The 234,285-nt window shown below is 23.7% G+C and overlaps 7 protein-coding genes across 11 annotated transcripts; 2 read left to right on the top strand and 5 right to left on the bottom strand.

Moving 5' to 3' along the window:
- Positions 1-7,024: 7,024 nt before the first annotated feature.
- Positions 7,025-7,300, bottom strand: LOC122510907 (the record flags this gene model as incomplete). The annotated part of the gene is given in 1 exon segment (XM_043625861.1): positions 7,025-7,300. A coding segment is annotated over 1 exon segment (172 nt), but the record flags the coding sequence as incomplete, so codon positions are not given.
- A 3,432-nt stretch (positions 7,301-10,732) lies between these two features.
- On the top strand, positions 10,733-14,610 carry LOC122510900. 2 transcript variants are annotated; one of them, XM_043625852.1, is made up of 5 exons: positions 10,733-11,026; positions 11,305-11,432; positions 12,045-12,218; positions 14,214-14,306; positions 14,379-14,610. In XM_043625852.1, exons 2-5 carry the CDS (start codon positions 11,322-11,324, stop codon positions 14,466-14,468), a joined length of 468 nt encoding a protein of 155 aa, XP_043481787.1. In that variant the 5' UTR covers positions 10,733-11,026; positions 11,305-11,321; the 3' UTR covers positions 14,469-14,610. The 2 variants fall into 2 exon arrangements, with proteins under 2 accessions (XP_043481787.1, XP_043481786.1); XM_043625851.1 differs by having other exon boundaries at positions 10,733-11,099.
- Positions 14,611-14,720: 110 nt separating this feature from the next.
- LOC122510899 lies at positions 14,721-18,198 on the bottom strand. Its single transcript, XM_043625849.1, has 3 exons — positions 17,956-18,198; positions 15,978-16,093; positions 14,721-15,512 (listed from the first exon to the last, which is right to left on the bottom strand). Exons 1-3 carry the CDS (start codon positions 18,124-18,126, stop codon positions 15,161-15,163), a joined length of 639 nt encoding a protein of 212 aa, XP_043481784.1. The 5' UTR covers positions 18,127-18,198; the 3' UTR covers positions 14,721-15,160.
- Positions 18,199-20,913: 2,715 nt separating this feature from the next.
- Positions 20,914-33,059, bottom strand: LOC122510898. The gene is made up of 6 exons (XM_043625848.1): positions 32,626-33,059; positions 32,133-32,207; positions 31,188-31,303; positions 28,378-28,573; positions 21,493-21,608; positions 20,914-21,318 (listed from the first exon to the last, which is right to left on the bottom strand). The coding sequence occupies exons 1-6, from the start codon at positions 32,713-32,715 to the stop codon at positions 20,967-20,969; spliced, it is 945 nt and encodes a 314-aa protein (XP_043481783.1). The 5' UTR covers positions 32,716-33,059; the 3' UTR covers positions 20,914-20,966.
- Positions 33,060-37,314: 4,255 nt separating this feature from the next.
- LOC122510903 lies at positions 37,315-40,173 on the top strand. Its single transcript, XM_043625858.1, has 2 exons — positions 37,315-38,393; positions 38,648-40,173. Exons 1-2 carry the CDS (start codon positions 38,103-38,105, stop codon positions 40,166-40,168), a joined length of 1,812 nt encoding a protein of 603 aa, XP_043481793.1. The 5' UTR covers positions 37,315-38,102; the 3' UTR covers positions 40,169-40,173.
- Positions 40,174-40,458: 285 nt separating this feature from the next.
- On the bottom strand, positions 40,459-42,446 carry LOC122510904. The gene is made up of 3 exons (XM_043625859.1): positions 42,144-42,446; positions 41,601-41,797; positions 40,459-41,463 (listed from the first exon to the last, which is right to left on the bottom strand). Exons 1-3 carry the CDS (start codon positions 42,266-42,268, stop codon positions 40,481-40,483), a joined length of 1,305 nt encoding a protein of 434 aa, XP_043481794.1. The 5' UTR covers positions 42,269-42,446; the 3' UTR covers positions 40,459-40,480.
- Positions 42,447-44,724: 2,278 nt separating this feature from the next.
- Positions 44,725-232,765, bottom strand: LOC122510901. Of its 4 annotated transcripts, none has more exons than XM_043625856.1 (14): positions 185,995-186,278; positions 178,620-178,721; positions 72,411-72,451; positions 72,259-72,345; positions 69,166-69,414; positions 65,976-66,068; positions 61,780-61,873; positions 58,825-59,355; positions 57,574-58,064; positions 56,915-57,459; positions 56,474-56,740; positions 53,321-53,488; positions 52,544-52,733; positions 44,725-45,346 (listed from the first exon to the last, which is right to left on the bottom strand). In XM_043625856.1, exons 1-14 carry the CDS (start codon positions 186,071-186,073, stop codon positions 45,206-45,208), a joined length of 3,078 nt encoding a protein of 1,025 aa, XP_043481791.1. In that variant the 5' UTR covers positions 186,074-186,278; the 3' UTR covers positions 44,725-45,205. The 4 variants fall into 4 exon arrangements, with proteins under 4 accessions (XP_043481791.1, XP_043481789.1, XP_043481788.1 ...); XM_043625853.1 differs by lacking the exon at positions 185,995-186,278 and adding an exon at positions 232,254-232,765 and having other exon boundaries at positions 44,727-45,346; XM_043625855.1 differs by having other exon boundaries at positions 45,234-45,346; positions 52,549-52,733; positions 185,995-186,494.
- Between the last annotated feature and the right edge of the window lie 1,520 nt (positions 232,766-234,285).

Below are 234,285 nucleotides of genomic sequence, written 5' to 3'. Positions count from 1 at the left end.
GAACATATTTTATTTTCAACTTTTAAATATTTTTAGCCCCATCCGCCATTCAGCAGACAAACGGAATTTTTTTTTTAAAAATCATTACACAACTTATTTTTTCAAATTTTTATTATTTCTGTCATCGGAAAATCACCTGATTCTTAGTAGGGACTGAGCCTTACACAATCCTGAAGGATAGAATATTTTATTTCAACTTTTAAATATTTTTAGCCCCATCCGCCATTCAGCAGACAAACGGATTTTTTTTTAAAAATCATTAAAAATTTATTTTTTCAAATTTTTATTATGTCTGTCATCGGAAAATCACCTGATTCTTAGTAGGGACTGAGCCTTACACAATTCTAAAGGATAGAATATTTTATTTCAACTTTTAAATATTTTTAGCCCCATCCGCCATTCAGCAGACAAACGGATTTTTTTTTTAAAATCATTAAAAATTTATTTTTTCAAATTTTTATTATTTCTGTCATCGGAAAATCACCTGATTCTTAGTAGGGACTGAGCCTTACACAATCCTGAAGGATAGAATATTTTATTTCAACTTTTAAATATTTTTAGCCCCATCCGCCATTCAGCAGACAAACGGATTTTTTTTTTAAAATCATTAAAAATTTATTTTTTTCAAATTTTTATTATTTCTGTCATCGGAAAATCACCTGATTCTTAGTAGGGACTGAGCCTACACAATCCTGAAGGATAGAATATTTTATTTCAACTTTTAAATATTTTTAGCCCCATCCGCCATTCAGCAGACAAACGGATTTTTTTTTAAAATCATTAAAAACTTATTTTTTCAAATTTTTATTATTTCTGTCATCGGAAAATCACCTGATTCTTAGTAGGGACTGAGCCTTACACAATCCTGAAGGATAGAATATTTTATTTCAACTTTTAAATATTTTTAGCCCCATCCGCCATTCAGCAGACAAACGGATTTTTTTTAAAAATCATTAAAAACTTATTTTTTCAAATTTTTATTATTTCTGTCATTGGAAAATCACCTGATTCTTAGTAGGGACTGAGCCTTACACAATCCTGAAGGATAGAATATTTTATTTCAACTTTTAAATATTTTTAGCCCCATCCGCCATTCAGCAGACAAACGGATTTTTTTTTAAAATTATTAAAAATTTATTTTTTCCAATTTTTATTATTTCTGTCATCGGAAAATCACCTGATTCTTAGTAGGGACTGAGCCTTACACAATCCTGAAGGATAGAATATTTTATTTCAACTTTTAAATATTTTTAGCCCCATCCGCCATTCAGCAGACAAACGGATTTTTTTTTAAAATCATTAAAAATTTATTTTTTCAAATTTTTATTATTTCTGTCATCGGAAAATCACCTGATTCTTAGTAGGGACTGAGCCTTACACAATCCTGAAGGATAGAATATTTTATTTCAACTTTTAAATATTTTTAGCCCCATCCGCCATTCAGCAGACAAACGGATTTTTTTTAAAAATCATTAAAAATTTATTTTTTCAAATTTTTATTATTTCTGTCATCGGAAAATCACCTGATTCTTAGTAGGGACTGAGCCTTACACAATCCTGAAGGATAGAATATTTTATTTCAACTTTTAAATATTTTTAGCCCCATCCGCCATTCAGCAGACAAACGGATTTTTTTTTAAAAATCATTAAAAATTTATTTTTTCAAATTTTTATTATTTCTGTCATCGGAAAATCACCTGATTCTTAGTAGGGACTGAGCCTTACACAATCCTGAAGGATAGAATATTTTATTTCAACTTTTAAATATTTTTAGCCCCATCCGCCATTCAGCAGACAAACGGATTTTTTTTTAAAATCATTAAAAATTTATTTTTTCAAATTTTTATTATTTCTGTCATCGGAAAATCACCTGATTCTTAGTAGGGACTGAGCCTTACACAATCCTGAAGGATAGAATATTTTATTTCAACTTTTAAATATTTTTAGCCCCATCCGCCATTCAGCAGACAAACGGATTTTTTTTAAAAATCATTAAAAACTTATTTTTTCAAATTTTTATTATTTCTGTCATCGGAAAATCACCTGATTCTTAGTAGGGACTGAGCCTTACACAATCCTGAAGGATAGAATATTTTATTTCAACTTTTAAATATTTTTAGCCCCATCCGCCATTCAGCAGACAAACGGATTTTTTTTTAAAAATCATTAAAAATTTATTTTTTCAAATTTTTATTATTTCTGTCATCGGAAAATCACCTGATTCTTAGTAGGGACTGAGCCTTACACAATCCTGAAGGATAGAATATTTTATTTCAACTTTTAAATATTTTTAGCCCCATCCGCCATTCAGCAGACAAACGGATTTTTTTTTAAAAATCATTAAAAATTATTTTTTCAAATTTTTATTATTTCTGTCATCGGAAAATCACCTGATTCTTAGTAGGGACTGAGCCTTACACAATCCTGAAGGATAGAATATTTTATTTCAACTTTTAAATATTTTTAGCCCCATCCGCCATTCAGCAGACAAACGGATTTTTTTTTAAAAATCATTAAAAATTTATTTTTTCAAATTTTTATTATTTCTGTCATCGGAAAATCACCTGATTCTTAGTAGGGACTGAGCCTTACACAATCCTGAAGGATAGAATATTTTATTTCAACTTTTAAATATTTTTAGCCCCATCCGCCATTCAGCAGACAAACGGATTTTTTTTTAAAAATCATTAAAAATTTATTTTTTCAAATTTTTATTATTTCTGTCATCGGAAAATCACCTGATTCTTAGTAGGGACTGAGCCTTACACAATCCTGAAGGATAGAATATTTTATTTCAACCTTTTAAATATTTTTAGCCCCATCCGCCATTCAGCAGACAAACGGATTTTTTTTTTAAAAATCATTAAAATTTATTTTTTCAAATTTTTATTATTTCTGTCATCGGAAAATCACCTGATTCTTAGTAGGGACTGAGCCTTACACAATCCTGAAGGATAGAATATTTTATTTCAACTTTTAAATATTTTTAGCCCCATCCGCCATTCAGCAGACAAACGGATTTTTTTTTAAAAATCATTAAAAATTATTTTTTCAAATTTTTATTATTTCTGTCATCGGAAAATACCTGATGCTTAGTAGGGACTGAGCCTTACACAATCCTGAAGGATAGAATATTTTATTTCAACTTTTAAATATTTTTAGCCCCATCCGCCATTCAGCAGACAAACGGATTTTTTTTTAAAAATCATTAAAAATTTATTTTTTCAAATTTTTATTATTTCTGTCATCGGAAAATCACCTGATTCTTAGTAGGGACTGAGCCTTACACAATCCTGAAGGATAGAATATTTTATTTCAACTTTTAAATATTTTTAGCCCCATCCGCCATTCAGCAGACAAACGGATTTTTTTAAAAATCATTAAAAATTTATTTTTTCAAATTTTTATTATTTCTGTCATCGGAAAATCACCTGATTCTTAGTAGGGACTGAGCCTTACACAATCCTGAAGGATAGAATATTTTATTTCAACTTTTAAATATTTTTAGCCCCATCCGCCATTCAGCAGACAAACGGATTTTTTTTTAAAAATCATTAAAAACTTATTTTTTCAAATTTTTATTATTTCTGTCATCGGAAAATCACCTGATTCTTAGTAGGGCTGAGCCTTACACAATCCTGAAGGATAGAATATTTTATTTCAACTTTTAAATATTTTTAGCCCCATCCGCCATTCAGCAGACAAACGGATTTTTTTTAAAAATCATTAAAAATTTATTTTTTCAAATTTTTATTATTTCTGTCATCGGAAAATCACCTGATTCTTAGTAGGGACTGAGCCTTACACAATCCTGAAGGATAGAATATTTTATTTCAACTTTTAAATATTTTTAGCCCCATCCGCCATTCAGCAGACAAACGGATTTTTTTTTAAAAATCATTAAAAACTTATTTTTTCAAATTTTTATTATTTCCGTCATCGGAAAATCACCTGATTCTTAGTAGGGACTGAGCCTTACACAATCCTAAAGGATAGAATATTTTATTTCAACTTTTAAATATTTTTAGCCCCATCCGCCATTCAGCAGACAAACGGATTTTTTTTTTAAAATCATTAAAAATTTATTTTTTCAAATTTTTATTATTTCTGTCATCGGAAAATCACCTGATTCTTAGTAGGGACTGAGCCTTGCACAATCCTGAAGGATAGAATATTTTATTTCAACTTTTAAATATTTTTAGCCCCATCCGCCATTCAGCAGACAAACGGATTTTTTTTTTAAAAATCATTAAAAATTTATTTTTTCAAATTTTTATTACTTCTGTCATCGGAAAATCACCTGATTCTTAGTAGGGACTGAGCCTTACACAATCCTGAAGGATAGAATATTTTATTTCAACTTTTAAATATTTTTAGCCCCATCCGCCATTCAGCAGACAAACGGATTTTTTTTTAAAAATCATTAAAAATTTATTTTTTCAAATTTTTATTATTTCTGTCATCGGAAAATCACCTGATTCTTAGTAGGGTCTGAGCCTTACACAATCCTGAAGGATAGAATATTTTATTTCAACTTTTAAATATTTTTAGCCCCATCCGCCATTCAGCAGACAAACGGATTTTTTTTTAAAAATCATTAAAAACTTATTTTTTCAAATTTTTATTATTTCTGTCATCGGAAAATCACCTGATGCTTAGTAGGGACTGAGCCTTACACAATCCTGAAGGATAGAATATTTTATTTCAACTTTTAAATATTTTTAGCCCCATCCGCCATTCAGCAGACAAACGGATTTTTTTTTAAAAATCATTAAAAATTTATTTTTTCAAATTTTTATTATTTCTGTCATCGGAAAATCACCTGATTCTTAGTAGGGACTGAGCCTAACACAATCCTGAAGGATAGAATATTTTATTTCAACTTTTAAATATTTTTAGCCCCATCCGCCATTCAGCAGACAAACGGATTTTTTTTTAAAAATCATTAAAAACTTATTTTTTCAAATTTTTATTATTTCTGTCATCGGAAAATCACCTGATTCTTAGTAGGGACTGAGCCTAACACAATCCTGAAGGATAGAATATTTTATTTCAACTTTTAAATATTTTTAGCCCCATCCGCCATTCAGCAGACAAACGGATTTTTTTTTAAAAATCATTAAAAATTTATTTTTTCAAATTTTTATTATTTCTGTCATCGGAAAATCACCTGATTCTTAGTAGGGACTGAGCCTAACACAATCCTGAAGGATAGAATATTTTATTTCAACTTTTAAATATTTTTAGCCCCATCCGCCATTCAGCAGACAAACGGATTTTTTTTTAAAAATCATTAAAAACTTATTTTTTCAAATTTTTATTATTTCTGTCATCGGAAAATTACCTGATGCTTAGTAGGGACTGAGCCTTACACAATCCTGAAGGATAGAATATTTTATTTCAACTTTTAAATATTTTTAGCCCCATCCGCCATTCAGCAGACAAACGGATTTTTTTTTTAAAAATCATTAAAAATTTATTTTTTCAAATTTTTATTATTTCTGTCATCGGAAAATCACCTGATTCTTAGTAGGGACTGAGCCTAACACAATCCTGAAGGATAGAATATTTTATTTCAACTTTTAAATATTTTTAGCCCCATCCGCCATTCAGCAGACAAACGGATTTTTTTTTAAAAATCATTAAAAACTTATTTTTTCAAATTTTTATTATTTCTGTCATCGGAAAATTACCTGATGCTTAGTAGGGACTGAGCCTTACACAATCCTGAAGGATAGAATATTTTATTTCAACTTTTAAATATTTTTAGCCCCATCCGCCATTCAGCAGACAAACGGATTTTTTTTTAAAAATCATTAAAAATTTATTTTTTCAAATTTTTATTATTTCTGTCATCGGAAAATCACCTGATTCTTAGTAGGGACTGAGCCTTACACAATCCTGAAGGATAGAATATTTTATTTCAAATTTTAAATATTTTTAGCCCCATCCGCCATTCAGCAGACAAACGGATTTTTTTTTTAAAATCATTAAAAATTTATTTTTTCAAATTTTTATTATTTCTGTCATCGGAAAATCACCTGATTCTTAGTAGGGACTGAGCCTTACACAATCCTGAAGGATAGAATATTTTATTTCAACTTTTAAATATTTTTTGCTCCATTTCCTAGATTTTTGAAATATTGTACCTGATCCAAAAAAATTTTTTTTTTCTTATTTTTTCATAAACGAGAATTTTTTTAAGATCAGAAAATTTGATTTTGTAAAATAGAGGTTATTAAACTTTTTAAACTAAAATTCGTGTCAACTTATAGACAAAAGTTTGCTGTATAGATTAAATCTCTTTGAAATTTCAACAAGCAATAATCGATAATAGGAGTGCAAGATATTGAAAGATTGAAGATTAGATTAGAAACTTTTTTTCCACTTCTGCCTTTTTTCTGCACTTTACTTCCTAACTATATTTTACAATAATTGCTATTATTAGGCGGTATTTTTTTTCTTTCTTGAACAAGTACCAAGAACAAGTATTTCTAAGAATTGCTAACAAAAAAAATGTCTAGCAAAAAAAAATTGCTAAAAAAAAATTGCTAATAGACAAAATTTCTAAGAAAAAAAATTGCTAACAAATAAATTGATAGCAAAAAAAATGTATAGCAAAAGAATTTCTATCAAGAAAAAAATTGCTAACAAAAAAAAATGTCTAGCAAAAAGAAATTGCTAACAAAAATATTGATAGCAAAAAGAAATTGTTGACAGACAACATTTAAAAAAAAAAATTGCTAATAAAAAAATTGATAGCAAAAAAAATATATAGCAAAAGAATTTCTAGCCAAAATAATTGTTAATAGAAAAAATTTCTAACCACCAAAAATTGTTGACAAAAAATATTTCTAGAATTTTTCCTTAGCAATTTTTCTTGTTTGGAATTTTATTCGATAGCAATTTTTTTCGGTAGAAATATTTTCTACTGAGGAAAAAAATTTCTAACAAAAATATTTCTAGCAAAAAAAAAGTTTAGCAAAAAACATGTCTAGCAAAAAAAATTTTTAATATTAACTCACAAAGAATCCACCGCAAAAATTTTCATTGTCGTTGTAATTAATTGGTGTTTTGTATCCCCTCCTCCACATACTGGACCTATTGATAGGGTCCATTAATCTTCCGTGAGCAGAAATTTTTTGCAGATGAAAAACTAAAACTACTGAGAGAATGAGAAACTTTGAATGTTTCATGTTGATTAGCGATGATTTGCTTTCTGGAAGACGGTCAAATATTATAATAGTGGTAACGCCTGTTTGATGTTGACTCAACTTGCTTCCTCGTAAAAACTTATTCCTTAGCGAGTAATTAACAAATGACAATAAATCACTGGAATTACTCGCATATATATTTATGTAGAATCTATATCATTTTGTTTTTAATTTTTTTTGTTATTATTTTTCCCTCGATCGATATTCAAGTTCCCGGATAATCGCAATTAAATCAGATTATTATCTTTATAATTTCATTGATTTCCTTTACTGAGGTTGTGTTTTTGTATTTTTTGAAAATTTTTTTTTTGATGGATTTTAATCAAAGTTGTGATATTGGAATATGTTTGTCTATCTGGAAAATGTATTTTATATTTTATAAAATATTTTTTTTTTATAAAATCTATTTTTTTATTGGGAAAAGGGTTTAAAAATAATTGGAAAATTTTCCGAAATTCAATTATTTATATAGAAAAAACTTTTGTTAAAAGTTGTGACAAAAATTCAATTATTTTCACAAATAATAAAATTTTAACTGGAATTCAATTATTTAAAAAAATGTTTATTCTACGAAGAAATTCAATTATTTTAATAATATTTTTGACAATAAATTAATTTTCTTATCAAGTAATAACATTTTTTGCAAAAATTCAAGTGTTTTAAATAATTTTAATAAATTTTTTTTGGATAAAATTCAATTTTCTTCGTAAATTACAAAATTTTTCTCAGAAATTCAATTGGAATTCAATTTTGTATTTCAATAAATTTTTTGGCAAAAATTCAATTTTCTTCGTAAATAACAAAACTTTTTGTAGAAATTCAATTATTTAAAAAAAAATTTATCAAATTCTTAATAAAGTATTTAATTATCTTTATAAATAAAATTCTTTGTCAAAATTCAATTATTTTTATAAATAATAAATTTTTTTTTTAGAATTTCAATTATTTTTAAAAATTCTAATAAATTTCTTCCCAAGAATTTAATTTTCATAAATAAAATAAAAAAATTCTTCTTATTAATTCAACTATTTTTGGAAATAACAATTATTTGCAAAAATTTTAACTAAAATTCTGTTTAAAAATTCAATTATCTTCTTAGAAATATTGGAATTCGTAGAAAGAATTGAATTATTTTGAAAAATGATAATAAAATTCATAATTAAATCAATAAAATAAGATTAAGTTATTTTCAATGAAATTTTAATAAATTCTTTGCATAAATTCAATTATTTTCTACTTTTTAATATATTTTTTGAAAGAATTGAATTATTTAAAAAAATTCTGTTTGTTTTATTTAATTTTAAATTAAATTGAATTATTTTTAAAGTTTTAATAAAATTTTTGGAGAGAATTAAATTATTTAAGAGAAATTTAATAAAACTGGCATTAATTCAATTATCTTTATAAATAATAAAAAGAGAAAATTCAATTATTTTGAAAAATGTTAATAGAATTGTTTATAAGAATTTAATTTGAAGAAATATTCAATTATTAAATAAATTATTTATTTTTATTTTTAAATAAATGAATTCTCGTCGAACTTTCTAATAAAAATTTATTTACAAAGAAAAATTATATAAAGATATGAATAATAGAGAAAATATTATAATCAAGTTTACCTATCAAACAATTTAATTATAAAATTTTTATCTGTTAATTTTGGGAAAGTGGAATAAGAAATTAATAAAACAAACATTTACCAAATATATTAAGTAATTGCCATAAACTGTTAGGTTTTATTTACACTTTTACCTCTTTTCTCTTGAAAAATAAAAAAAAATTATAGGAAAATGAAATTTTCACTTTATTGCGATTTTTGAGATTTTTAAAAGTTTATAATTTTTTTTTTTGTGGAGAAAATTGAAAAATTGTACCTAAGACTTTAGAAGAAAAATTCAATTATTTTCATGAATAATAAACTTTTTGAATAGTATTCAATTATTAAAAAAATTTTAATAAAATTCTTCTTAAGAATTCAATTATTTTCATAAATAACAAAATTCTTCACAAAAATTCAATTATTTTCAGAAATTTAAAAAAAATTCTTGGCAAAATTCAATTATTTTTATAAATACGAATATTCATCACAAGAATTCAATTATATTTTCATAAAAGTAATAAAATTCTGCGCAGAAAATTAATTATTTTCAAAAATTTTTTAGATTTTTTAGTGAAGAATTCAATTATTATATTAAAAATTGCAAAATACTTCGCTAAATTCAATTATTTTTTCAAATAAAAAAATCTTTCACGGGATTTGAATTATTTATAAAAATTTTAATAAAATTCTTCTTTGAAATTCAATTACTTTCATAAATAATTAATTTTTAACAGGAATTCAATTTTTTTTTGAAATTTTAATAATATTCTTTACAAGAATTCAATTATTTTTAGGAATTTAAAAAAATTCTTTGCAAAATTCAATTTTCTTCGTAAATAACAAAATTTTTTGCAGAAATTCAATTATTTTAAAATTTTTTATCAAATTCTTAATAAAGTATTTAATTATTTTTATATAAATAAAATTCTTTACAAAAATTCAATTATTTTCATGAATAATAATCTTTTTGAATAGTATTCAATGATTTAAAAAATTTTAATAAAATTCTTTGCAAGAAGTCAATTATTTTAAGAAAAATTAAAATTCTTCTCAGGAAATCAATTATGTTCATAAATAATAAAATTCTTTTTAAGAATTCAATTATTTTCATAAATAACAAAATTCTTCACAAAAATTCAATTATTTTCAGAAATTTTAATAAAATTCTTGGCAAAATTCAATTATTTTCATAAATACGAATATTCAACACAGGAATTTCAATTATTTTCAAATATATTAAAATTCGGCGCAGAAAATTAATTATTTTAAAATTTTTTTTTAGAAATTCTAATTAAGAATTCAGTTATCATTATAAGTAGCAAAATACTTCGTTAAAATTAAATTATTTTTGCAATTAAAAAAATCTTTCACGGGAATTGAATTTTTTATAAAAATTTTAATAAAATTCTTCTTAGAAATTCAATTACTTTCATAAATAATTAATTTTTAACAGGAATTCAATTATTTTTCGAAATTTTAATAATATTCTTCACAAGATAGAATTCAATATTATTTTCAGGAATTTAAAAAAATTCTTTGCAAAATTCAATTATTTTCGTAAATAACTGTATAAAATTTTTAATATTTTGTAATAAAATAAATTTAATTTTTGTAATAAAATTTTTCGGAGAAATTTAATTATTTTCAAAAAGATTTTTAATTTAGCTCTAAATTTGAATTAGTAAAATTTTCCTAATTTGAATTAGTTTATTCATTGTTGATAACATTCATTAACTTTTTTCTAACATTGAAAACAATTTGAAGTTTTTCAATTTTATTTTCGCGACGAATATATTAAAATTAATTTTTTTTTATTCTTCTACGCAAATAATATTTTATTCTTGTAAATTTTTTCTCCATATAATTTATTTTATTTAATATTATCTGTGGATAAAGTTCTTATCTCCATAACCTTTACTCGTCAAAACTTATTCTGACAATGTGGTTACATTCCCATTTGTCAAAAGTAAAATGATTAAAAGTGCTGCGATACTAGAACAATTGAAAATAGTAGAGATTGAAAATTTTCGGTAGCAGTGTTATTTTCTTAACATTTTTTAACTAAACACAAAAAAAGAGTGATTTACAACAGTTATGCGTTCATCAATTGTTTACATTATTTTCTGAACAATGTTTACATTATTTCTACGAAACTTGTGATATTGTGTGTCTGCATTATCAATTTATAGAAAATCAAATTTTTGACACGCAGGTAATTAAATTAATTAGGAAGGAAAAATTATTGTTTCTAAGCTATTTATTTGTTATTTAAAAAAGAAGACACAGTAAGTATTGATTGTTTAAACTATTTTTGAATATTATTAATTTTTCTAATCAAGGTCATTAACATTAAATATTTACATTTATTAATTTATCGACTGTAGATGAAAGTTTTCACGCCTCAGTCGATAAAACGAATTTTTTCTCATTATTTTCACTTTTATTCACAGAATTCTTTTGAAAAATTAAATATAAAGTTTAAAATTTCAGTTTTAGTTATATTGACAATGGAAACAAATGAAAGACTTTTGAATGGAGACGAAAGGGAAACAATTCAATTAAAGTGCAATTTTCATTATGTTTGTTCGGCACCAGGGTTAATACAAATAGTAGAATTGGTGAGTTTTCTTTGTTTCTAAACACACTTGCAGATTCGTAGCGTGGTAATTAACAATTTAACAATTTAACAATAACACTTGTAATTCAATTATTCTCGCAACCATTTGGATTTTAAATGAAATTTTATTTGTTTATTTATTTAATTATTAACAGGATTTAATTATTAATTAAATTAAATTAATATTAATTATTTAAATAATGTTTTTATGACTTTATTGTTTATTTATTATTTCTTCACTGTCTTAATTTTTTTTTATTGTTTATTTGTTATTTCTTTACTATTTTTTTATTATTATTTATTTGTTAGTTCTTTATTATTTTTTAAATCTTTATTTATTATTTTTTATTTCTTAACTATTTCTTTATTTTTTTTTTTTGTTATTTCTCTATTATTTATTTATAAAAATCCCTAAAGTTGGCGTCGACGTTGAGCGTCGACAAATATTTATTTTGCGAAACCGAAAAAATAAAACGAATTTTCTTGAAAGTAATGTAATTTAAAAATAATTGAAAGGAATTGTATTATTTTAATTAATTTAATTAATTAAATTGATGAAATTAATTAAATTAATTTATTTAATTTAATAATCGGCAAAATGAATAATTTTCAGATGTTACCGCCCTTGGGATTTTTATTTATTACGATACAAATATTGGACTCTTCTTTAATTGAACTTTCAAATAGATGGATAATTATTCAACTATTTTTGATTTTGTTAAGACTGATACCATTCTTGTTATTTGAGGCTCAAGCAACGTATTATTTGCGCGCACTCTTGTTGTATGTAAGTTTCCACCTTTTATCATGTTTTTCAATTCAATTCGAAATTTAATAATTTTTATAAATAATTAAACAGAATTACACAAAAAAAAAAATTGAAATTCAATATGGAGACGCTATTCTCCACTTGAGAACGCCAAGGTCACCGTTAGATGGCCAGACGCCATCTAGCGATGACCTTGGCGTTCTCAAGTGGAGGAATTCAACCATTTTATCAATTTTTTTCAGTTAAATGAAATTCCTTCAAATTTTTAATTATTTAAAAAGATCTTCGTAAAATCGAATCTAATTTAAAATAAATACAAAAAAAAAAAAATTCATTAGAAAGTTTAAAATTAAAATTAATGTAAACAATTGTAATTAAATTCTGAGAAAGAATTGAATTATTTCCATAAATTTTAATAAAATTCTTCTTAATTTCAATTAAATTCCCCAAAGAAATTTAGTGATTTTCAATTTAATTTTAATTAAATTCGTCAAAATAATAATTTAATTATTTTTCGAAAAATTTAATAAAGTTCTTGAAAACAATTCAATTATTTTAATAAAATTCATAATTGAATAAACAAATTCCTCAAAAGAGCTCAATTATTTTAAATTTCACAGAAAATTTAATTATTTTTCAGAAAAATTTTAATAAAGTTCTTGAAATTCAATTATTTTAATAAAAATTTATAATTGAATAAATTTCCTCAAAAATGAATTCAATTATTTTTGGTAGAATTTCAGTTAAACTCGAAAGAATTTAATTTTTCTTTAAATAAAAATAATAATAGAAAATCAATAAATTTCTAGAAAGAATTCAATTGAATTCGCCTCAAAATAATTTAATTATTTTTCGATAATTTTTGATAAAATTCTTGAAAACAATTCAATTCTTCAAATAAAATTTATAATAGAATTAATAAATTTCTAGAAAGAATTCAATTAAATTTCTCAAAAGAAATTAATTATTTTTCGAAAATTTTAAGAAAATTCTTTATAAAAAAAAAATTCATTTATTTTAACAAAATTCATAATTGAATCAATAAATTCTTCAAAGAATTCAATTCTTTCAATGCAATTTCTTTCTAGGCAACGAGATTACGAGATTTTCAATATTTGCGAGGAATTAGATTGAATAATTGAAAATAATTGAATTTGTGTCAAGAATTTTATTGAATATAATTCAATTCTTTCGAAAAATTTGATTCAATAATTGAAAATAATTGAATTTTATTAAAAATTTGAAAATAATTCAATTCTTTCGAAAAATTTTTATTCAATAATTGAAAATAATTGAATTTTATTAAAAATTTGAAAATAATTCAATTCTTTCCAAAAATTTGATTCAATAATTGAAAATAATTGAATTCGTGCATAGAATTTTATTAAAATTTTAAAAAGAATTGAATTCATACGAAGAATTTTATTAAAATTGCATTTAAAATTTTTAAATAATTCAATTCTTTCTAGAAATTTGATTGAGAAATTGAAAATAATTGAATTCGTGCGAAGAGTTTTATTAAAATAACATTGAGAATAATTTAATTCTTTATCGAAATTTTATTGATAAATTAAAAATAATGGAATTCGTGCGAAAAAAGTTTATTGAAAATTTCAAAATAATTTAATAAATAAAAAAAAATAATAATTAAAAAAAAATTGTATTTAAAATAATTCAATTCTTTCGCGAAATTTTATTGAAAAAATTGAATTATCAAGAAAAAATTGATATCAAGAATTCAATTATTTATTTATTTTCAAAAAATTTTTATAAAATTCATAATTAAATCAATAAAATAATTCAATTATTTTCAGTGGCAAAATCCACTGGTAAAAATTCGGTTTGACATTTTATGAAAATTTTATATACGAGAAAACTATTATAGTAAATTATTGTATTTAGAAAAAATTGGCAAGAATTTATTCAAAGTTTTATTTTTTAATTAAAATTCTTTTTTTGGTTTGATTCTTGTTATTAAGCATTACTTAATAATAATAATAATTATTATTCTAGGAATTATGTATGACTGTCGGAATTTTAGCGTGCTACGTAGTGGCGATTCCCTTTATATTCTCTAAAGATGAACCTCGCGCGATTAATATGATGGTGAGTATTATAAATGAGTGTAATAAAATCTTATCAAAAATTTTTTTCATCTACATTTTAAACCCATTTCAGGTCTTTATTACCTGCGGTATCATAATTAATGCAGCGCATATAGCTTGGATTCTCTTTCGAATAGTTAATAAAAATTCTCATAATTGGTAATATTCCAATTTCCAAATGTCACGTCGCACTTTACCGTTGTATTATATTTATATTTTATAACATTGTAACTGCAATATTGTTACTCTAGATTATCAATTTTTTGGTTTATGTATATGCGTATTAAAAATTGTATGTTTTTTAATTGTATCTTATTTATTTGGTTATAATTATAATTAACTATTTTTATTATTACCTATTTGATTACTTACAAAAAATACAGTTATAATAATTTAAAAATTGGAGTTAATTTAATTTTTCTTCTAAATGCAGTGCAGTAAAAAGAAAGTCTTATTTTAAGGCGACAAGGTCTTAAATTGCAAAATTTTTAAGGCGCACAGCCAATGCTAAATCCGAATTAGTGAAAATGAAAACGTCACTAATTTGACATTTATTATTTCCCTAGGGAGTAAAAAATTTTCCAGAGTTGATTTTAAAACTTAAAACCTTCGAAAAAAAATTTTCTGTCACAGGAAATAATATTTTTTGACGCTTAGCGTTGACACTAACTTCAGGGACCACTAACAACTGAAAATAAACTAAAAATGAAAACTAAATAAAAACTAAAAATAAACTAACACAAATTTTTAAGGATTTAAAATATTGAAGCAGTTACTGAAATTAAGCTTGTTATTCTTAAATTAAGATTTTCTTTTTACTGTGTGTATGAATGTGAAGAGGATGATTTTTTTTTTTTATAGAACAGCGATGTCTGAACATCCTCGAAATGTTTCTTGAGGGGCGCAGTCATTTTTCTCACTCAGCCCATTGCAATCGCCCCAAGTATTTCCCGTTATGTATTCCCAGCGAAAAACACAATTTTCGCAAGTCAGTCCATCGGGAAGTTTAACTTGAACGTCGAAAATCCCTGCCGGACTCTCGCCAATTTCATATTGATCGGAGCCATCGGCTAATTTCAGTGGCAAAAAGCAATCTTCTTCTTCGAGTTGTTTTGGCGTCTCCAAAGGGCAGAGGGAGAATTTAAAGGCTCCTTTGTGAGAGGCTGTGAGATTAGTCACTGTATTTATTACCTCACCCGAATTGTAACTGTAAACAATTTTTAAATTACAATTAAAATTACATAAAAATAAAAATTAAATTTAAATGAAATTTTAATTAAAATTAAATTAAAATTCAATTAAAATTAAAATTAAAATTAAATTAAAATTAAATTAAATTAAAATTAAAATTAAATTAAAATTAAATTAAATTAAAATTAAATTAAATTAAAATTAAATTAAAATTAAATTAAAATTAAATTAAAATTAAATTAAAATTAAATTAAAATTAAATTAAAATTAAATTAAAATTAAATTAAAATTAAAATTAAATTAAAATTGAAATTACTAATTTCATAGTCAAAACAAAAAACAACATCTATTACAATTTAATTTCAAAAATTTCAAAGAAATTCAATTATTTTTTGGAGATTTTTGATAAAATTATTCGTAATTAGAAAAAAACGGTTAAAGAAAAATTTTTTTGAAAATAAAAAAGAAGAATAATGTTTACATTTGGACAATAACACCAAGTCCGTATTCTCCAGTATTTTCACTGGGTCTCGGAATTGGTAATCGGTAATCATCACCACAAATTCCACATTTTCCACCATTAATTATGTGCTGAACCTGAAAAACAGAGAAATTTATATATTTGTTTACTTATTTATTTATTTATTTATAATTAAATAGAAAGAATTAATTATAATTAATAATATATAAATATAATTATTAAATAAATTATTTATTTTTCTATTTAAATCATTAAATTCTCGTAGAGCATTAATTATAATTTGTACGTTATTTTAAAATTTAAAGCTTCAACGTAGAAGAATAATTATTGAATTTTCTTAAATTTTGTTGAATATATACCTAAAATGAATTTTTTCCAGAAATTTGATTGAAAAATTGAAAATAATTGAATTCTTAGGAAGAATTTCATTAAATTTTTTTTTTTTTTGAAGAATTGAACTCTCGTGGAAAATTTTCTTATTTATGAAAATAATTGAATTCTTATAACGAATTTTATTAAAATTTGTCAGAATAATTGAATTCTTGTGAAGAATTTTCAATGAAATTATTAAAATATAATATATAAATTTTAATAACTTCCTAAATAAATAAATAAATAAAATTGAACTATTACTATAACAATTCTCCTAAAATTCAAAAAGTTTTTTGTTGTAATTTTTTAATGAAATTATTCTAAACTTTAATCATTTGGTAAAAAAAAATAAATGAATAACTTTTCAACAAAAAATTCTAATATTATTACATTTCACAATTAAAATATTCAATTATTAGTTAAAATTGTAAATGAAATTCATTTTTAAATCAATTCCTATTAGAAAGTTTTACGAGATTTCAATTCTTTCGAGGAATTATATTAAATAATTGAAAATAATTGAATTTGTGCGAAGAATTTTATTGAAAATTTAAAAATAATTGAATTCATACGAAGAATTTAATTAACATTGTATTTAAAATAATTCAATTCTTTCGAGAAATTTGATTGAAAAATTGAAAATAATGGAATTTTTTTTTGAGGAAATAAAATGAAGAATTGAAAATAATTGAATTCGAGGAAAGAATTTTATTAAAATTGCATTAAGAATAATTCAATTCTTTCCCGAAATTTTATTGAAAAATTAAAAATAATTGAATTCGTGCGAAGAATTTTATGGAAAATTTCAAAATAATTGAATTCATACGAAGAATTTTATTAAAATTGTATTTAAATTAAAATAATTTAATTCTTTCGAGAAATTTGATTAAAAAATTTAAAATAATTAAATTCGTGGCAAGAATTTTAATTACATTAAAAATAATTCAATTCTTTAAATTTGTACAATTTTATTCAAAATAATTTAATTTTTTTTCTAAAATTTTATTTAAAAATAAAAAATAATTGAACTAGTGTGAAATTTTTTTTTTTAAAAATTAAAAATAATTGAAATAAAACGAAGGATTTTTATTATAATTGCATTTAAAATACTTGAAATTCTTTAAAGAAATTAAATTGAAAAATTGAAAAGAATTGAATTTTCGTGGCAAGAATTTTAATAAAACTACATTGAAAATAATTCAATTCTTTCGAGAAATTTGATTGAAAAATTGAAAATAATTGCATTTTTTCGAGGAATTTGATTGAAAAATTGAAAATAATTGAATTCGTGCTAAGAATTTTATTAAAATTGCATTGAGAATGATTCAATTATTTTTTCCCAAAATTTTATTGATAAATTAAAAAAAAATTGAATTCGTGCGAAGAAATTTATTGAAAATTTGAAAATAATTGAATTCATACGAAGATTTTTAATAAAACTAGAAATATTGAAAGTAATTCAATTCTTTCGCGAAATTTGATTGAAAAAATTGAAATTATTTGAATTTCTGGACGAATTTTCGTTACAATTTTTTATTTAAAATTAAAATAATCTTTTGATTCTTTTAAGAAATTTTATTATTGTAAATTCTAAAAATATACATACATCTCTACCACCGCAAAAGCTTTCATTGTCCGTGTATTCTTCCGGTGTGGGAAATCCTTTCCTCCAAGCGCTTTTTCTATTCACAGGATCCATGAGAGAGCCATGTCCATCTATTCGTTTTAATTTAATAATCAAGAAAAAAATCATAATTACAAATTTTATAAATTCCATTATTTAAAAAATCTCGAATAAAGAAATTCCAATTCTTTTGCAATCAATCTGAAATGTTATACTGTCAACTAATTTTTACCTCAAGGAAAAATCATATTTTTATACTTATAATTGTGAATTCAGTGTTGTTTCCTTTGTCATGTTAATTAAAATTTTGATTTTGATTGAAACATTGCAAATATTGAATTTAACAAATACGTAGTACATTTTCAAGCTTTATATTAAAAAATAAGTGAAAAGAAAATGCAAAGATTTCTTGAGTCATAATTTTACGAGAAATCAGTTTATTATATTATTTTTATTATACATATACAATAGTTTCTATTTTATTATAAAACTAAGTTCAAGAGACTAATATAATTTAAAAAATATATTTGCTCAGCATTTAAAACTTTTTATTCCAAATAGATGTGAGTAATTATTTGAAAGTCTTTTAAATAAAGCAAATGTTATCTTATTTCATATAGAAAAGATTTATTCAAATGTCAGGAAATTGTATGTGTCATTAGAGGAAATATATTTAAAAAGGCCAAAAAGTTTCTCAGAATTCTACACTCATAAAATAGTTTTGGTATAATGAATTTTTTTCGTTGATGTTAAACTAGAATATATTTAATTAATTATCAAAAATAATGGATTTATAGAAAAATTTTAGTTAAAAAATTAATAACAAAATTGAATTTTGGAGAAGTTTTACAAATATAATTGAAGAAATTCAATTATTTTCAAAAGTAATAAAATTCTTCGCAAAAATTCAATTGTGTTCTATTTCTTTATAAATAATAAAATTTTTCTCCGAAATTCAATTGTTTTCAAAAATTTTAATAAACTTCCAAAAGAATTCAATTATTTAACAAATTTTTTGATAAAATTATACGCAAAAATTTAATTATTTTCCTTAATATAATAAAAATTTCACAGGAATTCAATTATTCACAAATTTTGTTATAAATTTTTTCGCAATAATTCAATTACTTTCATAAATAATAGAATTTTTTACAGGGATTCAATTATTTTCACAAATAATAAAATTCATTGCAAAATTTCAATTATTTTCAAAAATTTTAAACTCTTTCATGGAATTCAATTAAAATTGTGTTGAAAATGATTTAATTCTTAAGAATAATTGAATTCTTTGGACGAATTTCATTAAAATTTTTAAAATAATTGAATCTTATCGAGAAATTTTTTTTTATTGTATTAAAAAGAATTGAATTCCTACGAAACAGTTTTGTCAAAACTTTTGAAAATATTTAAATTTCTGAGAAAATTTTGATATTTATGAAAGTTAAATTAAATTCTTGCTAAAAATTTTATTAAGATTCTTGAAAATAATTGAATAAATTTGACTTGTTTATTCTTTAACGAAAATATTTTAATTCTTGCGAAAAAGTTTATTAAAATTACAGAAAGGAATTGAAGATCTGCAAAGTATTTTGTTATTTTTTATTTATGCCAAGAATTTTTAAAACATTTTTTAAATAATTACATTTTTACGAATTTTTTATACGAATTTAATAATATTTGAATAATTTAATAAAATTCTTTGTAGGAATTCAATTATTTTCGTAAACAACAAAATTTCTTTGAAGGAATTAAATTATTTGTGAAATTTTAATAAAATTCTTCCCAAGAATTCAATCAGTTTAATAAAATTCTTCGCGAGATTTCAATTATTTTCAATTTTTAATTAAATTTCTCAATGGAATTTAATTATTATCAACAAGTTTTAAAAAATTCTAAGAAATTCAATTATTTAAAAAATTTGAATAAAATTCTTCACAGGAAATCAATTATTTTCGTAAATAATAATATTTTTCTACAGAATTCAATTATTTTCACAAATAAAATTCTTCACAGGAATTCAATTTTAAGAAATATTTAATTATTTAATAAATTATTTATTTTTGTATTTAAATAATTGAATTCTCGATGAATTTTCTAATAAAAATTGATTAAAAAATGAATTCCAGTTATAGTTTTAGATTATAATTGAATATTATGAGCATTATAGCGTGAATTTTTTGAAATAATTGAATTTACTTTCAACTATCAATTCTGTAAAAAAGTTTTTGATAAATTTCTTTATAAGAATTAATTTTTAATAAATATTCGATTATTCTATCAATTATTTATTTTTATGTATTTAAGTAATTGAAATCTCGTAGAATTTTTCAATAAGAATTTGTTTTAAAATGAATTTCAGTTAAAAATTTAAATAATAATTGAATATTAGAAGCATTATATGATGTGGTTTTTAGAAATAATTGAATATTGAAAATAGTTCAAATAAAAATTCTTTAACATTTTTTTTTTGAAAAATTTCATTTCCATTTTTGTTATAATTAATTGAATTTTTTAATATATGTTTAATTAATTATTAAAAATAATTGATTTAGAAAATAATTTTAGTTAAAAACTCAAAGAAAATAATTGAATTTCAGAGAAGTTACAAATAAATGTAATTTTGAGAAATAATTGAATTTTGAAAAGGTTTGAAATTAAAATCTTTGAAAATTTGTATTTTTCATACTTTTAACTAACAATTTTGTAATAATTAATTATTTTTGAAAAAGTTTAATTGAATTTTTTTTGTAAATATTTGAATTTTTTATTTTCTAATTTATTTAATTGAAGAATTTCTGAATAATTGAAAATTCGTAAAATTGAAATGTAAACAAATGGATTTAAAAATCTTATCATTTTTAGAGTTAATCAAAATATTTTTCAGGGAAAAAATAAGAATAAAACTTGAGTGATTTTTGAATAAAAAATTTTATTAAGAATAACGATAAATATTGTTCTTAAAAATAGAAAAACAGTCATGTTTGGTTGCTCTCTCATTGTATAGAAATATCCGAGCAGGATTTGAAATTTTCCTGCGGACCACAGCCAGTCTGTCCCGTTCCGTCATTGCAAATTCCCCACGAGTTGCCGGCAATGTATTCCCATCGAAATACGCAGTGCTTGCAGGTCAGTCCCTGTGGGAGAATAACTTTTGTCTTAATAATTCCCGGTCCTTTATTTCCCATATTGTAGGATTCAGTGCCATCAGCTAATTTAAGGGGAATAAAACAGTTCTCCTCCTCGAGCTCCTTATCGTGCTTCAAAGGACAAAGATTGAATATAAAGTGTCCTTTGTGAGCGGCAGAAATATTCACTTCCACGTCAATAATTTCGCCTGATTTGTAACTGTAGAGGAAAAGTCAGTCTTTGATTTAGATTCACAAGAAATAAAAAATACTTGCAAGAAAAAATTTTCTTTATGTTTGAATAATTTTTTTCTTTTAGTTATTAAAAAAAAAAAAAATAAAAAAAAATTTAGAATTGTTTTGAAAATAAAATTTTTTTTTTTGCTTTTTTTACGTTTTTACGATGGTTCCGGTTCCGTAAGTTCCTCTATTTTCGGTTGGTCGAGGACGGGGAAGTTGAAAATCATCGCCACAAATTCCACACTTGCCATTGTTTACTGAGTGTTGAATCTAAAAATTTGCAAAATTTTCGCTGTTGATAATTAATTTTAAAAAATTACTAAAGAGAAGATTTCAGACTCGAAAAAATAGTAAAAAAGTATCAAACGAAAAATTAAATCTGAAGACTAAAAATACTCGTTTTAGACGATTCACAAATTTTTCCTAATTTTCATTTTAAAAAAAATTGTTTTTTTATCCTGCTAATAACTTTAATTCTAAATTTTTGCAAAATTTAATTAAATTACATTCAAAACTTAAATTCAAAAATTCCAAAATTTCTGAAGAAAATTATTCTAAACTTTAATCATTTTTTAGAAAAATAATAAATAAATAACTATTTCGAAATAAAAATTCAAATATTAATACAATTTAACAATTAAATATTCAAAATAAAATATTAAAATAAAAATATTATTAAAATATTTAATTATTATTTAAAATTTTAACTAAAATTCATATTTAAATCAATTTTTTATTATAAAGATCTACGAGAATTCAATTATTTAAACACAAAAAAAATTAATTTATTGATTGAATGTTTCTAAAAATTGAATTGTAATAAAGAATTTTATCAAAAAATTTTTAAATAATTGAATTCTTTCGACGAATTTTAACAAAATTTTTAAGAATCATTACATTTTTCCAGGAATTTATTTAGAATTGAATTGAAAATAATTGAAATGCAGCAATGAGTTTTATTACTTATGAAAATAATTGAATTCCTAAAAAGAATTTTATTTTTCATGAAAACAATTAAATCCCTAGGAAGAATTTTAATATTTATGAAAATAATTGAATTCTTGCAAAGAATTTTATTAAAAATTTTTAAAATAATTGAATTTTGGCGCAAAATTTTGTTATTTGTAAAGATAATTCAAATCTTGATGAGAAATTGTCCTTAAAGTTTTTAAAATAATTGAATCGTGTCAAAGAATTTTATGACTATTTAAAATAATTGAATTTTTGAGATGAATTTTATTATTTGTAGAAAACAATTAAATTTATTTGTGAAAGTGTTTTGAAAAATAATAGAAATTCTGCATTGAATTTTATTTGTTACGAAAATAATTGAATTCTTACGAGAAATTTTATTTAAACTTTTGAAAATAATTGAATTTCTGCGCGGAAATTTGTTATTTATAAAAATAATTGAAATCTTGACTAGAATTATTAAAAAAAAGTTTTAAATAATTAAATTTCTGCGATGAGTTTTATTATTTATGAAAATAATTGAAATTTTGTGATGCATTTCATTATTTATAAAAAAAATTGAATTCCTAAAAAGAATTTTATTATTTGTAATTGTAATAATAATTAAATTCCTCTGAGACTAATTTTAATATTTATGAAAATAATTGAATTCTTACGCAGAATTTTATTAAAATTGCATGTAAAATAATTGTATTATTTCAAGAAATTTAATTGAAAAATTGAAATTAATTGAATTTGTTAACGAATTTTATTACAATTTTATTCAAAATAATTTAATAGTTTTGAGAAGAAAAAAAATGAATTTTTTTTTTTTATTTTATTAAAGTAATTGAAAATAATTGAATTCGTAGAAGAACTTCATTGAAATGGAATTGAAAATAATTCAATTCTTTTCAGAAATTTCATTAAGAAATTAAAATATAATTGAATTTATTTGACAAATATTATTAATTACAAAGTAATTGAATTTTTCCGAAGAATTTTGTCAAAATTTTGTAAAAATTGAAAATAATTGAATTCCTCACATGAATTTTATTATTTATGAAATTAATTGAATTCTTGACAAGAATTGACAATAAAAATAATTGAATTCGTGGAAGAATTTCTTAAAAATTGCATTGGAATTTGAAAATAATTCAATTCTTTCCAAAAATGCGATTAAAATAGTAAAAATAATTGAATTTAGATGACGTATATTATTAATTATTAAAATAATTGAATTTTTACGAAGAATTTTATTAATATTTTTGAAAATTGAAATTAATTGAATGTTTTCATATAGAATCTTATCAAATTTATATTTAAATAATTGAATTCTTTTGGAAAATTTTGTTAAAATAGTAAATATTGAAAATAATTTAATTTGGAAAAATTTTCGAAAGTAATAAATTGCATCGTTTGAATTGAAACTCAGTCAATTCAAAAGTATTTCAATTTTTTTTTTACTATAACTTTCTAGCTTAGAAAAATTTTTTTATGGTTAATAATAAACTATATATTATTAATATACAAAATTACATTTTTCTTGAATTGTTGAATTTTTTTTGTTTTGAATTTAAAATTTTTGTGAAATCTGTAAATTTTTCAAATTTTTTTTTGTCCCAAACGTTTTTCTAAAAATTTGTTTCCCTTTTTTTCTCTTTTCTCTCACCTCTTTGCCTCCACAAAAACCTTGGTTATCAGTATAATTCGGAGGCGTTTTAAATCCCTTTCTCCATGCACTTAATCTATTCACAGGGTCCATAACTTTTCCATGGCCAAAAACTCCCCGTAGATCAAAGACTAGAATGAAACTTAAAATGAAAATTTTCCCCACTTTCATTTTTGTCCGTTTAATTAAGAAGAGGTTTCTTTTTTAAAAAAGAAGTTTTTTTTTAAAAATGTTTTTTGAAAGAAAGTTTTTTAAAAAAGGTTTTTAAAAAAGGTTTTTAAAAAACGAAAATTATTTTTCAAATTGAAAATAAAAGAGGAAATTTTCTCTGATGATCTTTTCTTGAATTCGTCTTCTTTTTATATATGATTCTTATAATAATATTGGAAGGGGATGTAAAGTTCTCTCCTACTCAATTATTATTCATTATATTCAAAGAACAACTGTTTTTGTTTTTTACGCGTTTTAATTCAACATTCTAAAGGAAAAGTTACAAAAATATTAGCATTCATGACGATTGTCATAATAAGCAACTTTATTTTTTTTTTCTCTTCGATAATATTGCAACTCAGGTGTTACATATTATATATTGATGTCATTCGTGTGCGCAATGAAACAAATGAATTATGCTGATAAATAAAAATATCAACATTAATTAGCATATAAAAATAAAGCAAATTAGAAAATATGTAATAACAGAATTTTTCACTTGGGAAAATAATAATAAAAGGTGAAATAATAGAAGAGCAATTCTTCGAGTCAAGGTGGTAAAAATTAAGAAAACAGATAAATTTTAAACACTCCAAGAGATCACATATCATCAGAAGTTTAAAGGAAAATTTTTAAATAAATATTTGTAAAATTAACGCACAGCTGAATTTATAGAGAATTTTCTTCGTTTTCTGAAGTTGAGGACTTTTAAAATTTATGTGTTTGTATTTTTAACTTCTTGACTTTGTTAATTAATAGTCATTATCTAAAATTAAAAACGTTTTCGAAAAATATTTTTCTTTGACTATTTATGGATCTTTTTATTTATTATTTATTAATTTATATTCTATTCAAATTATTTTACTATTTTTTATTTTACAGTTTATCAATTTTTATCGAATTCAATTATTTTCAATTATTCAATAAAATATTTCTAAAGAATTGATTTATTTTCAAGGCAGTTTTAAAAAAATTCGTTGCACCAATTCAATTATTTTCAATTTTTCAATAAAATTTCTCTAAAGAATTGAATTATTTTTAATGAAATTTTAATGAAATTTTTCACAAATTCAATTATTTTCAATTTTTTAAAAAATTTTACAAAAAAATTAAATTATTTCAAATAAAATTGTATAAATTGAAAGAATTGAATTATTTTCAATGCAATGTATTCAATTATTTTCGTTTTTTCAATTAATTTATCGAAAGAATGGAATTATTTTCAATGCAATTTTAAAATGAAATTTTTTCACGAATTTAATTATTTTCCATTTAAAAAAAAATGTACAAAAGAATTGAATTATTTTAAATAAAATTGTATAAAATTAAAGAATTGAATTCTTTTCAATGTAGTTTCATTAAAATTCTTGTCACGAATTCAATTATTTTCAATTTTTCAGTAAAATTTCTCTAAAGAATTGAATTAATTTCAATTCAATTTTAATAAAATTCTTCGCACTTATTTTTAATCAATTATTTTTAATTTTTCAATCAAATTTCTCGTATGATATTCTTCGTGTGATTTCAATTATTTTCAATTTTTCCATAAAATTCTTCACACGAGTTCAATATTATTTTTAATTTTTAAATTAATTTCTCGAAAGAATTGAATTATTTTGATGGAATTTTAATAAAATTTGTCGCACTAATTCAATTATTTTTAATTTTTCAATACAGTTTCTGTGCACGAATTGAATTATTTTAATTTTGAAAATTATTAAAAATAATTGATTTAGAAACAAATTTTAATTAAAATTTTCTGAAAAATAATTGAAAAATTTGTAGGAAAAACTTGAAATTATCAAAAATAATTGAATCAGAGAAGAATTTGAGTTCGAATTTTCAGAAAATAATTGAATATTATAGAAAAATTATATAGTAAGTTAGAAATATTTCAATATCAATAAGGTTAATATTTTTCAATTTTAGTTCTTGTGGAAAAATAAATAACAATAAACATTTTAAAAGAATTTAACAAAATTACTAAAGTATTGAGTATATAATATATAAATATAAAATATAAATATATAAATGGCGCAGTTAACTTTTCAAAAATCTGTTCGCCACAATTTTTTGTTGAACTTTTTAGAGCGACTGATATAAAATTCCTCGCTCTTCAATATTGTAACTTTCTTTATAAATTGAGTGAAATTGAAAATAAAATTAACATTCTTATTTCTGTTGAAGAGAAATTTATAAAATTATATTCATATTTAAATTGGTGGATGACTTTTTAATCGTTATACATGTTTTAAGTAATTTACTTTATTTTATTATTAATACACACCGCAGACATCTGGAGAAAATCAGACTATATAGAAAACCAATTTACGTTAATAATTCAGTGCTTGGCTTTCCCCCAAAATTAAATTATTAATTCATTATAATATCGATATTGCCATACAATGAAATCTTTTCTCCATTATTATTTCAGGACAATTTTTTAATTTTATGTCTTTCGAATTCAAGTATTTTTGTTCCATTAAAAAATTAATTTATATTATCACCGCTTTTTTTTAACTTTGAGTATAATAACTTCTCTCAAAATTTAAATTAGAAAAATTGTTTATTAATTTGAATATAAGTTACTGACTTTTCGCTTTTGAATTAGTAAAATTTATTAATAAATAGCAATTTTCACTAATTTATTAGTAAAGTTTACTAATAAATAGCCATTTTCACTAAGTTATTAGTAAAATTTAGTAATAAATAGCTACAATTAGTTATTTTATATTTACTAGTTATTTATTTATTTACAAACAAAATAATTTTACTGATAAATATTAGTGACTGACTTTTTTCTTTCGAATTAGTAAAATTTACTAATAAATAGCAATTTTCAATAATTTATTAGTCGAATTCAATAAGAAAAAGAACTTTCCAATAATTTATCAAATTTCTAATAAACAGAACTTTTATTACTAACATTTACTACTAAATAGCAATTTTAACTGAGTTATTAGTAAAATTTACTAAAAAATAGAAATTTTCACTAATTATTAAAATTATTATTTCTTAAAATTTACTAAATGAACAGAAATTAATACTAAGTTATTAGTAAAATTTACTAATAAATAGCAATTTTCAATAATTTATTTATCAACTTCCTAATAAATAGAACTTTTTACTAATTTAATATTAAAATTTACTAATAAATAGCTGCTATTTTTTATTTATTATTTATTTACTAACAAAATAATTTACTGATAAATATTAGTGACTGACGTTTTCCTTTCGAATTAGTAAAATTTACTAATAAATAGCAATTTTTACTAATTTATTACTAAAATTTACTACTAAATAGCAATTGAAACTAAGTTATTAGTGAAATTTACTAATAAATAGCTGCTATTTTTTATTTATTATTTGTAAGCAAAATAATTAACTAATAAATATTAGTGACTGAATATTAGTGAAATTTACTAATAAAAAGCTACAAATAGTTATTTATTATTTATTAGCGGTTTATTTGTTTACTAACATTAATTTTCACTAAATTTTTAGTGATATTTACTAATAATTAGCTGCTATTTGCTGTTTATTAATTGATTAGCAATTTATTATTTACTGATAATTTATTTACTAACAAAATAATTTACTAATAAATATTAGTGACTGACTTTTTGCTTTTGAATTTGTAAATTTTACTAATAAATGTCAACATTCACTAATTAATAACTAAAATTTACTATAATTCAAAAAGAAAAAGTCATTCACTAATTCAAATATTATAATTTTATGAGAAGAATTTTATTACTTTTGAAAATAATTGAATTTCTGCAATTATTTGTAATTTCTGCGAAATTAATTTTTTTTTTAGTGTTTTCAATAAAAATTTGAAATAAAAATGTTTAAAATCTATTATTTTGAAAATTGCTACTTTTTTAAAAATTCTAAATTATTATTATAAATTAAATTATAAAAATAGCAAAAATAATACTATAATGGGGAAAAATTAAATGATGGAAAATTATTATTAAATTGTTTAAAATAAATTAAATTATATTATTATTTGGATGTTGCTAGGAAAATATAGGGTTTCGGGTTTATTTACTCGATACTAATATCAGAGCAAGTTTTGAATGTTTCTTGAGGTCCACAGCCAACTGCTTCATTTCCGTTTTCGCAAGTGCCCCAATTGTTCCCGGCTACATATTCCCATCTCAGAACACAATTTCTGCAAGTTATTCCTCTCGGGAGAATTACCTGAGATTTGTAAATTCCAGGAGGATTATCTCCCATTTCATATCGATCGGCGCCGTTTGCAAATTTCAGAGGAATAAAGCATTCTTCCGTTTCGAGTTCACGTGGATGTCGCAAAGGACACAAAGAAAATCTGAAGAAGCCCTTGTGAGTGTGTGTAAAATCACTCACAACGTCTATTATCTGCCCGTGTCTGTATCTGAAAACGAATCATTTTTATCATTATGAATTTTGCAATTTATTCTTTTGATTCTTAGTTTAATTGTAAATTTTTTTTTATTTATTCAAATTAGCTAAAAGTGTTAATTTTTATTTTAGCACTTTTTTTGGTATTAAATAGAATTTATTTTGATTCTTGAAGTGCGAAAAATAAATAGAGTCTAATCCTTTTCTTCAAAACTCTTCTTGAATATTTTTTATCTTACAAAAAACTAGTTGAAAAATAGAAAAGTTACAAGTTTGAATTTTTATAAAACAATAATTCAATTATTTTGAATTTTTCAATAAATTTGGCAAAAGAATTGAATTATTTTAATAAATTTCAACGCACGAATTCAATTCTTCAAAATTTTTAATAAAATTTCTCGCACGAATTCAACTATTTTCAATTTTCAAAAAAATTTCTCAAAAAAATTGAATTATTTTCAATGCAATTTTAATGAAATTCCTCGAATGAATTCAATTATTTTCAAATTTCAAATAAAATTTCTCAAAATAATTGAATTACTTTCAATGCAATTTTAATGAAATTTTTCAAAAGAATTAAATTATTCTTAAGAATTTTAATAAAATTCTTCGCATGAATTCAATTATTTTAACTTTTTTTTATATAAAATCCCTGGAATGAATTCAATTATTTTCAAATTTCCAATAAAATTTCTCGAATTAATTAAATTACTTTCAATGCCATAAAAAAATTTTTTTAGCACGAATTCAATTATTTTCAATTTTTCAATAAAATTTCTCAAAAGAATTGAATTATTTTCAATGCAATTTTAATGAAATTTTTGAAAAGAATTAAATTATTCTTAAGAATTTTAATAAAATTCTTCGCATGAATTCAATTATTTACAATTTTTTAATAAAAAAACGAATTTAATTATTTTCAATGCAATTTTAATAAAATTCTTCACACGAATTTCATTATTATCAATTTTTCAATTAAAATTTTTCAAAAGAATTAAATTAATTTCAATGCAATTTTAATGAAATTTTTCGTTTGAATTCAATTATTTTCAATTATTCAATAAAATATTTCTAAAGAATTGATTTATTTTCAAGGCAATTTTAAAAAAATTCGTTGCACCAATTTAATTATTTTCAATTTTTCAATAAAATTTCTCGAAAGAATTGAATTACTTTCAATGCAGTTTTAACAAAATCTATCGCACAAATCCAATTACTTTCAATTTTTCAATAAAATTTCTGGAAAGAATTGAATTATTTTAGTTGCAATTATAATAAAATTCTTCGTTTGAATTCAATTATTTTCAATTTTTCAATTAAATTTCTCGAAATAATTAAATTAATATCAATTTTCCAATAAAATTTTTTGAAAGAATTGAATTATTTTCAATTTTTCAATAATATTTTTTTAAAGAATTGAATTGTTTTCAATATTTTAATAAAAATTCCTCGAACGTATTCAATTATTTTCAATTTTTTAATAAAATTTCTCTTAAGAATTGAATTATTTTTAATGCAATTTTAATGAAATTTTTGCACGATTTTAATTATTTTCAATTTAAAAAAAAATGTACAAAAGAATTAAATTATTTCAAATAAAATTTTATAAATTTAAAGAATTGAATTCTTTTCAATGTAGATTTATTAAAATTCTTGTCACGAATTCAATTATTTTCAATTTTTTAGTAAAATTTCTCTAAAGAATTGAATTAATTTCAATTCAATTTTAATAAAATTCTTCGTTTGAATTCAATTATTTTCAATTTTTCAATAAAATATTTCTAAAAAATTAAAATTATTTTCAAGGCAATTTTAAAAAAATTCTTTGCACGAATTCAATTACTTTCAATTTTTCAATAAAATTCTCGAAAGAATTGAATTATTTTCAATTTTTCAATAAAATTTTTCAAAAGAATTGGATTATTTTCAATTTTTCAATAAATTTTTTTGAAAGAATTGAATTGTTTTCCATTTTTTAATAAAAATTCCTTAAACGAATTCAATTATTTTCAATTTTTTAATAAAATTTCTCTTAAGAATTGAATTATTTTCAAGACAATTTTAAAAAAGTTCTTTGCACGAATTCAATTATTCTAAATTTTTCAATCAAATTTCTGTAATGAAAATTGTTATCATTAATTGCAATTATAATAATTTAATGAATAATAACTAGTCATTTTCTACTAATTATTTGTTTTACGTTTTTTTTTTACTAACTGCTGAAGAAAAAAAATCAGCGAATAAATATTTTACTAACAGTTATTTTTAATCAATTCAACTTTAGAGAGTAGCTTTTTATATTTTAAAGAAAAGGAAGTATATTTAAATAAGAATATTATATTATTATGAATTTTATATTAAAATAGAATATTAACTACATTTAAAAATGTATGTCAACTGAGAGTATGAATTGTAACATCAATATTCATCAATAACAGGTTTTTAATATCATTTTTAAGAGTAATTATATTATTAAATTATAAAGAAATTGATTTTGAAAGAAAGTTTCTGCAATGATATTAAAATAACATGAATCATGTACTGAATAAATAACGAAATACTAAATAATTTGAAAGAAAAGGATTTATTTAAAACTTTCTGAAATAAAAAAAAAATTATTCTCTCACCTCTCGACTATGACTCCTAGTCCAAAAGTGCCAGTATTTTCGTTTGCTCGCGGTCTACTTTCTCCGAAACTGTCACCACAGACTCCACATCTTCCTCCGTACCAACCATGATGAACCTGAAGAATAAAAAAAAATTAATTGGTATTAATTAAATTATTGAAAATTAATTAATTAATTAATTAATTAATTAATTATATCTTCTGACAAACTAATCATGATGAAACCGAGGAATAAAAAAATTATTTATTAACTAATTTATTAATTAATTAATTCAATTATTAATAAAAATATTAAAATAATTTATTTAAATAATAATAATAAAAATAATTTATTTAGTACTTAATAAAATTCAATTATTAATTAATTAATTAATAAATTAATTAATTATATCTTCGGCCAAACCAACCATGATGAAAAGAAGGAATAAAAAAATGATTTATTAACTGAATTATTAATTAATTACTATCAATTATTACTTTACTTATTAATAAATACTGTTTATTAATTAAAATTAATTAATTAATATTATTAAAAAATTTTACTTATTTAAAACCCTTGAAAGTTAGCGTCGACGCTCAGATTAGAAACTTATTATTCGTGACTTTTCGAGATGTCACGAATGTCACCTTCTTTATTTCCCTAGGGAGTTAAAAAATTTCGCCAGAGTAAATTTTTAATTTAAAATCTTCAAAAAAAATTATTCTATTCTTTTCGGTTTCGTGAAAAAAATTTTTTTGACGCTCAGCGTCGACGCTAACTTTAGGGACGTAAAAAATTTATTAATTAATTAAATTTTACATAATTTTTTCTTTTTTCTTTTTTGAAATACTGATTTATTATTGAAATTTCTAATTTGATAATTAAAAAATGAATTAAAATTAAAATTATTTAAAATTAATTAATTAAAATTTAATAATTGTAATAAATTGCAGCAAATAAACTTACCCCAATACTTCCACAGTAATTTTGATCATCATCGTAAGAAACGGGCGTTTCGAAGCCTTTTCTCCAAGCGCTTGCCTATTTTTATAAAAAGAATATAAAAATACAATTTTTTTATTAATGTTAAAATTAAAATTGTAAGTAATTAATTTTAATTACGTTCGATTAATTAATAATTAAATAAATTAATAGTAAATATTGAATTTTTAAATATTTTTTAATAATAATTAATTTTCAAATTATACATAATTAATTTTAGTTACGTCAAATTAATTATCTAATAATTATGTAAATATTAATATTTTATTTTTTTTACAATAATTAATTTCTAATTTATGCGTTATTAATTTTAATTACGTTAAATTGATTAATAGTTAAAAGAACAATAAATACTAATATTAATTATTTTGTAAATAATTTCGGATAATTCAAATAAACATTAATTTTTTCTTATTGTATTTTTTAATAATAATATAGAATTTTTTTCATTACTTGCCCTATTTACTGGTTGCATCAATTTTCCATGACCGTAAATTTCAGAAATAAGAAAAACGGAAAATATTATCAAAATTTTTCTTAAATGCATTGTTTTGTTATTTTTTTATTATTACAAAAAAATTTTTAATAATAAAATTGTAAGAAAATCAATGAGAAATTGGGGTTTGATAATTTATTTTTTCATTTATATATACCAATAATGGTGGCAGGAAATAAGTTATATATTTGTTTATTTGACAAATAGAAACATGTGCGACTTACTTTTTCCCGAGATTTCTGTAAGAATATCAAAATAATCTCATTGTGTTTGATTCATGAATATTTCATTGCCAGATTTTTATGAGTTCAAAATTTAAAATACAAAAGTAATTATTGTTATTAGAGGACACTTTCGTTTCATTTATTTAATCACTTTTTTTCTCTCTTAAGATAACAAAAAAACAGTTGTGTATATTTATTATCTAAAAATATCAATTGTATGAGTAATTTATATTAATTATTATCAAAAACTTTCTTTATTTTTATACATCTTTCTATAAATTTAAAAATAATGAATAGAAGTATTAATATATTAAATGAATGTAAAATATATTAAAATAAATAAATTTTATACATTTTCTTTATAACTTTTTTTTAATTTTGTATCGTATTTAATTTTTTCAAAAAGAACATAAAGAGTATTTGTATATGCGTATATTATATTTAGTTTTTGAAAAATTACCCAATTTACAATTTTTTTTTAATTTAACAGCCAATTTTTGTATATGAAATAAGATGGTATAATTTTTGTTGCAGGTAATTTTCACCAGATCTGATTCACATGGATGACAGTGGCGCCCCTATCTAGGAGAAAATTCGTTGTAAGGAATTTTTATACAAACATCAGGTTTCTTTTCTTGTGAAGTTTTATTTTTTAAAATAATTTTTTCAAATAAAATTTTCAAAAAATCAAAGATTTTTAGATTTAGAGAAGAATTTATTAGTTAAAAATTCTAAAAAAATTAATTGAATTTAAGAAAAGTTGCAAACAATAGCCATTTTTAAAAATAATTGAATATTAAAAAGGTTTCAAATTAAAATCTTTCAAAATAAGAATTTTTATAGTTTTAATGAACAATTCAATTATTTTTATAAATAATCAAAATTTGGCAGAAATTTAATTACTTAAAAATGTTAAAATACAATTTGCATAATATTCTTCACTAAAAATTAATTATTTAGAATTTTTTTATAAAACTAATCGCAAGAATTCAATTATTTAAAAAAATTTAATAAAATTCTGGTTAAGAACTCAATTAATTTCATAAATATTAAAATTCTACTGAAAAATTCAATTATTCTTATAAATAATAAAATTATTTTTAGGAATTCAATTATTTAAAAATTTTAATAAAATTCTGCGCAAAAATTCAATTATTTTCAAGTAAATATTAAAATTATTATCAGGGATTCAATTATTCTTATAAATAATAAAATTCTTTTTATAGAAATTCAATTTGTTTATAAATAAGAAAATGCATCGAAGAAATTCAATTATTTTCGTTAATAATAAAACTCATCGCAGAAATTCAATTATTTTCAAAAATAACCAAATATTTCACTGAATTCAATTATTTAAAAATTTTTTTATTAAAATTCTTCGCCAAAAATTCAATTGTTTTTATAAATTCGGTTATTTTCAATTATTTTTTTAAATTCTTGTCAAGAATTGAATTATTTTTATAAATAGAAAAATTCGGCGCTGAAATTGAATGATTATCAAAAATTATAATAAATTTTTTCGTAAGAATTCAATTATTTTCGTAAGTAATAAAATTTTTCCCGAGAAATTCAATTATTTTCAAAATTTTCAATATTTTGAAATATTCAATTATTTCCACAAATAATATAATTTTTCTCAAAATTCAATTATTTTTCAAAATTTCATTAAAATTTTTCGAATAAATTCTAAAATTGTTTCGTAAAAATTCAATTATTTTAAAAAATATCTAATCAAATTCTTAACAAGAATTCAATTATCTCTCTAAATAACATATTTTTTCCCTGGAATTCAATTATTTTCAAAATTTTTAATACAATTTTACCCAAGAATTCAATTATTTTCAGAAATAATAAAATTTTTCACTGGAGTTAAATTATTTTCAAAATTAATAAATTTCTTCTTATAAATTCAATTATTTTTAGAAATTTTAATAAAATACTTTGCTGAATTCAATGGTTTTGAAAAATAATAATTTTCTTCCAAGAAATTTAATTATTTTCAGGAATTCAATTATTTTCAAAATTAATTAAATTCTTTCCCAGAAATTCAATTATTTAAAAATTTTTTTTCAATAATTACTATCAAGATTTCAATTATCTTTATAAATAGAAAAAATTCTACTCAGAAGTTCAATTATTTTTAAAAATTTAAATAATATTTTTCGTAAGAATTGAATTATCTTCGTGGTGAGTAATAAAATTCATTGCAGAATTGCAATTATTTTTAATGGAATTTTAATTAAATTTCTGTAAAAATGAAAGTATTCTTAAAATTTTTTTTAAATTTGTCATTCAATTAATCAATAAATTTTTATTTTTTTATTAAAATAATTGAATTCTCGTAAAAGTTTCCAGTAAAAATTGATTGAAAAATGAATTTTAATTAAAATATTAGATAATAATTGAATGTTAAAAGCATTTTAAAATAGAATTTTTGAATTATTTTTTAAAATTTGAATAAAATTTTTCAAAAGTTAATTTTTAATTTTTAAATTATGTAAATTAAATTTTTAATTTTTTAATTTTTGAAAATAATAATTTTTAGAGTGAATCAAAATATTCTTTAAGGAAAAAGTAAAAAATTTTCTATAGGGAAAGAAAATATAAATTTTCCTCTCAATTCTTAAAAAAAAATCTTTGATTTAAAAAATTTTTTTTTTAAGCTAATAATTAATTTTGATGTAAAATAAATTTTGAAAATGGTTATAATAGTATAATGTAAATAAGGGAATGTGAGGACGTAACTGGCTCGGGGAAAATACTCCCTTTGATAGAGATGTGTGTTAGTTTTGGGATCAAGATAAGTAAGTTGGAACATATCAATTACTATTCGCGGAAGCTGGTGGGCTTGTCGCTCTGCAAGACGAATGCACTTTAATTAAAAGCGTGACAGTGTAAGGAAACGGAAACGGAAAGCGTTCAAGAAAATAAGGAGCTCCACGAATCTCGAATTTCACTGTATGGGGTAAAAGGACACATTTTCCTCTCTGCTTTCTCAAATTCCTGGATTGTATAAATCATTCGCTTCTTGCATGTAAAATAATTAAATTTTATTCCGTTTTGTTTACATTCACGACTTTTTTAAATTCAGTAAATTAAAGTCTTCTTTTTAATGCTGTTCTCAAATTCCCCTTTAAAAAAAAAAAAAAAAAAAAAAAATCCATCTTTTTAAAACAATTTTATTGTTTTAAATTTGAATTGAATTTAACATTTGTTATAGAAAAACTTGTTAGGAACAGAAAATTAATTAACCTAATAACAGAAATTTGGAGTAATTATAATTCTCATTTGTATAAAAAAAAAAAAAAAACAATCCATCTTTTTAAAAACAATTTTATTGTTTTAAATTTAAATTGAATTTAACTTTTCTTATAGAAAAAATTGTTAGTAAAAGAAAATTAATTAATTTAAAAACAGAAATATGAAGTAATTATAATTCTCATTTGAATTAAAAAAAATCCGCCTTTTCAAAATAATTTTATTGTTTTAAATTTATATTAAATTTGAATTTTTTTTATAGAAAAACTTGTTAGTAACAGAAAATTAATTAACCTGAAAACAGAAATTTGGAGTAATTATAATTCTCAATTGAATGAAATAAAAAAAAAATCCCCGAATAGAAATAAGGAAAAAAGAGTGACGCATTTATTTTTATGTAACGTATGACATTTATTTCTTTCTTAAATCGAGATATAGGCGCAGATATACAGAAAACATATGTTTTTTTTTTATTTTATTTTTTGACGGTACATTCTTTTTTGCACGAAATGTCAATTTTTCTTTGTCGAATACATCAAAAATTCAAAACATTATTATATTATTTGCTATAGTAATAAATCAATAGAATATGACTATAAAAATAATCACAGCTCAAATATTTTATATAAACCACCTTTTTTTTTTTTGCTCCGCAATTATTATTTTAATTCGAATGAAATAAAAACTTTACAAAGAAATAAAGAATAAGAGTATTGCTAAGATTTAATACTATTAACATTAACAATAATAATTGCAGAACTTTATATAACAATATAATTATTTGGGACATAAAAATCATTTCTAATCAAACTATTAAAAAAAAAAAAAAAAAAAAAAAAAAAAAAAAAAAAAAAAAAAAAATAGACTTGACAAAATTGAAAGTAGAAAAAATTAAAATTTTAAAAATATATTAAAACTAAAAAAGCTAGAAATTAAAAAAATTGAAACTAGAAAAAATTAAAACTTAAAAAATATTGAAACTGAAAAAAGTTAGAAATTAGAAAAATTGAAACTAAAAAAGTTAGAAATTAGAAAAACTGAAACTAAAAAAGTTAGAGATTACAAAAATTGAAACTAAAAAAAAGTAGAAATTAAAAAACGAAAAGTAAAAAAAAAATTAAAAAAAAGAATTAAAAAATCTAAAACTGAACAAACACAAATTATTAAAAATTAAAAATTAAATTATGCCGGATACAGATAATTAATAAATTAAGGATAACTTTTAATAAAAAAAAAGAACAAAATATTTTTAAACTTCGATCAAATGGTATGACGCAAGTTGATGAAATTTAATATCACACAACACGATTTTTAGCATTTAAACATTTGTTTTACGTAATTGATGAGTAAACAAATTTTTTTTTGACAATTTTTCTCTGTAATTATTTATATTTTTAGTAATCATCATCATCATCATTTTTTTTTTTTTTTTTTTTTCCATTGAAATGTACCTTTTGAGTTTTGATCAATATCGGATATATAATTAAAATAAATAACAGTCTCATCATTATATACACACTGACTTTTTAAACACTCAAGTGTTTTCGATTTAAAATTCATTATTACATTAATCGACCTGATATGCCACATATGTTTAATTGCATTTTTTAACATTTAATCCCAATGCACACATATAACGTGTCCGAGAAATGACAAACATCTTTTTATATCTTTTTAATTGTTGTAAAAAAAACACATTGAAAAAAAACCGATTTATTTATTTTTAAATAAATACGGCGTTGCTTTTATTGTTATTCTTTCTTTAAACCCAAACAGTGATTGTCAATTAAAATTTTAAATTAATAATATCTTGATTGTAATAGACACATTTTCAAAATTTTAAAATTAGTTTTATTCTAAAGTAGAGTTATAAATAAGATAATTAATTACTGTTTTTAATAAAAATAGTCTATTTTAATTGATTTTAATTGGTTTTAAAAAATCACATGATTTGAAATGGAAATATTTTCGCGCTACATCTACGTCACGCGTATGACGTCACAAGTTGGCTGCAAAACTAATGTAACATGCAAAATGTCAGATTCAGAGGTAAAAATTAGACAAAGCATTTCGAAACGTTGGTGTTTTGTGCCTGGATGCACAAATACAAATTTAAAAACACCAAATAAATTATTTATTTGTGTTCCGAAAGGAAACGAAAGAAAAAAATGGATGAAAGTAGTGAGGCGAGATCCAAACGAATGTTCTTTAACATCAGTAATGTTTTGTTGTGAAGACCATTTCACAGTAAGTATATATTTTTGCGTTAATTACTTTTAGGTTTAAAAACATTTCTAAAAAATGTGATAGTTAATATATTTATATAAAGTTTATAATAAGAAAGTTAAAGAGATTCCTAACCTAAAATTATGTTATATTATATTGTGTATTGATGATGTCAACAATCAATTATATTTAATTACATTCTATTTTTACCATTCATAAATATAATTAATTTGAAAATATATACCGAAAGAAAGTAATGCAAATATTTTATACAGTTGCAGGATGATTTAGAAAATTACATGAGAGTAAAATTGGATCCAACCTCGAGAATTTTACTTAAAAAAGGAGTAGTGCCGCATATTTTTGATTGTCAAGAGGATCGTCAACGAGCATTTTCTAAACCTAAAAGACGAGCAATTTGCAAGCTTACTAATGTAAGAAATTTAAATGAAATGGAACAGGAGATGGCTAGAGAAAATTTTGAAGTCGAATCTGTGGTCAATGATAAGAACTTGCTTTCTCTGGAAAATGAGGAAACTGAACAAAATGTAGTTAATGAAAAAAATGAGTTTCTTGCACAATTTAATGTAAATAATATCACTGAAAAAAAAGATTGCGGTGTTCAGACATTGCAAATTCAAAAACCATATTATCGCAGTAAAGGCACTTCCTGTTGTCCAAAAACAAAAAATGTGGCATGTTCACCTATTAAACAGTTAAATAAGCAGACTTTAAATAATAATAATATAAGTTTAGATTCACGGAATTGTGAACAAACCTCTGAGCCTGATTTACAAATAAATTCAACTATAAGTAGCACTAGTTCTATTTTATGTTCGTCTTGTGCATCAACAAGAAATTCGGATATAACGTACATTCCTGATAACGAAGAACTAAGTAGAGAAGAATCTGCGTTCTTAGACTGTGAAAAAAAGGAATTATATCAAAAAGTAAAAATGATGCAAATTATGGATCATCCGAAACTTTTCATGTGCATACCAACAGAAGCTATTTATATATTGAAATTGTTAAGCGATGAGACTAAAATTAATATTAAAAATATTTGCATCGTATTAACAAAAATGAAGACCAATGATTCTTTTGAGAGGATAGGAATTGAATTCGGACTAAGTACTTCTGAAGCAAATAAAATTTTCCGACAAAGTGTACCTCTATTAGCAAATTGTTGTAAACAATTAATTATATGGCCAGACAAAGAAAAAATAAAAGCTCTTTTGCCAATAGCTTTTCGATCTAGATATAGCAATGTTCAAAGCCTCCTTGATTGTTTTGAAATTTCGACTCAGAAACCCAGTAATCCAGTTCATCAAGCTCTTACGTATTCCGAATACAAAAAAGGCAATACAGCAAAATATCTTATTTCATCAACTCCGGATGGCCTTATAAATTTTATATCAGAAGGTTTTGGAGGAAGAACATCGGACGTATTGATAGTAGAAAAATCGAATTTTTTAAATGCCTTGCCACCAAACTCGGCAGTTATGGCTGACAGAGGTTTTAAATTTATTGATAAATTTCTACAAACAAAAAACTGTACTTTGGTACGTCCACCTAGTGTTAGTGCTAACAAAAAATCATCTAAAGAACAAGTAATTGAAACTAGAAGAATTGCAAGTTTGAGAATTCACATAGAGCGTGTTATTTGCAGAATAAGATATTTCGAAATATTCAAGCCTCATGCTTGCATTCCTATTGAAACTTTGGATATCATTGACCAAATGCTTGTAATTGCAGTTAGCATAATAAATCTTCATGCAGTCGTTATAAGGCAATAAATCGCAAAGTAAATTTTGTTGTCCTTTTTTAATATAAGTAATATTTGTTAAAAGATCGTAATACATTACGAATTTAAAAATACTAAAATTATAGAAACACAAATATTCTTTTAAAAAGTAAAAAATACGGCATTTAATTTATTCACTTAAAAAGTAATTTACATTTATGTAATGTATTGAAATAAAATATACATTAGTAACATGTTATAAATATTTTTTGCTTCTCCTAACAACAAATACCTAGTTGTATAAAACAATCGAATTTTTTCAAATAATTTATGTAAATCTTCATTTTATTTCTCAATAAATTCGTTATTTCTCGATAGACTCAAAAAGCACTGGAAAAATATTTTTTTTCCAAAATGTCATGGCCTCCATTATGATTTTTTTAATATATTTTTCATTATAATTTATCACATTAATGGAAACGTTTTTGGAAGTTTCGAAGTCATGATTTGCCATGCAAAAATACCCTTTCACTTTTTTCGCCATTAACATTTGCAATTGTATCTGAGCTAAGTACTTGTCATTGATTTTATGTTTTTTTGAAATATAACGATATTCGGCTTTTTCTGACATCGGACATTTAACCTCTACAACGAAGTTTTCTCCTATTCCATCAGGAGAAGCTCCAATTGCTGGATATTTATCATTTAATAGCAATCCACATTTTTCTACTTTTATGTTTTCAGTTTCTTCTAAAACTCTAAGAACTTGATTCTCTAATCTTCGACCTCTCTCCATAGCTTCATTATCTCTCAGTTTCGACACTCCCATTATCCTATTTGTTAATGATCCATCGACAGTTTTACATTTAGAAGCTTCGTGAATATTTGAAGCAGTTATCCTACCATATCTAAGTTCAAACCATAAAGTCGAATTGCTTTGATCCCTCGTTAGTTTTTCTACTAAATCAATTAAATTTGCATCCAGAATATTTTGTGCAAAATCTACAAATTTCAAAACATTTTTATCATTTTTTTGGGAAAAAAAATTTATCATTAAATGATGCATTGATGCAGTTTTCTCGAGATTTGTAGGCAAAAAATATCTGGATAGCTGACAGTCATGATTATGTCCTTTCATTTGCTCTACTACTTTATTTAGAAAACTATTGTCACTTTGAAAATCAATATTTTTTGGTTTCTTTATGTCTGTTAGTCTTAAATATTTTAAACTCATGACTGCATTTGATAAAGTAGGTTTTTTCCAATAACAAATAGTGGATGTAGGAGAAGGTTCTTCACTTCGACGATGCAGCCACATGAGAAAAGCAATGCCATGCTTGCAGCCACCTAAAATATAATTGCAGAATAAAATGAGTCTAAAAAATTACTTTTCTCAATATTAATAACTAAAGAATTTATGTCAGCACTGCAAATGTGCAAAAAGGAATTATAAAAATATATTTTTCTAATGGTATAGTTATTACCTGCCGATGCTGCGCAATCATGACATTCGACTTTTTTAATTTTTTCGTTTTTTTCATCCACTGTCACGGATACCACATACGGTTTGTTTCGTACCCTATGTTCAGGACAAATTTTCCCTCGAACAATGCAAGAGGACCTATTTCTGCTAAGTTCTACATAACCAATTGCCTGGTCTCCATATTCTTCACGTTCGGATCTGTATATATTATAAATATTATATTATAAAAGTAATTAAATTAACAGAGGTTTATATAAATTAAATATCTAAATAATAATGAATGGCTTTTATTTTAATTAAACATAAATAGCACTTTAATAAATTAAACAATAGCAGGTAAAAAAATATATTTTTATTAACTTAGAGGTTATGTTACTTTATTTTGATTTTGTTTTTTCAAATGAATGTTTTTAGTGTATAGTAAAATGAATAAATACTTTTTAAAAACAATAGAAATTAAAGATATCCTATTAAAATAAATTATTATTAAATAAATAAATTATTGAAAATAATAATTAAGATTTATAAAAGATATATTACTTACTTTTTTGCTTTAACTCCACGAGTTTCTGCTGCATTAAAAAAATCACTCTCAATAAAAAAGTCACTGACCATTAAAACAGTCACTTTGGGCAAATTATCTGATCCAGCTTTTATATATTCAGTCATATTTTAATCAATAATTATTTTTTTTTAAACAAACATCAAAATGTACAACAAACTCAATGTTGTGACAGTTTGCAGCCAACTTGTGACGTCATACCCGCATCAGCCAATATGAAGCCGTACAAAATCACGTGACTTTTACATTGTTATTTATGCTTCTTTTTTTATTAATTATAATTAATTCAATGAACAAAATATGTTTTAAACCATTTAATATAAATCTACATTAATTAAAGTTTATTATAAAAAATTAATTTCAAAAAAAAAATTTTTGAGAAATGAGTCTATTGTGAAAATTATTTCGCAATTTTACTATTTTTTGGGTTTTTGATTGTGAACTGATTTTTTTGTTTCTTTGAATAGAAGGGGAAATTATTTACAAATATTGAGTCTCTGAAGTTAGCGTCATCGATGCTCAGCGTAAAAATAAATTTCTTTCTGTAAAAATAGAGGAAAAAGAAATTTTTTTCACCATATACAATTGTTTTTTATACTATTTTTACTATTTTTACTACTAATTTTACTATATTTTTACTAATTCGATACTATTTTTAAAAATAAATTACGAACGAATTGAGATTCAAAATGGAGACGCTATTCTCCACCTGAGAACGCCAAGGTCACCGCTAGATGGCGTCTAGCCATCTAGCGTTGACCTTGGCGTTCTCAAGTGGAGAAATTCAACCATTTTATCAACTTTTTTCAATTAAAAAATGTTAATCTGAGAATATTTAATTTTTCTTTCTGTTAAAACTTTGATTAAATTTTTTATTTCCCATTAAAATTAAAAAGAAATATTTTAGAAAAATTTTTTTTTTTTTAGAATTTGAGAAAAAGAGTTTAGAAAACAGCTTTTTAGTTTCTAACGGAAAGAAGTTTTTATAAATAAAATATTTTTTTAAAATTCACTTTAAAACGATTTGGTACGATTTAATACGTAATTTGAATTCCTCAACAGAATTGAATTATTTCCAGTACAATTTTAATATAATTCCTCAAAAGAATATTGAATTATTTCTAGTACAATTCCCTTAAATTCTTCACAAAATTCAATTATTTTTCGAAGATTTTAATAACATTTCTGGAAAGAATTCAATTATTTTCAATTCAAATTTCAAATTTTATTCTTCAAAAGAACTTAATAATTTTTCGTAAACTAATAAATTTTTTTTTAAGAATTCAATTCTATACAGTACATCTTTTCAATTAAATTAGGTACTAAAAAAAAATTCAATTATTTTTCGAAAATATTAATAAAATTTCTGCAAAGAATTCAATTCTTTAAAATACAATTTTAATTCTCAAAAGAATTCAATTATTTTTTTTCGAAAATATTGATAAAATTTCTGGAAAGAATTCAATGATTTTCAATACAATTTCAATGAAATTTCTCAGAATTCAATTATTTTTCAAAAATATTAATAAAATTTTAGGCAAAGAATTCAATTATTTTCATTAAAATTTTAATTCGCAAAATAATTCAATTATTTTTCGAAAATATTAAATAAAATTTCATTACTCAAAACAATTGAATTATTTTCGACACAATTTCAATTTAATTCTTTTAAAGAATTTAATTATTTTCTATAAATATTAATAAAATTTAGGCAAAGAATTCAATTATTTTCATTAAATATTAATAAAATTTAGGCAAAGAATTCAATTATTTTCATTAAAATTTTAATTCGCAAAATAATTTAATTATTTTTCAAAAATATTAATAAAATTTTAAATTTCAAAAGAAATCAATTATTTTTTGAAAATATTAATAAAATTTTTGGAAAGAATTGAATTATTTTCAGTTCAATTTTAATTCTCAGAAGAATTTAATAATTATTTGAAAATATAAATACAATTTCTTGAAAGAATTCAATTATTTTCAACATAATTTTAATTGAATTCCTTAAAAGAATTCCATTATTTTCAATGCAATTTCAATGAAATTTCTCTAAAGAATTCAATTATTTTTCGAAAATATTAATAAAATTTTAATTCTCAAGAGAATTCAATTACTTTTTGAAAATATTAATAAAATTTCTGGAAAGAATTGATTTATTTTCAGTTTAATTTCAATTCTCAGAAGAATTCAATTATTTTTCGAAAATATTAATAAAATTTCTGGAAATAATTGAATTATTTTCACTACAATTTATATTATATTCCTCAAAGAATTCAATTATTTCCCAAAAAAATGTCAATTAAATTCCTGAAAAAAAAATTCAATTATTTTCGACACAATTTCAATTAAATTATTTCAAAGAATTTCATTAATTTTTAAAATTTGAATAAAATTCATAACTTAATCAATAAAATAAAAAAAAAGTACAAGGAAATATTTATTTTTTACCCTGAGCGTCGACGCCAACTTCAGAAATAAAAAAATATTTGCAAATGATTGAAAAAATAATTGAATGAAATTGAATGAAAAATAAAAAAAAAAGAGTAATTAGTTTTTATATTTGTGTTTCGAAAAAATGAATTTTCCTGTCGATTCATTTTGATGTAGGTAAAAAAACATTTGGTCAAGCTATACAAAATACATTGTACATATACAACACGACGCTCTATATTTTAAATAGAACTTCAATTTCAGAATATTAATAAATTAAATACTATTTAGAGTTTTTTTTTCTTTCAATAAAAATTATGTATTTACATATATAGTTGTGGATAGTTATTGATGAAATGAAATAATTAAGGAGATGAATATTAAGGTTTTGGAAAATCTATAAAAATTAATTTTTAAAATATCTTCTGTAAAGATAAAATTAATTTCCATTTATAGAAATTAATTTTTAACTTTTAAAATATTTTCTTTTCTATAAACGAAACTAAAATATAATTGTTAGAATTTGAATGAGAGTTAGAGTAGAAAATTGTCTTTTTTTATAGATCTTTGTTTTTTTTTTGTTATAAATAATTGCTCTGTAAATCCGAATTCTATTTTTCTAATTCTAATAATCTTTTATTCTTCAGATTGGAATGTCGTTTACTTATTTCCTTTGTCAAATTTCCGACAAACGACCCGTTTGATGGTGTCACTGAAAGTGAGGTGGAAAATTCACTTCCATTCTCTCTAGTCTGAAACAGAAATTAAATGGGATTTTTTTTTTTTATTTAAATTAACAACTGTCAATTTACACAAATTTAGAGAAGTAATTGTTAATTAGCCCAGTTATTTTTTTTTTAACTCCGGTTTCTGAGTTATCGCATTTATTCGGTGGTGGTGGTTGAAATTAAATTGTCGAAGATTGAATGGAACAAAATTTCCATTCTTATGATTTTTTTACGAAACGGTGAGATGAATTTTTTTTCACAATTTATTTATAAATTTGGTTTATTCAATTTTTATTAAATATAGAGACAGGAAGAGGATTTTTCTCCTTTTGTTCGATTTTATTTTTGCTGACCTCGGATACTAGATTTTTTTCATCTTTTTTCATCAATTTTCAAACAATGCGACTTTATTTAAAAATAGCATAACTAATGATTCATTAAAAAATATATAATTATAATTTATAAGAATTTTCAAGCCCGTTGTTAGTTATAAAAACAATTTTTTAGAAATTTAGTGAAAAATATTTTTTTAAATATAATAATTTTTTGAAATATAATTTTTCAAAAATACAATTAATTAATCATTACAATTAATTAATTCAATTAATCAATTAATCAATTATTTTTCGAAATTTTAACTAAAATTCTTTTTAAATCAATTCTTATTAAAATTCAAGGATAAATTAATTATTGAAATAAGCAAATTTTTGTAAAATTCAATTATTTTCCAAATCTTTAGTTTCAATTCGCTTAAAAAATACAATAATATTAAAAAATAATTTTTTAAAGTGATAAAATTCTTTGAAATATAAAACTACTATCACAATAAAAAATAACATTCTTTACATAAATTATTAAAAAATTCAATTATATTGAAAATTTTAGGAATGAATTATTTTTAATCACTAAAGAATTCAATTATTTTAAAAAATTTTAATACAATTCCGGGCAAGAATTCAATTATCTTCATAAATAACAAAAATTTTGGAGAAATTCAATTATTTTCAAAAATTTAAAAAGAATTCTGGTCCAGAATTAAATTATCTTCATAACTAAAGAACTATTTCACAGAAATTCAATTATTTTCGTAACTAACAAAATTCTTCGGAAGAATTCAATTATTTTCAAAAATTTGGATTAAAATTTTTAAAAAAATTTTTATTATTTTTATGAATTTTTTTTATAATTCTTCGAAATAAATTCAATTATTGCCAAAAAATTTAATAAATAAATAGGTAAAATTCTTAATAAAGAGTTCAATTATCTCAATTAATAACAAATATTAATAAAATTATTGTCAATAATTCAATTATATAATAAAATTTGTAAAAATTAAAATTCAATTGTTTCGAAAAAAAAAATTAATTCTTTCTAGGAATTTAATTAAAATTGTACTGAAAGTAATTCAATTCTTCTAATTTTATCTAAAATTTTGGAAAAGGATCGATTTATGATTGATTTATGCAATAAATTGAATTAAAATTTTACTGTAAATAATTAAAATACTGTGAAAACTTGTGAAAGAATATTAAATTCTTGGAAATTTTTTTTTTAATTAGCATTGAAAGTAATTGAATTTTTATGAACAATTCAATTATTTACGAAAAAAATTTAATTCTTGTCAAAAATTTGTTTAAATTTTTTTTAAATAATTGAATTCCAGAGGAGAATTTTTTAATTTATCAAGATAATTGAATTAGTGATAAAAATTGTATTATTTATGAAAGTAATTGAATTCTTACAACAATTTTGATTGTTTATAAAAATAATTGAATTCTTACAATGAATTTTACTGAATTTTTTTTTTAATAATTGAATTTCTCAGAAGAATTTTATTATTTATGAAAATAATTGAATTTATCCGAAGATTTTTATGACAATTCTTCAAAATAATTGAATTTTTGAGAAGAGTTTTATTATTTTAAAAAGTAATTGAATTCTTGTTTAAAATCATATTGGAAATTTTTGAAAATAATTGAATTCTTGTCAAGGATATGATTAGATTTTTTAAAATTAATTGAATTCTTACGAAATTTTATTACAATTTCTCAAAATCATTGAATTTCTGCTAAAACTTTTATTTTTTATGAAAATAATTGAATTCTTGTAACGATTTTTATTGGTTATAAAAATAATTGAATTCTTACGAAGAATTTTATTAAAATTTATTAAATTAATAGAAGTTTTACTAAGAATTTTATTTTCTATAAAGATAATTAAAATCTTGACAAGAATTTGATTAAAATTGTTGAAAATAATAGAATTCTTTGATACAATTAAATTATAATTGTTCTGAATGTAATAATTCCTTAAAAGAATTCAATTATTTTCAATACAATTTCAATGAAAATTCTCAGAAGAATTCAATTATTTTTTGAAAATATTAGTCAAATATAGTCAACAAATTCAATTATTTTCAATACAATTTCAATTCTTAAAAGAATTCAATTATTTTCATTTCAATTTCAATTCTCAGAAAAATCAATTATTTTTCAAAAATATTAATAAAATTGCTGGAAAGAATTCAATTATTTTCAATACAATTTCAATTTTCAAAAGAATTTAATTTTTTGCAATTCAATTGCAATTCTTAGAAGAATTCAATTATTTTTCCAAAATATTAATAAAATTTCTTGAACGAATTTATACAATTTATATTATATTCCTCAAAGAATTCAATTATTTCCAATAAAATGTCAATTAAATTCCTCAAAAAAATTCAATTATTTTCGACACAATTTTATTTCTCAAAATTTCTCAAAATAATTGAATTTCTGCTAGAACTTTTATTATTTCTGAAAATAATTGAATTCTTGTAACGATTTTTATTGGTTATAAAAATAATTGAATTCTTACGTTGAATTTTATTAAAATTTATTAAATTAATAGAAGTTGTACTAAAAATTTTATTTTTTATAATGGTAATTGAAATCTTGCCATGAATTTTATTAAAATTGTTGAAAATAATTTAATTCTTTGAAAGAATTGATAATTATAATTGTATTGAAAGTAATTTAATTCTTATATAGAGAATTTTATGGAAATTGTTGAAAATAATTGAATTCTTTGAAAGAATTTCACTAAAATTTTTAATAATAATTTAATAATTTAATAATAATACATTTTTTCAGAGTTCTTTCATTTTTGGTTAATAAATAGATATTTGAATATTTATTGTTATTTATTATATTTATTTTATAAAATCTATTGGTTTTTAGTTTTTTACTAATTAAATTTAAAAATCAGTGAAACATGAAAAATTAAGTTAAAAAAAATTTTTTTTTAATTAAATTAAAAATTAAATTATTAAATACAAAATTGAATTTTTGTGACAACAGTGAATAAATAAAATCAGCAAATTTTTCTTATATCTTCAAATTGACAAAAGCAATTTTTTTTTTGCTCCAGATTCGAAGTTCGTTTTTTCCGAAACTGTTTCATTTGAATTTAGTGTCGTTTGTCTGTTTAAGAGATTTAAATGAAATTAAACAAAAGCTTGGGTTTGAATTTAAAGTGTTGCTCTTTAGTGAACAGGATCTACTTCTGGAGAAGAAGTTTCGCAATCAAACCAAAGATCACGTAAGGGAACAAGTAGGAAAAACCATCCATCTCCCACTTCCGGCAATAGAGGTAACTCTTTACCACAGTCAGGACACGTTTTCGTCAACGACAGTGGATATCTAAAATTGCTGCACGTTCCCTCAACCCAAAAGTCTGAAAGCTTTTTTAAGAGTCTTTCCAAGTAGAGTAATTAGGTACTTTTTTATTGTTTCAACAAAAAAAAAAAAAAGGAAAACATTCCTCTCCAGAGTTTAGTCATTTTTCATAATATGTCGCGCCTGGATTTTCTTCTTTCTCTTTTGTTTTCAAAATCAAAATCAACACAAATTTTTCTAGTGATATTAAATTGAGACAAAAAACGTATTAAAATTGTTGCAACAATTTTGATACATTTTTTGTCTCAATTGAATATTCTTAGAAAAGCTGTGACAAAGAAAACAAAATTAATTCTTTTTTGCGATGCAACAATTTTGATACGTTTTCTTGTCTCAATTTTGATATTCTTAGAAAAGCTGTGACAAAAAAAAAATGAAAATTCATTAATGAAACAATTTCTTTCTTTTAAACATATTATCCAATTGGCTCTGAAGTAATTAAATTGAAATTTCAAGTTTCTTGATATATTTTCTACACTGTGTGAATTTTGTTTTGTGTACCTGCATGAGGGGGTTTTAAGAAAACTTTTATTTACAATACAGAAAAGTATCTCTCGAAAAGTTTTCTGGGTAACTAAAGAAGAGTTTGTTTGTAGAGAAATGGAAAAGATTCTTTTTCAACGTTACTTTTCTGAATATAGTTCTTCTTTTCTATCTTCGACAAAATGCGATACTTTAAATCCTCGGAAGTTTAAATTTCTTTTCTGCTTTTCGATTTTTCGAGACAAAACAAATCGTTTATACCCCCAAAGAAAGAAATACGGTGTTTTCTGCTCCCTTAGAAAAGACTCTTTTAAGAATTATTATTTGTCATTTATTTTCACTGTTTAATTCAGTTTTTACGATGTGAATTTAATTTAATTTAATACAGAATTTAATTTTGTATAATTTTTAAAATATTCTAGAATTAAGTCAAAATAATTCTTATTGGATATTTTTAAATACAACACTATTTTAAAAATAGAGTTGCAATCTGACAGTTTCGACTGTATTTAAAAAATTTTTTTAGATTTGTGACACTAAAGGCTACTTTTACCTTATTTTGATTATTTATATGGTAAAATTCTTCCACAGAATTTAATTATTTTCAAAATATTTCCATAAAATTCTCTGTAAGAATTCAATTAATTTCAAAAATTTCCATAAAATTCTCTATAACAATTTAATTATTTTCAAAAATTTCCATAAAATTCTCAAATAAAAATACAATTATAATTTTTACAATTATAAAAATAAAATAAAATTTATTTTCAAATAAAAATTAAATTATTTTCAATACAATTATAATTTAATTCCTTGAAAGAATTCCTTTATTTTCAATATTTTTAATTAAATTCTTGACAAGATTTCAATTATCTTTATAAAAAATAAAATTCTTAGTACAACTTTTATTAATTTGATAAATTTTAATAAAATTCTTCGTAAAAATTCAATTATTTTTATAACCAATAAAAATCATTACAAAAATTCATTTATTTTCATAAATAATAAAATTTTTAGAATGAAATTAAATTATTTTGAAAAATTCTAATACAATTTCGTAAGAATTCAATTATTTTAAAAAAAAATCTAATCAAATTCTTGACAAGAATTTAATTATCTTTCTAAATAACAATTTTTTCCTCAGAAATTCAATTGTTTTCAAAATTTTCAATAAAATCTTAAGCTTGAATTCAATTACAGTTTTAATAAAACTGTTCTTAAAAATTCCATTATTTTTAAGAACTGTAATAAAACTTTTCGGAAGGATTCAATTATTTTCACAAATAATAAAATTTATTACGCGAATTCAATTATTTTTTAAAAATTTTATTAAAATTCTTCTTATAAATTCAATTATTTTCATAAATATGAAAATTCATCTCAGGAATTCAATTATTAAAAAAAATTTCAGTAAAATTCTTCATAAGAATTCTTTTTTTGTTTATAAACAATAAAAATCGTTATAAGAATACAATTATTTTCATAAATAATAAAATTTTTATCAGGAATTTAATTATTTTCACAAATAATAAATATTTTTACGGGAATTCAATTATTTTTTTAAATTTCATTAAAATTCTTCTTGTAAATTAAATTATTTTTATAAACAATAAAAATCGTTGCAAGAATTCAATTATACTTTTATAAATAATAAATTATTTTATTAGAAATTCAATTATTTTGAGAAATTCTAATAAAAATTTTCGTAAGAATTCAATTATTTAAGAAAAAAAATGTTATTAACTTCTTGTAAAGAATTTATTATTATTCTCAAAATTTCAATTATTATTTTGATAAATTGGAATAAAACTCTTTGGATGTAATCAATTATTTCCACACGTAATAAAACTTTTTCTGGGAATTCAATTAATTTTTCAAAATTTTTATTAAAATTCTTCGGATAAATTCTTTTAATTCTTATTTATTTATTCTTTCAAATTTTATTAAAATTCCGAAAAATAATTGATTTCTATAAACAATTTTTTTCTACAATTATATCAAAAAGTGATTGAATTCAATTATTTTCAAAAAAATTTTACTCGCAGTTACAAGTATTAAGAAATTTTTCAATTTTTTAATAAGAATTTTAAGATTTTTTAATTAATTTTAAATGTTTTGGAAAAAATTGAATTTTTTTCATTTAAATAATTGAATTTTAGAAAAATTTTCCAAAAAGTTATTAAAAATAACTGACAATTGATTTAGGGAAAAACTTTAGTAAGAATTGTGAAAAATAATTGAATTTTGGATGAATTGCAATTGTATTTTTTTTTTAAATAATAGATTTTTAAAAGGAATCAAATTGATAATAATTAAAAATTGATTTGGAGATAAAATTTGAATATTTATTTTAAAAACTTGTTAATTTATCATTCGTCTTAACAATTATTTGACGTTTTGAGTAATTTTATTTAAAAATTCTGTAAAATAATTGAATTCTGAAAGAATTGCAGTTGTAATTTTTCTCGAAAAATCGTTATAATTTTCAAAAAGGTTTGAAATTTAATTTCAATAGTTTTGTGTTTTAAAAAGAAATCATTTTAAATATTTTAATTCCTGTGGAAAAACAAAAAGTATTTGAATATTTATTTTAATTAAAATTATTCAAGTTTTGAATGCAATTTAATTTTAGAAATTATGAAAAAAATTAGTCAAATTTCAAGAAGGTTTGAAATTTAATTTCAAAAAGGTTTCAGTTTTCAAAAAGGTTTACATTGAAATCATTTATAAAATATTTTAATTTCTGTGGAAAAATAAAAAGTACTATTTAAATATATTTATTTTTAAAAAATCATTCAAGTTTGTAATGGAATTTAAATTTAGAAATTAGGAAAAAAATTCGTCTTTTGAAAAATTGTAATTAAAAATTGTTTCAAGATAGTAGAAGAATTTCCTACTTTTTGCCACTTTTTTCAAAATAAATCCACGAGTGTACGAATAAAAGCTTAAATTTAAATTGAATTTAAAAAAATTGAAAACTTGTATGAAGCATATAATTTTTGAAATCAAAATTTTGACCCACTTTACTTTTACTGTAGTCTTGTGAAGACGAGTTCAGTCTCAGATCCTCCAATTGATGCTCCAGAGGATCAGAGGGTAAGATTTCAACGCTTCGCGTCTTATTGGACGGACTCCCGTCTTTTTTCCATGCATAAATTGGCGATTCGATAGAAGAACGCAGTTGACTAGCCGGATGATCTGGATCCACTGATCTGCACGAAGAGAAGAAATAAAAAAATAAAATTTGTAAATTTTGAAACGCCAGCGTCGTCATCAAAAAGTTTAACACTGGAATAAAATTAGATATTAAACAAATATATATTCTCTGAAGATTCCAGTGAAAATTGAATCAAATTCCACTTAAAGTTTTCGTATGTAACATTAAAGGGTCGTAATCTATAATCCTCTTTGAATACAGTTGGCAAACTTAATTTTCCAATAAAGAAGAAGGTTCAAAGGACCAGAACACTTGAAGGGGATGAAACTAAATTCAAAAGACCGAGACATAAAGGATTAAATACGCTGTAAATAATTCTACGTGCAAGGCTAAATTTAACAGCATCAACTTCTTTGTCTAATCCTCTTTTGCAACAAAATGCCCCCACCAAACTCAAGAGGATTACGTTTACTTTACTGAGATAAGAAATGACCCTTTTTAATCATTGTTTTCATAAAGAGGACACACATTCATATTAATTTTAATTAAGCCAGATATATGCTTGATATTATATTATTATAATTTCTCTTCCTCTTGGTTACTTGGCTTTCGCAGTGATAATAACTTGAATTATTCTCTAACCTGAAACTATTTTGACTGATGGGAGGAGTCTCTTCTATGTCATTTTTCCTCCACTCGTTATTATTATACTTTGAAGAAGACACTGCCGAGACGGCGATAAAGGCATTTTTTGGCTTAGCTGAACCTTCCATGGAAGAGCCCGCTTTTGTCATTGGCATTGCCGTCACTCTGATAAAAGAATTTTATTCAGATTATAGTTTCATTTTCTCTCAGCGTTAATCATTCATTTTTTATTAAAGGTGGAAAATGTTAGCAATTAATTTTTTTATTTTTGTTTTCTATACAGTCAATCATCCTAAGACTTCCGGAAATAATTGGTCGTCATCAATTTTTTTTTGAAAATTCAAACCAAAATGAAGCTAAAAATGTCCTTTCAACTTCATTTTGGTTTCAGAAACAAGATAGAATTTTGAAAAATTAAATGGGTGCTAATAACTAGGTGCCAACTTCATAAAGCTGAAATTCAAATATAATTCATAATTTTAATGAAATTCTTCGAAAGAATTCAATTATTTTCAAAAATGTTCATAAAATTCTTCATAAGAATTCAATTATTTTTGTAAATAATAAAAAAACATTTGCAAGAATTTAATTAATTTGATAAATAATAAAATTTTTGTCATACATTTAATTATTTTGAGAAATTCTAATAAAATAATAATAATAATAATTTTTCGTAAGAATTCAATTATTTTCAAAAAATAAAATTCTTGACAAGAATCCAATTATCTTTCTAAATAACAAATAAAATCGAAAGAATTTAATTATTTTCAAAAATTGAAATACAATTCAACGTAAAAATTCAATTATTTTTAAAATAATAAAATTATTCTCAAAAATTAAATTATTTTGATGAGAATTGTATTAAAAGTTTAAGGAAGAATTCAATTGTTTTTACAAAATTTCAATAAAATTCTTTGGATAAATTCAATTATTTTCATGAATAATAAATTTTTTAGAAAAAATTCAATTACTTTTTGAGAAATTTTAATAAAATTCTTCGAAAGAATTCAATTAGTATCAAAACTGTTAATAAAAAAATTAAATTCGTCACAAGATTTCAATTATTTTTAAATAAAAAAATCTTTCTCAGGAATTCAATTATTTTAAAAAGAAATTAATTATATTCGCTGCAAGTTTTCAATTATTTTCATAAATAATAAAATTTTTCTCAGGAATTCAATTATTTTAAAAAATTTTAATCATATTCATTGCAAAATTTCAATTATTTTCAAAAATTGTAATACAGTTCTTAGGAATTCAATTATTTAAAAAAATTTTAAATCAAATTCGTTCAAAGATTTCAATTATTTGTATAAATAATGAATAACGTTTGCAAGAATTTAATTAATTTCATAAATAATACAATTTTTATCAGAAATTTAATTATTTTGAGATTTCCTAATAAATATTATTAATAATTCTTCATAAGAATTCAATTATTAAAAAAAAAAAAATGTAATAACATTCTAGACAAAAATACAATTATCTTTCTAAATAACAAAATTTATCGCAGGAATTTTATTATTTTCAAAAATTGAAATACAATTCAACGCAAGAATTCAATTATTTTTAAAATAATGAAATTATTCTCAAAAATTCAATTATTTTGAAAAGAATAATTGTAATCAATGTTTTAGGAAAAATTCCATTTTTTTTCAAAATTTCATTAAAATTCTTCGGATAAATTCAATTATTTTCATAACTAATAAATTTTTTAGAAAAAATTTAATTATTTTGAGAAATTTTAATAAAATCCTCTCAGGATTTCAATTATCAAGAAAATTTCCAGCAAAATTCTTTGTAAGAATTCAATAATTTTTATGAACAATAAAAATCGTTGCAAGAATTCAATTACATTCATAAATGGCAAAATTTTTTTCTGAAATTCAATTATTTCGAGAAATTCTAATAAAACTCTTCGTAAAAATTCAATTATTTAAAAAAAAAATCTAATCAAATTCTTGACCTGAATTCAATTATCTTTAAAAATAACAAGATTCATCGCAGGAATTTAATTATTTTTAAAAATTAAAATACAATTCTAAGCTAGAATTAAATTACTTTTAAAAAATAAAATTGTTCTCAAAAATCAATTATTTTGAAGAATTTTAATAAAAGTCTTAGGAAAAATTCAATTATTTTCACAAATAATAAAATTTTTTACGGGAATTCAATTATTTTTTAAAAATGTTATTAAAATTCTTCGGATAAACTCAATTATTTTCATAAATAATAAATTTTTTTGTAGAAATTCAATTATTTTAAGAAATTTCAATAAAACTCCTCGTAAGAATTCAATTATTTTTAAAAAATATAATCAAATTCTATACAAGAATTCAATTATTGTTCAAAATAAAAAAATTCTTAGAATAAATTCAATTATTTTCATAAATAATAAATTTTTCATGAAAAATTCAATTATTTTGAGAAATTTTAATGAAACTCTTCATAAGAATTCAATTATTTTAAAAAAATAATCAAATTCTTGATAAGAATTCAATTATTTTTAATGCAAATTCAATTAAATTCCTTGCAAGAATTTCAATTATTTTTATTAATAATAAAATCATTCTCAGCTATTCAATTATTTTTAAAAAATTGAATTAAATTCGTTGCAAGATTTCAATTATCAAAAACGTAATCAAATTCTTGCCAAAAATTCAGTTATTTTCAATACAAATTCAATTAAATTCCTTGCGAGAATTTCAATTATTTTTATAGATAATATAATCTTTCTCAGCTATTCAATTATTTTTGAAAAATTTAATTAAATTCGTTGCAAGATTTAAATTATCAAAAACGTAATAAAATTCTTGCCAAAAATTCAATTATTTTTGATAATTTTAATTAAATTCGTTCAAAGATTTCAATTATTTATTTATTTTCATTAATAATGAAATTCTTCTCTGGAATTCAATTATTTTTAAAAACTTCGGAGAAAATGATTCGAAGAGATTGTTAACTTCTTCCACCTTTAGTTTAATAAAATTCGTTGCAAGAATGAAATCTGAATTTTTTTTTTTAGACGTCAAATTTAATTTTTTGATATCTTTATTTTTACTTTTTTTAGATTCTAAATTTTTCAGATTCTACTTATTGCTAAATTTGTAAAATTAATTATCTAGTTTGAAGCCTGAATAAGAGTCGTACCTGTGGTATGCGAATTGTTTCCACTTTGAAGGCCAATTGTTGGAAGTTCCTGCCTGCTTTCCATAACCTTCGTTCCAGTCTTCGCCAATTTTTTGCGGCCAAGGGCCAGTCTCCGCCTTCGAGTGCCACATTCTGTCGTTGGTCCTTCCCGACCAAGGGCTACTTGGAGAATCCTCATAGGACTTCAAGTCATAAGGCCTCCAAGTGGACTGATCGACGGGCACTTCCCATCCTCTCACGCTTTGTGCCTTTGGAGAAATGCTCTTTCTGCAAAAATTAGTTCCAAATTCAAAAAATTTTCAAAATTGTTGCATCGCAACAATTTCGTTTTTTATCTCAATTTTGATATCCTCAGAAAAACTTTGTTAACAATCTAACCAACAGTCTAATCTAGTTAACAGTCTAATTAACAATTTAGTAAAAGAAGTTTAAAATTCTTACCCATGCCAGGATTTGCCTCCCGATTCCGCATTATTACTGGTCCAAGATGGTCTCGCATCATCATCAGCTGAAAGATTCTCTGAACTTCTCACTTTACTCATCCAGTCGTCGTCTCCCGTGAGTTTCACAGGCCAAACGGAATCCTTTCCCTTGTTGTTGTTGTCATTGCTCTTGAGTTCCGAGGACGTTCTTTCCTTATACTTTAATCCCTTAAAATCCTTTGGAGAATTCTTGAATTCCTCCGAGAGAAGTTTGTTCTGCTTATCGAGACCCAGTTTCCTCACCAGATCCGCATTCGGATTGTAGGATTTGCCATTTTGATCCTTTGGCCAGGGTTTTGCGTCCGGCAATTTAAATGGCCACGTGGCAGGATCCGACGTCAGGCTATTCCACGACTTCATTGTAATTTTGGGAATTATATTCTTTTCGTTGGGATTCTGCTTTGGTGGGCTCATTTTCTCCGAACGATTTTTCGCCCTGTCCCAAGCGAAACTCTGCTCTTGATTCGGACGATTTTGGGTTGATTTCTCCGACCAGGGTGGAACCTAAAGGATAAAAGATAAAGACGTTCTTTAGTATTTTGTTTGCTAAATATTTTCCGCTACTTTTTAAAAATTAATTTTCGAGTGCGAAGTTTGGTTTAGCAGAATTTTACCAACCTGAAGAGATTTGTCCTCAGGCCACGAGTCAGACGCGACTTTCCAAAGTTGCGGATGATGCCGTTGGTGCCAGGACTTCTCCAAGGAATTCATATCATCCTCGTCGTTGTCGTCCATTCGCGACCAGTAATCTTGTATCAATGGTTTTCTCCAGGGAAGAGTTTCTCGCAACCAAGGTTTTGGGTCACGAGGATTTTTGTAGTACCAAGGAACGTTTTTCATTTGTACAAGCCGAAAGTCTAGCTTTGGTGGTTTTCTGTAGCCAAACGGGGAGTTTTGCCAACTCTTAGAAGCGGCGAATTCCCTGTCAGATGGTCTAAATTCTTGATTTCTTGCGAAACCACCAGCGTTCAGTTCAAAATCGTTCTGCAAATCGTTTTGGAATTTGTCCAAAGAAAAGTCCCTTGCCAGTGGATTATTGTATTGTGGATATTTCCAGTGCTTGAAGTGAATGTACTCCGAGGGATCGTAGTCTCGCATTCGCATTGTTTCTGCAAAGATAGTTCGAAGGGTGTCTTAAGCTCTTAGAGAAATCCTTAGTATTTAGGAAAAATATTCTTAGTTTTCGGTTCGTAAGGAATCTGCTAATGCAAAAACCAAAGTCGCCAATGCCCTAAGGAAAGTCGTATTAAGGGACTTTTGACTTTGGGCGAATGCGAAAGAATTTTGGTCTACTTAGGCAGAGGGTTTTTATTAACCATCTGTTGATGCTAACGATTTTTGATGATTGCAAAAATCGTTAGTATCATCAGAGGCTTTAGGCATTAGTAGATTAGGTCTAGAGTTTAACTTATGAACCCTCTGCTGATGCTAACGATTTTTGACCAGAATAACCATTTTTTAGCATCAGCAGATGCTTTAATCATTGGCAGATTAGGTCTGAAGTTTAAACCTCTGCTGATGCTATGGATTTTTGACGATTACAAAAATCATTAGCATCAGCAGAGGGTTTAAGCTTTAGCAGAGATCAGGTCTGAAGTTTAACTTATCAATCCTTTGCTGATGCTAAAGATTTTTAACGATTGCAAAAATTATTAGCATAAGCAGAGGCTTCAAGCATTAGCAGATTAGGCCTAGACTTTAACTTATCAATCCTCTGCTAATGCTAAAGATTTTCGACAATAGCGAAAATCGTCAAAGGACTATAGTTACCTTATGAGGTCATAGACTTCTAAATTAGCATCAGCAGTGGGTTGAAGTAAAAGAAAAGTTAAAGTAAAGAAAATTTTAAGTAAAAGTAAAGAAAGTTACCGTCATCGAAAGAGGAGTCCCGATGTCCAGGCGGCACCTGATGGGTATTAACTTTCCCAAAGTGCAAAAGTCTCGGTTGGGAGTACTCCCTAGCACTTTTCAACATCAGAGCCTGTCGCTGATCGTTGAGTGTCTTTAAATTCTCCCGTTGCTTCTCGTCAATAAGCTGATGTCCAGGAAGACGAGGACGATTTTTCGAATATCGAAGCTTCGACGACGGATTGTCGTCGATTTGCTCCTGCCAAAGAGGCGAATTGTAATTTTCAGCAACGAGACGCCAAGGAATGGAAGTTGTAAACCATGGCGACTCGGTTGTTGGTACGGAGGACGTCATTATCGGCAGAGCTTGTGTCGTTGCCTTGTGATGCGGTTTCTTCTTTTTCTTTTTCTTCTTCGGCTTCTTGAAGGTCCTCAGTGGATCGTCCATTTTTGGTGTTGTGGATATCGAATCGAAGTACGACGTCGGCAGTAGGTTTCTCTTCCGCGCCAGGAGGGCCCGACGGGAACCTTCCCGACCATCGTCCAGGTGCACTGAAACATTTAATTTTCTTTCAGTTCATTAAGATTTGTTGGTAATTAATTAGTTCGTTGGGAACCATTAATTTATTGGTTCGTTAGGGTCCTTTAATTTATTAGTTCATCAGTTCGTTAGGAATCACTAATTTATTAGTTCGTTAGGGTCCTTTAATTTATTAGTGAATTAGGATTCATCAGTTCGTTAGGATCCACTAATTTATTAGTTTGTTAGGATCCTTTAATTTGTTAGTGAATTAGGATTCATTAGTTCGTTAGGATTTATCAGTTTGTTAGGATTCATCAGTCTGTTAGGATTCATAAGTTCGTTAGGATTCATCAGTTTGTTAGGATACATTAATTTATTAGTTCGTTAGTGTCCATTAATTTATTAGTGCCTTAGGATTCCAGTGCATTATAATTCTAGTTCGTTAGGATTCGTTAGTTCGTTAGGATTCGTCAGTTCAGTTCGTTAGGACCCACTACATCATTATCATTAATTATCAAATTCACTAATTGAAAACTGATATTCCTTTCAGTTTCCACTTTCATCTTCTTCTTCTTCTTATTTTAAATGAAGATCTTCTTCTTCTTCTTCTTCTTTTTTTTTGGTACAATGTGAGAAAAGTTTGGGCATAAAGAAAGTTTAGCGAGAAGCTCGTTATTTACTGTTAACGATGCGAATCGTACACCTCTGGTTTTCTGTGCCAACGTGAATTTTATGTTACTGTAAGTCGATACCTAATATAAAAGCAAGCCTCGATGAACTTAACGAGATTCATTAATCAAGAATTTCGACTGGCGCGTTATTAAGGCGCCATTGTAGGAGCAATAGAGCTGAAATCAGTTTCCGCAAACAGGGCATTCCGGGCCACTGGATCTCATGAAAATGGCATCGCTTCTACGCAAAACGAATGCCAACGGCCAACCAACAAAACTCGAACGTATTATTGACTTATTCTAATAATTTTTCGCGCACGGTTCGACGAAAGTTGTAGCATTCGAATAATGGATTTAAAAAATGGGTTTAAAAATGGATTTTAAAAATGCTCTCAATATGCTAGTTGAAATTAAAATATTAGTGACTCGAAAGCAATTGTTTTCGATCTACAATTGGAATCAAAAATCGAATCAAAAATGGAAAACAAAATCGAAAACATCATTTGTTTTCTATCGAAAACAAATGATGTTTTCGATTTTGTTTTCCATTTTTGATATAATGATGATAAATACAAAATGATGCTGCAGATGAAATGAGGAATGCAGCAAAGAAAGAGTTCAAAATGTTGGATAAAAGTAATAAAAGAAGGAGGACGAGAAAGTCAGTAATTGAATCATTTATAAGCACCAATTTGGAGAAATCTTCTATGTACAGAAGTCACTCTTCTTTGTAGCTTTCACGTTCCTTTTAAATGAAGGTTTAATTGAGCGATTGTCAAGTTTCTGTTGAAATTGATACTACATAACGTTTCATGCGAGCCCTTTTAGTGGAGGAACTCTGAGACTAAATTACAATCTTGAGAAATGTTTTCTCGGATTCTTTGAGAGCTTTTCAAAGCTTTCTCTCGATCTTTCTAATTTAAAGAGCTTCCCACTTAGAAATGCTTTAATTACACATCGAATTTTAATTATGAGAATGATACTCTCATCTTTAGTTTTCGCGTTTTGTCAAAACTATTTAACATTCGGATTTTAGTGGAACAATTCAAAAATACTGTTCGCTATCAAAATAATTCAAAAATACTGTTTGATATCGAAACAATTCAACAACTATTCACTAGGTCTAGATCAAAACAATTCAAAGTAATGTTTGCTACCAAAACAATTCGAAAAACTGTTTGCTATCAAAACAATTCAAAAATATTGTTTGCTACCAAAACAATTCGAAAAACTTTTCGCTATCAAAATAAAAAAATACTATTTGACATCAAAACAATTCAAAAATACTGTTTGCTATCAAAACAATTCGAAAATAATGTTTGCTAACGAAACAATTCAAAAATTAATATTGTTTGCTATCAAAACAATTCAAAAATACTATTAGCTTTCGGAACAATTCAAAAATACGGTTTGCTATCAAAACAAAAATTTCCCTAACCGAAAAGAATTTATTTTAATACAAATTTTTTTGGGAACAAAAGCACAGACTTTAATGGCAGAATTGTAAGGAATTTGTAAATTGTAATTTTCCTTGTTTTGATGGATCCGAGGATGGCTCGTAATGGAAAGAGTAAAAAGGGAGGGAGCACAATGAAAAAGGTTGAATCTGGGTAGGAGCTAATTTACATTCTCTTAGAGAGGAGATGAAATGACTTTTTATCAGGAACTTCATTTTTATGATAAACAACTCTGCATTATAAGTCGATATTATGAATGTTTATGAGGCGACTGTGTAGTTTATACATCAGGACGTAAATAAAATTCCACATGATTGGCACTTACTCAGAAGTTGATGAACTCTCTCCCATCGTTCAGGATTTTCTGCCAACTTTGCCAGCATCCTTAACACATTCACTGTCAGCGCCTCATCTTCCAACTGGAAAAGAATTTTTTTTTCAATCTTCATTAATAATAATCTCATCTTGAGTCTCGTGTATAATAATCTATAAAACATAATTTCAATTCTTCCTAGGAAATATATAGTAAAATACCTAGTGATTAATACTACTACTAGTAGTAGTAATTCTACTAATGATAATACTACTACAAGCAGTAATTATATCAATGTTTATTAATACTAATGATAGTGATACTAACATTAGTAATATAACAATAGCAATACTACTACTAGCAGTGATAGTACCAATAATAATAATAATACTAGCAGTGATACTACCAATAGTAATACTACTACTAGTAGTGATACTGACAATAGTAATACTACCACTGCTAGTATAACTATTAGCAATACTACTACTAGCAGTGATAGTACCAATAATAATACTAGCAGTGATACTACCAATAGTAATACTACTACTAGTAGTGATACTGACAATAGTAATACTACCACTGCTAGTATAACTATTAGCATTACTACTACTACTGTTCAGTAGTAATTAGTAGTTTTTCTACTAGTATTATTGCTATTAGTATTACTACTACTAATATTCAGTAGTAATTAGTAGTAGTAATTAGTAGTTTAGTGGTATTTAGTAATACTACTACCATTAGTAGTAATAGCGCTAATAATAATACTACTAGTAGTAGTAAACCTAATGATAGTAGTAATTCTACTACTACTAGTAAACCTAGTGATAGTAGTAATTCCATTACTAGTAGTAAACCTAATGATAGTACATAGTAGTAATATCACTACTAGTAGTGAAACTACTGATAGTAATAAAATTGTATTCCAATCGCGAATCATTCGCTTGTTTATTAGCTCAAACAAATTTGAATGAACACGCAATTTTATTATCTAAATAATCGCAATTCATTTCGCCTGACAATTTTTATCCAAACGCTTTTTAAGGGATTTTTGGTGGAAAAAAATGCTGACAGCGCTGCCAGTAAATGGAGCGATAACTCGAACGATTAGGAACGTTGAACGCTTCAATGCCCTGCCTTTCCCGATTCTAATCTATGTAACCCCAAGATTAATTGCATTCCTTTCAGTAGCAGTTTATCAAACCATTTAGTGATTTGCGAATTGTACGAATTCTACACTTTCGAAGATGTATATATATATATATATATATTTCTAAGGAATTAGATTTTTAATAACTGTTTAATTTTTTATTAAATAAAATAATCAATAAATAACTTAATAAATAATTTAATAACTAATGAAAAAAATTAAATAGTAAAAAAAAGGGAGAAAATGATTTTTAAAACGACTTTCTTTATTCTAAGAGAGAATTTTGACATTTTACTTGAATCATTTTGGAAAAAAAAATTTAATGTACTTCAATTATTTAAAAAAAGGAATTTTTGGAAATTTCAATTATTTGTTTATGAAAAATTCAGTTCTATGAAGTTGAAATATTATATAAGAAGAGAATTTTAGAAAATTTCAATTATTTGTTTATAAAAATTCAATTTCCTTTAAAAGAATGTTAATTACGTGTTGAAAAAATTCAATTATCTTTAGAACATTCAATTATCTTTGTAGAAAATTGAATTTTTTTTTAAATTTAATTATCTTTGTAGAAAATAAAAATTGAAATTATTCCTTTTGAAAATTCAATTACCTTTAAAAAAAATTCAAATAATTTTCAGAAAATTTCAATTATTCCATGGAAAATTCAATTATCTTTAGAAAATGGAATTTATTTTTAGAAAATGTCAATTTTCTCTTAGGAAATTCAATTATCTTTAGAGAAATCAATTATCTTCGCAGAAAATTGAAATTAATTCTTTAAAAAATTCAATTCCTTGTTTAAAAATTTAAATAACTTGTTTCAAAAATTCAATTCATTTCAGAAAATTTCAATTATTCTATAGAAAATTCAATTATCCTTAGAAAATGGAATTATTTTTTAGCAAATGTCAATTATTTCTTGAAAATTTAATTATCTTCGTAAAAATCAATTATCTTTGTAGAAAATTAAAATTATTTCTTTAGAAAATTCAATTCCTTGTTTAAAAATTCAATTATCTTTAAAAAATAAAAGTGAAATATTCTTAAACACCTAATTTTTTCGAATTTTAAATAAAAATTAGTTATCATTGCAAAGTTTCTTGGATTATTTTCAAAAAAATTTTAGTAAAACTCTTTAAAAATTCAGTTAATTTATTGGCAAATTTTTTTAAATTTCAATTACTTTTTTTAGTTTTTTTAAAATTTGTAGAAAAAATTAATTATTATTTAAAAAATTCAATTATTTTTAGAAAAATTAACAGTTACTTGTTTAAAAAATGAAATTAATTTTAGAAAATTTCAATTATTCTTTGGAAAATTCAATTATCTTTAAAAAAATCAATTATCTTCAGATAATTTCAATTATTTCTTTAGAAAATTCAATTATTTTTAGAAAAATCAATTATCCTCAGAAGATTTCAATTATTTCTTTAGAAAATTCAATTATCCTTAGAAAAATCAATTATCTTCAGAAAATTTCAATTATTCTTTAGAAAATTCAATTATTTTTATAAAAATTAATTATTTTCATGAAATTGAAATTATTTCTTTAAAAAATTCAATTATCCTTAGAAAAATCAATTATCTTCAGAAAATTTCAATTATTTCCTTAGAAAATTCAATTATTTTTATAAAAATTAATTATTTTCAGGAAATTGAAATTATTTCTTTAAAAAATTTAATTATCCATAGAAAAATCAATTATTTTAAGAAAAGTTCAATTATTTCTTTAAAAAATTCAATTACTGGTATAAAAGAATTCCATTTTCTTAAAAAAATATATAAAATTAGAGTCAATTATTAAAAATCGCAATTATCAAATTTTCATACTATGTTATAAATTTTTTATTTCTAAATTCAGCCCGAGGCTTGACGAAAATTATTTGCACCAAAAAAAAAATAGATGCTTTGAAAATGCGAGATGAATTGTAATTATAAATGAGAGTAAGAAGTTTCAAAACTTTGTGCCTCCAAAGGTAAAAAGCAAAAAATTACATTATTTTCTTGTCGGAGGGAATTATATTAAAAAACAAAAAAAAAAATAAAAATAAAAAAAAATAAAAAATTGTAACGAGATACGCGTAAAGAGTAAGTTTAATCACTATCCAGTATATAGGGGAGTGTAATGCATCACCTGTGTCTTGTGTGTAAAATCTTCAATTAGTCGAGAAATTGCGTTCTTTGTGTTCTTCATTTTCCAACAGCGGTGTAACGAGGTGCGGAAATGAGAACCCGTTTCTCTTCTCTTTTCAATTTTTTCGGCTCCGCGAGAACCGTCGCGTCGACGCAAACATACGACCGGCTTGACATCGAAATGAAAAATTATTTGGACAGCTTCCAAATAACTTTTCAGGGTCGATGTTATCGCAAAAGGCACACACACACACCCACACTCACGAACAAATGACATTCAAAAAGAATATAAATTCAATTTGCAAATAATTACATTTACCAAATAATTACAATACACTGAGACAAAAAAAAATTATTTTATTCAATTAATTCAAAATTATTTGAAAAATATTTTTATTTGATTCGAATAATTTTTATTTTGATCTAATAAATATTTATTTGCTTCAAATGACTTGAATTAATTGAATCAGATTTATTTGAATCAAATATATTATTCAATAGAAACAAATAAAAAATATTTGGATAAAAAGTTATTTTATTGATGCAAATAAATATTTATTTAATTTAAAAACCAATTGTCAAGTAATTTTCATAATTAAAGCAATATTTATTGGTTCCAATTGTTTATTTGACTGAAATAATTCGTATTTGATACAAATAACTATTTATTTTTTAGAAGTGAAAAGTGAATGAATAAAAAATTCTATAATTGAAAATATTTATGTCCAGTAAATATTTACTTAGCTCAAATAAATATTTAATGGATAATAAACAATTGTATCATTTAATTGAGTCAAATAATTTTTAATTGCGTCAAATAATTTTTATTCGATTCAAATAATTTTTTTTGTTCAGTGTAATGAGACACATAATAAAAATTAAGTACACATAAGGAAAAATGGAAATTTGTAAATATAAAAATTACCGTATCATTATCTGCCTGAATTTCCTTTTGTGTCCTCAATTCCTTTTTTACAGTTGGTAACCTTTTTCTCTTCTTTTCCAAAAGTTCCTCAACCTGTCGTTTTATTTAGTTTTAAAATTAATTTCTTTAACGTACAAAATACATTTTTTTCTATCACACAAATTTTTTAAAAATCGTTTATTTGAACGTTTAAAACTTTAGGAACATGTCGAGAGTTAATAAAAGGTAAAACGATACAAATTCTATCACAGTTTTTTCAATATTTTTCAGAAGTGAAAAGAGAATAAATAAAAAATCCACAGTTTTTTTAAAAGTAACAAATTGATGCTAAAAATTTTGGATCAATTTTTTTTATCCACATTTTTGGTATCAGTTCGTTGCAATTTGATACATTTAAGTTAACAGTGTTTTGAAAATTATTTCAGACTTCGCACTCGATAATTAATTTTAAGAAAGTAGCAAAAAGTAGCTTTCAAACAAAACAAAAATTTTTTCCAATAATTGAATTCTTGCAAACGATTTTATTAGAATTTTTTAGAATAATTGAATTCTTGTGATAAATATTTGTCATTTATGAGAATAATTGAATTTTGCAAAGAATTTTTTTTATTAAAATGCCTCAAAATAATTGAATTTTCGGGAATAATTTTGTTATTTATCTTTATTAGTTGAATTCTTTCGAAGAATTATTTATGTAAATAATTAAATTCTTAGGAAAAATTTTATTGAAATCTAAAAAAAATTTGTAATTATTGAAATAATTGAATTTTTGCGAAGAATTTTATCAAAATTTTTTAAATAATTGAATTCTTTTAAAGAATTTTAATAAAAATTTTCAGAATATTTGCGTTTTTTGAAGTATTTATTTATTAAATTTGAATTAAAAATAATAGAAATTCTACGTTCAGTGTCATTATTTATAAAAATAATTGATTGTGAAGAATTTTTAAAAATTTCTCAATTAATTGAATTTCAATGAAAAACTTAATTATTTTTAAAAATAATTGAATTCTTGAAAGGAATTTTTATTAAATTCCTGAAAATAATTTAATTTCTGGGAAGAATTTTGTTATTTAGCAAGATAATTGAATTTTTTTGACAAATTTTATTAAAATTTTTAGGAATAATAAATTTTGTCGAATTCATGTAAAAATGTAAATAAAAAAAATTGAATTCTTGTGATTAATATTGTTATTTATTAAAATAATTGAATTTTGAAAAAAATTTTATTAAGGGCATTTGAACCTTGATGACGTCACCCATGCTTTGCACAACGTGTAACGTCATCAAGGTTCAAATGCCCTTAAAATGCCTCAAAATTATTGAATTTTCAGGAATAATTTTGTTATTTGTCTTTAATAATTGAATTCTTTCGAAAGAATTATTTATGTAAATAATTGAATTCTTCCAAAGAATTTTAATAAAATTTTTCTAAATATTTGCGTTTATGAAAGAATTCATTTAAATTGGAATTAAAAATAATAATCTACTGTCAGTGTCATTATTTATGAAAATAATTAAATTCTTGTAAAGTATTTTTTAAAAATTTCTTAATTAATTGAATTTCAATGGAAAATTTTATTATTTATGAAAATAATTGAATTCTTACAAAGAATTTTTATTGAATGTCTGAAAATAATTGAATTTAATTTTTTTAACGAATTTTATTAAAATTTATAAGAATAATTGAATTTTGTCGAGTTCATTTTAAAGTGTTATTAAAATAATTGAATTCTTGCGATGTATTTTATTGAAATTTTCTAAATAATTGAATTCCAAAGAAAAATTTTATTATTTTTGAGAATAATTAAAATCCTGCCAACAATTTTCGGATTTATGAAAATAATTGAATAGTTGCTAAGACTTTTATTAAAATTTTCGAAAATAATTGAATTTCTGAGAAGAATTTTATTATTTATAAAAATAATTGAATTATCGCGAAAAATTTTATTAAAATGTTTAAAAAAAAATTGATTTTCTGGCAAAAATTTTGTTATTTTTGAAAATAATTGAATTCTTCATAAGAATTTTATAAACATTGTTTTAAATAATTAATTTTTTTGAAATATAATGAATATTATGAACATTTTATTTTAAATAATTGAATTTTTTTGTGGAAAACTTTATTTATGAAAATAATTGAATTTTTTGATTAATTTTTTTAAAATAGTATTAAAAATAATTGAAATTCTTCGATGAGTTTTATTATTTATGAAAATAATTGAATTCTTGTGAAGAATTTTATCAAAAAAATTTTTTTTTTAATTGAATTTCCATGAAAAATGTTATTATTAGTGAAAGTAATTAAATTATTGTGAAGAATTGTATAAAAATTTTGTTAAATAATTGATTTTTTCGACTTTTTTTTAAAAAATGCTTTTCTAAATGAATTGAATTCCAGTGGAAATTTGATTATTTATCAAAATAATTGAATTTTGGATGAATTTTATCAATTTTTGTTTCAAATAATTAAATTCTTTTGCGAAATTTTATGAAAATAGTAGATATTGGAAATAATTGAATTTTGAATATTTTTTAAAAGTAGGTAATTGAATTTCGAATATTTTTTTAAAATAATTGAATTTCGAATATTTTTTTAAAATAATTGAATTTCGAATATTTTTTGAAAGTAATTGAATTTCGAATATTTTTTGAAAATAATTGAATTTCGAATATTTTTTGAATGTAATTGAATTTCGAATATTTTTTGAAAATAATTGAATCATTTTAAACAATTTGATTATAATTTTTGAGAATAGTTTTTTGATTTCTAGTATTTGCGAATTTAAAGTAAATTCTAAAAGAAACTAGAATAATAGCTTTTAGTGGCTGAAATCTAAAAAAAGTTCCTAAATAGTAGCATAACGTAAAAAAAGTGCGAAGCCTGTTATTTTTCTTTAAATAACAATTACTATAAATTTTTTTTTACTTTTCTGAAATGATTAAGTAGTTATTTTTTTCTATTGAAAATAATTAATAAATTTTGTTACGAAAACAATTAATGTTCATGATAAACGGAATAAAATATCAAGAATAAACTTTTTGATCTTTGATCTATATTTATAATTTAATTTCAAAGGAAAATGAATTGAAGTATTTGAATTGGAGAGAAATTCAATGGTACGTTTTTCTTTTTGTTTTTTTTCTTTCTTTCTTTTTTTTATGGAGTCAGCATATTGTTTTTCATCACCTCCTTGTCCTTTTTCTTTTTCTCGATATCGTCGTCGTCAATATCAGCTTCGTTCGAGGTCTCGTTTTCATCTGAGCCATCCTCGACGCTCTTTTCTTTAGAATCGAAATTCTTCGCTGTGATCAACTTCTCGTCGAAGCTCTTACTATCATAAAAGGACGTATTGGATTTTTTTGTGTCGTCGTGAGACATTGCCTCATGGGACTCAGCCGCAGCTTTCAGTTCATCTTCGTACTCGTCGTCCTCCTCCTGGATGGGCAAAGAGAAAAATTTCATTTTATTTTTTTTCCAACCAGTTTTTCTTATCACATTATCGGGGATTTATTAATTTTTTCATTTATCCATATCTCTTCTCTTTTTCCTCCATCTCCATTAATGTTTTTAAAAGTTTTACAAATATTCTTTTCATCAAAAAAAAAGTCTTAAAAAAAGTCTTGTAAAAGTTTTACAAATTTTCCTTTCATCAAAAAAAAAAAAGTCTTGCTATAAATTTTACTCGAGTTTTCGATTGAAAACATAAATAAATAAAAAAAATATATATGGAAAGAATTATAAATTGCATTTTGCCAGAAAAATTTAATTTTTTCTTTCCCTGACTTTTCTCTGATTTACAGACAGAATTTTCACTTTTTCCCTAAAAAGAATATTTTGATTTACTATAAAAAATTAATCGATACTCAAAAATATCAAATTTTTTTCAATTCTAACTTTTTTGAAATTCAACAACTTTTAAGAATATTATTTATTATTATTATTATATAAAACATGAAGAAATTGATCACTCTGAGTCTTCGACTCGAAGTAATCGATTTCTTCAAGTTTTGTAATAATTAAAAATGCCCGAGTGATAAAAACAATATTTTATATTATAAGAATTTTTTTACTTTGACTTTTTAAAAATTATTCTCATCATTTCAATTAAATTATTATTTTCTAGAATTTTTAACTAAACTTCTTTTTTAAATAAATATTTAATAAATAATTTTCATAATTTTTGTCAAAGCTCTTATCGAATTTTCAAATCCATTTGTTAGCAATATTCAATTTTACGAAAAATAATAAAAACTTCAAATAATAATTCCAAAAAAAAATTCAATTAAACCTTTAGAAAAAAATTAATTTTTCAGAATTGTTAGTTAAAATTATCAAAAATTCAGATTTTCAAAGATTTTGAATTTCAAATCTTTTTAAAATTCAATTATTTCTAGTTATTCACGCGATAATTCTTTTGATATTTAATTTTCATTTAAAATTTGAACTAAAATCTATTTTTAAATCAATTTTTATTAGAAATTTCTACGACAATTGAATTATTTAAATAAAAGAAATAAATAATTTTATAAATAATTGAATTTTTTTTTAAATGAAATTATTTCGTCGAGTTTTAATCAAATTTTTAATAAACATTACATTTTTCTAGTTATTTATTTAAAATTTATTGTATTAAAAATAATTGAAATTCTGAAGTGAATTTCATTACATTCTTTTAAAAATAATTGAATTCCTGAGAAGAATTTTAATATTTATAAATATAATTGAATTTTTGCGTAAAGTTTTATAAAAATTGTATTAAATAATTGAAATTTTGAAAATAATAATTGAAATTTTAACAAAAATTTTATTAATATTTTTGAAAATAATTGAATTTTGCAGAAGAATTTTATTATTTATGAAAATAATTCAATCTCTGAGGAAAATTTTAATATTCATGAAAATAATTGGACTTTTGCGTAAAATTTTATAATAATTCTATTAAATAATTGAAATTTAGAAAATAATAATTGGAATTTTGACAAAAATTTTATTCATATTTTTGAAAATAATTGAATTTTTGTAAAAAATTTTTCCTATTTACAATAGGAAATAAAAGAATTTTGTAAAATAATTGAATTCTTGCAAAGAAACTTATAAAAAATTTAAAAATAATTGAAATTTTCCGAAGAAATTAAAAAAATTTTTGAAAATAATTGAATTTCGAAGTAGAATTTTATTATTTATGAAAATAATTGAATCCCTGAAAATAATTTTAATATTTATGAAGATAATTGAATTTTTGCGTAGAATTATATAAAGTTTTATTAAATAATTGAAATTTTGACAAGATTTATTAATATTTTTGAAAATAATTGAATTTTTGTGAAAATTTTTTCTATTTACAATAAGAAATTAAAAATTTTTTTTTAATAATTGAATTCTTGCGAAGATATTTTTTATAAAAGTTGAAAATAATTGAATTTCGTGAAAGTATTTTTTGATTTTTATAGATAATTGAAATTTTAACAAACATTTTTCTTAATTTTTTGAAATAATTGAAATTTTGCCAAGAATTTTAATACTTTTGAAAATAATTGAATGTTTGCGAAGGAATTTTATTAAAATAGTAAAAAAATTGATAATAATTAAATTTTATCAAATTTTTTTTAAATAATTTAATTCTTTCAATTCTCTTAATTCTTTCGAGGATTTTATTTAAATTGTAATTAAAAATAATAGAAATTTTACAACTATTGTAATTATTTATGAAAATAATTGAATTCTTGTAAAGAATTTTTATTAAATTCCTGAAAATAATTGAATTTCTGGAAAGAATTTCGTTTTTTATCAAGATTGTTGAATTTTTTCGATGAATTTGAATAAAATTTTTTAGAATAATTGAATTTTGTCGAGTTCATTTAAAAAAAAATAATTGAATTTTTGTGAAGGATTTTATTAAAGTTTTGTAAATAATTCAATTCCTGAGCAATTTTTGTATTGTTAACAAAAATAATTGAATGTTTACATAGAATTTAATCAAAATGTTTTTCAAATACTTGAATTTCTTTGGAAAATTTTATTAAAATAGATATTGAAAATCATTAAATTGCGAAATTTTTTGAAATAATTGAAATTTTTTTCCAAGAATTTAATAAAAATTTTTGAATATAATTGAATTTCTGCATAAATTTTGCTATTTGTAAAGATAATTGAAATTTTGACGAGAATTTTTTGAAAAATTTAATTTTTGCAAAGAATTTTATTAAATTTGAAAATAATTGAATTATTGTGATGATTATTGTATTATTATTATTTTTTTTTATTATTAATTGAATTAACCTCAGTTGTCGTGTCTTCTGCATTATCACTAGCTTCATTTTCCTCCAGGTCTTCCTCGCTCGTATCTTCGTTCGATGAAACTTGAATCTAGAAACAATCATTGAAACAAAACTGAAATTTTCTTTTTAACGAAAGGAATTTTTTACACTCACCGAATCCCTTTGAAGAGAGGTCGACTTTGTTTTAACGCCTTCTGTAACAGACAAAAAAATAGTATTTTTATTTCCCTTTGCTCGTATATCTATATATTATTTGTGAAAGAAAATGTGTACATCAAAGAAAACAAATTTGCATCTTATCATGCGAAATGTAAATTTATCGAAAATCTATTGAATCGAAATATTTGAAAAATTTGAAATTTAAAAAATTAAAATTAAATTAAAATTCAAAATTGACAATTTTTAACAATAAATGAATTTTGTCGAGGTTTCGAATTAAAATGTTTAGAAATCTGAATTTTTCATATTTTTAATTAAAAATTCTATGGAACTAATTTTCTTCAAAAAAAAATAAGTAAGATACCGTCTGACTAAAACTTGTTTTTACTGCTTAATATTTTGGAAAAATACAAAAAATGGGAAATGAAGTCTGACTAAAATTTAATTTTACTGCTTCATTTAGAAATATATTAAAAATAGTATGTAACGACTGACCAAAACATGTCTTTACTACTTATTTTTGAAAAATACGAAAAATAGGATAAAGTCTGACTAAAATTTATTTTTACTACTTAAATAAGAAAAATAGGATATAACGTCTGACTAAAATTTATTTTTACTACTTAATTTAGAAAAATTCGAAAAATAGAATCTAAAGTCTGACTAAAATTTATTTTTACTACTTAATTTAGAAAAATAGAAAAAATCTTAAATGAAGTCTGACTAAAATTTATTTTTACTACTTAATTTAGAAAAATTCGAAAAATAGAATCTAAAGTCTGACTACAATTTATTTTTACTACTTAATCTAGAAAAATAGGAAAAATCTTAAATGAAGTCTGACTAAAATTTATTTTTACTACTTAATTTAGAAAAATAGAAAAAATCTTAAATGAAGTCTGACTAAAATTTATTTTTACTACTTAATTTAGAAAAATATTAAAAATAGTATATAACGTCTGATCAAAACATGTCTTTACTACTTAATTTAGAAAAATACGAAAAATAGAATATAAAGTCTGACTACAATTTATTTTTACTAATTAATCTATAAAAATAGAAAAAATCTTAAATGAAGTCTGACTAAACTTTATTTTTACTACTTAATTTAGAAAAATACGAAAAATAGAATATAAAGTCTGACTAAAATTTATTTTTACTACTTAATTTAGAAAAATACGAAAAATAGGATATGACTTTTTTAAATACAAAAATAAATAATTAATTGAATAATTAAGTTTCTTAAAATTAAATTACTTCGTTGAATTTCAATCAAATTTTTAAGAAAAATTGCAATTTGCAAGATATTTATTAAAAATAGCATTAAAAATAATTGAAATTCTTCGATGAATTTTATTATTTACGAAAATATAATTGAATTCATGAGAAGAATTTTAATATTTATGTATGTATTCTTGCGAAGAATTTTATCAAAATTAAAAAAAAAAAATGGAATTCTAGTAAATAATTTGATTATTTGTAAAAATTATTGAATTCATGTGAAGAAGATTTAAAATAATTTTGGTAAATAATTGATTTTTTTCGAAAAATTGTCTAATTTTTTTTTCTCTACAAATTGAAAATTGAAATTATTCAATATTCACAATGAAGGAAAAATTTTTCAATTCGTTTATCAATTTCTTTTGCAATTAATTAATTAATCAATCTCGTAACTAATTTCTTAGGACTTTTGAGAATTAAATACCATTTGTAAATTGTAAATTTTTTAATTTTATTTTTTTCCTCTCATAATCTTTTTACAACTCTTGAGAATTAAATATTACATTTTGTAAATTGTAAATTTTTCTCAATTTTTTTTTCTTCTGTAATTTTCTTACGACTTTTGAGAATTAAATTATACCATTTTTCAGATTTGCAAAATTGTGTATATACATAAATAAATATTTTCCTTTTTCCGGTATATGAATATCATATTCCCGACGCATATGAGAGATCGTTCATTATTATATGGATTTTGTGTATGTGTACATATATATATATATATATATATATATATGTCGGATGCTGCATTTATATGGGATCTTTTGCTATGAGTGACGGCAACTGGACTGGGCACGTGTTCGAGTACGTTTACAAGACACGTGATCGGTATATCAAACATATTGCACTTGCAGTCATAACCCCTTCCCTTCCCCTCCCTTTTCCAATATCAAATATGAAAAGGGAAGTTTTCCCGCACTGTCGCGGAAGGAGGAAAAAAGAGAAGACTTATTGAACCGAATATTGGCCGTAATGCATCGACGCAGTTTTCTGATATTTCAACTGCAGGCTGTATTATATCGTCCCACACTGCTCCTACTGCAGCTCCAATCTCCCATAGAGCACGACTAATATACCGGAAACTTATGACTCGAGAATCGTCGGCGAAAACTTTTCCGCGCAAGGATATCTCTCTTTTTTTATTCTCTTTTCTCTCTCTCTCTCTCTCACTCTCTTACTCTCGTATCTCTGACCTACAAAATAAAATTTGCCTTCTTCATTTTTTTTGTTCCTTCTTTTTTTTTTACTCTTTTTTTAAATCTTTTTTTCTTACTCTTTTTGGAGAGAGAAAACTTTTTCTTTCTCTCTCTCTCTCTCTCTCTCTCTCTCTCTCTCTCAATGAGGTATGGAAGGAAAAGTTATCGCAGGAGTGATTCTAGAGAGAAGAAAAGAGAGAATACGGAAATGGTTAAAACTTTTATTTTAACCTCAAAAGAATTATTTTTACCTCAATTGTAACGCGCTTGAGTGAATCGACATATCTTATTGGCCCCCGAGAATTTATAATTTGCCCTCAATTATTATCAAAACTCATTAAATTATAGTTAACTCGATAATTTATAAACTTTAAATCAATTTTCAATTTTTAAAAAAAATTTTTATATTTAAATGTTCCCCAAATGTTTCGAACGTTTAAATGACCGAAATTAAAATATCTCTTTTTTTTCTTATACCTTTAACAGGGTTGGCACAAAAATTTAATTTTGTTTTTCCCTGACTTTTCTCTAACTGATTTTAACTTTTTCCCTGACCCTAAAAAAAAAATATTCTGATTCACTCTAAAAATTATTAGATATATACTCAAAAAATGTTCATTTTTAAATAAATCCGGTGAAAAATACAATTATTCCTAAAAAGTTGATTAAAATTCGTCGAAAAAAGTTTAATAAATAAGAAAATTCTTTCTAGAAATTCAATTATTTTCAATATTTACTATTTTCATAAAATTTTCCAAAAGAATAATTGAATTATAATTTTTTTTTTTATTTTGTACAAATAACTTTTCAATTATTCTTTGCGAAAATTTGTACCTTTCACTTTTTTCAATTATTTTTCAATTATTAAATTCTTTTCCCTTATAGAATTGTTACAAGTAGGTAATGAAACTAATTGCAGAATTTCAATTATTTTTCATAAAATTTTGAATGAATTACATAAAACAGAATATGATTTTTTTTCAAAAAATAATAAAATTGCAAGAATTTAACTATTTTTAAGAGCATTAATAAAATTCTTTAAAACGATTCAATTATTTTTGAAAAAATTTAATAAAATTCTTCACAGGAATTCAATTATTTTTTCAAAAAAATTCAATAAAATTCAATTATTGTTTTAATTTTGTTCATAAATATAAAATCCATCGGAAAAATTCAATATTTTAAAACATTTTCTAAAAAATCCAGTGAAAAATGCAAAAAATTTTTGTATTAAAATTCTCCGAAAAATTAAATTATTTTGATGTATAACAAAAATTTGTCCTAGAAATTCAATTATTTTCAATTTCAACTATTTTAAATTTTAATAAAATTTTCCGAAAGAATTGAAATTTTTTTTTTATAAAATTCTTCTCGAGAATTCAATTATTTTCAATAATATAATAAAATTTTTCACGAGAATTCAATTATTTAAAGAAAATTATAAATAAAAATCTTTGCAAGAATTTAATTATTTTGATAAATAATGATACTCGTTGAAGAATTTAAATTATTTTTTTTACAATTTTATACTATATATGAATTTCTATTAGAAAAATGCAATTATTTTCAAAAAATTTTATTTTAATTTATTTAAATTTTTTTATTTTTTTATTTTTTTTTTTAATTATTTAAAAAAATTTTTGATAAAATTCTAAGCAAACATTCGATTATTTAAAATAGTATTTGCATAAATTTTATAAAAAAAAATCAATTATTTAAAAATTTTTAATAAAATTCTCCTCAAGAATTCAATTATTTTCACAATCAATAAAATTTTACAATGGCATTCAATGATTTTCATAAATAATAAAATTCATCGGAGGATTTAAATAATTTTTAATATACAATTTTAAAAAATTTCCATCGAAAAATATAATGATTCTCAAAAATTTTATACAAAATTCTTCGGAAGAATTTTGATATATAATTTTCAAAAATTGTCCTCATCGAATGATTTTCAATATCTTTTGAAAATTTTAACTTTAGTAAAATTTTAATTTTAATTTTAAATTCAATTTCAATTTCAATTTCAATTTTATTTTTATTTTCAATTTCAATTTTTATTTTCAATTTCAATTTCAATTTCAATTTCATTTTCAATTTTAATTTTAATTTTAATGTCAATTTCAATGTCAATTTCAATGTCAATTTCAATGTCAATTTCAATGTCAATTTCAATTTTAATTTTAGTTTTAATTTCGATTTCAATTTCAATTTCAATTTCAATTTTATTTTTATTTTCAATTTCAATTTCAATTTCAATTTCAATTTCAATTTCAATTTCAATTTTAATATCAATTTCAATGTCAATTTCAATTTCAATTTCAATTTTAATTTTAGTTTCAATTTCAATTTTAATTTTAATGTCAATTTCAATGTCAATTTCAATGTCAATTTCAATTTTAATTTTAGTTTTAATTTCGATTTCAATTTCAATTTCAATTTCAATTTTATTTTTATTTTCAATTTCAATTTCAATTTCAATTTCAATTTCAATTTTAATTTCAATTTTAATATCAATTTCAATGTCAATTTCAATTTCAATTTCAATTTCAATTTCAATTTCAATTTTAATTTTAGTTTCCATTTCAATGTCAATTTCAATTTCAATTTCAATTTCAATTTTAGTTTCAATTTTAATTCTAATTTTAATTTCAATTTTAATTTTAATTTTAATAAAAATTTCCAAAAAAATTGAATAATTTCAAAAGGAAATTCTTTTGCATTCATTTCCCCTCGATCTGCATCAATTAAAAATAAAAAAATGCCACAAAAAAAAAAGAAGAAAATCGTTGACTTTGTTGACATTATTTTTAACAGTGTTTTACCAACAGTATAAGGTAGGGTAATAAATTGAAACGACATTTTAATGGGAGAAATGTACTGTAATAAGAAACTATATTACTTTTATTTATCGTCTTCTTTGGTCATATCTGAACTTTATTTTCGAGTGATAAATAAGCACGTCATCTCGGAGCCAGAATGATATTTAATAGAGAAAAAGCAGGTCCACATTCCAGACACAGTCTAGCTTTTCAAGAAATTCTAAATGCAAGAACACAATTATATGTTACTTTTATAGTAACTGCCTCTAGAGTGTACGTAATTATCTCAACAATTAAGCAACTGCAGTTAGGCTGTTTTTCTATTCAACAAAAGAAATATGTGTGTAAAAAAGAAATGTGGCACTTTTTTTCAGTTTATTTTTAATTAAGATGGGAATTTATTTTCTCTATCTTTAATAATATTGTTTATTTTATATTTCGTCTGTTTGTTGTATTGATCGCGGGAATATTTCACTTTTAATTACTCGACATTTAGTTATATTAAAAAATTAAATATTGAATAATTAAATATTGAAAATATTGAAAATATTGAAAATAATGAATAATTAAATATTGAAAACATTGAATAATTAAATATTGAAGAATTAAATATTGAAAATAATGAATAATTAAATATTGAAGAATTAAATATTGAATAACAAAATATTGAATAATTATAAAAATACCGAATATTTAAATATTGATTCAATTATATTTCAACTGTGATCGCAGTAAATTTAATTAACCATTTATATTGAAGAAAATTATTTCAACTATTGAAAATTTATAACGGGATTACTTCTTTCACACAATTTTCCCTGCTTTGGTTAATTTTCTATTTTTAATCTTCAATTACAAAAATAAAAAAAAAACGACAAAAAACTCTATAAATAAAAATTGTTATTAAATTAATTCTAAATAATTTCTTTCGGAAAAAATTTTTTAATTTCGATTCAACAAAAACTTTATGAAATAATGATCATATATATTTGTTACGAATGAAAGAAATATTTTTGTTCTACTTTCTTTCTCGTTTTAATGTTTATTTAACTTGTTTCCTTCGTATACAAATATATTTTTTTTTCGTGTTACTTTCCGTCCTCATTAAGGAACGTGAAAAAAAAAAAAAATGTCAAAATGTTCAGAGAGATGAAAAATAACTTTTCTACAAACATATTTTTATGTCCTGATAATTTCATACATTTTTTATTTCATATTACATTAAAAACATCATTATTTTTTTCAACAACTCTGCAAAAGTGTTTTTGTTTTTCGAAATTAATGAATAAATAGTTACAAATTAAGTCAAGGGGAGAATTTCAAAAAAAATAATTAAGTTCTTCTTTGAAAATTAATTGTTCAAAAAATAATTCTTTGGAAAATAATTGTTCAAAAAATAATTCATATTGAAAAATAATTATTCGAAAAATAATTCATTGAAAAATAATTGTTCAAGAAATGTTTCTTTGAAAAGTAATTATTCAAAAAATAATTCATTGAAAAATAATTGTTCAAGAAATGTTTCTTTGAAAAATAATTATTCAAAAAATAATTCATTGAAAAATAATTATTCAGAAAATAATTTGTTGGAAATAATTCATTGAGAAATAATTATTCAGAAAAGAATTTATTGAAAAAATAATTCATTGAAAAATAATTGTTCAAAAAATAATTAGGCTTCTGTTTAACGTTTTCGTAACGATATCACGAAGAGAGAATGAGGAATGGAAATGTTGATGAGTTAATTAACAATTTTTGTATTTTATTGTATTATTAAATATTTATCAAGCAATGTCGCAGTTTATAAATGAAATTAGAGACAATGAAAGCGGACTAAGTGGCACATATATAATTTTCAAAAATAATAAAAAAAATAATAATTGCTGTAAAAGCGTATTTTTGTTTCGTGTTGATAAACTGCCGTCGAAATATATATATAGCGAATCGAATGGAATCGAATCGGAAAGTTACGGGTAATAATTCACTCGTAAAAGTCCAAAATTGAAACATCGATTTCGATAAGTGTCATTCCCACATACATATAGGTGAAAGCTAGTCACCAAAAATTGAGGCATTAATATCTCCTAAATAGTCGAAATAATGCGGTTTTATTTTATAAATTCCAATTGGGTCATTGTAAAAAAAAATTTTTTTATAAAAAGTAATTGCATTTTTCGAGGAACCATAATTCAATAATTATTTAAAATTGTTTATTAAATTTATTATTAAATTCGTTGCGAAAATTCAAATATTTTCACAAAATAATAAAATATTGCAAAATTTGAATTATTTTCCAAAAATTTTTCAATATTTCATGGAATTCAATTTAAATTATATTGGAAATAATTTAATTTTTACAAAGAATTGTAACAAATATTACTTTTTCAATATTTCCTATTTTATCATAAAATTTCCCAAAATAATTGAATTATTGAAAAAATTTTTTTTTATAAATATAGCAAGAATTCAATTATTTTTATAAATCTAAACTCCATTGCAAAAATTGAATTACTTTCAATACATTTTAAAATAAATCCGGTGAGAAAAATGCAATTATTCTTAAAAATTTTTATTAAAATTCGTCGAAAAAATTCAATTTGATAAAATTCATCTTGATAAATAAAATTCTTCCCAGAAATTTAATTATTTTCAAAAATTTTTAATTCTTACATGGAATTTAAATTATATTGCGTATTGAAAATAATTTAATTCTCGTCATAAATAAAATTGTTTCAAAAATCTTGAGAAGAATTGAATTTTTTAGAAGAATTGCATTAAAATTTTTTTTTTTAAATAATTGAATCTTAACGAGAAATTTTTTAAAAATTGTATTAAAATATTTAAAAATAATTGAATTCCTAGTTTTATGAAAGCTTTTGAAAATATTTGAATTTCGGCCAAAAATTTTGATATATTTATAAAAATAATTTAATTCTTGCGAAAAATTTTAAGTTTTTTGAAAATAATTGAATTTCTGCAAAGACTTTTATATTATTCAAACGAAAATATTTAAATTCTTGAAAAAAATTTTGATTAAAATTCATGAAAGTAACAAAAAATATCTACAAAGAATTTTATTTTTAATTTATGCCAAGAATTTTCTTACAATTTTCAAAAATAATTTTCTTTTTTACCCAGTATTTTTTAATATGAAAAAATCAGTTTCTCTCTCTCAATCTCTTAATGATTTATAGGAAAAATGATAAAATTTTTTTTTGTTAATATTTCTACCTGGCCAGACGGAATATCATATAAAAAACAGATATATTTGTTTAATTTAATTTTTCATTTCTTTTTCTAAAATTAACCCGGGGATATTGATTTCTTTTATTTGCGCCATGTGAAGTTTATTGACTCATTTTTCAATTTACTTAATAATGGAACAATTTTTCACCTATACGATATTTAGTGCGCGAGTATAAAAAAACGAGAGAGAGAGAAATAATTGTGAAAAAAATTATATACTGAAGAGAAAAAATGCCTTTCAGCATTTTGCAATAAACAATTTAAGTAATTAACAATTTATATCAATAATAATCAACTCTTTAATGTTTTTTGATATTAAACAAAAAATTTTAATTCTGAGAGAAAAAATTATTTAAAATAGTTAAAAATTAACAATAATTTTTCTAGCATAACTAGAATGTTGCGTGAATTTTTTGCAACAGGAAAAAAGTATTTGTACTCGGAGATAATGGATAATAGAATTTTTTTGTGTCGGAGGCAAAAATAGAAGGAAAAAAAAAAAAAAACTTGTCTGGCGTTATTGAAAAAAGTCGGGAGGGGAATTCTGTCGATCTGGCGAGACGGGTCTTTTCTGATCGGTGTGTCCATTTAGGCAATACAATAGGATAGTCGGAAACGCGCTCCTGAGACTCATACCAATTGTTAAACTCGATTTTCCCCTTCCACCCTCCACCAATTCAAAAGGGTTGTTAATAAAAAAAAGGGAACAAGAGAAAAAAAACAATACTTAAATTAAATCATTCTTTTCTTTTTGCTAATTTATTCCTGTATTTCTTAATCGATTTTAATTTTAATATTTATTTGTTATTTTAATATTACAGGGTTGAGACAAAAATTTAATTTTGTTTTTTCCTGATTTTCCCCTGATTTCTAGACAAAATTTTTAATTTTTCCCTGAATCTACTGTCTGACTAAAATGACTTTTTCTACTTAAAAATAGAATTTTTTTAATCTAAACTATATTTATTATTTTCTGTCTGACTAAAATGACTTTTTCTACTTAAAAATAGAATTTTTTTAGTCTTAATTATATTTATTATTTCCTGTCTGACTAAAATAACATTTTCTACTTAAAGATACGATTTTTTTTATTCTAAACCAGTAAACCTTATTTGCCTAATATTTACCGTCTGACTACAATGTCTTTTTCTACTTAAAAATTTCTTTTATTCAAAACTTTGTTTAGTATTTAGACAGTGTCTTAAAATGACAAAAATAACTTTTTTTACTTTTAAAAATACAATTTTTTAATCTAAATTATATTTATTTTTCTATTCTAAATTATATTTGTTATTTTCGGTCTGACTAAAATGACTTTTTCTACTTAAATATATACAATTTTTTCATTCTAAACTTTATTTACCTAGTATTTCCTGTCTGACTAAAATGACTTTTTCTACTTAGACATTAATTTTTCCATCTAATTTTTATTTACAATTCACTGTCTGACTAAAATGGCTTTTTCTACTTAAAAATACCATTTTTTTATTCAAAACTTTTTTTACCTAGCATTAATTGTCTGGCTAAAACGACTTTTTCTACTTAAAACTAGAAAATTTTATTCCAAACTATATTTATTATTCTCTGCCTGACTATAAAGGCTTTTTCTACTTAAAAATACAATTTTTTTATTCAAAACTTTATTTACCTAGTATTAATTGTCTGACTAAAATGACTTTTTCTACTTACACATTAATTTTTCCATCTAATTTTTATTTACAATCCACTGTCTGACTAAAATACCTTTTTCTACTTAAAAATACGATTTTTTTATTCAAACCTTTTTTTACCTATTGATTTAATAATATTCTTTGTCAATAATTCAATTATCTTTATAAATTCATTTTTTTTGCATAAATTCAATTATTTTCTAAAATCTTAATAAAAAATTCTTGACAAGAATTCAATTATTTCCATAAATATCAAAATTTACACAGGAATTCAAAAATTTTTAATACAATTTTAATTGAATTCTTTAAAAAAATTTAAATTTTTTAAAAATAATTGAATTAATGGAATTTTTTGAGAACTTTTAATAACATTTTTAAGAATAATTGCATTTTTCACTGGATTTATTTAAAAATGTATTTGAAATAATTGGAGTCTTGCGATGGATTTTATAGTTATGAAATTATCTGTGGAAATAATTAAAAATCATTTAAGGAATTTTATATTAAAACTGCATTATTAGAAATAAATAATTATTTGCAAAGAAAATGTTATTAAATATAAAAATAATCGAATTTAGGCGAAAATTTTTTTTTAACTTCTTTGAAAATTAAAAATAATTGAATTCTGGCTAAGAATAATAATACTTTCTGAGAAGAATTTTATTGTTTTAAAAAATAGGTGAATTCTTCTGCTGAATTTTTGGTTAGTTATGAGAATAATTGAATTTCAGATAAAGTGATGAAATTTCGTAAAATTGTACTATATTGAATTGAATATCATGGAAATATGTTATGGAATTAATATGTGAGTGGCTCGTGAGAATATCCATGAAAATCCCCGGATCGGAAACAGCAGGATCTGGTTGCTAATCTATCGATTATTTGACTGAGAGAATGGAAACAAAAGGTACATGTGAATTCTTCTCTGAATGTATATATATGTGAATTGAGACTTAGAGGTGCATCTAAACGAGCCACCGGATTTCAGACTTGAAACACGCCACGCCACGCCACCACTCTCGATTCACACAGCCTCACTTGCAAATTAGATTTCACCTCATTCGTCCACATTCTCTCGAAAGGTCCATTTTGCAATTGCTGTTCGATTTGTCAAACCAATAAAGTGAAATTGCAAGAGTAATTCTCCTTACACGATCCAACTTTTATCATACAACTTTTATCATACTTTTATCATACACTGAGAAAAAAAAACTATTGACCCAATAGCGCCAATGCTATAGAATCCAATTTTTTTTAAGTAATTATTTCTGTATTGAATTAGGAAAATATATATTAAAATCGTAATAATTCATAATTTAGAACTAGAAGCATAATCAAAATTATTTATAATTATAATTATTTATAATTTATTTATTATTTATTTATTTATAATTATTTATATTATTAATTTATTTATCATCTTTTAAGACTAAAAAGACTTTTTCTACTTGAATACAAAATTTTTTATCATAAACTATATTTATTATTTTTTGTCTGACTAAAAAGACTTTTTCTACTTAAATACAAAATTTTTTATCCTAAACTACATTTATTATTTTCTGTCCGACTAAAAAGACTTTTTCTACTTAAATACAAAATTTTTTATTCTAAACTATATTTATTATTTCCTGTCTGACTAAAATGACTTTTTCTACTTAAATACAAAATTTTTTATTCTAAACTATATTTATTATTTCCTGTCTGACTAAAATGACTTTTTTTACTTAAAAATACAATTTTTTTATTCAATACTTTTTTTAGTGTTTAGGCACTGTCTGAATAAAATGTCTTTTTCTACTTAAAAATAAATTTCTCTTTTTCAAAAATTTATTTAGTATTCAGGTGCTGTCTGATTAAAATGACTTTTTCTACTTAGAAATACAATTTTTTTTATTCTAAACCAGTAAACCTTATTTACCTAATTTTTTAGTGTCTGACTAAAAAGACTTTTTCTACTTAAAACACAATTTTTTATTCTACATTACATTTATTATTTCCTGCCTGACTAAAATGTCTTTTTCTACTTAAAAAATTTCTATTCATAACTTTATTTATTATTTAGGCACTGTCTGACTAAAATGGCTTTTTCTACTTAAAAATGAAATTTTTTATTTTAATATTTGTAGTCTGACTAAAATGACTTTTTCTACTTAAACTTAAATTTTTTTAAATTAAAACTTAATTTATCATTTAATGTTTGACTAAAATGAGTTTTTTACTTAAACCTACAATTTTTGATTCAAAATTTTATTTATCATTTGCTGTCTGACTTAAATGACTTTTTCTACTTAAGGGCATTTGAACCTTGATGACGTTACAGATTGTGCAAAGCATGTGTGACGTCATCAAGGTTCAAATGCCCTTAAATATATATTTTTTTTATTCTAAACTATATTTATTATTTTCTGTCTGACTAAAATGACTTTTTCTACTTAAACCTACAATTTTTTTATTCAAAACTTCATTTAGTATTTAGCTACTGCCTGACTAAATTGATTTTTTCTACTTAGACATAAAATCTTTTATTTGAGAAGAACTATTTATTACAATTTTGTAAATAATTGAAATTTTTCAATGAATTTAATTAAATTTAAAAGAAAAAAATTAAATTGCACAGAACATTTTCATTATTTATGAAAATAATTGAATTCTCGCAAAGGATTAAATTAAAATTTTTGAAAAACTAAAAATAATTGAATTATTCGGCAGATTTTTATTAATAATTTTGGAAAAAATGTTAAAATGTTAAAAATATTTTAATTACTAAGAAGAATTTTCATATTTATGATAATAATTGAATTCTTGTGACAAACTTTATTCAAACTTTTTTAAATAATATGAATTCCAGAGAGGAATTTTTTTTATTTATGAAAATAATTTAATTTCTGTGGAAGATTTGTTTTATTATGAAAATAATTGAATTCTTGCGAAAGATTTTATAAAAATGTTTTGACTGAGATAATTGATTTTTTTCAAAGTATTTAAAAAATTGTATTTTAAAGTATTGAATTCTAGCAAAAGAATTTAGTTGATTAAAAAAATTATTTAATTCTTGTAAACAATTTAATTATAATTTTTTTAAATAATTGAATTTATGCGAAGATTTGATTGTATTTTTGAAAACAATTGAATTCATGCGAAAATTTGATTATATTTTTGAAAATAATTGAAATTATGCAAAAATCTGATTATATTTTTGAAAATAATTGAATTCTGGCGAAGAATTTCATAAACATCTTTGGAAATAATTAAAGTTCTGTAAAAGAATTTTTATTATTTACATTTAATTAGATTCAATTTATAATTGACTTTGTATTGAAGATAATTTAATTCTTACAAAGATTTTTTTTAGAAATTTTTGAAAATAATTGAATTTTTCATAGAATTTCATTAAAATTATAGAAAATAATTGAAATCTTTCCGAAAAATTTTATTTACAATGATACTTGTTAAGAATTTGATTAAAATTTTTTGTTTAAAAAATTTTATAAATTATACCTATGAAATGGAGAGCATTTCTTGATATTATAGCATTATCATTTTGAAATTTTCAATCCCAGCATATTTCAATAAATATATACGCTGTTTCCATTTTTAACTTATATCCTAATTTGTTCTCTCATTTGTTTAATGATGAAATTCTCCAAATATTCATTTTCAGCAGAGCTGACATTTTGTGACTAATTAAATTAAAATGTACAGTTCGGTATAAATTGTGAATGAAATTCTCATCGCAATTTAAGTTAATTTGTTGGCAATAATTTGATCAAAAGTGTAGAATATAGATATTATGAAATCATAACGTTCCAAATTAAGATCGGAGTTTATAAATATTTTTCATTGTACTATTAGAATTAGAAAATAGGTAAATTTGATTTAAAGTTTAAATTGAAATAAGCGTGAATCATTAGTTGATGCCATCAACAACTGTTGAGTGGAGCGCGACTGAAAACTCAGAGGAATTAATTAAAGACCATTGTTTAAGTTTAATCGAACGCATCCTCCGAAGTGTAAACTTTACTACTACTATTATATACGATTTGAGTTTAATAAAATTGTTCGATCAATATTTACAACAGTCTTTTCAGGCATATTATCTCTCTTTTGTGCAGAAAAGTTGCGACAAATAATTCTATTTTTCTTTAAATAAATTATTTTCAATAATTTTCGTCACAGTCCTTTAAGAATCTTTAAATATGTCTGACTAAAATGACTTTTTCTACTTAAAAATACAATTTTTTTTATTCTAATCCAGTAAACCTTATTGACCTAATTTTTTAGTGTCTGACTAAGAAGACATTTTCTACTTAAACATAAAATTTTTTATTTTAAACTATATTTATTATTTTTGTCTGACTAAAACGACTTTTACTACTTAAAATAGAAAATTTGGTACTCTAAACTTTTTTTTAGTATTTAGGTACGGTCTGACTAAAAAGACTTTTTCTACTTAAACATAATTTTTTTTTATTTTAAACTATATTTATTATTTTTCGTCTGACTAAAATGACTTTTTCTACTTAAACATACTTTTTTTTTATTTTAAACTATATTTGGTATTTACTGTCTAACTAAAATGACTTTTTCTACTTAAACATTAATTTTTTTAATCTAAACTTTATTTACAATTTACTGTCTGACTAAAATGACTTTCTCTACTTGAAAATAAAATTTTTTTAATTCTAAACCAGTAAACCTTATTTACCTAATTTTTTAGTTTCTGACTGAAAAGACTTTTTCTACTTAAATACAAAATTTTTTATTCTAAACTATATTTATTATTTCCTGTCTGACTAAAATGACATTTTCTACTTAAAAATACAATTTTTTATTCTTTCTAAACTACATTTATTATTTTCTGTATCTGACAAATAACTTTTTCTACTTAAAAGTACAATTTTTTTTCTTCGAAATTTTGTTTACCTAGTATTAACTGTCTGACTAAAAAGACTTTTTCTACTTAAATACAATAAAATTCTGTCTGACTAAAACGACATCCACTACTTAAAATAAAAATTTTGTACTCTAAACTTTTTTTAGTATTTCGGTACGGTCTGACTAAAATGGCTTTTTCTACTTAAACATACTTTTTTTATTTTAAACTATATTTAGTATTTACTGTCTGACTAAAAAGACTTTTTCTACTTAAATATATTTTTTTTTATTCTAAACTTTATTTAGTATTTTCTGTCTGACTAAAATGAATTTCTCTACTTAAAAATGAAGTGTTTTTAATCAAAACTATATTTAGTATTTAGGTACTGTCTGACTAAAATTACTCTTTCTACTTAAACATAAATTTTTTTATTTTAAACTATATTTAGTATTTTCTGTCTGACTAAAATGACTTTTTCTACTTAAAAATAAAATTTTTTTATTCAAAACTTTATTTAGTATTTAGGCAATGTCTGACTAAAATGACTTTTTCTACTTAAAATAAGAATTTTTGTACTCTAAACTTTTTTAGTATTTGGGTACTGTCTGACTAAAATGACTTTTTCTACTTAAACATAATTTTTTTTTTTAAACTATATTTAGTATTTACATTTTGATTGAAATGAGTTTTTCTACTTAAATATTAATTTTTTTAATCTAAACTTTATTTAAAATTTACTGTCTGGATAAAATAACTTTTGCTACTTACACATTAATTTCTAAAAAGAATTTAATTAGGTATTCAACAAAATTTTGATAAAATTCTTCGCAAACATTAAATTACATTCATATTTCATAAATAATAAAATTTTCATAGAAATTCAATATTATTTATATTTTAATTTTTATTCTTCGCAAGAATTTATTTACTTGAATTTTTTGTATTTAAATAATTGAATTCTCGTAGAATTTGTTTAAGAAAAATTGATTTAAAAATGAATTTTAATTGAAATTTTATTATTAAATAATAAAATTAGTATAGTTTGGATTTTGAAAAATTTTGAATTTTGAAAAATTGTTATCGAATTTTTTTGAAAGTATTTCAAGTTTTTATTTTTTAACATATATATAAAATTAAAGAATTTTCGAAGAATTGAAATTTGAATTTTGTAAAATTGAATTTTGTAAACAAATAGAGTTGAAAATTCCCAAAGAACTTTTTCAAAAATTGATAAAAATAATTGATTTAAAGAAGAATTTTGTTGAAGTTAGAAAAATAGAGAATAAAATTTTTTTTTGACAATTTGGAATAAAATGAACGTCTGTTTTTCCAAATAAATATAGTACTCTCGATTATATGCAGCAAATGAATAAATTAAATATATTTCACTGCGAGAATTTAAACTCTCGAATGTAAAAATAAGTCGGACGTTGAATTGCATAAAATAGAAGAGCAAATAACTTGCCTTCAACATGAATAAGGTGGAATATTCGCATTGGGTAGACAACAATAAAGTAAAAAATCTCTCGTTATTTTATTTCGAAACGACGCTTTTATTTCGATAAAAACAATTCTGATTATCGACTATCTCTCTTTGGAACAATTTCGAATTGAATGGTCGCGTCGAAAGGATATGCGAGAGCCCGTAGAAAATTCGAAAGTTTACGATCCAAGTTTCAGGAAGAGACATATCAGTCACACGTTTTTTTTTTTTTTTTTTTTTTTTTTCCTACTGAATGGATGCTTAATGCCTCGTGTCGCGAGCTTTCAATTCACATTTCTCGTTGAGCTTTCAATTCCTTTGAGAATACAACACGAGAGACTTTCCCATTTTTCAAAGAGGATAATAGATCTCCCGCGATACCTAATGGCGTATCTTCGTGAGCTCGAAATGCCTGTAACTTTTTTTTTCTTTTTTTTATTATATGGAAAATTTTATTGTGAAATAATTATTACACAGTCGACCATTATAATCGACTATATTTACTACTTTTTTACGATTTTGATTTATTTACTATTTTGATACTATTTTAAATTTATGTAACTAAAAATTACTTTTTTCTTCTTTTTTAAAATTTGCACTACTTTCAATTCGCTTGTAGTTGAAATAAAAAAATTATTCTTAATAAATTTAATAAAATTACTTAGAAATAGAAACAATTCAAAAAATTTTAATGAAATTCTTTGAAACGATTCAATTATTTTTAAAACATTTACGAAATTCAATTATTCACAATATCAACTAATTCAATAAAATTTATCACAATAATTTAGTTATTTAATAAAAATTTTTATATAAATTCTTTAAAAACCCTCAATTATTACTTTTAATAAATAATAAAATTTTCAAGCGAACTCAATTATTTAAAATACAATTTCCATATTTTAAAACAAATTTTTTTGCAAGAAGTCAATTACATTTACAACTAATAAAATTTTTCACAGAAATTCAATTATTTAAACAACTTTAAAAAAAAAAATTTTGTAAGAATTCAATTATTTTCACAAACAATAAATTTTTTAACTTGAATTCAATTATTTAAAGAATTTTAATCAAATTCTTCGCAATAATTCAATTATTTCCATAAATATAAAATCCATAGAAAAAATTCAATTATTTTTAATACATTTTTAAATAAATCCAGTGAAAAATGCAATTATTGTTAAAAAATTGTCGCAAAAATTCAATTCTCTTGATTAATACCAAAATTCTTCCAAGCAATTGAATTATTTTCCATGAATTTAATTAAAATTTTTTTTCAAAAATTTAATTATTTTCATAAACAATTATATTTTTCACTAGAATTCAATTATTTAAATAATATTAATAAAACTCTTCGGGAGAATTCAATTATTTTTAATTTTCAAAAAAATTTAATTATTCTTAATACAGTTTTAACATAAAATTTCTTTAAGGGCATTTGAACCATTATGACGTCATAGGTTCTGCAAAGCATGTGTTTTAAGGTTGTGACGTCATCATGGTTCAAATGCCCTTAAACATTTCAATTAAAAAAATTTAAACCTTCAAAGAAATGTATCAAAATTCTTCTAAATAATAGAATTTTTTTTAAAGAAGTTCATTAAAATTTAAAAAATTATTGACATTTTTAGAGAAATTTGTCAAAAATAATTGAATTCATAGAAAAAAAATTTATTAAAACTTTTGAAAATAATTGAATTTCTGTGTAAATTTTGATGTTTATACAGTTTTAATATAAAGTTTCTTTAAAGATTTTAATTATTTTCACAAATAATAAAATTCTTCTCAAAATTTCAATTATTTTCAAAAATATTTAATTATTTTATGGAATTCAATTTTAAAGTTGTATTGAAAATAATTTAATCCTTTAAAAAATATTATCAAAATTTTACTGAATGATTGAATTCTTTTGAAAAATTTCATTAAGATTTTAAAAATAATTGAATCTAGAAAATAAACTTTTTAAAAGTTATCTTAAAAATAATTGAATTCCTGGAATGAAAATTTTATCAAAACTTTGGAAAATAATTGAATTCTTGTAAAGAATTTTATTAATATTTTAGAAAATAATTTAATTTATTCTAAAAAAACAATTTTTCTCCGAAGATAATTGAATTTTTCACACAAATTTTATTTATTTATAATAGTAATCGAATAAAATTTTATTAAAAAGTTTGGCCAAAAAATTCAATTATCTTGATAAATAACAAAAATTCTTCGCAGAAATTCAATTATTTTCATAAATAATGAAATTCTTTGCAAGAATTCAATTACTTTTGATTTTCAAAAAAGTTAAAGTTTGTCGCCTAAATTAAATTTTTTTTAAATAGGTAATAAAATTTTTTAGTAAAAAATTAATTATTTTTAATACAAAATTTCTTCAAAGATTTCTGTGAATTTTTCACAGGAATTCAATTATTTGTGAAAATTTTTAATAAAATCCTTCGCGAGAATTCAATTATTTTTTTTATAAAGAATAAAACTCGAAGCAGGATAAAATTTTTTCTAAGAATTTTGAAATATTCAATTATTCAATAAATTATTTATTTTTGTATTTAAATAATTGAATTCTCTAGTAAAAATTGATTCAAATATGAATTTCAGTTAAAATTTTATATAATAATTGAATAGGTTGAAAGTATTAGATCTTGAATTTTTTGAAATAATTGAATTTTGATCACATTTTCTATAAGAATTGAATATTAAGAAATATTCAATTATACAATCAATTATTTATTTTTGTAGTATACGATTCGAATTGTCATCGGAGCTTTTTAATAGGAGTTGATTTAGAAATTAATTTTAGTTGCAATTTTAGATAATAATTGAATATTAGAAGCTATATTCTAATAATATTGAATATTTTTAGTAAAACAATTAAGGTTCATTCTTTAATTGAAAGTTTTCAAAACTAATTTTACAAACTGTAATAATAATTAAAATTTTATTTTCAAAAATTATTAATGTTTATTTTATTTTTTTACTTTTTTGATAAGAAAACAATATTGTTGATGAAAATTAGGGAAAATTGTGGGTTATTAATAAGTGGTTAATTAATTATGGGTTAATAAGTGATATTTTTTTTACAAACTCTTGAAAATATTTTATTTCTCCATATCCCCTGGACTTGTTCTATATATTAAAAGAAAAGATTGCAAAGAATTTGAAATTAGAAGATTTAGAAGAAATTTAAGTAATTTGTCCTCGTAAAGAATTGTACGAAGCATTAAATATAAATATTCAAAGTTTTAAAGTATATAGCTTTATATATGGGGTTTGTTTACACAGTGCTTTCAAGATAAACTGTTATGATCATTGTGTACTAAAATATGCAGGAGTAATTTAAGGTACATTCACATTAGTAACTTTTAAGTAAACTCTCTATGTGCATATCTACTTGAAAATGAGGTTCGAAACTAAAGTACTCTTGGAGAAAAGAGGCATAAAATCGAAAATTTCATGAGAAACTATTAACTAGAGTGAACAGTACACAAGGACGTTTCATGCCGATGGTTCACCGTGGAGCAAACCTACACCAACCCTGGAGTATTTTGCGTCTCGAGTGCCGCACGTTCAAGTAATTTCCCCTTTTCGACACAAATATATACCAACAGATACATAACCACAGTCTCTGTCCCGTGGCTCGAGTATCTACAGGCTCTTTGCATTTACTCATCACTATCTACTGGGAGCTTTCTATATGTACACATAAATATGCTTTAGCAAAGTCACACACATACACATATTCACTTGTATTACAATCTCCCAACGTGAATACATATTAATTGTATTATATTGTCTTCGAGTTTACATATAATGTTGTTACATAATCTAAGGAGATTTTTCAGGGTGAAAATGTGTTTTACATTTTAAATTAGGAAAAGAACGGATCGTACTTAATTAAACTTCAAAAAAAGCAAAATGTGGCTTTAAAGCTATTTTAAAGCTACTTTAAAACTATTTTCTAATTTCTACACTGGGGAAAAAAATATTGGCCCAATAGCGCGAATGATTATTGAATTCGATTTTTTTGAAGCAATAACTTCTGTATTGAATTAAGAAAATATATATTCAAATATAGTAATTCATAATTTAGAACAGGAAGCATAATGTTGTCTGACTAAAAATACTTTTTCTACTTAAATACAAAATTTTTTTATCATAAACTATATTTAGTATTTATTGTCTGACTAAAATGACATTTTCTACTTAAAAATACAATTTTTTATTCTAAACTACATTTATTATTTTCTGTCTGACTAAAATGACTTTTTCTACTTAAAAATACAATTGTTTAAATTCTAAACTACATTTATTATTTTCTGTCTGACTAAAATGACTTTTTCTACTTAAATACAAAATTTTTTATCCTAAACTATATTTATTATTTTTTGTCTGACTAAAATTATTTTTTCCACTTAAAAATACAATTTTTTAATTCTAAACTACATTTATTATTTTCTGTCTATTTAGTATTTCGTGTCTGACCAAAATGACTTTTTCTACTTAAAAATACAATTTTTATATTCTAAGCATTGTTCAACCAGTAATTACTGTCTAACTAAAACGACTTTTACTACTTAAAAATAAAATTCTTTTTATTATAAACTTTATTCACTACCATTTTATATTCTAAACTACATTTATTATTTTCTGTCTGACTAAAATGATTTTTTCTACTTAAAATCTTAAATATAAAAATTTTTAATTCTAAACTATATTTAGTATTTTCTGTTCGACTAAAATGACTTTTTCTACTTAAATACAAAATTTTTTATTATAAACCTTTATTTACCTAGTATTAACTGTCTGACTAAAAATACTTTTTCTACTTAAATACAAAATTTTTTATTATAAACTTTATTTACCTAGCATTAACTGTCTGACTAAAAAGACTTTTTCTACTTAAATACAAAATTTTTTATTATAAACTTTATTCACTATTTAGACAATGTCTGACTAAAAAGACTTTTTCTACTTAAAAATACAATTTTTATATTCTAAACTACATTTATTATTTTTTGTCTGACTAAAATGACTTTTTTTACTTAAATACAAAATTTTTTTTATTCTAAACTCTATTTACCTAGTATTAACTGTCTGACTAAAAAGACTTTTTCTACTTAAAAATACAATTTTTTTTCTTCGAAATTTTGTTTACCTAGTATTAACTGTCTGGCTGAAAAGACTTTTTCTACTTAAATACAAAGTTTTTTATTCTAAACTTTATTTACAATTAACTGTCTGACTAAAATGACTTTTTCTACTTTAAAATACAATTTTTTTTATTCTAAACCAGTAAACCTTATTTACCTAATTCTTTAGTGTCTGACTAAAAAGCCTTTTTTACTTGAATATATGTTTTTTTTTTTATTTTAAACTATATTTATTATTTTATGTCGGACTAAAATTGACTTTTTCTACTTAAAAATGAAATTTCTTTATTCAAAACTATATTTAGTATTCAGGTACTGTCTGACTAAAATGACTTTTTCTACTTAAAATAAAAATTTTTGTACTCAAAACTTTTTTAGTATTTGGGTACTGTCTGACTAAAATGACTATTTCTACTTAAACATTAATTTTTTTATTTTAAACTTTATTTAGTATTTTTTGTCTTACTAAAATGACTTTTTCTACTTAAACATAAAATTTTTTTATTTTAAACTATATTTATTATTTTCTGTCTGACTAAAAAGACTTTTTCTACTTAAAAATGAAGTTTTTTTATTTAAAACTATATTTAGTATTCAGGTACTGTCTGACTAAAATGACTTTTCTACTAAAAATAAAAATTTTGTACTCTAAACTTTTTTAGTATTTGGGTACTGTCTGACTAAAATTACTCTTTCTACTTAAACATTAATTTTTTTTAACTATATTTAGTATTTACTGTCTGACTAAAAAGACTTTTTTTACTTAAACACAAAATTTTTTTATTTTAAACTATATTTAGTATTTACAGTTTGCCTGAAATGACTTTTTCTACTTAAATATTAATTTTTTTAAATCTAAACTTTATTTTTTTGTATTTAAATATTTGAATTCTCGTAGAATTTGTTTAACAAAAATTGATTTAAAAATGAATTTTAATTAAAATTTTATTATTGAATAATAAAATTAGTATAGTTTGGATTTTTAGAAATTTTCAATTTTGAAAAATTTATATCGAATTTTTTTAAAAGTATTTTAAGTTTTTATTTTCTAACATTTTTTTTAATTCTGAAGAATTTATATTTATTATTTTCTGTCTGACTAAAATGACTTTTTCTATACTTAAACATAATAATTAATTTTTTTTTGGAAACAATTTAATTATTTTCGTAAAAAATAAAATTCTTCGAAGCAATTCAATTATATTTAAAAAATTTTTAGTTAAAATTCTTCCCAAGAATTTAATTCTTTTCAAAAAATTAAATTTTTCACAGAAATTTATTTATTTAAAAGCACAAAAAAGTGTAGCTTGTCGCAATTAAAAGGAAAACGTCTATATATATAAAATTTTAAGGAAATAAAGGAAAAATGAAATTCATTATTGCTGAATTCTTGACAAAGTTAAGGTCATCCGAACTGTTAGTCGCACAAGAGTTCGTATATAGAGGATCTGTCAGGTCAGTTTAACTTGAGGATTTATTACTTGTTCATATGGTGTATTGCGTCAAGTATATAATATGATGTTCTACAGTCTGAACTTTCATAAGAAGGGAATTCTTGAGGGAGCGCGATATGGACTCTTCATTTATAGTTTAATACTCAAAGAAAAGTACATCATACTAAAAGCAACATCACCTGTCTAACATCATTACTCCATTCTCATTTCGCAACATTACTCTTTTTTCCCCACAAATTTCTCTACTTTTTCTTAATATTACAAAAATATGGTCTAAAAAACTTTCGAGTAAATATTTCATAACACAAAAAAAAATTTCAACATCTGAAAAGCAAAATGATTAAAAATTTTCCTATTTAGGACTTTAGGACTTGGACTTTAACTTTAGGACTTGGAATAATAGTCTCTAAATTGAGAGTAAATTCAGACAAATATGGTACTAATGAAAACGGTTTTAGTCAAAAGTGAACACTAAAAGTAAAGATTTATTTTTTACAGTGAATCAAAAGAGATATTCATCAGCGTAAGTCCGGGGGACTTTTCACTTAATTTTAGCCTTGAGAGTATGATTTTAGTATATAAAGTTATGACTTATAATAGTTGTAAATTTAAAAATAGGCTAATTTTTGAATCACTTTAGGTTTTAAGATGTAAACGGATTCTTTCTGTGCTACATTAAGGATTCTGTTAGTTGGCTAAATTTGTGAAACGTGATATCGAAAAGTCCATATACCGATTCCATACAATTCCAGTGGAAAATTGACAGCACTTACCATTGGCAATATTAATGGAGCATTAAGGCATCATTTGGAGGAAATGCTTTTCTCTTGGTTTAATATTCGCAACTGATAATAATTAATAACAATAGTCGCGTCATTGTCAGAGTGATTGACTATTGATTGTCCTTTTGTTCTCAGAATTATGTACAGCTTCTATTTTCGTTAGAATAAAGCAAAGAAAAGATAAGTTCGATAAAAGGTTGATTAAAAAAATGTAGTTGTCTTATAAATGCTAAAAGGAATATAGTTATTAATGCCAAGAAGAGTAATTGTTATTTGTACAAGAAGGTGAGGGTATAAAAAGATTATCTCGGTTTTTTGTTCGATATTTTATTTACCCATCTCTAGATAAGTGCAGCTTTGTATGAGGTCGATAGAGGCATATAAGAGTGTTATGGCAAGCGGACATAAAGATCCTCGAGTTATACCGCTTTCATTTCCGGCCTCCGTCTTGCGAACTGCGCCCTCACAAGAAGACTACTTCCTTTACGATTCTTTTTTTATTTTTTTTTTTTTTTCAAAACCATTTTCAGGTATTATTATGACAACTCTCTCTCTTGTAAGTAGTTCTCGTAAGTAACAAGTAACTCTCTTTCTCTCTCTTTCTTTCGAAAGTAAAAAATAAGTCTCTCTCGTAACTAACAAATAATTCTCTCTCGAAAGTTACAAATAATTCTCTCTCGAAATTTACAAATAATTTTCTCTCGAAATTTACAAATAATTCTCTCTCGAAAGTAACAAATAACTCTCTTTATCGTGAGGAACAAATAACTCTTTCGAAGTGTTTGCAAATTTACACAAAAGTCAGTTTGTTAATAATTAAACTAAAGGAAACGATAGTCCGGATACAGAAAGAGGAAAAAGAATAAAGAATAAAGAAAAGCTTGCAGAATTTATTTACACTATAGTCAAATATGTACCTACGGATATATATATGTTTATTATATGATTCAAAAATATATCAGCTTTGTTTACCTGAGTGAAATATCTGGATTACAAACATGGTGCATTTCTCAAGTCTATATAGAAAAGAATTGAAAAAAATATTTCTTCTTGAGAAAAGTATTACAGTGGTATGAAAGATAATATCAAATTTCGTAGTTTATGCATTTCTCGTACTACTTGTGGAAGAGAAGTTTCCTTCTGTTTGGTGTAATTTAAGTAGGTGTCCGTTTACTTGCCTAGAGCTGTGCTTATAGTTAGTCAAAGACCCAGAAGCTTGATTTGTCGAAGAAGATCGTTTGATGCCGACAAATATTGGATCAAGCTCGCTCTTAACGAGGTTAGTGCCAGTTTTCAGAAATTAACCACTCACTCGAGTGGAACAATAATAATCACAGAGAGTACAGAAAAAGCAAAGTCTCAAACTGTTTTTTTTTTTTTTTTTTTATTAAAACCAAAAATTATTTAAAAGTGTAACCTATTTTTGAAAAAATCGATGGTTTCAGTTGTGACTTAAAACCAAAAATTATTGAAAAATTTGCCTATTTTTGAATTAAAAACTATGGTTTCAGTTGTGAGATAAAGCATATGAGTTAGAACCAAAAAAAGATTTAAAAAATTACCCATTTTTAAATTTAAAACTATGGTTTAAGTTATGATTTAAAGCATATATGACTTACAACCGTAAATGATTCATAAATTAACCTATTTTTAAACTTAAAACTATGGTTTAAGTTATGACTTAAAACCAAAAACGGTTTAAAAATAGGCCACTTTTAGGATTTAAGATACTACTCTCTAAGATTTAATTAAAAATGTTTTTAATGTAACCGGTTTCAGTAAAAAAGGGACTGAAAGTAAGATTTCTTGTTTACAGTGCGAGTAAAAACACTAAAGTATAGTAACAAATACTAAACTAAAGTAAAAAAAGTAAAGTATAGTAAAAAATAACAAACTAAAGATAAAAAGCTAAAGTATAGTAAAAAGTACCAAATTAAAGTAAAAAAAAAATAAAGTATAGTAAAAAGTACCAAACTAAAGTAAGTGCCCCGGCATAAATAGTACTGCGGCACATTGTAAAAAAATCGTGTGTGGCATTATAAAACGGAGGCAGTAAAGTAATAATATGAGATAAAATTTCAAAGTGAAAAATATAAAAATCGACGGGGGAAATATTAAAGAGAGGTTACAAAGTTCACTCAAGTGACAAGAGAGGAGAAAGAGAGAGAGAGAGAGAGACTAGAATAACCTGAAAGTAGACTTTCGATATAACGACCTTCCGAACGACTTTTCCATTGGCTGGTAAACTTTCCGGAAATATTAGCAGCCAATCAGAAAGGTAAAATGGCTTCCTGAGGCGCAATGATTCTCTCTCTCTCTCTCTCTCCCTCTTTCAACTTTTTACTGCCTGATTGGAATAACAAGAAACTTTTATAACCTGTCATCGGAGTTGAAGAAATTGCGCCATTGTTATATCAATCTCCGAAAAAAATTTATATAAAACTCTTCGTAAGAATTCAATTAATTTCCTAACTCTTACAATTTTTTACGGAAATTCAATTATTCAAAAAAAAAAAAAATAAATATAAATTGAAATAAAATTCTTTTCAAGAATTCAATTATTTTCTTTAAATAATAAAATTCTTCTCGCGAATTCATTTATTTTCATAAATAACAAAATTCTTCAACAGAAAATCGAATATTTAACAAAATTAAATAAAATTCTTGTCAAGAATTCATTTATTTCAATGAATAATAAAATTCTTGGAAGAAATTCAATTATTTGAAAAAATTTTAATAAAATTATTATTCAGGAATTCAATTATTTTCATAAATAACAAAATTCTTCACAGAAAATCAATTACAAAAATATTTAATATAAATCTTTGCAGAAATTCAATTATTTTAAAGATTTCAATAAAATTCTAATCCAAAATTCAATTATTTTAGTAAATAACAAAATTTTTTGGAAAATTTTAATTATTTTTAGTAGAATTTTAATACTATTTTCACAAATTTAATTATTTAAAAAAATCAAAATAAAATTCTTTTCAAGAATTCAATTATTTTCATAAATAATGCAATTCTTCTGAGGATTCAATTATTTTTCAATTCAATTTAATTAAATTTTTTTCATAAATAACAAAATTATTCACAGAAAATTAAATATTCAAAACAAAAAAAAAAATGAAATAAAATTCTTGGAAGGAATTCAATTATTTTCATAAATAGTAAAATTCTTGTCCAGAATTCAATTATTTTAATGAATAATGAAATTCTTTGCAAGGGATTTCAGTAAAAAATTTTTAAAAATAATTGTATTTTTCATCATATTTTATTAAATTTTTTTAAAATAATTGAATTTGTGCAAAGAATTTCATTATTCATTAAAATAATTGAATTCTTGACAAGAATTTTACTATTTATTAAAATAATTGAATTCCTCACAAGAATTTTGTTTAATATTTTTAAACATTTGATTTTCTTGGAAGGAATTCAATTATTTTCATAAATACTAAAATCTTTTGCAGAAATTCAATTATTTTCAAAAATAACAAAATTCTTCACAGGAATTTAATTATTAAAAAAAAAATGTTAATAGAATAGAAAATTTGCAACTATTTTCATAAATAATAAAATTTTTTCTAAAAATTCAATTATTTAAAAAAGAATTTGCATAAATTTTTACGAAAATCATTAAAAAAATGTTAATAAAATTTTGCGTCGAAATTTAATTATTTTCTTCAATATAATTAACTTTTTTTTACAAGAATTCAATTATATAAAAAAATTTTAAGAAAATTTTTCATAGAATGTAATTAAATAATTGAATTCTCGTAGAACTTTCTATTGAAATTTTAATTTAAAATTGAATTTCAGTAAAAATTTCAGATAATAATTGAATTCTAAAAGCGTTACAGAATAAGTTTTTAAAAATAATTCAATGTCAACAGATTTTTAAATTTAAATATTTAAAAATTTTAATGTTTATAAAACAAATAATATTTAAATTTTTATTTTGAAAAATCATTAACTTTTTACCCTAAAAAATGACTAAAGTTTTGAATTTAATTTCAATTTATGAAAAAAATTAATCTTTTGAAAATTATTTTGAAATATCGTATTTTTGATGAATTTAGAAATTTAGAATTTTGCAAAATTTAGAAAATGTGTGAATTTTTCAAAAAAAAAATTAGAATTTAACTTATTAGCGGAGGATTAGAAAATAAGTAAATATATTTTTTTTTTTGAAAATTCGGAAAAAGTCAGGGAAATAAAATACAGAATAAAACTTTTGTGATTTTTGCGAATCGTTAAAAATTGTTTTTTTGGTCGCTAAATTAAATTTTTCGATAGCTGCTTTTTTACTTTAAAAACGACTATTTTTCTACTATTTTTTAAGACTTAAAGTTACTTTTTTGTTACTTTTTTAAAAATTGATTCTCGAGTACGAAGCCTGTCGCTTTGTGAATAGCTTCATCAGACCACGTGCATTGTATACCTAAAATTTATCATCAATTTCCTCCCCCCCCCCTCTTCCATGATTATAGGTAATTCTATAATTTTAAATTTACTGCACCAAAAATGTTTTCCTTTAAAGTTTCCCTATTTCGCAATTTTCAAGTGAAATGTTTTCATGCGGAACAGAGAGTACAAAGAAAAACATAAATGAAACTAAGAAACGGGGCAAAAGAGAGAAAAATAAAAAATGAAGCAAACAAAAAAAGAAGTCGGACGCAACTTTAACAATTTTTTTTTTTTCCTCTTTCTTTCTCTCTGAGATTTTCATTCCCAGTGTCTTGCCCGATTCTAGAAAACGCATGAACAGCGAAGAACTTGTGGAAACGATCTTGTCATACTTTGTCTATTTTCTCTTTTTTTCTTTTTCTTCTTCTTTTCTTTTCTTGTATTTAATTTTCCTTGGTTTTATATTAAATTTCTGCCCAGCGTTTGCAATTTTACTTTTAAGTCGCCATCCTTCATCAATTATTATGTTAATTAAATTTTTTTTATTTATTTCCAAGCTTTACTATATTCTTATTGATTATTTTAATTCTCCACTCTTTTGGAATAATACGATTATGAATTACTAAATTAAAGAAAAATTTTAAAAAAAAGAAAAAATTACGATATTTATTTTACGTGATGAATAAATAGAGTATTTTAAATATATATATGTATCAAGATTTAAAAAGGTTGAAGAAGAAAACGAATGAATGAAAAGTGGACAGATTTCTTAAAGAAAGAAAAAAGTAAATAAAGAAATGTGGATTTAAGGAACATGAAACAAGGTAGCAAAAGTAAACGAATATTTTACTCCAAATGTAAAGGACCAAGAGAGCCATAAAAATCTTTCAAACGTAAAGCACAAATAACGGAGGCAAAAAACGAAAAAACGAGAAAAAAAGAAATAATGAAAAATAGGTGGAAAAAAATAGTTTATTTCATAACGAAATTATTTGACGTATAAAATTATATTTCGCTATATTTTCCCTCCCTATTGTTGACATTATATCTATAGCAATAATGTCTATAGGGTAAAATATTGATTCAGAACTAAATGTATTTTATCTGTAGGACAAATTATTGTTTACAAGTTTTCATATGTACAGTAAAATGAAAGAGAAAAAGAATCACACTTGTTTTATTTGCTTATTTATTTGGTTTACTTATTTGGTTTACTTATTTATTTACTCATTTATTTACTTTCTTATTTACTTATTTATTTACTTATTTATTCTCCTATTTATTTACTTATTTATTTACCTATTTATTTTCCTATTTATTTACTTATTTATTTATTTATTTATTTATTTTCCCATTTTTATTTACTTATTTATTTATTTGTTTACTTATTTTTTATACAAAAATTTATGTATTTAAATATTTATTTATATTTACATTATTCGTTGAATTATTCTTGAAAATTGCAAATAAAAATTTTCTTTCTTCCTTATTTCGAAGTTAATTTGTAAAAGCTGAGGTTGTCTCACGAGTAAATTTACTATATTCTTGAACAAAAAAGGGCTTCGTGAAAACCAATATATAGAGAATGATGTATCACTATGGAAACGTCGAAATAAAATAACATAGCCCACTCGATACCAAGTCTCGCCAAGAAAGGTCATGATAAAACTTTTTCATTATTCTGTTAAAAAAATGTAAATTTCATTTCGATTTTCAATTATAAACCGCCTAAATAAATTTTTGCAACTAATATAAAATTTAATTTTTTAAACTAATATTTTTATAACCTCACTGAGTTTAGTAGTCGAAATTTATTATATTACAGAAAAAACTAGTTTCAACGCTAAAAACTACTTTTTTTGGTTAAAATTTTCACTAATTTTGATATTTCGACCTCAGATTCGTAATCTGCGACCTTAAAAACCCTCCGAGTAATAAGTTTCAAGCAAATCCAATTGATTTTCAATTTTTTACCTCCGCCATATTGGATCCGCCATTTTGAATTTTAAAAATCTGATATCAGATTCGTGATCAGCGACTGCAAAAACCCCCGAAGTTGCAATTTTCAGGTAAATACGTTGAATTTTAAAAAAACTGGCCGCCATTTTGGATCCGCCATTTTGAATTTTGAAGTTTTTACCTCAAATTCGTAATCTCCGACCTTAAAAATCCCCAAGAACCAAGTTTCAAGACAATTCGATTGATTTTTAATTTTTAACCTCCGCCATATTGGATCCGCCATTTTGAATTTTAGAAATCTGATGACAGATTCGTAATCAGCGACCTTGAAAACCCCCGAGTAGCAATTTTCTAGTAAATTCATTGAGTTTTTAGAAATTCGTCCGCCATCTTGTATCCGCCATTTTGAATTTTTGACTTCAGATTCTTAAAGTTCTTTCTCCGAGCTTTAATCGATTTTTAAGAAAAATTTCATTTTTCGTGATATTTATTTAAAATTGTATTAAAAATAATTGATTTTCTGTAAATAATTTTTGTTATTTATGAAAATGATTGAATTCCTGAGAAGAATTTTATTTTGATTTTTTTAAATAATTGAATGTTATGAAAAAAAATATTAAAATTGTACTAAAAATAAGTGAAATTCAGCAATAAATTTGTTATTTACTAAAATAATTGAATTTTTGAGAAGAATTTTATTGAAATTTTTTAAATAATTGAATTCATAAGACAAATTTCATGAAAATAGTAGATATCAAAATTGATTAAATTGCGAAAATTTTTTTAAAATAATAATTGAAATTTTGCACAAAAAATTTTACAAATATTTTTCAAAATAATTGAATTTTTGAGAAGAATTTTATTGAAATTTTTTAAATAATTGAATTCGTAAGACAAATTTCATGAAAATAGTAGATATCAAAATTTATTAAATTGCGAAAATTTTTTTAAAATAATAATTGAAATTTTACACAAAAAATTTTACAAATATTTTTCAAAATAATTGAATTTTTGAGAAGAATTCATGTAAAATTTTTATTATTCACAAAAATAATTAAATGTTGGGGTTAAAAGTTTATTAAAGTTTTTTTAAATAATTGAAAATTATAGAAATAAATTAAAATGAATTAAAATTTTTAATAACATTTTAGAAAATTTTTTTAAAAGTAGTAGATATTTAAAAACATTGAATTGAGGAATTTTTGGAAATTAATTGAAATTTTGCGCCAAGACTTTTATTAAAATTTTTTGGAAATAATATGATCTCCAAGTTTTGAACGTTCAAATGAAAGAATTATTTTTTATTGAAGATATTTTTATAAATTACTAATCACAAAAAATTTAAAAACTGAAATATTTACGGTTAGAAACTCAGTTATTAATTTTTTGGATAGTGACGCAAAATAATTGCAATAAAAATTTAATTTGTAGAAGAAATAAATAAATTTCGTTTTTTTGAACGTTCAGAACTTTAGGATCTTGAAATAATTGAATTTTGGAGGAGAATTTTATTTGTTCTAAAAATAATTGGAATTTTGACGAAATTCTTTTTTTTGAATTTTCGAAATAATTGAATTTCTGCAATCATTTGCAAAGCTTTCATTATTCAATTATTAGATACCAAATGTAATTAAAAATGAATCATTAAAAATAATTCAAGTTTCACTGAATATAATAAATTCGTTGAGTTTTAGAAAATTCGTCCGCCATATTGGATCCGCCATTTTGAATTTTGAAATTTCGACTTCAGATTCATAATCAGCGACCTTGAAAGTCGTTAAGATATCAAAAGTATGAAAAATTGAATCAGTAATAGTGATATTTCAAGCTTCATTAAATACCTAATAAATACAAAAGTAGAAAAAATTGAATCAGTAGAAATATTTCAAGCTTTATTGAATAATAAACCCGAAACAGTAGAATTATTATGATTTCAATAAAATTTACGTTTTGTACCGAAAACAAATTTCCTTTTAATCCCAAACAGGAGAGCGGCTTATAAATTTAAATAAAAGCATCAAAACTTGACTTATTCATATTTAGAGAGCATAAAAGGAAGAAAAATCTTCACTAAGAATTATGGGCGTCATATTATTATTTATTAAAACAAAAAACTTTCGAAGTGGCTTATTATAAAATATGTAAAAGAGAAATAAGACGAAAAATGAAGGAAGGAAGGAAGGAAGGAGAAGAAAAGAGCGACGAACAAATTGGTGGGGTCTAACCAACACGTTGCCGTTGACTGAACCGGAAGTAATGTTCGCGTTCGCATTAAGCGCTCAGGCTTATCGTCAATGTACCAAAGTCTATGACGACGACGACGACGACGACGACGACGTTGACAGGAAGTCGACGAACTTTCTTCAGCGGAAGCTATCGTCATCATCCACTCAAAGGGAATTTGGTCTTGGAATCTCCCCGCACCGACAAATCGTTTAAGTTTGGCAACTCGTTGCAAAACTTTAGATCGCTCTAATTTAAGGATAAATTGCCAACCGAACCACTTAAGAATAGATTACTGTTGCGCGTGAATTCGACCAACGATCACGTTTCAAAAAAAGAAAAATCCCCCTCTCTCTCAATTTATGAAAATAATTCTCTTTTGAAAAGAGACTTTTTTCTTCTGATGTCTGAATCAGTATACAATTGAATCGATATTTCGGCACTGAAGCACAAGTGGAGCCAATACATAAACGAGCTATAAAAAAAAGTTGTGTTATAAAAAATAGATTTCTATGGATGAGTGGAATTCATCCAGATCAGAATTTTTCGATATTGTGTGTGTTCTGTTCAAAAAATATCATCCATTTCGTTTTCAGATTAATTGATTTAGTTTAATTAGAAATATAATTCTAAATTTAATGTCCCGTGTAAAGAAAATTATGTGACAATTCTAACTTTAGAAATAATTCGATGTTTTGTCCGACAAAGTGTGAATTGATGAACCGATTAATACTTTGGCTGAAAATAAATTTATCGATTATTCATTCTAAAGTAAATGTTGCAGCATTTGTAGATTTAGAACTAAAGTTGGATGTTGACATAATTATAACAAATATCGGTTGGTTTTAATTGTCACTTTTGACTCTAGATGACAATTGGAAATTGTCTTTAGATCATCAATGGAAATTGATGCTTGAAGAAGAAGAAGCTGCTTCTGTGTTAAATGTTGTCGTCCTTTCTCCAGTGGAAATTGTTGAGACTTTCAGAAGACTTTTAGTCTAAAAACCCCCCTGACAAACAATATCCGAACAGCTTTAAAAATTCCCATTTGATCGATACTTTAGCAATTAGTTTACAACTCGCGATTCAATTTTTGTTAAAAGTGATGAATTCTTGATGAAAAATGCATTCAATTAAAGTGCTGTAGAATTATTTTCTAATTTCGATGTATAATAAAAGGAGTAGCGCGAAAAAAATAATCAAGTTGAATAAAAGCTCGTTTATCAATTTGTGTTATTTACTCGATGAAATGCGCAGGAGTGCAAGGGAGTACGAGGAGTGCGAGGCTAAAAAGTGTCCAGCATTTTGCTGGTATTTCGTGTTTTACGAATCCTCTTGTGTAATGTAAACCGGAATCTCGTTAACGGAAAGCATTCTCGAAAGTGTACTTGTATATATACAGTGAGTCAAGACGGCATAAGGCTAATGTTGAATGTAACTCGAGAAAACTCACCGGAGTTTTCTTGGGATAGAAAACTTCTCAATCCCAACTATGGTGGTGTATCGCGCGGAGAATTCCATTAAGTTATTTCAATATTAGGTACCAGACCGCGTCCGCCTTTATTAAATCTAGAGACGCTTTATCCCACACGTTAGAATGGATGTTGGGGGAGAGAAAGAAGGCGAGAAAAGAAATAAGAAACTGCTGCTACTGCTGCTTTTCCCTACTGCACTTATTCCATTAACTGTTATACATGTTTCAAATGCACCAACTTTTCCCTCTCGCAAATGAGTTTCTCCGTATTAAAATTAAGCAAAGAGAATTTAGATGATGCATCTTTTGCAACAAAATATACAAGTTGTACCCTTTTACTCTTAATGAAAAGAATTTCACTTATAAATTTTTTTTAGAGTGAATTATGAATTGCAAAAAGAGCTCCACTTTACATTAAAATTAACTTTGCACTTCGGACTTGTGACAAAATTTAGAAAAAGTATTTTCTCTCAATCGATCTTCTTATGGCGGGCGACAAAATAAGAGGATCAGCTCAAAATAGAGGCTGAGGATCAGAGTGAAATTGAAAAAGAAGTGAAGAGGAGAAAGCTTAGATGTGAAATAAAGGGAAGCTTTGAAGTTTTCTCACAATGTGACATTCGTGTAATCTTTGCCTCACAATACTTGGGAGATCTTAATTGTGAAAAGACAAGTTGCACTGAATCTTTCAAATGCTCCTTTTAGTTCTTCTGCTGCTGCTACTGCTGCTACTCCTTTCGAGAAGTTTCAAAACTTTTCCCAATTACTCTATTCAAATTTATCACAAATTAATGTCAAAGTTTAAGATGCCTGGTGATTTATTCTTTCGAATTTAATGTTTTTGTCGCAGAATATTTAGTTCGAATAAACGAAAAAAAAACATCTGTCTAAGCTTTGGTTTTCTCAAAAAAGGAACAGTGGCAAAAAAGAACGAACTTCTGGAACAATAAAATTTATTATCGATTCGGTTGTTAATTCGATTGGATAAATTACAAAAATCTTTTTTTAAAGGAGCTTTGGTTTTCTCAAAAAGGGAACTGTGGCAAAAAAGAACAGACTTCTGGGACAATAAAATTTATTATCGATTGAGTTGTTAATTCGATTGGGTAAATTACAAAAATCTTTATTTCATAAGTGAATATTCACTCTCATAAAATTATTAACAAAATTTGTAGAATATTTTCCAGAATATGATAGTTAGCATCAGCGGACCCTATCTATACCACAACTGCAACTACTTATCCTAATTTCAAAAAAACTGTTTCTCGTCCAAAAGAAAGACTATCATTAGGAGCAGTAGAGAGTTTCGAAGAGTAAAATACCCTTTTTTTTTACTATTTTTATTTTTTTTTGTTTTTTGAGTATATGCAGAGTGAAAAAGGGCTGATTTTCACCAGGAAATCTCGAGAGACTTTTGCCATGCCTGGTGAGTGCAGCAGCGTTGAAACTCGATGACTGTTTTATCGAGCGAGGTTGTAGTCTACAGCAAGCTCTTGAGAATCAGGAGAGCATAACTAACATTTCTCTCAACTCTCGCACACACTACACACTGGACTGGTAGAGAAGTAGCAGTAGCAATGCGCGCACACCACCTATATACAGAAAACCCATTTAAACCCAACGACTCGTTCTCAAAACGATTTGCCTCTCCAAGAGAGTACCAGATACCGGATTTTTATTTCCAACTATAATGAAGATAAGCAACGAAAATCCAGTTTTAATCACTTACAAATCCTTTCGCAGGAAATATTTTCTAGAAAGTGTGCCAGTATATTTCTCATGTAAAATATATACTTTTCATCAAATTAAATACTTTTTTCAAACAATGACGACAATTTTTTCCTGGAAATTTTTTCATATTTTTTCTATGAAGTCATGTAAAATTAATAGTAGTTATCTTTTGTTTGGTGGGTAACGAAAGTTTGAAACCACCACTGTGTTCTTTTTTCCAGAGGATGGAAAGTAAATTCGAGAAAATTGAGAGAGAGAGAGAGAGAGAGTTCCTAATAAGAATCAGAAGAGCCAAGATAAATTTATTTCTCGCCTCAGGAAGTTTCTTCAGTCGGATGGTTCGAGCGCAATAAGGCGTTTGCGATACGAATTAACAATTAAAGATTTCCCAGTTACTCGACTCGATGTTTACCGAGAAAACTTGATTTGCGTTTCGGTAATTTAATAGCTTTTCGCACTCTCTGCCAAATCTGTTCTTCCCGTCATCGAAACCTGAATATCAGGTCAAGTTGATTTCACGTTTCGATATCTTTACGATTTGAATTTAATTACACAGTTAATTTACCAGCAAGGGTAAAGTGATTCTTGGTCTGAAAAATAGTTTTCGTTCACTGTTGAATCTAAAGAATGGGAAATTATTAGTAAAGAATTCCCTTAGCCAGATAAGAATAGCGAATAGATGTCGTGAATTTTGTTCGGGCAATTTTGTAATGAGAGGAAATAATTTTCTCTGGCTTGAATTTCGACCCCGCACTCTATACACTGAATTCCTTGTATAATTTTGTTATATTTGATGTCAAAAGCCAGCGAGTACGCATCTGATAATGTTACCAGACATGTTCGGTTACATGAACCGTAGATGTATGTCATAACGCATACCGGAGTGCAAAGCATTATCCGTAATTGCATATCAGTGTTCACACTGCAAGTATCAGTTGTGTGCACACTTGACACGGCGTGTTCATACTCTTCATATTCCCGGTTTATACGAGGGCATATTAATTCCCCCGATCCTAATCGTGTCTCTCCACACCAGTCTCAACGCTTTTAGGGGTCTTAATGCGAAATGCTGACATACGACTTTCAATGCTACGAATTGACTTACTGTTTCATTTCATTTCTGGAAAGTTGGGGATTTTTTTTCTTTTGAGTTTTGTTGGCAAAAAGATCGCAAATGCGGATTTGCATTCGTGATATTTTTGCTAAACTTTGTTATCTAAACCCGGAAGGGTGACAAAATACTGTATACTGATATGGTCATCTGACCATATTGGGTCCTCACCTGATACAGGAGTTGAAAATTAAATCAATAATAACTTCTTGACCGCAAAAGAAATAAAAGTGGGTGGTATCAGGTAGTATCCCTTTGCAAAAGAAACGTCTATAAAATGTGCCATTCTTGCCGAATTCGTCAGTCTAGAAAACGACTTCAAGTTAGTTAGTCAGTAACCACCGAATCAACTTCGCGTCTTCTTTGGGTCAGTCCAGCAATCGCCACCAAGCTAACTAGTCGTGTACTGTCATCGAGTTTGTTCTTCGACTCCAGTTCCAAAAATCTCTTCAAGTACCAAGTGCATTCTTCGAACCTCTTCCTGGTCAAGTTCATTCAAGGAGATAATTTCTACTACGAGGCACATTTCTATTTTTCTAAGGACTGCATTACTTCGACATCAACATCAAGTGAATAATTCGATACCCCTAGGGCTAAAGAGTGTTTTATCTAATTTACATCGACACCTGAACTCCGAACCATTCATTTTGGCTGGCCCGAAAATAATTTGAGGGAAATCTACTGCATTCTCTGTTTCTGCTAGACAACGTCATTTCTTCGACCTCACACTGAAGGAGGTATCACTTGTTGGATTCTACGATTCTAAGAATAATTTTAAAATAATACTAATCCTTAATAAATACTAATACTTTAAAATCTTGTCCCCATTTAAATTCTCGATTGATTCCACAAAGTTCTAATTTTTTCTCAGTGTCACTGAAGACATCTGGATTTACTCTTTCTCTCTGATTCTAATTGTAAAGGATTCAAATAAAAACTTTAATAATTTAATTTGGGATATGTTTAGTCTCATTTGTTCTGAGACATAACAGGAACTTTTTTTACTAAATTCATGATTACCTTCATTAGCAGTGTTCGTTGAGTTTGCTTTTATATCACCGGATGTTTACGAGAATTTACCTTTCGAAAAGTCTTTTTCTATTTTCAATTCAACGTCATTTCACTTAGTGGATTTTCACCGCGAGCGAGCTATAGAAAATATCCAGCGTTCATTAAAAATGTTCATCTTAATTATTAAAGCAGCTTGGCGCTAATGAGACATGTAAAGTGAATTACCCGCTGGAAAAAGCACACGTTTTCATTATTTCGAAGTTACATTCTAGAGATTAGCACACACATGGAGATACGGAGTGTTATTTTTTTAACAGTATCGGTGTTTCCGTCGAACCTTGTTGACCTTTTAATGACCTACGATCGTCAAACAAATTCGAGGAACCAATAGAAGATGTAAAAAAAACCTTTTCTTTTCTTTTTGGTGTAATTTCTCGGTAATGGCAAGCAGTTCACAAATTGGAATGAAATCGACGTGATTATCGATTACCGCGAGCTGGTGCACACACTTCATTATCCGTGGCAGAGCAGAGAGCCATTGTTGAAAATTTATTCGAGCTCGAAATTGAATTTTATATCCACGGATAGAGAATAGAAAAAGGAATCCCTTAAGGAATAACACAACCTCAATATCGGCTACTTTCGCCCGTTACGGAGTCATAAATCGTCGCTCGCCTTTTCGACGAGGATCAATCCCGAAGCGAAGTGGATGTGCAGAGGCAGAAGATTGCTTCTGAATTCGCGAAGCGTGAGGTTATTTTATTTTTACTGGTTTTACACGCCGTTAGACCCCATATGGACCAACTTTGGAATACACTATCGAAGAAAATATGTCATTTTACACTATTCCGATATATAAATCCATATATAGTCACAACCATACCCAATAAAAAAGAAGCATATAAACTTTGCTGTAAATATTTTAAAAGCTTCTCCTCTATCTATCTGAAAGGTGACAACGGTTCAGAATATTCAACTCTGCGGGTTTTTTTATTAGGATATTATTTTGTTTGGATTTGCAAACAAAATTTTAGTGTGTTTTTTTTATTATTTTGTGAATAGATGTTAGAAAGATTTATTAAATACTTAAGTAGGGTAGAGGGCACCAAGTTATTAATCTAGTTACAAAATAAATTCTGCAAAGGTTGATCATAATATTTGAATTTTTTGTAAATTCACTGGACAATTGAATAGCGAGATTAAAAAAAGGACGCTTCGTGTGTATAGAAATAACAAATAAGAATCAAAAGTAAATATTTATTATGACTTTGATTAAAAATGTGAGACGAAAATAGAAAAGGGAATGTTTGCAGTAGAATAATATGGTAAAACATCAAAGCAAATTTTTACAGTTATCTCAACGATTCGTTCCAATTTTGTTCGCTCGCACCTCTTTTATTCGTCGGTATATTTTATTTACCAAGCACACATTGGGTTTTTTGGGGGGAAGGGGGGGGGGTGGGGGCGAGAGAAGTATGGAGGTCTGAATTGTGAGTTTACGATTGCCGTCGAACGATCGGAATCCCTGAATGTTGTTCTGGAAAAAGCCCGAAACAAAAAAAAGGGCAGAGAGAGGCGGCAAGATCGATGCTAGTCGTAATTTTAAGGCATTTCTGGAATCGCGCCACCTTCGCGGTGTTTCTATTTTACTCGTTCTCTCTCTCTCCCCCTACTATTGTACAATCGCAAAAGTTTTGAAAAAAAAAATAGAAAGAGGAAATAATTTTCGAATTTTCCTAAATGAAAAGGCACTAAAATCATATTTTTAAAGTTTCTTGTCAAAATTTTGAATTCTGCGCAAAATATATGGTAAAAAGTAAAAATTTCAATTATCTTTAGAAATATATTAAATTCTTCTCCGAAATTCAATTATTTTGAAAAATTTAAATAAAATTCTTGTCAAAATTTCAATTATTTTCAAATGTTTTCCTCGCTATTCAATGATTTTTAATATCTACTATTTTAATAAAATTTTCCCAAAGAATTCAATTATTAACAATAAATTTAATAAAATTCTACGCAAACATTCAATTATTTTCACAAAATAATAAAACTTCCACGGAAATTCAATTATTTACAAATTTTTTTATAAATTTCTTCGCAAGCATTCAATTATTTTTATATATAATAAAAATTTTTACAGGGATTCAATTATTTACGTAAATAATAAAATTCTTTTTAGGAATTCAATTATTTTCATAATTTAATTAATTTAATAAAAAATAAATAATATAATTCTTCTCAGGAATTCAATTATTTTTGAAAATTTTAATAAAATTCTTAACAGCTATTCAATTATTTTCACAAATAATAAAAATTCTTCTGAGAAATTCAATTATTTAAAAAAAATTTAATAAAATTTAACGTAAAATGCAATTTATACTTAAAAATTTTATTAAAATTCTTTGCAGAAATTCAATTATTTTAAAGACTACTATAAAATTCTTCTCAAAAATTCAATTATTTTAGTAAATAACACAATTTTTCGGTACTTTCAATTATTTTCAGAATAATTTTAATAATTTCTTTACATGATTCAATTATTTAAAAAAATCAAAATAAAATTCTCCCGCAATAAATCAATTATTTTTATAAATAATAAAATTCTTCTCAGGAATTCAATTATTTTTGAAAATTTTAATAAAATTCTTAACAACTATTTAATTATTTTCATAAATAAATGAAATTCTTCTCAGGAATTGAATTATTTTTGAAAATTATAATAAAAATCTTAGCAACTGTTCAATTACTTTCATAAATAATAAAATTCATCGCGCAGGATTTCAATTACTTTTAATATTCAATTTTACAGAAAATTCCTGGAAAAATGTAATTATTTTTAAGAATTTTATTAAAATTCGTGAAAAGAATTCAATTATTTCAAAAATTTAAAAAAAAAATCTCTTCAATATTTCAATTATCTTCATAAATAGCAAAATTCTTCCCCAAAATTCTATTATTCTTAAAAATTTTATTAAAATTGTTCGAAAGAATTCAATTATTTGGTAAAAATTTTTTTTGCAATTCAATGATTTTCAATATTTACTATTTTCATAAAATTTTTCAAAAGAATTCAATTATTTAGTAAAAATTTTCATAAAATTGTACGCAAACATTCAATTACTTCATAAATAAAAATTCCCTAGGAATTCATTTACTTAAAAACAGAATTTAAAGAAAAATCTTCTCAAAAATTCAATTATTTCAAAAATTTTTTTAATAAAATTCCTGATGAAATTTCAATTATTTTCAAAAATTTTTCGCAATTGAATTCAATTATTTCAAAAAATTCATAAAATTTTTCTCAAGAATTCAATGATTTTCACAAATAATAATTCTATTCACTAGAATTCAATTATTTAACAAATTTTAATAAAATTCTTCGCGAGAATTCATTTTTTTTTCATAAATATTAAAATTGTTTTAAAGGATTTAATTATTTTAATAAATAAAAAAAATACTTTTTCGGAATTTCAATTATTTTTATAAATAATTAAAATCACTAAATAATTTCAATTACTTTTAATACAATTTTAAATGAATGCCTCGAAAAAAGACATTTTTAAAAAAAAAACTTTATTGTCAATAGAATCCAATTATTTAAATAATTTAAATAATTGAATTCTTAAAGATTTTTCTAATAAAAATTGATTAAAAATGAATTTCAGTTAATATTTTACATTAGAATTGAATATCAAAAGCGTCAATTTTTATTTTTTTTAGAAATAATTGAATTTTAAATAGGTTTCAAAATTATTTTTCAATTATTTTTAATACAATGTTAAATAAATTTTTCGAAGAAAGCAATTTTTATTAAAAACTTTATTAAAATTTGTCAAAAGAATTCAATTATTCAAATAATTGAAATAATTGAATTCAATTATTTAAATAATTTAAATAATTGAATTTTTGAAGAATTTTCCAATAAAAATTGATTTAAAAATGAATTTCAGTTAAAATTTTACATTAGAATTGAATATCAAAAGCATTAGAGCGTCAATTTTTAGAAATTATTGAATTTTAAAAAGGTTTCAAATTAAAATCTTTGAAAATTTGAATTTTTCATACTTTGAACTAACAATTCTGTAGAATTAATTTTTTTTTTGATAAAATTTTATTGAATTTTTTTGAAGTTTTTATTTTCTAATACATAAATTGAAGAATTATGGAATAATTGAAAGTTTGTAAAATTGAATTGAAAAGAAGAGCTTCTTCAAAAATTATTAAAAATAATTCATTTGCAGAAGAATTTTAGTTAAAAATACAAAAAAATTTTAATTAAAAATTTTAATTTTGGAAAAGTTACAAATTATTGCAGAAATTCAATTATTTTCAAGAGTAAAAATATTTTTCGCAAAAATTAAATATTGTTTAAAAATAATAAAACTCTTCTTAGGGATTCAATTATTTTCACAAATAATAAAATTCTTTTTAAGGATTCAATTATTTTCACAAATAATAAAATTCTTTTTAAGGATTCAATTATTTTCACAAATAATAAAATTCTTTTTTGGGATTCAATTATTTTCGCTCAAATAATAAAATTCATTGTAGAATTTCAATTTATTTTTAATACAATTTTTTTACACCATTTTTTATACTCAGAAAAAAATTTATTTCATTCAAATAACTGATTACTTGACTAATTATTAATTAAATATTTAAATGAATCAAATAATATTTGAGTCAATTAAATGGTTCAGTTCATATTTGCTTCAAATACTGAAAATATTGATTCAAATGCCAAATGATTTCAATATTTAATTGATTCGAATAAATATTATTTGATTTAATTAAATATTGAATTGATAATAGTTAACAATAGTCGGTTATTTGAATCAAATAATTTTTTTTCAGTGTATACTTTGTTTCCCATCTTTCACCGATATTTTTATTTTCACGCGGGTTAGTTCCGCTATTTTTAATATCGATGCCATAGTTACATTTTAGCAATTTTTTTCCACTAAAAAAGGAATTTTCGTACGAAAAAGTGTAAAAATGTGGTTTATAAAATATTTCGAAAGGCAGTTTGCACCGACGTAAAAAATGCAAACTGAAGAGTGGGTGTAAAAAGCGATAGCTTCTGCATATTTCTAACTTGAGAGTTGTGTTTTTCGTATGGAATTTTTGCAGATTTAAACCAAGTTTCATAGTCTTTTCCAGTTGAGTGCAAAAAAAAGAAAAAAAAAAAAGAAAAAAAAAAAGAAAAAAAAAATTCGCAAAATGTGAAAATTCCTCAAGTCGACACAAAAGTTTCCTTAAAATATTTTTAAAGATAGGAATTTATTTACAATTTCTAATTTATAAAGTAAGAATATATTTTGAAAATTGGACATTTTGTAATGGAATTTTCATCTTTTTGGCGAGATGCAAGAGCATCTCTGGGATTATAGTTGGACTCTGGTCAGGGGGTAGTGTCTGAGGATAGCGATGAAATTAGCCTTCCAATTAGCCAACCTCCAATTTCTCGCCAAGGGGAATGAAACCACGACTGAACCACAGCGGTGAGCTCTCATTCTCCCTGCTAGTCTCGCGGTTATCCACGCAAAAGATCTCGCACACTAGTGCCATGTAATACACTTGATAGAGATTGTTAAATTTAATATATAAAATCGACAAAATCATATTCTCACTGCTTTTGCTTAAAGTGAAATTAGCGAATGTTAAATTCGTCGCAAGGGACCGCAAATTTTATTCCACTTTTCTAAAATGAAATTTTTATCCTCTGTTCAATCTAATACGAAATACGCGATTGTTGAAATTTCTTTTGCCGCAAAAATAATAATTTATGCAAAAAATATACCGAAGACCCGGATAACAAAAATCATCAGAGTTACTGTTAACTTACAAAAAATTATCATAAACCTCATAAACTATAAAAATTACCACGAACTCTAATAAAAAAAATTCAATTTTCATTAATAATAATAAATTGATTCAATTATTTTCAAAAAATCAAAAGTAAAAAAATTCTTCGCAGAAATTCAATTATGTTGAAAATTATTTAAAAATCCTCGTCAAATTTCAATTATTTTGTAGAAAATTTTTTAAAAATTCAATTATAAGCGTTGCATTTACAATTTTCGTATAAATAAACAAATTTCAAAAGGATTCAAATTCAAATCTTTGAAAATCTGAATTTTTCATGCTTTTATTCAACGATTTAATTGAACTAATTTAACAAAAAAAATGTATTTCAATTCTGTTGAAATTAGTTAAATTTTTTAAAATACATTTAATTATTTCAAAAGTTAAATGCAATTCTTCGAAAGAATTCAATTATCTTGATAAATAACAGAATTCTTCCAGAAATTCAATTATTTTCAGAAGTTTTAATAAAAATTCTTTGCAAAATTTCAATTATTTTCATAAACAATATTTCAATTATCTTTATAAATATCTAAATTCTTCTCCGATATTCAAATATTTTCAAAAAAATTTTAATTAAATTCTTGGCAAAATTTCAATTATTTTCATAAATTCTAAAAAAAAATTCTTGTCATAATGTCAATTATTATCTTTATAGCAAAATTCTTCCCAGAAATTCAATTATTTTCAGGAATTGTAATGAAATGCTTTGGCAAAATTCTTATTTTCATAAAAAAACAATATTTTCATCACAAGAATTCAATTATTTTCAAAAGTAATATTAGCAGAAATTCAATTATTTTCAAACACTTAAATAAAATTTTTCTTAATTCAATTATTTTTATGAATAGTAAAATTCTAAGGAACTTAATTATCAATTTAAAAATTTTAATAAAATTATCCGCAAGAATTCAATTATTTTCAGTATCTAATATTTTATAAAAAGTTCTCAAAAAAATTCAATTCTTTATAAAAATGTTTGATAAAATTTTTCCCAATAATTCAATTATTTTTATAAATATTAAAATTCTTCTCATAAATTCAATTATTTTCTAAAAATTTAACTAAAGTTTCAAACAAAAATTCAATTAATTTTATTAAAAAAATTTTTTAAATAATTGATTTTCTCCGAAGAATTTTATTACTTTTAAAAATAATTGAATTCCTATGATGCATATTGTTATTTATGAAAATAATTGAATCATTGTAAGAAATTTTATTAAATATTTTTTAAATATCTAATTGAACTCTCGCAAAGAATGTTATTGAAATTTTGTCAAAATAATTGAATTGACGTGAAAAATATGATTGTTTGTGAAAATAATTGAATGTTTGCCACGAAAATGAGTAAAATTTTTGAAATAATTGAATTTCTATGAAGAATTTTATTATTTTTGTAGATAATTCAATTCTTGTGAAGAATTTTATTAAATTTTTTTTTAAATAATTGAATTGCAGTTCAAAATTTTATTATTTGGGAAAATAATTGAATTCTTGTTTAGGATTTTAATAAAATTTTTGAAAAAAATTGAATTTCAGCGAAGAATTTTTGAAAATAATCGAAATTTTGTCAAGAATTTTATTAAAAATTTTTTGAAATAATTGAATTTCTGCGACGAATTTTATGACTTTTGAAAATAATTGATTTTTTACGATGCATATTGTTATTTACGAAAAGAATTGAATTTTTGCGTAGAATTTTGTGGAAATTTTTAAAAATAATGTAATCCACGAGATAAATATTTATTATTTTGTTAAAAATAATGGAATGTTTGCCGCAAAAATTGTATAACAATTTAAAAAAATAATTGAATTTCATTGAAGAATTTTATTATTTTTGTAGATAATTGAATTTCTTTGAAGAATTTTATTATTTTTGTAGATAATTGAATTCTTGCAAAGAATTTAATTATTTTTGTAGATAATTAAATTTTTGCGATGGATATTGTTAGTTACGAAAATAATTCAATTCTTGCGAAGAATTTTATTAAATTTTTTTAAATAATTTGAATTCTCGTGAAAAATTTTATTCTTTGTAAAAATATAATTGAAAGTTGTGGTTTATAATAAATAAAATAAAACTCTCACAAAGAATTTTATCGAAATTTTGTTAAGTAATTGAATTAACGTGAAAAATATGATTTTTTGTGAAAATAATTGAATGTTTGCCACGAAAATGAGTAAAATTTTTGAAATAATTGAATTTCTATGAAGAATTTTATTATTTTTGTAGATAATTCAATTCTTGTGAAGAATTTCATTCAATTTTTTTTTAAATAATTGAATTGCAGTTCAAAATTTTATTATTTGGGAAAATAATTGAATTCTTGTCGAGGATTTTAATAAAATTTTTAAAAAGAATTGAATTCCAGAGAAGAATTTTTAAAAATAATTAAAATTTTGTGAAGAATATTATTAAAAAAATTTTTTGAAATAATTGATTTTCTCCAAAGAATTTCATTACTTTTGAAAATAATTGAATTTTTATGATGCATATTGTTATTTACGAAAATAATTGAATTTTTGCGAAGAATTTTGTTGAAATTATTAAAAATAATTGAATCCACGAGATAAATATGATTATTTGTTGAAAATAATTGAATGTTTGCCAAGAATTTGACTAAAATTTTTGAAATAATTGAATTTCTTTGAAGAATTTTATTATTTTTGTAGATAATTGAATTCTTGCAAAGAATTTAATTATATTTGTAGATAATTGAATTCTTGCGATGCATATTTTAAGTTACGAAAATAATTCAATTCTTGCGAAGAATTTTATTAAATTTTTTTAAAATAAAATTTCAATTCTCGTGAAAAATTTTATTATTTGTAAAAATAATTGAAAGTTGTGTTTTAAAATAATTGCATTTTTCAAAGAATTCATTTAAAATAGTATTAAAAGAATAATTGAATTTCTGCGTGTAGAATTTTATCATTTATATGGAAATATTTGAATTTCTAAGAAGAATTATTTTACTGTTTAGAAAAATATTTGAATTTTTTGAAGATCTTAATTCCTATAGAAAATCATGTTTAATTTTAATTATTAATTATTTAAAATCGATTCAATTTTAATATTTAATTCAACATGATTAATTAGGAGTAGAATAAATTTTTTTAAAATTAATTCGCTCACTTGTTGAGCAAATAAATTATAAACAAATAGACAATCGATGTTTTGCCGACATTTTTTGGTCCATAACCAAAAAGTCGAGGGATACTTTATGACAAACTTATTATTGTTTGTCATAAAGTATCCCTCGACTTTTTGGTTCGCTGGGATTATTTTAGTTTGTGAAAGTTGTCATCATTAAACAGTTGATGCGTTAATTTAATTACTAAAAACCAACACTCTTCTGTTGTTTCTAATAAGAAAACTCTTCTGTTGTTTGTTACAAACCGACATTCAAACACTACACTTTAGAAGAGAACTAAAAAATGTTTCAAATGAGGAACTTTGTGATGCCTCAATTGGAATTATGTAAATTGTGCTTCCAATTGGGTTTCGGAATCTCATCCCTTATGTGGCTCATCGACATTAGGGAGGTCTGTGCTCGATAATAACATCCGATAAATTGGATGATTAAACTTTCAATTAACCCCTAGCGTGTTATAGCAATGCGCCAATCTCGTCAATTTCCTTCTCTCTCTCTCTCTCTCTGCTTTTCGGTATAGCATACGCTGGTTACCGAACGGATAAGCACGAGGATTAGTACCAGAGGGACAGGGGTTCATTGGCTGAAAATTCAGGAACCAGAAGGCGAATTAGCGAATGGCAAACCAAGCGGCATGGCAGCGGATAAGTTTGACGTTTCCAAGCCCCTTACTCATCCGGCTTTGAGCAAACACCAATAAAAACAATTTTTACTTCTCCCTCTCAATCTACTTTTGCAATCTTTCGAAAAAAAAAAATTCCTTTCAATTTAAAAAGCGACAGAAATTTACCAATTTCTTTCCGCTTACTACTGAACGATTTTAGATTATTTTTTGTTGTATTGCGCAGCATGAAAAGAAATGAAAGTTTTGGAATAATTTGGAAGGAGCTTAAATGGTAACTGCCCTAGATTTAGAGAGAGAGAGAGAGGGGACTATGGATATATCGTGACTATTATCGTTGTACACGCGAGAGTGTAGATATATAGACACACATCACATCGACATTGCTAGACTGAATAGAATGTTTGCTTCCGGTTACACAGTGTGGCCAATTGCCAAAATCGTCTCCAGGATCTGATACTAACGCTGCTCCTCCTCCTCCTCTTCCACTTTTCCAGCCATAATTCTTCTAAATCGATCCACACACATCTCAATGGCGTATAACGTGGAGAGTTATTTTTAATGTTGCACAAAACTTTCTAGACAGCTCAATAATAGGTTATTATTTATTCCCCCGTTTCTGACTATGGCTTTAATTGGGTGTAGAAAGTAAAGTTGTAGTATCTTTTACGTCAAAAGGGCAAATTAGGTTTATTAAATGTTTCCTAGATTCGAATAAGATCGCTGGGAGATCGTGGAGGTTAAGCATTGTTCGCAGTATCTACGGTCAACCATATAGAGTGATAATACAACCAAATGGGTTTACGTACAAATGAAATCAAAAAATTATTAAATTCTTTGAAACGGTACTTTTTTCAATTATTTTTCAATTATTTACAAATTATTTTCCAAACTTTTACGAAATTCAATTATCTTCCATATTTACTATTTTAATAAAATTTCCAAAAAGAATTGAATTATTTTTTTAAAAATGTTTCTCAAAATCTTCGCAAGAATTCAATTATCTACCCAAATAATAAAATTCTTCGCAAAAATTCAATTATCTACAAAGATAAAAAAATTCTTCAATGAAATTCAATTATTTTTTTAAATTGTTATACAATTTTTGCGGCAAACATTCAATTATTTTTAACAAAATAATAAATATTTATCTCGTGGATTCCATTATTTTTAAAAATTTCAATAAAATTCTACGCAAAAATTCAATTCTTTTCGTAAATAACAATATCCACCATAAAAATTCAATTATTTTCAAAAATCATAAAATTCGTCGCAGAAAATCAATTATTTCAAAAAATTTTTAATAAAATTCTTGACAAAATTTCAATTTCAAAAATCTTTCGGAATTCAATTTAATTATTTAAAAAAAAAAAAAAATTATAAATTTTTTCTCTCAAGTATTCAATTATTTTAACAAATAATAAAATTTATCACTGCAATATAATTATTTCAAAATATTTAATAATATTCTTCGTAAGAATTGAATTATCTACAGAAATAAGAAAATTCTTCATAGCAATTCAATTATATCAGAAATTTTACTCATTTTCGTGGCAAACATTCAATTATAATTTCACAAAAAATCATATTTTTCACGTTAATTCAATTATTTAACAAAATTTTAATAAAATTCTTTGTGAGAGTTCAATTATTTTTGTAAACAGTAAAATTCTTCTTAGAAATTCAAATATTTCCATATAAATGATAAAATTCTACACGCAGAAATTCAATTATTCTTTTAATACTATTTAAAATGAATTCTTTGAAAAATGCAATTATTTTAAAACACAACTTTCAATTACTTTTACAAATAATAAAATTTTTCACGAGAATTGAAATTTTATTTTAAAAAAATTTAATAAAATTCTTCGCAAGAATTGAATTATTTTCGTAACTAACAACATGCAACGCAAGAATTCAATTATCTACAAAAATAATAAAATTCTTCAAAGAAATTCAATTATTTCAAAAATTTTAGTCAAATTCTTGGCAAACATTCAATTATTTTCAACAAATAATTATATTTATCTCGTGGATTCAATTATTTTTAATAATTTCAACAAAATAATTCACAAAAATTCAATTTTTTTCGTAAATAACAATATGCATCATAAAAATTCAATTATTTTCAAAAGTAATGAAATTCTTTGGAGAAAATCAATTATTTCAAAAAATTTTTTTAATAATATTCTTCACAAAATTTCGATTATTTTTAAAAATTCTTCTCTGGAATTCAATTCTTTTTAAAAATTTTATTAAAATCCTCGACAAGAATTCAATTATTTTCATAAATAATAAAATTTTGAACTGCAATTCAATTATTTAAAAAAATTGAATGAAATTCTTCACAAGAATTGAATTATCTACAAAAATAATAAAATTCTTCATAGAAATTCAATTATTTCAAAAATTTTACTCATTTTCGTGGCAAACATTCAATTATTTTCACAAAAAATCATATTTTTCACTTTAAATTCAATTATTTAACAAAATTTCGATAAAATTCTTTGCAAGAGTTTAATTAGTTAAAAAAAGATTTAATAAAATTTCTTAAAATGATTCAATTATTTATATAAATAACAATATGCATCGTGAGAATTCAATTATTTTCAAAAGTAATAAAATTCTGCGGAGAAAATCAATTATTTTAAAAAAATTTTTAATAAAATTCTTGACAAAATTTCGATTATTTTCAAAAAATTTTCGCAATTCAATTCAATTGTTTAAACAATCTTTATGAAATTCTTCTCTCAAGAATTCAATTATTTTTACAAATAATAAAATTTATCACTGCAATTTAATTATTTCAAAAAATTTTTAATAATATTCTTCGTAAGAATTGAATTATTTTCATAAATATTAAAATTCTTTTTGGCGATTCAATTATTTTTATAAATAAAATTCTTTTTAGGAATTCATATATTTACATAAATAGTAAAATTCATCGCAGAATTTCAATTATTTTTAATAGAATATTTAATTCCTTATGTAAAAAAAAATTATTTTTAAAAATTTTATTAAAATTCTCTGAAAAAAAATCAATTATTTTCAAAAATAATACATTTTTCACAGAAATTCAATTATTTTCAAATAGTTCAATAAAATTTTTTTTTCGCAATTCAATTATTTTTTATAAATAGTAAAATTCTTCTCAGTAATTCAATTATATTTAAAAATTTTAATAAAATTATCTACAAGAATTCAATTATTTTCAATATCTACAATTTTATAAAATTTTCCTAAAAGAATTCAATTATTTAAAAAAAATTCTGATAAAATTCTTTTTAAAATTCAATTATTTTCATAAATAATATAACTCATCGCAGAATATTAATTATTTTTAAAAACTATTTTTTTGAAATTCTCGAAAAATGCAATTATTTTAATTTTAACATAATATATAATTGTTTTCGAAACATTTTCAATATAATTTTTCCCAGTAATTCAATTATTTTTAGAAATAGTAAAATTCTTTTTAGAAATTAATAATTAAGTTATATTTACAAATTTTGAATAAAATTATGAGCAAGAATTAAAATATTTTATCTACTATTTTAATAAATTATTTTCAAATAATTCAATTATTTACCTAAATAATAAAGTTTTTCACAGGAATTCAATTATTTTCAAATAAAATTTTGATAGAATTGCATAATTCAATTATTCTTGAATATTTTGATAAATTTTTTGTTGAATTTCAATTATTCTCAAAAATTTGAATAAAATTCTTTATATAAAAAATTTCAAAATTTAATTTTTAAAAAATATTTAATTATTTTAATAAATTATTAATTTTTTTATTTAAATAATTGAATTCCCGTACAGAACTTTCTAATGAGAATGGATTTATAATTGAATTTTATTTATTGAATTATTGCTAGTTTTAATAAATAAATTTTGTAACTAAAATTTGGAAAAAAATTCAGTTTTGCAAAAATTCTTTCTTAACACTCAGCTTTGACGCGAATTTCAAAGCTCAAAATTTTACGATATTTCTTTTATAACAAAAGAGTTAAAAGTGGTAATTTTGGTAAATAAATTCCAGTTATATTTTTCCCCCATATAGTCATATAGATTCAAAAAAAAAAAAAAAAAAAAAAAAAAATATGTAAACGCAGATAGCGAAACATCATTATCGATTTGACAATAGCATCAGCCTTTGAGAATATAGCAAGTTAAAGTGTCATGTAATATTCAAGCAGCCAAAGTGCAACGGGGTGGAATTTTTTCCCCCTCATAAGGCTTTAAGATTATACTAGAAAAGAAAATTGTGTACGTGTCTATAGATGGAAAAACTGGAAAAACTTTCTCGCGCCCTTGTTATATTTTTACCACACAATTTTGATTGTGTTTTTTTTTTCTCTCATCTTTACGCATATGATTTCAATTTACATTTGATTAAAATACAATTTTCTGATAATAAAACGAAATATGCCTCTCTTGTATTTAAGAAAAATATTAATAATTTCGCAAAATGTTCCAATACACGAATTTCAAACATTTAATGATCTGACCAGGCATTCAAATAGAAATTACGAATTTATGTTATGAATATTATGAATTTTATGAATTTTATGAATTTTATAAATTTTATGTTATGAATATTTTTATTTTCAATTTTTCCCTCTATTTGAAAATAATAAACTTTATACAAAATGAAATATTATACAAAATATATTTGAATATATTGTTTAAAATGTATTATTTAAATGTATTATTTAAATTATTTGAAATACATTTTATTTTCGCGATTTTTAGTCAAAATTGAAAAATAGAAACAATTTTATATAGGTACACGTTTGTGGAACACGTTTATTGAAGAGAAATGTACAAATTGCCTCACAGAAGCATTTTTCGAGGTATTGATTTCGAAATATGTTTGAGGAACGAAAATTATTTCGCGTCGAATATTTAAACGAAAAATTGAATTCAAGTGTGACTTGTGAAGACATTTTTCTCCTATCTCTTGTTCGCTGGTTTTTTTTCCTCCTCTTCTTCTTCTTATTTTTTTTTTTTTTTTTTTTTTTTATTCATTGAAGATGATTGCACTTTCTAAGCTCAAAGTGACAAATCGCTCTGGAAAATCGAATCTCTCCATTTCTGGAATTCCTTCCTTACAGAAAGTTGGGCAATCCTTTGCTGATTTGATATATCCTTATGCACTATGTGGACCAGACTTCCGGCATCAACTGCGCTTGCTGAAGGATTCCTTCGTTTTCTGCTGAATCAGCCTTCTCGGGTCGTATAAATGTCTCCTTCACAACTATACCCTGATATATGCGCTCTCCTCACGACAAAAATCATCTGCTGTAAGGGAATAATTTCTCTTTTTTTTCATTACTTTTTTTTCTTTACTCTTGTCGAAAAGGAAGTGGAAAAAAAATTGTTGTAATAAAATTTTTTTTAATAAATTTTTTTTACCTTATGCTACTATTTGAATACTTTTTTAGATTTCAGCCACTAAAAGCTATTTCGGTGTTTTTTTCTTAGAATTTCTACTACTTTAAGTCCACTAATAAAATTGAAATAAAAAAATTATTTAAAAAAAATTACAGTAAAATTCTTTGAAACGATTCAATTATACATATTTTCAAAAAATTTTCAAAATTCAAAATTATTTTTTACATTTACTATTTTAATAAAATATTCAAAAAAAAATTCAATTATTTAAAAAAATTATTTACTCGACTTCTTGGTAATTTTCAATTAATTCAATTACCTATTCAAAAATAATAAAATTTCCCTCAGGAATTCAATTATTTTCAAAAATAATATAATTTCCCTCAGGAATTCAATTATTTTCAAAAATAATCAAATTTCCCTCAGGAATGCAATTATTTTCAAACTTTTCAATAAAATTCTACGCAAGAATTCAATTATTTTCACAAATACAATAAAATTTTGAACTGCAAATTCAATTATTTAAAAATATTTAATAAAATTCTTCGCAAGAATTGAATTATCTACAAATACAAAAAAATTCTTCATAGAAATTCAATTATTTCAAAAATTTTACTCATTTTCGTGGCAAACATTCAATTATTATTTTCACAAACAATCATATTTTTAACGTCAATTCAATTATTTTGACAAAATTTCAATAACATTCTTTGCGAAAGTTCAATTATTTTTGTAGACAGTAAAATTCTTCGTAGAAATTTAATTATTTTCAAAAAAATTTTATTAAAATTCTTAGCAAAATTCAATTAGTTTTATAAATTCTAAAAAAAAAATTCAATTATCTTTAGAAACTGCAAAAAGCTTCGACGAAATACAATTATTTAAAAGAAATTTAATAAATTTATCAGATAGAATTCAATTATTTACAATATCTACTATTTTAATAAAATTTCTCAAAAGAATTGAATTTTTAAAAAAAAATTGATTTATAATTCTTCCCAAGAATTCAATTGTTTACAAAAATAATAAATTTTTCACAGGAATTCAATTAGTTTCAATACAAATTTAAAAAAATTGGAGAAATTCAATTATTCTTAAATATTTTGATAAATTTTTTTTGAAGAATTTCAATTATTTTCAAAAATTTGAATAAAATTTTTTATACAAACATTCAATTATTTTCAAAAATTTGAATAAAATTTTTTATACAAAAATTCAATTATTTTCAAACAATTTTAATAAAATTTTTTGCAATTCAATTATTTTTGTTAAATAGTAAAATTCTCTGAAATTCAATTTTTTTTTAAAATTGTTATTAAAATTCTTCGCAAAATTCAATTAATTTCATAAATTTTTTAAAAAATTCTTGTTAAGAATTCAATTATCTTCGACGAAAGTTAATTATTTAGAAAAATTTTAATAAATTTATCCGCTAGAATTCAATTATTTACAATATCTACTATTTTAATAAAATTTCTCAAAAGAATTAAATTTTTTTTTAAATTGAACTAAAATTCGTCCCAAGAATTCCCAAGAAAATAATAAAGTTTTTCACAGGAATTCAATTAGTTTCAATACAAATTTGACAAAATTGCCGAAATTCAATTATTCTTAAATATTTTGATTAAGTATTTTTGCAGAATTTCAATTATTTTCAAAAATTTGAATGAAATTCTTTATACAAAAATTCAATTATTTTCAAAAATTTCAAAAACCTTTTTTGCAATTCAATTATTTTTGTAAACAGTAAAATTCTTCTCAGAAATTCAATTATTTAAAAAAAATGTTTTTATAATTCTTTGCGAAATTCAATTAATTTTATAAATTCTGACGAAATTCAATTATTTTGAAAAATTTTAATAATATTCGTAGCCAAATTTCAATTTTTTTTCAAAATTCTAAAAAAAACCTTGTCAAGATTTCAATTATCTTTGCATGTAGCAAAATTCTTTGACAAAATACAATTATTATTGAAAAATTTTAATAAATTGGACAAATTTCAATTATTTTCAAATATTGTTCAAATCTAAATGATTTTCAATATTAACTATTTTCATAAATATCCCCATAAGAATACAATTATATAAAAAATAAATTTTAATAAAATTCCGAAAATACATTTAATTATTTTTATAAATAATAACATTTTTCCCAAGAATTCAATTATTATTCAAACATTTCAATAAAATTTTTCACAATTCAATTATTTTTGTAAATATAGTACAAATTCTTCTCAACAATTCAATTATTTGAAAAAAAAATATTAATACTTCTCGAGAAAAAATGAAATATTTAAAAAAAATTGATAATTTAATATTAGAAGCCTTGTATGAATTTTTTTTTTGAGAAATAATTTTTCAAAAGATTTTAAAATTGAAATCATTGAGAAAATTTTAATTCTTTGTAAAACTGTAATAGTATTTAAATTTTTTAGTGTTTTATTTGTTTGAATTTAATTCTTTTTATTTTTATTCCAGATTTGAAGAATTCTCCAAAAAGAAGGCACTTTTCGTTTTCAATCTCTTCGGCACAATAACGGAAGGAAATGTGAGTATTTTTTGTTTTATTTTCTTTACTTTTTTCTTTTTTTTTTAATTGTTTGTAAAATTTGTAATACATTTATTATTGAATGTCTTCTGCTTAGTGGAAAATTCTTAACAACATTTTGTTTGAACGGAATGATTTCGAGCAAACATGGAACAAAAATTGAAAGTTTGTCTTTCGTTGAATGAAAATATTATTCAACAAAATTGTAAAGGTTTCTTCAAAAAAGAAACCACACAGTGCTGAGAAAGTTTTCTGAAAGTTGAAATTAACTTGACTGCAACCTTCGGAATCTTTAGTTGCGAAATGCGAAGTTTATAAAACTTGAATTAAATGTCCACTGTTCTTTTTTTTTGTTTATTAATGTTTGTAGGCCTCATGCTCACACGGACTATTGATACTTTTTGACAATTTTTCTTCTTCACCTCGTACAACTATTTAGCTACTATTTTTAAAAATGAGCTATTAATGATGGACATTTATTGAAATGTTTAAAGAAATGTTTTCGAATAATAATTTAATAGATTTAAAACTGAATCACAATATTCTTTAGGGAAAATTCAAAATTTTTTCTCTAGAAAATAGAAATTCAAGTGACAACCCTCGAGACGTTGAGAAAAAAAATTCGAAGGGTCAATGGTTGAAAGAGTTAAAAACGGATTTTCTCCATATTTAAAAGCAGATAAAAAAAAAATACCGATCGAGAATAAAAATGTCTTCCTGGTCATTTCATCGGAAGCAGGTGATGTGAGGGATAAAACTAAAAATATAAACTCGCGAAGGAAAACTTGATTTTTAAAGAAAAGTTATTGTTGCTTGTCGAGAAGGAATTTTATTCTTTGCGTTTTATGTATATGTATTGATGTAGAGCACAATATGTGTGATCTACACGAATGGAGAAAACGATAGTTTATAGCAATTTTGCCTATCGAAAGGGTGGATAGCTTTAGATCCTCGAACAAACGCGAACGAGATTGCTTCAAGTATTGAGGAGAACGATGCATTTACGGAACGAACGAACGAACGAACGCGCCTGCAATAGAGCCAAGTTAGTAATGTGAATCTCGATATATAGAGAATAGCTTGCTATCCACATGTGTGTAGGGCCATCAAAGTCTATTGATCGATTTTCACGCTACATTTTCTTTATGCTGCCTTCATAAATGCATTAGCGAATGTATATCTACAATATGTATGTGTTTTACTCATCCGGGCAAAACAATTCATGTAGAGTCTCTAAAAAGACTCGAATTCGTCTCTAAAAGACGATATTAAAGTCAAATTCGACTAAAAGTCGAATTGCTGCAAATTTTCACGTTTTTCTTATACAGTTTTTGTAATCAAATTTTTCTCTATCAAATTGAGACAATTTTGAAATTCTGCGATGCACTTATTTATTTCCAGAAAATTTATTATTTTTCAAAATAATTGAATTCCTGAAAATAATTAAATTTCTTGGAAGAAAATTATTATTATTCAAAACAATTGACTTTTGCAAAGTATTTATTAAAGTATTATTAAAATTTCTAAAAAATAATTGAATTTATGCGAAGAAAATTATTAATTTTCAAAATAATTGAATTCCAACGAAAAAATCTATTGTTTCTGAAAATAATTGAATTCCAACGAAAAAATCTATTGTTTCTGAAAATAATTGAATTCTTGCGAAATTTTATTAAAATTTCTCTCAAAATAATTGAATTTCAGCGTTGAATTTTTGCTATTTATAAAAATAATTGAAATCTTGAAAAGAATTGAAAGAAAAAATTGAAAATAATTGAAATTGTGCGAAGAATTTTAATAATTATGAAAACAATTGAATTTTGGAGAAGAATTTTCATAAACAAATTTTTAAATAATTGAATTCAGTGAACAATTTTATTATTTCTGAAAATAATTGAATTCATGTGGAAAATTTTCTTTAAAGTTTTTAAAATAATTGAACCGTTTTTAAAGAATTTTATACATATTAATTTTTTAAAGTATAATTGAATCGTTGCGATGAATTATATTTTTCGTAGATAACAATTGAATTCATTAAAAATTGAATTAAAAATAATTGAAATTCCGCAATGTATTTTATCATTTACGAAAATAATATATAATTCTTGAGAAAAATTTTATTCAAATTTTTGAAAATAATTGAATTTTGGAGCTGAAATTTGCTATTTATAAAGATAATTAAAATTTTGATGAGAATTTAAAAAAAATTTTTTTTAAATAATTAAATTTCTGGGTTGAGTTTTATTATTTATGAAAATAATTGAAATTCTGCGATGCATTTATTTATTTCCAGAGATTTTTTTATTTTTCAAAATAATTGAATTCCTGAAAATAATTAAATTTCTTGGAAGAAAGTTATTATTATTCAAAACAATTGAATTTTGCAAAGTATTTTATTAAAATTTCTATAAAAAATAATTGAATTTATGCGAAGAAATTTATTAATTTTCAAAATAATTGAATTCCAATGAAAAATTTTATTGTTTCTGAAAATAATTGAATTCTTGCGAAATTTTATTAAAATTTCTCTCAAAATAATTGAATTTCAGCGTCGAATTTTTGCTATTTGTCAAAATAATTGAAATCTTGAAAAGAATTGAAAGAAAAAAATTGAAAATAATTGAAATTGTGCGAAGAATTTTAATAATTATGAAAACAATTGAATTTTGGAGAAGAATTTTCATAAACAAAATTTTAAATAATTGAATTCAGTAAAAAATTTTATTATTTCTGAAAATAATTGAATTCGTGTGAAAAAATTTTCTTTAAAGTTTTTAAAATAATTGAACCGTTTTTCAAGAATTTTATACATATTAATTTTTAAAAGAATAATTGAATTGCTGCGATGAATTATATTTTTCGTAGATAACAACTAAATTCATTGTGTAAAATTCATTAAAAATTGAATTAAAAATAATTGAAATTCCGCAATGTATTTTATCATTTACGAAAATAATTGAATTCTTGAGAAAAATTTTATTCAAATTTTTCAAAACAATTGAATTTTGTTAAATATTTTATTAAAATTTCTTAAAAAATAATTGAATTTATGCGAAGAAATTTATTAATTTTAAAAATAATTGAATTCCAATGAAAAATTTTATTGTTTCTGAAAATAATTGAATTCTTGGGTAAAATTGTATTGGAAATTTTAAAAATAATTGAATTTTTGGGGGAAAATATGTTATTTAGAAAGATAATTGAATTCTTGTTAAGAATTTGTTTAGATACTTTTAAAAATAATTGAATTCTTACGAAAATTTTATTAAAATTTCTCAAAATAATTGAATTTCAGCGTCGAATTTTGCTATTTATAAAAATAATTGAAATCTTGACAAGAATTGAAAATAATTCAAATTCTGCGAAGAATTTTAATAATTATGAAAACAATTGAATTCTGTCGAAGAATTTTAATAGAAAATTTTTAAATAATTGAATCCAGTGAAAAATTTTATTATTTCTGAAAATAATTGAATTCATGCGGAAAATTTTCTTTAAAGTTTTTAAAATAATTGAATCGTTTCAAAGAATTTTATATTAATATTTAAAAGAATAATAATTGAATTCTTGCGATGAATTATATTTTTCGTAGAAAACAACTGAATTCATTGTGTAAAATTCATTAAAAATTGAATTAAAAATAATTGAAATTCCGCAATGTACGAAAATTTACGAAAATAATTGAATTCTTAAAAAAAATTTTATTTTAATTTTTGAAAATAATTGAATTTTGGAGCTGAAGTTTGCTATTTATAAAGATAATTAAAATTTTGATGAGAATTTAAAAGAAAAAATTTAAAAATAATTGAATTTCTGCGATGATTTCTATTATTTATGAAAATAATTGAAATTCTGCGATGCATTAATTTATTTATAAAAAAATTTGATTTCCTACAAAAAGAATTTTATTATTTACAAGAATAATTGAATCTCTGAAAATAATTTTAATATTTACTTGAAAATAATTGAATTTTCGCGCAGAATCAACAATTTTGATTCAATTATTTTCAAAAAATATTCGAACTTGAATTATTTTCAATATCTTGTATTTTCATAAAAAGCAAAAGAATTCAATTATTTAAAAAAAAATTGATAAAATTCATCTAAAATTATTTTCTTAATTATTTTAAAATTTCCACGAGTATTCAATTAATGTAGAATAGCATTTATAAACAAATTTCGAAAAAACCAATTATTTAACAAAATTTTTATACAATTCTTTACAGTAATTCAAATACTTTCAATAATAATAACATTTTTCATGGAAATTCAATTTTTAAAAAAAAATTTTAATAAAATTCTAAGCAATAATTCAATTATTTTCATAAATAATAAAACTCATCGAAGAATTTCAATTATTTTTAATACTATTTTAAATCAATTAATTGAAAAATTTAATTATTTTCACAAATAAAGTTTTCCACAGTAATTCAATTATTTAAAATAAAGTATTTTTGCAAATAATTGATTTTCCTTAAAGAATTTTATTATACTTTTTAAAATAATTAAATTCGCGTGATAAATATTGTTATTTATGAAAATAATTGAATTTTGCAAAGAATTTTATTGAAATTCCTGAAAATAATTGAATTTTTCTCAGAAAGTCAATTATTTAAAAAATTCTTTCGCAAAAATTCAATTATTTTTATAAATAATAAAACTCTTCTTATATTAAAAATACCTTGAAATTCTGCGATGACTTTTATTATTTTTAAGGGCATTTGAACCATGATGACGTCACAGATTTAAAACTAATGCTTTGCACAAACTGTGACGTCATCAAGGTTCAAATCCCCTTAAAAATAATTGAATTTTTCTGTTGAATATTATTAATTATGAAAATAATTGAAATTTTGCAACGAATTTTATTAAAATTTTTGAAAATAATTGAATTATTGTGTTGAATATCGTTATTTATAAAAATAATTGAAATTTTGCAAAGAATTGTATTAAAATTTTTGAAAATAATTGAATTATTGTGTTGAATATCGTTATTTATAAAAATAATTGAAATTTTGCAAAGAATTGTATTAAAATTTTTGAAAATAATTGAATTTCGGCGAAGAATTTTGGTATATATATGTCAAGGTAATTGAATTCTTTCAAAGAGCTGCGTTAAATTTTTTTAAAGTAACATTAAATATAATATGAAAAGCTTCAACTAATTTTAACAAAATGAGAATTAAAATTATTTTAAAAAATTTTATTTTTTTAAATTGTTTATTAAAAGTGAGAAAAATTCAGATTTTCATAGATTTTTATTTGAAATTTTATTAAAATTCAATTGCTATTTTTTTTAACGTCTTCAAAAAATAATATAAAACTTTAGTTAACTTGCATTAATGTTGAAATAATATGTGAATTAAATTTTAAATAGTTGTAAAATTGCGTTTAAATTAAATTTTTTAACTAATTATGGAAAAATTTTGCGACTAAACTAAAAGAATACTTATATTGTAAAATTTAATTCACATAGAGAGGAATGCAATTTCACTGGATGGAAAATAATGAACATTTGTACATGTGGATTATATTGTCGCCAGAATGAAGAAGCAAACCACATTAAAATAATAATATCATGAGGAACATAGAAAAAAAAGTTAAAAGTCATACCATTCCAGATGAAAAACATTCCATTTCAGTAATTACATTTGTGTTACGTATATTTTTAATTTTCATTCGAGAAAGGTATATATTTTCCACGACTATAGTCTAAAGTGTTATAAACAACAAAGTTTCTTTTAATTCATAATTTACATTATAATATCAATAAGAACAGTTGTGTGTCTATTAAAAATTCAGCACTATTTATTTATACTATTTTTTTTGCACTTGTAATATTCATCTAATTTTTTTATTTTTTCTTATAAACATTTACACTTGCAACATAATTCTTTATCAAATTTCCCCGGTCTAGTTAAATTAAAAAAAGAATATTTCAATTCTAATTAAAAATTCTAACGGTAACGAAAATTTCCATCTTTTGAACATGGAAACCAAAGAGAAAGAGAGATGTACAGTTTACTTTGCGCTTGCTTAATGCAGCTTTTCTCTTCAGAAAAAATTTCCCTCCGTAAATTATCATAATTAGGGAAATTTATGCATCTTGCTAAAAAATAAGTGCCCTCGTATATTCCGCAGGGAATATGCGGTTTTTTCCTCATAAACAAATAGACTTTATTTTTTATTTTTTTTTTTTTCTGAAGAAGAAATTAAAATACTTGGAAGACAAGTACAAGAGTATTTACAAAGAAGCAAACGAGAATAAATGCAATTGAGAAAAGGATTATTTTTTTTCGAAAAAGTATTCTGTGCGGTTTTTAGACATATTAAGTTTTACGAAATGATCAATTGGAGTCAAGTATCGTCGTGAAAACTAATTGCACCAGGTTCTGTGGAGAGAGAGAGAGAGAGAATAGTTTGAAGTCAGTATTTCGAAAATTACGTACGAAACTATTCTACGGATAACTCTGGCTAACTTAATCAAAATCGTTAGGTCGTTAGATCAGGTCACGTTTGCCCCCCTCACCCACCCATTGATTCTCTGGTTCTCTTTCCTCTGCCCCATTTATTTTTTCTTCAATTTTTACACTTTTAAATCACTCATTTTGTCTCGAAAAACTCATTTTTAGAAAAAAAAAATCACATTAGTTTTGAAAACCACCTTACCAAAAAAAGAATTACTAAGATATCACTAAAGAAAAAAAAGAGTTGCTAAACTATCACTAAATAACGGATTTGGAGAAGAATTTTAGTTAAAAACTGTAAAAAATAATTGAATTTTGGAAAAGTTGCAATTATAATTGAGAGATTTTTAGAAATAATTGAATTTTAAAATGATTTTCAAAGTCAAAACATTGGAAAATGGGAATTATTTTTCACACATTTAATTAACAATTCTGTGGAACTAATTTTTTTTTTTTTTTGAAAAATTTTAATTTCAATAGAATTGAAATAAGTTGAATTTTTTAATATATTTTTAATATTTTATTACAAAAAATTTAACCCAATTTTTTGAAAGTATTTAATTATCTTGATAAATATCAAAATTCTTTAAAAAAAATTCAATTATTTTCGTAAATAATAATATTTAAAAGACAAGAATTCAATTATTTTCAAAATTAATAAAATTCTTCACAGAAATTCAATTATATTTACAAGAATTCGAAATAAATTTTAATCAAAATTTCAATTATTTTTATAAAAAGCAAAAATTTTTACCGACATTCAATTATTTTGAAAGTAATAAAATTCTTCAGAGAAATTCAATTATTTTCAAAAAAATCTTATTAAATTCTTGTCAAAATTTTCAATTATTTTAATAAGTAGCAAAATTCTTCAAGGAAATTCAATTTTTTTAAAAAATTTAAATGAAATTCTTCGCCGAAATTCAATTATTTTTGAAAATTAAAATAAAATTCTTTACAAAATTTTCAATTATTTTCATGAATAATAATATTCAAAACACAAGAATTCAATTATTTTCAAAAATTTTGATAAAATTCTTTGCAAAATTTCAATTATTTTTAAAAATAATAAAAGTCATTGCAGAATTTCAATTTTGTTTTTAATATAAGAAAAGTTTTATTATTTATAAAAAATTTTAAAAAAATTGAATTTTTGCGAAAGAATTTGTTAAATAATTAACTTTCGAAGAATAATTCAATTTATTGTCAGGAATTTCTATAAAATTCTTTCCAAAATACAATTATTTTCATAAATAACAATATTTATCACAAGAATTCAATTATTTTAAAAAGTACAATAAAGTTTTTCAAGGAAAATCAATTATGAATTCTAAAAACTCTTCTCCGAAATTCAATTATTTTCTGAAATTTTAATAAAATTCTTTTTAAGAATTCAAGGAATTTAAAAATTTTTTAAATAATATTCTTTGAAACAATTTCATTATTTTAATTAATTTTAGTGTAATTCTCAACAAAAATCAATTATTTTAAAAAAAATTTATAAAATTCTTCTCAGAAATTCAATTATTTTCAGGAATTTTGACAAAATTCTTTATAAAATTCAATTATTTTCATAAATAACAACATTTATCAAAAGAATTGAACTGTTTTAGAAAAGTAATAAAATTATTCGCAAAAAATTCAATTCTGAAAAATGTTTGAAATATTCTTGTTAAGATTTTAATTATAAATATTAAAATTCTTCTTCGAAATTTAATTATTTTTAAATATTTTAATAAAATTCTTAATTATTAAATACTGCCGAGTGATCAATTCAATCTACATATAATATTCTTTTAAGTTCTTGAATTTGAATGTTTTGAAGAGTTTTAATTTCCATGGAAAATAGTAATGATTAAATATTTCTATAAAGAAGAATTTATTGATATTTTCCAAAGCCCCTTATAACTATACTTTTAGAAAAAAGGAAAAGAATTCTGAAATTGTATGAAAATTGGAGCATTAATTTCAATAATTGTAATAGTGAAACAAAACAAATGTTGTGCACATAGCAGTTATGCAGTTATGCAATTATATTAGAACATTGTTGAAGTATTCAGAAGACGAAAAGTTATCATCCCTTGATGTATTGCCTTTGAACGCAACTCTCGGGTTAATTGCACCTCTATTGTGCTCGTAATTCATTAATCATCCAACGTCTGTACACATGCATTGAGTGCATGGGCATCATTTCCGAGCAACGGGTAACTTGCCCACAAATTAGGGCATCGCGTGTGCATAACTAGATAGAAACATGGTCACGAGACGTGAAAGAGGAGTTAATTATTATTAATGATTACAATAAACTATCGCACATAATAACAGCAATCAGTAAAGATGTAATTAAAAATGACGCTAAATGCCATTTGTACCATTCATACCATTCATACCATTCATACCCTCTGACCTCAAATCAAAAATACTCATTCATTTTTACACCTTTATTGTTACTTTATTGTTACCGGAATTTTCTTAAACAACACTAGATTTTTGTTCTGTTACTACAGCATTTTTTGTTAATTGCTAGAGAATCATTTTAATGACAAAATTTAGTATTAAGCTCGGAATGTTATTTTTTAAAACCCAAAACTTGAGGATCATTTGGGTATAACTAATAAATTGTTGTAACAATTAAGACCAGAATGCTATGTTTAGACCCAAAACTTTTGGATCGTAATGATCCAGAAAGTTCTGGGCTTAAGAACGAAATCGAAGGGATTAAAGATTAAGAATCGGATTAAAGATACTTGATCTAACAGAAAAGGTACTTTTTGTAAAAATGTAAAAATGATGAAATGCATTTTTTATTTGATTTCCAAAAGGGAAATAAAATTACAAGAAGAAAATTTATCTCTAAAGGAACAATGTGACAAAAATAATAGAGACGAAGTAATATAAATAGGTAATGGCACTAAAAATAGAGAAGATAAGAAAAGGAAAAAAATCAACAAGTGAAAACTTATGAATATTGATGATGATTGAAAGTATTATTTTAGCCGGATGAGGAATAAGTAGAGTAAACAAAGATTAAAGCGTTGACGATTATCTAATTCATCATTTACGTTATCAAAATATAATAGTCGAATCTATATTGAATTCTCAAAGTTAAACTTTGTTTCAAAGTTTCAAGACCAAGAGTGCACTTTATCATTCACATCATCCATTATCAAGTTCAACGGATAGAGACTACAATGACTTGTTCTATGCATCGCGTTGCGAGTAAAGTAATTGCTTTCGTCTCATGACCAATTGCATTTACCCTTTACAACAACTGTTAGTTATAGTGCATACTAACTGTGCTTTCAAGAGCAATTTCAATATCGCTTTATTAAACTCCCGTTCCACATTCATTGCCGATCTATTTTTATTTATTAATTACAACTATTCTACGAATTTTTTTTCGAAGCCGAACTTTTATTTATCGTCACTTCGAAATTATCGTTCCTTTTTCATTTCCATCGTCTCCAAATTAAAGGTTGGAAAAAGCGAAAAGTCAAGTAATTTGTATGATATAATTTGGAGAAATTTAAGAAAGTTTCAAATGTTCGCAGAAATTCAATTATATTAAAAAAGTTTTTAAAATCCTAATCCAAATTTCAATTATCTTTATAAATAATAAAATTCATCTTTGGAATTGAAATATTTTCAGGAATTTTAATAAAATTCTTTGCAAAATTCAAATATTTTCATAATAAATAATCATCACAAGAATTCAATTATTTTCAAAAATTGCCCCTAAAGAATTCAATTATTATTTTTAAAAGTTTTCATAAAATTCTTCGCAAAATTCAATTATTCTCATAAATAACAATATTCATCACAAGAATTAAATTATTTTCAAAAATATCAAAACTCTTCACAGAAATTCAATTATTTTCAAAAATATCAAAACTCTTCACAGAAATTCAATTATTTTCAAAAATAACAAAATTTTTATCAGAAATTCAATTATTTTCAAAAATTTTCACAGAAATTCAATTATTTTCCAAAATATCAAAATTTTTCACAGAAATTCAATTATTTTCAAAAATAACAAAATTTTTATCAGAAATTCAATTATTTTCAAAAATTTTATAAAATTTCTCTAAAGAATTCAATTATTTTTCAAACTTTCAAATAAAGTACTTGTCAAATAATCATCACAAGAATTCAATTATTTTCAAAAATTTTATTAAAATTTCTCTAAAGAATTCAATTATTTTTAAAAATTTTCATAAAATTCTTCGCAAAATTCAATTGTTTTTTAAAAAATAACAAAATTTTTAGTAGGAATTAAATTATTTAAAAATGTTTTACAAAATTCTAAGAAGAAATTCAATTATTTTTGTGAAAATTCTAATAAAATTCTTGTCAAGAATTCAATTATTATAAATATCAAAATTTTTCACAGAAATTCAATTATTTTCCAAAATATCAAAACTCTTCACAGAAATTCAATTATTTTCAAAAATAACAAAATTATTCACAGAAATTCAATTATTTTCAAAAATTTTATAAAATTTCTCTAAAGAATTCAATTATTTTTCCAATTTTCAAATAAAGTACTTGATAAGAATTCAATTATTATTTATAAATAACAAAATTCTTCTAAAAAATTAAATTCTTTTTTAAAAAATAACATAAATTTTAGAATGAATTCAATTATTTTCAAATTTATTTTTATAAAATTTTCCGCTGAATTTCAATTATTTTTGCAAAAATTCTAATACAATTCTTGTCAAAAAGTCAATTATTATTATAAATATCAAAATTCTGCACAGAAATCCAATTATTTTCAAAAATATCAAAATTCTTCATAGAAATTCAATTATTTTCAAAAATATTAAAATTTTTTACAGAAATTCAATTATTTTTAAAAATATTAAAATTTTTCACAGAAATTCAATTATTTTTGAAAATATCAAAATTCTTCACTAAAATTCAATTATTTTCAAAAATTTTTAATAAAGATCTTGGCAAGAATTCAATTATCTTTATAAATAAGAAAATTTTTCACAGAAATTCAATTATTCTCAAAAATAACAAAATTTTAATCAGGAATTCAATTATTTTCAAAACAAAAATTCAATTATCTTCATAAATAACAGAATTTTTCCCAGAAATTCAATTATCTTCAAAATTTTTTAAATGTATTTCTTGACTGAAATTAAATTATTTACAAATTTTGTTTATAAATTTCTTTGCAATAATTTCATTATTTTGATTTTCATAAATAATAAAACTTTTTACAGAGTTTCAATTATTTTCATAAATAATAAAACTAATCGCTGAATTGCAATTAGTTTTAACTTTTAATAAAATTTTAATCGAATTCCTCGAAGAACGTCATTCATTATTCATAAAAATTTTATTAAAATTCATCAAAAGGATTCAATTATTTTTTAATTATTTTAAAGTTTCTTGATATATTTCTTTATGAGAATTCAATTTTAAGAAACATTTGATTATTCAATAAATTATTTATTTGTATTTCATTTGTATTTATAAATAATGAAATTCTTGTAGAATTTTCTAATAAAAAGTGATTGAAAAATGAATTTGAGTTAAAATTTTAAATAATAATTGATATTAAAAGCCATTAAAGAGTTAATTTTTAGAAATAATTGAATTTTAAAAAGCTTTCAAATTCAAATCTTGGAAAATCTGAATTTTTCATACTTTTAACCAAAAATTCTGTAGAATTATTTTTTTTTTGAAACAATTTAATTGAATTTTTTTTAAAAATTATTTCAAGTTTTTATTTTCTAAAATATATTTAATTGAAGAATTTACGAATAATCGACATTTTACCTAAAAGTGTATTGAAATGGATTTGAAAATTCTCAAAAAGAACATTTTCGCTATTGGGCCAATAATTTTTTTTTCTCAGTGTACTTTTTTTGCTACTTTTTAAAAATAATTGATTGTCGACAAAAAATGTTGCTATTGATTAAAAATAATTGAAATTTTTGCAAGAATTTTTGCAAGAATTTTTTTAAATAATATTAAATTTTTGTGAAAAATTTTATAACTTTTGAAAATAATTGAATTGTTGAGAGAAGATTTTTTTTCAGTTTCTAGAAATAATTGAATTCTTTTGACTATTGGGTCAATAGTTTTTTTTTCTCGCAGTGCACTTTTTTTTTGCTATACTTTTTGCTACTTTTTAAAAAATTAACGAACCCTGAAAAAATGATTTGGAAATTGAAAATTAATTATTGAGAATATAATGAATTATTTTTTTTGAAATGAAGAGATGGAAATTCTTCGGACGAAATTGAAATTAATTGATTTTGACTAAAGCTAATACCAGCGTGTCCACCCGGTGGTCTTGATTATTTGTTTATGTAGTTAAGAGCCAATCTAGGCAGTACGGATCTTCTGATTAGGGGAGTGATTGTCCCTCTGATTGGTGAACGGTGCATTAACTTCCCAAACACGAGAATGTGTATATATCTAAACCCAATGTTCGATACACACAACCATTGTACCAGAGGTAGTTCTTTGATGTTCCACTAATTCCCCCATTCTACGGATGATGACATTTCGGAAGCAATTAATTTCGATTACCATTTTCTTAATAACTAATTACAATTTCATCCTCGGCATTAGGTCATTTTTAATTAATGCTGAGAATTAATGTTTCAGTTAATGCTTAATTTACTTAATACTAAATTAATACTTAATACTTAATTTATTTAATACTTAATTAATACTTAATTTACTTAATTTTAATTTACTTCATGCCCAGATTTAAGTAAAAATTACTTAGGACCAGTTTCACCAATACCGATTAAAAGTTAATCAATGATTAAATCCTCAATCAACCAATCAGGAGCCGTTAAACTGGCTTTAATTATTGATTAACTTTTAATTGATGTTGGTGGAATTAGCCCTTAATTGTTTAAATTTATTTTTTGCATATTTTCAGCGATTAAAGCCAGTTCAGCTCACGATTGGATTGGTCGGTTAAATATTCAATAATTGGTTAACATTCAATCAAGTTTGGTGAAACCGGCCCTGATTTTTTTTTCAGTGAAGAAACAGTTTGTAGAAATAGAAAATTCTAAGTAAAGAAAAAGAAGAAGGTAAATAAAAAATTCTAGTTAGTTTCTTCTAAAAATTCAAATTTTAAAGGATAAAATCTGTAAAAGATTTTTGTATTCGCCCATTATTCCGATATATCGTAAATTGTCAACTGCTCCGGTCTTGTTACAGTTAAACACAATCATTTATTTACCCACTTTCTTTGCTTGTGCATAATTTATCAAAAGTGGAAGAAAAGTTTTCTTATTGGAAGAAAGTATTTAAATAACATACTCGAGAGTTTTGATACAAGAATTATTTATATATTTCACTAAAATGTAAAATATTTTTTCCACAAATCAAAGACGATTATAATAAATAAGAATAGTGTTGAAATGTATACTATTCAATTTTTATTATAAATCAGCCAAAGAAAAAGTTAGACAAGAGACAATCATAGTGTTCATATATCTACTTAGAGGTGATAGGACTTTTTCTTTATAAATAAACGCCAATATTGTAGAGCATCAAGACATAGCACTATTGTACTATTAATAAGATTGTGAGAAAACTTTTAATCGATTCTTATAGACATAATAGACCTAAGACCCTCTCTATATACTATGTTTCACCAGATTTTTCTATACCAGTCTGTTTACAATTTTAATCAGGAGAAAAATACAAAGCAACTGGTAAAAATACAGAAAACTAGAGCACTGTTTAATAATAGAAAAATATTCATTATTTTGATAGTGGAAATTGTATAGTGAAACAAACAATAATTTTGTAACATAAAAAAAAAAAATTGATAACATAAAAAATGGTAACGTAAAAAAATTGGTAATATAAAAAATGTCAATGTAAAGAAAATTCGTAAAATAAAAAAAGCTAAAAGAAAACCAAAATATGGTATTATCATATTTTGGTTTTATTTTACCAAATTTTTTATGTTTCCTTTCTTTATGTTACCAATTTTTTTTTATGTTACAAAATTATTGTTTATTTCAGTACAATTCCCACTATCAAGATAATTTTCTTCGCACTCGATAATTAATTTTAAAATAGTTGCAAAAAGTAGCTTTTAAACTAAAAAAAGTAGTAAAAAAGTAGCTATCGAAAAATTAAACTTGACGACGAAAAAAATTCGTTTTAGACACTTCACAAAACGGACAAAAATTCCATTCTTTATTTTCCTGACTTTTTCCTAATTTTCATCAGAAATATTTACTTCTTTCTTATCATGTGAATAAATTGAATTCCTGCAAACGAATTTTATTATTCATGAAAGAATTCAAATATTTATAAAAATAATTTTATTCTTGCGAAGAATTTTATAAAAATCTATAAATAATCAATTTCTTTCGACTAATTTTATGCAAATTCTAATTTAAATAATTGAATTCCTGAGAAATGTTTTTTATTCTTGAAAAAAATTGAATTCTTACGAAGATTTTTACAAAAAATTTTTTAAATAATTGAATTCTGTTTGGAAATTTTATGAAAATAGTAGATATTGAAAATCATTGAATTGTGAAAAGTTTTTAAAAATAATTAAATTTTACAAATAATTCAATTTAAAATTTTTGAGAATAATTGAATTCTTGACAACGATTTTATTAGAATTTTTAAAAATAATTTAATTTTCAAGAAAAAATTTTTTACTTTTTAAAAATAATTAAATTTTTGTAATGAATATTGTTATTTATAAAAATAATTGAATTATGCAAAAAATTTTATTTATTTTTAAATTTTATTATTTTAATTTGATTCAAAATAATTGAATTTTCGAGAATAATTTTGTTATTTATCGACATAATTGAATTCTTTCGAACAATTTTATTAGAATATTTGAAGATAATTGAATTCCTGTGAAAAATTCTAATATTTTTTTAAATAATTGAATTGAAATTGAAAATTATACAAATAATTGAATTATTGTGAAAAATTTTGTTATAATTCTGAAAAAAATTGAATTCTTTATAACAAATTTTATTATTTATGAATATAATTGAAATTTTTAAAGAAGTTTTTTTTATAATTGTATTCGGAATAATTACATTTTTGCGAAGAATTTTATTATTTATATAAAAATAATTTAATTCCTATAAAAAATTTTATTATTTATGAAATTAATGGAATAATCGTGAATAAATTTATAAAAAATTGATGAATAATTGAATTCCTGTGAAATTTCTTTTATTAATGCAAATAAATTAAATTTTTCGGTAGAATTTTATAAAAGTTTTTCTTAAATAATCGAATTCTTTTGGAAAATTTTATTGAAATAGTAGATATTGAAAAACATTGAATTGAGTAAAATTTTTGAAAATAATTGAAATTTTGATAGGAATTTTGTTAAAATTTTTAAAAATAATTGAATTTCAGGAAAGAATTTTATTATTCACAAAATATAATTGAAATTTTGAAGATTATTTAAAAAATTTTTCGAACATAATTGAATTTCTGCGAAGAATTCTATTCCTATTGAAAATAATTGAATTTCTGTGAAAAATTTTGCTATTTCTGAAAATAATTGAATTCCATGTGGAAATTTCTAACTGTTAAAAATAATTGAATTCTTGTGATAAATATTGTTATTTATGAAAATAATTGAATTTTGCAAAAATTTTTTTAAAATGCCTCAAAATAATTGAATTTTCGGGAATAATTTTGTTATTTATCTTAAATAATTGAATTCTTTCGAAAAAAAATTTAATTAAAATTGTATTTAAAATAACTGAGTTCTTTCGAACAATTTTATTAGAATATTTAAAAATAATTGAATTCTTGTGAAAAATTTTAATATTTTTTTTAAATAATTGAATTCTTCCAAAGAAGTTTAAAAAAACATTTTTTCAAATAATTGATTTTTTCCAGGAATTGAAATTGAAAATTATAAAAATAATTGAATTATTGCGAAAAATTTTATTAAAATATTTAAAAAGAATTGAATTTCTGTGAAAAATTTTGTTATTTCTGAAAAGAATTGAATTTTGCAAAGAAATTTTGTAAAATGCCTCCAAAATAATTGAATTTTTGGGAATAATTTTGTTATTTATCTTTAATAATTCAATTCTTTAGAAGAATTATTTATACGTAAATAATAATTGAATTCTTGGGGAGAATTTTATTAAAATCTAAAAGAATATTTGAATTATTTCAAATAAAATTTAATTAAAATTAAATTTAAAATAATTGATTTCTTTGGAACAATTTTATTAGAATATTTAAAAATACTTGAATTCCTGTGAAAAATTCGAATATTTAGGTAAATAATTGAATTCTACCAAAGAATTTAAAAAGAAACATTTTTTTAAATAATTGATATTTTCGAGGAATTGAAATTAAATTTTTAAGAATAATGACATTTTTTGGGAAATTCCTGTAAAATTGTATTAAAAATAATAATTGAAATTCTACGATGAATTTTATTATTTATGAAAATAATTGAATAGTTGCTAAGAATTTTATTAAAATTTTCAAATTGAATTCCTTGAGAAGAATTTTATTACTTATAAAAATAATTGAATTCCTTGAGAAGAATATTTTATATTTATAAAAATAATATAATTTTTCCGAAAAGTTTTATTAAAATATTTATAAAGAATTGAGTTTCTGTGAAAAATTTTGTTTATTTTGAAAATAGTTCAACTCTTTATAAGAATTTTATAAACATTCTTTTAAATAAATTAATTTTTTTTGATTTTTAATTATATTATTGAAAATTATATTTTAAATAATTGAATTCTTCTGGAAAAGTTTATTTGTGAAAATAAATTGAATTTTTCGATTAATTAATTTAAAATAGTATTAAAAATAATTGAAATTCTTCGATGAGTTTTATTATTTATGAAAATAATTGAATTCTTGTGAAGAATTATATCAAATTTTTTTTTTTTTTTTGAAAAATTGAATTTCCATGAAAAATGTTATTATTAGTGAAAGTATTTGAATTAATGTGAAAATTTTATAAAAATTTTGTTAAATAATTTAATTTTTCAAATTTTTTTTAAAAATCCTATTCTAAATTAATTGAATTCCTGTGGAAATTTTATTATTTAGGAAAATAATTGAATTTTGGATGAATTTGATCCATTTTTTTTAATAATTGAATTTTTTTGCTTAATTTTATAAAAATACTGGATATTGAAAATAATTGAATTTCGAATATTTTTTGAAAATAATTGAATTTTAAAAATTTTTGAAAAATAATTGAATTTCAAATATTTTTGGAAAATAATTGAATTTTAAATATTCTTTGAAAATAATTGTATGGTTTTAAAGAATTTGATTTTAATTTTTGAGAATAGTTTTTTGATTTCTAGTATTGCCGAATTTAAAGTAGTGGAAATTCTGCAAAAAAAAAAAAAACAGAAATAGTAGCTTTTAGTGGCTGAAATCTAAAAAAAGTAGTAAATAGTATTTTCTGTTTTAGTACATGAGTGCGAAGCCTGAAATTAACCCAATTTTAATTTTTCGAAAGAATTTTTTTTGAAAGTACAATTTTTTTTTTTTTTGTTAATATGAATATGGTATTTGAGGCAAACAGCAGTGGTGCTGCAGCAATAGCAATAATACATATTGTAATGTATATATAATGTAATTAGTTAAAATTTTCTGACAATAATTTCTGTCGACAATTATATTTTACTGGTACATTGGGTGAACAATTGAAAACTGGTTATTCAATGTGTGTAATGGAATAATGGGAATCGTCATTTGGCAAGCTTCAGACCACAAATTCAGTTTACTAGATATTATTATTCGATAGATTGTGGGCATTGGATATAAACGGTTGAATCAACAACTCTGCTTCAATTTGTTTCTGAAGTATAGAGCATATACACAGAGTGTGTGTCACTTCAATAACTGTCATTGTAATTAAATTTCGTTATTAATTAGAATTATTCATATTTATACCCCGCCACCCATTGTATATATAATCATTATTCTATTTCGAAACAATATTTTGTTAATTAAAAATTTATAAAACCGAATTCAAAATATATCATAAATTATCAAGCAATTCGAATCTTTGCTCTTTTTTTTTAGAATTACAAATTCCAAAATATTTTTTTTACAAAAAAAAATATTTTCTTTAAAAAAGAAAAATGATTTTTATTATTTCGATTTGAATTTAATTATTAAATTCAAATCGAAATAATAAAAATCATTTTCTTTAAGAGAAAATATTTTTTTACCAATTATTGGTAAAAAAAATGATTTATTATTAAATTATTAAATATTTGATTATAGAGATAAAGGAAGGAAATTCAATTTTTCCTCGCGGCGGACGTTTAAAGTTTCTATTTTGAAAGAAAAATATTTGGAAGGAAAGTAATATAACGTTATGAGAAGTTGGACTGATAAGTATACACTTTCTTTTCCTTTAACTTGGGGAAAAGTCACTTTTCCACTCCCTTTTTCTTGAGGGAAATTCATTCAACCATTTTTAGCAATTTTCTCACATCGTCGAGTCGGCAAATTTCTTACATTTCGCCTCTATTTGTAACTTCCAAGTTTTCGGGACTTTTAACCCCGGCTGTACCATCGTATTCACAGCGGATGGAAAATACAGAGAGGAAGAGAGAGAGAGAGAGAGAGAAAAAGAGTGAAAAACTCGAGGCTCATGCATTATTTATCCGAATGACCCGAACACGAGCCGCGCGCCTTACCGAAAAGAAAGGAAAAAAGAGTCAAGCAGGGGGAACATTAAATACAGAGGTCGAATAAGAAGATTCACTTCCTTCTTATAGCTGAGAAAAAAAAAACCCCTTTTCATTTATTTTTTCATTCATTCTCTCCTTGTCCTTAAATTATTCAATCAATTTTAACATATTTTTGAATATAGTTGTTATATAAAGGCTATTTTAATATTGAAACCACTTTAGTCTACTTTAAACCACTTTTACACTGAAAAAAAAAATTTATTTGATTCAAATAATCAATTAATTGACTATTATCAATTAAATATTTAATTGAATCAAAAAAAATTTATTCGAGTCAATTAAATGGTTCAATTTATATTTGATTCATTAATTTCAGTATTTGAAGCAAATACTATTTAATTGATTTGAATAAAAATTATTTGATTCAAGTAAATATTTAATTAAATATTTAATTGATAATAGTCAATTAATCGGTTATTTGAATCAAATAAATTTTTTTCAGTGTAATAGATTTTTTCCTCATTGCATTTACTTTGCTGAGGCAGAGTTGCAAAAAAAATATAATTTCCTTTTTCCCTGATATCAAGGATAAAATTTTCACTTTCTTCTCTGACCCTAAATATTTTTTTTTCAATTTCTACATAAAATAATTGAATTCACACGAAAAATTCAATTATTTTGTATAAATAATACAATTTTTCATCGAAATTCAATTCTTATTGAAGATTTTATAAAATTCTTCTCAACAACTCAATTATTTTCATGAATAATAAAATTCTTCACAGAAGTTTAATTTTTTTTTTAAATTTTAATCAGTTTGTTTAAAAACATTTCAATTATCTATTTATAAATTAGAAAATTCATCGCAGAACAGAATTGTTTTCAAAAGTTTTAATAAAATATTTCAAAAAAAATTAAATTATTTTTAAAAATATAAAATTCTTCCTAAGAGTTCAATATTATCTATTCATAAATAATAAAATTCTTCTTAGAAATTCAATTACTTATAAAAATAATTGAATTTTTGAGAGAAATTTTATTAAATTCAATATTCAATTATTTTCATAAATTCAAAAAAAATAAAATAAATAATTCAAATATTTTCCAAAGTTTTGATTAAAATTTTTCGTAGAAATTCAATTATTTTTGACATTTTGAATGAAATTCTTCGATAGAACTAAGAATTTAGTACAATTTTTTATAAGAATTAAATTATTTTCAATATAATTTTAATTGAATTCCATGAAGAAATTAAAAATTTTTGTTAAAATAATTAAAATTTTGAAATGAATTTCAATATTTGTGAAAATAATTGAATTCTTGCAAAGAATTCTTAAGGGCATTTGAACCTTGATGACGTTACACTTTGTGCAAAGCATGTGTGACGTCATCAAGGTTCAAATGCCCTTAATTGCCTAAAATTTTACATAATTTATGATAATAATTGAAGTCTGTCATAGAATTTAATTAAAATTGAATTAAAAATATAATTTAATTTTTATAAAGATTTTTATTTAAACTTTTGAAAGTAATTGAAATTTTTAAAGAAGTTTTCTTAAAATTGTATTCAGAATAATTACATTTTTGCGAAGAATTTTATTATTTATAAAAATAATTTAATCCCTATAAAGAATTTTATTATTTATGAAAATAATGTAATAATTGTGAAGAAATTTATAAAAAATTTATAAATAATTGAATTTGTATAAAATTTTTATTATTAATGAAAATAAATTAAATTTTTCGGTATAATAATAATAATAATAATTAATTAATTTAAATTAATATTTAATAAATTAATAAAATATTAAATTTTATAAACGTTTTTTTTAAATAATTGAATTCTTTTGGAAAATTTTATTTAAATAATAAATATTGAGAAACATTGAATTGAGTAAAATTTTTGAAAATAATTGAAATTATGACAGGAACTTTGTTAAATTTTTTAAAAATAATTGAATTTCAGAGAAGAATTTTATTATGTACAAAATATAATTAAAATTTGGAAGATAATTTAAAAAAATTTTGAAACAGAGTTGAATTCCTACGAAGAATTATATTCCTATTGAAAATAATTGAATTTCTGCAATTATTTGTAACTTCTTCAAAATTCACGTTTTTTGGAGTTTTTAACAAAAATTCTTCTATGAATCCATTATTTTTAATAATTAATTAAATGTATATTTAAATTCTTCTTATAAATTCTGATTTTTTAAAGAAAACTTTAAAAAAATTCTTCGCAAGAATTCAATTATTTTCACAAATAATAAATACTTCTAAGAAATTCAATTATTTTTTAAAGTTTAATAAAATTCTTGGCAAGCATTTAATTATTTTTCTGTGAGAAAATTAAATTTTCAACCTTTTCAAAATTCAATTATTTCTAAATATTCATGCGCTGTAATGCCTTTAATATTCAATTATTATTATATAAAATTTTAACTAAAAGGCATTTATAACTCAATTTTTATTAAAAAATTCTATGAAAATTTAATTATTTAAATACAAAAATAAATAGTTTATTGAATAATTGAATATTTCTTAAAGCTGAATTCTCAAAAAGAATATTTTCTTAACAAATTTTTAAATAATTAAATTCCTGCGCTAAATTTTAATAAAATTTTTTATTGTTTATAAAAATAATTGAATACTAGTAAACAATTTTATTATTTTTCAAAAGAATTGGAATATTTTTTAAATAATTGAATTTCAGAGAAGAATTTTGATATTTATAATGATAATTAAAATGTTGACGAGAATTTATAAACAATTTTTGAAAATAATTGAATTTTTGCAAAGAATTTATTGAAAATAATTGAATTCTCGGGAAGAATATTGTTATTTATGAAATTAATTGAATTTTTCAAAGAATTTCATTAAAATACCTATGAAAATAATTGAATTTGAAATTTAAAACTTTTTTAAAAATTCAATTATTTCTGAAAATTTCAATTATTTGCAACTTCTTCATAATTATATTATTTTTTGGAGTTTTTAACTAAACTTTTTGTATAAATCCATTATTTTTAATAATTGATTAAATATGTATTTAAAAATTAACCATAATTTCAGAAGAATTTGAATTATTAAAATTTTTCAAAAATCGAAATTCTTTAAAATTTTTAGTTTTTTTAAAATAAAAATCCCTGACTTTTTCTGACCTGTGGCAACCCTATATAATGGTAAAACTAAAAACTGAAAAAATTGAAATTTAAATTCTTAATTTACAGAAAAGATGAAAAGAATTGATTTTGGGATTTTTCACTTTGCTTTTTCTGAATTTTTGTGGCTCGCCTTTCAAAATCGGAAGTGCGAATGCAGATAAGGAAAGAAGGGGTTAGAAGATGATTCGGATAATCCAATAATCTGGCAGGCAGTGGCTGTCTGTCAGATTACGACTTTATCCACTCTCGCAAGAACCCTTTTGTACGGCATTATTGTGAGAACACCATGAATGCAAATAGACCTTTTCACCCTGTGGAATTATGCTTCGAAGAAGAAACTTTATCAGTCAGCTATTTCATTGAATTATCCCTGAAACTGAAACTCCATTGTTTTTCGACTATATGCACAGGAGTCACGTGCAATAATTATTATTGTACGTTTTTGGATTCACATTTCTTCTTTCACATTTTTTTCTCGGTTTTTCTAAGACAAAAATTCATTTAATTTTCAGACCAAAAAAATTTTTTTTTAAAAATATGAAGATTTTCAAATCCACTTGTTTACAATATTCAATTTTACGAAATTTCAATTATTCGTAAATTCTTCAATTAAATATATATTAGAAAATAAAAACTTTAAATAATATTAAAAAATCCTCAATTAAACTTTAAAAAAAAAATTAATTTCAAAATTCAATTATTTCCTAAAATTCACGCTATACTGCTTTTAATATTCAATTATTAGCTAAAATTTTAACTGAAATTCATTTTTATGAATTATTATTATTATTATTATTATTATTATTTTTTATTTTTTTAAAATCAATTTTTATTGGAAAATTCTACTAGAATTCAATTATTTAAATGTAAAAATAAATAAATCATTGAATAACTAAATGTTTCTTAAAATTGAATTCTCATATAAAGAATTTTATCAACAAATTTTTAAATAATTAAATTCTTTAAACGATTTTTAATAAAATTTTAAAGAATAATTACATTTTTCGAGAAATTCGATTAAAATTTTTAATTTATTGTATTAAAAATAATTGAATTTATGCGATGAGTGAAAATAATTGAATCTATAAGAAGAATTTTTATTATTTTTGAACAAATAATAAAATTTTCACGAAGAAAATAATTGAATTTCTGCAAATAATAATTTGTAACTTTTCCAAAATTAAAGTTTTTTAAATAATTGAAAAATAATTGAATTTCTGCAATAATTTGTAACTTTACCAAAATTAAATTTTTTTACGAGTTTTTAACTAAAAATTCTTCTTCAAATCAATTATTTTTAATAATTTTTTAAAAAGTTCTTTGACCGAAATTTCCTTCTTTCTTTGATCAAATTCATTTGTTTATAATTCAATTTTACAAAATTTCAATTATTCGTAAATTCTTCAATTAAATATATTTTAGAAAATAAAAATTTCAAATGTTAATTTCAAATAAAATTCAATGAAACATTTTTAAAAAATTAATTCTTTTACAAAATTAATAGTTAAAAGTATAAAAAATTTTAATTTTCAAAGATTTTAATTTGAAAACCTTTTTAAAATGAAATTATTTCTAAAATTTCACGCTTTTAAATATTTAATTGCAATTTAAAATTTTAACTCTAAAATTTATTTTTAAATCAATTTTCATTAGAAAATTCTACGAGAATTCAATTATTTAAATACAAAAAAACAATTTATTGAATAATTGCATGTTCCTTAAAATTGAATTCTCATAAAGAATGTTATCAATAAATTTTTAAATAATTGAATTCTTTTGACCAATTTTAACATAATTTTTGGGAATAATTACATTTTTCGAGGAATTCGATAAAAATTGTATTATTTATAAAAATAATTGAATTCCTCAAAAGAATTTTATTATTTACGAAAGTAATTGAATTTTGAAAGAAAATTTATAAAGTTTTTGAAAATAATTGAATTCTTGCGAAGGTTTTTTTTATTAAAATAATTGAACTCCTTAGTGGAATTTCATTAAAATTTTAGAAAATAATTGAATTTTTGCTTAGAACATTATTATGAAATTTTTAAATAATTGAATTTCTATGAACAATTTTATTATTTGTAAAAATATTTAAATTCTTGTGAAGAATTTTACGAGAATTTGTTCTTAATAATTGAATTCATAAAAAGAATTTTATTATTTATAAAAATAATTGAATTCTTGAGAAAAATTTAATAATAGTTTCTTTAAATATTTTGAATCAAATAATAAAATTTTTCTTCGAAATTCAATTATTTTAATAAATAATAAAATTATTTTATTATTTATTAAAATAATTGATTTTCGAAAAAAAAATTTATTATTTGTGAAAATAATTGAATTTTTGAGAAGAATTCTATAAAAATATCTGTTTAAATAATATTGAATTTCTGAGAAGAATTTTATTATTTATGAAAATAATTGAATTTTTAAGAAGAATTTTATTATTTACAAAAATAATTCTATGTACAAATTTTATTATTTACGAAAATAATTGCATGTAAAAATTTTATTATTTATGAAAATAATTGAATGATTGCGAAGAAATTTATAAAAAAAAAAAAATTGGTAAATAATTGAATTCCTGTGAAACTTTTATTATTTTACGAAAATGATTAAAAGTTTGAGTAGAATTTTATTTTTTTTTTCAAATAATTGAATTCTTTTTGAAAATTTTATTAAAACAGTAGATATTAAAAATCATTGAATTGAGGAAAATTTCCTGACCTTTACGGGATTTACGAACCTAATATGAGCCCCGAGTCAATTATTTTACTGACATGTAAATTCCTGAAATATAAGTAATTTCTATTTAAAAAAAACTTTGAGGGAGATCAATTTTTTTGTTGTTTCGAAAAAAAACGAATTTTTTTTTTTTTTGCAAAGAAAAAGTGTTTGCAAAGAAAAAAATGTGTTTGAATAGAAGTATAAACTTAACCAAAAGTGATTCTCAAGTATTGATTTATTTATCTCGTATGTCAAATGATTGTTGAAAAATTTAGTAGTTAAATATTTACTTTATGGTATAGTAAAATATTCAGTAAATAAGTCTCGCCATTGTCCGTTGTTTTTCATTACTAAACAAATTATATTTAATAAAATATTTAATAGTACATAAGTGACATATATCGTGAATTAATGAATTATATTTATAATAAAATATTTAAATTTTAAATACATAAGTGACGTCGGTCGTATACATCGGAGAGAAATGGGAGCAATTTACGAAAAATCAATGAACCTCTTACTCATTTTAATCGCAATTAAGATAATTTTTTCTCCTCTCTCGTCAGAAAAATCCTTTCCACCGAGAAAGTCTATTCATTCATGGTAGGATTAATTCGAATTCAATTAGAGTTTTATAGTATCAATGAGAGAGCGAAGCACAAGGAATTTACTATGTAGAATGATGAAAAAAAAGGGAAGGAAAGAGAAAAAGAAAATAAAAAAAAAAAAAATTGAAAAAAAAAATTGGAAAAAGGATGTGGTGGAAGGAATGGAAATTCTCTAGGAATGAGAGGTAAAAATAGTGTATCGTTGAAAAGGGAAATTTAAAGGACGTGCGAGGAGGCCTTCTGGGGATCTTTTCTTTGGCGGTCCTTTAACCGCTGCATTTCTAAAGTCTCTCGCGTGCCTCTTTTTCCAGTTGAATGAAAGTACGCGATTCGATGCGAGAGAGAGAGAGACAGAAAAAAAATAGAGAGAGTGAGAGAGAGAAAAAAAATAAAAAGAGAGAAAGAGAAAAAAAAAAGAGAGAGAGAGAGAGAGAGAGAGAGAGAGAGAGAGAGAGAGAGAGAGAGAGAGAGTTTGCACGACGACCGCCTGCCTAATTTTCTGAAAACCCAGAGCCAAATAAAAAGTAACCGCGAGGATTCACAAGCGAGATAGAAATTTCCCATCGTTGGGATGTATCTGGGAAAAAAAACCCCCGCTGACGTGGCGAAGACGACGAATAGAGAAGGGTTCTTTTTTTTTCTTTTTTTTTTTTTTAAATAAATTTAGTTGCCAGAGTGAACGAAATGTCATTTTATCTCTGTACGGAAAATGCTTTGGTCAAAAACGGATTAAAACTCGATTACATCGCCTTTATGCAAAATTCAATACCTACAGTTTTTTTCCCTCCCTCCCTCTCTCTCTCTCTCTCTTACTCTCTCAACATTTAATACGATTTTCGAAATTTTTCCATCTAGATTTTAATTTAATTACAACTAATGAATGTATAATATTTACTAATTTTCGAAAATAAATTACAAATGACAATTATTTCCTTATGAAAAAGAAACCACTATAATGATGGATATTTTAAATATTAGTTTAATTAAATTAATACTAAGACTACAGATAAAGCGAAAAAGAAAAAATGGCAAATTAAAAATTAGAGTGAATTAAAAATTAAAAAATTAATTTATATTAAACTCTCTAGTTTCTGATGATAAATAATTTTTGAATTAGGAAGAAATTGAGATTCAATATGGAGACGCTATTCTCCACTTGAGAACGTCAAGGTCACCGCTAGATGGCTGGACGCCATCTAGTGATGACCTTGGCGTTCTCAAGTGGAGAAATTAAACCACAATTTTATTAACAAAATTTTTAATTATTTTCAAAAGATTTTCCAAATTTTAATTATTAAAAACCTTACAAACATGTTTGTAAGTTGTTTTCAATTATTTTTAAAAGATTTTCCAAATTTTAATTATTAAAAAACTTACAAACATGTTTGTAAGTTTTTTAATAGATATAATTCAACTAACAAACAATTGAAATTTGATAAAATCTTTTAAAAATAATTTAAATTTGATAAACTATTTCATAAATAAATATTTTTAAAACTGAAATTTAATTTCAATTCCTAAAAAAAATGAATTATTTAAAAAAATGTTTATTTTTTAAATACATTAGAGAAATACAATTATTAAAAAAAAATATTAGAATTTTTAACAGGAATTCAATTATTTTCACAGATTTTAATAAAATTCTTCCTAAAAATTCAATTATTTGCGTATAAATAATACATCGAAAGATTAAAGATTCAAGTATTAAGGGCATTTGAACCATTATGACGTCACAGTTTGTTAAAAGCATTTGTTCTAAAACTGTGACGTCATAATTGTTCAAATTTCCTTAAAGATAATTAACAAAATTATTCCCGAAAATTCAATTATTTTGAGTCATTTTAATCAAATTCTTTGCAAAATTCTATTATTTTCATAAATAACAATATTCATCACAAGAATTCTATTCTTTTTAAAAGTAATCAATTTCTTCTTGGAAATTCAATTATTTCAAAAAATTTTTTATTAAAATTCTTCGAAAGAATTCAATTATTTACATAAATAATAAAGTTTTTCGCTAATATTCAATTATTTTTAATGCAATTTTAAACGAATTCCTCAAGAAATGCATTATTTTTTAAAACTGAAATTTAATTTCAATTCCTCAAAAAAATCAAATATTTAAAAAAAAAAATGTTTTTTTTTAAATGCTTCGGAAGAATTCAATTATTTACAAAAATATTCCAATTTTTCACAGGAATTCAATTATTTTCAAAGATTTTAATAATATTATTCGAAAGAAATAAATTATTTTAAATACAATTTTAATTAAATATTGTTTTGAAATAATTCAATTATTCTTTTAGATTTTAATAAAATTCTTCAAAATAATTCAATTATTTACATAAATAATTCTTCAAAAAAAAATTCAATTAGTCGATAATTAAAAAAATTATTCCCGAAAATTCAATTATTTTAAGGCCTTTTTATAAAATTCTTTGCAAAATTCAATTATTTCTATAAATAACAAATATTCATTACAAGAATGAATACTTAAATGTTAAAAAATTTCTTTTTGGAAATTCAATTATTTTTAAATTTATTACATTAATTTCTTGAAATTCAATTATTTTTTATTAAAATTCTTCGAAAGAATTCAATTATTTTCAAAAATAATAAAAAATTTTCACATGAATTCAATTCTCATTATTTTTAAAATTGAACCTCAGTTAAAAGTTTTAGATAATAATAATTGAATATTAGAAGCATTATAAGATGAAATTTGAGAAATAATTGAATTTTGAAAAGTTTTTGAATTCAAATCTTTCGAAATCTGGATTTTTCGTACTTTTAATTAATAGTTTTGTAGAAGTAAAGTAATTTTTTTTTAAATTTTAATTTCAGTACTGATAAAATTAGATGAGTTTTTTTGAGTATATATTTAATTATTAATTCTTTAATTATTGAAAATAATTAATTTTAAGAAAAATTTTAGCTAAAAATTGTAAAAAGAAAAAATAATAATTGAATTGAAATGATGAAAATAATTTTTGAATCTATTTCGAAGAATTTAATTAAAGTTTTTAAAAATAATTGAATCCTGTCGAGAAATTTCATTGAAATTGTTAAAATTATTTATTTGTAAATAAGTAATGTTGGACAGTTTGCAACTATTACGATCATTTTATATCCCATTTTTCATTTCTAAATTCAGTCCGATATAATATAAAGTATTTAAAGCAACAAAAAAAAAAAAAGTTAAAAATTTTTGGTGATGAGAAAAAATATTTTTTCACGCATTAAATGTCTCATCGGGTTATAAACTCATTTTTCATGCTCTTCATCATGTATCATTTTCATTCCCTCTTTTTTTATTTTTTTTTTCGGCTGCGTACATGAACGGATACAAATTAGAATTGCAAACTTGACGCGCAATAAATTGATCCAACGTGTGTTATGATGACATGAACATAATGCACGTACAAATGAATTATAATTCAGGTTTTCATATACATGTTGAAAATCGAGTGGTGCGAGAGTCTATCTCTCTTTACAAACTCGATTATTCCCCCTCGAGATGCTAAATAGAGGCAAAGGGACAGAATTCTCATTTTATAAACTCTTTTTGGATACGCAAAAACGTTCACGCAAAGCTTTGACAAATGAACTGGAAAAAAAGTTTCAACTTTTTTTTTTTTTATCATTCCTTTTTTCGTATTGTATGCAAAGCGGAAGGAGAATTTGACAAAATTATATTCGAAATTCTTTGTCAATTCAAAGAGAATGTGTAAAAATTGAAAACCTTTTGAAATTCAACAACTTTTAAAATTTTCTGTTATAAAAAACATAAAGATATCGAGTCTTCGACTCGGAGCAATCCATATCTTCATGTTTTATAACAATATTTTTCAATTATTTTAATTTATTTTTAAAATTTATTTTTCAATATTTTTCAATATTTTTATAATTTTATAATAATTAAAGATGATCGAGTAATAAAATAATATTATTTTATATCATAAAAATATTGTTACTGTAGCTTCTTCAAAATTATTTTTCGTCATTTCAATTCAGTTATTATTTTTTAGATTTTTTTAAATAAAATTCATCTTTAAAAGAATTATTTTTAATAATTTTTCAAAAAGTTCTTTGACAATTTTAAAAACCATTTTTGTTTACAATTCAATTTTAAATTTCGATTATTCGGAAATTTTTTAATTAAATATATGTATATATATATATATATATATATATATATATATATTAGAAAAAAAAATTGAACTGATTTCAACAGAATTGAAATTAAAATCTTTCAAAAAAGGTCTTCTACAAAATTGTTCATTAAAAATACGAAAAATTCATTTTGCCAAAGATTTGAATTTTTTTTTCGAAATTCAATTATTTCTAAAATTTCATCCTATAATACTTCTAATATTCAATTATTATTATCTAAAACTTTAATTGAAGTTCAATTTTAAAAATAATGCACTTTTCGAGAAATTCGTTTAAAATTGTATTAAAAATAATTGAAGTTCTGCGAAAGACTTTATTATTTATGTAAATAATTGATTTCCTGGGAAGATTTTATTAGAATTTTATAAAAATAATTGAATTCTTTTGAGAAATTTTATTAAAATGGTAGATATGAAAAATCATATTTTATCAAAATATTTTTAAATAATTGAATTTTTGTGATGAATATTGTTATTTTTGAAAATAATTGAATTTTGAAAAGAAGTTTAATAAAATTCCTAAAAATAATTGAATTCCCAAGAAGGAATTTATTATTTTTGAAAATAATTGAATTCTTGTGATCAATATTTTTATTTTTAAAAATAATTGAATTTTTGTGATGAATAATGTTATTTTTGAAAATAATTGAATTTTTGTGATGAATATTGTTATTTTTGAAAATAATTTAATTTTGCAAAGAAGTTTAACAAAATTCCTAAAAATAATTGAATTGAAAATAATTTAATTTTTGTGATGAATATTGTTATTTTTGAAAATAATTGAATTTTGAAAAGAAGTTTAATAAAATTCCTAAAAATAATTGTATTCCCAAGAAGGAATTTATCACTTTTGAAAATAATTGAATTCTTGTGATCAATATTTTAATTTTTGAATATAATTGAATTTCGAAGAAGAAATTTATTACTTTTAAAAATAATTGAATTCTTGTGATGAATATGGTTATTTATGAAAATCATTGAATTTTGTAAAGAATTTTATTAAAATGCTTTAAAATAATTGAATTTTCGGGAATAATTTTGTTAATTATCGACAGAATTGAATTTTTTCGAAGAATTATTTACACGTATATAATTGAATTTTTGGGAAGAATTTTATTGAAATCTAAAAGAATAATTGAATTATTTCAATAAAATTTTATTAAAATTCTTAAATTGTATTTAAAATAATTGATTTCTTTCGGGCAATATTGTTTAAAATATTTTAAAATAATTGAATTCCTGTATAAAATTCTAATATTTTTATAAATAATTGAATTCTTCCAAAGAAGTTTAAAAAAACATTTTTTCAAATAATTGATTTTTTCGAGGAATTGAAATTAAATTTCAGTTTTAAAAATAATCCATTTTTCGTGGAATTCGTTCAAAATTGTATTAAAAAGAATTGAATTTCTGCAAGAAAAATTTTATTATTTATGTAAATAATTAAATTCTCGCGAAGAATTTTATTAGAATTTTTTAAAAATAATAATTATTTTTTAAGTTCTTTTGAGAAATTTTATAAAAATGGTAGATATATTGAAAATAATTGAATTTTTGCGGATAATATTACATGAGAAGAATTTTACTAAAAAAAAAATAATTGAATTCAAGTGAAAAATTTTATTATTTTTACAAATAATTGAATTCTTTCGAAAAATTTTAATAAAATTGTTTAGAATAATTACAGTTGTCGAGGAATTCATTTAAAATAAATAATAATTGAAATTCAGTGATTCGTTTTACTATTTCCGAAATTAATTGAATTTCTGTAATGATTTTTATTATTTATGAAAGAATTTTAATATTTATAAAAATAATTAAATTCCTGCGAAGAAATTCATTGAAATTCTTTTTTAAATAATTGAATTTCAGAGAAGAATTTTATTATTTTTAAATATAATTAATATTTTAAGAAGAATTTTTAAAAACTTTTTGAAAATAATTGAATTTCTGCTAAGAATTTTATTACTTCTGCAAATAATTGAATTCTTGTGATGAATATTAAATGTTATTTATGAAAATAAGAATTTTAAAAAGAATTTTACTAAAATTCGTTAAAATTTTAAATAATTGAATTTTTTAGGAAGAATTCTTTTATTTATTAAGATAATTGAATTTTTTCGTCGCATTTTAATAAAATTTTAATAATTGAATTTTGTCGAATTTATTGAAAAATGTATTAAAATTATAATTGAAGTTTTGTGATGGTATTTATATTTATGAGAATAATTGAATTTTTGCGCAGAATTTAATTAAAATTACTCAAATAATTGATTTCTTGTGATAAATATTTTTATTTATATAAAATAATCGAATTTTGCAAAAAAAATTTATTAAAAATCATCAAACGAATTGAATTTCTAAGAAGAATTTTATTAAAAATCATATCAAAATAATTGAAATTTTGACGAGAATTTTTAAAAATTTTTCAACATAATCGAATTTTGCGATGAATGGTATATTATTTTTTGGAAATAATTGAATTTCTGGTGTTATTTGTAACTTTTTCAAAATTCAATTATTTTTTTTAGTGTTTTTAATGAAAATTCTTCTACCCTGACTGCTTCCTAATTTTCCTGACCAATTCTACTTTCCCAGACACTTCCCTGACCTGTGGCAACCCTGATATATATTATTGCTTGAATAATTTCCACGATTATCATTGAAATTCAGTAATGTAGTAAATTTAATTTTATCTCTCCCTTGAAATGAAGTTGCTCAGGAATATAAAATAATTTTCCCCAGGTCGTTTTGCGCCGATCGAATGTGATTATATTCGCAAGTATGTAAATTATATATGAATTTTTTTTTTTTTTTTTTGATATTCACAATGCTTTTTCTCATGTGAATAATAACAACGTGACATTTTGAATTTAAGGGGCATTTAAATTTTCCTATTTGAATGCTCTCCTTTCAAAGGTTATCAGTGAATTTCACATCCCTGGAAAACGTTTGCTCTTCCTCTGGCCTCTGATAAATTCAAAATAATTTTGAGCACAAAGACCCTGTCTAATACTCATGTTATATTCATAAAATGGCCATAGGAACTGTTATGCTAAGCAGTTAGTAGGAAAACTACTACTGTCACCTGTGTGTGTGTGTGTTGGTTGCATCCTAAAGTCTCTTCTCGCGGAACTCTCAAAGTTGGAGAATTTTTAACAAGTTCCAAATTACTTGAAAAAGGTCTAAATTCGTTAAACTCCAATTTAATCGTATTAAAATATGCACAAAGGTGTGAGTAAAAATCTAGGAAATTACGTTATTTTAAAACTTTCTTGAATAATTAAATGTTTTCCAACGGCGCGCACAGCAAGATGTTTTAAATGTCTTTTAATGTTTGACGACTCGAGTAAAATCGCTTACGAATGCAAAGCGGCTTAAAAATAAATATGAGAGAAAAAAAACAAAAAAAACTTTTACAGATAACAATAAAAAAAAAATAATTCATTTCATTATTAATAAAAATAAAAATTATTATTTTTTGAATTTAAAAATTAAATTAAAATAAAAAAAAATTAAATTATTAAATATTAAATAAAAAAAATATTATATTTCTAAAAGTAATAATTTCAAATTTGGACAGACGTTCTTCAGACCGACTTTAAACAAATCGCTTTTGTCGATTAAAAATTACAAAAAAAATCGAAAGTCTTAATTAAGTCTTAAGTGTTGTTACAAAAATTACATTCTGTATTTTTCTGATTTGCCCTTTTCCCTGAATTCTAAATTTAATTATTCAAAACTTGAATTATTTTCTTTAATAAATATTTAAATACTTCTCATTTGTTTTTTTCCACAAGAAATAAAATTTAAAAAATTCAATTTACAACCTTCTGAAATATAATAATTTCTAAAGAAAATTACTTCCGAAATTCAATTATTTTCTGCAACTTTTAACTAAACTCCATCTCTAAATCAATTATTTTTAAAATAATTTTTTCCAAAAGCTCTTTGACAATTCAATTATTTAAATTCAAAAATTCAATTTTTTTATAAAATCATAAAAAAAATTGAAATTTGATCAAATCTTTTAAAAATAATTGAAATTTGGTAAAATCTTTTTAAAATAATTGAAATTTGACAATATTTTTAAAATAATTGAGATATGATAACCTATTTGAAAAAAAAATTCAAATCTCATGAAATCATAAAAAAATAATTGAAATTTAATAATATCTTTTCAAAATAATTAAAATTTTAAAAAAGACTTAAAAATTACCAATAAAATTATCACTAATAATTGATAATTGGTAAAAACTTTCAAAAATAATTCAAATTTGGTAAAATCTTTTAAAAATAATTGAAATTTGATAAAATCTTATTAAAATAATTGAAATTTGATGATAATATCTTTAAAAAAAAAAAATTTTTAAAGTCTTAGAAATTACCAATAAAATTATCAATAATAATTGAAATTTTGGTAAAATCTTTTAAAAGTAATTGAAATTTGATAAATTCTTTTAAAAATAATTGAAATTTGGTAAATTTAAAAAAAAAATAATTGAAATCTTATAAAATTATAAAAAAATAATTGAAATTTGGTATAATCTTTTTAAAATAATATTGAAATTCGATAATATTTTTAATGATACTTGAAATTTAGTTTAAATTTTATTGAAAAAAATTGAAAATAAATAAAATCTTAAAAATTACTAATAAAATTATTAATAATAAGTGGATTTTTGTAAAATCTTTTAAAAATAATTTAAATTTTGTAAAATCTTTTTAAAACAATTGAAATCTTATCAAATCTTAAAAATTACCAATAAAATTATCACTAATTATCACTATTAATTGAAATTTGGTAAAAACTTTTAAAAATATGTAATTGAATTTTTGAAAAGTATAAAAACAATAGTCTAATTTTAAAAGAATTTGAATTAGAAATTGTAAACATGATTATTTTCACCAAAATGTTAAAAATAATTCCAAAAGAAATGTTAATGTTTGTATTATTTTTTGTAACAATTTATTTGAATTTTCGAAAATATATGTATGTAATTGAAAATATTAAAAATAATTGAATTAAAAAAAAAAAAATTAGAATAAAAAAATTCTAAGAATTGAATTTTTTCAAAAATATTTTAATATAATTTTTAGAATGTCATTTTTATTAATTTTTATTTATATTAATTTTACACTTGAAGATTTTTCATTAAAATTTTGGAGAATTCAATTATTTTCATAATTTGTAATTAAAATTCTTGAAAAGTTTTTCTTTCAATTAAATTTTACAAACTTTCAATTATTCAATATCTTTTTAATATTTTAATTGTACCTATATTTTTTAAGAATTTACTTTCTCCTTAAAAACAAGGTATTTTTGTAAGATTCTTCCATTTAAAGTAGTAGAAGAAATCAATAATACCTAATGATCCTTGATTGCGAGTAAATTGCTTATAAGTTTTTGTAGTTACACTTTTTTTTTATCTAATCTCCTTTTCCCTCTTGTATTTTACCCCTAAAATTAACTGAAATCCCTAAAATCACGTCTAGAATCGTGTATTTTCTCCCCTTTTCTTTTTTCTCATGAAAAAAAATCTTACAAAAACAGTTCTATTTTTTGACAATGAAACCTGTCGGAAAGCAACTCGATCAAATCAAATTGATACTAAATTGGGTCAAATTGATACCAAAACTTAGGGTCAATTTTTTATTTGATCCACATTTTTAATATCAATTCGTTGCAATTTGATTCTTTAAAAATAACAGTGAATATTCTGGAACTATAAGTGAAAATAATTCTTGTTGGACATTTCAAAATAGAAAAAAAATTTTTTTAAATAGAGTTGCATTCCGACAGGTTTGACTGTGGATTAAAATTGTAAATTAGAGAAATTAGAGACGATATATTTATATATTGGACTGTCGGAGTGTACATTAATAAATAAATAAATAAATATTAAAATTAGAGTGAGGACGATTAAACAAAATTAAATACAGAAAGCGTGTAAATTAACCCTTAAGGGCATAATTGAAACTTTATGACGTCACATTTTTAAAAAACACATGTTTTGCACAAATTGTGACAATAATTCACAAATTGTGACCTCATAATGATTCAAAATACCCTTAAGGACGCTAATTTTGTTTTGTAATATTTTACCATACTGCAAAATACTTGTTAATCAAGTTTATTGCCTTTAAATTATGTTAAATGTAAAATTTATTGGCCCGCTCGTACATGACACTTTATGTATAGTCAATGAACTTGAAACTGATATTAAATCATGAAAATGAGTAATGCCTGGAATATTCCATATTATCCAGCACTGAAATAGATATTAACTCCTATAACGTTTCATGAATTTGAGTGTTGGCGTGTGGAAAACGCGTAGTTGAACTTGGATGCTCGATCCGAAACTATATTGCATTCAAATTATTCAATTTTCCTATATATTCTCCCTTTTGCCAAGTTTAGAGAGAGAAATGAAACTTTATACACGTATATATATATATATATATATATATATATATATAGATAGAGAGAAGTTCGATATAATGAAAGTTGTACCAAGTGCCCGACGGGCATGATAATATGAAAGAAACTTTTTGCACACCGTTTAAACTCTTTTATGCTCATTCAACATTGCGTTTAAAAGTATAAATGTTTATCGACAGAAAAATAGTCAGTTCGAACTTTTACACTGAGAAAAAAAAATTATTGGCCCAATAGCACCAATGCTATTAAATTCAATTATTTTTTTAAGCAATAATTTCTGTATTGAATTCAAAAAATATTTATTAAAAATTAAAATATAATAATTTAGGATTTAGAACTAGAAGCATAATGCAGAGTTCGCACTCGATAATTAATTATAAAAAAGTAGCAAAAAGTAGCTTTCAAACTAAAAAAAAGAGTAAAAACAATAGCTACCGTCAACTGGGGCTATTTTGTGCATCCGGGGGCTATTTTGTGCACGCGAGTTTTTTAATGAAAAAAATTATTAAAATGAATTATTTTAATCTGCTATTTTGTAAAATGAAAGTGTGATTACATGACAATAGAGAGCTCTAAATGTTATTATTTAATTCTTTGTCAATTAAGAGAAAAAAATTTCTAAAAACGGAAAATTTGTTTAAAAAATTTTGAAAGTTCGGAAAAATTATACCAGATCTTCTAAAGTTTTAATGTGTCTCATAAACTGAGTTAGATATTTGTTGTCAATTGTGTTGTGATGATACATACGTAATGCGCTAATTTTTTATTCATTATTTTAAGAGAAAAGTGGAAAAAACTGAAAAACCAGGATTCCATGGGGCTATTTTGTGCACTTAAAAAAATCAAATATTTTTCATAAATATTTTATTTATTAAGTAAAGAAGATTCTGTTCATCATTTTTATACATTTTTGTCTTACTTTTCTGTCAAAAAACTGTAAATACGTTAATTAAAATCATTAAAACGATTAAAAGCTCAACCGGTGCGCAACATAACCTCAAAAAATGAACATTAATTAATATTTATAAGTTTTTCAAATTAGTTTTAAAACTATTTTCTCGTTTCTCTTAAAATAACTTGAAAAGCATATTAGATATTAAATTGTTATCTATTTAACCTTTAAAATATTTATTTCAAGTTTTTTAAAAATATCATTCAAAACCATTATAAAATCTCCTATTGAAATGGTGTTAAAGTTATTTATAAGTGTTTAAACGATCATTTTATAATTATATTAGTATATTATTATAAAATATATATTAAAAAAGAAAAAAATTTTATTTACTATCTGCGTAATATACAATTTAAAGAAAGATTGTTAATTTTTAGTAAATCCAGATTTTAGCAAAATTTTAGTGTTTTATTTTACATTTTTTGCATAATATATCTACAAAAAAAATTTTACTAGATCATTCTTTTTTTAATTTACTCCCAAATATATACACAAAAGATTTCATGAAGCAGAAACGATTAAAAAAAATGTTTACGCAACATTATAGAAAAACAAAGTTCGATGCACAAAATAGCCCCATCCCGGGAGTTATTGTGTGCACGACTTTCAATGACTATAACTAAGACAAAAAAATTTTTTTCTTTGCCAAATTTATTGGAAACCTTCAGAAGGATGTCCACAACATGTATCAAAAGTTGATTTTCTTTATTCTTTTAATTCTGAATTTAAATAAATCTTTGAATCAAAGAAAAGCTATTTGGTGCACAAAATAGCCCCGGTTGACGGTATCGAAAAATTAAACTTGACAATAAAAAAACTCGTTTAGGCTCTTTATAAAACTGACAAAAATATAACAAAAATACGACAAATAAAATTTAAAAAAAGATTTTCCAAATTTTAATTGTTTGTAAGTTTTTTAATTGATATAATTCAACTTATGAACAATTGAAATTTGATAAAATTTTTTAAAAATAATTGATATTTGCTAAACTATTTTAAAAATAATTGAAATCTTATAAAAATCATTAAAAAAATAACTAAAATTTGATAACATCTTTTAAAAATAATTGAAATTTGATAAACTATTCTAAAAATAATTGAATTTTTATAATGTCCTAAAAAAATCATTGAAATTTGGTAAACTATTTTCAAAATAATTGAAATCTTATAAAATAATAAAAAAATAATTAAAATTTGATAAAATCTTTTAAAAATAATTGAAATTTGATAAACTATTCTAAAAATAATTTAAATTTGGTAAAATCTTTTAAAAATAATTGAAATTTGATAAACTATTCTAAAAATAATTTAAATTTGGTAAAATCTTTTAAAAATAATTAAAATTTGATAAAATCTTTTAAAAATAATTGAAATATTATAAAGTCTTAAAAAAATAATTGAAATTTGGTAATATCTTTGAAAAATAATTGAAATTTGACAAACTATTCTAAAAATAATTGAAATCTTATAATGTACTAAACAAATAATTGAAATTTGGTAAACTATTTTTAAAATAATTGAAATCTTATAAAATAATAAAAAAAAATAATTGAAATTTGGTAAAATCTTTTAAAAATAATTAAAATTTGATAAAATCTTTTAAAAATAATTGAATTATTATAAAGTCTTAAAAAAATAATTGAAATTTGGTAAAATCTTTCTAAAATAATTGAAATTTGATAATGTATTTAAAGATACTTGAAATTTAGTACAGTTTTATTTAAAAAAATTGAAAATAGATAAAATCTTAAAAATTACTAATAAAATTATCAAGAATAAGTGAATTTTTTTATTATCTAAAAATGATTGAAATTTGATGATAATATCTTTTAAAGATAATTGACATTTTATAAAGTTTTTGAAATTACCAATAAAATTATCAATAGTAATTAAAATTTGGTAAATTCTTTAAAAAAAAATAGAAATTTGATAAAATCTTGTAAAAATAATTGAAATTTGGTAAAATCTTTTTAAAATAATTGAAATTTGATAATATTTTTAAAGATACTTGCATTTTAGTAAAATTTTATTTTAAAAAAAATTGAAAATAGATAAAATCTTAATTATTAGAATTTTTTAAATCTAATTGAATTCTTTTGGGAAATTTTACCAAAATAGTAGATAATGGAAATAATTGAATTCCTATATGAAAAAATTCTACTATTTGTGTAAATAATTAAATTCTTCCAAAGAATTTAAAAAAAACATTTTTTTTTTTAATAATTGAAATCTCCTTGAAAATATTAATAAAATTTTTAAAAATAATGACATTTTTCGAGGAATTTCTGTAAAATTGAATTAAAAATAATTGCAATTCTGCGATGAATTTTATTATTTGTGAAAGTAATTGAACAATTGCTAAGAATTTTATAAAAGTTTTCAAAAATTATTGTATTTCTGCGAAGAATTTTATTATTTATGAAAATAATTTAGTTATTGCGAAAAATGTTTTTAATATTGAATTTCTGTAAAAAATTTTTGTTATTTTTGAAAATAATTGAATTTATCATAAAAATTTTATATATATTTTTTTAAAAAATAAATTTTTTATAAATATAATAAATATTATGTAAATTTTATTTAAAATAATTGAATTCTTGTCGAAAATTTAGTTATTTGCGAAAATAATTGTATTGTAAAGAATTTTATTAAAATGCCTCAAAATGATTGAATTATCGGGAGTAATTTATTTAAAATTATCAACAGAATTGCATTCTTTCGAATAATTATTAATGTAAATATTTCAATTTCTGGGAAGAATTTGATTAAAATCTAAAAAAATAATTGAATTATTAAAAAAAAAAATTTAATTATTCAAAAATACAAAAATAAATAATTGACATCTAAATTTGTTATTACGAAAATTGTATTGGTAATAATTGAATTCCTTTGAAAAACTTTATTATTTATTTATGTAAATAATTGAATTTTTGAAAATAGTTGATTTTTGAATGAAAAAATGTTGAAAGAAAATTGATTTTTTAGAAATTTAAATTGGTAATAAAATATTTATTAATTTGAATTAATAATTGACTTTTTGTTCTTGAATTAGTGAATTTTACTAATAGATTAGTAGAATTTACTATATTAGGTTTGAATTAGTAGAAAATTTCTAATTTGTTAGTGAATTTTTCTAATAAATTAGCAGAATTTACTATTTTAAGTTTCAATTAGTAGAAATTATTATTTATTAATGAAATGTACTTTTTGCTGTCGAATTAGTAAGTTTTACGAATAAATTAGTAGAAATTACTATTCATTAGTGAAATCTACTTTTTGCTTTAATTACTAAGTTTTACGAATAAATTAGTAGAAATTACTATTTATTAGTAAAATGAATTGAATTTACTAATTCAGAAGCAAAAATTTAGTCACTAATTGAAATTAGTGAACATTTTTATTTTTTACTAATTAAAAATTAGAGAGTAAAAAAATGTATTCCTTTTTTATTAAAATTTATAGAAAATATTTGATTTATTTTACACTATATGAATAGTGTATGAATTTGAGAATATAAATAAATTCATGTTTTGTACTAATTAGCGTGACATTTTAAATGAATTATAAGCAAGTGATTCAAACTTGAATGCACGTCGTTTTAGCAACAAATCGCGTGTGTTTTCCAGCAACGCTAATTCGTGCGCCGGTAACGAACGGTATGTTAATTAGAATTGCTGGAATTACGCACGTTACCCGAATTAGTAAACTGTAATGTTATTGTGCGCGAACAATGATGAAATATATTTCTCAGGTGATGAGGAATAAAATTGATTGCTTTCATTAATTTGCATAGAAATACACTTAAATTTGATAAATATTAAATGAAGAGAGAAATACAAACTTTATTATGTTTATTAATCGCATTGGCTACGTTATAATTATAATATTCGAATTGCATAAAATTGTCGTATACATATTACCAAAACCCCATTGCAAATAAAGCGTAAACAGTGCATTTGTAATGTTTACCAATAAATTGCGGGCTAAATATTATAATATGCATTAATTTGATGAATTTTGTAAATTTGCATATATATTTGTCTGATTAATAAAATATTTTGTACGTGAAACATTTAATATGCAGGCATTGCACTCATTTGCTAAAATTTACTATACTTTTCTTATAATTTGCTACTGTTTGGAAATTTTTTTAATAATTAATTTTAATTAATTATAAATTCAGACTAAAAATAGTTTTTAACTCCTTTTTTCAGTCTTAAAACAACTTTTTGGTTTTTCTTTTTGAAAATATTATTTTATTTTTGTTATTAATATTATTATTATTATTATTATTAATACCTATTATTTTTAATTTTCGAGTGCAAGGTCCAAATACGTTTAAAATATTATACGAAAATTGTATCGAAATTGAAAAACTGGCTCTGCGGTTGATATATACATAATAATAAAATATGTGAATGGAAAATGGTAATGGACCTGAAATACCCGTGGAATAATTTTATTGCGCTATTGCCAAATAAATGCAAGTACGGAAAATTTGAATTTGAAATTAAATTCGTCGACGTAAGAGATGTTTAAATTCGAATAAATTATACCTAACTATCAAGTTTGTGAAAAGCCGTTTTACTGGCATGGTTCGCACAGCTGTGAGTACTTTCCAGGTTGGGAGCTTTTCAAGTAGAAAGAGGCAGGAACGGAGACAGAGGATATTTAATTTGTGGAGCTCAAGGGTCGACACTTAAATGTCCGATGTGCTCTCACGCCACTTCCGCCTCGTACCGGAAGTCGTGTAAAACCTCCCCTAAAAAGACTCCCGCACCGAACGCAGTCTTCTTCTTCTCTTACTCATTTAAATACCAAAAAAAAAAAAAATTTTCTCTCAAAATAATAAAAAATCCAATAAAAAAAAAATAATTTCTCTTTCGAAAGAAAGAGAAAATATTTTTTTTTTGTTGGATTTTTTTCAAAATAACAAAAAAATTCAATTATTTTAAACAAAAAAAAAAAAAAAATTGATAAAATTCATCTAAAATTATTTTCATAATTATAATAAAATTTCCCACAGAAATTCAATTAATTTAGAATAGCATTTTCACAAACAAAAAAATTTTCCTCAGGAATTAAATTATATTAAAAAAAAATTTTAAAAAGTTGCAGACTTTAATTATTTCTAAAATATTTTTATAAATTTTTTTGTAGTATGTCAATTATTTTCAAAAAATTCTAATAAAATTCTTTATAGAAAATTAAAAAATTTAATTTTAAGAAATATTCAATTTATTGATAAATTATTTATTTTTCTATTTAAATGAAATCTTTTAGAAATTTCGATTAACAAAATTTTTCACAGAAATTCAATAATTTCTAAATATTTTAATAAAATTTTTCACAATAATTCAATTATTTTCATAACTAATAAAATTCTTCTTAGGAATTCAATTATTTTTGAAAATCTTAATAAAATTCTTTATATCTATTCTATTATTTTCACAAATAATAAAATTCATCGCAGGATTTCAATTATTTTTAATAGGTACATTTTATTTTATTTTTACAGTAATTGCTCAAAAAATGTAATTATTCTTAAAAATTTAATTTCAATTCCTCGAAAAAATCAATTCTTTAAAAAAAATGTTTTTTTAAAATTCTTTGGAAGAATTAAATTATTTACAAAAATATTCCAATTTTTCACAGGAATTCAATTATTTAAAAATTTTAATAAAATTCTTTTCGAGAATTCAATTATTTTCGAAAGTAATAAATTTCTTCTTGGAAATTCAATTATTCAAAAATTTTATTAAAATTCTTCTCAAGGATTAAATTATTTTTATAAATATTAAATTTCTTTCATGTATAATAAAACGCATCGCTGAATTTCAATTATTTTTAATATAATTTTAAAAGAATTCCTCAAAAAATGCATTATTTTTAAAAATTTGTATTTAAATTTATAAAAAAAATTGAATATTACAAAAAGGTTTATTTATTCTAAAATATTTTTCCAAAATATCTTCCCAAAAATTCAATTACTTTTAGTTTTTTACAAAAGTAATAAAATTCGTTGCAAAAATTCAATTATTTTCAAAAATTTTTAATTCATTCATGAAATTCAATTAAAATTTTGCGTTGAAAATAATTTAATTCTTGCAAAAAAAAAATGGTATCAAAATTCTTTAAAGTAATTGAATTCTTTCAAGGAATTTCATTAAAATTTTTTAAATAATTGAATTCCTGCGAAAAAAATTTATCCAAACTTTTGCAAATATTTGAATTTTGACAAAAATTTTGATATATTGACGAAAATAATTGAATTCTTACGAAGAATTTTATTAGGTTATATTTTTGTAAATAATTGAATTTCTATTCAAAAATTTTTATTATTTAACAAAAATATTTAATTTTTTGCAAAAAATTATATTAAAATTTCTAAAATGTAATTGACGATTAGCAAAGAATTTTGTTATTTTTAATTTTTGCCAAGGAGTTTATTAAATTTTTTGAAAATAATCAAATCATTGCAAATTTTTTACACGCAGGAATTTAATTATTTTTCAAAATTTTAATAAATTTCTTCGCAAGAATTCAATTATTTTCATAAATAATAAAATTCATAGCAGGATTTCAATTATTTTTACATTGATTAAAATTGAATTCCTCGAAAAATGTAGTTATTCTTAAAAATTTTATTAAAATTCATCGAAAGAATTTAATTGCTTAAAAATTTTGTTGATAAAATTCTTTATGAGACTTCAATTTTAAGAAACATTCAATTATTCTTTAAATGATTTATTTTCATATTTAAATTTAAAATAATTGAATTCTCCTTCAATTTTCTAATAAAAATTGATTTCTGAATAATCGAAATTTAAAATTGAATTTTAAACAAATGGTTTTGAAAATTGTCAAAAAACTTTTTGAAAAATTATTAAAAATAATTAATTTAAAGTAGAATTTTAATTAAAAATTCTCGACAATAATAATTAAATAATTATTATTAAATAATAATAATAATAATTGAAATGATAAAAATAATTTTGAAGAAATTACAGTAACAATATTGTTATAATATAAAATAATGATTTTATTACTCTATCATTTTTAATTCTTATAATTTATTTAATTTCAACAAGTTTGAATTTGGAATTTTTGAAAATATAAATTCCTATGGAAAAATAATAAAGATTAAATTCTTTTTTAAAAATAAAGTTATTGTTGTTTTTCAAAAAATTTTACAATTAAAAATATTCTCAAATAAATTTTTTAAAAAACTTTTTTTGAGTATCTAATAATTTTTAGTAGCTTTTTTAATTTCTAGTAATTTTTAGAGTAAATCAGAATATTCTTTAGTGACAGAGAAAAATTCAAAATTCTGCCATGAAAATCAGAGAAAAATGAAATAAAATTTTTGTGGCAACCCTGTAATTGCAAAAAAAAAAAAAAAAAAAATGGAAAATCTTTTTTTTTTGCCAGAGAGATACTTAATTGAAATGAAAAAATAAAAATGGCAGTCGACCACTCATTTGCAAGCTCTGGTCTATGTCGGTAATGAAGTCACAGTCCTGACACTCCAGTGGCCAAGCCCAACCGTCGCACATTGAACGTAACTTCTATAAATTACGAGCTCACCGCAATTAAAATAGCAGCATAAAATGTTCTGGCCTAACAGGCAACGATTTACGACATCGACTAAATGGAACCATTCCCGACAAACTGCCTCGTTCTCAATGACTTTTTTCATTGTCAAACTATTTTTCACCTAAAAGCACACGTCATTTTTACTCGATTCGACTTTTCATTGTTCAAACTTTTTATTAAATTTAATTTTTTCGTTGCAGAAAAATTAAAATATACCTAAGTTTTTTCTTTTCTTTTTTGCAATGAAAATTTTCACAAAATAATATTAATTACACTGCTGTATGTATTTTTACTAAAAAATAAAATATTAACTGAGCTTTGTTACATAAAACATGGAAATTAAAATTTTAAATTACAAAAGCTGACGTAGGTTTATAAAAACTTTTTATTAAATATTTGTTTGATAACCACTTTTTCTATATTTCTTGATTAAATATATTTTTGCAGACCGAAACTATTTTTTTTTAATATTTTTTTTCGAGTATTATTTATTTAAGCCATTTTATTAAATAAATTTGAAGTAAAATACGAAAATTCTCGTATAGAACAAATTAATAAAATGTGTTTTCCATTATTTTACAGATTCATGTATATTCAGGTCAACAAAAAAGTGAGTAAACTTAATTTTTTTCCCTATTTTATATGGAGTTGTATTAATTTAATCACTTTAATTATTTTCAAAAATTTTCAGAATATTTTTTAGCAAGAATTCAATTATTTTTATAAATAAAGAAATTCTTCGCTAAAAATCAATTATTTTTAATGTCTACAATATTAATAAAAATTATCAGCAGAATTCAATAATTTAAAAAAATTAAATACAATTCTTCGCGCAAAAATTCAATTATTTTCGTTAACAATAAATTTTTTAGAGAAATTCAATTATTAAAAATGTATTTACATGAAATTTTTGGAAAGATTTCAATTACTTGAAAGATTTTAGTAAAATTTTTCAAAAGAAAAATCAATTATTTTGTAATACAATAATTTTAATTCAATTATGCGAAATAATTCAATTATACTTTTAGATTTTTATGAAATTCATCGAAGAAATTTAATTATTTTCCAAAGTTTCAATCAAATTCTTGGTAAATTCAATTTAAATTGAATTCAATTTTTTTCTAATAAAAATGTAATTGAATTCCTCACAAACTTCAATTATTTTTAAATTTATTATCACAAAGTGCTTTAAAAAATTCAATTATTTTCAAAATTTGATAAAATTCTTCGTAATAATTCAATTATTTTTACAAATCACAAAATTTACCACGGAAATTCAATATTATTAAGTCAATTATTTAAAAACAAAAGATTACAATGAAATTCTCAGGAATTCAATTATATTCTTAATTTTTAATGAAATTTGTTACAAGAATTCAATTATTTTTATAAATAATGTTTTTTTTTTTACTGGAATTCAATTATTTTAAATACAATTTTGATAAATTTTCAAAATTAAATTATTTTTAAATATTTTCATAAATTTCTTTGAATAATTTAAATTTTTTTGAATTCTTGCGAAGAACTTTATTAAAATCTAAAAGAATAATTGAATTATTTCAAAACAATTTAATTAAAATTGCATTTAAAATAATTGATTTCATCCGAACAATTTTATTATAATTTTTGAAAATAATTGAACTCCTGTGAAAAATTCTAATATTTTTGTAAATAATTGAATTCTTCCAAAGAATTATAAAAAAATATTTTGTTAAATAATTGATTTTTCGAAATTTTTTTGAAAATTATGTTTTAAATTAATAGAATTCCTCTGGATTATTTATGAAAATAATTGAATTTTGAAATTACGTCTTTTTCTATTTTTTTTATATCTAGAATTAAAAAAAATTGTTCCAACGAGAAAAAATCTTTTTAAGGAAAATTTCTCTTGGAATTACCCATATATAATTATGTAAAATTATTATTTTACATTATAACACATGGGTCATTCCAGAAGAAATTTTCGTTAAAAATTTTTTCCCCTTTGAGAACTTGAATAATATAAAAGAAAATGATAATTGAAAGAAAAAATTTCACTTTTCCTCGCGAGAAAAATTGTAATGTTATGAAAATGTCGAGTGCGGTTTCCCTCCCTCAGAAATATTAATCACAATTCTTTTATAAAGTCATATCCTATTTAAATTTAACGCCTTTGAAAGTAAAGACATCGCTCACTATTAATGGGGCAATTAATTACAAACTTTCATTAATGAAAGATCCTCAAGTACTCGTTAAGTGTTCGCGAAATAATGTGAAGACCTTTTTCTCTTCTTTTTCTTTTTTTCATCACCAAAGTAAAAAAAAAACTTTCTTCAAAGCATTTCAACTTTTTTTTTTTTTAAACTATTTTTACAATTCTCATAGAATTTCTTTAATTAAAAAAAAATTTTTTTTTTTACAAAATCCCTTGAGAAAAGCAAATCAAAGTCTCTTGATTGATTAAAGATTCCTTTCTTTTTGAGAAATAAAACATATGTCTCTTTTTTTTCTCTCTCTCTCTCTTTTCTCGAGATTTCTTCGCAAGGGAACACGTTAACTCTCTTATAGGGTCCGTCTTGGGAAAAGTTATCGTTCGCTCGGCAAGTCAAGTTACCCGTTCGTGTCAGCTCAGTAATTTAATCGGGCAGCGGTGCAACGACGAAACTTACCCTGACAAAGTGTGTAACTCGTGACGTTGCCACCGGGCGGTCTTAATGACTCCCCACAGCCGTCAACTAAGTGGGTAGTGAGACGATAAAATATAATTTTTAATTTTTCGTCTAAACATCTTGTTCCTTAGAAAAAAAATTACCTTTTAATAAAACTTTAAAAAATTATTTTCAAATTGACATTCAATTATTTTCAATAACTATTCGAAATTCAATTATTTTCAATATTTACTATTCGAAATTCAATTATTTTTAATATTTACTATTTTCATAAAATTTCACAAAACAATTCAATTATTTAAATTTTAAAAAAGAAATTTAAATAAAATTCATTCAAAATTCAATTATTTTCATAAATCATAAAATTCCCACAGAAATTCAATTAATGTAGAATAACATTTTTCAAAAAAATTATTTATCAATTATTAAGCAAAATTTTTATACAAGTTTTCACAAGAATTCAATTATTTTTACAAATAATAAAAAAATTTCACTTGAATTAAAATATTTTGAAAAACTCGATAAAATTCTAAGCAAGAATTTAATTATTTTTATAAACTCATCGCAAAGTTTCAATTATTTTTTAATACTATTTTAAATGAATTCCTTGAAAAAAATGCAATTATTTTCAAAAATAATAAAATTCTTTCTAGAAATTCAATTATTTATCTATTCAAATTTTGAGCAAGAATTCAAGTATTTTAACAAATAATAAAATTTTTCACGGAAATTCAATTATTTACAAAAAAAAAAAAATTCTTTAGAAATTTTTTATTCTTTAGAAATATTGAATTATTTCAAAAATTGTAGTCAAATTCTAAGCAAGAATTCCATTGTTTGTTCAAATGATAAAATTATCCACGGTAATTCAATTATTTACGTAAAAAATAAAATTTTTCATAGGATTTCAATTATTTTCAATTCTATAATTTTGATAAAGTTGCATACGAATTCAATTATTCTTAAATATTTTGAAAAAATTTTTTTGTAGACTTTCAATTATTTTCAAAGATTCTTTTCAAAATTCATTTATTTTTAAAAATAACAATATTCATCACAAACATTCAATTATTTTCAAAAATATTCATCACAAGAATTCAATTATTTTCAAAAGTAATAAATTTCTTCTTGGAAATTCTATTATTTTTAGGAATTTTATTAAACTTCTTTTCAAAATTCAATTATTTTAAAAAATAACAATATTCATCACAAAAATTCAATTATTTTCAAAAATAATAATATTCATCACAAGAATTCAATTATTTTGATAAATAACAATATTCATTACGAAAATTCAATTATTTTCAAAAAAATTCATCACAAGAATTCAATTATTTTCAAAAGTAATAAATTTCTTCTTGGAAATTCAATTATTTTTAGGAATTTTATTAAACTTCTTTTCAAAATTCAATTATTTTCAAAAATATTCATCACAAGAATTCAATTATTTTTGAAAGTAATAAATTTCTTCTTGGAAATTCAATTATTTTTAGGAATTTTATTAAACTTCTTTTCAAAATTCAATTATTTTCAAAAATATTCATCACAAGAATTCAATTATTTTTAAAAGTAATAAATTTCTTCTTAAAAATTCAATTATTTTTAGGAATTTTATTAAACTTCTTTTCAAAATTCAATTATTTTCAAAAATAACAATATTCATCACGAAAATTCAATTATTTTCAAAAGTAATAAATTTCTTCTTGTAAATTCAATTATTTTTAAAAGTAATAAATTTCTTCTTGGAAATTCAATTATTTTTAGGAATTTTATTAAACTTCTTTTCAAAATTCAATTATTTTCAAAAATATTCATCACAAGAATTCAATTATTTTTAAAAGTAATAAATTTCTTCTTAAAAATTCAATTATTTTTAGGAATTTTATTAAACTTCTTTTCAAAATTCAATTATTTTCAAAAATAACAATATTCATCACGAAAATTCAATTATTTTCAAAAGTAATAAATTTCTTCTTGTAAATTCAATTATTTTTAAAAGTAATAAATTTCTTCTTGGAAATTCAATTATTTTTAGAAATTTTATTAAACTTCTTTTCAAAATTCAATTATTTTCAAAAATAACAATATTCATCACGAAAATTCAATTATTTTCAAAAGTAATAAATTTCTTCTTGGAAATTCAATTACTTTTAGGAATTTTATTAAACTTCTTTTCAAAATTCGATTATTATCAAAAGTAATAAATTTCTTCTTGGAAATTCAATTATTTTTAGAAATTTTATTAAACTTCTTTTCAAAATTCAATTATTTTCAAAAATAACAATATTCATCACGAAAATTCAATTATTTAAAAATTTTTTTTAAAAATCTTGGTGAGAATTCAATTTTTTTCATAAATAATACAAATTTCTCAACAATTCAATCATTTAAATTAGAATTTGCATAAAATTAGTCGAAGAAATCAATTATTTAAAAATTTTTATAAAATTCTTCGCTTAAAAAATAAATTTTTTTTTATAAATATTCAAATTCTTCCATGAGTAATAAAATTCGTTGCAGAAATTAAAATTATTAGCAGAATAAGAAAGAAATAAATATTTTTTATGAAAATTGAGAAAAAGTCAGGAAAATAAAGAATGGAATTTTTGTCAGTTTTGTGAAGTGTCTAAAACTAGTTTTTTTTAGTCGTCGAGTTTAATTTTTCAATATAGCCACTTTTTTACTATTTTTTTTCAGTTTGGAAGCTACTTTTTGTTCGTTAATTTACAAAAAACTCGGAACGAAGGGAATTTCGTTTTTTAATGAAAATTTGTTTTTAATAGAATTTAATTAATAGATTATTAGCTACAATCGTTTTGGATTTTGTGTAAAATTTACAATTTCCTCGAGTACAATGATAATAATAATGATAATAATTTCCCGGCCGATTGTGAAGTTTTCAAGTCGCGTACACAACATTTATTCGGGGGACTTTTGCAATTAGCGTGACTGGACTAATTAAAAGGAATTAAAATTTACTCGATGCAGTGCGACTGTATTATGGTAGCAGGTTGAAGTGTGGATACCATGGATCGTAAAGTTTCCGCGTTCCTTTTGCCCCCTTTCAACCTAGATGTCGCTTTGGGCACAAACAAACACACACAGACACATACTCCAACATGGAGCGAAACAAACCAACAAAAGTTAATGTTTCGTGCTTGAAAGCTGAGGCTCAACGGCTATAATCTGCCCTCGTAAAGACGAAAATGGACGACAAGGCAATTCCGACAAGTTTAGATATATTTTATTTATTTTTTCTTTTTACGCACTCACCATCGGTTGCAATGAGTGATGTTCGTGTTGCAGTCAAGTTTACTGGCACTTTGCGCGAATCTTCTATTGTTCCGTCTTGCCTCTTCGAAAGCGTTGATTGCGCTGAAAAAGAAAATTTCCATTTTTTTTTCATTCTATTTTATTGTGGATACGGTTTATCGCGTTCCTTTTATTGATTTCGAGGGAGAAAGAAAAAGAGAGAGAGAGTTATTTTTTAAGTGTGTCGCGTAAATGGAATTTTGAAAAGTTATTCATTTATTGAAAAGTAAATTATTATAAAATATAAATAACTAAATATTAATTTACTAGTTTCTTAAAAAATAATTAGAGTTTTTAATAATTCTATTTAACAATTTTATCAAAAGAAATTATTTAATTTTAGAAGAATTAAAATTGTAGTTTTTAAAAGCAGTTAAATTTCAGAAAGCTTTTTAATGCAATCATTTTAATTAATTCAATTATTTCAATTATTTTTAAAACAATTTTGAATATATGAATTATTACAAAAGTAATTTTAATTTCCTTCAAACAATAATAATTTATAATAATAAATAATTTAATTTTTTTTTTTTTTTTTTTTTTTTGTGTTATTCTCTAAGTATTTTAATTCCTTTTTTTGGTAATGTACTCTCTAATTTATAATCGCATTCTCATTATTACAATAATAATAAATAATAACAGTAATAATTAGCAATAATATTAATAACAATAATAAACAAACAAACAATAATAATATTCATAGCAAGAATTCAATTATTTTCACAAACAATAAAATTCATTGCGTGATTTCAATTATTTTTAATACAATTTTAAACGAATTCCTCGAAAAATGCAATTATTTTAACATAACATTCAATTATTTTTTCACAAATAAAAAAATTTTCCACAGGAATTCAATTATTTTAAGAGATTTTAATAAAATTTTTCGTAAACATTCAATTATTTTCAAATTTAATAAATTTCTTTAAAGAAATTCAATTATTTAAAAAATTTTTGATGAAAATCTAAGCATAAATTCAATTATTTTTTATATAAATAATAAAATTTGTCGCACGGGATTTCCATTATTTTTAATAATTGAAAAAATTTAAAATTCATACAATTTAAATGAATTCCTCGAAAAATGCAATTATTTTAACATAACATTAAATTATGTTCATGAATAACAAAATTTTTTTACAGGAATTCAATTATTTTAAAAAACAATTAATTTTTTTTCACCAGAATTCGATTATTTTCAAATATAATAAATTTCTTGATAAAAATTCAATTATTCCAAAAATTTTAGTCAAATTTTCGACAAGAATTCAATTATTTTTTTATAAATAATAAAATTTGTCAAGGATAAATAAAATTTTTCATAGAAATTCAATTATTTTCAAGCATTTTAATAAAATTCGTCGTAAACATTTAATTATTTTCATAATTAATAATATTATTTATAGAAATTTAATTATTTAAAAAATTTTAGGCAAATTCTTAGCAACTATTCAATTATTTTTTAATTAATAATACAATTTTTTTATGGGAATTCAATTGTTTTTGAAAAAATTAATAAAATTATCCTCAAGAATTTAATTATTTTCAATATCTACTGTTTAAATCAAATTTCCCAAAAGAATTCAATTATTATTTGTCACTTTGGCAAATAAAAAATTGAACTCGATTTTGCCAATGTGGTGAGAATAAATAAGCTGAGTTAATTAATCAAACTATTTAATTTATTTCAAAAAAGAAAAGCACTCCACAAAAATTGTCTTTCCTTTAAATATTATATTACAATTTATATTAAAAATTTCGAGTCACTAATTATACTGCTATCTCTACTAAAGTTATTAGTCATCTGCCTAATTGTCGATTACAATCAATTGTCCCCTCTCTAAATCTATTGTTGCCCCTCTTCAAATAATTCGCGAAGCGACATACTGCCTCTCGAGAACACTCATATTTTTTTTTACAATTTTTTTTTTTTTTTGTTAATATTTACATTCATTTCAATTAGAAATTCACTCAATCGGGAGTGGAGACACACGCTTTACACCGCGAGCAAATATACCTTTTTCGGTTTTCACCTTTATTACTCTCACCACTCCGTCTTCTCCAGGGATAACTTCCACAATCCTACCCATTGCCCATCGCAGAGGGGGTAAATTGTCTTCTCTCAACGTAACTAATGTCCCTACCTTTATATCTTTCGTTTGCGATTGATACCATTTACTTTTTGCATTCAATTCATTTAAATATTCATGTGACCATCTTTTCCAAAGATCTGTTTTTAATTTTTGAATATGTTGATACGATGATAATCTATTTGTACAAATTTGAGTATAATCTACGTGAGGAACCGTTGAAAGAGATTGACCTATTAGGAAGTGCCCTGGAGTTAATACAAGATAGTCGTTCGGATCGTTGGACATTGGTGTGAGTGGCCGCGAATTTAAAATTGCCTCAATTTCACACATGAATGTATATAATTCCTCATACGTAAATAAAGTCTCTCCAAGCACTCTTCGCATGTGGTACTTCAGGGACTTCACGGCTGCCTCCCAAATTCCGCCAAAATGTGGTGTACGTGGCGGAATAAAATGCCATTCCACACCCTCATTTGTTAGAAATTGGTTTATTTGTTCATTTTTTTTATTTTCCTCTAGCATTCCGTGAAGTTCCTTTAGCTCCCTGCTTGCTCCCACGAAATTCGTCGCATTATCCGAATATAACATTTTTGATTTTCCGCGTCTACTGAAAAATCGTCTCAAGCAAGCTATGAACGCTTCCGTGGACAAATCTCGAGCCAATTCTATATGTACAGCTTTTGTCGACAAGCATACAAATACCGCTGCAAATACCTTTATTTTGTTTTTGTTCCTAAAATTTTTTTCTTTTATAAAAAAATGCCCACAAAAATCGACACCCGTTCGCTCAAAAGGTCTACTTGCAGTTACTCTCGTTTTTGGATAATTACCCATCTTATAAGATAATTCTCTTGGATTTGCTCTACTACATTTCATACAAGTATGTACAATTTTCGCAACAACCGATCTTCCATCTACAATCCAAAATTTTTCACGCGAAGCATACAATGTGGCGTTAATTCCGGCGTGCATTAAATTTTTATGAATCTCTCGAACAATCAGAATGGTAACAGGATGAGTTTTGGGTAATAGGATCGGGTGTTTTTGTCCATAGTCTAAGTCAGAGTTCGTCAGTCTACCTCCCACCCTCAAAATATCATTTTCTATTATTGGTGACAATTTAATGATTTTTGAAGAATTCGATAATGACTTTCCACTGGATAGGCTGCAAAAATCCTCACGGAATACTTCATGTTGGACGAGACGAATAATCTGATCCGATGCATCTTGATTCTCCTCAACTGATAATGTTCTGGACGAGAAGGTTTTTCCACGTATTTTACTCAGCCACCGACGACAGTATGCAATTACATGAATTAATTTTTTCCAGGACGAATATCGATTCCATAATTCATTTGTTTTGATAATTGCATTCACGAATACATGATTGATAATCTTCTTCATTCCAACACTCTTCTCGTTTACAATCAATGATGCGGGCCAACTCGATTCATCCTCCCTCAGCCAAGCAGGTCCATTGATCCACAAGTCATTGGAAATAAAATCTGAAGGCAATTGTCCTCGAGATATACAATCCGCAGGATTTTCTTTGGTTGGTACGTACCTCCAGTCAGATGAGTGAGTCAGACTTTGGATTTCTGAAACTCTATTCGCTTCGAACGTTTCCAGTCGATAAGGAGCTGTCTTTATCCAATTCAGTGTTATTGTTGAATCAGACCAAAACACTGATCTGCTGAATTTCATCCTCAATGATCCAAGAACTGCCTTGCAAAGTCTTACAAGCAAGACAGCCGCGCAAAGTTCCAATCTTGCCAGTGATACAACCTTGACTGGTGCCACACGAGATTTTGCACATAATAATATAGCAAAGTGGTTTGTTCCATCAGATGACCGAATGTAGATACATGCCCCATAGGCCTTTTGGCTGGCATCCGCAAATCCATGAATTTCATACTGATCCATATTCATGACCTTGATTGACCTTGGGATTCTCCACTCGCTCAACAAATTCAGCTGCTCTTTATACTCCTTCCATTTGATCAGTGCCTCATCAGGAATCGGACTATCCCATTCTAAACTTTGTTTCCACAACTCCTGTATCTGAATTTTGGCGAAGACGACAACAGGAGCTATTAGTCCAAGTGGGTCATACAGCTGCGAGACTTGAGACAGTATTGATCGCTTTGTCACAACACTATCTTGAATCGTCTTTGTATGATCGAATCTCAGTGAATCGTCTGTTGCATTCCATCCTAATCCCAATGTTTTAGAAGTTTGATCTCGACCGATGGTTTGGTAAGTAGTCTTCGAGCAATCAACAACATCATTGATCAAATCTGGATTATTTGAATTCCACTTGTAGAGATTGAGACCGGCTCGTTTAGTTAATTCAATCATTTCATCTCGCAGTTGTTTGGCCTCTTCAAATGTATCCTTTCCGGTAAGCATGTCGTCCACGTAAAAATCACGTTCCAAAATTTCGGCAGCATCTGGAAATGATTCTCTCTCGTCGTTTGCTAAACGCTTCAGACATCTTGTGGCTAAGAAAGGTGCGGCTGCTGTTCCGTAAGTAATGGTATTTAGCTGATATGTGATCAATGGACTGCTCTTATCAAAACGCCAAAGAATCTTCTGATACTTTCTATTTTCAGGATGAACCGAGAATTGCCTGTACATTTTCTCTATGTCAGCTGTTATAACGAAAATGTGAGATCGAAATCTTAAGACAAGTTCAAAGATTCCATCCTGGATTGTCGGGCCCACCATCATTACCTCGTTGAGAGATAACCCTGAACTCGTCTTTGAAGATGCGTCGAACACTGCTCGTAGTATTGTTGTCAAACTGGACTCCTTGATAATAGCGTGATGTGGTATATAGTATCCAGAATGATCATCGGATTTTACAGGCTCCATATGTTGTAGATCTGCATACTTTCTCATGAAATCGTGATATTGCTCCTTCAAATGATCATCTCGATCCAACTTTCGCTCCAAAATGAAAAATCTTCTTCTGGCTGTTTCGTATGATGATCCTAAAAGACTTTGCTTTCCGTTAAAAGGTAAACATACCTGATACCGACCTGATGAATCTCTTCGTGTATGGCGTTGGAAATGATCTTCACAGGCCTCTTCTTCCGGTGATAAATGCCGTTTCTCAGGTAGTTCCTCCAAGTTCCAAAATTTTTCTAGCTGATGATTAAGAGGATCTCTAATTAGGTTGCAAGAGACTCTATTTCCCGTGGCATGATCATTAATCCGGCCGGTGACGATCCATCCCAATTTGGTACTCTGCAACGATGTTCGAGGGAGGGCAAGAGGGATTCTGTCCATGTAAAGTAAATCATAAAATAATTCAGCTCCGATGAGTAAGTCAATCTGTGCAGGTTTGTCAAAGTCAGGATCTGATAACTGGACATGATCAGGAATTTTGAGACGATTTCTATTGATAGAGATGGATGGAATGTTGCTCGTGATCTGAGGAAGAACAAGAAAATTAAGTTTTGCGGAAAAATTCGAGATTTTTGATTTTAATGTCGCTACAACCCATTCACATGTATTTAATTCTTGATTATTTATCATTTCGATAGTGGACGATAATTTTTTTCTTTGTAATTTCAGTTTTTTTGCTAAGTCTGACGTCATGATATTGGGCTGTGAACCACTATCCAATAACACTCGACAAGAATGTTTAACCCCATTATGATCGAATATATCTAAAAGAGCAGTTGACAATATAACTTCGACAGAATTAGTAACATGACATGTTTTTATAGTTTCTTTATTGTTTTCGTTTTTATTTTCAATAATTCTCGGTTCTAAATTCGACTCTACGTGTAACAATGTATGGTGTCGTCTGTTACATATCATACAATTTCTTGATTTACATTCCATAATCCTATGATTCCGCCTCAAGCAATTGAAACAAAGGCCCTTTTTTTTAACCGTTTCTTTCTTTTCATCAATTGATAATTTTGCGAATTTCTCACAAACCTGAATAAAATGATCACCACCACAAAAATAGCAATTACCTATCCCCTCTTTTGTCTGAGTATTCACGAATGTTTTTCCTGATATTTTTTTGTTATTATCAATTTGTGATTTCACATTTGAACTTTGTTTATAATTATTACTATTATTATTATTTGATAAAGAAATTAATGATTCTAAAACTTGACATTTTTCATTTAAAAATTCCGTGAACTTCTGAAATGTAGGCAATGAGGTTCCCTTAACTGATCTTTCCCATTCCTTCCGTGTTTCTCGATCTAATTTTGAACTCAATAAACATATCATTAATGAATCCCAAGAGTTTGTAGGTTGCTCTAAAACTGTTAATGCCCTTATATGACGTAGAGTAGTATCAAGCAAATTACGAAGACATGGAGCTGACTCTTTATTCAATGTTTGCAATTCAAACAAAGCCTGAATGTGATTTTGAACAATAATTCTTTTATTGTCGTATCTATCCTGAAGCAGCTGCCATGCCACATCGTAATTTGCATCTGAAATTTCAACATTATCTATGATTCTCGCGGCATTATCCTTTACATATGATTTTAAATACCTTAGTTTCTGAGCCTTCGGTATACTTTGATCGTTATGTATTATAGAAACAAAGATGTCTCGAAACCCCACCCATTCTTCATACCCACCGGAAAAATTGGGGAGATCAAGTTTCGGGAGTGGGAAATGCGTTCTAATTGTCGTGGTGTCACTAATGGGCGTTTGCGATCGTACACGAGCTATATCGCGCAAGTTCGACAATTCATCCTCTCTCTGAGAAATAAGTTTCGCTTCTAATTCACTAATACGCAAACGCTGCTGTTCTAACTCATTTGACCTGTCATTGTTCAAAGCAGCTCGAGGGACAGAATTCTCCTTTATAATTGTATTTGCTAATGAAACATAATGATAATAAATATTCTCAAATTCTGTACGCTCTGTCTCTCGATCTGCAGTAGGAGCAAGCAATTCCAACGTCGTTTGAGATTGATCATAAACTTGCCATGCTTCCTCAATTTTAATTAATCGTAATTTAATTTCTTCAACATTAATCGCTTGATTATCACTCTGTAATATTTTTTCTATAAAAGTTTTAAATTTAGTTAAACGACTTTTACAGTTAGTTCTATTTTGTCTCGCGATATCTAACTGATGATTCGACATGACAATTAAATGACCAAAACAATACGACAATACAACAATAGACTCTCGAACAATACACGCCAATAACAATTAAATAATATACATTACTCACGAATAATCGACGAAAATACAATTACTTGTTGTCGACTCGAAAATAATTTCCTTCTTGAAAGATGATACTTCCACGTTAAAAGATAAAATGATGGTTGATCCCATAAATGTTTCGTCTTGTTGATAATGATCACCAGGTTGAGATGACTCCGGATAAATATTCGCCCCGGTTAATATTACACCAACCAATGTGAATTTGAAAGTGTAATCCTCGTTAATACTCCAAAAATCCGGCTCGAAGGACCATGTCACTTTGGCAAATAAAAAATTGAACTCGATTTTGCCAATGTGGTGAGAATAAATAAGCTGAGTTAATTAATCAAACTATTTAATTTATTTCAAAAAAGAAAAGCACTCCACAAAAATTGTCTTTCCTTTAAATATTATATTACAATTTATATTAAAAATTTCGAGTCACTAATTATACTGCTATCTCTACTAAAGTTATTAGTCATCTGCCTAATTGTCGATTACAATCAATTGTCCCCTCTCTAAATCTATTGTTGCCCCTCTTCAAATAATTCGCGAAGCGACATTATTAAAAAAAGGTTCTAAAAAAATTCAATTATTTTCAATACAATTTTGATAAAATTGAAAAATTCAATCATTCTTAAATATTATGATAAATTTTTTGTTGCAGAATTTCAATTATTTTCAACAAATTCAATTTTCAATAATAATAAAATTCTTTATAGAAATTTAATTAATTACAAAAATTTAGTCAAATTCTGAGCAAGAATTCAATTATTTTTAAGCAAATAATAAAATTTTTCATGACAATTCAATTATTTTGTAAAAATTTTGATAAAATTTTTGTGCAAAAATTCAATTATTTTTATAAGTAGTAAAGCTCTTCACTGAATAATTCAGTTATTTTTAAAAATAAAAAAATCGTCGCCGAGTTTCAACTATTTTTAATAACATTTGAAATGAATTCCTCGAAAAATACAATTATTCATTAAAATTCTTCGAAAAAATACAATAATTATTGAAAAATCTTTTTAAATTCTTTAAAAGAATTGGATTTTAAGAAATATTCAATTATTATTAACATAAATTTAAATAAATTATTTATTTTTGTTTCTGAGGAAGTTAATTTCTTATATCGAAGTGAAGTTAAGCCTCACTTTTATTAGACTTGATTTTTACTTTATACTTTCACTTCATTTCACTTGATTTTCACTTTACTTTCACTCTACATTCACTTTACTTTCACTTTACTTTTATTTTACTTTCACTTCGTTTAACTTGATTTTCACTTTACTTTCACTCTACATTCACTTTACTTTCACTTCATTTCACTTGATATTCACTTCACTTTACTTTCACTCTCACTCTACATTCACTTTAGTTTCACTTTACATTCACTTTACTTTTACTTTACTTTCACTGTACTTTCACTTCAGTTTCACTTTACTTTCACTTCACTTGATTTTATTCTTAGTAAAGTAAAACTGAAGTGAAAGTAAAGTGAAAGTGAAATAAAATAAAGTGAAACTGAAGTGAAAATAAAATTAAAGTAAAGCGTTAGTGACGTGAAAGTTTACTTTCACGTCACTTACACTTTACATTAATTATATTTTTAATAACTTACTTTAGTGAGAGTGAAGTGAAATTAAAGTGAATGCCGAGTGAAAGTAAAGTGAAGGTATAGTGAAAGTAAAGTAAAATGAAATTAAGGTGAAAGTAAAGTGAAAGTAAAGTGAAAGTAATGTAAAAGTAAAGTGAAAGTAAAGTGAAACTGAAGTGAAAATAAAGTGAAAATAAAGTGAAAGTGAAGTGAATTGAAAGTGAAAGTAAAGTGAAAGTAAAGTGAAAGTAAAGTGAAAGTAAAGTGAAAATAAAGTGAAAGTGAAGTGAATTGAAAGTGAAATGAAAGTAAAGTGAAGCTGAAGTAAAAATAAAATGAAAGTGAAGTGAATTGATAGTGTTGTAAAGTGAAGTAAAATAATAGAAAAATAGTTTCCGAGTTATAAACAAGTAAAATAAAAACAATAAAATAAAAAAAAAGCTGTTGACTTGTAATAAACGAAAATAATAATGAAAAATTAGAAGAAAAACGAAAAAAAAGAGAAAGAAAAAGCGAAATAATTCCATAGCGTGTAATAATAAATATTGATCGAGTTTATTGGTTTTTGATATTGAAAGGGTACGAGTAGGAACTATTCAAACTCTCTCGATGGGTGCGAGAGCTAAAAAATCACCGCTGGCCCAGTGTTTGTACAGCGACTAATTTCTCGTGACTGTGGCGTTGCCATGTTTCACTATAATGTTCGCCCTGGAAGCCATAACGTCGCGGGTCGTGATTATTTTAACACGAACTGCAGGTGTTGACTCTGCGTCCGTATTGGTGAACATGCACCAACAACATTCACATTTACATTCCCAGAGTCCTGATTTGGTGATTTACACACTTGGAAATGGAATTTCAACGTCTTTTTGCAAAACACATCCAAAAAAAAAAAATATTATTAACCGCAACTCGACCAACATTTTTTCATTATTTCAAAAAAATATTACAATCCCTTTGTTTTAAAGAAGAAATATATGAAAATACGAAAGAAGAAAATATAAAAAATACTATTTCTATATGCGCGCAACGGCAATAATTAAAATGCAACTTTCAATATTCAATAAATCATAATATTTTGTGATGGAATATGTTCAATTAAAAAATATATTAAATTTTTTATAAAAGACGGGGAGAAAAAAAAAATTTACGAGAATTCGAGTTATAAAAATAAAAATTGTTTCAAGTGATAAATTTTTCACGCAGGTGTTATAAATCTATGTTTTTTTCAGCTTAATGCACTTTTTGATTTTTTTCCTCAATTTTTATACATATGTGAAATATTCAATATTCTTTTGAGTTTAAATGAATTGGAAAATCAAAAAAAAAAAAAGAAAAAAAATTTCGAGGAATACGTTTCAAATTGAAGTAATTTAAATTCTTTACCTAGTGAATGTTATTATTTATATAAAAAAATATAAAAATAATTTAATTCCTGTGAAAAATTTTGTTTTTCGTGAAAATAATTGAATCCTTGTGAAGAATTGTATAAAATTTTTGTTAAACTATACATTTTTTCGAAATTTTTTGTTAAACATTATTATTTTAATTTTAAATATTTGAATTCAACAGTTTTTTTTTCATATTAAAAGTATAAGAATAAAAGAAAAAAATATTTTTTTTCCTTTACTTGGAATCACGCAGAAGAAATATCTCTCCATTTTTCTAGGTATAGATACAAACATCACGAACGACATGAGGTTCTATAGACTTGAGTCGTCGTCATTCGTCCTTTTTCATCGATAGGGCAAAAGAGGTGAGAGGGAGAAAACGTATTTTCTGACCTAGGTTGAGGATGGTTTTGCCAGGGAATTGAGCGATATATCTTTTTCGTGCTCTTGTTGCCGGAGATCTTTTTCTAAGAAAAAGAGAGGAAATAAACGAATCTTTTCAAAACATTTGAGAGATGAAAAAAACCCTTTAAATAAAAGCAAATAATCTTTTCTATATTTACAATATTGTTCTACACACTCTGTATATAAATATCCATTTTGTTTTACATTCTGACAAATTTATTCTTCGCCGGAAAAAAAGTCATTTTCACTTCAATTTCACTTCACTTTCACTTTACTTCCACTTCACTTTCACTTTACTTTCACTTCAATGCACATTTAATTTATTTTCACATTCACTTCACTTTACATTCAATTTATTTTCACTTAAGTTTCACTTTACTTTTACTCTACATTTACTTTACCTTCACTTTGATTTCACTTCAGTTTCACTTTACTTTCACTTTATTTTCACTCTATATTTACTTTACCTTCACTTTACTTTCACTTTCATTTTCACTCAATGCAATTTTACTTACATTTTACATTCACTTTATTTTCACTTCAGTTTCACTTTACTTTCACTATACTTTCACTTCAGTTTCACTTTACTTTTACTTTACATTCACTTTACTTTCACTTTAATTTCACTTCACTTTCATTTTCACTCAATGCAATTTTACTTTCATTTTACATTCACTTTATTTTCACTTAAGTTTCACTTTACTTTCACTTTACTTTCACTATACTTTCACTTTAGTTTCACTTTACTTTCACTCTACATTCACTTTACTTTCACTTTAATTTCACTTCACTTTCATTTTCACTCAATGCAATTTTACTTTCATTTTACATTCACTTTATTTTCACTTCAGTTTCACTTTACTTTCACTTTACTTTCACTATACTTTCACTTCAGTTTCACTTTACTTTCACTCTACATTCACTTTACTTTCACTTAATTTTCATTTTACTTTAATTTGACTCTATATTCACTTTACTTTAACTTTAATTTCACTTTACTTTCAATTTACCCTCAATTTACTTTATTATATTTTTACTTCAGTTCCACTTTACTTTCAATAAACCTTACTAAATAAAAATAAATAAAAATAAAAATAAAATAAAATTAAAGTAAAGTGTAAGTGACGTGAAAGTAAACTTTCACGACACTAACACTTTACTTTAATTTTATTTTCACTACAGTTTCATTTTATTTTATTTCACTTTCACTTTACTTTATTTCCATTCTACTTTCACTTTAGTTTCACTTTACGGAGAATAAAATCAAGTGAAGTGAAAGTAAAATGAAAATTAAGTCAAATTAAAGTAGGACGAAAGATGTTAAATAGAATAAAAAGTGAAAGTAAAGTAAAAGTAAAGTGAATGTAAAGTGAAATGAAAGTAAAGTGAATGTAGAGTGAAAGTAAAGTGAAATTGAAGTGAAAGTAAAGTGAATGTAGAGTGAAAGTAAAGTGAAATGAAACTAAAGTGAAAGTAAAGTGAAAGTGAAAGTGAAGTGAAAGTGAAGTGAAAGTGAAGTGAAAGTGAAGTGAAAGTGAAGTGAAAGTGAAGTGAAAGTGAAGTGAAAGTGAAGTGAAGTAAAAGTAAATTGAAAATCAAGTCTAATAAAAGTGAGACGAAAGTGAAGAAAAACTAAAAGTGAAGTGAAAATAAAGTGAAGTGAAAGTGAGGCGATTTGGCTGAAAATAAATTTTCGGAAAAATCTAAAACAATAATTTACAACACACTACACAATTGGCTGAAATATAAGCGTGGCATAAAAATGATTTAACAGTACAATGAAAGCAATTTTAAGTTTCGAGAAGCAACATAAAATATAGTTTCCGAATTGAGTTCGTGGAGTTGGGAAAATGTAATTAGAGAGCAGCGATTGTTGTAATTCAAAGGTATGGGGGCTCCAAATGAAGTCGAGCACTCGGTTAATATCGGAGCCACGCCGGATGACCCGGATAAATTAACATCGAAGGAAATTCGCCGATTGGCGAGAAAAGACTGCGCAGCGAAAACTTTCTCCTTCCTTGCCTGGCATGACGCAATAATCAACGTCTCTAATTTGCTCCTATTTCGTTTGGGGGTCTTTTCTCAAAAATATTCCATTTTGGCTCCATTTTCCCAAAAAAAATTCATTTTTTCTCTTTTTTTCACAAAAAGATTCATTTTTCACAACAAAATTCATTTTGGCGCCATTTCCCACCGAAAAATTCATTTTTGACCCATTTTTCACAAAAATATTAATTTTTTCGACATTTGTCACAAAAAAATTTTATTTTTCACAACAAAATTGATTTTGACGTCATTTTTCCCAAAAATATTCATTTTCTCGACATTTGTCACAAAAAAAAAATCTTTTTTTCTCAACAAAATTCATTTTGTGGATATTTTTTTTTTTGTCACGTTAGTGAAAAATGAAGAAAGAGAAGAAGAATAAAGAAAATAAAAAAAGATGGTTAACTCTTGTGGAAGAAAAGTTTTATAAAGATGTTTGTGTTGGAGGGAAGAAAACGAGGGTCATAATAACTTTCGATCACGTGCCATTGAGTTAATTTAATTCTTCGATTACGACTCGTTTAATTGGCGACATTCGTCCTTTTATATTTTCCTATACCTCAACATTATCCAAACGACCCTCTCGCGAATAAACTTTTACCCAATTTTACGACTCGAACGACTATTAATTTTCGTCCAATAAAATTCCCTCATTATTTCGTATCTTTATATCATTCAAATAATTATAATTCACGATGAATTTTTATTATAACCAATCGCAGTTTACTAATGTTAAATAAACTTTTTTAATTCTTTCATAAATATTTACAAAAATAATTTACAAAATCGATTTAAAAAAAGAAAAATAATTGTAGAGATAATTGTAAATAAAATTATTTATTAAAATTAATAAAAATTAATAAAATAGTAACAATAGGAAATTTATTAACTTATTAAAAACAAAAATTAAAATTGAAGACAATTGAAATATTAATCGTTTGAATAGAGAGGGATTTTTTTTTTCAATTTGGATCGAGAATAAAAAGATTGTCTGGTATTTTTCCGTCAATAAAAAAGTGTTTTTATTCGGAGCGAAAAGAACAAGGAGAAGATAAATCTAAAAATAAAAAGGGGTAAGGACATGAGAAGGCAATTCTTTCGCGTGCATTGAAAAGTAAACCAATTTCACGAAAGTAGTAGAAACGCACATTTCTTTTCCTGGGGCAGCTGTGTATTGCGCGCAGAAACTAAGGTTAGGTTATATTGCGTAGTCGTCAACTTTTCCCAAAGGGTATATAGCAATAGTCACATTTATTTTTTTACTACTATATCCAAAGTAAATTGTAGGTAAAACTAAACAAAATTTACTTCAAACTTGCAAAAATTTCTCTAAAAATTGTAAAATTTACTTCTTAAAAATTGCTGTTTCGAGAATAATTTTTACTACTCTCTAAATTTGAATTAGTAAAAATGTTTACTAATTTGAATTAGTAACTGACTTTTAGCTTTTGAATATTGTAATTTTTAGTAATAAATAGTAATTTCTACTATTTAAAAAATATTTACAAACTTGAATTAATGACTGACTTATTTTTGATTATGTGAATTAGTAAATTTTTACTAATAGATTAGTGGAAATTACAATTTATTAGTAAAATTTACTAATACAAAAACAAAAATTATTAAAATTTAATTCGGATTGACTAAAATTTTCTTTAAAAATTGTAAAATTTGTTTTAAAAGTTTAGAATTCAAATTTTTTGTAAAACTATGATTTTTTTTTAATTTACATAAATTTTACTATTTTTAGAGTAAATTGCAGTAAAAATATTAGTAAAATTTATTGCGCACTTGCTGCAATTTACTCAAAAAATATTAAAATTTTTATTTCTTAAAAAAACGTCCTTCCGAGACAATAAATTCCTGTAAAGAATTTTAATATTTTTAACAATAATTGAATTTCTAAGAACAATTTTATGATAATTTTTCTAAATAATTAAATTTCCAAGAAGAATTTTAATATTTGGAAAAAGAATTGAATTCTTACGAATAATTTTATTAGAATTTTTTTAAATAATTGAACTTTTTAAAAAAATTTTATTATTACTGATAATAATTGAATTCTTGCGATGAATTTTATTAAAAATTTTTTTAAATAATTAAATTTCTTTGAAGAATTAAAAAAAAATTGAATTTTTAAAAATAATTTTATTAAACTTTTAAAAAATAATTTAATTCCTTGTAAAATTTTTAGTTTCTATTGAAATAATTAAATTCTAAGAAGAATTTGATTTAAATTTTTAAAAATTATTAAATTTCTGCAAAGAATTTCAAAAAAAAATTGAATTCTTCTAAGAAATTTTATTAAATTTAAAAGAAAATTAATTGAATTAATTGTGAAAAATTTATTTTTTATGTAAATATTTGAATTCTTTCTAAAATTTTTTTTTTATGAAAATAATTCAATTCTTTTAAAAATTTTTATTAAAATTGTACCTATTAAAAATAATTGAATTCCTTTGAAGAATTTTATTATTTTTTGATAATAATTAAATTCCTGACAAGAATTCTATTACAATTTAAAAAATTATTGAATTCTTGTAAAAAAATTTATTATTTTTAAAAATAATTGAATTTTTGAGATTTTTTTTTAAATTGGAAAAAATTGAATTTCTGAGAAGAATATTTTATTATTTATAAAAATAATTGAATTCCTATAAAGAAATTTAATATTTTTAAAAATAATTAAATTTTTGCAAAGATTTTTATTAAAATTCGAAATAATTAAATTTTTGAGAAGAATATTTTATTATTTATAAAAATAATAATTGAATTCTTGCGAAACATTTTTTTTTATTTATTTGAACATAAACGGGTTTCAAACAAACCCTTTCGTAATTAATTTAAAATTTTATAATTTTTAAAAATAATTGAAATGTTAAATATAGGACTTTTAGTGTATTTTTTTACGAAGTAATGGTTTTTAGTAATTCACTTTTAAAAATAGTAAAATTAGTAAAAAAAAATCATGAAGAAGTAATAAAAAATAGTAAATTTAGTAAAATTTAGTAAACAATAAAAAAAAGTAAAAAATATTAAATAATTTGGAAAAATTTAGTAAAAAAAACAATAAAAATAGTAAATTTCGTAAAATTTAGTAAAAAACCAATAAAAATAATAAGAAATAGTAAAATTGAGTAAAAAACATTAAGAATAGTAAAATAATAGTAATTTAGTAAAAAACAATAAAAATAGTAGAAAATAGTAAATTTAGTAAAATTTAATAAAAAACAATAAAAATAGTAAAAAATAGTAAATTTAGTAAAATTTAATAAAAAAACAATAAAAATAGTAAAAAATTGTAAAAATAGTGAAAAATGATTCGCAAGCAAATAGATATTGCGAAATAGCCTTTGCGCTGTGTGGCCGGAATATAATATACAAGGAAAAGTCGATAGGCTGTGGAGAACGAGCTGACTATTCCCCGTAACTGTTGGAACGACCACTGCGTCTGACTAAAACTACACGTTACTACTGACCGAACAATTCTTAAACCTTCTCCACTGACCGTGAGTCTGTCGGGAAAGGCCGTTTCCACTCGCCGAACGCCAGAAGGGATCATGAAATTTTAGGGAGCTTAAAGCTAATGGTACCGTTACATCTATATACATACGAAATTCATAATAAATTCCCTTTTATTACCGACAGCTGTTTAATTAAGTTTTACTATCAACAAAAACTCTCCATGTTATCAAAAACCCATATACACCGCACATATGTATATCAAAAACTATATTCGTTTAACGGCTTTCATTTTCTATATAAAACAACGTTCAACATCAACTTGCAGAAAAGGATAATAACCAAAAATTAAAAATTTGCAATTTTTACAAAAAATTCCTTGTAAGAATTTTTTAATATTCATTCAATAAATAAATAAATCGTAAATAAATAAATAGTAAATAAATAAATCGCAAATAAATAAATAAATCGTAAATAGATAATAAAATAACCAAAAATGTTATTTTTTATAAAACAGAAGAATTTTCTTTTATCTTCGAAAACAAAAAGAATATCAAAATAATTATATCAAAGCGAAAATATAATAATTACTGGGCGTATTGTTTACGTTACACAAAAGCCGCTTATGCATTTTCAGTTTTTCCTACAAATAATTTGATAAATTTGTTAAAAAAAATCGTAAGACGATTAAAAGCTTGTATGGAAAATGAAAAAAAAAATGGTAAACAAAACAAAATCCGCAGAGATAAATCCTGAAAAAATAGAATCCTCCTGCTCTTTTTTTTAAAATAAATCCATTTTTTTTCTTTAAAGCTTGGTTATAACTTATAAAATATTAAAAAAGCAGAAATTATGAAAATGATAAAGAAAAAAAAGAAAGAACAAGGGAATGTAAATAGAAGAGAGAGAAAGGGAGAGAGAGAGAGAGAAAGAGAGAGTGTGAGAGAGAAAAGAGAGAAAAAAGAAATAAGAGATTAAAACATGATGATAATAAGAGGAAACGTAAAGTGCGAAGGAAAAGGTATGAAAATAAATAGAAGAAAGAATGGAAATTTTTTGTGTATAAGAAAAGTGTATATCTTGCTTTCAAGATTATGCATGTACGCCAAAGGCAAACGCGCCAATGAAAACTTTTGCTTCGAATTTCACTTCTTTCCTCATCCTCTTTTTTTTCTTTGGTCTTTTATCAGTTTTTTTCCTTTCTTCTTTCTTCTTTTTCCTTCTTTTTTTTTTTTGCTCTTATTTTCCATGTTATCGAGAACGTTACAAAGGCGAATTCTTGAGTCGATGAAATTTACAAAGTATTCTCGGTGAATGCAACAATATCTCGATACACCAAATAATTAAATTCTCTATATATATACATAATGGGTTTTGATCTTTCAAAATTTCCACTCGGAATTTCTGCATTATTATATCCTCAAGAGAAATTTCGTATCTACTAGTTTCGTATTATGCCTCGTACAATATCATAAATTGCGCCACTTATCCGATATATAATATTACTTTCATCAATTTTCATAGCTTGTGGATTAATTTTCTTTTTTGGGGGATTTACTGTTATTTCTATATTTTTCACTTATCTACTAAAATTTACTATTCAGTACTTTTTTTATATAAAGTTTTTTACTCATAGGGAATTTAAATATTTAAAAATTTTGATACAAAATCCAAAAGAAGAATTCAATTTTCGTAAATATAATAAAACTAATAGTTAAATTTCAATTATTTTTAATACTAAAATAAATTCCTGGAAAAATGGAATTATTCATAACATTTAATTATTAATTTATTACCATCTTCATTAAGAATAATTTTCTTCAATCAAAGAATTAAAATTCTCCCTTCAAAGAATTAAATTCATTAACGTTAATGAATATACATTAAATTAACGCTAATTCTATCAAGCATCGTAAACATAATGAAATAAAAAAAAAAGAGTTCAAACATGGAAAAAAATGCAATAAACGATAATAATTGATAATGATTAAAGAGTAATAAGATTTCGTCTAATTATCATGGGAATTGTCTCGTTGCGCCAGGGATATCGTGAGATAAAATCGGATTTTTTCATTATTGGAAAAAATAAATGTGGAACGCTCGCATGTCAATATCGCTAACGAATATGAAAATTTAAATGAAAACGTTGTACGTGGGTCAAAAAAGAAAAAAAAGAAAATAAAAGAAAAAACAGAAAAATTCCATTGCTAGAGCCGGTTGTCAAGGACATTTGTCAAATGCCGCGATGCGAAACTGAGCGATTTTTGTTTCGGTCCATTCCATCCAATCATAAGCCACCAAATGAGCGCGCGCGAGACATGTACACACAGAAAAATGCGTTTCTATACCATAAAAACGGAAATCACGCTATGTTCCGTTTTTGTGGTTCACGGGTCGAATACTTCATTACTGAGGGTTTTTTTTTAATGACGTGTCCTCTGTGATTTTTCATTGAACTCGCCTTCGAAAAATCGGGAAAAAAATAAAACAAAAAATATTGACAAACTAATAATTAAAACATTTTTTTTTCTCTGAAATCAAGAAAAAGGGAATGAATTTATTCAAGAGTTGTCAATAGGGATCATTTTCGAATTGTATTTTTTTATTTCAAAATATTTTCATTTCACTTTACTTCATCCCACTTTCACTTCAATCTTATTTCATTTTCACTTTACTTTCACTTTACTTTCACTCTACATTCACTTTATTTTTAGTTTACTTTACTTTCACTTCAATTTCATTTTACTTTCACTTCACTTTCACTTTACTATATTTTCACTTTACTTTCACTTTACTTTCACTTCAGTTTCACTTTACTTTCCTTTCACTTTTCTTTCATTTTACTTTACTTTCACTTTACTTTCACTTTACTTTCACTCTACATTCACTTTATTTTTAGTTTACTTTACTTTCACTTCAATTTCATTTTACTTTCACTTTACTTTCACTTTACTTTACTTTTACTCAACTTTCACTTCACTTTAACTTCACTTTCACTTTACTTTACTTTTACTTAACTTTCACTTTGATTTCACATCACCTTCACTTTAATTTCACTTCACTTTGACTTTACTTTCACTTTACTTTACTTTTACTCAACTTTCATTTTGATTTCACATCACTTTCACTTCAAATTCACTTTACTTTAACTTAACTTTCACTTTACTTTCACTTCATTTTAATTTAACTTTAACTTCACTTTCACTTTACATTCACTCCAATTTAACTTCTTTAAGTTCCGTAAAGTGAAACAGAAGTAAAATGAAGTGAACGAGTATGATAGTAAAGTGACAGTGAAGCGAAAGTGAAAGAAATTGGAGTGAATGTCAATTGCAAGTAATGTGAAAGGAAAGTGAATGTAAAGTAAATTAAAGTGAATGTGAAGTAAAAGTAAAGTGAATTGAAATTGCGAAGTGAAAGTAAAGTGAAAGTAAAATGAAGTGGATGTAAAGTGAATGTAGAGTGAAACAGAAGTAAAAGTAAAGTGAAAGTAATGTTAATGTAGAGTGAATGTAGAGTAATAGTAGAGTGGAAGTAAAGTATAAGTTGAGTAAAAGTGAAGTGAAAGTAAAGTGAAAGTAAAGTGAAAGTAAAGTGAAAGTAAAGTGAAAGTAAAGTGAAAGTAAAGTAAAAGTAAAGTGAAAGTAAAGTGAAAGTAAAGTAAAAGTAAAGTGAAAGTAATGTGAAAGTAAAGTGAAAGCAAAGTGAAAGTAATGTGAAAGTAAAGTGAAAGTAAAGTGAAAGTAAAGTAAAAGTAAAGTGAAAACAAAGTGAATGTAGAGTGAAAGTAAAGTGTAAATGAAGTGAATGTAAAATGAAAATGGAGTGAAAGTCAAGTGAAAGTGAAGTAAAAGGGGAATAAAAGTGAAGTGAAATAAAAAATTGAGAAATCTTTTTCTAATTTTTCGTGACATGAATGTTAATTGAGTCAGAAAATAGAATTTCTCCTGGAATAATAATAACGTCTCTTTTTTGAAAAGAAATAATTTCAATCTAATATAATCTTTAAGGAATAAGGTTAATTAGAAGGTAAAACTCTTATCAGATTAAGGTTTAAAGCTCGTCGTCGTCGTCGTCCTCCTCTTTGACTTACGATCCGAAGATTATTTAACATACTGCCACCGCAGTATTACTACATGAAGTTAGTGAGATGAAGGGGCTGAGAAGCTTAAGGAAAGTTTTCTTCTACCTTAATCGCGGTTAATACTGCAGTCTTCTATTATACTAGATGCAGTTTCCGCCTCAGACTCTATGTGCATGCAATCATCTCTTCCCACTCGTTCTATTTTAATTTTCTTTTCTCTCGACAGTTTTTCCTTTTTCGATTAGCGATGATGGTTAATTAGTTTCCTAAAAGTTTTCTTATCCCTTAGGCAGAATTCTAAATAAAAGTTTTCGGAGAGAAAAAGAGAGAGAGTGAGAGAGAGAAATTTTAGAAATGAAAATATATTTTTCATTTTCATTCCATTTCACTTTTCTCAACTTTTTCGTCTCTAACACTCGATTTTCTTTTTTCGATCTTGCATTTCAGCTTTCTCACACTGGCGAGAAGAGTATTGCTTCCGTATTACTTTTCCTTGAAGGAAACTTGTGGATTGAAGAAAGTTTGCCGGGTGAAACTCTTCTTCTTCCCGCTGACTCTTCATGGCTTTCTTGTGTGTAACTTGACTGGTATAACTGCGCCAGTTTTGGCCACATATGTGAAAGAAACTCACGCTCCTCTTATCTCCAGCAAAAGGGGATGGATCAAAAAATATTTGAAAATTCTCTAAAATACTGTAAAACGAAAAAATACTATATGAGAGAAAAATATTTTTAATTTTTTTCAAGCCCCACAAGTAGAAACTAAAATAAAAAAAAAACCTCTTTTTATATATCAATTTCCCTCGCAATTAAATTGAGTTATTAAAAAGTTTAACCATTTCTGCAATAAAATATTGCGTGAAAAAAAAAAAAATTCTCCACCTTGCTGTCTCTTTGATGATGACATAAAAGAGGGGGAGGTGTGTTGCTATATTTTACAAAAAATTTCTTTTGCAGAAAACACCTCTCAGTATTTTTCTTTTTTTTTTTATGTCTAGCCCATTATGTGAAAAATTAGGTCAAGCATCTTGCGCTCTCTTGAGATATTACTTCGTCAAGTGCAATATATTTTTTAAAGAGAAGCTCTTGAGAAAATTTTCCGCAACAGACAAGATCGAAAAAGAATCCTTTTTCCGTGTGAAACAAAAATGTTAATATTGTTATTTTTGCCCTTCAATTGAAATATATCCAATATTTTTCATTTTTAGATAATAGAAAAATAGTCGCAGTTACCAGGTATAAACGTAATTTTAATCAAAAGACCACGTTTATTAATTGTCATTCGTATCGAAACCGTATAATTGGCAGTTGCCCAAACAATTAATTGCGTTGTTGGTCCTCGATTGGAATTGAACAATCCAAGTAATTAGATCATTTATTTGATATATAATGAAACGAAACCCACGCTGAGAATTAAGAAACGTGCGTCACAGCAAATCGAATCAATATTGTTTTTCTTCGATTAGATTAGATTAGTTTTTCCGGAAAATAGAGTTTTCATGTTAAAGCTGAGAAACTTTTTGATAAAAATTTCTCTTTAATTTAACAAAAGTTTCTTCCGGGTGGTGCACAAAACATATATTACTCAATCTGATGAAAGTTTCACGTAAACTTTACACGCGGTTTTATATAGAGAATTTCGAAATAGTTGATAGAGTGAGATTTAAAGTCCTGTTTTAAAATGCAAAGTCTGGGAGGTAGGTGAAGGTGTGTGAGTGTGTGTATATAGAAATGAAAGTTAAAGATTGCCTGGCTGTAAGCAAAGGTCAAAAAGGACTCACCAGTGGAGCCCAAGAGTTCGCTTTCCAATCGCCTTTGGGCGAAGGAAGTGAGAGGACAAAAGGGGTTGAATATCTAGTCGTTCTCCCTAAGGGTAGTTCAACATATTCGACCCTCATTGTTCCTACCGGAAAAGTGGAAAGGGAAAACCACCTCCGAAGCTCTCTCTCTGTACTCCATCACCGACTATGTCAATCTCATTCCAATTTCATTTTCGAATCAGTAATTACAGAATCATTCTCAAAATGCTTTTCGATTAATATGACAGTCACTGAAAACCTATTCATAAGACTGTGTCTACATCTCAATAAGTGACATTTTTCGCTTTTTTTCTGGAAATTTTTTCGTTAATTACAATTGTTACAATCATCAAAGTATTAAAATTCAATCACTTTACGTTCACTTCACTTTCACATTATTTTCAGTACATTTTCACTTCACTATCATTTTACCTTCACTTTACTTTCACTTTACTTTCACTTTACTTTAACTTTACTTTCACTTCACTTTCACTTTACTATCACTTCACTATTAATTAACTTTTACTTTACTTTCACTTTACTTTCACTTTACTTTCACTTTACTTTCACTTTACTATTAATTCACTTTCACTTTATACTTTCACTTTACTATTAATTTTCTGCCACTTTACTATCACTTCACTTTCAATTTACTTTCACGTTACTTTTACTGCACTTTTACTTAATTTTTACTATATTTTCACTTTACTTTCACTTTACTTTTACTTTTACTTTACTTTCACTCAGCATTCACTTTACTTTCACTTCACTATTAATTCACTTTTACTTTACTTTCACTTTATTATTAATTCATTTTCACTTTATACTTACACTTTACTATTAATTCTCTTTTAATTTACTTTCACGTTACTTTCTCTTCACTTTACTTTATCTTACATTCACTTCACTTTTAAATTACTTTCATTTTACTTTACCTTACATTCACTTCACTCCAAACCACTTTCACTTTACTATCACACCAAAGTAAATTGATAGTGTGATGAAAGTAAAGTGAAGTGAAGGTTAAGTAGTATTAATATGGAGTGAATGTAAAGTGAAATGAAATAAATTGAAGCGAAAGTAAAGTGATGGTGAAGTAATCGTAAAGTGAAGTGAAAGTAAAGTGAAAGTAAAGTGAAAGTAAAGTGAAAGTAAAGTGAAAGTAAAGTAAAAGTAAAGTGAAAGTAAAGTGAAAGTAAAGCGAAAGTATAGCGAAAGTAAAGTAAAAGTAAAGTGAAAGTAAAGCGAAAGTAAAGTAAAAGTAAAGTGATAGTGAAGTAATTGTAAAGTGATAGTAAAGTGAAGTGAAAGTAAAGTGAAAGTAAAGTGAAAGTAAAGTGAAAGTAAAGTAAAAGTAAAGTGATAGTGAAGTGAAGTGAAATGAAGTGAAAGTGAGGTGAAAAATTTAAACAAATTCCATATTATTATAAATTATAAATAATTTATAAAGTGAAAGCGAAGTGAAGAAAAAGTAAGTTTCATAAATTTTCAGTAAGAAATTAAAAAAAAATTTATAGCGAAATTTGTCCACTAAGTCTATTTTTATACGAATTGCTTCTATAAAAAAAATGGGGAGCGAGTATATATTTGATTTGAAGCTAGTTAGAAATTTGGTCTTAATCCTCAAATAATTACCTTTCTTTTTACTAAACAAGGTTTGTGCGGATGAGCTGAAGGGCTCAACCTACACTGTACAAACATCATCTAGAAGAACAACATTCAACCAGTGGTCGACTGTCTTTTGTAAGGGGGGATGGAGGGGGGGGGGGTTGGTAAAAGTCTGGAATTGTGCTGTCTGCTTTAATTATAGAACTCTGTTCTAATCCACCATCCGCCCTCACATCTTTTTGCTTTTTCTTCGCATTTCTCTTTTTTTAACCACTTCCAGAGAAGTATATTTCTCGTTCCATTTTCTAATCTTGTTTTTAACTTCCAACGTTCTTTGAAAATATTTTCCTCTACTCGGTTTCATTAATTTTTTTTTTAATCTCATATTCGGTAATGTATTTTTCTGGAAAAGGGGGGGGGTTATTTTTTGATATATATTTTGCGGCGGTGAAATAGTGAAGTGTCTCTGGTCGTTGTACTTGATGAGAAAAAAGTGAGGTGAGCTTATGGTAATTAAACTATTATTGTTAACTGTTAACTTTGTTAATAAAACTTTTATTTTACATTCACTTTACTTTCACTTCACTTTCACTTTACTTTCACCTTGCTTCCACTTTATCTTCAGTTTACATTACTTTCATTTTACTTTCACTTTACTTTCACTTTACTTTCACTTTACTTTCACTTTACTTTCACTTTACTTTCACTTTACTTTCACTTTACTTTTACTTTACTTTTACTTTACTTTTACTTTACTTTATTTTTACTTTATTTTCACTCTACTTTGACTTTACTTCTCTATCACTTCATTTGAATTCTGACATCTTTTTGATTTCACTTTCACTACAAATTACAATTCACCAAACTTTTCCAAGGAAGAGAGAATTGATATTGAAGTGAAATCAAAGTTATGTGAGAATTAAGATGAAGCGAAAGTAAAGTGAAACTGAAGTGAAAATAAAGTAAAAGTAAATTGAAAGAAAATTGACAGTGAAGTGATAGTAAAGTGAAAGTGAAGTAAAAAGTGATAGTGTAGTGATAGTGAAGTAAAAGTAAAGTGAATGTGCAGTGAAAGTAAAGTGAAACTAAAGTGAAAGTAAAGTGAAAGTGAATTGAAAGTAAAATGAAAGTAGAGTGATAGTGAATTGACAGTGAGGTGAAAGTAAAGTGAAAGTGTTTGAGAAGTAAAAGTAAAGCGAAAGTGAATCGAAAGTACAGTGAAAGTTAAAAACGATGCAAACTATCTTTATAGTTTGAATTTGCCCAGAATTTTTCACGAAACAATTGTCAATATTTAGAATTGTTTTCAAAATTCTTTGAGATTCAAAAAATATTTGTAAATCTTTTTTTTATTCGCCAAAAGAAGAACCACATTTTCCTCGTCGAGTGCATGTCGAATGGCAATAGCAACCAAAGAAAAAGAAGAAGAAGAAGAAAAAGAAGCTTTCATACACCTCAGGCTATTTTTACCCAGTACATCCAATTTCATCCGTTTTCATTCTGATAATGAGTTAAAAGCACTTGAAAAAGTTATATATATCTATCTATCTAATGAAAAAGACACGTTTCTTTTGTAATTTGTATGCGGGAAAATTTCAACATCTAGAGAAATTATTTGCAGTGCATTTCGTCGTCATTCTATTCGGGGGAAAATAAACTTTTTCAAATAACAAACAGAGAGGGGAAAATACTTGAGAAGTCCGCGTGTACGAGTGAATGTCCTCATTTGTTCGTGGCAAATTGCTTTTCGCGGAGTGCTCTCACTCTCCCCCCGTAACTCTACTAAAAGTGAGAGCATCCAACTCGATTAACGAGCAGTCGAGGAAGGAACAATGCCGAGTGCATTTGCAAACCTAACGCACAATGATTCGTCCGTGGAACGTAAAACGTCATAATGATGAGGTTGCCGAGAATTACACATAGATGCTCCGAGCGCTCTGTGTGGATGAGTTAAAAGCTAATGGATTTTGCTTTGAAGATTTTGACAGCACACGCGAAAAGGAAAGAGAAGAAAAGTCGACATTTTCCACTGACACAAGCCTGCTTCCCTTATAACTTTGCCATTTAATATAACTTCTATAAATGCTGTACTTTTAATAACATTTCAAAAACATTAAAATTTTCCCTCTCGTGGAACTTAAAAATATTGGACGCTTTCTAAAATCAAAGTTGTCTTCAATAATAATTACAACAAGACACTTTGCGACTTTAAAACATAATTTACAAACTACTTTGGATGGAATTTAATAAAACACTTAAATCTTTTGAGGATGAAGGGAGATTCAAGTTTCTTTTTTTTCCGAAAAGATAACTCACTATTCTTCGAAATATCTTTCTCTCTTTCTCTATGCAAGTTCTGTGGCCGCAAGTTAAAGAGTTAAGCACGCGAAATGGAAGGGAGTGTAAGGATAAAATCTCTTTGTCTACCGCAAGACAAGTCCATTTACATGAAGAAGTGGCTCGAGTCGCTTGATTTATCTTCCCGACACGATTTGCGAATCTCGGAGCTCGGGCACAGACACACATATAAGAAGGAGATACTATACTGAAGTGGATCGCATGAACGAAGCTTCAAGTGGAAGGACGAGAGAAGAAAAAGATTAAAAAATCAGAGGAACCCTCGATCGACTTGAAGCACGTGTCTTAACTCAAAAAACCTTTTCACGATACCGACAAAAAAAAAAGAAAAGAAAAACTTATGGATGGTCTTCGAAAGTCCGTATTAAATCTTGGAGTTTTATTTAAGAACTTTTATGCTGTTTTTAGTCAGATAAGTGCTTAACCAATAATCTGTTCTTTTTTTTGCAAAATTTCGTATGAATAATTCGTTCACTTAGACTTCCGTTAGTTATCTTCCTTGCGGAAAGGAAAAAGTTATAAAATTTTATGTGGCTGAAGTAACCTACGTTTTTAGAAACTAAAACGAAAAATTATAAATAGAAATGTATTTTACTTTGGCTATAAATTTGTTATTCTGTCGTTTCACTTCACTTACTTTTCACTTCACTTTCACATTACTTTCACTTCCCTTTCACTTTACTGTTACTTCACATTCACTTCACTTTCACTTCACTTTCATTTTACTTTCATTTTACTTTCACTTTACTTTCACTTTACTTTCATTTTACTTTCATTTTACTTTCATTTCACATTCACTTTACTTTCACTTCCCTTCTCTTTCACTTTACTTCCACTCTTTTTTCACATTAATTTAACTTTACTTCCACCTACATTTCACTTTACTTTCACTTTCATTTAAAACTGAAAGTAAAATGAGAGAGAAGTGAAGTAAAAGTAAAGTGAAAGTAAAGTGAAAGTAAAGTGAAAGTAAAGTAAAAGTAAAGTGAAAGTAAAGTGAAAGTAAAGTGAAAGTAAAGTGAAAGTAAAGTGAAAGTAAAGTAAAAGTATAGTGAAAGTAACGTGAAAGTAAAGTGAAAGTAAAGTGAAAGTAAAGTGAAAGTAAAGTAAAAGTAAATTGAAAGAGAATTAATAGTAAAATGAAAGTATAAAGTGAAAATGAATTATTAATAAAGTGAAAGTAAAGTAAAAGTGAATTAATAGTGAAGTGAAAGTAAAGTAAAAGTGAATTAATAGTGAAGTGAAAGTAAAGAGAAAGTAATGTAAAAGTAAAGTGAAAGTAAAGTGAAAGTAAAGTAAAAGTAAAGTGAAAGTAACGTGAAAGTAAATTGAAAGAGAAGTGAAAGTAAAGTGCAAGTGAAGTAAAAGTAAAGCGAAACTGAAGTGAAATTACAAAATAACACCCTAGAAGAAAAATAATTTGTATTAAAAAAAAGTTATCCCTTCTTCTCTACATCCGATAAAACACTATATACACTTAAATATCTCATGTAGTTTTCGCAGAGAATATTAATCTGAAATGTAACGAGCTGCCCTCAGCTCCTGCTGGCCTATAATTATCACTCAAAAATCAGCAGATATCAGAGAGCATTATCGATATTGTTGGCGTTACAGTTATTAGCAGTAGCAATATTGCTCGTTTAGTATAAAATAGAGGGACGATTATCAGCTTTACGAATAGAGTCACGCGCAATAGTTTAATACACTCCGGAGAGAGAAATATCAGCGATAAAGCGATATTAACCCCCTATCTAAAGCTTTGTATTAAAAAAAAGGCAGAAGCCCGTGATTTACTGGTATAACTCTCTCCCCATTTTTATTGCACAAGAATAAATTATATCATTCTAAAATTTACCGACGAATATAAAACCTTCGATTTTCATTTTTCACAAAAATACATTTTACAAAATTCCATTATTTTAGGTACTTTTTGTACTGTAGAAATTAAGTCTTGAAATTTTATTGCTACAGATGACTTCAGGTTTATAGATACTAACAAATTAGAATCAGGAATATATTAGGCACTGAATTTATGAATTCCGTTTCACTTCAATTTTACTTTACTTCACTTCACTTTCATCTTACTTTCACTTTATTTTCACTTTATTTTCACTTTACTTTCATCTTACTTTCACTTTATTTTCACTTCAATTTTATTTAATTTTTATTTTACTTTCACTTAACTTTTACCTTACTTTCACTTTACTTTTACTTTACTTTACTTTCATTTTACTTTCATTTTACTTTCATTTCACTTCACTTTACTTTCAATTTCCTTTCATTTTACTTTCACTTTACTTACACTTTACTTTCACTTTACTTACACTTTACTTTCACTTCACTTTATTTTCACTTTACTTTCTCTTTACTTTAACTTCACTTTAATTTCATTTTAATTTCACTTTACTTTCATTTTAATTTCACTTTACTTTCATTTCACTTTCACTTTACTTTCATTTCACTTTTACTTCACTTTCACTTCACCTTCAGTTAACAAGTAAAGTGAAAGTAAAATGAAAGTAAAGTGAAATTAAAATGAAAGTAAAGTGAAAGTAAAATGAAAGTGAAAGTAAAGTGAAAGTAATGTCAAAGAGAAATAAAAATAAAGTGAATTTAAAGTGATAGAGAAGTTAAATTAAAGTAAAAGTAAAACGAAAGTGAAGTGAAAGTAAAGTGAAAGTGAAAGTGAAATTAAAGAATAGCATCCCTGTATTGCTATGTATTAGATCATTATCTATAGATTATTAACTTAAACATTAGCTACATATTATTTGATTATATACTAATCATATTCTGCCATTGATTGTAAATTTCTCAAAAAAATATTTTCCTTTGTCAATTCTTATTTAATTCTGATAAACGTTGTTTCTATTTTCCCTTTTAAAAAAAAGTAGAACAAGATTCATTCCTTATATATTTTCCATTTCTTATGCAAATATGAAATAAACGATTTATTTTACTTTTTCAAATTACAATATTCCTTCGTCGAGAATAATTATTAGGTTGTCTGACTTTTTAATTTTATATTCAAGTAGTTTTTATTACATTTTTTTTTCTTCTTTTCTTGCGCAGTCACAAAGTATTATTTTAAACTTCAAGTTCTTTTTCCCTCCATCAGAAAGAAAGATAGATTGAAGTATTAATTCAATCAATAATTCAATTCATACAACTATTTTTCTTGAGAAAGACAAAAAAGCCAAATTATTTTCAGACTCTTTTTCTTCTTTATATATATATATAATTGTCGAGAAAATTATTCTTTTTTTTCTCACTTTCCTTTGAAAAGAAAAAGGAAAACTGTCACTTCAAAAATTGTTTTCTGTCACTTGCAGAGATGAAAGAAAGAATGAAAGAGAAAGAAAAAAGTTTGGTATTATTAGTATTACCAATTTATTCGCTCTACTTATTCAACTTGGTAATTAAGAATTTAAATTTACAATTTTCGTTTTTAAATCGAGATGACAATTTTTTAGTTTTTTAACGAATTTTATACTTTTTACTTGTGGAAGAAATGAATATTATTTTTTGAACAATATGATAAATGTCAGGAGTTATTATAATTATTTTTCAAACTTATTATTTTTTTGCTGACTTTGTTCTCATTTCACAATGAGGACAACTCGTACCGCTATTTTTGAGATCCGTCAGAATGCTTTTTTTCTGAATTTTACATTTATGATTTTCGTTTCGTTGGCATTATTATATCAGACTAATGAAAGTCTTTCCTAATGATGAAATTTTGATTCTTGGACATACGGAGGAGGGGAAATTCGGAAATTTGTGAATTGACGTTGATGGTGATTGGTGAAAAATAATAAAAACAATATGGACCACAATGATGTTATAGGAACAAGGTGATTATTTATTATAGTGAAATGCACATTATCCACGGTCTATGACTTATATAGCGTGGATATAACCTCAGCAAGTTATTTATGGATCTATTATACATAATACATTGCGCAGTGTGAATGTTCCGTTCACGAGGAGGTACTTTACAATTGCACACACGTGTGTGGACACATAAATGTGAGTAGTCTGACCATTGGTTCTCTTGGATAAATATGGTTCATCCTGCAATCTATAATCGGCAGCAATTATACGCCGACTAACGTTCATTAGAATTAGATAAAAATATCTTTCAATTCTCTTTATGTGCCCTCTAAATCAGAATTAGTCAGTTTTGAATAGTGCAACAATAAGCTAAGGGCTTTAAATAATTTTGAATTTATGAGTCGACACATTATGTTGTTAGGCGTGCAATTCTGTAATTTCACTTCACTTCACATCACTTTACTTTCACTCTAATTACACTTCACATCACTTTACTTTCACTTTACATTCACTTCACTTTCACTTTACTTTCACATTACTGTCACCTTATTTTCACTTTACTTTCACCTTATTTTCACTTTACTTTCACATTATTTTCACTTTACTTCACTTCAGTTTCACTTTACTTTCACTTTACTTTCACTTTACTTTCATTTTACATTCATTTTACTTTCACTTCACAATCACTTTACTTTCACTTTACTTTCATTTTACTTTCACTTTACTTTCACTTTACTATCACTTTAGTTTCACTTTACCTTCAATTCACTTTCACTTTACTTTCATCTTACTTTCATTTCACTGCAATTATAGTTCACTCCACTTTCACTTTACCCCATAACTCTTTCGCTTTACTTGACTGAAGTGAAGTGAAAGTAAGGTGAAGTCAATTGAAAGTCAAATGAATGTAAGGTGAAATTTAATTGAAAGTAAAGTTAAAATAAAATAAAGTGAAGTGAAATAAAAGTGAAGTGAAGTAAAGTAAAGTAAAATGAAAGAAAAGTGAAAGTAAAGTGAAAGGAAAGTAAAGTGAAACTGAAGTGAAAGTAGAGTGAAAGTAAAATGAAAGTAAAGTGAAAGTAAAGTGATTGTGAAGTGAAAGTAAAAGTAAAGTGAAAGTAAAGTGATTGTGAAGTGAAAGTGAAAGTAAAGTGAAAGTAAAGTGAAATTGAAGTGAAAGTAAAGTGATAGTGAAGTGAAAGTGAAGTGAAAGTGAAGTGAAAGTAAAGTGAAAGTAAATTAAATTTAAAGTGACAAAAAGAATGCGACATGTCCCGAGATAATTAAACACTGCATATATGCTCTTAAAAATTATTCACTCGACAGAAAAAAATATTTTTTCCCGAATCTCGAGGGGAATGAAAATGTGAAAATGTAGAACGTGTGAGTCGAAGCATAGAGACATGGAGGCGTAGAAATAGGTAACCGACGCCACAATTTAGAAAGTGTGAAAAGGGAGAAGAAGGAATCTCGTGCGGTGAAGCTGTAATCACTGGGGATTCTTGCGGCTTTCCTCCACTCGAGGAAGAAACCGACCGTACACTTACGACTCTCTTCTCGTGTTTCGCATATTTTCCACGAAAGCAATTATCATTTTATCAAATAATTTACTCACGAAATTAACACATCAATATCGATTAAAATTTAAAATTTTACCATTTATATATATATTTTGATACCCGCAATGAAATTGGATACTTGATTTTTAATCAACTATTGAGTTAATAATTAGTCATTTGATATGAAAACTGTCCCTGCGGTTATATATTCAATTTATACAGACCACAATTTTTTTCTGATTTATGTCATTTGTCTTTAATATCCTGCTCTTGTCTATTCTGACTTTTCATTATCGGAATATTTTTTAAAAATATCAAAAAACCTCTCTCGCCCTTACTATACGAGGAAAAAAGAGATAAAACTGAACAATATTTCTCTCTTTTTGAAAAGTTGAAATGGTTCACATGTAAATTATATGAATCTTGATTGACTCACAGACGTGACTTGGCTGGAATTATAAAAATTTTCCGATACTAAGAACACATTGATGCTTTAAAGAGCTCCCTCGTGCTGGGAATATGTAACAATTCTTCTTATCATTTCAATTCGTCTTCTTATATAGAAAAGAGAAGAATTTTTAAATTTCAGAAGTAGGTATTCTCTAAATGTTATCGATCCAGACAAAGTTATTCGGTTTCTTTTTATTTAAAAAAAGTGGGTCGAAAATGAAAGATTAAAAAATGAATTTTTCGAAAGAGGAAAAAAAATTACTGTTCAATTACTATTAAACATTAATTTTATTCCTCTTTCGAAAATATAAAAAAAACGTTTTTTTTAGAAATTGTGACATTTTCGTATATTCAATGATTTAATCGCTTTTGTCTAAAAAAAGCGACAAATGTGAAAAGTTGAAATTTAAATTTACAACGGGAGGTACAAACCGCAAAAACCATTTTCATCCCTCTCTCTATATATATGAAATCTGCTCTCGTGTATTTTCCACGCATCTGAAATGATTTCACACTCGTTGATAAAGTTTTGTGATAGAAAAAAATGTCCTTTGCAGTATTCTCCCTCAGTTTTCAACTCGGCCAGCCATCGCATATCGTCAGAGAGACAATATAACATTCAACCAGTGGCTGGCAAAGCTCCTATTCCTATTCTCTGTATACATTTCCCAACAGTCGTTCACGAAAAAAAAAATTTTTTATCACGTACCAAACAGTAAAAAAAAATCCTAGCCAAAAACATAAAACTTTTAATTAAATTAAATGAAATGATAAAATGTTTTTCACTTCAATCGATATGAAAAAACTAGCAATCAGTATTCATGAATTTGGAATTAAAATGAATAAATTCAATTTGAGAATAGGTGTGAGACATGCTTGGTAAATGCCAACCTAACAGCGGTGAAATTGGCTGAGGAAAATTAGGGCCCACGCAGAACAAATAGGACGAGAGAGAGAGAGAGAGAGAGAAAGAAAAAGAGAGAGAAGGTACGATTATCTCGTGTAGAAAAATATTTCTTTTATTTACAAAAATTAATTGCGTCTTTGGGAATAAACTTTGGGGTGGATTTTTAATTACAGAGGAGTGTAATTATTAGAATAGTTGCTGTTCTGATATAATATTAGGTTGTTTGAAATTTTCTTTATCCTTGTTGTTCATCTCACTATCACTTTACTTTTACTTTACATTCATTTCACTTCACTTTAATTTCACTTTACTTTCACTTCACATTCATTTCTCTTCACTTTCACTTCACTTTACTTTCACTTCACTTTCACTTTACTTTCTCTTCTCTTTTACATTACTTTAATTTTACTATCACTTTACTTTCACTTTACTTCATTTTGCCATCAATTTCACATCCTTCACTTCACTTTCCTTTCACTTTACTTTCCCTTTGCATTCACTTCATTTTCATTTTACTTTCTTTTCTCTTTTACTTTAATTTCACTTTACTTTCACTCTACTTTCACTTTTCATGCACTTCACTTCCACTTTACTTTCTCTTCTCTTTTACTTTAATTTCACTTTACTATCACTTTACTTTGACTCTACTTTCACTCTACTTTCACTTTTCATTCACTTCACTTTCACTTTACTTTCTCTTCTCTTTTACTTAACTTTCACTTTTCTATCACTTTACTTTCACTTTCACTTCATTTTTATCCTACTTTTACTTCATTTTGGTGTAATAGGCAACTTTCACTTCACTCAACTTTCATAAGTGAAGTGAAGTTAAAAAAAAGTGAAAGTAACGTGAAAATAAAGTAAAAGTAAAGTGAAAGTAAAGTGAAAGTAAAGTAAAAGTACAGTGAAAGTAAAGTGAAAGTAAAGTAAAAGTAAAGTAAAAGTAAAGTAAAAGTAAAGTAAAAGTAAAGTAAAAGTAAAGTAAAAGTAAAGTAAAAGTAAAGTAAAAGTAAAGTAAAAGTAAAAGTAAAGTAAAAGTAAAGTGAAAGTAAAGTGAAAGTAAAGTGAAAGTGAAAGCAAAGTGAATGTGAGATGAAGTGAAGTGAAATTACAGAGTGATTTAGTGATGTGAAAGTTTTAATTATTTCATATTTTTTTTCCTGAATCTTAACACTTTTACTCTCCCTTTTTCACCGTCGATTTTAATTATTGAAAAATGTTCCATTTTTCTTTTTTTTATCTCAATTTCAATTTTATTTGTAAAATAAATTTAGTAATTAAAATCTCCTGCAGATAGTTTTAATAATAAAATTTAATATTATTTTCTAATATTGACAGTTGCAAAGAAAAATAAATTTCCAATTCTAAAATATCAGGTTTTCAGTTATTTGCGTAAGAATTGTTTTTTCTTTTATTACACAATATTAATTTCTTCCCGTAAAATAATAAACTATCTATAGAATTCAGATGGAATGTTTATTCCCTGAATTCTATTGATATTTAATGGAAATTCTTTGGCAAATCTGTGTGGTAATTTAACCAAGCTATGGAAAATTCTGATATGTATAGAGAGAGAGAGAGGCTTTCTGTAACAACTATCTATATGATTTATTTACTTGAATGGAAAATATTTTTCATTGTTGTGTATATTGAAATTTCTATGCAAATATTTATAAACTTGCTTCTAAGGGAATGAAACTTTTAAACGAAGAATTTTCAATTTTAATTTCGCTAAAGTTAATTTTTTCTTATGAATACTTTTTTATAGAGATCGTCTTATTTTTTTTTAAATATTCTTAATATATTTTCTTTTTCTATTATACTTTTCTTTGAAAAGAATAAAGCAAATTATTTTTCACTTCAGTTCTTATTAAAACTTTTATACTTTTCTTCTTTATAATTCTAATATAGAGAGAAGTTTTCATTGCGAAATCAAAAAGTGGTTTTCTCTCGCTTTTATAGTCTCGTGAAGAAAAGAGATATGTGTGTACTTTTATCCCTTGTAGTTGTTCACACTTGATAGGAGTGAATGGGTGTGAATCCTGAGACGGTATTCTTGAATGAAACATTTGCTGGCTTCTCTCCTCTGCTTTTGTGATATGAGAAAAACATTGAAATTGAGGATGACTTTATATAAAGGGTTGAGACACATAGAGAGAGAGAGAGAGAGAGAGAATGAGAGAAGAACTTTTGAGGTTACGATCCCGTGACTACTATTATATATAAATAACATTAGTGACACTTTCCCGTGGACTTGGAACAAACCTGCGGACCGTCGACTCTGTGTCTCCAGTCGGTTAAATCCCGTCGACATAAATTCACTCATAAAGCCTTGCTCTTTCGACGAATGAATCATTTTGCGACAAGCAACATCCGTTACGTGTACGTTTTACGCTTGACAAAAACCAGGAAGTCACTCCTGTTTACTTTCCACTTTCGAGAACAACGGCGAATAACAAATGATGCTACAATTTACCCATGGGCTGTGCTCTTCTTTTTTCGATAATAATATTTGTATTATCAGAAATTAGACAAATATAATTTTCACTTCACTTTACTTTCACTTCATCTTCACTTCACTTCACTTTCACTTTACTTTCTCTTTACTTTCACTTTACTTCCACTTCACTTTACTTCCACTTTACTTTCACTTTAGCTTTACTTCACTTTCAATACACTTTCCTTCCATTTTACTTTCCCTTTACTTTCACTTACCGTCACTTTACTTTCACTTTCCTTTCATTTTACTTTTCCTTTACTTTCATTTTACTTTCACTTTACTTTCATTTCACTTTACTTTCACTTCACTTTCATTTTAGCTTTACTCCCCTTTCACTGTGAAAATCAAGTGAAGTGAAAGTGGAATGAATGTTAAATGAAGTGAAGGATAATGAAAGTGAAATAAAAGTTAAATGAAGTAAAGAGAAATAAAGGTGAAGTGAATATCAAGTGAAGTGAAAGTGGAGTGAATGTTAAATGAAAAGAAGCTTAAAGGAAAGAGGAACTAAAGTGAAAGTAAAGTGAAAGTAAAGTTGAAGTAAAGTAAAAGTACAGTGAATGTAAAGTGAAAGTAAAGTAAAAGTACAGTGAAAGTAAAGTGAAAGTAAAGTAAAAGTACAGTGAAAGTAAAGTGAAAGTAAAGTAAAAGTACAGTGAAAGTAAAGTGAAAGTAAAGTGAAAGTAAAGTGAAAGTGAAGTGAAAATGAAGTGAAAGTAAAGTGAAAGTAAAGTGAAAGTAAAGTGAAAGTGAACTGATAGTAGAGTGAAAGTGAACCAAAATTACAGAATAGCACCCCAGAAAAATGAAAAGTAGGTACTGCGAAACTTTTTCTAAACAAATTTAACTAAAGAAATTCTGATCATGATAGAAAAATATCCCAGTTAGTGACTCGGGGCTTAAAATGACGCACTTTCGCCATTAAAGTGGGAATTATTATGTATTGAGAAATTGATAATGAGGACGATATGCAATGTGTAGCGAAAAGAGAATTTTTCTTCTTTCATGTACATTTTTCCCTTGACATTTTTCTTGTACAAATCCGTCCTTCGTCAACGTCAAAGCAACTTGACGGTCGCATCGACGCTTTCCTTTACTTTGCGTTTACATCAGCATGAAAAGAACCCATTACCATACATCCATACATAAAAAGTATCTTCTTAAATCTTCTTTTCAATCTTTTGAATATGATGCACTTCTGTTTCTTTTCTTCTTCATATATATGTGCCATACAATGTAAAATCATATCTAAATACAATTTTCGATCAATTTCTCCGCATATTCTAATTATAATCCGCTATTATTCATTATTGGCTGTTCTTCATTTAATCCTATTATATCTTCAGTACTTTTTCGAAAAATCATCTAAAAATTCTTTTTGGCATTTTTCCTTTCTTTTGTCAATCTTTACAATATCATGCACTTGTCATTAAATTAATAGTTAATTTTTCATAAATTGACAGTTATTTCCTTGAAAATTAACAGTTAATTTTTTAAAAATTAAAATTGATGAAATTAAAATTGACAGTTACTCTTTTAAAAAAGAAATGAGATAATTTTGAAATAAAAGTGGGTTATGAAAGGAAAAAATGTTTATTAACCAGCTTTTTCTTTATAGAGTGAATGTGGAAATATTTGAAAAATATAATTACATCTTGAATAAAAGTAGCGTCTGTACGATATCTATTTATATAGAGTCTGACTAAAACCGCTCATAATTAACTTGTTTATGCATAAACAAAACTGAAACTCAATGCCCTATTTATATAAATCTCGTTGGTTTAATTTACTCTTATCCCTCATATAAACTTTAGCTATTTACATGAAAATAATTAATGTTTCCGGAGAGGAGACTATATTTTCCCGGGGAATAAAAAGGTTATTGTTATTCAAATTTTTTCCCCTCAATGAGTGCATACACTTTAGCTCGTTAAAATTTAACGTTGTTTTCGAAATATTGTTTTTTGAATTCAATTTGCTTTTTGGTATTTCATCCGCTTTTGCGAGATCTGATTAAACGAAAATTAACTTTATAAGATAATCTTATTAGCGAAGTGTTAAAGTTCACTTCACTATACATTCACTTCACTTCATGTCGATTTTAATTCACTTTCAGGACACTTTTCACTTTACATTCACTCTCACGCCACTTCATCTCTCGTTCATTTCACTTCATTTCAATTCACTTTCACCCCCATTTTACTTCGCTTTTACTTTACTTCTCTTTCACTTTACTTCTCTTTCACTTTAATTTCACTTTACTTTTACTTTACTTTTATTTCACTTGTTACTCAACATTCACCTTACTTTCATTTTACTTTCACTTGACTTTCACTTCACTTTCGCTTCACTTTTATTTAACTTTCACTTAACTTTCACTGTACTTTACTTTCACTTTACATTCATTTTACTTTCACTTAACTTTCACTTCTATTTCACTTTAATTTTACTTAACTTCACATTACTTTCACTTTACTTTCGTTTTACTTTCACTTTATTATCACTTTACTTTCACTTCTCTTTCACAATTCTGTCACTTTCACTTTCTTATCAGATCAAAGTGAAGTGAAAGTGGAATAAAACTGAAGTGAAGGTAACGTGAAATTAAAGTGAATGTAAAGTGAATGTAAAGTGAAAGTAAAGTAAAATTAAAGTGATAATAGAGTGGAAATAAAGTGAGTGGAAAGTAAAGTGAAGGTAAAGTAAGAGTAAAGTGAAAGAGAAGTGAGAGTGAAGTGAAAGTAAAGTGAAATGAAAGTAAAGGGACACTGAAAGTGCAAATGAAAGTGAAGTGAAAGTAAAGGGAAACTGAAAGTGCAAATGAAAGTGAAGTGAAAGTAAAGTGAAAGTGAAGTGAAATTACAAAATAGCAACTCAACTTAAGAGGTAACTTTTTATCTATTAAAGAGTTATGTCGTTAAAAATAATATGCAGATATTTTTCCATCAAACTTTTAATCAGATTCATGAATTTAAAAATAAAAATGTCAACTTGATTGAAATTCGATTTAGACTGAAAAAGTAGTGATAAATACACACAAACACACACTCACACGATACAAGTATAATTTCTTTGAAGATGAAAAATGTAAAAATGATTGTCCAGCAAAAGAGAAGTTTTTCAGTAGTTGAGGAAAAGGCTTTTGTAGAAAAAGCTGAGTCAGACTCTTTTTATAAACCGAACAAGGCAATGCAGTGGAGTCACGCTCACGACACTCCATTTATTCTTGAAAAATATACAAAGAGGCCAAAAACCTGATTCAAAGACGAGAAGATGAGCCAAACTTCAAAAGGGGACACACACGCCAAATAATCCTTTTATCATTCCTCGACTGGACAAATGGAAGTTTTTTCGGATGTTCAATTCTGTAACCTAATCGAGAATGGAAAACATCAAAGTGGAAAAGAATCTAATAAAAATCGTTCCATTACTGATGATAATAGTGATGATATAAATGATGATAAAAGAGATGATAATAGTGGTGATAATAGTGATGATGATAGTGATGATAATAGTGATGATAATAGTGATAATAATAGCGTCGATAATAGTAATGAGAATAGTGATGATAATACCGATAAGTTTACTTTAAAAGTAACTTTTGAGACAAAACTTGAAACTATATTTGAGAAGAGTACATTTGACGTCCGTGTATAAAATAAAGGGAAACTCCCATCGCCGTCAGTGGAAGTAGACATCCGTGTTCGGAAGCTGTACAATGGTGTGTGTCATGAAAATGGCGATAAATTATATGTGAATCTCAGTTAAGACGAGCAAAACGATAGAACAAGATTAGAGAGAGATTAATTCAGTAAATTATTATAAGCCAATGGTTGTAATTGGGTTAATAAATAAAAGAGAGAGTTCTTAATTAAAAGCACGTGCTGTTGCATTTGGATAATTTCTGTCTTTAAAAGCTTAAACGAAGAAGATTATTTTCAAGCAAAAAACATGGCACAGAGAAATTGCGCTTATTTGTTATTCTTTATATTTAGCTTCAAAGTTCCAGAGAGTAAAGAAAAAAAAAGTTTCAAATTCATAACATTTTTCAACAATAATTTGCAAAAACTTATATCGTATATTAAAATAATGTAATAATAAAAGTAATAATCTAATAATAAAGTAGTAATAAAAATAGTAAAAATAATAAAAATAATAAAAATATCTTTGAAACATTTTTCAGGTGGAAGAAAATATTTCACCGTCGTGGCGAAACGAAAACCAAGGACAAGTAGTGTCTATTCTTTTTTCCTCTTCTTTTTCGTTATAAGCAAAAAGAGTGTGAGGAATTCAAAGACACTCAAGAGTCTAACACTCGACCTCCAAGGACTTGATGACGTGGGCTCTTAGGTCGCAGGATCAATATAAGGCAAGTCGTAAATATATACATATGCACAGGTACCGTAAATGTTGGTCTTTATACAGTAGTCGAGTCCCAACGCCACTTTTTTTTCGCAAAAAGGAAAATACAACTTCGATACATGACCCATATTTTCTTCTTTTTTTTCTCTTTTTTCATTCATACACAGTGGGTGTGAGAGAAAATTGATTCATATTGATTTCCCCCTTTTTTTATATAAAATATAAAAACAAAACGATTCACTTGGCAACAAAAAAAAACAGAGAAATTTATACCAAATGATAATCCCTTGTCGCTTGAAGATTATAATTTCATTACTGATGGGGAAAAATTGTTCATTTGCTTGCTCTTTAGTAGTTTTTGTATTTATAGAAAATAAAGGTTTTTTTTAATTAATTAACAGAAATAATTGTTTTTTACTTAATTAAGAACTGTTGTCTTTTTTAATTAATTAAGAACTATTATTTTTTCAATTTATTAAGAACTGTTGTTTTTTTAATTGACTATAGGAAAAATTGTTTTTTAATTGATAAGGAACTGTTGATTTTTTAATCAATCAGCAACTCTCTAAATTTGAATCAGCGACTTTTCGCTGATTCAAATTTAGAGAGAAGGATTGTTCTTTAAGTAATTAACAACTAATTAATTAGAAAGTAATTCGATTCGGTAATTTAAGTTAAAATCTGATTATTTTAACGAATAATGCTTTAAATTAAAAATTGTTCATTTTAGATTACTTAAGTAAAATGAAAGTGTGATGAAAATGAAGTGAAGTGAAATACTGAAATACACATTATTTCACTTTATTTTACTTTCATCTTATTTTTCCTCTATCATTTTTACTTAATTTTACCTTCACTTCACTCCAGCTCTTTTTCATTTCACTTTTACTCAATATTCACTTAACTTTCACTTTACTTTCACTCTACTATTAACTCACTTTACTTTCACATTACTTTCACTCTACTATTAACTCACTTTACTTTCACTCTACTATTACCTCACTCTACTTTCCTTTCACTTTATTTTGACTTCACTTTACCTTCACTTGACTTTCACTTTACTTTTACTGTATTTTCACTTTACTTTCCCTTATTTTCATTTTACTTTTACTTCACATTCATTTTACTTCCACTTTACTTTACTTTTACTTTATTTTCACTTTACTTCCACTTTACTTTACTTTTACTTTATTTTCACTTTACTTTCACTTTACTTTCACTTTACTTTCACTTCACTTTCATTTTACTTCTACTTAACTTTCATTTTACTTTATTTCACTTTACTTTCACTTCTTTTTAGCTACACTTCTCTTTCACTTTACTTTATTTTCATTTTACTTTCACTTTACATTCATTTTACTTCCAATTTACTTTCATTTTACTTTAATTTCACTTTATTTTCACTTCACTTTCACTTCACTTTACCTTTACCTTTACTTCACTTTCAGTATACTATATTTTCATTTTTTTTCACTTCACTTAACTTTACGTTAGCTTAACTTTATTTTCACCTTACTTTCACTTTACATTCCTTTATTTTCATTTTACTTTCACTTCACATTCATTTTACTTCCACTTTACCTTACTTTCACTTTACTTACACTTTACTTTCACTTCACTTTCATATTACTTCCACTTTACTTTCATTTTACTTTACTTTCACTTTACTTTCACTTCTTTTTAGCTATACTTATCTTTTATTTTATTTTATTTTCATTTTATTTTCAGTTCACATTCTTTTTACTTTACTTTCACTTTACTTTTACTTTACTTTCACTTTACTTTTACTTCAGTTTCACTTTACTTTATTTTCATTTTAGTTTCACTTTACTTTACTTTCATTTTAGTTTCACTTCACATTCATTTTACTTCCACTTTACTTTCATTTTACTTCCAATTTACTTTACTTTACTTTTACTTTATTTTCACTTTACTTTCACTTTACTTTCACTTTACTTTCACTTTACTTTCACTTCACTTTATTTTACTTCCACTTAACTTTCATTTTACTTTACTTTCACTTTACTTTCACTTCTTTTTAGCTACACTTCTCTTTCACTTTACTTTATTTTCATTTTACTTTCACTTTACATTCATTTTACTTCCAATTTACTTTCATTTTACTTTAATTTCACTTTATTTTCACTTTACTTTTACTTCACTTCACTTCACTTTACATTTACTTCACTTTCAGTATACTATATTTTTATTTTATTTTCCCTTCACTCAACTTTACGTTAGCTTAACTTTATTTTCACTTTACTTTCACTTTACGTTTACTTTACTTTTACTTTACTTTTACTTTACATTCATTTTACTTTCTCTTTACTTTTATTTTAGATTATTTTTCTTTTACTTCAATTTCCTTTCACTTTACTTTTACTTCACTTTAATTTTAGTTTCACTTTACTTTACATTCACTTCACTTTACTTTCACTTTACTTTCATTTTACTTTCACTTCACTTTAGATTCACTTCTCTTTTACTTTCACGTTTCTTTCCTTTTACATTCAGCTTACTTTCAGTTGACTTTCAATCAAACTGCATTTCCCAAGTGAAAGTGAAATGCAAGTGTGGTGAATTAAAGAAAAGTGAAAGTAGAAGGAGTGTTAAATGAAGTGATGTTAAATGAAAGGAATGTGAAAATAAATTAGTAGTAAAATAAATGTAAAGTGAAGTGAAAGTAAAGTGAACCTGAAGTGTTCGTAAAGTGTATATAAAATAAAAGTGTAGTAAAGTGAAATGAAAGTGAAAGTAAATAGAAAGCAAAGTGAAAATAAAGTGAAAGCGAAGGGATCGTAAAGTGAATGTGAAATGAAAGTGAAAGTAAATAGAATACAAAGTAAAAATAAAGTGAAAATGATGTGAAGTGAATGTAAAGTGAAAGTGAAGTGTATCTGACAATATAAATGTTGTTCTATTTAGATCAACAGCGAAGTGAAACACTTTTTATTCTTCTCCCATAAATCGTGGGGAGAAAAAGAGAAAATTAATTTTCCCCCTCTTTACTAAATCCAACACAACCTTAAATTAAACACTTTCATTTCACTTTTATATCTACATAAAGATATAATGTGTTTTTTTTTACGAGAACCTCATAAAGTATCAAGTTATTTTCAATAATGAAGAGAGAATAACTTGAAAGATTTTCATGTTAAATTTTTAAGAGGTGAAAAGGAAAAATAAAAATAATAAATTTCGAAAAATACGAGTGTAATTTTTTCAAAAAATAGAAAAATGGAAAGGCTGTGTAAAGACAAAAATAATAGTACATCATTGTGGTAACTATAGCCAACCAGGATGCGGGTGTTTCGCGCAAAGCGATCTATTACGAGACGAAGTTACATCCCCGGGGACTACGTAGGATTATCCGGGACTTGCCGGTTAACAGTGTCCTGTGGCATGAGATACAGTCCACGTGGATAGATTCTACCTCTGTAGACAATTTTTATTTTTATGTCTTTTATATTTTTCCCTTCCTTTTTTTATCAATATAGTGTATTTATTTTCTCTCTTTTTTTTTAATCTTTTTCCATTTTCTGTGTACACTCTTTTAAACCGCACACGTGTATTATTTCTTTGAGTTTTTAGTCGAAGCCATATATATAGAGAAGCGTCAAAAGAGTATAGAAAAAGAGAGAGAGAGAGAGTGAGGGGGTGGGAGGGGGAAACGTGCAACATTTATCTGGAATCAGCCTTTTTCCCAGGTTCCGTTTTCTGCATTTGAGCAGAAATATCGAGGGCAATTTTTCGTTGAAACGCACGAGCTGCTTCGATGTGACGTAATTTCTCGGTTATTTGTGCGCGCTTTGAAACTCGACGAGGGAAAGCACTCGGGCGCTCACAAGAGCCGAGAGACTGCTCCTTTAGTCATATGAGGACTCTTAAGATTTAACAAGGTGAGTGATGTATCCTCAAGAAGATTATTAGCGGTCGTGAGCTGGAATTTATATATATATATATATAGGAGAATACGAATTTCGACCTTTTGTCGTGTATATATCCAAAATCAAGTCCTCACATCTAATTGCGGAATTAAATGGAAATCTCATTTGCTCTCCTTCGTGCATGTAGAAGATGAAAATCGCCAGGGATTTCGACTATTGAATTTATCACTTTTATGTTTTTCGTCCAAAAAAAAAAAGAAGCTACGATGACTTTCGGATACAATATCCGATAAAATTAATTAGATAAAGAATCCTTTGAAATTTGAACATTTTTTTAGGTTTCTCACAAAGATTTTCGGAAAATAATATTTCTTTAAAAAAAAAAAAGGAACTAATTAACTTTAAAAAAAAGGAATTTTAAGGTCCATAAAATTAGCGTCGACTCTTAGCGTCGAAAAAGGTTTTTTTTACGCAAAAAAGAATAAAACTTTTTTTTCAAAGTTTCAGGTTAAAAAAATACTTTGAATTTATTTTTTTAACTTATACGATGTGAATAAAATAATTGAAATTAGTGAAATTTTCATCTCTAAAAATAAAAGAAATAAAAAATTGTTTTCGCCGCTGATCGTCGACGCTAACTTCATGGACGTAAATTCTGATAAAATATTAAGTAGACATTTACGGAATTTTTTTATTATAAATATTAATTAATTTATAAATTATATTAATTTTAATAATTGTATTATCAACTAAATTTTTTCTCTTGATGAATTTCGTGCCAATCGAATTCATTAAATTGCCGCCTATATGTAAAATCGAAAATTCTCCTAAAAATAATTGATTTTTTTTTAAATATTACTGAAATTTTTGAAAAAAAATTCAATTTTTCCAAAGTTTTATTTTAAAAATTTGAATTTGTTAATTTTTTTTTATATAATTGAAATGTTTAAAGAAAATTATATTGAAGAAATTGAAATGTTACAAATTTTTATAAAAATAATTAAATTTATACCTAAGACTTAAATAGAAATATTTGAAATTTTCTAGTATTAAAATTAATTAAATTTTCAAATATTTTTTAGAAATTTTTCTAAAAATTCTCTTTAAAAGAATTCAATTTGATGTAAGAAATTGATTCAAATTTTTTGAAAAATATAAAATTTTCTAAAATTTAATTAAAAATAATTGAATTTCTTAAGAATGTTGTTAAAATTTTCTATATTTCTATAAAAATAATTGAACTTTTAAAAAATATTATTGAAATAATTGAAATTTACTAAAATTCTATTAAGAATAATTGAATTTTTAAGAATGTTGTTAAAATGTCCTCAAAATTCTCTAAAAATAATTGAACTTTTAACAAAATATTATTGAAATAATTAAAATTTTTCAAATTTCTAGTAAAATCATTGTATTTTTAAGACATAAATTGAAATAATTGAAATATTTTAAAATTCTATTAAAAATATAAAAGTAATTGAATTTTTAAGAATTTGGTAATTTGTTTTTTACATAATTGAAATTTTTAAAGAAAATTATAGAAGAAATTGAAATGTTCCAAACTTTTATTAAAAATATTTGTATTTTTAAGACTTAAATGGAAAGAATTGAAATTTTCTAAAATTTTTATTAAAATTAATTAAATGTAAAAAAAATTTTTTTTTAGAAATTTGCCAAAAAAATTCTCTTTAAAATAATTGAATTTTTAAGAATGTTGTTAAAATTTTCTCAAAGTTCTATAAAATAATTTAATTTTTAGAAAATATTATTAAAATAATTTGAAATTTCCTAAAATTCTATTAAAAATAATTTGAAATTTCCTGAAATTCTATTAAAGATAATTGAATTTTTAAGAATGTTGAATAAAATTTCCTCAAAATTCTATAAAAATAATTGAACTTTAAAAAAAATTTTATTGAAATAATTGAAATTTTCTAAATTTCTATTAAAACACCCTTAAAGTTTCAAATCGAATTTTCATTTTTAAATTTCTTTCACTTTCTTTTTTAAATTTGTTATTCGAGAATTTTTTTTTTAATTATCTTTTTGAAAATGAATCAATTTCCTCCTGCTTTTTTTAGAAATCAGAGTAAATACAAAAGTTCACAACGTTCATAATAAACGATTGAAAAAAAAAATTTCTTTACGAAAACAATATAATATTTTGTTTACAAATTTTTCTTTTTAAAATTATTGATAAAAACAACTGAAAAATGTTTTTTTATATTAAAAAAAATATAACATTTTGAATAGAAAAATGTTTTTTTATTCGAAATCGTTGATAATAAACGTTGTGAATTTCACCAAAATATTATTTTTATTATTTGTATGGAAAAAAATTTTCTACTTTTTGCAAAATTTGCGAAACTAGAAATTAATTATTTGCGAAATTTAAAAATAACTTTTAAAAACTGAGAGAAAATAATAGGAAAAAAATTTCTATTATTTTCTCCCAGTTTTTACAGTTGAACATTTTTTTTCCCCTACAAATTCTAGTTTCTAAACTTTGCCACTTTAATTCACGTAACATTTCAAACATGATTTCCTAAAATTAGAATATTAAATTGCAATCGCTGTATTTCTGGGTCTCCTGCTGGAATTGCTGAAGTTACAATTTTGAACTGGAGATGAATTTATTGTTAGAGTTAAAATGGAATTTGCATTTTTGATTATAAAATGTGTGTGTTTGTGGTTTTACGTGAGCAATTTTTTGAAAAAAATTTTGTTAAAAAAAACAATTTCTTTATTTTTTTCCTATATAGAAAAAATATTTAAAAAAATATTTTTTTTTTACGAAAAAAAAGTAATTTTGAAATTGATAATTAATGATAAATTGTTTACAAATTAGAAGAGGGAATTCAACTGAGGGATTTGTTTCGTTAAACCGATAAATTCAAAGGCACAATAAGCAAGAGAAATACACGTTCACAGATTTCTACTACCCGAATAGAAACTTTCTCGGGGGGAAGTGGGAGGGGTGTTTTCTCATCTCTATGTGTACTGCACTAATTGACTTGGAAGGATATAATGCTCTACATTTGAACAGTTACACAATTCTCATATATGATCAAACTCACTGATGAACTCGAGGGGAAATTATAAATATTATTTATTATTTATTGTTTATCTTGTAAATTGCTATTTACAAATGGCAATTTTCTCTTTATCTTAATTTTTCATCAAATAAACTTACAAAATTAATAAAATTTATAAAATTCATAAAATTCATAAAAATTATAAAATTTATAAAATTAATAAAATTTTTAAAATTTATTATATTTATAAAATTTATAAAATTTATAAAATTTATAAAATAAAAAAAATAAATTTTATTATCACTTGGAAAAAGAATTTCTTGAGTCAAGTAAATATTCGATAATAGACAACTAATCGTTTATTTAAATCAAGTAAATTTTTCCAATGGAATATTTTTCAGAATTTTTTTTTTTTTTTTGTCAAAAAGTAATTGTTGATTTAAATAAACATTTGATAATAAACTACTAATTGTTTATTTAAATCAAGTAAATTTTTTTCCAATGCAATATTTTACAGAAGTTTTTTTTTTTGTTGTTGTCGAAAAAAAATTGTTGATTTAAGAAAATATTCGATAATTTCACAAATAATTGAATTTCTACGGGATTTCAATTATATTTTGAAAAAATTGTTCCAAAATTCCTGCCATAAATTCAATTATTTTTCTAAATAACAAAATTTTTCTTAGGAATTCAATTATTTTTATAAATAACAAAATTCTCTGGAATTCAATTATTTTTAAAAAAATTTTATTAATTACTTGACTTATTAAATTGAATTACTTTTATTAAATAATAAAATTTTCTTCGGTAATTCAATTATTTGAAATAATTTTAATTAAATTCTTTGCATAATTTCAATTATTCTTTTAAATTTTCTTGAAATTGTTGTAAAAAATTCAATTATTTAAAAAAATTGTCATAAATGTCCTGACAAAAATTCAATTATTTTTATAAATATTAAAATTCTACACAGGAATTCAGTTATTTGAAAAAAAATTTTCATTAATCACTTCACTGGAATTCAATTACTTTTCGCAAATAATAAAATTTTTCACGGGAATTCAATTATTTAAAAAAATTTGTATAAAATTGCTGACAACAATTCAATTATTTTTCTAAATAACAAAATTTTTCTCAGGATTTCAATTACTTTTATAAATAATAAAATATTTTTCTCAAAAATTCAATTTTTTTCAATTTAAAAAAAATCTTCTCAAGAATTCAATTATTTTCAAAGATAATAAATTTCTTTACAGGAATTCAATTATTTTTATAAATAATAAAATATTTTTCTCAGAAGTTCAATTTTTTCAATTAAAAAAAAATATTCTCAAGAATTCAATTATTTTCAAAAATAATAAACTTCTTCGCAAGATTTCAATTATATTTTTAAAAATATAATAAAATTCATTGCAGAATTTCATTTATTCTTAATTAATTTTATATAATTTTGTTATTTTTAAAAAATGTTATAAAATTCCTAGAAAAAATTCAATTATTTTTGTAAATATCAAAATTTTTAGGAATTCAATTATTTAAAAAAAAACTCTTTCATTAATTACTTCACTGGAATTCAATTACTTTTCGCAAATAATAAAATTTTCCACGAGAATTAAATTATTTTAAAAAAAATGTGATTAAATTCTTTGCATAATTTCAATTATTTTTATAAATATAATAAAACTCATTGCAGGATTTCAATTATTATTAATCAATTTTAAAAGTGATTTCGTCAAAAAATTCCATTATTCTTTAAAATTTTATTAAAATTCTTGTAAAGAATTCAATTGTTTAAAAAAAAAATTGTCATAAGATTCCTGTGAATAACTCAATTATTTTTCTAAATAACAAAATTCTTCTCAGGAATTGAATTATTTAAAAAAAAAATTTATTAATTACATTATTGGAGTTTAATTAATTTTCGCAAATAATAAAATTTTTCTCGTAAATTAAATTATAATTAAATTATTTATTAAAAATAAAAATTAATATTTAAAATTAATTTTTAAAAATTGAATAAAAGCAAAATTGAGAAAAAAGAAGAGAAAAAAAATAGATATTGAAAAAGAAAAGGAAAAGAATTGAAAAATCATTGACAGTGTGTTCGTTTGGAAAGAATACGAAAATGTTCATCCATCGTGTGGCAATTCGACGGATGGCAAATAACTTTCGTTGACTATTTCCGACATACGTGATCCGTAGCTTTACATTCAGCTTTGTCAAGCCAATAAAATCACAAATCCCAATTTTATTTTGATTAAGAGAAAATGAGATTATTCTCTCTCTAAAAACAAAATTTAACTTTAATATTATTGCGTCCAAATTTCCGCCATTGTTATTTTTTTTCTTTTTCTATCAAATTTTAAATACTGATAATTATTATCAAAATAATTATTGAAAATAATATTTATTATAAAAAATAATTATTAAAAAAAAATAATTTTTATAAAAATAATTATTGAAAATAATATTTATTATAAAAAATAATATTTGAAAATAATATTTATTATAAAAAATAATATTTGAAAATAATAATTTTCATAACAATAATTACAAATAATAATTATAAAAATAATTATTAAAAATAATATTATTGTAAAAAAATTATTATGGAAAATAATAATTATTATAAAAAAATGATTATAGAAAATAGTAATTATTATATAAAAAAGAAAATTATGGAAAATAATAATTATTATAAAAAATAATTATTAAAAATAATATTTATTATAAAAGTAATTATTGAAAATAATAATTTTCATGAAAATAATTAAAAATAATAATTATAAAAATGAAAATAATTGTTGAGAATAATGATTATTAATATTGTTATAAAAAAAATAAAATAAAAAAAAATTCATCTAAATTTGTCTGTATTGAGGAAATAATTTTTTTCCAGTTTATTAAAGCACTGCAGACTCTTTGAAAATATTTCGAAAAAATTCAATTTCCTCCAGCTTGCTTTTTGTAGACAAAAAATCCCATATTGAATACTTCAATAATTGTACAAACGAAATCGAAAATAATTTTACTCCGTTTCGCGAAATTAAAGGCTAAAGAACATACGTGGAACTCAAACGTTAATTTTAGCCAATTATAGATAAATTTTTTATTGAACTAAAGTCTTTCTTTCGATTATTTTCCCTCATGAATCTCAATTTCTAAAAAAATCAATCAAAATAAATTAATTCAACTTTTTTTTGCCTATAATTTTAATGAAAGGGTAAATTTTGCTAATTTGAACATCTCTTACATTTTTTAACATTTTTTTTATTTCTTTAAAAATATTTTTAGTTTATTTTTATTAATTAAAAATGAATTTCCTCTATTTATTTAGGTCACTTTTATTTTGAGATGAAAAGAAAAAACCTGAAAGTGTAAAAAATATCGAAAATACGTCATAAAGTTTAATTTTGAGCTACATTGAATTTTATGAGAATTTCATTATTCTATGTTGACACACTTAGTTGGGGGAATAATTAGAAAATAAAATTTTTTAACTCAACGGCTGATAACGAAATTTTCGACAATAACGAAATTACTTCGATTCTAGAATCCCAGAGGGAAATATGTATAGTGATGAGCGCGTGCTGTGGTAGTTGATTATTCAATTACTTGTAATGGGACATTTTGCATTAAAGCAACGCACAAGATTTTCTCGTCTTGACATAAATCTTTTCTGTTTTTTTCTCTCTCTCTTTCTCTATTCGTTCCAATGTTTTTTTTTTCGACGAAATTAGAGCCGAGAAAAATGAGAGTGGAAAGAAACCATTGAGTGCGAGTGAAACTTTTGCGGGCGAGAAGAGGAAAGCATTAAACAAACAATTAGCTCTTAATGAAACAAAAGTCGAAATAAATTAAAGTTAATTCTTTCATTATTCTGGTTGTAAATCAATATAGATTTAGCGCGTGAACAAAATTTTATTTTTTTACTTAATGAAAAAAAGGAAAAATACTATTTTTTTAGCTCAAAAAGGAAAAATATTATTTTTACTGTCTCAAAAATGAAAAATATTATTTTTACTGTCTCAAAATGGAAAATTACTATTTTTACTGTCTCACAAACGAAAAATACTATTTTTAATGTCTCAAAACCGAAAAATACTATTTTTACTGTTTCAAAAACTAAAAATACTATTTTTACTGTCTCAAAAACGAAAATAAATACTTTCACTATCTCAAAAAGGAAAAATACTATTTATACTGTTTCAAAAACGAAAATTACTATTTTTACTGTCTTAAAAACAAAAAATACTACTTTTAATGTCTCAAAACCGAAAAATACTATTTTTACTGTTTCAAAAACTAAAAGTAATATTTTTACTGTCTCAAAAACGAAAGATATAACTTTTACTATCTCAAAAAGTAAAAATACTATTTTTACTGTTTCAAAAACGAAAATTACTATTTTTACTGTCTCAAAAACGAAAAATACTATTTTTAATGTCTCAAAACCGAAAAATACTATTTTTACTGTTTCAAAAACTAAAAGTAATATTTTTACTGTCTCAAAAACGAAAGATATAACTTTTACTATCTCAAAAAGGAAAAGTACTATGTATACTGTTTCAAAAACGAAAATTACTATTTTTACTGTCTCAAAAACAGAAAATACTACTTTTAATGTCTCAAAACCGAAAAATACTATTTTTACTGTTTCAAAAACTAAATACCAGCTCGAAAATGAAAAATACTATTTTTACTGTTTCAAAAACTAAAAATACTATTTTTACTGTTTCAAAAACGAAAAATACTATTTTTAATGTCTCAAAACCGAAAAATACTATTTTTACGAGAAATCAATTATTAAAATAGAAAAAAATAATTTATTAAATAATTGAATATTTCTTATAAAACTAAATTCTTAAAAAGAACATTATCAATATTTTGTAAAACAATTAAATTATTTAGAAGAATTTTAATAATATTTTTAAGAATAATTGCAATTTTCGACTAAATAATATAAAATTGTATTAAGAATAATTAAAATACTTGCAATGAGTTTTATTATATTTATAAAAAAATAATTGAAATCTTGCGAAGAATTTCATTAAAATTGTTTTAAATAATTGAATTCCAGTAAAAAAATTTTATTATTTATGAAATTAATTGAATTTTAGTAAAAAGTAATTAATGAAAATTATTAAAAATCATTATGAATTCCTGCGAAAAGAATTTTGTTATTTACAAAAATAATAGAATTTTTGTCATGTATTTTATAACAATTTTTTTAAATAATTAAAATTTCGCAAAAATTTTTATTATTATTTGTGAAATTAATTGAATTCTTTTGAAGAATTTTATAACATTTTTCAGAAGGAATTGAATTTCATCGAGAAATTTTATTGAAATTGCATTAAAAATAATTGAGTTCTTGGCTTAAAATTTTGGTAAATTATAAAAATAATTGAATTTTTGCCAAGAGTTTTATTAAAATTTTTTTAAATAATTGAATTTTTCAGAAGAATTTTATACCAATGATAATATAATATATAATTCAATTATTGCAAATGATTTTATTAAAATTTTAGAAAATAATTTTATTTTCATTATAATTTATAATTGTAATTATTATAAAATTGTATAAAAAATAATTGAAATCCTGATATGAATTCTATTGTTTATATTAATATTATTAATAATTGAATTCTTGCAAAGAATTTTATTCAAAAATTTGTTTAAAATACAAAATTATTTATAAAAAATTTTTAAAATAATTATTATTTAAAAAAAAAATTCCATTACAATAATAGATACTTAAATACTTGAAAGTAATTGAATTTCGAAAAGTTTTTGAAAATAATTGAATCGTTTTAAAGAATTTTATATTAAAATTTTTTAAATTGTTTCTATGAATTTTATCAATACTTTTGAGAATAATTTTTTTATTTTAACTTCATTAGCAAATTTAAAGTATAATACTGCTTAAAAATTTTATTTTTAAATATAATAATAATAATAATAATAATAATAATAATAAATACTGTTCTGTTTTACTTTTTATAATACAGACTTTAAATAAAGTGTTTTGAATAAAAAATTTTGTTTATTTATTGTCAAGGAAAGGGAAAATTGTGCTTTTAATGTAATATTTACAACGCTTTTTATTCAAACACTCTTGTAAATAAATGAAAATTTGTTCATATTTTAAGTGCGACTGTTTGCAACCATTACGAACATTTTATGACATTTTTCATACTATTATAAATTTTTTATTTCTAAATTCAGTCCGAGATCTCTGCTATTTCACCTATTTTGTCAGAAACAAAAATAACTAAAAAAAAATAGTGCAAAAAAAGTAAAAGAATAGAATAGAGAAATGCAAATGGATTTCTAAAAAAATAAATATATATTTTTTTTTGACAAATGTTTACTAAAAATTTGCATGGATATCAAATTTTATGCGAACAAACAAAACCCTCTCTGGCTCCGTATTTTAGTTTTAAATTCGATAAATAACTATATTTTTTTTGTTCTCCTGCAGGAGAGACTATAATTTGTACTTAGGTTTAAATTTTAAAACTGTAAAAACTTTTTTTTTCACTGTTAACTTAAAAGCTTGCTTATAAAAACGAGCTTAAAAAATGAGCTTAAAAGTATCAAAATGCAACGAATTGATACCAATAAATGTATGTGGATCATAATCAAAAATTGATCCAAATATTCGGCATCAATTTTGATTCGCTTTAGTGTCAATTTGATACTAAATTTTTACTAATATTTTGTATATTTACTAATATTTAGTATATTTACTAATATTTTGTATATTTACTAATATTTTGTATATTTACTAATATTTTGTATATTTACTAATATTTTGTATATTTACTAATATTTAGAAAAAAGTGTTTTACAATTGTTTAAAAAAACAAGAGTGTTTAATTAATTCGGAATGAAAATATAATCACGAATTTGATTCTCATTAAGTTAAAAACTGTGTTACAGTTGTTTAAAAAAAAAAAAAACAAGAGAGTTTAATTAATTTCAGAATGAAAATATAATCGCATGAATGTTATTGTCATAAAAACTCACCGCTGGTCAAGAAGACAGCAATAAACGAAAGCGAAAAAAAGAGAAGTCTGTATGGTGCCATTTTTGCAGGTATTATTTTTTTTCTTGGTCAATCACATCCTTTCTGCTTTTGTATTGTAGAAAGTTTTCACACAGAAGAAAAAACAGACAAAAAAAAAAAGAAAAGAAAAGCACAATTTTTTTTTGTTTAGAAAAAAAAAGTCGCGTGACGAGAAAAAAAGGGGGGGAAAGAGTTGTTTTTTTAAAAGGGAGATAATAAAAGTACACGAGGACCGAACCTACTCGCACGACGGTCGTGGTTGAACTGAAGATTTTCGCGCGTGTTGTCGCGCAAGTGAATTTGTGACTAGTACGCCGGGTTGCCAACCGCTTGGCTTTCGAACACCCACGTATTCAGAGGGTGGATTCTGCACCCTCTCTCTATTTCTCTCTCTCTCTCTCTCTTACTCTCTCTCTCGCAGAGGTTTCAACCAGCATCCTCTTACTCTACGCCCACGGATTCTACGACTAACCACTAAACCACACGAACGATTATATCTCGAGGCAGCAGCGAATCGAAAAACAAAACTACCGAGAAGAGATGAGCAAATTAATTTTTACTTGCAGAAACGGCAGAAATGTCTATATAATCAGAAATAATAACGAAAGTCCGTTGCGTTCCGTTGCGTTCCGTTGTATAGTAAACCAGGTATAATTTTACTCCCAAATCTCAGACTTTGCACTCATGTACTAAAACCTATTTACTACTTTTTTACGATTTGATACTATTTTGGTATACTTTTTTTAGATTTCAGTTTCAGCCACTAAAAGCAACTTTTTTTGTCGAGAATTTATACTACTTTACCACCTATTAGTTGGTATAAAATAAAATTAATAGTTGTTTTTTTCAAGATTATTTTTAATAGATATTAATTAATTATATATAAACTAGAATATAACTAGTGGGTCGATTTTGTGAGTTCACTTCATTTTCACTTCACTTTCCTATCATTCTCATTTCACTCTTACTTCACTTTCACTTCACTCTCATTTCACTTTCATTTCACTTTATTTTTACCTCACTTTACTTTATTTTAACTTTACTCTCGCTTTATTTTCACTTTACTCTCACTTCACTTTTACTGTCACTCTATTTATGATAAACTTTATTAAACTTTATTTACATTCCAAATTTTCTTAAAATTTTAAAATTAAGTTAAATTCAACAAAAATTAATTGGAAAGTGAACTAAGAGTAAAGTGAGAGTGAAGTGAAAGTAAAGTGAAAGTGAAGTTAAGTGAAAGTAAAGTGGAAGTAAAGTGAAGTGAAGTGAATTGAAGTGAAAGGAAAGTGAAGTTAAGTGAAAGTAAAGTAGAAGTAAAGTGAAGTGAATTGAAGTGAAAGGAAAGTGAAAGTAAAGTGAAGTTAAGTGAAAATAAAGTGGAAGTAAAGTGAAGTGAATTGAAGTGAAAGGAAAGTGAAAGTAAAGTGAAGTTAAGTGGAAGTAAAGTGAAGTGAATTGAAGTGAAAGGAAAGTAAAAGTAAAGTGTAGTTAAGTGAAAGTAAAGTGGAAGTAAAGTGAAGTGAATTGAAGTAAAAGGAAAGTGAAGTTAAGTGAAAGTAAAGTGGAAGTAAAGTGAAGTGAATTGAAGTGAAAGGAAAGTGAAAGTAAAGTGAAGTTAAGTGAAAATAAAGTGGAAGTAAAGTGAAGTGAATTGAAGTGAAAGGAAAGTGAAAGTAAAGTGAAGTTAAGTGAAAGTAAAGTGGAAGTAAAGTGAAGTGAATTGAAGTGAAAGGAAAGTAAAAGTAAAGTGTAGTTAAGTGAAAGTAAAGTGGAAGTAAAGTGAAGTGAATTGAAGTAAAAGGAAAGTGAAGTTAAGTGAAAGTAAAGTGGAAGTAAAGTGAAGTGAATTGAAGTGAAAGGAAAGTGAAGTTAAGTGAAAGTAAAGTGGAAGTAAAGTGAAGTGAATTGAAGTGAAAGGAAAGTGAAAGTAAAGTGGAAGTAAAGTGAAGTGAAAGTAAAGTGGAAGTAAAGTGAATTAAAGTGAAAGAA

This window comes from Leptopilina heterotoma, unplaced genomic scaffold, assembly GCF_015476425.1.
Source record: "Leptopilina heterotoma isolate Lh14 unplaced genomic scaffold, ASM1547642v1 Lhet_77, whole genome shotgun sequence".
In the NCBI taxonomy this organism is placed as follows: domain Eukaryota; kingdom Metazoa; phylum Arthropoda; class Insecta; order Hymenoptera; family Figitidae; genus Leptopilina; species Leptopilina heterotoma.
Note: the sequence above shows the minus strand (reverse complement) of the source record. Positions and strands in the feature narration are given on the sequence as shown.

Coding starts and splice junctions, on each gene's coding strand:
- LOC122510900 (XM_043625852.1), top strand. CDS start 11,322: ATGGAAACAAATGAAAGACTTTTGAATGGAGACGAAAGGGAAACAATT. Junction 11,433..12,044: donor TAATACAAATAGTAGAATTG/GTGAGTTTTCTT, acceptor AATAATTTTCAG/ATGTTACCGCCCTTGGGATT. Junction 12,219..14,213: donor TGCGCGCACTCTTGTTGTAT/GTAAGTTTCCAC, acceptor TTATTATTCTAG/GAATTATGTATGACTGTCGG.
- LOC122510899 (XM_043625849.1), bottom strand. CDS start 18,126: ATGGAATTTATAAAATTTGTAATTATGATTTTTTTCTTGATTATTAAA. Junction 16,094..17,955: donor GCTTTTGCGGTGGTAGAGAT/GTATGTATATTT, acceptor TCTGTTTTTCAG/GTTCAGCACATAATTAATGG. Junction 15,513..15,977: donor CTTGGTGTTATTGTCCAAAT/GTAAACATTATT, acceptor AATTGTTTACAG/TTACAATTCGGGTGAGGTAA.
- LOC122510898 (XM_043625848.1), bottom strand. CDS start 32,715: ATGCATTTAAGAAAAATTTTGATAATATTTTCCGTTTTTCTTATTTCT. Junction 31,304..32,132: donor ATTACTGTGGAAGTATTGGG/GTAAGTTTATTT, acceptor TTTATTCTTCAG/GTTCATCATGGTTGGTACGG. Junction 28,574..31,187: donor CTAGGAGTCATAGTCGAGAG/GTGAGAGAATAA, acceptor ATTCGTTTTCAG/ATACAGACACGGGCAGATAA.
- LOC122510903 (XM_043625858.1), top strand. CDS start 38,103: ATGGAAATATTTTCGCGCTACATCTACGTCACGCGTATGACGTCACAA. Junction 38,394..38,647: donor GTTGTGAAGACCATTTCACA/GTAAGTATATAT, acceptor TATTTTATACAG/TTGCAGGATGATTTAGAAAA.
- LOC122510904 (XM_043625859.1), bottom strand. CDS start 42,268: ATGACTGAATATATAAAAGCTGGATCAGATAATTTGCCCAAAGTGACT. Junction 41,798..42,143: donor CGTGGAGTTAAAGCAAAAAA/GTAAGTAATATA, acceptor TAATATATACAG/ATCCGAACGTGAAGAATATG. Junction 41,464..41,600: donor TGATTGCGCAGCATCGGCAG/GTAATAACTATA, acceptor ATTATATTTTAG/GTGGCTGCAAGCATGGCATT.
- LOC122510901 (XM_043625856.1), bottom strand. CDS start 186,073: ATGGGATCAACCATCATTTTATCTTTTAACGTGGAAGTATCATCTTTC. Junction 69,415..72,258: donor CAGAAGACACGACAACTGAG/GTTAATTCAATT, acceptor TTGCCCATCCAG/GAGGAGGACGACGAGTACGA. Junction 45,347..52,543: donor AAGACTACAGTAAAAGTAAA/GTGGGTCAAAAT, acceptor TTTCTGTTTCAG/ACTAGAGAGAATGGAAGTGA.